General features: G+C 58.9%; 9 protein-coding genes and 1 long non-coding RNA gene across 35 annotated transcripts in view; 6 read left to right on the plus strand and 4 right to left on the minus strand.

The window, feature by feature from the left end:
* Positions 1 to 5,886, plus strand: part of LOC148162468 (beta-lactoglobulin-1-like) — a 9,172-nt gene extending 3,286 nt beyond the window's left edge. Inside the window, exons 6-8 of the mRNA XM_088018835.1 lie at positions 5,047 to 5,147; positions 5,606 to 5,759; positions 5,846 to 5,886. Coding sequence (XP_087874961.1) covers positions 5,047 to 5,147; positions 5,606 to 5,759; positions 5,846 to 5,886 — 296 coding nt within the window. The remainder of the gene's footprint in view (positions 1 to 5,046; positions 5,148 to 5,605; positions 5,760 to 5,845) is intronic.
* A 2,178-nt stretch (positions 5,887 to 8,064) lies between these two features.
* LOC114201902 (lipocalin 1-like) lies at positions 8,065 to 11,050 on the plus strand. The gene is made up of 5 exons (XM_028094867.1): positions 8,065 to 8,175; positions 8,759 to 8,892; positions 9,697 to 9,770; positions 9,968 to 10,081; positions 10,872 to 11,050. Exons 1-5 carry the CDS (start codon positions 8,065 to 8,067, stop codon positions 11,048 to 11,050), a joined length of 612 nt encoding a protein of 203 aa, XP_027950668.1.
* A 2,409-nt stretch (positions 11,051 to 13,459) lies between these two features.
* Positions 13,460 to 23,504, minus strand: GLT6D1 (glycosyltransferase 6 domain containing 1). 2 transcript variants are annotated; one of them, XM_028094831.2, is made up of 5 exons: positions 23,193 to 23,504; positions 21,097 to 21,176; positions 18,563 to 18,607; positions 14,714 to 14,851; positions 13,460 to 14,325 (listed from the first exon to the last, which is right to left on the minus strand). In XM_028094831.2, exons 2-5 carry the CDS (start codon positions 21,168 to 21,170, stop codon positions 13,659 to 13,661), a joined length of 924 nt encoding a protein of 307 aa, XP_027950632.1. In that variant the 5' UTR covers positions 21,171 to 21,176; positions 23,193 to 23,504; the 3' UTR covers positions 13,460 to 13,658. The 2 variants fall into 2 exon arrangements, with proteins under 2 accessions (XP_027950632.1, XP_027950631.1); XM_028094830.2 differs by lacking the exons at positions 21,097 to 21,176; positions 23,193 to 23,504 and adding an exon at positions 19,806 to 20,693.
* Positions 23,505 to 24,805: 1,301 nt separating this feature from the next.
* LCN9 (lipocalin 9) lies at positions 24,806 to 28,704 on the plus strand. 4 transcript variants are annotated; one of them, XM_088018989.1, is made up of 7 exons: positions 24,806 to 24,986; positions 26,204 to 26,340; positions 26,486 to 26,559; positions 26,901 to 27,011; positions 27,293 to 27,394; positions 27,538 to 27,585; positions 28,059 to 28,704. In XM_088018989.1, the coding sequence occupies exons 1-6, from the start codon at positions 24,891 to 24,893 to the stop codon at positions 27,561 to 27,563; spliced, it is 546 nt and encodes a 181-aa protein (XP_087875115.1). In that variant the 5' UTR covers positions 24,806 to 24,890; the 3' UTR covers positions 27,564 to 27,585; positions 28,059 to 28,704. The 4 variants fall into 4 exon arrangements, with proteins under 4 accessions (XP_087875115.1, XP_027950634.1, XP_027950635.1 ...); XM_028094833.2 differs by having other exon boundaries at positions 28,177 to 28,704; XM_028094834.2 differs by lacking the exon at positions 27,293 to 27,394 and having other exon boundaries at positions 28,177 to 28,704.
* Positions 28,705 to 40,114: 11,410 nt separating this feature from the next.
* LOC114201901 (minor allergen Can f 2-like) lies at positions 40,115 to 42,865 on the plus strand. The gene is given in 7 exon segments (XM_028094865.1): positions 40,115 to 40,210; positions 40,933 to 41,057; positions 41,560 to 41,590; positions 41,592 to 41,634; positions 41,953 to 42,063; positions 42,584 to 42,685; positions 42,741 to 42,865. Coding segments are annotated over 7 exon segments (633 nt in total).
* Positions 42,866 to 62,701: 19,836 nt separating this feature from the next.
* SOHLH1 (spermatogenesis and oogenesis specific basic helix-loop-helix 1) lies at positions 62,702 to 67,306 on the minus strand. Of its 2 annotated transcripts, XR_015766868.1 has the most exons (9): positions 67,196 to 67,306; positions 66,773 to 66,913; positions 66,166 to 66,313; positions 65,652 to 65,773; positions 65,469 to 65,566; positions 64,965 to 65,196; positions 64,196 to 64,382; positions 63,636 to 63,706; positions 62,991 to 63,078 (listed from the first exon to the last, which is right to left on the minus strand). XR_015766868.1 is itself a non-coding variant. In XM_028094828.2 (8 exons), exons 1-8 carry the CDS (start codon positions 67,234 to 67,236, stop codon positions 62,861 to 62,863), a joined length of 1,026 nt encoding a protein of 341 aa, XP_027950629.1. In that variant the 5' UTR covers positions 67,237 to 67,306; the 3' UTR covers positions 62,702 to 62,860. The 2 variants fall into 2 exon arrangements, 1 of the variants encoding a protein (XP_027950629.1); XM_028094828.2 differs by lacking the exon at positions 64,965 to 65,196 and having other exon boundaries at positions 62,702 to 63,078.
* Positions 67,307 to 68,553: 1,247 nt separating this feature from the next.
* On the plus strand, positions 68,554 to 134,126 carry KCNT1 (potassium sodium-activated channel subfamily T member 1). Of its 18 annotated transcripts, XM_088018985.1 has the most exons (33): positions 68,554 to 68,846; positions 79,654 to 79,812; positions 99,104 to 99,145; positions 106,188 to 106,267; positions 106,922 to 107,021; positions 109,475 to 109,531; positions 110,223 to 110,271; positions 110,341 to 110,400; positions 111,126 to 111,200; positions 111,269 to 111,352; positions 112,037 to 112,131; positions 113,121 to 113,295; positions 114,963 to 115,133; positions 115,214 to 115,350; positions 116,596 to 116,659; positions 116,758 to 116,866; positions 117,271 to 117,379; positions 117,744 to 117,893; positions 117,992 to 118,230; positions 118,442 to 118,667; positions 119,700 to 119,805; positions 121,512 to 121,684; positions 122,227 to 122,298; positions 122,540 to 122,674; positions 122,916 to 123,027; positions 126,400 to 126,501; positions 126,741 to 126,824; positions 126,908 to 127,036; positions 127,371 to 127,391; positions 128,064 to 128,388; positions 129,715 to 129,777; positions 132,891 to 132,975; positions 133,073 to 134,126. In XM_088018985.1, exons 1-33 carry the CDS (start codon positions 68,725 to 68,727, stop codon positions 133,191 to 133,193), a joined length of 3,831 nt encoding a protein of 1,276 aa, XP_087875111.1. In that variant the 5' UTR covers positions 68,554 to 68,724; the 3' UTR covers positions 133,194 to 134,126. The 18 variants fall into 18 exon arrangements, with proteins under 18 accessions (XP_087875111.1, XP_087875110.1, XP_087875096.1 ...); XM_088018970.1 differs by lacking the exon at positions 99,104 to 99,145 and having other exon boundaries at positions 68,611 to 68,846; positions 117,992 to 118,176; XM_088018969.1 differs by lacking the exon at positions 99,104 to 99,145 and having other exon boundaries at positions 68,612 to 68,846; positions 118,448 to 118,667.
* On the plus strand, positions 79,991 to 93,186 carry LOC148162469 (uncharacterized). Of its 2 annotated transcripts, none has more exons than XR_015766869.1 (3): positions 79,991 to 91,681; positions 91,912 to 92,759; positions 93,109 to 93,186. It is a non-coding gene; the product is annotated as an uncharacterized LOC148162469 (long non-coding RNA). The 2 variants fall into 2 exon arrangements; XR_015766870.1 differs by having other exon boundaries at positions 79,991 to 90,619; positions 91,492 to 92,759.
* Positions 134,127 to 144,974: 10,848 nt separating the features above from the next.
* CAMSAP1 (calmodulin regulated spectrin associated protein 1) lies at positions 144,975 to 211,117 on the minus strand. Of its 3 annotated transcripts, none has more exons than XM_028094839.2 (18): positions 211,004 to 211,117; positions 210,696 to 210,855; positions 189,073 to 189,335; positions 187,904 to 188,065; positions 177,753 to 177,833; positions 173,972 to 174,113; positions 166,180 to 166,319; positions 165,994 to 166,090; positions 156,778 to 156,952; positions 156,309 to 156,400; positions 155,720 to 155,801; positions 152,527 to 154,894; positions 151,592 to 151,728; positions 151,138 to 151,346; positions 150,950 to 151,052; positions 149,519 to 149,634; positions 148,947 to 149,065; positions 144,975 to 146,114 (listed from the first exon to the last, which is right to left on the minus strand). In XM_028094839.2, exons 2-18 carry the CDS (start codon positions 210,853 to 210,855, stop codon positions 145,812 to 145,814), a joined length of 4,749 nt encoding a protein of 1,582 aa, XP_027950640.1. In that variant the 5' UTR covers positions 211,004 to 211,117; the 3' UTR covers positions 144,975 to 145,811. The 3 variants fall into 3 exon arrangements, with proteins under 3 accessions (XP_027950640.1, XP_027950639.1, XP_027950641.1); XM_028094838.2 differs by having other exon boundaries at positions 149,519 to 149,637; XM_028094840.2 differs by lacking the exons at positions 173,972 to 174,113; positions 187,904 to 188,065; positions 189,073 to 189,335; positions 210,696 to 210,855; positions 211,004 to 211,117 and having other exon boundaries at positions 149,519 to 149,637; positions 177,753 to 177,810.
* A 16,368-nt stretch (positions 211,118 to 227,485) lies between these two features.
* UBAC1 (UBA domain containing 1) lies at positions 227,486 to 247,332 on the minus strand. Its single transcript, XM_028094849.2, has 10 exons — positions 247,100 to 247,332; positions 243,270 to 243,390; positions 242,102 to 242,175; positions 238,145 to 238,252; positions 237,018 to 237,120; positions 236,591 to 236,699; positions 235,700 to 235,928; positions 232,444 to 232,530; positions 231,760 to 231,898; positions 227,486 to 228,090 (listed from the first exon to the last, which is right to left on the minus strand). Exons 1-10 carry the CDS (start codon positions 247,235 to 247,237, stop codon positions 227,975 to 227,977), a joined length of 1,224 nt encoding a protein of 407 aa, XP_027950650.1. The 5' UTR covers positions 247,238 to 247,332; the 3' UTR covers positions 227,486 to 227,974.
* Between the last annotated feature and the right edge of the window lie 27,469 nt (positions 247,333 to 274,801).

The following is a 274,801-nucleotide window of genomic DNA, read 5'->3' on the forward strand; positions in this document are numbered from 1 at the left end:
CGCCCCTCTGGGCCCAGGGCTGTCCTGGCGACTTGTGACCCCCCTCACGGCTCTCCCTCCCCCCACAGAGCAGTGCCACGTCTAGGTGAGCTCCTGCCTGACCCGCCTCCTGGGGTAACGTACCAGCCTTGCCCCCACGTCCTGGGCACGTGCACGGTGGGAGGCGTCCCAGGGGACCCCCAGCTCCCCTCCGTCGGGCCCTGGCCCCTCTGCAGGAATGGCTGGGACCTGGTGTCCCTCCTGGTGACCACGGGGGCCAGGCTGGCCGCGGGCCCACTCTCTCCAGCGGCCTTTCTGGGATGTCCTCCTTGTGTCCCGGTCAAGCTCCCACGCAGATGTCCCCATGGCCTCTTCTGGGCAAGGGTGTGGGCAAGCGTGGGGGGCTGGTGTGGGCTGACCACCACTCAGCCTGAGGTGGAGAGGCCGTCCCTCACCCCCCACCTGGGAGGGGCTGGCGAGGGCCCAACAGGCTCCCCAGGAATCACAGGGAAGCCCGCGTCCGTTTCAGGTCCCAGAGACGACATCGTCCCCTCCCTCCCCCTTCAGAGGAATCAGGAGGGACCAGGCCCCAGGTCCTGTGGGACCCGCTCCTCCAGGGGACGGGGTTCTCGGGGCGCCAGCCTGGGGTGCCCTGCTCTGAGCCACTCCTCCCGCAGCAATAAAGAACTCAACCAGCCAGCAGTCCGCCTGGGTCTTTCTTGGTCGATGCGTGCAGGATGCGCGGCTCGGGGGGTGACGCGCGGGTGGGGTTCGGGCTTCGGCACCACAGCAGGTGACATTTGGGGATCAGCACTCATGATGGGGGTCTCTTTTAAACCTGACGAACGAGATAAGAGGGCCGCAGGGGCAGTGTGCCCGTAAATGCTGAGTGCCACGCCAACTTCACAAAGGACAAGTGAAAAATGGCTGGGCACTTAATCTAATAAATACCGATAGAAAACCGTAAATAAGTTACTCGCCAATCAAAGTCTGTGCTCTTCTGAATGTGCAGCCCCGTGCCCCTCACGGCTGTCTTTCAGAAACATGAGGGTGATTGCTCCCAGGAAGCCTGAGCATCGAGCTTCACGCGCCTATATATGCACCGACCTATTCTGGGCTGGGACCAAATAGAGGTTTCCCCCGGTCAGGGGGTCTGGGAAGAGCGATCAGAGGAGACCTGTTCTCCACAGACTTTTAGTGTTACTAATGTAGGGTATGGAGCCACAGAAGAAGGCCTTCTTAAATGACAAGAACAACTTACATATAACAATATATACACATATTTTTATTTATGTAAAACTATATATAAATGTTTTAGATACATAAGTTTGTGTATAATATTACTGTTTTAAATATATAGATGGAATAGATACATTTCTAGAAAAATATTAATTACAGTTTGGGCTAAAAGGAAAACTTTAAACATTTTTTAAAAACTTTTAACTGAGGTATAGCTGACACATAATGTCATATCAGTTTCAGGGCTACAGCCTAGTGATTCAACAACTGCGTACCCTACGAAATGCTCGCCCCGTAAGTATGGTCACCATCTGCCATGGTACAAAGTTATTACCACTATCGTTGACGGTCTTCCCTGTGCGGTGTGTCTCACCCTTGTGACCTACTTCCTTAATAACTGGAGGTCGGTACCCCTCATCCCCCTCACCTGGTTTGTCCCCCTCACTGGCAACCACCAGTTTGTCCTCTGTGTTTATGAGTCTGTGTTTTTCTTTGTGGCTTATTTTTTCATTTGTTTTGTTTCTTAGATTCCACATTTAAGTGAAATCAAATGACGTTTGTCTTAATAACCTCCAGGCCCATCTGTGTCGTCATGAAAGTCGAGATTTCACGCTTCATTGTGGATGAGTAGTATTCCATTGGGCGTATGTACACCACAGCTTTATCCAATCTAGGGAAGGGCAAGGCAGCTGCTGTGTCTTTGTTGTTAAAATGATGCTGCAGTGAACGTGAGGGGGAAGATATCTTTTCAAATCAGTGTTCTCATTTTCTTCAAGTAAATACCTAGAAGTGGAATTGCTGGGTTGTATGACATTTCTGTTCTTAAGTTTTTTTTAAAAAGATGTTATTTATATATTTGAGAGAGCGAGACAAGGAACACAAGCAGGGGGAGGGGCAGAGGGAGAAGCAGACTCCCCACTGAGCAGGGAGCCCGATGCGGGACTCGATTCCGGGACCCTGAGATCATGACCGGAGCCGAAGGCAGATGCTTCACCCGACTGAGCCACCCAGGCGATTTTTTTAAAATATATTTCAGAAGTATCTTGTCCCTTTCATGAGGCAAACTTTTCACATATCAAGAGTGTCATTCAATATACGCTGGTTTATGCTGCATTAACAACCTTAAAATCTCAGTGGCTTAAAACATCAGATTTATTTCTTGTTTATTGCAATTTCCTTTACAGATTAGTAGAAATACTGCACCTCATGGCCACTCGGGAATCCAGGTGATCAAACAGCCACCCCCAGGAGTTTGCTGGTCACCACACTAGAGGGAAAACATAGACATGCAGAGGACTTCAAGCCATCCACCTCTTCTCCACCCATTGGTCAGAAGTTGTCACTCAGCTAGAAGGAACCCGAAAATAAAATACAATCCTACCTAGGACCGGAAGGGAACATCCTTAAACTGATAATTTAAAAAAACAAAAACAAAACAAGCAAACAAACAAATGTAACCAGCTAACATCATTCTTAATAGTAAGAAACTGCTTGCTTTCCCCCTAAGATTGACAGCAAAGCATGGTTGTCCTCTGTCAGTATTCCTGTTCAACATCATGGTGAATGTCTTAGTGCAGTAAGAGAATAATAAGAAAGAAAAGGCATAAACATTGTACTTAGGGGCTCCTGGGTGGCACATTCAGTTGAGCATCCAACTCTTGGTTTCAGCTCAGGTGTGATCTCAGGGTTGTGGGGCCGAGCCCTGAGTGTCTGGCTCTGCGCTCAATGGGAAGTCTGCTTGAGAGTCTCTCTCCCTCTCCCTCTGCCCCTCCCACTCGTATACACACATTCTCTCTCTCTCTTTCTCTCTCAAATAAATGAATAAATCTTTAAAAAAAATAATTAACACTGTACTTAATGGGGAATGATGAATGGATGATGAATAATCAGGAACATGGCAAGGATGCCTGCCCCCAATCCTCTTATTCATCAGAGTGCGGAAAGTTCCAGCCAGGGCAATAAGGCAAGAAAAGGTAATAAAAGGAATACAAATCTGAAAGGAAGAAATAAAAGTATCTCATTTGCAGATGACACAATTATCTAGGTAGAAAATCTTAAGGAATCTACAAAAACAAACAAAGAAAAACCTCCTCGAATTAATGAGTTCATCAAGGTGGCAGGATATAAGATAAACATACAAAAATCAATTACATTTCTACATACTAGCAATGGATATACGGACACTGGAATTAAAAATACAATACCAGTTTTAATCACCCCCCAAAAAGTGGAATACTTTGATGTAAATCTAATGAAACATACACAGATCTGTATGCTGAAGACAATGCAACACTGATAAAAGAAATCAAGGAACATCTAAGTAAATAGACTGACTGTGTTCATCAACTGAGACTCAGCAGAGTAAAAGATGTCAATTCTCCTCAAGTTGGTATACAGCTTTAATGCAATTCCTACCAAAATCCCAGCAGGGTTTTTTCTAGAGAGAGATAAGATTTTCTAAGATTTATATGGAAAGACAAAGGTACTAGAATAGCTAACATAATTTTGAAAAAAAAATAATAAAATGGGAGGAATTGGTCTACCAAATTTTAAATCTTATTATTTAGCCAAAAGAATCAAGACTGTGGTATTTGTAGGGGCATAGACACACGGATCAGTGGAACAGAGTAAAGAACCCAGAAATAGACCCACACAAATACACCCAACTGACATCCAGTTACCTGGAGTGGGGTGTCCCTAAAACCATGCTAAATCCTTCCTAATTTGTGTACAAGCCCAGAAAAGTCTCCCAGCAAAGAGTGGCCTCTCCAGCTTGCTCTCCAGGGGTCCCTCATAGGAAGGAGCCTCATTTCTCCAAATCACAGCTCAGCCCTGCTCGGCTAGCCGGCACAGCACCCTAGAGATTCTGCTTCTGTCCACTTCCACCTAATTATCAAAACTGCTCCGCAGAAATCCCGCAGCTGAGCTGCCTGGCCTGGGGTTGGGTGGGGAGCCCTGATGGCAGAACCCTACTCCACTCTAGGACACTAGTCCCCACGACCCACACTCCCGGAGACAACCCTGTTGTGGTACTTTCTGTGGCCCGTGCCTATCTCTAAAAAATTAGAAGTTGGCTTCGTGCCTTAAGCTCTACAGCTTCTGAACAGCCTGAGCTAGGGGCTGCCTCTTCCCCGGCCTCAGTGGCCATAAGCGAACAAGCACTTCTCATGGGTTTTCTCACTTTGAATCCTAAAGATGTAACTCAAATGCAGAACCTCGTTGCTACCCAAGGAGACGTTACTGGTGGGTCCCACACAGCGCAGGGCGTTGACGTCCCTAGGACGGCCGCTTGGTGGCACCCAAGTCCTCTTACTGCATGAACACAACCCTGGGAAGTAAATGGCCCAGACAGTAGAGAAATGCTGGCGGGGAAATTCCACCTGCGAGGCTCAACGGTCCTGCTTTTGCCGGGCTGCCTCTTAACTCAGGAAACTGTAGGCCAGATTCAGAACCCTCTCCTAAAGAGCCATTTTGGACTTCCACAAGTGGACCTCATTAGAGTCCTTCGGTGACATCCCTGGTGTGGGCTTGATCTCGAGATCGCGAGGACACGTCCTCCAGAGCTTTCTGAGTTTGCCTCTGATGTGGCCGTGACTGTCCTCGGTCCGCCAAGGCCAAGCATGCACAGTGACCAGCGTGTGCGAGCTGTCAGGTGCACCCCGTGCCCACGTGCCTGCCGTCCCGCCCAGCACACCTCTCCTTTCCCCCGGACCCACCCCAAGACGCAGACACTAGACCCCTCCCAGGGCAGAGGAAGACCCAGAGGAGCCGTGGGCTGTCATCTGAGGTCCCACCCTGGATGCCCATGGGGACACCCCCTTGGTGAAGGTGCTAGTGACCTCTCAGGCCCGGAGCTGGTCCCCCTGTGTCTGTGGGTGATGCTGGACCTGGAAAGGCAGGGCCGGACAGCATCTCACCCCCAGACGCAGGTGAGCATTCTGATGGGAAGAGCAGCAAGCCTGTCCGTGGGGGCGGCTGACAGTTCCCGGGCTCCCAGGGCAGGGGAGGTGGGGGTACTTAGGAAAGGACTCTGTCAGGGCAGTCTGAGGCCCAGAGCTCACAGCGGACACTCTGGCCTTGACCTCCGAAGTCAATGACTTGTATGACCGGGGTGGAGGGGGTAGGGGGAGATGGAAGGGGGGAGGGTCGGAAAGATTTGGGAGTGGCAGGACGAAAACCCTTTCCCCCCCAGTCTCTGGCCTAGCCACAAACACACACACTCGCACCCCCCGCCCCTCCACGCCCCGGTCCCACTGTTCCAGCAGAGAGGTCTTCTCATTTCCAGCTTGTGTACGTTTTTCGACTTCTTCTGGAAAGGACCTGAGGCTTGGGAGCTGCTCTCTAGGACACAGCTGGTTCCTGGAGCATTCCGGACACCCACCCTCAGAGCAGTTTCCACAACCCCACCTCCGGGCTCCGCCAGCCCCAGGCCTCTCCAACCCCGGCCCTGCAGGCTGACCGGCTGCCCCGCTGCTCTGCTCCGAGGCTGGCCTCCCACGTGGCCTCATCTCATGCTCCCCGCCAGCCTGGCCTTGGTGAGGGTGAGTGACCCCGACAGCCTCACAGCCCAGGGATCTTGCCAAAATGTCACCCCAATCACACTCTTCCACCAGCTGCCATCACACAGATGAAATCCACATCCTGCACGCGACCCAGGAGCTCCTGTGACTTGGGCTGGGTGACCTCGCAGAGAGCCCTCACCTTCCCCACGCCCCCCACATTCCCACACCCCTCAGATCTATGCTCCCTCAGTCCGCCGTCCCCCGCTTGCCTCAGGGCTCTCGCACACACCGTTCCACCCTCCAGTGTACTGTTCCCTCCTCCTTTCACCCAGCCGCACCCCAGCACACAGCTTAGCGGTCACCCCTTCCGCAAGGTGGGCACCATGTGACGTTGTCACTCATGTGGCAGGCTACACAGTCTGGAAGGCTCTGCGGACCTCACTGTCACCATCTCCCCATATGCCCATGGGTGCCTGGCAGGTGGTGGAGGCCCATGCAGGGACAGGCTGTGGTCTGCCGCTGTGCCGGCATCTTCACGTCAGGGCTTTAGACCGCTCTTCCGTTCCTCCTCCCGATGGACACAGTCACTGCCCTGCAGACCCCCCTGCTGCTCCCCGGCTTTGGTGTCTGGGCTCAGGGGTAAAGTCTGTCTGCAGCCCCTTCATGGTTCCGTCGGCCCGGCTCTGGTCTCCAGGCCCCCAGGTCCAGCTGAGCCTGGGGCCGGGCTCACTGCCGGCCTCACACCGCCGCCCCCGGCCACCCCCCAACAGCACATACTCACATGCTTCGGGGGGCGTCGTGAAGGAGCAGGAGTCCACAGCTTTCCGTGTGACTTGGGGGGGTCCTCTCCACCGTGCAAACCCCCAAAGCAACTCGGCACCGCTTGGGGTGGGGACGAGGACCCAGATCCAAGGATGGAAGCAGGAGGCTCCTACCCATACATCCTATCTGACCCCAAAGCTCCGGACAACTGCAGCCTGAGCGTCACGTCCCCTTCCCCGCAGGCGGGGGCAGGGGCCAGCTGCTCAGCCCAGCCACGTCCTCAGAGAGCCCAGGGCTGACCGGTCCCCCAGCTTTCCTACCGCTCCTGGGGCGTCCCCTCACAGCCCCAGGGGATGTGGGGCGCCCATCTGGGCAGCCACTGCTTCCCAGAGTGTGGACGGGATAGGATCCCACAGCCGCCCCTGGGCGGACCCAGACGGACCGGTTCTTACTCCTGGTGTGACCCAGATGGGGTCTGGCTCCAGTGGGCACGACTCACGGAAAAGGGGAGAGTGAATCAAAGAATTCCACATTGTAGACTAGACTGCCGGGGATCACACGGGGAGGGAGGTCGAGGAGCAGGGTCCAGAGCCCGGTGACCCTGTGGCTTTGCAGACTCTCGGAGCACCGGCCCCATGAGGCTCCAGGATGCTGCTGCTCGGCCGCCTCACCAGGCCCCTGGCGTGGACAGCTGGGGGGACCAGGGGAGGACACAGGGAAGGGGCAGGACCCTAGGAGGAGGGGACAGACTCAGGAAAACGCCCCAGGACCCCTGACATGGGAGCCAAGTGTCCCCTAGCACATGGAGGGGAGGTTGCCCGCTGGGCTGATTCCTCAAATCCTCAGCGGTGCGACCCCAGGGACGCTGTCTTGTCCCCCCTGAGCCCCACTCTGGAGTTGCCTGACCTTCCCATGGCTGTCCTGACCTCCCTGTGCCCTCTCCATGCTGTAAGCCCACTCTGCATCTGCTCCGGGCTCTCGTCTGCACCCCGGCCACAGGGTCGCGCAGCTCAGAGAGCCCCGGGACGGTGGCGGGCAGCAGGGCTGCTGGAGTCTGGTCTGAGTGGCCATGGTTGGAGAGAGTGCGAGAGATGCTTGAGGGAAATATGAACCGGCGTATGGGGCCCTGCTTTCGTGCCAGGGTCTGAGTGCCATCCTGAGAGTTTGTGTGCCCTCCTGCCGTCCCTCCCCAGCACACCCCCCAAGACGGTGGAGGGGGAAGAGGGGGGAGAACGGTCCTGGCTCAGTCAGAGGATGGTTGCCCCTGGGAGGAGCCCCGGCCGGGAGGAGGGAGCTGAGCCCCCAGGGGTGAGGTGACGCCTCCAGGACAGCCAGCAATGTGGCCGGACTGCCCCGACAGCACCCGCCCCCCAGGTCAAATGACACCCTTCCCATCCCTCAGAGACAAGGCGGGTGTTGGGGAGGCCACGTCTTTCCTGTGGGAATAATTCTGAATGCTCAGGGAGCCTGGCAGGGACGGCAGGGTTGGCCAGGACAGCTCTTCAGACGAGTGGCCTCTGGAGCACGCCTACAAAGAAGGGACCCGACTGCCCGGCCTCCCCTCCCTCTGGGCCCTGCGGTCATGGTCCTGCAGAGAGGGCCACTCCTGCTGCTGACCCTCAGCCTGGGCCTGGCCAGTGCCCAGAAGACTCTAGACGAGGTGCCGGTACAGCCCGGGTTTAATGCCCACAAGGTAACAGAGCTGGGTAGGTCCCAGGCTCAGCCCTGGGACGAGGGTGGCAGCTTCCGGGAGCAGGACCTGGGGACAGGGGCCAGCTGAGGGGCGAGGGGGGTCCTGGGCCCAGGCACAGCCTCGCAGAGGAATGGGGGGGTTCTTCACACCCCTGCCCCGTCCTGGGGTCAGGGAGGGGTCCAGAGCTCCCCCGCCCTATCTGACCCACCTGCCCATCACCCATCACTGTGGGGAGCGTGGCTGGAGCACCCCCAGGACTCGGTGACGGTTCCAGGGCGGCCCTCACCCCTCCCCAGACTCGGCCAGGGCATCTGGAACCCAACAGGGGATAGCGCTTGGGCCAGATACGAGAGGAGCTGAAGGAAGCGGGGAAGGGAGAGGCGGCAGGAAGGGCACGGGGGGGAGACAGGGGGCAAGCTGACAGAGAAGGACATTTACAAGGAATGGACCACCTGCCCCCTCCAGTACACCCCACTGGCCCTTGACCTCCCCTGGCAGCGCTCAGCGCTGGCGGGGCTGGGGCCCGAGAGCCAACACTGGAGGCCGGGGACGATCCACCCCCTCTGCACCTCGCACCCTGCAGGTGGAGGGACGCTGGCTGACCACCCAGCTGGCTGCCAGCCGCGCCCACCTGGTCTCCCCAGCCGATCCCCTGAGGCTCGGCCTCCATTCCATCTGGACCCGGGACGAGGACGTGGAGTTCGTCTTCTTCTGGACGTAAGCACGGCCTCTGCAGCTCCTCGCAGGGTGCTCCCGCTCAGGGGCCTCCCAAGGGACAGTGACCAGTGGGGGGAACCGGAGGGACACATGGCACTAAGCTGCAGGCTCGAGACCCTCCCGAGAGGTCTGAGGCTTAGCTTCAGAAGCCCCGAAGCTTTACGACGAGGGGCCTGGGGAAAGACACACACACAGCCTGGTCCCTCCCGCCGTGGGGGCTGGAGAAGCCCAGGCAGGGCCGTGCCTCGCACTGGCCGGTTGATCAGGACCATCCACAGTGGCGACACGCTGTGCTGATCTCAGCAATACTTAGAACAGTCCAGCACCCGTGGCCTTGAGGACCCTAAGTTAGGGCCACAGCCTTGCCGGGGCTCGGCCACAGACACCACCCCAAGGGCTGTGCAGTCCCAGGGTGCGTTGGCACCCAGCCCAACCCCCACCCACCCTAGCGGAGAAACGGAAGACCTGGGGGCAGGGGGCCAAAAAGGCATGGCCTCTGTGTGGAGCCCAGGTGACTGGACAGCCAGAACTGGGGTCCCCGCCTGGGACCCGGAGCTCCAAGCCAAGGACAGACTGGGCACCACTGCTCCCGGGAGGTTCGGCTCCACTCCAGCAACAAGGAAGTCCCCGGTTCCTCACTCCTGCCCTCTAGCCCCGCCCCCAGCTAGACGACCCTCGGGAGCCCAGGGAGCCGAGAGCCTCAGGCAGACACCAGGGACCTCGTCCAGGGCACCTCCGATGTCCCCGGGGGCCGGGAGACAGGCAGAGGCCGTGACCACCGCATGCCCCCTCCTCTTTTCCCAGAGGAGAGGGGGTATGCAAAGGAGTGAACGTCACCGTCCACCCAACCGGGCTCCAAGGCCAGTTCCAAGGCTCCCGTGAGTAGCCCAGCCCTCTGGCCCGGGTGCTGTGCTGGACTGGGGGCCGGGGGACGCTCGATGCCCCAAACCGGGGCCGCGGGGGAAGTGCCGGCGCTGGAGGGAGACATCCTCCCGGTGTCCTGCGCTGTCCGGGGCGTGTGGGAGCGGGTGGAGGAGAGAGGCGTCCCCCGTTACTGGGCCGGGGTCTCCCACAGTGGAGAGAGGCGCCAGCATGCTCGTCCGCTTCGTCAGCACCGACTACAGCCACCTCATCCTTTACGTCCGCCTCGAGGACGCCGGCGAGACCACCAGCCTGTGGGCTCTGCTGGGTAGGAGGCGGCTCTCCCCGACGCTGGCGGGGGTGCTGCCCAAGACCTGTGCTTAGGGCCTGCTGGTCTGGGGGCGCTGGTACCAGCCGGACTGCTCAGAGCCGCACCCCCGTGGGCGCTTGCTCCCAGGGACCCCTCAGGTCGGGCATCGCTGCCCCTGCCCGCTCGCTCCCTCAGGAATTCGTTCAGCTGGTCCGCCTACTGCAGAGCCTCGTGGGTGTGTGTGTGTGTGCGTGTTTGCGCACATGCGTGTGTGTGCGTGCATGTGTGCGCGCGTGTGTGCGTGTGTGCGCACGTGTGTGTATGTCCCGGGAGCAGGGACACTCCGCTAGAACAGAAAGCTTCCCCTGCCGTCGCCGGGGAGCTAGTCAATGAACCTAAAACAACTGACCTCAGAGAGCGGTAGTGCCACAGTGGGGGGGGGTGTCCTGGGGGGTGTCACGGGGGAGGGTGTGGAGGGTGGGCTGGCCCAGGCGGGGGGTGGGGACACCTTGTCCTGAGGACTAGATGGAGGCGCTGGGGGGCGTCCTGGGCTGGCCAGGTCATGCAGGCCGCAGGCTGCTGTGTGAAGGGGGTCCTCCCCAGAGGGGCCGGGGTCTGACGCGCCCCTTTGAGGAGGGAGTGCCCGCTCAGCCAAGGGTAGACCTGCTCTCAGGGCAGACGAGGAGGGAGGGGGACCAGGGCTGAGGCGGCAGCTACCAGCCAGTCAGCGGCAGGGCTCGGGCCGGCAGGAGGAGGAGGCACTCGGAAAAAAGACGGGCCCCTGGACTCTCGGCCCCTCTGATTTCAGCCAGAAGAATGCTCGGGGACCCCACGTGGCTGGGGAAGTACCTTGGGTACGTTGCCAGATTCCAGCTGCAGAAAGCCCCAGTCTTCAACCTGGACGGTAGGCACGGCCCTCCAGATACTTCCCCCACGCCCAGGCTGCTGCGCTGGGGCCTCGCCTGCCAGGCTTGGAACCCCCAGTAGCAGTAACAGGCAGAAGACTGGAGCAATTAAAAACACGGGCAGCCCCTCCAGGGCCCCCCATATGGTCGGGCCCCTGCTGGGAGCCTCGCCTGCCAGGTGGCATGAATCCCCTAGAACACAGCGGCCCGGGCACAATATCCGTCTCCCTTCTGTGGATTCAGACGCTAGGGTCAGAGGGGCTTGGAAACAAGGCCACGGCCGCACAGCGGAGCCCTTCGCCCCCACACCCCTTCCCTGTGCACCATTCAGTCCATCAACACACCTAGGCCGGGCTGTTTGGGGTGGGAAGCACGGAGAAGACAGACAGCTCCAGCCCCCGCGTGGGTCACACAGGGTCACTGCAGGCCCGTCCCCGATTTGTCGGGGGAAGGGAGCCCAGAACGGGGAGCGGGGCCGTGCGGGGGGGTCACCAGCCCCTGGCGGCGAGGGGGCGAACCGAGGGGCGGGTGGGGGAGTCTGGGTCCAAGCGAGGGCAGGGGGGCTATGGCAGGACGTGGCCGCCCATGGGTGCTGCGCGGCAGAAGGCACGCTGCTCCCCAGTGAGGGAGCCGGCCGCACGCGGGGTTTGCTTGGTTTCAAAGGGAATATGGACAAAGCCTTGGAATCTCCCCATCTTGTTCCCTCCCCCCACAGCCCGGTGCCGCCCAGCCGAAGCCTAGGTCGGGGCCCCCGGAGACTTCCTGCCCGGTCCTCCTGACTCCTGCCCTCGCCTCCTTCTCCCCCCCGCCGCCTTGCTTGCCCAGGTGCCTCCCCAGTCCCTCTGCCACCCGAGGCAGCCCCTCCACCCTGAGCCCAGCCCCCTGCTCGTTCCCTTCCTGGCCTCTCCCAGCCGGGCCCAGGGGCGTGAGAACGCTCTGAGTGGCCGGGAAGGGACAGGCAGCCCCCAGAGCCCTGGGCCACAGCGAACACAGCACTGCAGTGTGGCAGGGGGCCACCCAGGGAGTCCTTGGGGGGCACAACCCCGCTAGGGGCTGGGATGGCGCTCCTCTGACCTGCTTCCACCTGGGTCCTGCTCTGGGACAACTCCAGAGAGGTGCACCTAGCCCCGTGAGCCAAGCCGCACGTCCTGCCCAGGTCAGAGAGCACTGAGCGCGCACAGTACCTGCCCATGCTCTCCCCCAGAAGGGCCAGGGAAACACAGGCCCGTGCACCTGCGCAGCAGGGGAGCTGAGACAAGCCAGCGCCCTCTCCTGAAAGTCAAGTGTGCTACCAGGGCAATGCCTGGACCAAAGACTCTCCCGTCTTCCCCGGGTGAGCCAGGGACCACCCACTGAAGGGCAGGCTCTCCAGAAACTGGATCAGGGGCCTCCATACAGGCCGTCTGGAATTGCCAGAGACAGGTATGACCAGATCCTGCCCCAGGAACGCCCCAGCAAAGACAAGGCCTCCTGGGAGTCCACACCCTCAGCAAAGGCAACATCCACCATTGCCAACCAACCTGATGAGGTCAGCACTGTGAGAAGCCAGTTGGCCCCCGGGGGCGGATGTCTACCTGCGGCTCATTCAGACGCCGGAGACAAGCAGGTGCTCCAGGCACGATGCTTTCCTATGAACCAGAAACTGCGTGTTATATGTAACTAATGAATCATGGAACACTACATCAAAAACTAATGATGCCCTATACAGTGGCTAACTGAACATAATTAAAAAAAAGAAAAAGAAAACCCAAATTTGAGAAATAGAATGGGCATGGTACAATGAGAAAGTAATGCTCAGACATTTAGTAAGACATCTGCAGAATGTATATGGAGAAAAATTTTTTTTAAATCCTTACTCTGGGACAGTGAAAAAATGACTTAAATAAATGGATATGGGGTATTCCTGCATAGCCTTCAATATCATAAATATTTAATAATCCTCAAGTTAACTTGTCCATCCAAGCAATTCAATCAATATTCCAGTGGCGGGGGTGGGGGCGGCGCCTGGGTGGTTCGGTCGGTTAAGCGTCTGCCTTTGGCTCGGGTTGTGATCTCAGGATCCTGGGATCGAGCCCCGCGTAGGGCTCCCTGCTCAGCGGGGGTCTGCTTCTCCCTCTCCCTCTGGCCCTCCCCTGCTGGCGCCCTCACACTCTCTATCAGACAAATAAAATCTTTAAAAAACAATATTCCAGTGGGATCTTCACCGCTGACCGCAAACCTGAATCTAGAATCCACATGAAAGAACAAACGTTTTGAAATGTTTCAGAGAGAAGTCACACAAACACCGTTCTGTTGTGACGAGTGGGAACCGACAGCGATTACAAGTGTGTAGAATTAGCTCAGGGACAGAAAGAACAATCAGTGAATAGAGTCAAGAAATGAACACTAGCAAGTATAATAACAATGCAGTATGCAGATGGCCTATCTTAAAAGGCATTATGCCTCCTAAATGACGAGCCGGCTCTCTACAATATATAGATCCCAACATCACTGTGATTAAACATTAATCGTTTTTATTCTTTATCCTGCATGGACCAAACTGGACGGTTCACAACTGCGAGGAGAAACGTTTCCTGCGGATGGATGGCATCAACGTTTACAGCCCGGAAACCAGGAGAGCTTTAGGACGCCCTCTGTGCTCAGGAATCCGTGTCTACGCAGTCGGCCCGTCCACAGGAGAAGCTGGTGAGTCAGAAGGCCCTCTCCAAGCACCGTGCTGCCTTGACCAACCAGACCTGGGCTGGGGGCCACAGGACCGTGTCCCAGCTGTACTCCGGAGACAGCAGCTTGGTGGGCTTGTGGATGAAAAAGTACTTGTTCAGATGTCTTTCGTAGGTGCTGTTCAGCCCATTTTCCTTGTCGCGCATAATCCCGTCCAGATATTCTTTGATGAAATTTAAAATCTCCAGGGGCGTGCCACCAATGACAGTGCCATCATAGTAGAAGTCCCCCTGTCCCAAAGGGATGCACGCCGCGGATCCGGGCCTCCTCTCGTAAGGGAGGTTCTCCGTGTTTTTAAAGTACCACCAGGCATGGAGCTGAGCCACGGACGTGCCCAGGGTCTCCACCCCAAAGTCATTCTGGAAGACTCTATTGGCCATCATGCTGAAGAGAAAGTCAACTTCGTCCTGAATGTGCCCTACTATGTGCACAGCTAAGTTCTTCATGCGCATGAGGTGAAAGTCATCCGCATCGTGTCCTCTGATGTCGAGTACTTGGACCGTCTGCAGAGGACCGGGCTCCAGGTTAGGCAGCCTGTAGAAGGCATCCACCATGATGTAAAAGATAACTCTGTAGCCGGTCATGAAGTGCTTACTGGCCGATTGTATGAACAGCTCCAGGTACTGATCTGCAATCCTGCAAAACACACACACGCACAGAGGGAGATGCTTCCTGAACACTTTCAAGAGAAGGAGACATGTCACCAAACGTGTTGTCTAACTGACGAGTCACTGATGCTATGGGACCCTCAGTGGGTAATGTAGGCAGGTCGGGTCTACAGGTCTGACTGCTCTGGTTAGTGAGAAAGCATATAGTGAACCAGGGGGTCTGAGAAAAGCCTTTAAAGTTTTGAAACAACCGTTGGAAAGAAAAGAAATGTGAGCCAAGTGGCATGAATGAGCCAGCTAAGCCAGGAGAAAACCACGTCACGGTTTTTGTACGGGACAGCCAGATACAACGGTTATGGGTACCTACGGGCAGCCTGCTGGAGAGAGAAGGTCTCTGTGAGCTCATTCGCATTTACCTGCCAGTAGCAAGGACAGCCAAGCCTATGGTGAGGTTCTGTCTTCCGTAGTATTCTTCCAGGACCTGTCTATTGAAAGTGCCTTCCCATATGACCGGAGCAAGCCAGTCTGTGGTCGTTACAACATCAGGGCGTTTTCTGTTGAACAAATAAAAAACAAGTAAAGCAGGTCCCGCCTTTACTACGACAGCTGCAGAGGCCCCCTGAGAGATACCTGCTAACGCTTACAGAGCACTTACCATGTGCCAGGCATTGGGTCGAGGTAGCTTAAGCAGCTCGTCAATCTTTGCAGCGCCCTATGCAGTAAGCACTATTTTGGTCCTTGCTCTTGGTGTGGAGAAACAGAGGCATAGATTGGTTGGGTGAGCTGCCTAATACCACAGAGCTAACACATGTGGGTCAGTGGCAAGACCCAGCAATTGCTGCTTTTGTCACCAGGCTACCTGCCTTTGACCCCAGGGGCCACCTTCTCTGAGCTCCAGCTCAGCTTAGATGTAGGCAGCCCAGAGTCAGAGCATCCCCTGATACTGCCTAAAGCCAGTGCTGCAGACACAGTGCCTCTCCCTCCCCACATCTCCCTGAGTCCTTCAATGTTCCTTCCTCCTCCTACTCTCTCCCCCCCCACCCCAGAAGATCTACAAGACACTTTGCTTTAAACCTCTCCTTCTTGCGTTAGGTCCATCAGTGCAATCCAGCAGAAATAAAAAGATGAGTCCAAAAAGGGACAGAGATATTAGATTTGCTTCCAGTAACAACAGAGCTTAAAACATGCAAAGCTGGTTAAACATTTGAAAATTGTTCAGTGCACCTACCATTCCAAGAAATTAAAGAACAGTCAGATGCCCACATGAATTGACACAGAAAAAAAATTATACGAAGTCCAACAACCATTCATAATGAAAAAAGAGAGAGAGAGAGAGAGAGAGAGAAGGCAAACTCCCAGAAAAATTCCTATTTTTTAGGGGGGAATTACCTTTAACTTGATAAAGAGCATCTACAAAAACCCCATGGCTCACATCATACTTAATGGTGAAAGACTGCATGCTTTCTCCCTAAAACTGGGAACAAGGCAAGGATGCCCACCCTCACCAACTCTTATTCAACAGAGTAGTGTGAATTCTAACCATTGCAATAAGGCAAGAAAAGGAAATGAAGCACTGGACTGGAAAGGAGAAAGTAACAATGTCCCTGTTTACAGATGGCTTGCCTATGTATAAAATCTGCCAAAAGATCTCCCAGAACTAATAAGTGAATTCAGCAAGGTCACAGGATGATACAAGATCAGCACACACAAAATTTAATCTCACCTCCATACACTAACAAGGAGCATGCAGAAACTGAAATTAAAAACACAATGCTATTTACAGTTGCTCCCAAGAAAATGAAATATTTTGATGCACCACCGTACCCACTAGAAGTCACTCCCTGCAGCCCCCGGCAACAACTAATCTGCTTTCTGTCTATGTAGGTTTGCTTATCCTGGGAATTTCATATAAATGGAATCATGCCATCTGTGGTCTTTTGTGCCTGGCCTCGTTCACTTCTCCTGTTTCCAGCGGGTTCTATATTGTAGCATGAAGCAGTACTTCATTCCTTTTATGGCTGAATAATATTCTACGGTATGGATTTTCTTTATTCACTCATGGGTCAATGGACATTTTAGTGGTTTACATTTTTCAGCTATTATCAGTAGTACTGCTATGAACATTTCCTCTGCAAGATTTTCTATAAACATATGTTTTTAATTCTCTCAGATATATACCTAGAGGTGAAATTTCTGGGTCATCTTGTAATTTCATGGCTAACTTTTTGAGGAAGTGCCAGACATTTCCAAGCAGCTACACCATTTTACATTCCCACCAGCAGTCTATAAGAGTTCAAAATTCTCGACATTCTTGCCAGTATGTCTTGTGGTCTAACTTTCTGGATCTAGTCATCCTACAGTCTTTAAATGAATATAATATGATGTCAACTATGCCTCAATTAAAGAAAGACTGTTTTTGTCCAGTGAGTCCCACACCTGGTCTTCTCCAGGGGTAGTCTATTGATTGATTGCTTTTTTCCTGGGTATAGGCCATACTGCCTTATTTCTTCACATGTTTGGTATCAGGGTTGAAAAATGGGTCATTTAAATAATGTGGCAACTCTATAAATCAGATTCTTTCTGAGCAGAGATTTCAGTGACCATAAATGACAAAGAATACAGACTTTATAAAAGTAGTTCAGGAGCTATTAAACTAAAGAACATAACAACAAACAGCAAAAACACACCCTGGGAAGGGGAGGGAGGGAGGGAGGGAGGGAGGGAGGACCTGGCTTGAGGCCATTGCAGAGCTGGAGGGAGGCACCCAGCCCAGGGTGGGATAAAATGCCAGAAAGCTCACTTTTCTTTTTCTTGAGCAAATGCTCCGCAGATTGGTGCAAGCCTTTGGTTAATTTCCAGAGTTCTGAAAGAGTCGATTACAACAATTTTTTGCCAGTTTCCTCGGTTTTATGAAGGATAAAATTGGGGGAGGTTATTACTCCATCACTTTTGGTAACATAACTCTAGATACTCTTGCGCCCTTTCTGTTGGCAACACCAAGCATCATAAAGCAAGAACTTTAGGGATTGACATAGGGCACCAGCTTTGGAAAACATCTGGCACCATCATCTGGCCTGGACAGTCCGTGCCCTGCCCCCCAAGGGCTCCATCTCCCCCTGGTGAGGCTCTTGCACACATGTGGGTCAGGTGACATGTGTAGGAATTGGTGCCAGCAAAGCACAGAAATGATCCAAGTGCCCACCAGCAGCACAGCTGGTGGATAAACTCATATATTTCCACACTGGACTATTATACAGCTACCCAAAATGAACTATGGTGATGTGCAAAATTTGGGTGAATCTTACGGTATCAAGAGAAAATGTAAGTCCCAGAAGAGTGCGTAAGTGTGATATCCTCTTTGTATAAAGTTACAGGGGACAGAGTAAAGGGATGGGAAAGGACAGGAGGCTAGATGCACATTATAATTTTTGTTGCATTAAAAATAAGCAAGCAAGCAAACACATAAATAATACAAGCAGGTTTTGCAGAAACCAATGAGGACAGTGTCATGAATCATGGATATGATTCATCTAAGAAGCTGAGGTCCATTTAAAATACATGCCTATGTGAGGAAAACATTCACAGAAGTTCAAATACAAATGAATGATAAATGTACTAAACTATGCTCAAACACAGGAATAATTACAGAATTGCAAGTTGACTTGGGATATTTTTAAACTAGTAGTTTTGCCTAGAATAAGTGATTTTCTGATGCCTCAGTTTATCCACTGTACCTAAGAAACTAAAATGGTGCAATTATTGAAGGGAAGTTTAGCGACCTACATCCAAACTAGAAATGCCTGCCTTCTTTGACCGAGTGACTCCATTTGGGGGATTTGTCCCACAGATCAACTCACGCGGCAGTGTGAAAAGATCTACGTATAAGGTTCACCTTACTTGCAAAAGTCCCAAACGGCAGACAATCTAAAACCAGCAGGGAGCTGGTTGAGTCAGTTATGGTGTGCAAACCTAACGTCGAATACCATGCGACCAATACAGATGGGGCGGGGGGGGGGGGCTCCCCTGTGCCGGTGCCGAAATCGAGAGCAGCCATCATGGTGTTTTCAAACCACCTCCAAAGAGAGTCTGTCACTGACAAAACCAAGAAGGTCAAGCCAAGGAGAGCATGTCAGTGTGGACAGCCTTACAAATGAAAACTCCAGGCACGGGAAGCCTCCCAGGGCAGCAATCACTGGGTGATCGGAAAAGCCGTTTGCGCCACACTCAGCACCATCGTTTGTGTGAGCGGACGCGTCTCTTCTTACCTAGGGTTAAACCAGTCTGAGAGCCGCAGTTCTTCTACTTCGTCCCTGGGTGCGAAGGGAAAACCAAGTTATTACAAGTCATGCATATGTTCAGCCATGGTCTACGGAGCCCCTGCGGCAGGGCAGGCACTGTCTGGTGCTGGCGCTCCAGCTGTGGATATACAGCCTGCCCGCTGCCCTTGGGGAGCCAAGACGGCGGCCTCAGCGGTCCCCAGCGGTCTCCAGAGGTCGGGGCCAACCGCAGGGACAGGCTCTGGCCGCACATATGGTGCATTAACCCAGTTCGGGGGGCCGGGGAGCCACTTGGAGAGGAGCTATCTCTCCGGGTCAGGAAGGGAAGAACAGCGAGAGAGCACCCCGATTTCATTGTTGGATCCCCCAGGGCTAGACCGTCAAACTCCGGATGGCCCACGCGAACTTCACTAACATCAGGAAGTGACAAACTAAAGTGCTGAAAAGTGGCCATTTATTTATTTATTCATAAGCGGGCTTCACACCCAACACGGAGCCCACCTCGGGGTTCAGATTCGCGCTCCCAAGATCAAGACCTGAGCTGAGATCAGGAGTCGGACACTTCACCGACTGAACCAGCCAGGTGCCCCCAAAGTGGCCTTTCTTTTAGAATGCTGGGGTCACGGATGCTTGGGGTCCCACGGAGCAATGGAGGCATGGAAAACATGGCTGGTTGAAGAGGGGGGTCCTGACCTAAGGAAACCATCACCCTAGAGGAAGGTGCTCCACCCACAGCAGGGTCAGCCTCGTCCTACGTGAGGGGCTAAGCTGCAGGGTGCCGAGGACTGCTCTCCCGTGGCGGTCCAAGGGTGCCCAGCTCTGGCCACTCGCCTACTCCTTCCCCACACCGCGTGCTCACACGCCCAGTTGTTTGCAGTGCAGGCCGACGCTGCGGCCCCCATGAAACCCACCCGCCGTCCGCTAATCCCAGAGAAGCAAACTGTCACACGGACCTGGGGCCCCTCCTGGATTCCCCGTGGGCTCCGGGAGACAGAAGACTTGTGCGATACTGTCCTCTCGTGTCCTGTCTCTTCCCTGAACACCACCACCCTCCCTGGACCTACCCCCCCCCACACACACACACACCGGTCTCACAGAGACGCGCACGTGGGCAGCCCATTTGCCAGCCGATGGGCAAGAAAGCTGACTTCCGGGCTGCCAGCAGGGTTTTCTGGCTCTGGTTTCTCTGTCACCGTCAGAACCCCACTAGCTCCCGCCCCTTTGCTCTCACTCTGTAGGTCTTCCCACACCAAAGCTTCTTGCCAGCAGAGATGCCCCTTCTGTAGGGAAGTTTGCCACACAAAATTCAGGACTCCCATTCGATGGAGTTGAAGATACAGATTGGTCTCCTTCACTCAGTGATGTGCCTCTAAGTTTCCTCCGTGTCTTCATGGCTCTGTAGCTCATTTCCGTTTCGTGCTGAATGATATCCCCTTGTCTGCCTGCACCACACTTGATTTATCCATTCACCCACTGGAGGGCACCTCGGTCACTTCCACTCCCTGGCAATTATGAAGAAAGCTGCTATAAACACCTTGGGTAGGTTGTTGGTGGATGTACGTTTTCAGACGCCTCAGATAAATAGGAGCACAATTGCTAGATCATCGGAAAGACTGTATTTAGTTCTGTAAGAAGCCGCCAAAGTGGCTTCAAAGTGGCTGCCCCGTGGTGCGTGGCACGAACGAGAGTCCCGTGCCCCATGTCCTCGCCCGCACGTGGTGCCGGCACGCTCTGATTTGGGTCATTCTCCCGGGCGTGTGGTGGCATCTCATTGTTCTTATTGGCAATTATTTAGTGACGAATGATTCCGAGCGTCTTTTCGTGAGCCTCTTTGCTCTCTGTGTATCTTCGGTGAGCTGTCTGCTCGGATTTTGCCCGATTTTTAATTAGGTTGTTTCCTTATGGTTGAGCTGGAAGAGTTGTTTGCATATTTGGATATGAGCCTTATATCAGACATGCGTTTTGCAAAGGCTTCATTTTTAAAGATGTTATTTCTCACAATATGGCTGCCTTTCAAATAGCATTTGGGGAGACCGCCCTGCTCATTAGAAGGTCATGCGGAGTGGGCGAGAAGGCGAGGACTGGAATTTTTCTACAGGAGAGAATTCTCACAGGCCAACCGCAGGCCACCCCGGCGCGCACCTGCTGCCCCAGCAGGCTGCTCGGGCCGTTCCAGTTTGTCCAGAAGAGCAACCCCGTGCTATCCCTCACCTCGCTTCCCTTTTCCTTCATGCCTTTAGTTATGTAAACTCGGACACCCCGTGTTGCAATGGTCTGCCTTCTCCATCTGGAGTGGAAAGCTCCCTGAGAGCAGGCGGTTTGGGTTCCTACTGCTCCCTCCTAGATCACTGTTACCCATTCACAGAGGAACGAATTAAAGTTGGTACGCTTTGCTTTGTGCCAGAGAGAAGGGAAGGTCTGGTCACTTTGGAGAGTGTTAGTAACGTCTGCACCAAACCCAGCTCTTCACACCCTCTCTGCCGATTGAGGCAGGTCAACATTGACCAGTATTTTATGTTTACCTGAAATGATACTCGAGCAACATGAAGTATAAAACACAGGAGATCAATAACAGCACCCTTCTCTTGCAATTCATGGTCTCCTGGAGGGAAAAGCAGAGAGAAGTAGATTTTAAATAGTAAACAGCTGCACTTGGCCACCTTCTAGCCGTGGATTTACGACGTCTAGGTGGCAGACCTTGGGACACCAACCGAAGGTCCTGCTTCTAGAAGGAGAAGGCGGCTTGGGGCGGGGAGCTCTGTGCTACTGGTGTTCTCAGGGCACCTGCCCCTCCACCTGGATCGCAGAGAAGAAAGGTATCCAATCTCCCCACTACCTGGCTCTCATGAGGAGGGGCTTCCTGGACTATAGGAGGCGTGACAGGCCCCAAAAGTAGCCTTCTTGTTTTTTTTCCTCCCTGAGATAGTAAGATGGCTCATTTGTCCCAAGACTATGGTGGTCTAAATAAAAGCTCTGAGCTCCCTCGAAGGTCGATGCTTGTAAACAGGGATTAAAGCCTAAATCACAGGCATTAGGTTCTAACGTGGAACTTTGGGCTCCGGCCAACCCCCCCGAGCCTACCCTGGGATTTCTGGTCACAGGTCTGTAGGGTTATGTGTTGAAGCAAAGTGGAGATCTCCGGTGCTTCATTCATTCCCGAGCACTCGGTTAGTGGGCAAGAGGCTTCCGATCTGCACTGCCCGGCTCAATAGCCACCAGCCACGTGTGGCTGCTGAGCACACGAAACATGGCTGCTCTCACTTGAGATGTACTGTGAGTGCCCAAAACACACTGACTGGGTTTTGAAGGCAGACTTAGGACGAAAGAAAAGAATGAACATATCTCCTTAATAATTTTAGACTGATAAAATATTGAAATCAGAATCGCCTGGATCTACTGAGCTAACCACAAATATGTTGTGAAAATTAATTCACTCGTTTCTTTTACTTTTTAGAATGTGGCTACGAGAAAATCGGACGTTGCAGCGCGTCTACTTGTACCGGACGGTCTGCCTTAGGCAGTGCCACACGGGATATAGCTTTCACACCCCGTAGCGGGCGGCGGGCCCCTCTCAAATAAATTCAAGGGCACTTGAAATGCCACGTGCGTCCCGGTGACCTCCTCTCCATAGTCACTCAAACTTGTCCACGTCCCTCCTGAAGGGTCCCTTCACCTGGCCAGGAGCGATGTAAGGGACAAGGTGCGTGCTCCCCAAGCATTCTGTCATTGGGTCTTTGTAAAGCCACAGGCCGGACGCTGTCCCCTGTTCTGCGGGTGGTGACGTCAGCAGGCCCTTTGATGATGCAGACGTCAGGAAGTCTTAGTCATAATGATGCATCTGCTATCGGGGGCTTCTCGTGGTTGCTGGACGACGGGACCTCGTCCCACTTGAAAAGTAAAGGATGGGGCGCCTGGGTGCCAGCTGACTCTTGGTTTTTGTTCAGGTTGTGATCTCAGGGTCATGAGCTCGAGCCCCGCGTTAGGAGGTGCACGGATGCACAGTGAAGTCACAGCACGCCGGATCCCACCATCGGAATTTGTGGTCGTAACACGCACCTTGCCCCACACCCCCTTTGAAAACAAACTCATGTTTATTACTGAGAGTGTAGCAGGATGTGTGGTGTCTTGGCTTCCTGAGGCTACGTAATGAACTGCCACAGATGACGGGCTTCAAACCACACAGCCATGTGCCCGCACGGCCGAGGGGGCCCGAGTGTGGGCAGCAGGTGCGGGCAGAGCTCGCTCTCCCATCTCTGGGCAGCGGCCTCCCTGGTGCTCCTCGGCTTCCAGACGCCTGCTCTCGCCTCTGTGCCCACGCAGAGGCTTCTCCCTGTGCCCGAGCCTCCCCACGGCGCCCCCGGCGTCACACCTGTCTCTGTGCGCTCCGCCCCCCCCCCCCCGGAAGGTGCCCCTCCCGCCGCAGGCCTGTGATTCTCAGAAGACCTGGCACGTGGGGCCACCCAGCCCCCAGGGAGAGCAGACGCAGGCCGAGCCCCTGCCCGATGGCCAGCCCCGGGGGACAGTGACCTGGGCGGACTCACTCCTCGAAGCCGCCACAGCCGCCCTTGCACCCCGACGGCCCCTGGCTCTCCACAGGCCTCCATGATGCCATCTTTACCTGAAAGTCAAGATCAGTTTTGAATTACTTCATATTTTCTCCCTGTTTTTCCATTCGAGCCGGTGTCAGATTCTGTGTTTAGAGAAATTTGACTGTGAAGGAAAGCGGGAGACCGGGCTGCCCTTGAGGGTAGGGTGTGTGCGTGGGTGAGCACACATCCGTGCCCGCAGCTGTCCAGCATCTGGGGAGCAGAACGTCGACGGGAGCGTCCAGATGGGGAGGCGGCCCAGGCAGGCCCAGGACAAGGGCAGTGGGGGAGGCTGAGGCCGCAGGGGCCTGGGGCTGGGCTGAGGGGAGGCTCCGCTCCTGGAGAGGAATCCAGCACATTCCACCAGCTGGCGGCCCCCCTTCAGGGGCATGACAGGGGCCAATAGCAAGTGTCGGAGGGAATCCAGGGCGTGGACAGATACACCTGCTCCACCCTCACCGCATCCTGAGACCACACGGGGAAGCAAGCCCTCAGACAGGAAGTCCCGCTGACCCCGTGCCCTGCAGAACGCACACCCCTCCTACAAGGACAGTCAGACTCACACCCTTTAAATTACTTTGCACCCGCTGAGTGACAGAGGGAAGCCGGGTTTAGGCAGAGGGAGAGGGTTGTTGCCTCGGGAGTGAGTTGGTGAATCAGATAGAGACGGGGGCCCAGCTCGGAACAGGAGCCCAGTAGTGAACAAGGAAGCCCAACGGGATGGGACATTGACCGAGGGGCTACATCAGGTGCAGCGTTCCAGAAGCCACACCTGAGCGGGACAGAGGTTTAGAGGCCGCAGGGGCCATGCAGGGGACAGTGAGGGAGGGGGTCCTTCCCTGCCCCGGGCCAGCCAGTGGTTGGCAGGGGCAGCGGTGGGCAGGCCGGCCCCACTGTCTGTCTGGTATCTGCAGCCCCCCGGAAGGGGGCTTCCTGAGAACTGGTACTGTCATTGCAAACCCTGGAACAGTATTCAACCAGTGCATGAGCTATGATCTGGTACTTTTGATAGGATTTGGTGTCCAATGTCCTGGTCAGTCCACCTGAGGCCCTCTGCTGGCCCTGTGCCTGCACGCAGCACGGGGAGATGGGGAACTTTCCACCACTGCCCCGGACCCTGGCCTGGGTGGAGGCCAGGCCCACATCTATATGAATCCACGTCTGTGCTCTTCAGACCCCAACCCCTGAACCGTCTCCTTCTGGCCCCACCACCTGGGCCCCCCCCTCATGTCCCCTCCCCTGGGATTCATCCCTTACAGGGCTCTGTGGACCTTCACTCCAAATTCACCGTCACATCCTCAAGGCCAGGACGGCCCACACAGTGCCCTGCACGCGTGGCTGCATGGCACCTACATGCTCTCGAATCCAGACGCCCAGGCCCAGGCAGGGATGGGCGCCCTCGGGGCTGTCTGCTGCCCAGCTCGAGCAGCACAGAGAGGCCAGGGAGGCCCCAGCATCACCCAGGGCCCCTGCACCCGGGGGTTCCGGCCCAGGGCCCCCGGCCTGACCTGACTTCCCCTTGCGGTCTGACCCAGACGGACACTCTGTCCGAGCAGACTGCAGGCGAAGCCCGTCCTTGGCTCCAGGACATCCGAGAGCCGTGGGAGGTGGCAGCAGCGGTGGTGGCCTTTGGCTGTGTTCCCAGCAGTGCTGGCGGCAGGGGGTGGAAACCACACGGCAGAAAGGGGTATAAGGGTGGTGGGCCCCGGGCGAGGCGCCCACCAGGAGGAATGGCACTACTCCTGCTGAGTCTAGGGCTGAGGCTGGTCTCTGCCCAGGAGCTCAACCCCCGAGCCATTGTGCAGAAGAGCTATGACATGGCCAAGGTGGGTCTACAGCCCAGAGTCCAGGCCCTCCCCTGGGGCCCAGCTGCGGGGCCCAGCCTCCCTCCATCTGGGGTCTTTGACCTGGGAGGAGGGCACGGCTCCTGGAAGGGCTTGCTCCTCCTCCCCCAACTGTGATGGCTACAGGGGTCCCTGGGCAGGCAGGGAGGACCCTGGGAGGGCAGAGGGGTCCCTGGGCAGGCAGGGAGGACCCTGGGAGGGCAGAGGGGTCCCTGGGCAGGCAGGGAGGACCCTGGGAGGGCAGGGGGGTCCCTGGGCGGGCAGGGAGGACCCTGGGAGGGCAGAGGGGTCCCTGGGCGGGCAGGGAGGACCCTGGGGGGGCAGAGGGGTCCCTGGGCGGGCAGGGAGGACCCTGGGGGGGCAGAGGGGTCCCTGGGCGGGCAGGGAGGACCCTGGGGGGGCAGAGGGGTCCCTGGGCGGGCAGGGAGGACCCTGGGAGGGCAGAGGGGTCCCTGGGCGGGCAGGGAGGACCCTGGGGGGGCAGAGGGGTCCCTGGGCGGGCAGGGAGGACCCTGGGGGGGCAGAGGGGTCCCTGGGCGGGCAGGGAGGACCCTGGGAGGGCAGAGGGGTCCCTGGGCGGGCAGGGAGGACCCTGGGGGGGCAGAGGGGTCCCTGGGCGGGCAGGGAGGACCCTGGGGGAGCAGAGGGGTCCCTGGGCGGGCAGGGAGGACCCTGGGGGGGCAGAGGGGTCCCTGGGCGGGCAGGGAGGACCCTGGGGGGCAGGGGGGTCCCTGGGCGGGCAGGGAGGACCCTGGGAGGGCAGAGGGGTCCCTGGGCGGGCAGGGAGGACCCTGGGAGGGCAGAGGGGTCCCTGGGCGGGCAGGGAGGACCCTGGGAGGGCAGAGGGGTCCCTGGGCGGGCAGGGAGGACCCTGGGAGGGCAGAGGGGTCCCTGGGCGGGCAGGGAGGACCCTGGGGGGGCAGAGGGGTCCCTGGGCGGGCAGGGAGGACCCTGGGAGGGCAGAGGGGTCCCTGGGCGGGCAGGGAGGACCCTGGGAGGGCAGAGGGGTCCCTGGGCGGGCAGGGAGGACCCTGGGAGGGCAGAGGGGTCCCTGGGCGGGCAGGGAGGACCCTGGGAGGGCAGGCAGGGAGGACCCTGGGAGGGAGCCATACACCCAGGGGCCCGGCCCCAGGAAGGAGGCACCAAGAAGTGCCAGGGCTGCCACCCAGTCTCCCTGCCCACTGGGGCCTTGTCTACAGGTTTCGGGGGTCTGGTATTCAGTGTCCATGGCGTCCGATGACATGAAGCGGATCGAGGAAAATGGGGACCTGAGGGTCTTCATACGGAATATTGAAAGCTTGAAAGACGGCGGACTGAGGTTCCATTTCCTGTTCATGTGCGTGCCGCCCGTCTCAGCCAGGACTTGGGGAGGATGGGTGTCCCTCCCTCCCCCACCCTGTAGAGCGGGAGGGCAGGGCTGCACCCTGGGGTCGGGCTTGGGGTGCGGGTCGGCTGCCCGACATCAGCCCCGCTGGTTTCAGGGTGCACGGGGAGTGCGTGCAGGTGGCCGTGGTCTGCGAGAGAACAGAGAAGGACGGCGAGTACGCGGTCAGCTGTAAGTGCACGGGTGTCTTCCCGGCTGGCGGCAGCGCGCGCCCCTTCCTCAGGGCCTTGGCCGTCTCCTGGTGAGCTCTGACTTAGGGGATCTTATGGGGCCCTGTGACAGCTTGACCGTGCCGTGAGAGGCCCAGCCTGGCCCGGGCCCCAGGGAGGCAGGTGCGCCCTCCCCTGAGCATGCACTGTTCTACCAACAATGTCCGGGGACCTCTGCCGGTGGCGTCCCCCTCGCGCCAAGGGCCACCAGCGCACCACCACACAGCACAGCCAGTGCACAACCCGTGGGGGCCGGGGGCTGGCAGGGGCCGGGGGGCCGCTCTGAGCCGAGTCTCCACACAGATGAAGGCGACAATAAGGTGCTCCTGTTGGAGACTGATTATAAACTGTACATCACCTTCCATCTCCGGAACATGAGAAACGGGACAGACACCAACGTGCTGGCACTCTATGGTACCACCCACCTCCTGACCCCTCCCATCTGCCGGGGGGGAGGCTGGCCAGGCCCCTCGGGGACCCCCTCCTCTGGGCCACACACGAGGCTCCCACCTGCCTGTCTATACACGGTCAAGTCACGTCGTGGGCTGTGGGGGACCCCCACCTGGCACAGCCCCTGTCTCTGCTCAGGGCACCCCCCTTCGGCCCTGGCACTGCCCAAGTCCCCCTGAGACCTCCTCTGCACACCGACCCGAGCAAGCAGTGAGGGACCCCAGCTCCTGCTGTTCTGTCCTCAGGACGGGTGCCGAACCTGAGTCCCAGCTTCCTGAACAGATTTGAAAAAGTCTGCAGAAAGTACGGACTGGGTCCACAGAACATCATCAGCCTGAGCAACCAAAGTAGGCCCCACCACCTTCTGCACCAGCAGCCTTGGGCCGGGAGGGCCTGGGGCAGGGGTGTTCCAGGGAGCCCCAGGGTCTCAGGGCTGGGGGATGGAGACCCCGGTGAGGCCCCATCTGAGAGCCAAGCTCTGTCTTCCCAGATACCTGTTTCAAATACAAGAAGTAGAGGAACCCGCCCAGGCCTTTTGGTGCGTGAGCTTCGTGGGGGGCTGGGGGGGCTGGTGGGGCAGCACAGGGTGCTGTGGGAGGAAGCTGGGTGCAGGCGTGGGGCCGCTTCTGCAAACCCATCCCTCCCCGTGCCTTCTGGGGTGGTAGCGTCCGAGCACACATATCAATGTCCTGGGGCCACCGTAACTACTGGCCACGGACTGCGAGCTTTATCACCACAGAATTCACTCCTCCCAGCTCTGGAGCCCAGAGCCCGAGGTCAAGGGGGTGGGGCCGCACTCCTACCAGAGACTCTCCCAGCGTCTACAGGCTCCACACACCCCTGGGCCTGTGGCCACACCTCCAGTCTCTGCCCCTGTGTTCACACGGCTTCTGCTCTGTGTCTGGGTCTCTCTTCTTCCTCCTCATATAAGGAAACTTGTCACTATATTTGGGGCCACTGGATAATCCAAGATGATCTCATTTCAAGATTCTCACCTTTTTTTTTTAAAAGATTTTATTTATTTATTTGAGAGCGAGAGAGAGGACAAGCCCAGGGAGCATCAGGTAGAGGCAGAGGGAGAAGCAGGCCCCCCACTGGGCAGAGAGCCTGACATGGAACTTGATCCCAGGACCCTGAGATCGTGACCTGAGCTGAAGGCAGACGTTTCACCGACTGAGCCACCCAGGCTGAACACAGTGGTCCCCGCGCCTCGGGACGCGGCTCGGCGTGCACAGGAAGGAGCTTGATGGTCTCAAGGCGGCGGTGCCGAGTGATAGCTGCCAACCCCAAAAAGTGACACTTTACGATTGCCTTGGCCCAACAGTCTCGAAAACCACAGAAACAGAGAACCACTCTGTGATTTCCAGGGCTTAGGGGTGGGGAGGGGGTGCGGCCTGAAGGGGGGTCCCCACGAATCTGGACTTTGGTGGAGGGTGTGGGAGCCTGCGCGCACCAGGAAAAGTGCGTGCCTGTAGATGCACACTCACACGCTCCCCGCAGCGCAGGCGAGCTAGGCGGCAGGGGTTGGGGGTGGCGCCAGGGTCCGCGTCCGGGGGGACGGTGGGCCGGACGGTGGCTTCGGGAGGACAGGTGAAGGGCACCAGGGGTCTCTTGACTCATTCTCAAAGCTGCGTGTGAGTCTACAGTTACCTCAAAATAAAAGGTTAAATAGAGAGTGTGTGTCTTTCTTTCCAAGGCAGCCCAAAAATGCTAGCAGCAGCCCCCTCGCCACCTCCCCCTCCCCAGGCTCAGCCCCAGGCCCCGCCAGCATCACTGCCCCCTCGATTCCCGCCTGGGCTTGCCTCCGCCTCCCCCACGGCCCCTGAGAACAGGGACCAACCCCCCAGGTGTGCTCGGTAAATGTTTCGCCGGCTGCTGGGCAGCTCTGGGGTGGGCAGCCGGGCAGGGCGAGGAGGGGGCTCTCCTGGCCCCCTCGGCACCCCCAGTCTGAGGAGCAGCTGACCCTGCCCTCTCTCCACAGGGGAGCACGGCCGGAGACCTCCCCACAGCGCCCCCCCGCCGTCCCAGAAATCTCCAGGACGGACACATGGGCTGGACGGCCCTGGCTGGGGTCAGCAGCAGAGGACTGAAAGCCAGCCGCGGATCTCAAGGCGTGCACCCCACAGTCCCTACTCCCGGGGTGCCAGGGGGAACAGGGTCTGCTCGTAACAGCTGAGTCAGGCTGCTGTAGGACCGGGGCTCAAGGTGCTCTGGGCCAGAGAGGGAGAGCTTCGTGCCCCTTCCAAAGGCGCCAGACGCCAGACAGAGCGTGTTGGTCAGGACGGGCAGGGAGCTGGGCCGCACCCCGCACCCCCGCGGCCCGCCCGGCCTCCAGCTCCTGGTCCGGAACCTCAGTCCAGCCTGCTGGGCCGTGGCAAGGGACATGTGGGAAGCTGCCCCCTCGGCGGGGCCCGCGGGTACGGCAGGTCGGCGTTTGGGGATCAGAACGGGGGCTTCGCAGGAGGGATGGTCAGGATTTAGCAGACAGCAGAGACCCCAGGCCCCCCGCTGTCTGAGCCAGGCTCTGGCGCTCAGCATGCTCCTGCAGCCCACCCAACCACAGAGACCCCCAGGTGGACGAGGCAGCAGAAGCAATGTCAGGGAAGCAGGGGGCAGGGCTCAGGGTCAGGGAAGCAGGGGGCAGGGCTCGGGGTCAGGGAAGCAGGGGGCAGGGCTCGGGGTCAGGGCAGGGGGCAGGGCTCGGGGTCAGGGAAGCAGGGGGCGGGGCTCAGTGGGGCGCCAGGGAACCGCCAAGAGACCATCATCACTGCTGGTGTTGGGGCAGCCGAGGTCCACCCTTGCGAGGGTGAGTGATTAGGACCTAAGCGGTGAGTCTGGCCTGATCAAAATTAAGCAAGCTTGTTGCAGGAGAGTAAATAGAAAAGTCACCCTGTCGCCCCTCAAACGCCAGTGTGATCCTAGCGGGAAAGTGCTTCTCAGTGTTTGCTGTGGTCCGAAATGCTCTTACTTCCAGCAGAAGGGGCATCAGTTAACCCCTGACAAGCCCTGCCCCCCTGCTACGGGGCCCCTGCCACATCTCTAGGGGACCGGCTGTCGTGCCCTCGGCCCGGGGGAGAGAGGCCAGGGACCCGGGGCAGGGCGCCAATGCCCCAGGACATGCCCCCCCCCCCGCCCACGGTGGCGTGAATCCCCGCTGGACCCGACCGCGGCCCAGTGTGAGCGTGGGAAGCCCCAGGTCAGGCCAGCTCTGGAGTCCGCTCTCTAAGAACAGAGGGATCCGCCTGCGTGGCCCTGGCGGTGGGGGGACAGGAAAGGCTGCTGCCCCCTCCCCGCCCCCAGGGGCACAGGGTGGACAGAGGCTCCCGGGCATGTAGCTATCTTCTTTCATCTCTCATTGCCCCCCACCCTTCACTGGCTTTCCGGAAGACCGTGTCCTTCCCTCTTGGCCTTAGACAAGAGAAGCAAGAAGACGGTCCCCGTGTGGGTTTTATCCAGATCACTGACATGCATAATGCAGACCCGCTGCTTCAGTTCCTACTTCCCCAGAGGCCAGGAAGGGATGGGGCCCCTGGCAGAGGGACCGGCTCCCCGCTTGGGTGAGTCTGAGCGCAGAGGAGACGCCAAGCCAGGCTGGCTGCCCATCCAACACTCTGTCCTTGCCTTCCCAGACACCAAGCCCCTTCCTGGGGGGACTCCATGGTGCCCCGAAGCAGGAACCTGGAAATGGAGGCCAGCACACCAATGCCTGCTGTTGACTCACCCCTCTGCTGCTATGTCTGCATGTGGGACACTCTCCAGCAGGTGCTGGCTGGGAGGAAGAGGGCCAAGGAGGAAGGGCCTGGCCTCAGATTTCACAGGCCAAGACACGTATGTCTGGGAAAAAGTAGGTTTCGGAAAAAGTGACACCAAGGCAAGAGGTGGGCAAGGTCCCTAACCCCACATGCTGGGCAAAGAAGCGGCCAGTCCTGTTAACTGAATCAGGCAGGTGGCACTGGGTGCTCGTCTGGGGGACGGGGGAGGGCTGGGCAGGGACAGCTCACCCAAACAAAGGTCCCCGTCCTGCATCAACCAGGGTCACCCCAGGCCTGACACCATCCCTGCACCATGCAGGCAGACCCTCCCCTGCCTGTAGGGCCAGGATGGCTCGAGTGCACGTCCAGACCCTGTGGGGACCTGCAGCTCAGGCCAGGCCTCCCCGAGCTGCCACCGCAGCGGGAATACTGGTCTGTGACCTTCGCCTTGTGCGCACTCATCCGCCCTGTGCCTGCCTCGTGTGCTTGGTAAAGCCCTCTGGAACCTGGAATTTTTCAATTATCCCCAAGACCTGAGCCCGGAATCACATCCTCCACCAGAGAGCTATGGGCACGATGCTTGGCAGTCCGGAAAGAACGGGGCACGGCTGAGCATGGCGGGCAGGGACAGGAACAGAGGCCGGAGCAAACGCTGGGCCATGGGGACCTGGGCTAGGGTGGCACGCACCTGGCCCGCTGCCTTGCCCCTCCCTCTCACTCGTTCCTTGGGAGAGGTCTCTGCCACCTCACCCAGGACACCGGGGCTCACAGTGTAGACAGGGGTTGTGGGGGTCCCCTGTCTACAGAGAGTGGCCTGGGAGGGTCCAGGATAGGAGCCCTGCCCTTCCCAAGGTCACCCGCACTCGAATCTCTCCCACCGTTATAGGGTCTTGTTCCCTTAGCGTCTGCAGTTCTGGGTCGTGCTGCTTTGAGGCAGGAAGAGGTAGACCAGACGAAGGGTGGCGGGCAGCAGGGCGAGGTTTATTGAGCGCTGAAAGCTCCTGGAAAGGGAGGAGACCCAAGAGGGTCGCCGTTCTCACACTCGGGGGTCTTCAGAAGCTCTTTCCAGGAACCATCCTAAGCAGTCTGAGAGTGGCCCCCCGGGGACTGGCCGCTAAGGTATGCCCATCAGGGCTTTGATCGCGGCCCTGGCTACTAGCAGGTTATTGTTCAACTGCCTCAACCTGTGACACTGAACATTGTTTGACGGTTCATTGTTTTGTCTCGGGATGTTTTGCAGAAGTCACTCCCACAGAGGCTGCTAAACAGGATGCTCTTGTGGTCTGGTCTAAGCTGTCCCAGCTTCCTGTTTTCTTGTTGGGGACCCTGACCCCGACTCCCTCAGCACCCAGTTGACTCCTACCACCACCACCCCCCTGCTCTGCCCCTCTACCCGGGGAGACCGTGGGCCAGAGCCAGGCTCTGGCTGAAGCAGCGAGGACAGATTTCCCAGGCAGTAGCCCAGGGGGCGCACCGTGGCTGAACTCCCCGTCCAGAGGCGCCTGGGCCTTCGGGGTGGGAGTGAGACCAGGGGCAACGGGGCCCCGGCAGAGTCAGGGGGTTGGAGGTTTCCCGAAGGCGGGAGGTCGCGGTGCGTGTGACCAGGCCGTCTTGGGTTGCTGGCAGACGGGGCCCGCCTCGGGTGCTGGCTGGCGCTTGGTGGGGCTAGGGTCATCCCAGGAATGCAGGCTTCTCTGTTCTTGGCCATGGCTTCAAAGGCCAAGGTTGAGGCCTCGCCGAGAGAAAGCTCAGAGGAGGCGACTAGAGTCTGGCCCCACCCCCTGTACTCCCAGCCCGGCCAGCAGCACCTGCCAGGACAAAATCCAAAAGTGGGAACAGGACAGGCGTCCTGGGGGACACAGCACAGAAGCGGGAGGGTTAGGCCACAGCGGACTGGGTCCCTCATCTGGGGGTGAACGTGGTAGCCTAGTCACCCCAAGGCTCTCCGAGGCCCCCGTGCACATCCCGGGCAGTTCCGTGATTCTGGTTCTCCGGCGGCGCTCAACCCTGAATCGTGGAGAGCTCTGTGCCACTTTTTCTTCCTATTACCCTCGGTATTAGATCAGGAGTCCTCTCCAGTGGGCAGAACACCATGTCACCGACCCCCAGCGGCCCCCAGGGGCTCATGCAGACACTGGTCTCCACCTCCCGTTGCGTTACATTTACAACTGGATCCCCCTGCTGCGTGCCCAAGCCTCAGGGAGGTGTCTGTGCTCCTGGTGCGCGGACCCATGGGCAGCGAGCGCTGCTGTGCAGCCCGCCACTCCTCCGCCGATGGCCCGCGCACGGCCAGTGCTCTGTGCCCCGCACCTGCTGTGGGAACGTCCGTGCTGGTGCACGCGGCTCTGGTTCACTCCGTGTCGCTCTGCGGCTTTCCTTGTTTCAGCTCCAATTCGCCACACTGGGAATGCCTGGGGGGGCTCCCTCGGTTGAGCGACCGACTCCTGATTTGGGCTCAGGTCGTGATCTCAGGGTCGTGAGATTGAGCCCCACACGCTCAGCATGGGGTCTGCTTGTCTCCCTCTGCCCCTCCCCCTCTAATAAATAAATTAATCTCTAAAATACTCTCTCTAATAAATAAATAAGTCTCTCTAATAAATAAATAAATCTCTAAAAAAAATACGCCACATTGGATGCATCTGTCTCCCTGGTGGCGATGGTTTGGGGTGCCCCCACTGCACCAGGGTAAACAGTCCACTGCCGGCCCCAAGGGTGCGGCAGCCCTACACCGCCCGCAATGTCCAGATGACTCTGAGCGGCTCTGCCCTGCACACCCCAGGCACCGCCTCCCCCAACCCCCCGGTCGCTCAGGCCCAGTCCCTCAGGTGAGAAACCACAGCTCGTTGTCTGCATTCGCCCTGACGCCCAGCAGGTGGAAGGTGCGTCTGTGGGTTCTCTTCCTCCTCTGGGGGCTCCCCATTCAGATTCCTTGCCCCTTTCTCAGTCTGTGGGTTTTCTCCCTGCTGATTCTTAAGTCTCTATTTTGCACACAGATCCGACTTTGCTCCCCTGGGCGGCAGGTCCCTCCTGGTCTGTGACCCGCCTCTTGTGCCTCCCCTTGTCCACGAAGCTTGTGTGCTCGGTGCTGCCTCCACCCTCCCTTCCCTCCTGGCACTTAGGGCAGGCAGCCTGGCATCCCGCAGGTGCGGGACACTGGACCAGACTCCGCCACCTCCCAGCTGTGTGGCCGTGGGCACGGCCCTTGGCCTCGCCATGCCTCAGTTTCCACAGCTGCAAACTGTGGATGAGGACCCCTGCACCATAAGGTCGTGACCAGGATCACACCAGCGACTCGAACGGCTGGTGGTTCTTGCGGCCGTCGGGATGCAGGGGGGCGGCCCAGGAGCTCTGCAGGCCATGTCTGCTGGGCCATCACGGCACTCTCAGCACTGCCAGGAGGCGGGCACACAAATGCCCCAACTGAACAATCGATTGCGGAGTCTCTGCTCTGAGCCAGGAGCGAATCCCCTGGTCCGCCCTCCCTCAAGGCCGGGGGACAGCCGGGGGCTGATGCTCCAAATCCGGGATAGGCAGAGTTGAGGCTGCCTACCAGGAGCTGGCCCCCTCCATGTTGTTCTTAAAGACTGACATTTCAAACCCAGCGTGCTGTCGGTGCCAGAAGCACCTAACAGGGCCGGGTTTGGACAGTGGGCCGAAGGGCAACCTTGGCCAGGCCTGCGGAGAGAGGCAGCCCCTGGGAGGCAGGGAAGGCCACGTTGTCAGGATCCCTGTCAGACCAGTTTGTAGGACCCTCGGCCCCTGAGACCCAGGCCCACCCGTGGCCTCTGCATCACTAGCTCCCTGAGCCCGACCTGCAACCACTGAATTCAGTTTTGTAAGGTGCGTGGAGCTCAGCATTCCAGAATGAATGTGGCATGCAGGGAGCTGGTGTCAGGGGACTCCAGGCTAGTGGGAAGAGTCCTGGGGTAGTGACCCTGCATGGCGGGGCCAGGGGTCAAGGTCATGACACAGGGAAAAGGGTGGGCAGATGCATCAGCCCCAGCCCCTCTACCTCACCCACAGACCTAAGTCCCCAGAGGCACGAATATGGCCTCCTTACCCTCCATTTCCCCAGCCCCAAGCCCATCACAGGCCCCGGAAGCTAATGCAAGAGGTTTGGTGAATGCGGGTGGGTGGTCTCACACATGGCATCACGGCCCCGCACCCCCAGCTTGGAGGGCCACCTCGAGGTTTCCAGGCTGAGGCCCGGCTGACGGGTGCAGCCAGAGCTGGGCCCAGAAGAGAAAGACAGACGAGGCACACGGGAGAGCATGTGGGAGGGTCCCTCAAGTCGGGACCACCGACGGCACGTGGGGATGCAGGAGAGGAAGGAGGGCCGAGCTCAGGCCCCTGGGACAGGACCGCCCGTCAGCACACCGCAGGACGCCCCAGCGGCCGGCCACGCCCACGCTGAAATACGGTTTGTGGTCAGTCGGAAGCGGCAGTTTAACTGGGGTCCTGCATGGCCTTGGGCAGGGAAGACCATGGCGAGGGGCCCGGCAAGGGATGGGCCGGCTGGACACTCCCGCAGCCACCCTGTCCACACCCCCTCCCCCCAGCAGACTCCAGCCCAGGACACACACACGAGCCTGGAGCTGCCCTCGGCGCCCTTGCCTCCAGCCTGGGTGCAGGAAACGGAGCTCGGGGTCCCATGAGCGGCCACACGACAGGCCACACGGGCCTGGGGACTCAGACAGCGCCGCCACTGCACCTCGCTCCCTTCCGTCCTCAGACAAGCTGGTCCCTGCTCCTCTCAGGGGGCTTCTGCCCCTGGCAGCCAGGCCCCATGACACCTGAGCATCCTTCAAAGTCGCCGTGGCTACAGGCTCCTTCTGAGCAGCGTCACTGAGGCCACAATGGGTGGCTGTCCCCGGCAGGTGCTGGGACGTTGCCAGGAATGCTGCGGGAAGAGGGGCTCTCAGAAGACCAGCTCCCGGCTGCACTGGTCAGACCCCTCGGCCTGACACGAGGCTGTCCCTCATGACTGTCCTCAGACGGACTGAACCTGGGGGCATCCACCTCCTGGCAGGAGGAGGAAGGGGGACAGCCTCGGGTGTTTGCGGGCCGGCAGTAGATTCCGGCCACCACAGCCCCACGTCCTGGGAGGCTGAGGGTCAGGGGCTCCCCGAGCTGTGGGGAGGGACAGGGGCCTGGCTCTCCCCTGCGCTGTCCTGGACATTAGTCCGTTCTATTCTTTCTCCAGAAGCCCCATGAGATGGACGTGGTGCTTGGAAAGTCAGAGCCCCATGCAGGGCTTGCCTGGGCCTCCCTGCTGGGAAGTGGCCACACTGGAGGTTCATCTCTCATGGGACGTGATGCTGGGACCCGGGGCCAGGCTGATGGACCCAGCAGTGCCGAGCACTTGCCAGCCCCAAACGCGTGCTGATGCCGACAAGGCCCCTTCTGCTCGAGGCATCTGGAACGGAACTCCCAGGTTCCCCCAAACCCCAACCATCCAGTTGCTCAGGACAGTAGGTCAGCATCATCCTCTGGCCTCCTGCTCCCATACCCCTCCGCCAATCCCCCAGCAGGTCTCTGACTCCTCAAAACAGAACCCCACCTCTCACCACCTGCTCCGAGGCTCCCCCGTGCCGGCCAGCCCCTCCTCATGCCTGGATTCTCACAGGGCACCCCTGGCTGGTCACTCCGTGTGTCCTCTCCGCCCACTGGCTACAGCGTCCCTGTTAAGACGGGAGTCTGTGTCCTGCTTCCCGTAACGTGGGGCGGCGGCAATGGGACCAGCCCCACCACACACAGAGGTAATAACTAGTCTGGGTAAGACACCAACAACCATCTAAAGGCACGGGACAGTGACCATGTTGAAAGGAGAGAGAGTACTGGATGAGGTGCCATATAGCTCTTTTCCTTCTTTTCTTTTCTTTTTTTTTTTTTAACAGCTTTCTGTGTGAGCACAGGCCCCACTCAGCTGAGGCTGGGTGGCCAACACGCAGACACAAACTCCCAATCTTCTGGCTTGAAGAACCTGGGAACAAAGTTGGAGGCAGCCCGAGCCACAAGCACGGACAGGGGTGTCCCGGAAAGGAGGGTGAGCTCTGAACCCGCACTTGAGCCCCGGGCGCCTCTCTGCATGCCCGGGACAGACCGTGCAGCCAGCAGGCCTGGGAGGAAGGAAGGAACGTTTCTGTCGCAGCAAACACACTGCTCAAAGTCTGAATCCAGCCAAGGACACTGACGGCTGAAAACTCTCGAGAGGAGCAAGATAGGATCCAGAATCTAAATCACACCATTCACGGCGTCCCGGGTACAATCCCAAAGCAGCAAATACACAAAGGGCAAGCCCATGCTCAGAAAGCAGGTGCCGGAGCAACCAGACCAGACATTTAAGCAACTGTGGCAAAGATTCGTGTTCAAGGACATAAAGGAAAAATACGCTCCTAAGGAATGAAAACAAAGGACAGCTCAGAGAGAAGTAACAGCTCTAAGAGGAAACAAACAGAAATCCCAGAACTCACTGTACACACATCAGATTAGAAACTCCCTGGACGGTAGCGTGGAGACATAAGAAGTCGGTGAACTTGAAGACAGAGCTGTAGAAACTGTCCAGTCTAAAAACCAGAGGAGAAAGATGGGGGGGGGGGGGCGGAATGAGCAGCACATCAGCAAACCTGTGTGACGATACTGAAGGCCTGATATTTCACTGGAGTTCCAAGGCAGAGAAGGGAAGGACGTGGGGGACACATTTAAAGAAATAATGGATGTAAAAACAAATCCCAAATTTGGCAAAAGATGGGAATTGGTCGATTCTAGAACCCCAGAACCCTCGGCAGAAGCAGCGCAGAGAAAGTGCCCCCAGGTACACCTGCTAACAAACACCTGTCTCGCGTGACTCGTTGGGAACCCAAAACAATCGGGGAGCAGTGACGTCTCATCAGAAACAATGCGGGACACAGAACACGGCCCAGCACCAACAAAGGCTGGGAGAAAAAACAAACATAAACCAGGACTCTACTCTGGTCCTTCGAGCATGAAGGCAAAGTGAGAGCTCACTGGGTCGTGTCCGCGCTCTGCTCCTGCCTCACTGCGGGGCCCCGGGGGAGCCCTCGGACCTCGCTCCTGCTGCCCTGTCCCGGCCCCAGGGCTCACTGCGCCCGCCCTGCCCTCCCCCTGCCCTCAACCCTCCCCCGCTTTGCTCCCCCCTCTGCTCACAGGTCACGTTCTCAGGTGGACTTGGCCTTTCAACACAGACCCAGAAAGGCTCCCCAACTTTGTGTCTTCCTTGTATAGTCCCCTCCATAGAATGCAGCATTTGTAACGCCCCCCCCCCATCGCGTCCTGATGTGTCCGACCCCAAGCGGCAGGTGCAGGCCTCCGGTCGGCGGGGTTTCCTGCGGGCAAACACAGGCGCTCCGCAAATCTGGCCAAAACAAAGGAATGAGCACCTATAGTTTCTGGAATCTGTGAAGATTAAGAAAGCCAATAATTCCTTCTGATGTCTGCCTGCAAGGTTTTCACCGCGGATGTGCACCAAGAGCGGAAGATCTTGCCACTGAGGAGGCGCGTGAGCTCAGGCTGGGCTCCCCTTCTGTGCACGGCGTGGCGCCCGTGGGGGGACCGAGAGAGCACCTTCTGGAGCCCTCAGCTCCGCGGGCGGCGCTGTGGACATGTGCAGAGCCGGGCCGGCTGTAACAAGCTCCCACGGACTGGGCGGCTGAGAAGCCCTTTCTCTCGCAGTTGTGGAGGCCAGAAGTCCCCCATCAAGACCAGTGGTGATGGTTCCTTTGGGCGGCTCTTTTGGAGGACCCACCCCAGGCGTCTCCCAGCCTCTGCAGATGCCGGCGATCCTGGGCTGGTCGACGCCTCCCTCCCCCCCACGCGCCTGTGTCCCGGGTCCCTCTTCCTGCACAGACACCTGGCGCATTGCATTTACAGTCCACCCTACCCCAGCATGACCTCATCTTCATTACATCTGCAAAGGCCACATTCCCAAATAAGGTCCCATTCTGAGATCCCGGGGGTTAGGACTTCCACGTATCTTTTGGGGGGACATTGTTTGACCCCCAGCAGCCCCCCAGACGGTCTGCACTCCTGACTCTATCACCTCCCAGCTGCCATCACTAGGGATGAACACGCAGCTCATGGCAATGTTGGGAGATCAGCGGTGACAGCCGTGGGGGGATGAGCCAAACCTGGGGGTCAGTGGTCACCATGGGATCCTGACCCTGGGAGAGGCAGGCCTGCTTCATCATGGGACCTTCTCAGCCCAGCTCTGGGGGCAGGGGCGGGGCTGTCCTGAGCGCTGGAGCAGAACCCAGGCCCTGTGACTCTCTGCAACCCAGTCAGGAAGGCTGGGCTGGGGGCTCCCTAGGGTAAAACGCTGCACAGTCCCCCCTAGTCCTCAGGTCTGGGCAGAAGGCATGGGACGGCAGCTACAGGACCATGGGCTCTGGGAGCAGGGGGCAGTACAGGTGCTGGGGGGGGGGGTGGGCAGGAACAAAGTGCTACACATGGGAGTTTAAACAAGAGATTTCCTCTCTCCCAGTTGGGAGGCCAGAAGCCTGGGACTGAGGTGTGGGCCTGGCTATTCCCACTGAAGGGTCTGTCCCGGGCCTCTCTCCGCTCCTGGGGGCAGCAAATCCCCAGTCTCCGCTCGGCTTCTCCTTGTGCGGATCTCGTGCCCCATTACCCCCGGTTCACGAGGACACCAGTCATCCTGGGTCAGGGCCCCACTCCACGCATGATGTCATCTGAACTCATAACATCTGTAACGATGCTAGTTTCAAATAAGGTCACATTCTGAGGTCCTGGGGTTCGGACCTCCACATACATATCTGGGGGGATCACAATTCAGGCCCTGACAGACTTCAGTCACTGTCCTCAGCCTGCAGGAGGCTGCGGGTTCCCAGGGACCTGCGGGACCCATCAAAACAGGGGCTCCCTTGCTGCCTGCACCCCACGGCTCAACCCCGGGGGCCCCTGCTCACAGCCCCTGTTTGCCAGCTGCGCCCTGGCAATGTGGCAGCACGGAGGGTATGCCAAGGTGACTCCAGCACCCTTCGGCCCAGGAAGTTGGCCCAGCCCAGCGCTGATTGTTGATTTTGGAAATTGTATGGGAACATGACATTTTTGAGGTCCAAAGCAACGGAAAAGAGAATACACAAAAGCTGGCTAACGTTAAGATCAAAATTAAGACATGAGCATTAAGAGTCTCCACTTGCCCTGCAGGGACGGGGCAGGAGCTCTTGCTACGTGACCTCGGCCCCAACCACGCGGCTATATAGACAGGCCGCGGGGCCTGGTCACCAGAGCCTGCAAGTCCCCAGCTGTCTCCAAACCCAGATAGACGGTGCCACGGACATGCAGCTCCTACTGCTGACCGTAGGCCTGGCACTGGTCTGTGGCCTCCAGGCTCAGGAGGACAGCGAGGAGGAGCCCCAGGAGAGGCTGCAGGAGGTGAGCACAGGGGTCCCAGGAGGCCGGGGGCTGGGGGGGGTCAAACCCTGAGCGAGCGTCGTGGATGGTGGGTGGCCTGCCCCTGGCTGAGGCGGAGGCCTTCTGGGGGTTGTCCAGGGAGCAGGACTGCGGTTAGAATCGTGGCCCCAGGCAGCCAGATGCCCCCCATCTGAGTCTGTGCAAGGAAGCAGGCTGAGAGGCCTATGCTCCAGGGTCAGCCCTGTCCCACACCGCTGGGTGCCACCGCCCTTGGCAGACCACAGAGAGACCCAGCCCGAGGGTCAGGAGCCTAGACGGGAGGGCCTCTAAGCCCAGGACCGGAGCCTAGACACCACTCTTGGTGACTTGTAAATGAGCCGCAGGGCAAGTCCATGGTGGGGGGGCCCGTGCGGGAGTCCAAAGGCAGCGTTGGGGGCTGGAGCGCTTGCCATGGTCTTGGAAGGCGCCCCGAGCTCAGTCCAGAAGGAAGTAAAGCATCCCCTGGGGCTGAGGGGGCAAGTGCAGGGCACAGGGTCCATGAGGCCAGAAGCCTGGACACGCTGGCTGCTCCCCTGGCCTGAGAAGGGGCCAGTGCCGCACACGGGGACTGTCCTTGAATCCGCCGGCCGCACCAGCATCACAGGGCCTTCCTGGGAGCCATGGGAGCAGGCGCCAGGCACGGAGGTGGGGCGCCTGAGGAGGGCAGGGTCCAGGCCTCACCCTGTCTTCTTGCAGCCCCACAGCTGTCTGGAATCTGGCACCCCGCCGCCCTGGCCTCCAACAACTCAGCTCTGATCAGGCCCGGCAGGCACTTCATCAACACCATTAGCATGAAGGATGGCAACCCGCATGTGGAGACCCTCATACCGTGGGTGCAGGGCGCCAGGGGCTTCGGGCGCGGCGCAGGAGCTGGGTGGACTGGGCCAGCCCCAGGGTGGGCACAGGGACGCTGCTCCACAGGGGAAGCATCAGAGGTCTGATTCCAGACCCCTTGCGCTGTGTGGCCCGGGCCACCATGCTGCCCCCTCTAGGCACGGGGTCCCAAGCACTGGGACCGGGGCTTGTGCAGGTCAGGACGGGTGTGTGTGCACGCTGGGGGGGGGGGGGGGGTGCTGCCGTCACTGGTGCGTTCCCCCAGCTGCTGCTGCTAACGCCAGCATCCAGGCATCCAAGGAGGCCAGAGCCTGGAGGTGCAGCCCAGGAGCAAGGAGGACCAAGGTCACCTTCAAGGGGATCGAATGGATGCATTTGCCAAACTCCTAGAAGCCCACACGGAAGGCAGTGACTGTCACTGTGGGCAAATTATACTTTCATTTAAAACGCGGAAAGGGGCAGGCAGACAGAGTAAACCCACCTGCTTCTGTCTGCAGGCAGGAAGGCCAGTGTGAGAAAGTCTCCCTCAACGGCGTTCAAGACTGACACCAACAACAAATTCAGCCTGGAGAGTAAGTGTGTGCGGGCAACAGGTCTGCTGAGGGCATGGCCCCACTCAGCGGTTGGCTCTTGGGCTTAGAGCCCCGTGGCAAGGAGCCGGCAGCTCCATGCCTAAGGGGTGTGCAGGCATCGGGACTCGGGCCCCCAGCCCGGCTCGCAGGGGACAGAGCCCACTCCCGCACCCAGGTCCCCACGATGCTGGGCAGGATACGGTGCACTGGCCCTGTGCGTAGAAAGTGGACAGGTGTCCCCCCCCCAGGTGGGCCTGCAGTCACCCCACCAGGCGGCCACCCATCTCCCAGCCTGCATCTCCCCAGTGTCCTCCACAGTTTGGGGACACAATGATTTCCACCTGGAGGAGGTACAGCCCAAGACCTACCTGATTCTCTACATGACCAACCGGTACAATGATGTGACCAGCCTGGTGGCCAACCTGATGCGTACATAGGGTCTCCTCCAGGAAACGAGGCCCCAGAGCCACCCTCACAGGCAGGACGCAGGTCTAGCCAGCACGTGGGGAGAGGGGCCTGTTGCCCCCCCAGCAGCAGAGGGCTAAACAGGTCTGGGGAGGTCAGGGACCAGACCCTGGCTGAAGGCTCCGGCCACAGCCACGCTCCTGCTCAGCCTCACCCACTGCGGCCCCAGGCCCCGCTCACATCTGCACACACTCGCTCACACGGCCCTCTCACCAGGACCATCCCGGGACCAGGGCTCAACCTCCATGCTGCTTTGGGCAAGGGGAAGAAGGGACAGTCACCACCTCCTAGGTCATCCCAAGGGAAAGAGGGGTCTCTCTCTTCTCCCTACACCAGCCCCGATTTCCCACCAAGACACGGACTCCCCTCTCGGTCCCAGAGAGCATGGCACCCTGACACCCCCACAGCATCCGATGCCCCCAGGACCCTGCCCCCCACCCCCCCCACGGCCCCAGGCAGGCCCCACCTCCCATGTCCCCCACAGTCCGGGACCCCAGCACACAGAAGGACTTCCTGCAGGCATTCGAGTCCGTCTGTGAAGACCTCGGCCTGCACAAGGATCAGATTGTGGCTCTGGACACTGACGGTGAGGCGCACTGCTCTCCCACGCCCTCAGGTCCCCTCGGGTCCCCTCGGGTCAGCGGCCACCCAGCGGGGTGGCTCACTCCAGATCACTGTGCCCCCTCAGATCACTGCCAGAGTTTCAGAGACTAGGGCCATTGGCCCCGCACAGGTGAGTGGTGCCGCCCTAGAGCTGGGCCCGTAGGCTTGTCCACGGCCTGAGCTACAGGGGGGTGCCTGGGAGATGGATGGAGCCCCCACCACAGCCCCTGAGCTGCCTTTCAGAGCCCAGGCCTGCCCCCTACCCCCTGTGCTGTCCCTTCCCCGATCCCCGCCCCTGTGTGCAGGGCCAAGAGGGGTCTCGCCTGCATGGGGACTCAGACCTGCGGGTTCGGGGCTCTCTGCTCAGCTCCCCCTCTCCCCTCCGCAAACCCTCCAGGGATTCCACCAAGAACACCCGCCCTCACTTGTGTGTGCGGCCCTATCCGGCCCTGTCCCTGCTCCCTGCCCGGCCAGGCTCCGCGACCACGCACCCCACCCAGCCCCCTGCTGTGGTCCCCCCTTGCACAGTAAAGGATGTTCCTTTTAAAAGATGACTGCTGGGCCAGTCAAACTTGTCAAGGGGTCGTTTCTTCTGGGGCTGCAGAAATGAGCAAAGGAAAAGACAAACCATCCTCCCAAATCAGAACGTGTGAGCAGAAGGAGCCAGTGCCCTCCCCAAAGCTGATGCCCACAGAACTCACCCACAAACTGTTGCCAAGTGACAAGGAACATGTTCATTACAGTCTCACCCTTTCAAGTGTGCGAACATGCATCCATTAGGACTCTTGGCTTGAAATAACAGAAAATCTTACGCACACTTCAGCAGTACATGGACTATGTTGGCTCTTACACATGAAAGGGGCTGAGGCAGGACTGCTTGCAGGTATGGCTGTATCAAGGGGCAGAAGAGCCGTATTTCTCTGTCTCTTGCCTCTTTTCTTTCTTTCCTTGTTGGCTCCATTCTCCAGATGCCCACATGGCTGCCAGCAGCCACAGACCACCACCCCCTTCCTCGAGATACAGTGTAATGAGCTCATACTTCTTTCCAAAGTCCCTGCGGAGGCCTCCGCACTGCAGCCCACAGGCCTGCCCAGGTCCTGGCCCCACCTGTGCTCATCTCCAAATGGAGAGAGGTGATGCTTTTATGCTTCTCAGTGGCCAGGCCTGAGTCACGTGTCTTCCCTAGAGTCAGGGAATCCCTTGGGATTTCCCTTGGGATGTGCTTGGCGGGCGGGGGATGGAGGCATGAGCCCCGACTGGGTCCACGCCACACGGGCTGCAACCTCTGTCTCATGCCTGCTCCTAGTGATGTGACTGCACCACCCTCCCCCAAACACCCTGGCCCCCCAGGGCCCAACCAGGGCCCCGGTCACAGTGCCGGCTCCAGGTCCGACGGGTGGGCGGCTCCTCTCATCAAGGGAGAGGAACAATCTGGAGGACCCCTCCATGAGTGAGAATGAGGGCAAGCTCCTTAAGTCTGCCCTCCTGGTGGGAGTGGGGCCAACGGACCACCCGGGGATACTGTCAGAAGATGCACAAGGAGGGGCTCCGGCCCGGCAGAAAGTGAGGGCTCCCCCCTCTGCTGGGACGCTGGGGCTACCCCCTCAGAGCACATGGCAAAGGCTGCCCGGCTGCCCTTCCTGCGTGGGCACTCCGCCCCGCAGCTGCGACAAAGTCCTCCCTGTGGACTCTGCTTCGGGGCCACACCACGGGCCAGCTCCCAAAGCAGTGCACAAAGACTACAGAGAAGCAATTCACCGAAGAAAAAATTCAAATAGCCAATAAAAATACACATACACTTTAGCTCCCTAGCAGAGAAACACTAATTAAAGCAATAAGGCAAGCTATTTGTCTACCATCAGCTCGGCAAAAATTAAGGAAAACTCAACAGCAATTTACAATATTTTGAATGAACGGCAGCTGCCGAGTTGGACACAGGCACATTCTTTGAGCCAGAAGCCCTGCCCGAAAGGGGAAACGGTCCTACAGAACGGCCTCCACTTAGAGATGCCAAAGCGATTCCAAGGCACGCTCCCCGTCGCTTGAGAAGGTTCAGGCAAATGAAGACCAGGGCAAAGGAAAGGGAGGGTGGTGCGCAGGGAGACAAGGCCGAGAACTCTCTGAGATGGGCCGAGACCCGAAGACAGCCCCGTGCCGCCCGTCCGGGAGACGAGCTGCCCAGAGGGAACTCAGGAGGGACCGCACCCCCCCGGGGCCGGAGGAGGGTCTCAGCGGGCAGGAAAAACGAGGGCAGCAGGGACGCAGACGCGAGAAAGTTATGACAAGACAAACGTGAAACCAAATCAAAGATGAAACACGGCCGCTCACTTTGTATTAATGATCTTTTTTATCATTTGTTGCGTATAAGGCACCACAAACTGTGACCAGAGCTTCAGAAACAGGGCGCGCTGGTGGGGCCTGGCAGTGGTGAGGCGCTAGGCTGGCCTCGGGCCTCTCCCCGAAAGCAAGCGAAGGCCAAGGCCCGAGGAGGTCAGGTGGACCTGCACGCCGGATCCAGGAACATCACCAAACAAGCATCGGGGACGTTGGGACCAATGCCCAGCCGGGGTGTCTGCTAACTCTCCTCCCTCGAGGGACTGACAGTAAACACAGCCATCTGCGCGGGCCCAAGGCTACCCACGCACACCCAAAGGATGCCAGGCCACGTACAGCCTGGACCACAGCGGGAGAGGAGGCCGGACGCAGCCCCCAAGTCATGCCAGTGATCAGGGGTGGGGGCACTGGGGTGTGAGGCTCACTTGTGTGGACACGGTCACGGAGAGTGAAGGGCTTTGCTCCCGGGAAGCCGGAGAACGGGAAGGGGTGGGGGTTACCCACAACAATCCCAGAACCCCTGGGGACGACAGCTTGGGGGAAATGTAACGAGTGGGGCCAGGGACAGCATCCTGGGTGGGAAAGAGTGAACTAGACGGGGAGCTCCCCTGGGCCCTTGAGAAGACTGTGGAGGGTGAAGGGGTGGTTGGTCTGTGGTCTGGGGTGCAGCAAGCGCCTGGTCGGCCCCCCCACCAATGACAGCCCACCCTGCTGCCATGCCCCTGGTCCCGAGTCCCTTTCCCACACTCACAGCACCCCCCACACCGGGAGCCAGGTTGGAAGAGCTCACTGACTCTGTTTCCCTACACATTACACGGCTGCCAGCCTGCCAGTCACACCCAGCTGCCCGGAGCGCTCACGGATTCCGGAGCAAGAACCCGACACGCTGGGCATGGGGCAGGACAAAGCACTTGGTGTCCCCCGCAGAGCTCTGCCCTGCAGGGACCGGGCACCAGCTACCACTCTTCAAGAAGTCAACACGCTCCCCACTGGTGCTGAGAAGCTCAGCATGGACGCTGAACCCGCCCCGGGGTTGGCTGGAGCCACTGGGGAACCCCAGGCCTAGGAAGGGCCCTCTGGACCTGCCCTCTGCCATCCAGGCCCCAGGGGGCCGTGCAGAGCTCAGGGCACCCCTGGGACCACGAGCAAGAACAAGGTGGAGGTGGGGACCGGGAGCCCCACAGAGGCTGGGCCCCAGCAGATGCTCCCACCCCACATGGAGGATGTTGGGTGCTGGAGGCCACGGGCTCTGCGTCTACCAGGCGACCCCTGGCCTCTGCCTCGGGCACCTCTGCCAAGCTCTGGAGGTCAGAAGTCCGAGGTCGGTCTCTGGCAAGGGGCCAGCAGAGCCACACTCCCTCCAGAGGCTCCCGGGAGGATCCGTGTCCTTACCTGCTTCTAGAGCGGCATTTCTGCCTTTGTGGCCCTTCCTCCTCCTTCACGCCAGGAGTAAAACGTTGTCAACCCCCCCCACAGGCAAATCCTTCCTTTTGTGTCAAATACCCCACTGTTTCTCCATTCTAAAGGCCCTTGCAGTTCCGTTTAGAGCCTAGTGAGTGACTAGGAAGACCCGCCCCCCCACCAGGATGCCTAACGTACTCCCATCCACAAAGACAACTGTTCCACGTAAGGTCACATCCACACGGGGCCTGCCATCTCTGCAGTAACGGCTGGGACAGTGAGACAGAGCAAGCACAGATGCAGATGTGAGTAAAAATGACTGAGGGTGTATCCACGGAACACCACACTCAGCAAGGCACACAGAGCACCTGTCCCTCAGGGACACGGGGCACCGACGCCCCTGGCCCACACACACCAGGGCTTGCATCACAACGTACAAGCCTCAGCACACTTCAGAGAACCAAAATCATGCAAGACGAATCCTTTTTCTCTTTTGTTGCTAAATTTTTTCCACGGAACGGTTGATCATACTGCAATTTAAGGGACAAAAAAATCAAGTTACGTACATCCAACAGAGCTCACAGGCAGGATCTCTAAAGAACTCCAACAAATCAACAGCAAAAAGCAAACCACCCAATTAAAAAAAAAAAAAAAAAAAAAACAGGCAGCAAAGGGGAACAGGCACTTCACAAAAGATGTGTACGTGCGTGGCCGACAAGTCCACGGAAAGGTGCTCAGCATCGTGAGTCATCAGAGATGCTAAGCAAAGCCAAGGTGTCCTGCTGCTTCCCACCCACAAAACAGCTAAAATTAAGGGCTGACTCATCCAAGACTGACAACAATGTGAAGCAAGAACTCTCCAATGTGGTCAGTGGGGATGCAACGTAGCCCAGTACTTGGGGGAGTTTGGGGAGTTTTTAATAACATTGGAAGCACACCTGCTCGTGACCCAGCAATTCTGCTCCTAAACATTTCAGGAAATACTTGGGTTTTTATTTAGTATTTAGTACAGAGTATTTGTTTAGCATTTAGTACTATTTTGTACTTAGCACCTAAATAAATGGGATTACAAGTTACCAAAAGACCTGGACAGGTAACAGCCCAAAGCCAGAAGGAACCCAAAATGTCCACTGAGAGCAGAGCAGACGGATGACCCACGGGCCGGCCCCACACAGGATGCTATGTGGGGGGAAATAAACCAACACAACCCTCCAGGGGACGTGGACCACAGCCGTGAGCAAGGACCCCACATGCCTGCAGGTGGTTATGACATCACACACACTCACGGACACACACACTCACGGACACACACACACACACACACACACACACACACACACACACACTTCCGCTACAGGTGGGAACATAAAATGGTGAGGCTGCCATGGGAAATGGTGGCAGTTTCCCAACAAATGAAGCCCAGAACCACACCGTGGCCCAGCAATTCCACTTCTGGGCAGAGCCCCCGCTAGAACTGAAAGCTGGGACTCCGACACCCGTGTGTGAGCAGCACAACTCAGCACAGCCAGAGGGTAGAGAGGGCCAGGGAGCGGATCAACACCATACAGCATGGAAGAAGGACATTCTGACACGTGCCATGACACACACGAGCCTTAAACACATTCTGCTCAGGGACATAAGCCAGCCCACGAAAGGTCAAATCCCGTAGGGCTCCATTTATGTGCAGGCCCTATAGCGTGGTCGTATTCATGGAGACAGAGCAGGCGGTGGGGGCTGGGGCGGGGGACGGGGGGGCTTCCTGGGGACAGAGTTCCAGTTTGGGAAGAGCAGAAAGTTCTGGAGACGGATGGCGGGGCCAGCTGCCCACCCTGGCGCGTGTACCCGGCACCACGGAGCTGTGTGCTTCAAACAGTTACGAGGGCATATCTTCTGTGATGTAGATGCGACCACAATAAAAATAAATTCATTCAAAAGTCACGTGGGTGAATCTTACATATTTCACCAAAAACAACTGGATACAAAAACGTGTGCTCTGTAGGACACCATTTTTCTCAACTCCAAAAACAAACAAAATGAAAAATAAGGTGCTAGGGATGCACGGTGGGTGGGAGGAGGTGCTTCCAGGGATTTAGGGTAGGGTCACACTGGCAGGGGTGCTCAGTGGTGGGGCCGGCGCGGGAAGACTAGCATCGCCTGAGACAGCTGCTTCAGTGACCAGGCTGGCTGAACCACGGGAGCCACTCTGCATCTTGGCGGTAAGTGTTCATAACGAAAAGCTAACGTCCAGCTTCTTCGCCAGACACATCCACCGGGCCAGTGCCACCGGCGCCCTGTGGGTGTGCAGGTGCTTCAAGGACAGAGCAGTGTCAGAAGTCACTCTGGGAGGATGGCCAGCAAGTGCAGGGTATGTACCCCCCATCCTGATGCCTCACTAGACGGGGGATACCCAGCTGCAGACTTGAGCCCGGGCTCACGACAGGCGGGCGGGTGACACTTGGCAGCCCTGCAGGGCGGGATGAGTAAAGGGCACCTGAGGGCTCTGGATTCTGTTCGCCCAAAAGCTGGGGGACTGGGAGAGCCCCAGGGGCCGAAAGTGCAGGGCCACTGCAGTGACCACCTGCAGGAGAGCCACGGCCAGCCCCTGGCTGAGCCCCTACCCCGGGCGTCAGCCCCCTGGCTCCCATGAAGCTGGGCTGTGCCCCTCCACAGCTAGCAGCTGCCCCGCGTTCCCGGTCCTGCCCCGGCGTGGTGACCTCCACACAGCCTAGAAGGCAGATGATGCAGAGTGGACACATGGACACAAAGTGCGCGGTCAGCGCCCACGGCTGACTGAGGTCACCTGGGCCCTGGGACAAGAACGAAGACGTCCTGCCACGAGGACAAAGAATGCAAGCGTGTGACCTGCTGGTCCCAGGCCAGAGGCCTCGGAACCGGTCGGCTCCAGGAAGAGGCCACCAGGACACCAGCTCTTGTTTTTGTAAATTAGCATCTCGGGCACGTCTGTTGATGTGCCATCTGCCACGGCCGCCCTGGGCCCCGGGGAACAGTAACTGCTGCCGGGGGCCGGGCCGGGAAGGACCCTTCTGGGAAGGGCACTCACCGTCGGGTCCCCGACAAGGATGCCCAGGCAGAGAGCAGGGCGACGGGGGCTGAAGGCTCCGCGTCTGGGCTGCACCTGTGCCCTGGTCTGCGACAGGTCGAGGTGCCCATGACTTCCTCAAGGGGCCGTTGACACAAGGGTGGCTGGGAGCCAGTGTTCCAGAAGCACGCTAGCCTGACCAGGAGGCCTGTCTGGGATTGACAATGAGGACGGAGGCAGTCAGCTGAGCCGCGGAGTAAGGCAGGGACAGTGGTGGGGTCCTGACTTGTCACCGTCGCTCATGGCATGACCTTGAGTGGCCTGCCCACTTCATGTCTACATCTATAAAAACAAGAAAGAGCTCGGCAAGCCAATGCGCAGGGCACACGCAGCCCGACCCGGCACAAGCCCAGTGGGTTAGCCTCCTGGGGCCACCACACACGACTGAAACGTGCTCTCTGCCCCCCACAAGCCCGCAGTCTGGAGGCCAGAGAGCCAAGCTCTGGGCGTCCGCGGCACCGAGCACTTCCAAGGCTCTGAGGGAGAACCTGCCCCTTGCCTCTCCCAGGCATGGTGGAGCCCGTGTCCCCGGCTTGCTGCTGCGAGCCTCCACCTCCCCTGGCTCATCCCTCCGTGTCACATGTGAGCCTCTGTCTCTCCACCCATCACTGGATTCAGGGCCCACCCTAATCCAGGATGATTTTATGTCAAGCCTTACCTTAATTCCATCTGCAAAGACACTTACCCCAAATAAGGTCACATTCTGAGGTTTGGATGGATATGAATTTTGAGGAGACCCTATTCAGCCCCACTCAGGAAAAGCTGTGCATGCCCTATAACTCTGCCAGGAGGGGCCAGTGCTCACCTGAATGGGGGGCACAGGTGAGGGTCCTCAGTACCCACCTGTCAGAACATGGCCATTCCTGAGCAGGGAGGACCCCAGTCCAGGGGTCCAGCAAAGGACTTTTCCTCGGCCACTTGCAGCACCTCGGCTCGGGCCTGGGCCCCCACTCTTTGCTCCTGGAGCTGCAGGTGTCTTGAAACCTAACCTGTGCCAAGTGGGGGCCTCCTCACCCCCACCAGGATCTCAGGGGAGTGGGAAGGAGATGGGCAACCACAGGTCACAGAGAGACACCTGGGCAGCCACTCCAAAGTTGGGGAATAAAGACCCAAGAAGCGAGGCATCCTAAAGACAGTAGCCAGTATCGTGCAAGAACATGCCCCCAAAATGCTTTCCAAATTGAAGCACAGAACCCAAGACCCTAGCCTTCCAGACTCTCAATTTGGGGAGTGTCTTGGAAGCCCAACCCCACCTCCATGGCCCTGCTCAGCCCACCCCTTCCAGGAGGCAGGGGGCCTCTCCCTGAAGGAGTAGAATGCGACCGAGTCCCTTTTCTTGCATTTAACCTCCAAGCAATGAGCCAACTGCCCTGTTTCTACCATAAGCTCCTCTGCGAGGCATGGAGGATGCCCCCAACCCATCTCCAGTTCTCCCAGTTCCGGGCATCCCCAGGGTCACTTTGCCCAAGTGACTCACAAAGACTGCTGTCCACAAACTTTCTTTCCCTCTGCCATGCAGCCAGCAAGGTCCCAGGTGGCCAGGTGTAAGGACTGAGGTCACCCCCGAGGAGGCCCCTGCTGGCCCCCGCCGGCCCCTGCCAGGCAAGCAGTGTGACCAAAAACAAGCTGCAGAGTTAAACCCTGGGACGCAGGCCGGCCGCCACCGCAGTACCCCTCCGTCCCGGGGAGGGCTGCCCGCCACTGCCTTCCTCCCCCTGGTTTGTGGGGTCAGCACCAGCACGTGCTGCCCCACAGCTGATTGCCCCTGAAATGCCCGGGTGCCCATGCTGAGCACAGCAGGAACAGTGGCAGGGGCAGCCTCGGCCATCACCTTGTGAGCTGCTCCCTGAGGGGCCTGGGCGGGCTCCCCGCCTCACTCCACCTGCACCCCCAGGAGGGCTCGTGCTGCCCCCGCACGTGACCTCCCTGAGCCTGCAAACTTGCCGGGCCTTCCCCTGCACCCCTTCATTCAGAACAAAGGTAGGAGAGTGCCCACAACAGGAGAGACTCCAATGACACCCCGTGTCCTCACAGGCATGGCTGGGGGACCCCTCTCATGCCAGCCGGCTGGGGAGGCACCTGGCACTCCGGGGGGCTCTGGTGGGTGGTGGCTGCTCTGTGGGGTGCGGGTCGCCGTGGCAACTGTGAAATCCGAGCACCAGACGCCTCCCGCCCTCCTGAGGACAGCCAGCACCACGGTTCCGTCCCTGGACTTCGGAGTGGAGAGCGTTAGGATGCAGGGCGCCTGTGGGCACATACCTAGCAGGGCATCAGCCACGTCCAGGGGCTCTGGCAGGCCGTGCAGCTGGCCTTCTAAGGGCTCTGGACCCACCGACCTCCCTGCTGCAGAGCATCCGAGTTCATGCTGGTTCCCATCCTCACTACTACTGGTGTGGCCACTTCATTTCCAGCCATTCTGGGGCGCTAGGGGCAGGGGGTGTCGAGAATCTCATATAATTTCCATTCCCTGGTTACCAATGAGGTTGCACACCCTTCCGTGCTTTGAGCCGTCGGATCGCCTCTTTGTCAACTAGCATCTTCTGCCCGTTTCTCCATCGGTGCTTTCTTGTTGCTTTGGGACGTGTTCTTTATATATTCCAGAGAAGAGTCCTTGGCTGGCAATGGAGATAATCCATCTTTGTCGCCCTGGGGCTGCATTTTCACCCCTTGTCTTCCAGTGAACAGGGGTTCTCCACTGCCTCACAGTCCAGCTGGGTGGGCTTTTCGCTGAAAGTGGTCCCGCCCCTTCTGTCCCATCTCCGCAGGCTTTTTCCCTGAGGCCGGAGGATGTGCTCTGCAGTCCTCCTCTGGTTCAGAGGCTTGGCCATTTACCTCTCACATCCAGATGGACAGTGCACCTCTGCGGGACACTCCGCCTCTTCCTGCAGACCCGCTCTCCACCCACAACCACGTCCCTACAGCTGCAGCAACAGGTGGCTTCCCGCAGGATCCACAGACGGGAGGCCCCGCAGGAGACGGGAGCCAGAGTCTGGGGCACTTGCAGCCGCCCCCCCCCCCCCACCGCTGCGTCCCTCCCCAAAGCCCTGCCTGCAGCTAGCCCCACAGCGGCTTCCCGCTCAGCCCTCCCCTGGCTGACCTCTCCCCCACCTCCCACACCTTAGCCTCAGTCCCTTCCCTGAACTCTGCAGATCCCCCTCTGGGCAGGCCACCTGTTCCTGCCGGGACTTGCCCCCCGTCCTGCCATATGGGTGCCCTGCAGCTGCTATAATAAAGGATCACAGATGGGGCAAAACCAGCCAAGAGCTGTGCTCTCTGCATTCTGAGGCCCAAAGGTCCCCATCCGCGGTCACAGGGCTGTGCCCCCCCTGGAGGCTCCAGGGGGAGACTGGTCCTTCCGGCCCCTTCCAGCTCTGGGGCTGCCAGCACGCCCTGGCTTGCGGCCGCATCCTGCAACCTCTGCTTTGTCTTTCCCGTGGTGGTCCTCACGCCGTCTTCCAAGCGTCTGTGTCCAAACCCCTCCTCCTTATAAGGACATCAGTCAACCTGGGTTGGCCACCCCGCAAAGACCCAATCTCAAAGAAGGTCACATTCTGAGGTCCCGGGGACAGAACTTTCCACCCAGCTCTGGGGCAGGACACCACTCAGCGCCCTGCCGGGATTTATTTTTGTGCGGGTATAATGAAGGCCCACGCTCGTTCCTGTCCTGAAGGGTATCCAGCGTCCAGTCCTAAGAACACTTTTACCCCATTTCTCTGCAGGGCCCCCTTATGGGAGGGTGTGTGTGTTTTCTTCCGCAGCTTTGCACCGATACCACACAGGTTTCATTACTAAAACTCTGCAGCAAGAACCCAAGTCTGCTGGAGCGACTTCCACCAACCTGAACGGTGGGAGCGTCCTGGCACGTGGGGACCACACACCACGCATCCCGTTGGGATTCTGACTAGGACCCTGTGGATCCCAGGGAGAGAGTGGACACTGCAGTACTGAGACTTCTAACCTGTTGACATGGTATGTGATTTATTCAGTTCACCTAAATATCTTCGTACTCGCTGATAGTTTTCTGGGCAGGAGGTCCGCACAATTTTTTTGTTGGATTTATTTCTGGTTACTTGATTTTTTTTTTTCCGAATTGCGAATAAAGTCTCTTCAAGCTCCTATCCTAATTATGATCGCTCACACTCAGAAACGGTGCTTTTCGTGTACAGATCCTGCTGCCACTCACCTTCCTGAACTCGCCAACATGACGAACTTAGCAGGTGATCTACGCATGACCTCAGTAACATTCCTTGCCAACCTCTCCCCCATACTCCCTTCTGTCCCTTACGGGAAGGGCCAGTGCCATGCCCAACACAGTGCTGACAGTGCCCACGGTCCCACCAGCGAAGTTTTCCACGCTTCACGCTAGACAGGACTGTTGGGGGAATCCCCCTTCCAACAGAGCAGTTCCTTCCTGTGTCGACAGCGGTAGGAGTTTTTATCACGAATATTGCTGAGTCTCATCAGATCCTTTCCTGCCGCTAACGTGGTGCTCATATGATCTTTCCCACCACCCTGCATGTGAAATATGTTGATTCTCAATAACCAACCTTGAATTTCTGGATCAAACCCTACAAGGCCTTAATACATCACCCTTTCCATATATTGCTGGGTTTATCTTATGTCATGAGTCTGACTTGTAAGGTTTCCTTCCTTGTGACGGTTCTTGTCCGGTTCTGATATCCACATGGCACTATTGTCATGAGCACAGACCACAGGGGGCGAGGGTGAGGGTGGGGACACAGCACAGTGACCGGGCCTTGGTGGGGGTGCAGGCACCTGGCAGAGGTGGGGCGGGGGGAGACCTCCCCGTGAACACCTCCAAGGAGTCCTGCAGCCAAGAAACAGGCGGGTGGGTATAGAGTCATCACTGCCACGTCCACAATGAGGACACTGGGGCTCAGGACCTGAGGTCCCCTGGCCCCTAGGGGACACGGTAACCTGCGCTTGTACTGGCCCACTCTGTTCCTGTGGGCTCTGGGGGCTCTCTGAGCAGACAAATTTGGCCCAGCTCAGGTCACCCTGCAGCAGGAAGGCTCTGGAAACAGGCCAGAGTGGAGACGGGGTACACCCCCGCACAGCCCACTGCCCGGGGCCCGTTCCCATTCTCCTCAGCCCCAGACCTTGCCTTGCTCTGCCCAGATGGGTGGTTCCAGGAGAGACGCAGAGCAGCGAGGCATTTCCCAGAGCAGCCACGGCCCCCAGAGCCCCAGTGCGGCAGCATGGGGCATGTGCGCTCCAGCCTCCTCGGATCGCCTGCCAAGTCCCTGGACACCACGACCCAGCACTCAGCCGTTCAGGCGGCTGTCACAGGGAGACGTCATAGCCACCCAGGGCTGCCACGTCCGGAGCTCCATGACTCGATGATTGGAGGTTGGCGCCCAGCAGGGACACGGACCCTGGAAGCAGCCAGGCACACGGGCTGTGGTTCTGGGAAACCGCATGACTGTCAGCACGGGTCGGGCAGGGGCTTTGTGGACAAACAGTCAAGTGGCCATTGTTGGCGGTAGTGTCAACAGAGTCATTATGAGCAGGAGGGAACCCGTGACAGCCAGCCACGTGGCAGGAGCCCTCTCCTGCAGGACACAAAAGGGCCAGCGCCACAGGCTCTGGACGCCCAGGTGCTGCCAGTCACCCCTCAACCACTCCTGCGGCACCATGAACACCCCACGGCTGGTGCTGGTGTTAGCTCTGCTCGGGGGGCCCCACGCCCTGCACACGGGCCCCCGGGACCCCAGCATCGATGAGAATATGGTAGCCGTCGCGGACGTCGGAGCGGGAGAAGGTGGCGGCTGGGGGCGGCGGGAGGGGGACAGGCCTGGCACCCGCCAGCCCCAGCTGCTCCCTCCACACCGGCATGCCCACCTCTGCTCGGCAGGTCAACGGCGACTGGTTCTCAATAGCCCAGGCTTCCAGCGAACCAAAACTCCTGTGGAAGGACTCACACATGATGTTCTTCGTCCGCAAGATCCATGTAAGCCTCAAGACCATAGAGTTCCATCTCTACAGAAGGTAAATCTGGGAAGAGGGTGCCAGACGGGGCCAAGGTCCAGGGGAGCCCCGTGCCCTGTCCCCAGTCAGCCCCACGGCCGTGTCCCAGACACTGGAGAGCACAGGGGACATGGCAACACAGGGCTGGCGCTCACTGCCCTGGAACGGGACACACATGTGCAACGTCTGGCGTGACCAAGCCCCACCCAGCTCCGTGGGCACTTCTTCTGGACGCAGAGTCCCGAGGAATCCTATCATCCTCTCCCAGGATACAGGGCATGTGTGTCCCGATTATAATGATGGCAAATAAAACAAAAAAGAAATTTCAGTACACGCTGAAATGTAAGTATAAAGGGTCAGCGTCGCCCAGCCTGTGAGCGGGGAGCCCCTGGGAGTCCCGGTGGTGTGTGGCCAGGAGCGCACCTGCCGGGACGCCGCCCGCACCCGGTTCTGCCCCTTCCTGGGGCCCGAATGCTCATGAGCACCAAGTTGTCTAAGGCCGTGGAGGGACGGGAGGGCTCCCAGGGCCCAGTTCTGGCCCCCTGGGGAACCCTGCACCACCTGCCTCCCACCCTGGCCCCCGGATTCGCAGATGCTGGCCACAACGTGATCTTCCTGGAGGAGGTGGACCCCTCTCGCTTCCTCATCTTCTGCATCCACAACCACTGGCACGGGAAGGAGACGGTGGCGGTGAACCTCCTCAGTAAGTGGCTTCCTCCCCCAGCCAGCAGGACATGGGGGAGCCCGGGGGCCACACAGTCACAGGGGACAGGAATGTAGTAAGGCGCTGGGCCAACGGGGGGACCTAACAGGCCAGCAGCTCAAGTAAGCCTCCTTTAGCATCACGGACAGTAAAGTCTGGAGAAAACCCATGCTGCGCCCCCTCCCACCTGAGCGGGGCCCCCGCGGTCTTGCTGGCCGGCCGGCCCCCAGGCTGTAGAAGCGTCTGCTTCCCCGAGGCCACCAGGGCCACGGAGACCCACAAACAAGAAAAGCAGGTAAGAGACGGGGGTCCGTGTGTTAGCTGTGACACCTCACTGCTGTCCTCAAGGACCACGGCATCCTAGGCGTGACATGGCTGCGTCCAGACAAGGCAGCTGGGGAAATGTCCATAGTTAGGAAGAGGCCAGCGACCTCACTCGGGCCCAGAGTTAAGGGCTGTTGGTTGGGCTCCACTGGTCAGTCTCCAGAGGTGGGCGAGGGTCAGCAGCAGTGTCGTTGGCAGGGGCTCAGCCCCCTCCACCTGCTGCCCCTTCCAGCTCCTGGGGCCCCCAGCGTCCCTGAGCTCTGCCTCCATCCCCACGGGGCTTCTCCTCTGTTCTCAAGCCTCCCTTCCCTTTCCCATAAAAGAACATCTGTCACTGGTTTTCCAGCCCATCCCGCACCCAGCATCACCTCGTCCTAAGACCCTTACCACACCTGCAAAGATCCTGCTTCCAAAGCAGGTCCCATTTCCAAGTTCTGGGGACCAGGATTTGCCCACACCTTTCAGGGGGACCCAATCTAGCCACGCAGGGAGCATGAAGATGATCTGATTTAGTGCACGGCCCGTGCCGGGCCCCCAGACCTGAAGGGCCAGTGAGGTCAGGACCAAACGTCCGCACCCAGGCCAGGAGTTCCAGCTCAGCACTCGGCATGCGGGGGGTGGGGGAGGACAGACTGCTGGCCCCGGGGCAGAGCGAGACGTTTGGGGAGGGCGAGGAGCGGCTGACCAGCCGGGCGGGCAGGCACCACCGCCCCTCCCACCGCTTGCTTCTGCTTTGCGGGCAGTGGGTTCTTGGGGCTGGGGCCGCAGGGCAGGGGACGGCGAACTTTCACCTGTGTCCCCACAGTACTTCCCAAACACGTCTGTGTTGCTCTGCTGGCCTTGAAACAAGCCAAGAACCAGACACCGGCCCCTTATCCTGATGTGCAGTAAACAAAGGCATCACTGGCAGAACAGCCAGGACCAGGGCCCAGAGGACAGGCCGGACCCCACCCAAGGGCCGGGCGTCACTCTGTGGGTCCCTGCCTCCTCTCCGGCCGGGCATGGGGCCCTCTGAGCACACCCCCCCACTCTGGTCACGGCAGTTCGTCCCCACAACCCTGCCTGCACCCTGAGAATCCAGGGCTGTCTCCAAGCTCGCAGAACCCCACTGCCCATTGTCCCAAAGGACCTGCCGGAGGGACAGCCCCTATTGCTGTGTCTGCAGGCCGGACCCCTCCCGCAAGCTGGGACATCATGCAGACATTTAAGAATTACTGCAAAAGCCACGGGATTAGCCCGGCCAACATCATCAACCTGACCCGAACCAGTAAGTGCCCACCCCCACCCCAGCCCCGGAGGCTGGAAGGGCACAGCCCAGACCCCCCACTCAGCAACCCACGCCCCTCTTCACAGACCGCTGCCTGCATGCCTGACAGTAGGCAGGCCGCTGGGCCCAGGTGAGTGACCTCTGACCCTGCAGGGACTGTGGCACAGGGGCCCCCTAAGGCCGGGGTGATGAGGGACAAGTGCCGCTCCACACACACTGAGCCCTGGCTATGCCAGCCATGGGGTGCAGTTGGGGGCTGATGGCACGGACTCAAGCTGCTGGTTCTGCTGGGCAGGGCCGAGGTGGGGATGCCCAGAGGGCCCCCCAAACGCTGACAGGGGCAGGGCCAGCCTGGGGCACCGGGGGTCCTGCCAAGAGGCTCAGGGCCAGTCTGGAGGAGAGATATGGCTGAGCAGACCGGGGACGAGGTCCTGCTCACAGACAGACCTCCCCAGCCCCCGGCGCGAGGGCAGAGCCCAGGGCAGTGCGGAACCCACCCTGCCACCTCTCGCTCACAGGAGCTGCCCCTTGAAGAACCAAAACTTCACAGTTGACCCAAGGAGCCCTTCAACTGTTCCCAACCCCCCAGGAAGCTTCCCGTTCCTGGAGACCTTTCCTGGTGTGTCCAATAAAGGATTGCCACCCCGAGACCGAGTGTGCTCTGTGGGGGGGCTCTGGCTGGTGACCACACGGGGCCAGGGCCACAGCGGTCAGAGATGGAAACCCTCCCCTCCTGGTGATGAGCCAAGCTCACCACAGGCTCACGTCCACACGGTGCGGGGAAGCTGCTAGGGGTTCCCAGGGTGCCGTTCAGAAGGGATGACCGCACACAACACAGGGAGTCAGCAAGGCCAGACCCCGGGGCAGTCTGGTCCCCTCGGTCCTGGGGCTTTCCACCTGGCAGGGACAGAAGCAAGTCTCGCGGGGGCAGAGCCAGCGAGCATTGCCAATCCAGGTTGGTCCCCGCATAGGAGCCCCTTCTGGCCACACACACGTGTGTGTCTGCTAAACGATGGTGGCCGACACCCTGAGGGCAGGGACAGCCAGTGGACAGGCAGCAGGAGATGCTGCCCGCTGCATCTTCCTCCTCCCTAAGTTGTTCAGGCCTGGCAGGTGCGTGCCCGCCGCCCCCTCTGATACACACCTAAGACCCCCAGGCTCCCCTCCACTAGCGCCCAGCTGCACACAGGCTCCCTACCCCATGGCAGACAGGCCCATCCTCCCCCAGGTCCACCACCCCTGAGCCCACCCCCTGGCTGAGACCAGGGGGCTCTTGCCAATAGCCAAGGGTCCCCCAAGGAAGTCTCTCGGGGCAGGCCATACTGTCCGGCACCAGGGCCTGCATCAGTCTTGCATGAAGGGGAGCTGGCTGCGCTGGCAGTCAGAAGAGGGAACCTCCCACCCCTGTAGTTGGGATGAGGCTCCCAGCCCCTGGGACCCACACCCAGGCCACCCCCAGCACCCAGGGGCCCTCCCTGCCCAGCCCCCTCTGCGCTCCCCACCTCAGCCTCCTCCATCAGAAGCCCACACCGCCACCTGCACCCACCAAGGGTCTTTCCAGCTCCTCTCTTCCAGCAAAACCCAACAGGGGGGCCACCTCCTCAGCCCCAGCCGTGCGGTGGCTGCCCACCTCAGTGGCCCCAGGCCTCGGGTCCCCAGCAGGTCAACAACTCCATCCTCTCCTGCTTCCACCCGTCCAGGGGCAACAAGTTCCTTCTCCTTGGCTCCCTGGACCCCTGGCTGTTCCCGCGTCCCACCTCCGCATCCCTTCTCCCAACCCTCATCCTGGGGCAGCGCTGACCCCCGCCCACCCTGTGACGCCCGTCTGGGTCACGGTCTGCGAGCACCTGTCTCCTCGCTCCTCCTCATGCCAGCCAAGCTGCTCTCACCCCGGAGCCCCCAGCCCCACCACCTGCTACCCTCCAGGACGGGCCCAGCCCATCTTGCCCCCACAACTCGAACGCCCTGCCAGCACACGGCGGGGGCGGGGGGTGGCCAGGAAGGGTAGAGGGACCTATCATCCTCTGAGCAAAGGGCACGGGACCTGGCTGTGAGCAGGCCTGGAGGCCCCCTTTCAGCCATGAGCACCCCACCATGATCAGGTGATAGGCTGGGGGACAGCAGGGCCCACAGGGGGATGAAAAAGTGTCCCGGTGGCCAGTGAACAAGGGTGGGGCTGGAGCTGTGCCGAGCAGGCTGCTGGCTCCCTAAGGTCTGTAGGGGGGAGTGGGGGGACAGTGAGGCCTGGCCAGTCAAGCGAGGGTCTCTGGAGAATTTCCTCTCGCTCACTCATTGGCCACCTGGGATGGGAGCCGGAGGATATGCCTGTCCTGCCAAGAGATCAGAGCCTGGGGGGGGGGAAGGAGGGGCTCTGGGACGGCACCCCCTCCCCAGCAGCGGAGCAACCAGTCCTCCAGCAGGACCCATGTGGCCAGAGAACCGGACGAGCTCACTGAGCAGAACTGAACACCTCGACGCAGACCCCAGTGCATGGTGACCACACTGGCCGCGAGGCCCACGGAGCAAGAGGAGCGGTGGGAAGGCAGGGGGGTGGAGAAGAAAGCGGGCAGGGGAGGGGCGGGCCGAGGATGCTGAGCGGTCAGCGCTCAGCCCAACGGCCGGCTGTCACCAAGCCGCGGACACAGCCCCTCCAAGACGTCCCAAACCAAGGGAAGCGTGGGCGTGTGGGGTGTGGGTGTGGCCTGAGGGCGTCCGGGGTCCTGCGGGACCGTGTCCCTTCTGTGTGTTCTACTTCCAGGCAAACCTCGTGGTGGGGGTGGTGGGGAGGGAAGCTGGTCACCTTGAGAGCTGGAGGGGAGGTTGTGCTGAAGCCCCCCAGCCAGCCCCCAAATCCCCAGAACAAGCCCAAAGTCTCCAGCCAACGGCTTTCCAAACCCACCCTCGAGCACACGCAGGTATGAGTGCCACCTCGAAGTGCTAAATTTGGGTCACAAAGGGCTGGAGAGCAGGATAGATGGGAAGCAGGCTGTTCCCTGGACCCTGCAGCTCCTTCCAGCTCCAGCCAAGCCCCCAGCAGGCCCAGCGGCAGCCCCTCTCCCCTCCCGCTCACCTGGGGGCTCCGCCATCGAGCCCTGCCTGCCCCTCCCCTGCATGTCACTGTCCTTAGAAGGGAGGCCAAGCCCCAGCCAGCTCAGGGATGGGGCTCTGTGCCCATACTCCTACGGCCTGCAGAGCCGGGGCCATGGGACCACGTGGCCATGGCAGAGGTGAATGCCGGTTCCAGGGCACCCTCCTCCCACTGGGGGGGGGGGGGGCGGGAGGAGCAGGCACTGTTGCTCACCCACTGCTCTTACCCCCAAGCCCACACCGGGCCTCCAGGTGCCCCCTCCATGGGCTCAAGATGAAGCAAGCCTGCCGCCTGAGACAGGGCCTCGTGCCCCCCCTTGCCGAGGGAGAGCCTGGGGCTGGGGCAGGGTTTCATCTCTGTTCTCCAGGACCTCAGCTGGGGCTCCTGATCTCCCTCACTGGGTGCTGACCGGAGGTCAGCGTGGGGGCAGGGAGCACAGGTGGACAGCCAGGGGCTCAGAACCAGATTGTTCTAGGTCAGCTTGACCAGAAACAGCTGCAGGTTCCACGGAGCCCTGGAGCGACCCCCAGCAGAGACAGACCTGCTCCCAAGTGGGGCTCAGGGATTCTACCCCAGGTCCCCCGCTCTGGGCTCAGGGAGCCAGAAACTCACAGGGGCAGGGCCCAGGCGCTTGCCTCAGGGTCACCCACAGCTGGGTTCAGGGTGCTGGGCTGACAGCAGGGCCCCTGCAGCGTCCCACCCTGCCAAGGGGAGGCACAGGCCTGTACTCGAGAACCACACACAATCACACGTGTGCACATATCAGTACCGATGCCCACAAACACACGCACATGAGGAGCACGGACGTCCTGAGGACTGGGGTCTAGGGGCAATAACCGCCCCCGTGAGCACCTGGGTTCCCCAAGGTTCCCTCCCCACAGCCGCTGCCTGGCTCCCCTCCAGCCCCACCGAGGGCTCACACTACCAGCACTTCGACCCCACACCAGCTGCTCCTCACCTTTGTTTGCAGTGCTTCACAGAATGAATGGAACTTTCTCGCTGCAGGAATGGAAATGCGTGCAGGTGCGGGGCAGGCAACCTGGGCGGCGGGGGGCTCAGGACTCACAGTCAGGAGAACCTACTCTCCTGGGAAGAAAAAACGCCCCAGCTCCTGGAGCATTTGCTGGCCTGGAGGATCACGGGGGTGTCCGGAGCCCAGCGTCTCCAGAAAGGGATGAGCAGGAACAGAGCAGTGAAGCCCCACCCAGCCTGGGTCACAGACGGACACCCGCCTTTGCTGTGGCTGCAAGGTGGTGAGATGCAGGGCAGGGTCAGCCACACTCAACCACGGGGGCTTGGGATGCTCCTCCCAGTAACCCAGGCCTTCCCCAGATCCCAGCGGTCAGGAGCAGCTGGGACTGGAGCTGTGCCCGCCAGGAGAAGAGTCCAGATGCTGACACCAAGTGGCTTCTGCCCCAGGCCAGCCCACAGCCCCCGAGAGGGGAGTACAGAGGTCCCCACCTCGAAGGCAGAGGCCAGCCCTTCCCTCGGGGCCCTGGCTGCAGCTGAGAGCACCATGGCCTCCCCCGACAAACCCTTGGGCCGTGAGAGCCGCACAGCCCAGACCAGCCTCAGGGTGTGAGAGGTGGGGTCCAACGCCTGCCTCTCCTGGAAGCAGGCCGGGAACACAGAACTCTCAGCCCCTGGAGCCTGCCCCAGGCTGCAGGGCTATTTAGGGAGTCCGCAAGGCCAAGAACGTCGCAGAAACAAAACGCGAGGCAGGTGCCCGCGCTCTGAGCGGAAGCAGTGGCATCTGCCCAGTGAATGGCACTGATTACACAGACGCTCCGGAAGTCCCGCTTTCTGCAGGAACGCCGCCCTGCCTTTAATCCTCGGCCTCCACCCACTGCGGCCCCCCAGCCTCGCCGCAGCAGGGCACAGGGGCCGCCCAAACCCAAAAGAAGCTGCCCGGCGCCCCACACGGACATGTGAGACACGGGCCCTCCCCGCCGCCTAGCAGGGGAAGAAGTCGGGGAAGATACTGTCCACCTCCTCCCGCAGGGCCAGGCTGGGGCAGCCCGCATCCAAGCCCCATGGCTCCAGAGGGCCATCCGGGAGCTCCTGGGAGCCAGGCTCGGGGTCTGTCAGGAAGCCTGGCTCTGCCCTGTCCAGCAGGCTGCTCCTGGCTGTGCTCCGAGAAGGGGCACTGGCACCTCTGCCCTCCAGAGACCCTGGAAGCAGATGGGACACATGAGCCTGGGTACCTGGGCCGGGCACAGTGGGGTCAAGGTGCAGAACAGGCCTGCCTCCGTCCCGCCTGTCTTGGAAGCCCTTGGCTCCTGAGTGCCACGACAGGTGGGCGAGCCCACTCCCGCTGGCCCTGCTTGAGACCCAGGAGGACCTATCAGAGAACAACACAAAGCCGTTTCCCACCACACTCGTCTCACAGACGTTATGCTCATCTCCCGTCCAGATACCCTTGCAGGAACATTTAGAGAAGCACAGACCCCGAATGGCAGAGAAGACACGACCAGCTCCACACACCACGCTCACAGACGCTCCATGTACACACACATTCCCTTGCGTTCCCCACCCCAATGACCCTGAAGACCACCAGCGGGGAGAAAATAGAGGCTCAGAAACAGACAGCAGGACCTTGGTGTAAGCCCGCTCACATCTCCCCGTTAATCCCAGCCAACTGCCCAGCCCCTTACCCAGATTGGCTGAGGGCCCAAGGCCTGGCCCTCATCACGGCCAGTAGTGGCCCAGGCCGCACACCCCCACTCACCCAGCCACCAGTCGGGACCAGCGTTCAGCAAGTAGGACGTCCCGTCTTCCACGTCACATCCCAACACGGGCCTGAATGGGACCAGAAGACTTCACCCTGAGTGATCCCAGGTGAAGCCACTCCTCGAACCTCAAGAGGAAGGTGCAGAACCTCAAAAGTGGCTTCAGGGTCAGGATGAACGGGGTGCCCCTCCCTCCCCGCCAGACCCTGAGCCTGCCCACTGAGGACGGACTGGCCCATCCCCCTGCCTCTGCTGGCTCCCCCCCACCCCCTGCCTCTGCCACGATCCCTTCCCACGCCCCAGCTGGTGCATGCTCACAAAACACAAACTCGTTTACTATCAGCCAAAACACAGACCGGCTAGGAACATAACAACGTTTTCGGAAACGCGTCAGAAAGCCACATGGCGGCGTCTGGCTCAAACGGGCCCGGGCTGGCAGCTGTGGCCCAGGCACAGGGAGCGAGGAAGACAGACTTCCCAGGGGTGGGGGCGGGCAGAGCGTGGGCAGAACTGGAAGGAGGTGTGTGGGACTGCTGTAAACGCCCAGCAGGGCACCCACCTGGTGTCCAGTGTCACGACAGGGTCGGCCCCCTCCACTGGGGGCCCAGCCTGGCCCAGGCAGCTCTGAGCCTCTTCGCTCACCAGGGGGGAGGGTGGCTGCCACAAACGGGGAGGCCAGGGTGGGGGCAGCCTCAGCGCCTTGGAGGGACTTGGGCCTGAGGGCTGGGACAGCAGGCTGCAGGGCCCTACGGCAGAAGTGAGGTGCAGGTCGGCCTTCCTCACATGGGCAGCAGCCCTCGGCCCCTGCCTGCTGTCCCCGGCACAGGGACAAAAAAACCTCAGAAACAGGAGGCAGACAGATGACCCGGAGATGGACACCCAGGGCCACGGAAGCTTCTCAGAGAAAACACCTGCTTGGCCTCAGATCAGCCCTTGGGGCTCAGATCTGGAACCCCACCCCATCCACCCACAGTCCCTACCCCAGCCTCCTCCCTCAGATCTAACTCCCTGCCATGTGACCTCTGCACCCTCACGCCCTGCCCGTGGCTCCCAAAGTTCCCTGGAGGCCCCAGCTCCACCGCCAGGCCTGGTGACAGCAAGTCCCCTCCCCTGCTCCGTGGGCACGTCCGGGCAATCAGAAGGCATCCTTGGCTCCCGGGGCAGTCACGTGCATGGGGCCTAAAGGCCCTCACAGCCATTCGTGCCCAAGGAGTGACAGACAGCTGGGGTGCAGGGTCCCGCATGAGGCAGAAGCAGTCATCAGCAATGCCCTGGGGGCTTGGCTGGCACAGAACAAAGGCCCTCCCGGTGCAGAGCCCGTGACTCACTCAATTACAGAAGGATCAGGAGGGCACCGAGAAGCCCGGGCTGCGTGGCGGCCGCTCAAGAGCCGGGCACAACAGTGGCCAGCAGCAGGCACGAGGACAGGACCCGGGGGCCCCCAGAGGCCCAAGGTGAAGGAGGACTGGGGGCCTGTCCTTGGGGAGCAGAAGCCTGGACCCTGCTCCCTGGCAGAGAACAGGAAACCAGGACAGGCCAAGAGCGGCCCCCCACCTGCAGCTGAGAAGCCCAGGGCACCTCAGCTGCACCCCTGCCCCTGGTGGCGCCCGTTAACCTGTGTTTACCACAGCTAAGGGCAGCACGGGGTCCCCGAGGTTCACCCTGACACGGGGGTGCATCACAAGGAGAGAACCACAACAGGTGGCCAACCCTTACAGAGGAACAGACCCCCACCCCCATGCCCTGGGGTCAGAAACCATCCTGCAGCACGCCCCTGTCCCCTCTCTGGCAAGAACACCAACCCCATCTGCGCTGGGACCCGCCCTGCTTACCAGGGAGGGCTGGCGGCCCCTCCGGCACCTCGGCCACCCCCAACGGGGCCTCGCCCTCGCCTGCGCCCGCGGTCACACAGCTGGAAGGAGCCCGTGGCCTAGTGACACAAAGACAGAGGGGGAGCCTGAACGGTCCGCGTCTGCTGCCCCCGCGGGCTCCCCAGCCACCCAGGGGACACTAACACAGTCAGCCCACAGGCTCCCGTGCCGCAGTCTGGGGGCCCTGCTGCGCTCGAACGCGACATGGCCTGCTGCGTAACATCCCTCTGCCACTCGCGCCACGTCTCCTTGGAAAGACCAAGAACCTAAAATGGAAACAAGCAACCTAAACGAGAACAGTCAAGCAACACACACAGGAAACCAGGCTGTGAGTTATCACGGGCTGCCCTGCGGGGGTCCAAGAGGCTCAGCCTGAGCGCAGACCCCAGCCCGAAAAGCAGAGCAGGGGACGGAGGGGGTGTGAGGGACTGAAGATGGCAGAACCGAGATGGTTCCCGGGGGCTCCCGCCACACCGGTACAGGCCGCCCACGGACAGCTGGAACCGGCAGAAACAGAGAATGCCAGCCAAAATCACACCACCCTGGCTGCCCCGCAGGGGGCAAGGGAGGTCAGAGCTGCCCCCCCTCTGGGGGGGTGGGAGATGCCCCACAGCGGCCCCTCCGCACAGCGCGACCCGGCGGCCTGAACACCACTCACAGCGCGCGGCTCCTGGCTGGGCACCAGGGTGCCAGCAAGCCGCAGGAACTGCACCGCCATCTCCAGGACCGAGGCCATGTCCTCCCGCCGGCCATCAAACCGGGGCAGCAGGGCCCGAAGGCGCTCGCAGCTCACGGAGATCCGCTTCCTGCTTCCAGACAAGCAACAGTGTCCGTCAGCCCACCTGGCCCTGGCCAGGGGAAGGGCCTCAGCTGCCGGAACGCCCATCGGAGCCGCCCCAGGCTCCCCACTGGTCAGCTCTCCCAACATTGTGAGCCCTTCAGGGTCGCCGGCCACAAGCCACCCAGACGCTTGCACCAGCCATGGCCAGCCGGGCCCTGGATTCCCGCCCCCCCCCCGCCAGACCCCAGAAGCACACCCTTGAGCAGCCCAGGACTGCGGTCAGACAGGGGGCTGCAGAGGTGGGCCCTGGGAAGCCCCTCCCTTGGGTTTTCTTGCTCAGCCTACCGCGTGCTAACTGCCCCCTGACTGATGGCCCCCACATCCCTGTTCCAGCTGCCCACACCCGCGTCACAGCCCCGAATCTGATGTCCTCGGCCGCCCCCGCTACAACACCGCTGCAAGCCCGGGACCATCCTCCACCCACCTGCGCTCCCTCTCGCTGAGCACGTTCCGCGGGAGGCCGGAGCCGGAGCGGGAGCCGGAGCCGGAGCCGGAGCGGGAGCCGGGAGGCTCCGGGGGCGCCCCGACTGGGCGGGCGCCCTGGCCGCTGGATGGGGAAGAGCCGCTGCCCAGGACAGGCGAGAGTGCGGAGCTCCGTGAACCCCGGAAAACGCCGCAGGACCCAGGGGCCCTCAGGGACGTCCTTGGGGGGCCGCCGGGGCAGGGGTGGGGGGTGATGCTGGCCAGGGTCCCCCTCGGCCCTTCCTCCCCCCACAGGGTCTGCGGCCGGTGCTCTGCCCCAGGGGGTCCTGCCGGGTGGGCACCTGCAGCTCAGTCCCCCACCCCCGGCACCCCTGAGCAGAGGCCTTCCACCTGACCCCCTCCAGCGCCCCCCCCGGGTCCTCACCTGCACCCCCCAAAAGCACCCTCAGGCCCCCGGGACGCCATGAGCGCAGCCGCGAGGAGGCAACCGCACGCCCGGGACCCCCCCTAGGCGCCTGCCCCACGCATGCGTCTGGCCGGCTCCGCCCACTCACGTGCGCCCCTGCCCCACGTGCCCCCTGCCCTGCCCGGGCACGTGCTCCGCCCCGCCCCCACGCACCCCGGGCCTCAGAGCTTCTCCCAGCGGAAGTTGCCGTGAAGGGGTGGCCTGGGCGGGCAGGCCCTGAGGCCGCAGTCTGGCCCGGACTGGGTGCTCCTCCCGGCCCGCGCGCACTCAGGGGGGGCCTCCCTGGGTGCTGCCCCGAGCTGGGCTCTGTCAGTTGAGAGGCAGGGGCCCTGCCCGCAGGGAGCCCAACCAGGGATGGGGGACGCAGGTGAAGCACTACCCCGGGAAGGAGGGCACGGGGTAGGGCGGGGATTTCCTGGACAGGGCCGGGCAGCCAGCCTCCCAAGCAGGAGCCCGCAGGAGCCCAGGCTCTTCCGGGCGCTGTCCCGTGGGCCAGGTGTCGGGACGCCAGGCGCGGCAGCTAGGGCTCGTCCCTCCGCGGAGCAGTCTGTGTTTCCTGGGGCGGGGCCGGCCACAGGTGTGGGGGGAGGAGGAGGAGATGGGAGTTTCCGGAACACTGCGCAGCCAGGAACCCGGCTTGGGGGTCCCAGAGGAGAGTGGGAAGGCTGGTCTGAGGACGGCTGACGGAGATCTGTGGGGCGCAGGGTCGCCTAGGGACGGCTGGAGGATGCCCACCTGCCCCTGGAGGCCCGCAAGCCTGCAGTCCACGTGCGCCTGTCCCCGGAAACACGTCCCTTTCCCAGGCGCCCCATCTCAGTGAAGTGCCACCCTCCCCCAGGAGCCAGGGGGCATGCTGACAGCTCCCGGCCGCGGGTCCCTCCCTGTGCCTCCCCAGCACGCCGCGCCGGCTGGCCTGCCTGCTCCCCACCCCTGCCTCTGGCCACGCATGGGCCCTCTGCCTGCCCTGCGCCCCTGGATTCTCGCCACCCTCTCAGCTCACTCCCCAGGGGGGCGCTGCTCAGAGCCCCAGAGCCCCGCAGGTCTCTGGGGCGCTCGGTGCCAGTGCTCCAGCTGCTCGTCTTGCTGGACCTCCAGGGACGGGGCGGGGAGGGGGGGGTTCCCTGGGAGGACTGAGCCCCTCCCACCAGAGGCGAGACGCCCTCTGGCGACCTTGGGGTTTTCCAGCGTTAAAGCGCTGTCTCCTGTTTCTCGCGGTTACGAGGGTTCCGAGCGCCGCGGTGGGGACGGGTCCCGGGTGGGGATGCGCCGACCCCGACCGTCCCCCGCCTGGTCCCCCGCCCGGTCCCCCGCCCGGTCCTCCGCCGCCGCCATTCCCGGCGCGGCCGGCAGGGGGCGCGCCCGGCCTGGCGCCCGAACCCTGACCCTGAAGCAGGCTTTCTTCTGCTCGGAGAAAGAAAGTGCTGTGTTTCGGAGCCAAGCGAAGAAGCCTTTCCTTCGGCTCCGGATCTGAGCCGCTGCCGCCGCGCATGCCGCTCCCCGACGGGGCGCGCAACCCGAGGGGCTCGTCCACGGGGTCGTGGCCGGGGGCGCGCGGCGCGGGCCACACCAACCGGACCTTCGTGTTCGACGACGGCCGATGCTCCCCCAGGTACGGCCGATGCGCCTCTCCGCTGGCGGAGGGACCCCAGTCCCCGCCTGCGCCCCCTCCTACCCCAGAAACCCCCGGTTCTCCGAGAGCCCCACATCCCAGGTCCACCTCCACACCCGCACCCGCGAGCGCCCTCCCCCGCCTACGGTGGGGACAGGAGAGCCCCACAGGACCCGGCCGCGCGGAACGACCGGCAGGTGCCCAGGGCTGGCGTCTGTCTGCCTGCGTTCCTAGCGTGCAAGTGGCCCTAGCCCGGCCATTTTTAGGTCTGAGGCTCCGGCATCTCCCAGGTGCAGGGCCTCCCAGCCCCCCTCCACCGAACCTGGAGGAGGGGTACATCAGGGGTGCACACCCGCAGGGGTGGCAGCGCGGCACCCAAGTGGGGCATGGCAGGGGTACTCCACAGGGAAGCAGTGTTCAAGGGCGGTCCTTGGACCCGGACTGGGGTGTGGAATGCATGTGCGCTGTTACACAGAAGGCAAGAGTCCTGGCTTTTAATCCTTTGATATTTTGGCTTGTCATTTCTCTTTCGGGTCCCTATTTGCGCAGCGGTCTGAGAAGAGGGCCAACTGATATATAGCTTCTCGGTGGCTTGGGACCCTGCGGCAGATGGTCGGCCACCTTTCCCCATACAGTGTCCCAGGATGCCATGTATCCTGTGCAGCCAGGACCGCACCGGGGAAGACAGAGCCCCAACAGACCGGCTGGGTTTTTGTCCCAACCCAGGGAAGGTCATGCTGGGTGGAAGGTCAGGCTGGATGGGGAAAGGGAGACTGGGTGAGGGCCCCCAAGAGAAGATTAGGCTAGGTGGCGAGCCCACAGGAAAAGTCAGCCTGGGTAAGGACCACCCCCACCCCCTACCCCCACCCAACAAAGGTGAGGCTAGACTGGAGTGAGAGCAACCACGAACAAGGCTGCTGGGTTAGGGAGGCAGGCTTCGGCTGGGAGAGGGAAGATCTTTCTCGGGTGGAATGAGGGCCTGGGTTGGGGAGCTTCTGCGGGGCAGGTTCCTGCACCCGGCTTCACAGCAGGGGCGGCTCCAGAGTCCAGGGGCCTGGTTTTGCGCCCCATCTGGACCATGGGTGCGGCTCTGTCTTGAGAGGTGCTGCATGATATCAGTAACAGTCTGGGGTTCTGGGCAGAGGTGGGGTGGTGAGTACCCCTGTCTTCTGCTGGGGCTGTGAGGTCAAGCACCAGGGGTCCTGGGGAGGGCTCTTAGCTCTCTGGGCTGCAGGAATCTTTACCTTGGTGTCTCTACCCCTGCCTGGACCCTAGGTCTATCCCTGGGAGGTGGGGTCCCAGGCCCCAGCCACCCCATCAGATCAATGGACACTGATCTTTTTATCCGGTTCCTTCCCCAGGTACAGATGTCACTACCCTGCAGGGGACAGTTGTGATGGAAGGGACAGAGGCCTGGGGAGGCCTGTCCTGCCCCAGAGCTGGCCAGTGGTAGCCTTCTGGTCCGAGCTCTCTGGCGTTTCCTGGAACTGCCGGTTCCCCTCAGCCCTGCCGCTCCCCACTGGGGGCTGGCGTGGCACCCTGTGGGCCGTGATGGCAGAGGGTGCAAAGATTCAGGGCTGGCGTCCTGCCGGGGCGTGCCTGGCCAGAAGTCTCGGCCAGCCCTCTAGGCCCATATTCGGAAGTGGTGCCTGCAGGGCAGCAGGAAGTGGCCCAGGCGCCGTGGGAAAGGTTCTCAGGGTGGAGGTACCGCGTAGCTGTGGCCGGCACAAGGGTGGCCTCTTGGTCTAGGGAATTGGAGGAGACTCGGGTCTGCCTTCTGCCAGGAGAGTCTGCAGAGCAGCTCAGAAAGACAGGTGAGCAAGAAGGAGACAGAGGTGGAGGTAGCCACTGGGAGCTGTGCTTCTGTCAGAGGGCAGGTCGGGCGTGACCTGTGTCCTCACGTCCCGCTGCGCCACGGTCTCTGAGTGTGCTGGTCTGTCCGCCAGCCACTTGTCCACACATCCGGGTCTGAGTGACCTGTGGGGTGGCCGAGGTCGGGCTCTGTGGCTGTGCCTTTCCCTCCCCACGGAGGGTTAGTGACTAAGTGTGAATTCTTTCACGAGGTTTCTCCCCGGGCTCCCGGAGGACGCAGGGGTTTGCAGGCTGGTCCGGAGCACTGCCTGCCTTTACCAGAGAGGCCCCCGGGATTTCTGCCCTGGGAACGTCTGCCTGGGTGTGTCTGGAGCCTTGTGGGTGAAGCGGGCTACTGGGCAGGTGTGTGCGTGCCTGAGTGTGTGTGTGTGCGTGTGCATGTGTGCACACACGCGCATTCCAGTAGGAGAGCGGAACAGGACAGGGCGGGGGCACCTGGAGTGTGGAGGAGGGCCCTGCCCGCTGCTGGAGTGGCGGGGGAACGATGGGGGCGCACGGGAGTCTCTGGGGGGAGCTCTGAAATGGGTGTCGGCTCAGGAGCAGCACCTGATTACCCAGGCATTTTTAAAGCTGTCTCGGGAACTCTTTCGGACCTTGTGTGTGTGGGTGTTCTCCTCCACACGTTCACCCGAAATCTTTTTCCGCCTGTGGAGCCAGGGGCCTTGCCTAGGAGGTGAGGCTCATACTAGATTCCGGTGAGTTCAAAACGTTTGCAGGGGATGGAGGCGGGGCTGAGCCAGCTCCCCGGACTGGGGTCCCTGAGAGGCCTTCTGGAGAAGTCGGCTGTGTCGTCTGGACCTTCCTCTGTGCTGTCACTCTGGGCTGTTCTGTGTGGGGCAGTGAGGTCTGGAGGCCTTTGGACAGGCCAGCCACCCTAGGTGCCAGTCTGGCCCGCAATATTGCTGGACGCGCTGACAGTGACTGGACCGGGGCTCCTTGCCGGGGGCCTCAGCTGGTGGTGGTCTCCTGAAAGGAAGGGCAGCCACCATGTCCTTGCTAGTGCAGGGGACCCAGCTCCGGGCTGCTGGGCGGCCGCAGGGAGGGGCCGTGGCCGGGACCCGAGCAACGTGTGAGGTGGTGGTGTCCGCTGCACCCCCCCGCCCGTGGCTGAGGCACGAGGGCTGGCGTCCTGGGGTGCTCTTCTTGTCAGCTTTGTCCCTGCCGAGCCGCTGGAGCCATCACGGAGGGACGGAGCATGAACTCCTGTTTCTCCCCAGGGGTCAGGGCCGGAAGCAGGTGGGGGAGCAGGTGGAGTTCGGTCTCTGCGGGGGCACCTGTAATCGCTGGGCTGGGTGGTGCGGGGCCAGCAGCTGAGGGCCTGGGGGACCTGGGGGCCTGAAGAGGTCCTCCCTGACCCTGTGGGTCGTGGGGGCGGCAGGGCTCGGGGAAGTCAAACAACCTGTCTACCGCCGGGCCAGATGACAGCCCACTCTCCTGACTGTGCCTGTGGGGACCCTGGCCACAGCTTGGGGCTTGTGTCTGCAGTGACAGCACAGCTCTAGGCCGGCAGGGCTGACAGCCTGGCACAGAATTCCTGTGGGGGCCCTTACAGTGTTGGTGGGGACGTGACCCTGGAGGCATTGGCAGGACTCAGGGAACAGAGGGCAGGGGAGCCAGCCAGAGAGTTGGGTTCTCTTGGATGCCGAGAGCACAAGGCTCTAAGAACCGAGGATCTGCCAGGAGTAAGGTGTGACGTGTGGGCAGTGACATCCCCACCTGAGGATGTTTCCAGATGAGGACACCTTTGCAGGTCATGCCAGCCTTCAGGGGCATGCAGTGTGGCCAGCTCTGTGGGCTGAGCAGGGGCCTGGCAGGGGTAGAAGGGGCAGCCCTTCTCTAGGGGGAGCCCCCATGCCCTGCCGTGACAGAGGGGATGCCGCATTGCCACCTCAGGCTGGCTGTCCTGACAGGTTCCTGAGGGCCCCCCACATCCCGTGTGTCCAGCTGGAGGGGCAGGTACTTGGGCATCTTCAGCCAGAGGACGGGATGCAGCTTACGGGCAGGACCAACTAAGGATCGTGGGCACCCAGGGAGTGAGTGCTAGGCCTTGCCATCTGGACACGGACCTACTGCCTGACCCTGAGTGACCAGGCATGCTAGGTCCTTCTAGGGGTGTGCAACGGGGGGCTTTCTTGAGAGGTAGGTCCAAGCCCAGGTGGGCGGGCAGAGTGGGAACTGCAAATCCCCGTGGCTTCTGCCTCCCCCTGCATCCTCACGGGTGGACCTCGGCTCAGGGAAGGCCAGTGGTGGGGACAGGGCTCTGGGCCCGAGACCCTGCATCCACACCACTACCAGGTCCTTCCTGCCTGCCCCCTGGGTGTGCTCGATGTATGGAGAAAGCTACTGTGAAGTGTCTGTTTGGATGACTCTCCAGTTTCAATTCAGTTCAACGATGCGTTCTGAGCTTTCACTTTGGAACTTGACGCATCCGGGAGACGGTGGGGAGGAGCCATCCACGGCATTGACTCAGAACCCCCACCCCTGAGGAGAGAGGGTGGACATTCCCCAGAGATGCCTGCCGGCCTGCTGCTGAACAGCTCAAACAGCTCCAGCTTTTTAATTATTGTGCAAAGGAAGCACTTAGCTTTTCTGTTGTGGTCAGCAGAGAGATGCGGCTTTCCACTTCCCTGGGCACCAAGCCTGGCTCTCCACTGCCCCCCCTCCACCCGACGATGCTGCAGTGTCTTCAGGGCTCTCCTGCGTGCTGAGCAGGGATGCACGGGGCTGTCCTCACACCTCGTAGCTGTGTGCACAGACATACTCACACATGCGTGCATACATGCATGCACGCATCCTTCATCCCCAATTCCTCTTGACAAACGTAGCTCTCCAGGCTCCTTGGGAATTCTGAATTGAGTGTGAGCCATGGAGGGACACATCGTAGGAGAGAGACCGTGTCCTTTAGCCAGAGGAGCTGCCACTCACCGCAGGCCCTGGGACAGTCCCTTTGGCACTGTAAGCAATCGGGACCCCTACAAGGGCCCTGGGGGAAGAAGGAATGTTTTTCCAGGATGCCACGTGCCCGGTGTGAGGAGCAGGGCACTTCTCCCCAGAGGCCTGCCCAGAGGTGGGCCCAGGATGAGGGCGAGGGGACTGGGGCTCCGGCCTGGGGGTGCTGGGGGCAGGGGTGGTCCTGGCCTCCTGGCCTCCGGTAACAAGTCTCCTGGGACGTGGGCTCCTCATGTGACATTGTGGGCGAGACGTGGCCACCAGCTGCCACGCCTACACTGAGGTCACCACACAGTGGGGACAAGCCGTGCATGGCCTGCAAGCTGGGGGCCCAGAGAAGACGTCCTCTCGGGAGGTTCTTCAGGAGTGGAGTTGTCCTGTCTTTAGCATGGGAGTCCCCAAAAGGGCAAAGGCTCTGGGCAGGACAGCCCTGCTGTTTCATCAAAGCTGGTGCATGGCTCCCAGCGGCTTCTCTCGCGTCCACGAGGTGCACACGGGCACGAAAGACCACTGCACGCCCTCCCCGCTCTGGACATTCTCAGACCACACGTGGCCACGTGACCGCACTCGACTCTGTCTCCCCGACGACCAGCGAGGTGGAGAGCTTTTCCACGTATACGTTGGCCGATTTTTGTGATCTTTGACCTGCCACGTGCCTATTCTTCGTCTTTCTGTGCCCGTGTGTCTTTCCTCCACAAACTGCGGGTGGTCCCGCAGGTGGCCCGGCTGTGATTGCTGCTGCCGGCGGCTATCCCTGGGGATCATGGTTTGGTCCTCTGCTCCATTCCTTGACGTGCTGTGGTCTTCACGTACTAGAGGCCTTCTCCACGCCAGACGACTGTGCCCTGCATCCTGTTCCAATCTTCTCCTCCATGTGGGGCCACATGTTTGCCGCAGCCTGGCCTGAGTACCTGGGTTCCAGCACCAACCCTGCCAGGCCAGGCGCACGTCCCCGTGTCCCGTCAGTGCAGGGCGGTGGGGGAGGGGGGGTCCGCCGTGACTGCCACCCCCTGCACATCCCCAGGCCCCTGCTGCATGACCTTTCCCATGCCAACCCCAGGGCTCCCATGGCTGCAGCTCGGTCTGGGTAGCCACAAGACCTGTCTTGGTTCTGGTTGCACGTTTATTTTTCGGTCTGAATTTTGGAAGCAATTTGTCATATTTTGAGAAATTGACCACATGTGTTGATGGGAACTAACTGCCACTTTGGGGAATGGACTGCTGAGCCATTGGGAACATGACCTCCTCGTCCCGCTAGAGACAGCTTCCAGCCAGCGTCCGAGTGCAGTGCGGTCTCCCCCGTGGTCCCATCAGCTCCAGGGGCTCGGGTCTGTGTGGCCGCAGTGAGCGGGATCCGCCCAAGACGCTTGCCACTGTGTTATTGTTCCCGCTCCTGGCTTGTGGGATGCGCTCAGGTGGGGCCCGGTTATTAGATGCTTTCATTTGTTCTAATAGTTTCTCAGTCGATTGTCTCGGGTTTTCTAGGCAAGTGGTGGTTCTCTCCATTACAGCTGTGCACATTTCTTTTCAGCTTTGTTCTTCTCGCTCTTTTCTTTGTCTTGTGGGCCGGCCAGGACTCCCTTCATGGTGGGCAGACTGGCATCCCCATGTTGGCCTCGATTTCTGGAAGATTCCTCTTGTTAATTAAGATGGGGCTGTTTCTTCTTACGTCTGAGATATCAGTGGATTTTGATTCTTAACAAATATTTTCTTCCATATCTGCCGGTGTAACCCAAATGGATTTCCTCCTTGAATTGCTTAGTAGAATGAAGTACATTGCACTTATTTTAGATAAACTCTATTTGATTTTGTCCTTGCAATGTTAATAGGCTACTGGATCCATTCGCTAACAGTTTATTCAAGCTGTTTGTACGTAGAGTCTTCAGAGAGACAGTCTAATGTCCGTGTTGGTTCTGTGTGGGTGTGATTTCAGTGACGGGTTTGGGCCAGCCTTGGGAAATAAGCAGAGGAGCTTCCACTTCTTCCTGGGCTCTGCAGCAGTTCGACTGAGGGGGCAGACTTGAGTGTAAAACCGTTAGGGCCTGGTGCCTTTGGTGGGCGGAGCAGGTCTTTGACTATTTACCTTCCCATAGTCCTGCCGACTGACTCTTTGAGCACCAAGGGGGTGGATGCGAGCAGGACAGAGAAGCAGAAATCCCTGGCTCTCGGGAGTTCCCCTCACCACCCAAAGGCAGCAAGCACATCTGCTGCTAAATAGGAAGGCTTCAGCATCAGGCCAACCTGGCTCCCCACCCTGGTGGCCTCTTCCTAAGCTTCAGGACCTCGGTGAAGCTCCTCAGGCTCCATGAGCCCATGGGTCCTTATCTCAGATGATAGACATAGTGAGTCCTGGCTCCGTGCAGTTTGTTTTCAGGACCCATGCCACCACCCCGCAGTGCTGCCGAGGCTTTCCCTCCCACGGGGTTGGAGGCTCAGGGCACATGATTACGCATGCACTGGACTGCTGAGGGGGACTTCTCTTGCTGTGCGCCAGGCTGCACACATCCACTCCCATCCCTGGCCTCTCCGGCTGGATCCCACAGGTCAGCATCACAAATCCCAGCTCCCCAAAGGGGCCTCCAGCTGACCTGGAGAGGGCAGGATGGGGGGGTTGGACATCCCAGGGACGCTTGGAGTCAGAGCCTTTATCCCCCGGAACTTGGCCAAATACTGGCCAGCCAGTCCAGAATTAAACACTGATGCAGACTAAGCCGTCTTGTGCCAGGGGTTATGCCAAATGTCTCACACTCACCTTCTTAGCCCTTTGCAACCAACCTAGGAGGATGGAAGGCACCCTCACTTACAGATGAGGAAGCTGAGGCTCAGAGAGGGCTGGTGACTCCCCTGGGGCTCCCAGTGTGAACTGATGGGACAGGCCTGAACCACGCTCGAGTCCTTAGGACCCTCGGCTGCCACCTGGGCCTCATGCGTTTGTGTCCACGGGCCCTGAGAGTCCCCAGGAGGAGCAGGGATGCCCCCCGCCCTGCCCGGGGGCAGGGGGGATGCTCTGCCCTGGTTCCAAGGGTTGGCAGGTCCCACAGAGGGGACTCCCCATCTTGTCCTGAGGGCACGTGAGGGCTGGGCCCATGGATGCCTTCCTTGGGCCACCAGAGCACACAGTTCGTGTAGACATCAGCAGTCCTTTGGTGCGGCTGTCACAGGAGATGTAAAGATAACCAGCATGGTCTCGGGCTTCCCAGACTTCCTCCCTAGCTCCCTCAGGTCAGGTGGGGAGAAGGGAACAGGAAGTACACTGTGTCTGGGCAGCCAAGCTGGGGTCCTGTTCCTGCCCCACCCGGACCACCTCAGCTGTAGCAGGGTCGGGGGAACAGCACGCCACTCCCATGTGCTGGAAGCTCTCAGGGACACATGCCTTGGGGCTTAGGGAGAGATCTCAACCAGACCCCAATGCCTCGGGGAGCGTGGCTCAGCCACAGGCACCTTTCCAGGAGACCCCGGGGGCCCCAGCCCTCAGCTAGCACAACAAATGGCCCTGGGCTTTCAGCTCTGCTGGGAGAACAAAGGCAGGATACCAGGAGGCCTGTGGGGTGTCCGTTCACTCATTCGCTTGTCCAGTGTCCCAGTGGCACCATCAGGGATGAAGGGCAACACGCCTTTATCGCCTGCCCCAGGGGTATGGGGCCAGGCCTTCCAGCTCCTGATGCACTTCCTGTCCCCCCCCACCTGTGTCCCCCCTGGAAGCCCCCTGTAGCTTCCACCCTCTGAGCTCTTCCACAGACCCTGCCAGCTCTGGGCCTTGAAGCTGGGACAGAGAGAAAACCCAAAGCAGCTCACACCAGGGAAGGAATCAGGGGCAGCCATGCCTGGGGAGCCGGCAGTCTCTCGGGACTTTCAGTGAGAGAGGGGCAAAATCGAGAAGTTACAGCCCCTAGCCTCTGGCCACGTGGTTCTCCTGCCTGCCCGCGCCTCCCCACAGCCCAGCCAGCTTATGACTAAGGAAAAACATGCAGCCACACTGATGCAATTAGGAAAATGTTATTTTTCAAACGCTGCCAGATCCTCAGGGTTGACCTTGTAACCTGGGAAAATAGCACGCGGGCGTGTCAGGCCTGCGCCTGCCACTTGCAGCTTTGGCCTGGGACAGTCCTTGAGCAGCTCTGACACCTGTGGGATGGGGGTGCCGAGACCCCCCTGTTGCATGTCCAGGGGACAGGGAGCGTGGGAGGGGCCCTCGCTGGGGGCTCAGGGAACGTGCCTGCCCCTCCGGGTTTGAGGAAAGAGGAGAGCTTCTAGGCGCCCACCCGCCTGCCCGGCACTTGCGTGGATATCGTGCTCCAGGTGAGTGCCGCTCCCAGCCTCTGGGCACAGCCTTTTCCAGCTCAGGGAGCAGAGTGTGGTCAGCAGACTCCTGTGCCTGCCTGGAGACTAAGTCCAGCCCCTGCGTCCTTCTGCACTTTCCTGCCAGTCAGGCTTTAGAACAGGGAAAGGGCCTGCTAAGATGGAAGACACCGTCTCCCAGCTCCTTCTGCTCTCCCAGGAGGCCCAGCCCAGAACCCACTCACTCTAAAGAATCACAGCTGATGTGCTGCCCTCCTGAGGGTCTTGACTCTTAGAGGAGCCTGGCGAGGGTGAGCCCAGGAGGTGGGGGCTGCGAGGGGAGGATTCCTGCTTTCTCCCAAGCATCCTGTCATGGGCTGCCTGGGAAGCAACACCAAGGGGTTAGCTGGGGCTGGACTCACCTAGAAGGCCAGCCGGTGCCAGAGGACCAGGAGTGCAGGGCGCTGGTTGAGGTCAGGAGCCTGGGTCTCTGTTTGCACATCTGTGCCACGGGGATGTGTGTCCCCAAGGTATCCCATTAAGAGATGCGCAGCTGCCCTGCTGGGTCAGGTGCCACTGTACTGTTATGGGGTTATGGGGCTCAATGGGGCGGCTAGTGACCCTCTCGCCTGGAGAGCAGAGAGGGCTAATGTGCACAGGGCTTTGGGAGCTGCTGCCCCAGAAGGCCAGGAGCCCGGGGTGGCTCTGCTGGTACCTACCCCCACTCATATCGTGGGTAAGTAGCCAAAACTCACTTCGATGTGGCGATGGGGACAAGAAAGGGCCAGAAGCCCTGGAAGACACATGCTTCCTCCTCAAAAAGCTGAAGACCACCAGGGACCCTCTCAGTTTGCCTAGTCTGGCCCCCAATCCCCTGTTCCAGCCTATCCAGGTCTCTTCAACTCAGGTGATAGGGGCAGGGGTCTCTGTGGTCTCAGAATCCTGCTGACACCGCCGAGGTCAGATCTGGGGCGCAAAGGGACCCTGCCTGCCCCCAACGACACTCCCTCCTAGGTGCTGCTCTGAGACAAGCCACTTGGCCCCAGGGAAGCCGAGGACAAAGACCTCTTCTTAAGTCTGGTCAGGCATCCCCCTCCCCAGGAGCCTGAGGGTCTGGAAGGAGGTCTTTGGGTCAAAGACAGGTGTTCTGGACCTGGAGGAAAGCTGAGCAGGCAGCCTTAGCAGAAGGATTGTGGAGGGGGCCGCTGGGAGGGCTTCATGGCCCTGAAATGGCCTTGACAAACCTTCCCCTGTGTGCTCTGGAGTGAGCCCCAGGCAGGTGTCGTGCATCCCAGCAGCCACAGGCCTGGCAGGCAGGGTGGGGCTGCTGGGGGCAGGCCAGCGAGGGTGGGAGGCCTGCACTGAGTGACCGGGCCCTGCAGGAGGCAGGGCTGGGGAGAGAGGGGGGACTGTGTGGGGTGCAGCCAGAGTAGGGGGGTGCTGCTCTGGGCTGATCAGGCAGGGGTCTTTGGAAGGGGAGGGGGATGCAGGGGGGAGGGGCAGTGGGTGCAGGGGGGGAGGGCTGTACCTGTGCGTGGCTGACCCAGCTGGGCGGGGGGGCGGGGGGGGTGTTGGGGGGCACTTGGGAATGCCGACCGGGGATGGCTCTCAGCTGACCCCGCGGGCGGGGGTCTGCGGGAGGCGGGGCTGTGGGGGGCGCGGGTGCAGCGCGGGCGCGGGCTGAGGGGGCGCTGGTGTGTGCCCGCAGGCAGCCCAGCGGCGAGGACGGCGGCCACGGGGACGGCGTGCGCCCGGACACCGCCAGCTTCAAGATGAGCGACCTGGACACGGAGGTGCTGCCCTTGCCACCGCGGTACCGCTTCAGGGACCTGCTGCTGGGAGACCAGTCCTTCCAGAACGACGACAGGTAGGGGCGGGGGTCACCGCGTTCTCAGAGCTGTCCGCGGTGCTGAAGGCCAGTGCACCGCCCGCTGCCCTTCAACTTTCCCGGGTTTCCTGGGATTCCGGGCGGGGGAAGTTTCGGCGGGGGGCTGGGCGAGGGGGGAAGCGTCTTCCTTCCGGGAAGGGGCCCGGGGGATGGGACGGGGAGCCCTGTGCTGGGGGGTCCTCCCAAAGACCGCTCCCTGGGCCTGGCCTCCCCAGGCGTGCGGCGGCCCCCAGCCCCACTGAAAGCTCTGCTGATTTGGGGGACAAGGCCAGGGCCGGAAGCAAGCCCATGGCGGAGCCCGGGAGTCTCGCTGAAGGCTGGTGTCCTCCAGACTCTGGCTGGGGCCATTTATTCTTAGCTGAGGGAGTGTTTTTCAAGCTTCTGTCGTGGTTCCTTACAGAGGGTGACAATGTTCCCTCACCTCAAATTGTCCTGGCTGGAGAAAAGCAAAAGTGTATTTCGGTAAGAGACCAGCAGAACCAGCTCTTGGGAATAATTCATATGCAAAGGAAGCTGGCAGGAAGCTGGAAGAAATGTTGCTTTTCTCTGCCTTTTCCCCAAATAGCTGTCTTGGGTAAACACCCGGCACTTAAGCTCTGTCAGCCTCAGGGGAGGTGCTTTTCCGCCCGCCAGGGAACCAGGGAAGGCGAGTGCAGGGGCTCAGCGGGGCCAGAGCCTGTGGGGCTTGGGAAGGAGCCGGTTCTCCTTGCCTTGTGTGCTGAGCAGCCCTCAATGGCCCTGGGCACCTGGAGGTTCTTCCCCACCCAGCCCGAGACTGGCTGGGCCGAGGTCCAGTGGCCCCCACCTACAGTGCAGTCGTTCCCATCGGCACATGGCGCACGCTGGTTGAAATGGTTGGGAAGCAGCCTGAGCCCTCGGGATGATCCTTTGCTGAAGCTGCAGCTGGTAAAAGTCACATTTGTGAACGAGGTCAGTGCGTAAGGACGGTGAGGAGCTGCCGAAGCTTGTGGAAAGGGCTTTCAAGACCGCTGTGCCCACCTCCCAAAGCAGAGCATCCTACCAGACCCCACCATGTCTGCTTGCGTTCGAATCGGGAGGAGAGCTGAGCTCACAGCGCTTGCCCGCCCACAGTTGAGGTTGCGAGTTCAGCAGAGGGGCGTTCTGAACCCTACTTCCTGTTGTCGGACTGCGAGTTTTAATAATAAGTAAGCCCCGCCGAGAGCACATGCCGGAAGAGTGTCACCTCACTCTGGGGAGGCAGAGGGCTCAGGAAGATCCTGTGTGTGGCCGGGGCCCTCCTGCCCTCCTGGAAGGCAGGGCAGGGCTGGGGCTTTCCTGAGTCGAACCCATGTGCTGAGCATCTTCTAAGGCAGCACCAGCCCCTCAGCGCCTACTCCCCTGGGACTCGGTGAAGTCTTGCGAACAGCAGCCCCAGAGATTTTTCCAATGTGGGCAGGAATGGCGTCTGTCGCCCCAAGTAGGCCCGGGGCCTCGGGATGTGCTGATAAATGCCAGTGTCAGCAGTTGATATAATTAGAGCTACACATTGCTCTGCTTTCAGGAGTGGATGGCAGAGGTCTTCTCCCTGCTCACCCCAGAGAGGAGGCACGGGGCCTGGGTGGAGGTGGCTGGCCCTTGGAGGGTCCAAGGGGCTCCCAGGTTGGGGGGGGGCTGCTGGTTTGCAACCTCCAGCCGGGTTCCAGGTGATGCTACGCCTGCTCGCCTGGGGGCCGGAGGGGAGCCTGTGAGGCTCGGTGCTGGCTGCCCAGGGTTCGAGGAGCAGCCAGCTGGGGGGAGCCTTTTTTCTATCCCCTGCCAGACACTGTACCAGGAGCCCAGTGAGAAGAGCTTCTCTGTTTTCAAATCTCTTTGGCTCAGGTGTGGCCTTGTCCCTCTCATGAACCCCTCATGCTCCCAGGCTGTGCTGCTAGGTCTTATTGGGGCCAGCAGAGCTGGAAACAGGGATGGTGTCGGGGGCAGGGGCAGCTGAGATCACCTGAGACCCCTATCCCTAAGACGCACACAGAGCGAGGCCCAGCCTGGGCTCTGAGCTGATACCCCAAGCTCAGGGAGGAGGAGCCGGGGAAGCCTGACTGTTGGCGCTCCCCTCCTGGATGCCTGTGACATGGGCCCCCAGAGCCTCTGCCCCCGTCCCCTTGTCATCCTCAGTGCCTGTGCCCCCCCCATCACTGATTCCCAAAGTGGAGGATGGAGGCAGGCTTCTGCCCAGCTTGGCAGGACCCCTTCTGCATGTATAGAGACCTCGTAAGGATGTTTCAGGGGGCAGGGGGCTGGCATGGGGTCCTGGGGCTGCAGGCTGTCCCCATGCACCATGAGGCTGGGGGCTCGGGAGGACCCCACACACCATCAGCAGCGTTATCCTGGAGCCCTTCCCCCCCAACCCTCCCCCTGCAGCCCCCAGGCACCAGGGCAGGCTCCGTGGGGTGAGCGGGGGTGCTGCTGCCCTGACTCTTGGCAGGCTGTGAGTGGGCGGGCAGGGCTGTGGGCTTCCTGCTCTCTGGAGAAATAAAGCCACCAGCAATGAGTCACTGCAGCCTCACGCGCTGTGGCCTTGGAGGGTGGGAGGGGCTCGGCCCACGTGGGCCAAGGAGGCTGCTTCAGCCCCTCCTGGGGGGGCCGGGCTGGAGAGAAGGGCAGAGCCAGAGCTCACAGACCTTCCAGGGGCAGCTGAGGTCTCGGGGCGACCTTCACCACTGCCCGTTGGGGCCAGGCCTTGGGGTCCCAGGGAGCAGGGCTCTCCGCAGAAGTGCACCTGGGCCGTGCAAGGCCTGGGGCTCAGGACTCCCTGCCCCACCTCAGGGCAGCTCCCTGGCCCTGTGCACAGGAGCCCAGGAGCCCAGGAGCCCAGGAGCGGCTCAAGGAGGCCCTGCCCCCCTCCCCCCACCTCCACAGCTGACTGTCCTGTGCACCTGGGCACCTGAGCACGTGGCACCATGGTCCTGGGGGGACAGACTTAGGGGTCTGAGGGTCTGCTTCACAGCTGGAGGCTGCAGGGCCCCTCCAGCCATGAACCCCCCTCCTGGAAGGGCTGCTGACAGCTCCAGTCACCCCGCAAACCGGCACTGTGATGAGACATCGACACAGGTGGGGGCTTTTGTCATCCTAAGTCTTTCTCCACCTTCTCCTGTAACACAGATGGGAGGCTTTCAGCCCCGCGCACCCCCAGGCTCAGGAAGATGCAGGTGGGCTCTGTGCCCTGAGGTACAGGGGGACACGGGGACACCACCGCCTTGTCCCCTGCAAGGAGCAGAATTGTGGGAAAGGCTGGGGTGGGGAGAGCCTCAGGTGAGGACAAAGGGCCTGGAACGTGGCCACCTCCTGGCCTGCACGCCCTGGACCACCTGCTTCCCACAGCTGCCTGCCACGCCAGGAGCCAGCCCAGCGGGGCAACAGGGGGACGGACAGTTGGAGACGGTGTCAGGGCCGGCGCCCTCCCCTCTCCCCAGGCATCTGAGTGGAGGATGGGTGGACCCTTAGAAGCATCCAGGGGTCAAGGCTCTCGGGGACTCTGGGGTTTGGGGGGGGGCAGCACCGGCCTGCTGCAAGAAGAACGCAGAGGCCAGGCCTCCGGGGTCAGAAAGACACCCAGAAGGACCCCATTTGGCTGTTTGCCTTCACTCCTCTGACAAGAGGACGGAGCCTGACTTGTTTCTGTGGCATTGAGCAATGCCAAATATTATTTCACACAACAAGCTTGGAAGCGGGAAGATAGGCAGTCCTGCGCTGCGGGGGCATGGTGGGGCAGGGACTCGAGCACAGACCCCTGCCAGCCCAGCAGGGGGGTGACTGACAGCCGTGGCCCCTGGGGCAAGGACTCCTCAGCTCTCGGTCCACTGGGGACCCTCAAACCCGGACTGGGTGCAGGGAGGAGCGAGCAGGGCTGGGGTCTCTGCAGGAAGCATGCCCCTCCCTATGGCCCCCCTCCCTCCACTGAGCAGAAGGGGATCAGGCCCCCCAGCAGTAGGGGGTCTTGGGAACAGTGCTGCCCTCAGGGCCACTCAGCTGTAACTGTTAATAGGTGGGTGTTACCAAGCCTCACCAGAGATGCCACCAAGCTCAGACGTAGCTCAGTGTGGCAGGGTTAGACCCCGACAGCCTGCCCTTCCCCTCTCTTCCTCCACCCAGGGCTCCAGCAGATGTGGGACGAGGGCCTCTTGTAGATGTGCAGGGTTCAGAGGGGGATGCTATCCTTGCTCACTGGCACAAGACCCAGGACCTTCCCGAGAGCCCCAGAGGGCAAGTGCCGGCAGGGATCTCTCCTTTGGATGGGTGTTCAGGGAAGATCGGAGGCTGTGAGGGAAGCCATGGGGACAACAGGCTGGCCCGAGTCTTGCACGTGGGGGTTCCCTGCGGACTGATGAGCATAGAGGGCCCTGTCACGGTAGAGGGTGACCATGGACCGTGGACGTGCCCCCACCTGCGCCTGCCAGGCTCAAAGAGCGGTTGGCTTGGCACCAGAGGAGCTCACTGCTTCACCTGGGTCCTCCCTGCGTGGGGCGGCTAGACGCAGGCCTCCTGGGGCCGGCCTTCTGCTCTGTGCCTTGACTCATGGGTGGGGCTGGGCCGGTGGCCCCAATAGTCAGGGTGGGACAAGGTGGGACCCCAGCTCTGCCCCAGCACCTTCTCCCTGCCCTGCCCTGGCTAGTGGCCTGTGTCCATTGCAAACCCACAGGCCTCGGAGGACACAGCTAGCCGGGGAAATAGCCAGGGCCCAGGCTGGTGGGGGCCCAGGCCAGGTTGAGGGTCTCTGGCCACCTTCACCTCCTGCACAATAGGATTGGTCCGGGCAGGGGCGGGGCATGGGGTTAAAGCCAAAGCCTTCATCTGCCCCTGGAGACCCTGTTCATCCAGAGCAGCCACACCTGCATATTCCGTCACCCCCTGGGGCAGCTGTTTCTGCCCCCTGGGCACCAGCCTGCTGACACACTGGCCTCTTTGACGGACTCCCAGTCTGCCTCCCTCCTTCCCTGGCTCAGACCCAAAATCCCTGTGCTTGCTGCAGCTCTATCCTGTCTGAACCCTGAGGCCCTTCTGCCCCCACGCACGGTCTGGGCGGTTTCTGGCTTTATGCCATCAGAGCGTGGCCAGGGTGCTGGCGTGTGGGCCCCAGGAGCTGATGCTGGACGCCACGAGGCTGCTTCTCCAGGGATCTGTCTGGGACTAGCTTCTGCGCTGCCTATGTGATCGAATCAAGGAAAAGCCTGGGGTTGGTGCCAGGTTCTGGCAAATTCCAGGAGCTGCAAGGAGCTTTAAGGGAGTAAAATTTGTGATTTTTCCAGTCACCTTTGGGGTCCAGGGCTCATCGCCTGTGTCTCCCCCACTGCACTGTGAGCAGGCCTGGGCTATCTGATTCTGTTCCCCGTGTCACCTGAGGTCCCCCACAGGGAACAAGGGCCTGAGAGGTGGCCAGGGTGGGTAGAGAGAAGGGCAGGTGACCCCTGTGGAAGCTGAGCTCCTGGGGGCTAGGTGGTGCCTTCCTCCAAGTAGGGGTTCTGGGGACTGGGGCCCCCCAGCCCAGGAAGGTTTGCAGCAGGCAGGTGGAGAGTAAAGGGACAACAGAGGGACAAGAGAAGCAGGTAGAGGTGGAGGGGCGCAGGCACGCATGTGCCAAGGTGGGTCAGCGGGGCCCTGGGCCCTGCGTGTGTATTTGTAGACTGGGCACACCGCTCCATCTTCTGGGAGCTGGTGGGGGGGGCCTCAGTCCATGTGCCGGCACTCCTGGCCCCCCTGCCCTTGCCCGGAGGTGTCTGGGAGTCCCCAAGTTGGGGAACTGGGTGTCCCCCGGGAGCCGTGCTCCCCATCCTGGCCCTGGGCTCTGCAGGGCAGCGTGCACCTTGGCCTCTAAGCCTGCATCTAGAGACGCGTGTGCCTGACTCAGAATTCAGTTTCTCCTGAATTAGTGCAGAGTACGGCACGGACCCCCAGCAAGGGGGCAGCCAGGATCCTCCAGGGTCACGAAAACCATGATCAGTTTTGGTTTCCAAATCGTAATTCCCTTTGGTGCCTGATGCGCTTCCCATGACGTACCGCTTAGTGCTGTAACTGTATCATGGGTGGACCATCCCGCCTCACACCCATCCGGAACGAAGCGGGGGGGCGGTAGCGTTCAGGCCGTGCCACAGTCAGCTCAGGCTGCGTAACAAAACACCGTAGACCAGGCAGCTTAAATTAACAGACCCTGATCTCTCAGCGTTCTGGCGGCTGGAGGTCTGAAGTCAGGATGCCAGCAGAGTGGGGTCCTGCTGACGGCCCCCGTTCCAGTTTACAGCCACCTTCTCATGGTGTCTTCATGTGATGGATAGACGGAGGGAGCTCTGTGACCTTAGCTAACCCCAGTCACCCCCAGGGTCCCCCCAACAGCATCACACTGGGGGCTAGAGCTTCAACATAGGAAGCTGGGGGGACACACATGTATTCAGCCCATGGCAGGCTTAGGGCAGTGAGTTAAATGCTACGAAAGCAGTGGCAGGGATCAAGCTGCTTTGACTTCACATTCCTTTTTTTTTTTTTAAGATTTATTTATTTATTTATTTGAGAGAGAGAATGAGATAGAGCATGAGACGGGGGAGGGTCAGAGGGAGAAGCAGACTCCCCACTGAGCAGGGAGCCCGATGTGGGACTCGATCCCGGGACTCCAGGATCATGACCTGAGCCGAAGGCAGTCGCTTAACCAACTGAGCCACCCAGGCGCCCCTGACTTCACATTCCTTAAGCTTTGAGGGCGTCCCAGGAGAAACTGGAGAGAGAGCCTGCTTGGAGCTTCCCACCTCCCCTCCTGGCTGGACGTGCACCCCTGGCTGAATGGAGGCAGCCCCACAGCAAAGGGACCTGTCCAGGGTCCCACAGCTAATTAGGGGAGCTTCAGGAGGAGCGGAGCTGCAGAAAGCACCCCAGACCCCTACAGTGCTTGGAAAGAGCCCCCCCAGAAGGCATGCTTACATGGAGCCTGTGCACCCAATCTTTTTTGGAAATAGAGTCTTTGCAGCTGTGATTACCATAAAGCTGTCAAGGTGACATGATTCTAAGTTAGGGTGGGTGCTGAGCCCGGTGACGAGTATCCCTAGAGAAGAGAAGACAAGGGCAGAGACTGCGGGGACATGGCCTCAAGCCAGGAGCAGGGCCCCAGGAGCTAGGAGAGGCAAGAAGGACCCTCCCCTGGAACTTCCAGAGGGAGTGTGGCTCTGCCCACACCTTGATTTTGGACTTGTGGCCTCAAAACTGGCAGAAAATGAATTCCTGTTATCTTAGCCCCCTGTCCCCAGTTTGTGGCACCTCATGGCAGCCCCAGGCTGCTGACACCCCTGTCACGGGGTGAAGTGTGGCAGGGGCAGGTGGCCCCAAGAAGCCAGGGACCTAGGGACCCGGCCCCTGCCCCCTTCTCTGGGCACTAAGGGAGTTTCCAGCGTGGGGTTGTGGAGGGCAGCCTGGGCCTGCAGGGTGGTCCCTGCCCTTGTCAGGTAGGACCCTTGGCCCGCTGAGGTTGGATGGAGTCTGTGAATAATGTGGCTTGTCCTTTGCTGGGGTGTTTTCCGGGCCAGGTCCTACATTGACCATTGAAACTATACTTATAAGCGGAAGTGCCGGAAAAGAGGCCCCCGCCCACTGGGCCTCCCCCAGCCTGCAGGAACAATGGCTCCTGGCTCCAAGGGCTCCCGAGGAGGGGCTGTGGGGGCCCTGCATCCTTCGTGACCTTGACCCCCATGAGAGCCCAGGAAGGAGGCTGCTCTGCAGGCAGGGAACACCGCTCCCATGGGGCAGCAGGGCGCAGGCAGAAGGTGTTTGCACTGGGCAGGGGGCTGGGGCCTGGTGCAGGTGTGTAGGGGGAGTCTGAGAGGACAGAAGGAGACGCCCCCAGCTCCTCCCCACAGCTGTCTGCTGGGCAGGGGCAGCCCCCCCAACCTGGCAAGGCCCTGGCCAACCCCCACTGTGTCTCTGCCTTTTCTAGGGGTGGGAGTCCCTTCTGGGAGCTGAGCTGGCTGCACCCTCACCCCCTGGGGGCCCACATGCTGGCTCCTTCCCTCCTCCCTACCCCCAGTCCAGCCTCAGTGGGCTCCTCGGCCTCCCTCAGGGGGCCGGAGAAGCTGAGGTGAGGCCACCTGTGGAAAGCTCCCTCATCCAGCCCCTGGAGAGTCCCAGGCCCCGGAGAGGCATGCCCTGCCCCTGCCCCACCCAGCTAACTAGCAGCCGATTGTCTCTGTGTCTCTGCCTCTCTGGCCAGTCTGTCCTTGGTTCCTGGGGCCCCTTCCAGAGCAATTAACCAGGGCCCAGGAGCAGGGAGAAGACCCCAGCCCTGTGTCCCCTTCCGGAGGGGAGCGTGGCCAAGGATTCTAGCCGAGCCTGGCAGTGGCTCTGATGCCCGTGAGGGGAGATGTGGCCCCACGGCCGGGCAGCGGCCCCCACAGTGTCGGCACCCCCACGTGCCAGCCCTGTCACGTTCCTCCGGACCCTCTGGGTGGGAGCGGGGCACACAGGCAGGCAGGGCCCAGGACCCCTCTCAGATCGGCTGAATGATAGTCCTCCAAAGATGTCCACTTCCTAATCCCTGGGCCCTGTGAACGTGGCCTTGGGTGGCAGAGACTTTGCAGATGGGACCAAAGTAAGGATTTTAAGATGGGGAGCGTACCCTGGTGGCCCTAAGTGCTGTGACAGGTGTCCTCCTAAGAAGGAGGCAAAGAATGTTGAAGTGGTAAATTTCATCATGTGTGTTTTTCCACAAAATGAAAAAAGAGAGAGACGGAGAGAGATTTTACACAGAGGAGCTCGTGTGAGGACAGAGGCAGGGGTCAGAGGGATGTGGCCACAAACCAAGGGACACTGGAGCCTCCAGGGGGCACAGCCCCGCGGTACCTGGGTTTCAGCCCAGCGGTACTGACCATGGGCTTCGGGGCTCAGAACTGGAGGGAACGGTCCCCGTTACGGCCGCCATGGGACACTGGAATGCACAGAATTAGTGGGGGACAGTGTCCATCGGGAGAAATCACCCTGTTTCTGTCTGGGGTGTGCCCGCTGTCAAGCAGCCCAGGCACCCAGGCCAGCCCCACCCTGGGAAGCGACTGTCACCTGGAAGCACATTCCCAGTGGCATTTACGGGGCCTCCCCGAGACTCACGCTGCATGCTGGGGGGCCCCTGGTGGTGCCCAGGGATTTCCAGAGGGCATGGAGGGGAGTGAGGGGCCGGTGTGGTCTGGGGAGGGGAGCCGCAGCAGCCTGGCCATGGGAGAGTTCGCCCCTTGCAGCTGCTTTGCTCAGACCAGGAGCACTGTGTCCCGGATCCATGGACTCTTCGTGATCCAGAATGGTTCCCACCTGGTGTGGCCCCCCAAGTTCTCCACGGCTGCCCAGGACCGTGAATATGACAACACGTCACACCTGGGTTTACAACACATGACCCGGGGTTGGCGGCTGAACTTGGTCTCTCCGAAAATCACGTGTTGGGGTTCCAACCCCCCAGTGCCTCAGAAGGTGACCTTGTGTGGAAGTGGGGTCATGACAGGTCATGAGGTCATCAAGGGGGCCCCTGCTCCCACATGACTGGCGCCCTTTTATAAAGTGGAATTTGGAGGCAGGCAGAGAGGACGTCCGCCGGCAAGGCAAGGAGATCCAGCCCCGCCAGGCCCCGCAGCCTGGGATGTCCCGCCTCCGGGATGGGAGACCCATGTTCCCCTCGTTCGAGCTGCCCCATCAGCGCTGCTTCCTTGCTCGGCAGAGGGATTCTGCCTTATAATTAAGGAGACTACGTCCACGACCTCTGAGTCAATCAGAAGGAGAGTCTCTGGGTGGGCCCCGTCTTGCGCACGAGCCCTTTGAAAGCAGGACGTTTTCTCTGGCAGGACGCCGAGGAGGAGGAGGTTTGGGGCCTGGGGCCTCTGGCACACCCTGCCTGGTGTTACAGATGGGGGGGCCGCAAGCCGAGCAGCGAGGCAGCCCTTAGGAACAGAGTAGATGGCAGCCAGCAGGAACAGGGCCTGGCCCACCACCGCGGGGGTCTGGATGAGCTGCAGGCGAGAGCCCAGCCCCACTGACGCAGCCGCAGCCTCGTGAGCCCCCCGGGGACAGACGGAGCCAGGCTGCGCTCGGACTTGCACTCGCAGCACCGTGTGGGGTGAGGCGTTGCCTGCAGCAGCGAAGTCAGTGGCGGCTTGTTATGCAGCAAAGGCAGCTGATACGTGAGGCCTCTCCTACGGGAGTCCCGTTGTCCACGTGCGTCTGGCTGCCCCTTCCAGGGCGCCTCAGCCCGTCCCTCTGCCTCTAATTTCCTCACACGCTGGCTCTTGGGTCCGAAGGCCCCGTGGACCGAACACGAAGAACTTGGGTGAGAGAACTTTTTAGGTGACACTGTGGTCACCATGTGGCCTTGTGGGCTGGTTGTCCCTCCACTGCCATAGCTGGGTTAGGGCCGGCCGCGCAGCCCTGCTCCGGTGCCCCGTGTGGACCCCGCGTGCGTCTAAGGACTGTGGCCCCAGGAGCATCCTCGCGGGGCCCTGCCACCTGCCTTGTCTGCATCTCGGTTAGCCACGCTCTTCTGCAAGGGCTGCTTCTCCCCGTGGAGGGGAGCCGGGCGCACACCCTGTCACGTAACTGCTGCTGAAAATGCAGGAAAACGCGCGCCGTCCTCTCTCTCTAATCACCAGTTTCGGGAGCAAGGCACGTGTCCTGGCAGCCTCAGCCGTGACCCCTCGGGGCTGCTTCTCTGAGCCTCCTTGTGGGTACGAGGTATTCAGCTGTGGAGTCACAGAGATTCAGCAGTGTCCCCCAGCACGCCCACACCCCAGTCCCCGGTACCTGGGGTGCATCACCTCTGCTGGTAAGAGGAACTTCGCGGACGTGATGAGGTGCAGGCTCTTGACGGGGGCTCCTGGATCGTCGCGGTGGCCCCATGGTGTCATAGGGTCCTCGGAGAAGGGAGGGGGAGGGACTGAAGCCGAGGTCAGAGCAGCGTGAGGACGGGACCCCGAGAAACTGGCGGAGGTGGGGGACTCCCCCGGAGCCTCCAGAAGGAACCAGCCCTGCCCATACTTGGATTTTGGGACTCTGGGCCCCAGGATTATGAGATGGTAAATTCGCGTTTTTCTGAGGCACTAAATTTGGGGTGATCTGTCACAGCAGCGGCAGGAAACTCCTCCACCGTGATTTAATCATTGCCCGTCCTGGTGCTCTGCTGTCCCTGCCGGGTCCAGCGAGAGCTCTTCCAGCTGGGATCTGTATCGTGCTCCCCGACTTCTCTCTATTGTGGATGATACGGATAACGCAGAATTTACCATCTTAACTGTTTTTAAGGGCACAGTTCAGGACATCTGCACATTCACGTTGTGCAGCCATCCCCAGAATGCATTCATCTTCCCAAACTAAACTGTCCCTGTGAAACACTGTCCCCTCCCTCAGCCGCAGCCCCAGCCCGCCCCCCGGGTCTGTGGGTCCGACTCCTCTGGCCTCCTGGGCGTTTCCAGTCATACAGAGTTGGTCCCTGTGTGCCGGGCCGGCCTCACTGGGCACCGTGTCCTCCAGCTTCATCCACGTAGTAGCAGGTGTCAGGATTCCTTCCTTTGAAAGGCTGGGGGGTAGTCCGTGGTGTGGACGGGCCGCCGCGGCTGCAGCATCTCGCATTCCCAGCAACAGAGCCCAGGGCCCCCATTTCTCCACGTCTGTGCCAGCACCTTTATTTCTGTGTGTCGCTAGCAGCCATCCCGGCGAGTGCGAGGTGGTATCTCGTTGTCGTTTTGACTCGCGCTTCCTGGTGACTGGCAGTGTTGAGCATCTTTCCGTGGGCTCGCTGGCCCCAGGCTGCAGCCCAGGCACCGCCCCAACCAGGCGACAGTGACCGCCGTCTGGACAGCTCCAGTTCACCTCTCCTGACGTGGGGCTGTGGGTGAGGATCCCCAGGTCCCCGCGGGTGCACACAGGGTCCTATGGATCCTCAGGTTTGGCTTCAGAGGGTGGAGGGAGGTGCCTGTCTAGGGGTCCCCTGGCCTGCGCTCTGCCTGCTGCTTTGGTTATTCGGCACTACCTTTCACGAAGCCTCTGCGTCTCCCTGGGTTCGGGAGGCTCCTGGGCCAGCCCTCCCACCTGCCCTCACACCGGTGGACATCCCACCTGCAGGCCTCACCTGCTCCCAGCTCCCTCTCCAGCCCAGCCGCCCCGTCCCCCACGAGACGGCGTCCGGCAGGCCCTTGAAGAGTGCCCAGAACGGATCTGAGCCCACCGTGTCTGCTCCTCCTGTCCGCCCCATTTCCTCAGCCCTGATGGATTCCCCCGCCATCCAGTCCTCCAGAAGCCTGGCTACTTCCACCTGGCCTCTCCCCCTCTGCCCGGCCCAGGCCCTCTTGGCACAGAAGATGCAAAGTGACCACCCCCTCCGCAGGGCTGCTCTTGGTAGGGGTGGTAGGGGTGAAGCAGCGTTGGCCGCGCTTGAGAAAAGGGAGCCTGCTGTTTTCATCCACCCCTCCCGCCGCAGCCATGGGGCTCAAGCTTGTCCGGCCCCAGTGGGAGCAGGCAGTTTGGGACACTCCTCGCGGTGTGCCACGGCCAGGGAAGGCGGCGTCTCGGGCCACTGCCCCGTGGCTGTGGGGGGGCGGTCTCTCCTCCACACACAGGGACCAGGGACCGTATACTAAACTGGATGATCATTTTCGAAATAAACCAAACCTTATGTAAGTGCTGCAGTGGCCAGCTGGAAGGGCCTCTGCCACCCACCGCATACGGAACGGCGCCGACAGTTGCCTGGTGGTCATGTCATACCGAACGCTGGAAAAACCTTCCCTCGTCACCTCTTATCCTGGACCTCAGAAGCCATCGCCACATGAGGACTGAAGGCTCTCCCAAAATCCAGAAACAGGAGAACACACGGCAGCCGCAGTGGACGGGCCAGATGTGTGGGCTTCCCTGCCGTGGACGGGACGCATTGGCCGGCGTTGCTCAGGGACCGCGAGCTCGTGTCCTGTCTGCAGGTGAAAACGCATCCCAAGGAGCCCTTCGGCTTCCCTGCCCCTCCTGGGGTGGCCAGGCGAGCGTCCCTGCCATCGGGCCCTGCTCCGTTACTGACGTGTCGCTCCGCAGGAAGGGGGACAAGGGGCCGCCATCTCCTCGCCCCCTCCCCCCAGGGCCAGGCAGGGGGCTTTGCCCACATAAACACCTCGTTCCTTGAGGGCAGATTCCTGACAAGGAACGCAGTCCAGGGAGATGCTGGGGGTTTGCTGAGACCACCGAATGGCTCTGCACCGGACCTTCCTGCCTCTCCATGTCTGGGGAGGGGCCGGGCAGGAGCTGGGGGTTCTGAGGCCCACCTTCCTCCCACAGACCATCCGTAAGCCAGACAAGCTGGAGCCGCTTGACCACTGTGGAGGACAGCCGGGCGTCTCAGCACCTCCTGCACCCGGCAGGCTCCAGCCGGAGCCTCAGCACCCCCAGCACCCACACCTGCCTGCTGTTACCCAGCTGAGCCACCTCACCTGCCGGCTCCTGGCTCCATTTCTCCCTGCCTCCATCTCCTGGGGAAGCCACCTCCTACCTCAGTGCCTCATCGCCCCACTTTGCAAAACTGACATCAGCCTTGTCTCCTCGGGCCGTTCCAGTTCACTGAGGTGACCAGAGCCGTCCCCAGCGGGGCATCGGGTGCACATGGGGCTCCACGAAGCAGCTGCTTTGTCCAAAGCAGGGCTCTTGTGCCTGGCACGGAGCCGAGCCGAGCATATGGGCACCACTTGGTGAGTGCCCCCATGGACTCCCCCATAGCCCTGGGAGGGTAGGGGATGGGAGGGATGGACAGACAGACTGCACATTTCCCACCTGGCTGGGGTGGACCCACCCAACCTGAGCAGGCACCAGGGGTAGGGCCTGGAAGGTGGGCACCGCTCTGGGCAGGCCATCCGGAGCCACACCTGGCTCCCCAGGACCTGCAGGCCGCCTGGGACTTGGGCACAGGGCGGCGGAGCACCAACGCTCGTGGGCTCCAGCGGCTCCTGCCTGCGGAGGTGAGTGGCCGAGAGCCACCAGCTGTCACCGCGCCACTACTGCTCCCCTCCCCCAGCGCCGCCGTGACTGTCGTGATTCTTACTACTACTTCCGTTACAAGGCGGCCCTGGCCGCTGGGCGCCGAGACCCCTCCCGCCGGGGCTTCTCCGCGCGGGGAAAGGAAGGGGCCCGCGCATCCTGCCGTCCCCTGCCTCTCGGGGGTGCCCCCCGCCCGGCCGGGCCGATCCACTGCGGCGGCGGCGCGGGGAGCGCGGGGCGGGGCGCGGAGATGGGAGCACCGCCCCTGCCGCCTCCCGCCCGTGTGCTCCCGCAGGATGGCGCGGGCCAAGCTGCCGCGCTCGCCGTCCGAGGGCAAGGCGTGCCCGGGGGGCGCCTCGGCCGGCGCCTCGGCACCGGAGGAGCCGCACGGGCTCAGCCCGCTGCTGCCGGCCCGCGGTGGGGGCTCCGTGGGCAGCGACGTGGGCCAGAGGTAGGGGCGCGCGCCGGGGGACCCCGCGTGCCGCCGGGAGGGGCTTTGCTTCTGCCGCTCGCGTCCAGCACGGGCTCCGCTGGGCTGCACCTGCCGAGTCGCCTGCAGCCCCGGGAAGGGGGGGATGGCTGGGTTCCCCCCTCGGAACCCTCACCCAGGCGCCCGGAGCCTATGCTCCCCGCCCCCCCCCAACTCTCTCCTGCTCTCAGTAGCTGGTACCGTGGGCCTGCAGGTAAGACTGGAGGAGAGAGGGAAGACAGGACCCAGACGCTGTGCCAGGTGGCTCGGTGACCCCTGCCCGGCCCTGGCCCCACTGAGCCCACACTCCTGTCGGTTCCAGCGGTCGCTTGTGGGGAGGCAGGGCCAGCGTCCGCATCCCCACTTCAGAGGCAGGCAGCATGAGGCCCAGGGAGGTTGGGGGCCTGGCCGAAGGCTGCACAGCAGATTGGAGCTGGGACACAGTCAGGTCTCAGGATCTCTGGGACGAGGGCCCGGAGCTAGTGGCACCCAGGACGCAGGAGGCCCATTTCCTGCAGAGGGGGCCCGCTTGGGGAGGGGGCATCCCAGGCCCTTCTCTGGCTCCTCCCAGGGCAGGGTTGAACACAGCACCCCCATTTCCCGGGTGAGGACACTGAGGCTCGGTCTGCAGCACTAGTACTTAGCCAACACCTTCTCTGTGCAGGGAGCCCTTCTGGATGCTGCGGGGGGAACAGAGATGAATCAGACCTCCCCTGGTGTAGGCACACGTCGTGGGCACAGAATCCTGTGTCTGGCAGAGAGGTGCAGGCTGGGCCGGGGTGAGGAGAGCGGGGGCTCCCAGGGCCGCAGGGCTCCAGGGAGGGGCACCAGCAGCCAGGGCCAAAGCCCGGGGGCGGGGGTGCCAGGCCTCATTAAGGTTGGGGTGGAGGTTGGCAGGGACTTGGCCTGGCAGATGGCAGGATCAGGAGTGCCTAGGAAGCCTCTCCCCTGCCCCTCCTGCCTGGCTACAGGCTATCCAGGCCCCTCCCTGCCTTCACACCCATTTCTGGCTCCTCAGAGCATCCCGGGGGCGGGGGTTGCTGCCCAGCAGTTATCCCCATTCCCCGGACCAAACTGCTAAGGCTGGAGATTAAGTGCCTCTAAGAGGCCCCAGAGCAGTTAATGAGCAGCCTGGATGGGAAGGAAGCAAGTGCTGGCCAAGGCCCTGAGGACAGACTCCTCTCCTCTCCATCCGCCTCTTGGACGCTGTGGGGGGCAGTGACTCCAGAGGCTCTGGTTACAGCCAGCCCAGCCCCTGCAAGATTGGCTCCCCTTGCTGTCCCTGTTCCTGCAGGGACGCAGAGATGGCAGGTCCTGCCCAGGCTGCATCTGAGCCTGCAGTGCAGAATGGGAGCTCAGATGGCAAGGCCACCTCCTCCAGGAAGCCCTGTCCCATTCCCGCACTCTCCTGCCCCTGGTACTGGGCTGGTGCTTACATGGGTGACTCGTTCTGTGCCCAGCAGCCCCTGAAGTACGGGGTCCCTATTAGCCTCTTTCTGCAGAGCAAAAAGAATTGTCTGTAGCTGCACGATATCAGGGCCTGGAGCCCTGCAGCCTCGTGTCCCCAGACTTTAGACGCACGCCATGGAGTTCCTTCTGGACAGGAGCAGAGAGCGCCCACAACAGGTTCCTGAGCAGAGACGCACTTGCAGGGCTCCTTAGGAACTCAGGCGTGACGGAGCATCCCACACAACTAGGGTGCTAGGGATCTTTCTCAGAGGGAGCCAGGGGCCACAGCTCCTGAAGCTGGTCGCATCTGCATGCCTGGCCGCCTCCTGGGGCCAGCCAGTGTCAGAGCTCCCTGGGCCATGAGGCAGCACTGGCCTTCCCCAGGGTGGCGCGGAGCCTTCTGGAGGCCTCACCATGGCTGGGAGAGCCTGCTCCCAATGCCATGCCCAAGTCCCCCCCCCAACACAGTGCACCCTAGTCACAGTGACAGTGTGGGCCAGCATGGGTACCCCCCCCACACACACACACACCGCCAGCCTAGGCTCCCTGGGCTCTGAGCTCATAGGTCTCCTTTCTCTGTCCCTCCCCTTCCCCATGTCTTGTGAGGCCAGGAGTGGGAGGGGAACAATGGTTAGAAACTGTGACCTGGGGGTGCGAGTGATGAAGCCCATCATTCAAGAGCTTTTGAGCAAGGGGTCCAGTGAATTCTCCACATGGGTCAACGCTGCTCTGGGACCCCCCTTGTGTCCCCAGCAAACCTGGGGCCGGGTACCTTTGCCCTTTGGAGGTGCTGTGGCAGGTCAGGCACGCTGACCTGGAAGGACACACAGGGTGGGAGAGGAAAGACCTGATTACTGGGAACCCCCTGTCAGGGTTTGGGTTCCTCTGCAAAGGAGGGGCTCACGGGTATACCCTTGGAGGGGACACCTGAGTGGGTAGCCTGGAAGGCATGATGGCAGCCCCAGTGAGAAGGGAAGGGCTGCAGAAAGATCTAGGAGGGAGAATCCGGGGTCTGGGAGTTGTGGGGAGTGCGGGCAGGGTGTGGGGGGCACCCCGTGGACAGCTGAGTTGGGAGAACTCCAGGGGCCAGCAGGATCCTCCTGTGGGTGTGGATGCCCCAAGGGGAGGGAAGGAGCGAAGGCCAGAGGCCAGGATGGAACTCAGGTCCTGTGTGAGGCGGCAGGCAGAGGCCCGCGTGTCCCAGGGGCAGAAAGAGGAAGAGGGGTCCCCAGGGAAGAGGGGGAGCAGGAGGGCCTGGGCGGAGGAGTCGTGCACTTGGCCGTTCAGCTGTCTGTGCTCCGCCATATTGGTAGTTTCAGGGGAGGGGACATCCTCAGAGGGGTCTCACCCAGAGCTGGGCTGAGGGGAAGGGTTTGGGGAGTAGGGGGGGATCCCTACCAGGGGGCTCCGCGCAAAGGTGCAGCGGTGGGGCGGGGCCTGGGGGAGGCGGGGCCGGGGCGGGGCCAGGAGAGGCGGGCCTGATGGGCGGGACCTGGCAGGGGCGGGGCCGGAACAGGTGGTGGCAGCGCCTGGCCTGGATTAGGATCCCCGTGAGCCCCAGGTGGGGGCTGCATTGAGTGGCCACCGGGCGCAGTCTGTCCTCCTGGCAGCCTCTCTGGCCACCGAGGATGGGCCTGGAGGGGCAGGGCCATCCCTGCTTGCAGGGCCCTGGGAGCTTCTGTGTATTGTGGGTCTGAGGACGGAAGGAAACACCTTTCCCTCTGCGCTCCCGCGCCGGGTCCTCCCCGGGTGCTGCAAGCCCAGCACGTAGCCTCCACATCTCGGGGTCCTTGGGGCTCCAATGTGGTCCTACTTCCCTGCTGTTCTTGCCAGGACCCCACATGCTGGCTGTGACCCCGAGCCTGCCTGTCACAGTCCAGCAGCAGCAGCAGAGCCCCTCCCCCACTCTCCCTCCTCCCCTTCATGCGGCCCGTGCTCCTCCAGGAACCCTGCCATTCTCCACATCCCCCCAGCACCCCCACCCACTCTCGGTGAGTTTCTAGCTCCACCGCAACAGCCGTGGCCCTGCCAGGCTCCTGCCACCCCCCGGCACAGCTGTCACCCCGACTCAGGGCTCGGGGCAGTGTCGGGGCCAGCGAAAGGGAACCTGAGCCGGACAAACATGGAGGATCTGCCAGAAGCTCCCAGTGACGACAGGCTGAGGCCTGGTGAAGCCCTGGCTTCCCCTGCTCCATGTGGAGCCCAGCCCCTCCGCACACCCTGTCCAGACATCGTCCCCAGGAGTGTCCTGCGACCCCGCCTTGCCCACCCAAGCACCAGGAGCTGCAGGCCGGGGCACCAGGAGAGGAGCCTGCCCACCCAGAGGGCCCTGCACAGGGAGCAGTGGGCGTGTGCCTGCAGCCCGGCCCATGGTGAGGGGCTGCCCCAGCCCTACAGACCGGCTCCTTGGGAGCCCTGCCCATGGCCTTGGGAGACAGTGGTCCTCTCTGAACCTACGCTTCCTCTTCTGGAGCATGGCTGCCTTGAGGACTAAGAGAGGTCCTGAAGTCTTCCAGATGGGCACCTCATCAGCAAAGAGTAGACTTTCTGTGGGCACACACCCCCACCAGCCCCCCAGGGGCCAGTCCCCAGAGCCCCATAGCTCCCACCAGCCTCCCCTCCAGTCCGGGCCCAGCCATCTTGGTGTCAGCTGCATGTGGCCAGGCTGGCAGAACCCTAGGGCAGGCGGCCCAAAGGGCAAGAGCTGTGTGGTTGCTGGCCAGTGGAGGTGTGCATCTGGGCACCCCCTAAGAAGCCTCAGCAACCCTGCCCTGTCACTGGGAAGTCAAGATGCAGGGCCGGTGGGCTCTGTGGCTAGGCCCGCGGAGAGCAGGGAGCAGAGGGGAGGTGGGCAGACTTGAGACAAGGGAGCCTGGCTTTCATGTCTCGTGTGGGAACTGGCCCTTGCCGAGTCAGCTTGCCAGGTGGAAAGTGGGGCCTTTCCCTGGAGCCGGGCTCATGGTGCCTGGGGCAGGCTTGGCGGGAGCAAGGACAGTGAGCGCTAGCCAAATGGGCTGATCCTGACCTAATCCCTGGGCTGGAGGTGGGTGGCCTTGGCCTTGGCCTTGGCTTTGGCCTTGGCCTTGGCCTTGGGTGGGATCCGGCCTGGGCAGGGGGCGCATGTGGCGGCTGCTGCCTGTGTTGTGCTGCTTTCTCGGGCACCGAGGGCGCCAGGCACGGTCACTGCCCCGCTGCAAGCTGCCTCCCGTGGGCTCCTCTGCCTGCCTGGGGACTCTGTGGGCCGGGGGGAGGGGGGGGCGCATGCACATGGGTGCGCCCCCACTTCCCTCGGACCCTGCCCAGAGCCTCCTTGAGTGTCCAAGAGCCCACACCCTCCGTCCATCTGTCTTCTGCATTGACATGACCACTTGTGTCTGTCCCCAGGCTTCATGTGGAAGATTTCAGTCTGGACTCCTCTCTGTCTCAGTAAGTGCTTGCAGGGAGGGGGCCGAAGCAGGGACGGACAAGCATTCCTGCACCCGCAGCGGACTCTGGGAGGAGGGGGCTCAGGCCCTGCCGGCTCTGGGGGGGGGACACTCCAGGCAGGAGCAGGCTTGAGGCAGCACCGGCCACCACCTCCCTGCACCAGCAGGAGCCGCGGACCTGGGCGATGAAGCTGAGGCTGAGGACAGGATAGCGGGCAGCCCCCCGGGGAGGGGCCCTGGCGTAGGAAACAGGGCTGTCCAGAGGCAGAGACCCACAGCCTCCCACAGGGGTGGCCACAGCCCTCAGAAGTGGCCAGACAGTGGGAATGGGGACCCCGAGCCTTTGCCCATACAGGGACAGGCATGCAGATGGCTGCGGGGACCCTCCCGCCTCAGCCAGCCTGGGCGACCTGCGTCGTCCAGGCCCCCAGCGCAAGGCTATTCCTGGCTTCAGTTCAGACCTAGGTCAAGTGGAGGGTGGCCTTGAGGCCAGGGAGACCAGAGTCCTCCTCAGAGCAGCCACATCCTGCCCAGGCCCTCGGCGCTCAGGGTGGCCGCCAAGTGGGACCTGATTTCATTCATTCACGTTGTTGGCAGCGACACTGCTCCCTCCGTGTTTCGGGCTGCTGACCAGTCTCCCTGCAGCCTGAGACTGGGGCTGGGACTCTCCCATCAGGAGTGTGGGAGCCTGAAGCCTGGGCCGGCCCAGGCCGCCGTGGTGCGGTGGGTAACGGGCGGGGTAGAAGGCAGGGCTCTCCCCGGCACCCCGGGCTGCCCGGAAGAATACGGACAGTGTGCAGCCACCCGAGGGGCTGAGGCTGCAGGGCCTGCCCCCCAGGGTTGTCACTGGCAGAGCATACACCCCAGGCCACCCCAAGGAGGCTCTCCCAGGCCCCGGCCCAGCCGAGGGTGCCAGAACAAGGGCCCCTCTCCGACATGCGCGCAGGAGGTCCCCGGCGGGACCACTCTATACAGAAGGCCCAGGCTGGGCCCGTCTGCTGGTTTGAGAAGCCACTGTCCCCCCTCTTTCTCCGGTCCTCCGGCTGCTCCTCCAGGTTCCCGACCCAGGGGAGGTCCCTGCAGCAGGCCCGCGGCAGTGGGCAGGCACTAGAGGAAAGCCTTCCAGCGCCCCCCCAACCCTCCAGCCTCCCTTTGAGGTGGATCCTGAGCCACCCCGATGAGGGTAGGGGTGCGGGAGGGATGTGGCCACCAGCCTCCCACCAGTGAGTCTGCAGGTTTGGGCTGGAGGGGCAAGGACAGGGAGCCTTCATGCCCACCCCACACCCCCAGTGCCCACCGCCCCACAGGCTCCCCGGCCAGTGTTCCGTGCCTCCACGCCCGGCTCCTTTGCCCGCAGGCCTCAGGAAGTGCCAGCGTCCGGGGGTGGCGCTAGCCACACGTCTGTCCTGGTCTGGGTCCCCGGGCTGCGCCCAGGCTCTGCCCTTTCTCAGAATAGCTGGCCTCAGGGTTGGCAGGTGGGCCTGGGCCCTGCCCTTTCTCTCGCCTGTCAGTGTGTGGGTTCTGGTGCGGAGGGAGCTCCCAGGCGCCTGCCAGAGAGCCGGCAGCACACAGCGGCAGACCAAGGGAAGTGAGCAGTCGGATCTCGGCCCCATGTGAGTGCACAGCTGTTGTGGCTGCGCGGGTGGGCCTGGCCCGTGGCCGTGTGCTTAGTGTCTGGCCACCCTCCCCTCAGGCCAACCACGGGGCCCTGCCTTTGGAGCTTCCCGGCACAGGCCATCCGTGCCAGAGCTGCCTGCAAGGATTCTGCGGGGCCTACCTATTGGCCCACCGGTCAGCCTGCTGGTCAGCAGGGAGCTGGACGGCCCCCAGCCTCCCCGTGCCCGGCTCCCCTGGCAGGTCCTGGCACCAGGTGGGTGAGGTTTGAGCTGCTTTGCCAGAGCAAGGGGAGCTTCTTGGGGTCCACTCCAGTGTGGGCAAGACTGTGGGGCCCAGGCAGGCAGTGGGCCTTGCTCAAACACAAGCCAGGTGGGGATGGGGCAGAGCCAGCTAGGGACTGAGCTTCCACCCCAAACATTCAAGAGGCCCTGGCCCCATGGGGAGCCCAGAGCCCCCAGTGCCTGTGACCCACAGGGTTATCCTGGCCAGTCTCGGGCCTTGCTGGATCTTTCCCGTGCATGGAGGGATGAGTCTGGCTGGAGCCCTCTGAGGGGCCCCATGGCAGGACTCAGGGAGATGGCCTTTCTGTCTGCTCGGCCTGGACCCCTGTCCTCACCAGCCTGAGAGCCACTCACCTCTGTGGACAGAGGAACCAGGGCTGAGGATTGTCCCAGGGATGGGACCCAGGTTTGGCCTGTCCAGTCCTCGGGGCTGGTGGCCTGACCCCAGGCGGTATGCTGGCTGTCTGAGACGCAGGCTTCCTGCAGCCTCTGGGCCCCAGACCAGGCCTATCCGGTGCACGCCCGTGGGGCACCCCTGCCTTAGACCGGGCCCCTGGCAGCAGTGGCCTTGGCGCGCCCAGCCTTCCCCTCCAGGCCTCTCACCGAGAACAGACACGTAGGAAGGTAGACCCCTTCACTTCACCCCAGCCTGTGGCACCCAGGCAGTGTTCGCTGGCCCTGGATGCCGACACCGAGCTCCGAGGCCACTGCACCGTGTGTGGGTTCCCAGGGCCCCTCTCCCGGCCCTCCCGCAGGCGGCTTCCTGTGAGCTTGGTCACCCGGCCCATCAGAGGGCCTTGAGCCATAGCTGGACCAGCCATCGGGGGAGGGGGCGGCCCCAGCCAGGGTCACACCCCTGCCCACAGAGGGCATGGGCCACACACCGTCTGCAGCCACACGTGGATTTATGGCCCAGGGCCCATCTACCCGGGGTGATGTGAGCGACAGAGCGGGCCGCTGTGGGAATCAGATCAGCCCTGATCACTGGCACCTTCCGAGCCGGTGGGTGCCAGGCCGCAGGCCCCGCACTGCGGCGGTCTGTCACTTAATCCATCCGGGTACGAGCGGTTGGCCAGACTTCACAGGGACGAGCCTGAGGTGCAGGGAGGACAGGTAACGTCTCCAGAGCCAATGTCCCCGGCCTGGCACCCTCAAGATGCTGTGGCAGACGGTCCTGTCACTGTTCATTCCCCCGGTAAGGAGGCTGGGGCTCAGAGAGGTGCAGGGCCCACAGGGCAGCCAGGCAGTGGAGGGCCAGGGCCTCGGGCAGGCCAGACTGTCTGTGACCCCAGGCCCCCTTGCTTCTTCCCGCCAGCTTGCCGAGCCCAGAGCGCATCCTTCAGCCAGGCCCAGCCTGGGCCGTGAACCTGGGGCTGTGGGGTCTGGGCTGCTCTGGAAGGCATTTCCTCGTGGGCCGGCCTAATTATGCTCATCACCACCTGTGTCTCGGGATAAGAGGACAGCTTGTAATTTGCTCTGTGTCGGTGCTAGAAGTGGGCAGCCACCGCTCATGAAAACTTAAAAGTGGGGAAGGCTTCCTGACGCTCCCTGGCCCTGCAGGCTTGAGCCACACGGCCACGTGTGCCAGCCCTTCCCGCCCCCACCTGCAGGCCGCTGACCACCGACCACCTTGGGGGGGGGCTGTCCCGATGGGTGTCTGCAGCTGCCCCCACAAGCAGACAAGGGCCGGCCGAGGAGCGACTAGGGTTCCACTTTTGGGGAGCAGGGGAGGGGACAGGGACCTGGAAGCGAAGGTGTCAGGGCCTGAGCAGCCCCAGGTCAGCAGTCCTGACCCCACGGGCCTGGGAGGCAGGGGAGGGACCAGGAAAGGCACCTGTGCAGCAAGTGGCTGGTGGGAAGTAGGTCAGGTTAGGTTTGGGGGTGCCCGGGAAGGAGCTGGGAGTCCCTGGGTTTTCCCAACAGAGACCGCGGGAAGGAGCTAAGGACTCTGGCCTCCTGCCCTTTGTCTCACCTACTGGCCTCCAGCAGGAACAGGCAGGGGAGGCAGAAGTGGTGGGACCCCCGGAAGGGAGTGGAGCCCACAGGATAGGGGCTCGCTCTCAGTGGCATAGAGGGTGCTCTGGGTGGGGGAGGGTCTGAGGTCTGACGTGGGGGAGGGGAGCCGCCTCTGGCCTGGGGAGGGGCTGGTCCTGCTTGGTCTAGGGAGCAACACCCCAAGGGGCGATGTTGGAGGGCAGCTGGGGGCTCAGAGGAGAGCTGGGGTTTCGAAGTCACCTTGCAGAAGCAAGCCAGGTGGGCATCGAGAGGGACCCGTGACCAGTCCTGGGGCATCGCACGTTCAGAGCTGGGATCGGGGATAGCCAAGGAGTCTGGGGGAGAAGGAGGTGACCAGAGCAGGTTGGGGTAGGAGGGCAGCGTGGGCAGTGCCCTGGGAGGCTGAGGAGGAAGGAGCCCGATGGCCACCAGCCACCGGGGCCGGGCAGGGCCTTGCTGGCCAGGGAGCAAGCCTGAATAGATGGCACAGGTGGGGTTGGGAGACCCCTGTGTCGAGGCTTTGCCGGGAGAGGGCCGGAGCGTGGTGGGGAGGGTGTGTTCCTGAGCTGGGTGCTCTGGGGCCCTGGGGAGTCCCAACTCAGTGAGCTGCATCTGCCCCCATGACCTGACCAGACTGGACCCAGGCCCAGCCAGGTTTGTCTGACCAACTCCCCAGAGACCATCAGGGGCCTCCCGACCCAGCTCCATGTGGCACCTACGGAGGAAGATGGGATTCAGGGGTTCCAAAGGAAGTTCCCTTCCAAAGAGAGAGAGGAAACGAGCTTATGCTGCGATACAGTGGGGTACGGGGCATGTGCTGGGGTACAGGGCGTGTGCTGGGGTACAGGGAGTGTGCTGGGGTACAGAGAGTGTGCTGGGGTATCGAGGGTATGCTGGGGTCCAGAGCATGTGCTGGGACGGGTTGTGCTGTCGTGGGGTACCATGGGGTATGCTGGGGTACCATGGGGTATGCTGGGGTACAGGGCATTTGCTGGGGTACAGGGCGTTTGCTGGGGCACCAGGGCATGTGGTGGGGTACAGGGCGTGTGCTGGGGTACAGGGGTGTGCTGGGGTATAGGGCATTTGCTGGGGCACCAGGGCGTATGCTGGGGTACAGGCATATGCTGGGGCACCAGGGCGTGTGGTGGTGCACAGGGCGTGTGGTGGGGCACCAAGGCGTGTGGTGGGGTACAGGGCGTGTGCTGGGGTACAGGCGTGTGCTGCGGTACAAGGGGTGTGCTGGGGCACCAGGGTGTGTGCTGGGGTACAGGCATGTGCTGGGGCACCAGGGCGTGTGCTGGGGCACCAGGGTGTGTGCTGGGGTACAGGCGTGTGCTGGGGTACAGGCGTGTGCTGGGGCACCAGGGTGTGTGCTGGGGCACCAGGGTGTGTGCTGGGGTACAGGCGTGTGCTGGGGTACAGGCGTGTGCTGGGGCACCAGGGTGTGTGCTGGGGTACAGGCGTGTGCTGGGGCACCAGGGTGTGTGCTGGGGTACAGGCATGTGCTGGGGCACCAGGGCGTGTGCTGGGGCACCAGGGTGTGTGCTGGGGTACAGGCGTGTGCTGGGGTACAGGCGTGTGCTGGGGCACCAGGGTGTGTGCTGGGGTACAGGCGTGTGCTGGGGCACCAGGGTGTGTGCTGGGGTACAGGCATGTGCTGGGGCACCAGGGCGTGTGCTGGGGCACCAGGGTGTGTGCTGGGGTACAGGCGTGTGCTGGGGTACAGGCGTGTGCTGGGGCACCAGGGTGTGTGCTGGGGTACAGGCGTGTGCTGGGGCACCAGGGTGTGTGCTGGGGTACAGGGCGTGTGCTGGGGCACCAGGGCGTGTACTGGGGCACCAAGGGGTGTGCTGGGGTGCAGGGGTGTGCTGGGGCACCAGGGGGTGCGTTGGCTACTGGCTCTGGGTTTGGACCTCCCTGGTCTGTAGGAGGCCCTTCCTGTTGTTCGGCTCCAGGAGTCCAGGGTGTGGCTGGATGACCACCCTGCACCAGGACCCAAGAGTGGAGAGGGGCCCACACCACCCCTGCCTCCTCTGGGCCCCTTCTTGAGCCCTGTGATCAGCAGAGGCCACTGTGGCCAAGGCCCCCAGCCTGGAGCAGGTCAGGGAGGTGCCGGCGCCCTGCCCAAGGCCCCTCCCGAGGGCCCACCCCCAGGGCCCGTCCAGACGGCATCTGTGTCCCGCGCTCTGCCCAGAACAGGCTTTGGGGAGCGAGGACGGTTGCAGACCCTTCTCGAGATGGGGCAGCCCCGTAGCTGCTGTCAGGGTAAAAGCAGGGCTAACTTCTGCCTCAGTGGGAGCCAGGGCCTCTGTGCACAGCCCACCCACGGCAGGTCGGAGCCCCCACCCTGGCGGACAATGGCCGTTCTGGGGGAATCAGCCCAGCACGCCGGGCCCAGCAGCCACAGGAGGGCCCCTGTCTGAGGCCAGGGCAGTGGCAGGCAGTGGCCCATTGCCCCAGGCTCTGTGTTACCCCCCAGGGACCAGACGGCCCTTCCCACAGCGACTCCCTCACTGACATGCTGGGTCTGCTGTGGTCTGTCCCAGGACGCTGGGAGCCTGGGCAGGACTCGGAGCATGTGGACATTCACCGGGTGTACGGGCGAGCCCGAGGGACGGAGAGCAGCCGGGGCTGGAGGGGCCCAGTGCTGGCCTGACGGCGAGTGCAGGGAAGGTCACATCTTGCTGGCCCCTCAGCCTGACCATCTTGCAGGCTGCAGCTAGTCTCGGGGCACAGCCACCAGGGGCCATCAGACAGAGCAACTGACTATCAGCTTCCAGAACATTCTATATAGATGAGCTGGCATGTTTTGAGCCCGTGCTGAGGGCCACACAGGGTGCATTTAATCCGGGTGGCTGGCTGCCTATGACAGTCCAGGCTGGGGGCCCATGGGTGTTCACCTCCGGGGGCCCTGATGCTGAGTTGGTGACCACTGACCGGCCCCCAGCTGTGCGCAGTGGCTTTGCAAGGGTGGGTGGGCAGGTCTGCCAGAACCACGCAGGTGCACTGGTCACCATGGGGAGGGGTGTGATCTCATCCTGCTGCCGCCCTCTGTCTGTCTGCTGGGCTCCTGCAGTGTGGGAGTAGCGGGTCTGGCCCTGCGTGAGCCCCCACTGTCCAGAGCCCCCATGCCCCTCTTCCCGTCCCCAGGGTCCAGGTGGAGTTCTACGTCAATGAGAACACCTTCAAGGAGCGGCTCAAGCTGTTCTTCATCAAAAATCAGAGATCCAGTGAGTGGGGGCCTGTGGGGGGCAGGGCCTGCGGGGGTGGCAGGGTGGGGGGAGGGGGGTTTGTCGGTGAGCGGGGGGGCCTGTGGGGGTCAGGGGCCGGGACAGAGGAGGAGCTGTGTCAGTGAGTGGTAGGCGCAGGGGGAAGGCTCCCGGTCTCAGCTTCAGGCCACCTTCCCCCCAGTGGGAGGCGGGACCCGGAAACTGTGGGGACCCTACCCCCCTGCTGGACACCGGGCTGGGCTGGGCTGGGCCCTCCTACCCACACCCTGCAAGGTTCCCTGGTCCCCTCCGTGCAACCCCACCCCTCCCCTGACAGGTTCCCTCCGCCTGCTTTCCCAGCAGGAGCTGGGATGCAGGATGGGGCGTGGAGGTGGTACCCCTGAGTCCTAGGCCACCAGTGTACCCCCCAGGCCCCCCTAGCCCCAAGGAGTGAGTGGTGTGGGGAGCCGTCTGCACCCACACCTGTAAGGCAGGACAGGGATGGAGGCTCTCAGAGGCTGGCCAGCAGCAGCCCCTGACAATGCAGAGCAGTCCCTCAGTCCCTGCGGACAGCCCTGTCCAGGGGGCCCCAGGCGCCCAGGGGGAGCTGTTGGCAGGGACTGCCGTGGGACTCCGGTGGCCAGGAGCCCTGACGTGCCCACCCTTCCGCTGCAGGCCTGAGGATCCGGCTGTTCAACTTCTCCCTGAAGCTGCTTACCTGCTTGCTCTACATCGTCCGAGTCCTGCTTGACGACCCAGCCCTGGGGATTGGATGGTGGGTGAGCTGGGGGCTGTGGCAGCTCGCCGGCCCCGAGGCTGATGGTGTCAGCATGGGGCGTGTGCCCAGCACCTGGCCCGGCCCGGCCCCTCGGGGAGTCCTTCCTTCCCAGTGTCCTCCCCCACAGAGCTGGGCCCGGGATGCCGCACTCGGGGTCCTGCTGACCAACGGGCTCAGCCCGGGGAGAAGGGTCCCCTGGCCGTGGACTGTGGGTGTGCATCCAGTGGTGCACAGGAGGGGCTCAGTGACCGGCTCTGTGCTGCCTTCAGCCGGGGAGGGGGCCGGATTACAAGCCAGGCAGGGCCTCTTGGTTCCTTTCTCGGGGCTGCACGCGGTCGCACCTGCCCCTCCTGGGCCTGCCTCCCCAGCATGGAGCACAGGCGGCACCCCCTTCAGTTGTGAGTTGTCCTGCAGGCTCATGAGTGCAGGGGAGTCGGCCTCGGCCCCTCTCACCATGTGGTCTTCCTGCTACCGTTTCTGCTTGTCATCCTTGTGGGAAGCACAGTTGTCTTCCTGGCAGGCTGGTGGAATCTCTCTGTGCCTGTGTCTGGCAGTCTTTGGGACACCTTGGCGTGGCCCCTTCTCTCTCACGCCAGACCAGGGGGAACATGGCCTTGGAAGATTACACTCCTTCCCCTCCACTGCCTCTGGGCTTCCGATGCCCGGGCCTGTGGTTCTGGATGACCGTCTTCCCTGTTTCTCCTCTCGTGCGACTTCCTTAGCTTTCCCACCAGCCTGGGCTCCATCTTTCTGCGTCGTGCTTTAATTTCTGAGAGCTCTTTCTTGCTTCAGGCAGGCACTGCCTTCCCACTTCTCCAGAGGTGATATCTGGAACCTGGTTTCTTTCTTATGTTTTTGTCTTTGGCTCAGTCTGTGCTTTTCCTGAGCTCACACCAAGTGAGTTTCCCTAGCCGCTCACACTAAGGGTGGGCACTCACATGCTGAGGGCCCCACTGTCAGGTCGGGCAGCCTGGTCATCACTGTCATCTGGGTGAACAGGCTCACTCCTCAGAGCAGATTCTTCCCGCCTCTTCCCTGAGGGTAAACCGTGGCCACTGGGCTCCCAGGCCGAGCCAGGGAGGAAGCTGGGGCCTAAGGACAGTGCAAGTTGCACTTAATCCCCTGCATGCAGCCAGGTCTGGTGTCCCCAGGCCAGAGACACTCTTTCACCCTCCCTTAGAACCCCTCCTGTCTTCATCCCGGGTGGGGTTGCACAGATCCAGCCATGCTGGTTTGAGAAGGAAAACTGGGGACTCTGACTGACTCTCAAACTACTTTCCTGAGTTCATCCCACCTTCTCCCATTCCCAGAGGCTCCTGAGCATCTGGTTCCACAACCCTACAGGGACCAGGTCTATCATATTCATTGCCCAATGCCTAGCACATGGATGGGCAAGGGGGAGGGGAAATGAATGGAGAAGGGGCCTGGTGGAAGTATGGGTAGAACGGGTGGATAGGTGGGTGGATGGATGACTTATGAACAAGTGCATGGTGGATGAATTGTTGGATGGATGATGGATGAATGGCTGGATAGATGGACGGATGAACTATGGATAGCAGATGGATGTATGGATGGATGGTAGATGAATGGCTGGACGGTTGGTGGATGGATGGATGAATGATTGAATGGATGGTAGGTGGATGGATGGATGGATGGATGGAAGGTGGGGGGATGGTGGATGAATGGTTGGATGGATGGTGGGTGGATGGATGGATGGGTGGTGGATGGATGGATGGACGGATGAATGGTAGGTGGGTGGATGGATGGATGGTAGATGGGTGGTGAGTGCGTGGGAGGACAGCCAGCCACATCTGTGAGCATTGAGTTTGCAACAATAGCCCCAGTGAGGCTCAGGGGAAGTGGGTCAGTTGGAAGAAAAGGAGGAGGGAGCTGCCTATCACCATGGGGCTCTGTGAGAGTGAGATCCCCTTGGTCAGTGACCCTGGCGTTGGTTACATCCTGGGGCAGAATAAACAGGTCTGCCGTGCCCCCACCGCCTTCCCAGGGGCTGGGCATCCAGCTGGTGTAGAGAGGCTTGTTCTTGAGAGTGACTCAGAGACATGCGTCTTGGAGTCAGCACCTCAAGGTGGGAGCTCAGCTTTCTCCCCCATCTCTCATGCACCGTCCAGCCTTGTTTGTGGCAGCTCCAGTCTCCGGGAGGCACTGCACTGAGCGCCCCATGGTCCACCTCTGACAACCCTCCCCAGCAACCTCCTGTCAGACCAGGCAGAATGCCCAGCTTCCCTGCCCCAGCATGGTGCGCTTTCCCACCCTGCCTGCCCGGGGGTCTGTGGGGTGGGGGCAGGCTGCATTTCAGCCTGTCTGAGATTCAGGGAGCTGGCCCTGGGTGGGGTGGGGTGGGTGGCCACCCACCGTGCTCCCTGAGCCCACGGCAACCTGGGGAAGCATCTCTTCAGGGACTCGGCTGGGCCAGCTCTGTCTCTCCACAGCTGGGGCTGCCCAAAGCAGAATTACACCTTCAATGGCTCATCCTCCGAGATCAATTGGTGAGTTCCCTGGCCAGCTTTGGGAACCTTGCCCTGGCCCAGCCCCTCGGGACAGAAGCGCAGCCTTGGCCCCGGCGCTGGGTGGCGCTGGGGTGCCCCTCAGAGCACCTGAGGGCTCGGGGGCCATGTTGGAATGATAGGCATCACCACAAGGGACTTGACTCAGCAGGCCCCTTCCGGCCCCCCACCCCCGCTCTAGCTCAGCCCACAGACTGTGGGTGGGGAGGGGGGCAGCGGGGAGGGCCTCAGTGAGTCGTAACTACTCCTCCTGTGGGTGACACGTTCACCCAAGGACAGCCGTGGCCCCAGAGCGACCGCGATGCCTGGTCTGGAGTTGAGGATCCGTCCCCTGGGGCTCGGCCACCTCCGTAGGACCAGCAGCATTCCAGCAGATGCTGCCCCTCCCCCGCTGGGCTGCACCTCCCAGAGCCCCAGAGCCCGGCTGGACTGGGGAGGAAGGGAGCCCCGGGCTCAGTCTGCACTTGCCCCAGCGAGCCTGTCCAGGGTGAAGGGCCCCCTGAGCCTGCAGCGCTGCCCCACGCCCCCCAGCTTCCAGCCTGCCTCCTTTCCTGGGGAGCGTCCCCTTCCCCTCCTGTTCTTTCTCTCCATCTGCCCAAGGGGCAGCTTGGGGTCAGCAGAGGCCCGGGGGCTGGGGGATAACAGCCCGAGGCTCACCTCCCTCCCTCCCCAGGGCGCCCATCCTCTGGGTGGAAAGAAAGATGACTCTGTGGGCGATTCAGGTGAGTGGGGGGCATGGCTCCGGGTGGGCCCTGCTACCCCCAGCCCCACTCAGGCTCCACCCCTCTTAGGTCATCGTGGCCATAATAAGCTTCCTGGAGACAATGCTCCTCATTTACCTCAGCTACAAAGTGAGTACCCCCACCTGGGCTGACACTCCCCTCTGACCCCCTACCCCACTCCTGGCTGGCTCGCCCCCCCACCCCACTCCCTGACCCCCACCCCACTCCCTGACCTCCTGGCTGGCTCGCCCCCCCACCCCACTCCCTGACCTCCTGGCTGGCTCGCCCCCCCACCCCACTCCCTGACCTCTCCCCGACTCCCTGACCTCCTGGCTGGCTCGCCCCCCCACCCCACTCCCTGACCCCCACCCCACTCCCTGACCTCCTGGCTGGCTCGCCCCCCCACCCCGCTCCCTGACCTCCTGGCTGGCTCGCCCCCCCACCCCACTCCCTGACCTCTCCCCTACTCCCTGACCTCCTAGCTGGCTCGCCCCCCCACCCCACTCCCTGACCCCCACCCCACTCCCTGACCTCCTGGCTGGCTCGCCCCCCACCCCGCTCCCTGACTTCCTGGCTGGCTCGCCCCCCCAACCCGCTCCCTGACCTCTCCCCGACTCCCTGACCTCCTGGCTGGCTCGCCCCTCCACCCCGCTCCCTGACCTCCTGGCTGGCTCGCCCCCCACCCCACTCCCTGACCCCCACCCCCCTCCCTGACCTCCTGGCTGGCTCGCCCCCCCACCCCACTCCCTGACCCCCACCCCACTCCCTGACCTCCACCCCGCTCCCTGACCCCCACCCCGCTCCCTGACCTCCTGGCTGGCTTGTCTTTCTCTTCCTGCCCCCACGGTCCCCAGGGGAACATCTGGGAGCAGATCTTCCGAGTCTCTTTCGTCCTGGAGATGATCAACACGCTGCCCTTCATTGTCACGGTGGGTGAGCAGCCGTGTGAAGAGTGGGGTACCGCCAGTGCCAGCCCCCTGACTCGTCTCCTTCACAGATATTCTGGGCGCCCCTGAGGAACCTGTTCATCCCCGTGTTTCTGAACTGTTGGCTGGCCAAGCATGCCCTGGAAAACATGATCGTAAGCCGCGGGCTGGGCAGCTGCCGTCCTCCTGGCCTGGGTGGTGAGCCCCCCAGGACGCCCCCAGCCTGGCGGGGAGCTGGCCACCGTCCCTCAGTGCCCCAGGAGGCCAGGGTGATAAGCAGAGGCGTGCTATGTCTGTCACCGCGAAAGGCCGGTCTCCGCCCTTCTGTCTCTGTCCTGACCAGGACTCGCCTCTGCCTCGTGCTACAGAGCAGGTTCAGCCCGGAGCTTTGCCTGAGCCCAGGAAATAAGTGGCTGCGGGGAGGAGGGGCAAAAGCAAATGGGCCACAAAGACCAGGCCCACGTGCCCCGGGCTCACGGACAGACCCTCTGCTGAGTGTCTGGCCAAGACCCCTTTACCGAGCTGTCAGCAGGCAGCCTGACACGGGTTCCCCCCCGGGGCGGCCGTCCCCTCTGAGTCCGGGCCCCCTGGGCTCACCCCCATCCTAACTAAAGCCAGGGCCTTCCAGTCCTGTGCCCCCCGCCCACCCCCACCGTGGGGGTCGCGAGAGGAGGCTGCAGAGAGCTGAGGGCTGAGAGCAGGTGTCCCGTGGCAAGGCCTGGGATACCGCTACACCTCCCCTCTCTTGCTCACTCACGGGCCCTGGGACGTGCGGCCAGAAGGGCCCCGGCTCTGTGGCGGGTCCCAGGCTCTGCCCCTGACCGCCCCGCATCCCGCAGAATGACTTCCACCGCGCCATCCTGCGCACGCAGTCGGCCATGTTCAACCAGGTCCTCATCTTGTTCTGCACCCTGCTGTGTCTGGTGTTCACGGGGTGAGTGCGCCCTGCAGGGGTCCCACCAGCCCTCCGGACGGCCCTCACCTTGGTGTCCAAGAAGTCAGAAGGGCCCCAGCGTGGCAGGTGGCAGTCTGACCCAAGGCCCGGGGGACGGCTCAGAGCCCACACTCCCAGGGGGCCGGAGGCCTAAGTCCGGCTCCTCTAGGAGGAGGCAGGGGTCGGGCCCTGCCCGGTGCTGGTGAAGCCAGTCACCACCTCCTGTGCCCCGGGCAAGGACGAGGGGCAGGCATCAAGGTCTGGGAAGGAGAGAAGGAGGGCCACGTGCTTCCTGCCTCCCCTTCCCCACGCCCTACCAACACACAGAGCTCGGCGGAGCAGGACCCGCATCCACAGGGTGGAAAGCTCCCTGGTGATTCAGCCCGCTCTCTCCCGGCACCTGTCCCCCTGGGGGAGGGTCTCTGAGCCTGTCTCTATGCTGAGCACCCCATGGTGGGTGCTGTGGGCCCCTTAGGCCCTGCCAGCAGCACCTTCCGTCTGGGGACCGGGACTTGGTCACAGGCGTGGGCAGCAGGGCTGTGCAGCTCTGAGCCCGGGAGGGGCTGGGCAAGCCCCATGCCCTATCTGACCTCCTGGGTGAGGAGGAGGCTCAGAGGTGGGGTGGCATATGGGGGCTCCCAGCCGGGGGCACACCGACCCCCAGTGGCCCCCAGGCCCACACTCAACCAGCGCAACTCCCCATCCAACCTTGGGGTGCATTTTCCAGGGGCCTCGAAAGAGCTGTGGGCCGGAAAGGGAATGTCCAGGGGGAAATCCGAAGGGCTGGGTTGAGCGGGGTTTTGGCAGACAGGGGCGGTGGGGGGGGCAAGTGCCAGAAGCCCACATGGACTGAGCTGGACTCAGGACCACGTGTGGGGTGGGGGTCCCCCTGCCAGTGATGGGGGCACCTGGGCAGGCAGAGCTGCACCCCGGGAGCTCTGTGGTGGCTGCGGCCCCGCCCACAGCCCTCTGACCGCCCGGATCTGCAGGACCTGTGGCATCCAGCACCTGGAGCGAGCAGGCGAGAACCTCTCCCTTCTCACGGCCTTCTACTTCTGCATCGTCACCTTCTCCACCGTGGGCTATGGCGACGTGACGCCCAAGATCTGGCCGTCCCAGCTGCTGGTGGTCATCATGATCTGCGTGGCCCTTGTGGTGCTCCCGCTGCAGGTGCGCCTCCGGCTCCCGTGCCCCCCACCACCCGGCGCCCAGCACGGGAATGAGCAACGTCAGAGACCCGAGTGGGTTGGGAGGGGTGGGCCCTTCACAGCGGGCCCCGTGGGGTGGCCACGGCCAGCGGGCCGAGGAGCCGGGGGCGGCGTTCTCGACGGGGGGGCCGCCGTCTGTTGGTGGACGGGGCTGGGGTTGAATGCTCAGGAGCCAGGATGCGGCTGAGCTCACTGCTGGAGTAGCTGCCCGCCCCCTCTGGGAGGGTGGAACGGGGTGGTCCCCCTTTCTTCCCCGTGTCCTTCCGCTTAAGTCCGCTGCCTGGTTAGCGCCCTCAGACAAGAGCAAAGACAGCGGCGTGCCCGCTAATCCCCCTCCCAGAAGGCGGCAGTGGTTACTGCTGCCCGCACTCGCCACACGTCCGGGGGCAGCCGTCGGCACCACACACGCGGGCATCACACGGCAGAAACGTCCGGTCCCCGTCTGGAGGCCCGAGTCTGAGTCCGGGGTGTCGGCAGGGCCGGCTCCTTCTGGAGACCCCGAGGGAGGCTTTCCTTCATGCCCTCCCTGCTTCCAGAGCCGCGGGGATCCCCGGGCTCCCCCAGCTTGTGGCTGCATCCCTCCCGTCCCTGCCCCCGTCCTCACGTGCCTCCTCCCTGCGTGTTCCTCCATGTTCTCTGCCCTCATTTTAGGAGGCCCACCCCAATCCCATCTGACCTCACCTTAACTAATCATACCTGCAAAGACCCTGTTTCCACATAAGGTCCCACGGGGAGGTTCCGAGTGGACGTGACTCTTAGGGGACACGACTTGAACCTGGCACGGTCATGCCCCTTACCCCTCTTGGCCCTGGGAGGCAGATGCCACTGTGCCATGTGGCAGAGGAGGAGGCCTGGGCCCGGAGCCTGTGGCACACGGCCCCCGCCCTGCCCAGGGGACCCCCTCCGGCGGTGGAGCCGGTCCTGTGCTGCAGGGCCACGGGGTCTTGTCCCTGGAACCTAGCAGATGCGCCATAGATTCAGTGAAACGATCCCGGTTCAGCGAGCTAGTGGCGGGCCGCCCAGCACGGGTGAGCCCGCTGGAGGGTAGCTGCTGCCACTGATGGAAGCTGCGGTAACCCGCGGCCCCGGAGCTGGAGGGGGAATCGGCTGGAGGCAGGAGGCCGTCTGCACCCCCGCGGCTCCGCGGGACCCTGCTCCCTTCCCTGGGCCACTTGCATCTGTCCTTTTCCTAATTTAGAAGGACTCAGGACGCAAGGCTGGCGTCCAGGAGGCGTGGGCGGGGTGGGCGGGACCCCACGGGCACCCAAAGTGCCCTTCCGCGCCCGGAGTCTGGATTTCAGACTCTGTGCCTGAGACTCTCCTGACACCCCCAGGCTTCTCCAAAAGGGATCTCGGGGGCCGATGGCCCCAGGGTCTCATCGTCACCTGCATGTCGGGAGTGCAGACTTGGGCATCGCGTCAGGGTCACTTGGGCTCTGGGGACCGGGCGCTGGGATGTCTGCCCCCGCCCGCTCCCCCCCGACCCGCCGCCGGTCCGTCTATGCTATCCGGGAAGGACAGCTCTGCGTGTGCTGCCCCACGAGGGAGAGCACCCTTCCCCGCACGGCCGGCACCCTCTCGGGCCCCTGAGCCCCGGGCCACCTGGGACGTGGCCGCTCTCACCTGCAGTTCGAGGAGCTCGTCTACCTGTGGATGGAGCGGCAGAAGTCGGGGGGCAATTACAGCCGTCACCGGGCGCAGACCGAGAAGCACGTGATTCTGTGCGTCAGCTCCCTCAAGATCGACCTGCTCATGGACTTCCTGAACGAGTTCTATGCACACCCCCGGCTGCAGGTGAGGCGCCCTGGGCGCTACGGGCCTCGGTTTCCCCACTGGTGTGGCTGAGTCCACACTGACCCCAGGCCCGCCCGCAGGACTACTACGTCGTCATCCTGTGCCCCACCGAGATGGACACCCAGGTCCGCAGGGTCCTGCAGATACCCCTGTGGTCCCAGCGGGTCATCTACCTCCAGGGCTCTGCGCTCAAGGACCAGGACCTCATGCGCGCCAAGTGAGTGCCGTCCCGGGGCTGAGGGTGGGGCCCTGAGCCTGTCTGAGCGGGGGCCTGAGGTGGGAGGGTCAGCAGGGAGGCCCGCAGCTCCAGCTCTGTGCCCGCCGCCCAGCCAGGCCCCACGCCGCCCAGCCCACCTGTCCTCCTGTGCCCAGGGCTCAGCTGCCAGAGCGCCCACCCTCCCCTGCTCTGGTGTCCAGGGGTGCAGTGGGGTTCCAGGAGTGGCTCCAGGATGGGAAGATGGGGGTTGTGGGCAAGGTTTCTTTTAAAGACAAGCTAACAGAGTGACTTGACGTAAGAAGACTAAGTTGTTAGGGCGCCTGGGTGGCTCAGGTGGTTAAGCGACTGCCTTCGGCTCAGGTCATGACCCTGGAGTCCCGGGATCGAGTCCCGCATCGGGCTCCCTGCTCGGCAGAGAGTCTGCTTCTCCCTCTGATCCTCTTCCCTCTCGTGCTTTCTCTCTCATTCTCTTTCTCTCAAATAAACACATAAAATCTTTAAAAAAAAAAAAAAAAAGACTAAGTTGTTAGATGGAACTTTCCAGAATGTGCCAGTGCATGTTCTGGGACACTCTCCTCATCACGTCTTCATACCAAGGACTTCTAGTCATCCTTTGTGATGGGTTGTGGGTTGTACGGGCCAAGGGGAAGCAGGAGACCGGACAGCCGGGGCACCCACCTGCCCACTTCCTGAGCCCTGGGTCGGTCCCACCGTCCCACGCGTAACGTTTCAGAAAGGAATCCAGCTTGGAGGTGGCAGTGGCCAGGGGGCCCAGCCTCTTCTGTGATCCAGAACCCAGCTCCAGGCCAAGGGGCTGGGAGAGGCAGAGGCCTGGCAGGGACAAGCAAAGAGCCAGGCTGGGTAGGGTGCAGGGTGACGTGGTGGGGAGGGACCAGGCCTCCCAGCCCTGGGGCGTGAGCAGTTCCTCGGTGCCCCTGCTGCAGCCAAGGGCTCTCAAGGGTGGGAGAGGAGAGCAAAATGTGTCATCCATGTCCCCAGACCTTGGGAGGGACAGGCCGGCAAATGGGCAGGGTCCAGCCTCTTTGCCACCAGCCCAGCCCTGGCTTAATGGGGTCATAGAGGATGGGCCCCCCGCAAGCTGGTCAGTGCCCTGATGCCAGGCCATCAGCCCAAGTGAGGTGGGGTCTCGACGGGGCCCACCCCTTCCGGCCTCTGCGCTGAGCCCCTGACGTCTGAGACAGAGCATGGACGGTCCCGGCTGTGCTCAGACCTGGTGCTTTGCAGGATGGACAACGGGGAGGCCTGCTTTATCCTCAGCAGCCGCAATGAAGTGGATCGCACAGCGGCGGTGAGTGCCCCTGGGGCCAGAGCAGGAGGACGCCTGAGGGCGGAGACCCTCCCCTCAGCGGCTGCCGCCCCATAGCCCTGACCCCCCTCCCCACCCAGGACCACCAGACCATCCTGCGCGCCTGGGCCGTGAAGGACTTCGCGCCCAACTGCCCTCTCTACGTCCAGATTCTCAAACCCGAGAACAAGTTCCACGTCAAGTTTGCAGGTACGTGGGGCCGTGGCTGTGCACCCAGGTGGCGGTGCATTTTGCCAGGTGGGGTGTAGAGAAGGGCTGGAGCAAAGACCTAGCGGGGGGCACAGCCGAGCGTGCTCAGCAAGGCGTGGGGCGCAGTGGAGCCCACGCAGGTCTCGCCGTGTGAGATGACCATCTTGCGCCCGGGGCCCCAGGGTCAGCGGTGCATCCGAGAGGCGTGTCTGTGGGCGCGCCCCCACTGGGATCCTGGGGGGCAGGTGAGCAGGACCCCAGCCCTGGAGCTCTCATCAAGCTGGGAGTCAAGCACAGAGGTGCTGGGGCAGACAAGGGGGCGCCCCGGGGAGGGTGCTGGGCGGTGGGCCGCCTGCTGTGGGGTCAGGGAGGCCTGGGCGGCCACCTGCCCCCTCCTGCCGTAGACCACGTGGTGTGTGAGGAGGAGTGCAAGTACGCCATGCTGGCCCTCAACTGCATCTGTCCCGCCACGTCCACGCTCATCACCCTGCTGGTGCACACGTCCCGTGGCCAGTGAGTGCTGGGGGAGAGGGCGTGGGAGGGGGCGGGCCCGGGGAGGGACGGCGCAGGCGGTGGCCAGGGTGGGGTGCCGGGAGAGCCCACAGGCCACCGAGGCCAGTCTCAGCTCCAAAACACGTTGGCGCCCGCCTAAAAGTCAGACCGTTGTGTTTACAGCTTTTAAAAGCTGCTCGGGTGACCCCTCAGGCCACCCCCCGAGGCTCAGCCACGCAGGGCGGGGTCCGGGTCGTCCCGCCTGGCCCTGCTGGCCTCCACCCACAGCCGGACGCGGGACGGCGGGATGGCGGGGGGCGTCGGCAGCCCCCAGGGGGGCAGGAGGGGCGGCCGGCCCCGGTGACATCGCGGCCGCCCCGCGCAGGGAGGGCCAGGAGTCCCCAGAACAGTGGCAGCGCATGTACGGACGCTGCTCAGGCAACGAGGTGTACCACGTGCGCATGGGGGACAGCAAGTTCTTCCGCGAGTACGAGGGCAAGAGCTTCACCTACGCCGCCTTCCACGCGCACAAGAAGTACGCGCCCGGGCGGGCGGGCGGGCGGTGGGGACGCGGGTCTGCCGGGGCCGCCGTGGCAGCCGCCGCTGGGCCCCCTGAAGCTGCGCCCCACGCAGGTATGGCGTGTGCCTCATCGGGCTGAAGCGGGAGGACAACAAGAGCATCCTGCTGAACCCCGGGCCGCGGCACACCCTGGCGGCCTCGGACACCTGCTTCTACATCAACATCACCAAGGAGGAGAACTCCGCCTTCATCTTCAAGCAGGAGGAGAAGCAGAAGAAGAAGGGCTTCTCGGGTCAGGGTCTGTACGACGGGTCCTCCCGCCTGCCCATGCACAGCATCGTGGCCTCCATGGGTGAGGCGCCCCGCGGACGGGCACTCCCCCCGGGCCTCCGTGTTCCCATCTGTCCCCACCTTCCTGCAGGGGGCGCTGGTGTCCCGGTGCCTGCTCCGGGGCGGGGGGAGGCTGCGCCACACCAGGGGTCCCACCTCTGACCCGGGAACCAGCCGCCCCCAGGAAAATCCCGGGGAGGGGCAGCCAGCCGAGGTCGGCCGCTCTGTTCCAGGGACAGTGGCCATGGACCTCCAGAACACAGAGTGCCGGCCGGCACAGAGCGGCGGGGGCGGCAAGCTCACGCTGCCCACAGAGAACGGCTCGGGCAGCCGGCGGCCCAGCATCGCGCCTGTCCTGGAGCTGGCCGACAGCTCGGCCCTGCTACCCTGCGACCTGCTGAGTGACCCGTCGGAGGACGAGCTGACGCCATCGGACGACGAGGGGCTGTCTGTGGTGGAGTGAGTGCCGTGTTCTGGGGTGGAGGGGCGGGGGGAGACAGAGACAGGCCTGGGGGCTGTGGCCAGCGCATGGGGAGGGAAATGTCCCCGTGGGCTCCGAGCCGGGGTTTCGCGGGAGACTGTTTTGGGCAAATGGAATCTTCTGGGGACTCTGCACAGATGTGAAAGCCAGGCTGTGCTGCCTGCCCCCTCGTCCCTCCTCCGCCTCGTGCCCTGGGCCACCACACCTCAGTGCCAGGCCTGCTCGGTGGGGGTGGCTGTCCTCCAAGCATCATCTGTGGAGGTCACGACTAGGGGAGCCCTTGGCGAGGCTCCGTCCAGGCCCGGAGGCCCCTGGCCATCCTGAGCCGTCCTTCTGCCTTGGCCTCTGTCCGGCCCCTTGGCCTTGGCCGGAACAGACAGGCGGCACCCCAACAGCAGCGCCACAGCCAGGTGCCAGGGCTCCCCCAGCGAGGCCGTGGCGCTGCCCTCTCTGCTCCTCGCCTCTGTCTGGTTCCCAGATGGGGCAGACGGGCCTTAAAGAGGGACCAGCTCTGAGATCCGGGGGTCGCCCAGGGCAGCTGGACACTCCGGGGCAGGTGGCGTAGCTGGCCGCTGGGGCCGCCCCCGGGGGGGGCGCGCTGGGTGCTGCTGGGGACACCCGCCCAGCCCAGGGCAGCCAGCAGAGAGGGGCTGGGGGCCAGCGTCTGTCCCACGGGCTGGGGTGCTGGGGGCTTCAGGGAGGGCACGACCCTTGGGTTATGCCCGGGATCCCAGGCCCCGTGTAAGCACGTGTGTGTTGTGTGTGCGTGCGCATGATGCGTGGATTCTCACCTCAGACCCTGTGGTCGGGGCACAGCCCTGCTTCCCACACGCAGTCCCTGAGCGGGCACCGGTCCGCGGGGTCTGGCGCCTCCGTGTGGCCGCCCGGGGCACAGCCCTGCTGCCCTTTGGGGACGGGACCGTGGGCCAGGGCGGAGCCCCGGGGGTGGGGGGATCGGAGCCGGAGCCCCCTGGCCACGCTGACAGGAGGGCTCCCGTCTCCCACGGCAGGTACGTGAAGGGCTACCCCCCCAACTCGCCCTACATCGGCAGCTCCCCCACCCTGTGCCACCTCCTGCCCGTGAAGGCCCCATTCTGCTGCTTGCGGCTGGACAAGGTGGGTGGCCCCCTCCCCCGCGCTCTGCCTGACTTTGCGCTTCCAGGTAACTGCGAACTTCCGGAAAAGCTGCAGCATGAGGAGGAAGTCCTGGGCCTTTGCCCGGACGTACTGTTTGCTCTCGTCCCCCATAGACGTGCGTCGGTTTCCGAGGCGTGGTGTTCCCCAACCACCTGAGAGCAAGTGGAGCCCTTCCCCCCACCCCTGCCTGCTTCCCGAGAGCAAGGCCATCCCTCCCCATCCCTCCCGTCCGGCGGCCCGGACGGGAGCCCCTTGTCCCACGGCCCTCGCTGCCCTTCACGCTGCGGGCTCCCCGCCGGAACCAGTCCACGCCATGCGCTGCATGCAGCTGTCCCATCCCTTTTCGCTCGGCTCTCGGCCCTGGCATTTGGAGGTGTAGACAGTGGTTTGGTGGCACCTGCCCCGGGGTCCGCGAACGTTCTCGTGAGAAGACTCCGTGTGTGCACCTGGGGTCCCATCTCCAAAGGTGACACGTGTCCTTGGAGGCACGAGACGTCCCTGTGCCGCATCCCTGGGGGAGCCGATGTGGATCACGTGGCCCACGTGGCCCACCCAGGTTCCTCCGTTTTTGCTTTTGCGGTTAGTGAGTCATTTGTGGGGAGAGCTGCCCTTTGCCTGGGTGTCTCTCATCCCAGATTCCTTTTGTATCTGTTTGTTAGTGCTCTGCCGTGAGGAAGCGCGTCCCCTTCTGCATTTACCCCTTCACACAGCGTGGCCTCAGACTCCCCTCTGGTTCAGGGCTTATCGCTGCGCTTACTCCTGGGGTATTGCAATCCGTGGCCAGTCGTTACTGACTTCGAGGCTCGGACTTTCCCGTTTCACGGGGGGAGGCCTGCAGGCCAGCTGGGGCAGGGCGGGGTCCCCATCGCCCCTGGAATGCTTCTACGGTGTCCCCGCCCCGTCGTGCACCTGCCCTGCTCCAGTCCTGGAGCCACGTCTGCAGGGAGCCCCACTTCTCTCGGTGCAAAATGGGGTTGAGACACCAAGTTCTGGGCATGGGGCGCACTCACGGCTCCTGGGGTGTCACTGCATCCAGGCCTCAGCAGACAGAGCCGGAGCCCACACGCACGCCCACTCACATGCACACACACACGCACTACACGCACGACCCAGATCTCCTTTCTGCATCTGCTAAGATGCGGGTTCGCACAGCGCCTCCTCCCCTCCCTGACACGGCCGTCCCCCGCCGCGGGCCCCCGCTTGCCTTTCTGCAGCCTGACGCCAAGCCGCCACGGGCAGGGTCTGCTGGGGCACGGGGCTCCGCACGGGGCTGCCGCGGGCCGTGAAGGGACCGGGGCCAGCCGCTGACGACCGGGTGCCTGTGGGCGGCCTTCGCTGAGGGGCCCCCGGGGAGCCTGGCGTCACCGCGGTGGCGACCGCGGTGTGAGAGCCAGTAAAGGGAGGCCCCGCAGAGCCGGGGAGCTCCTACCATGCACCGTCAAGTGCAGACCCAGCGGGAAGAGACTGGCCAGCCGCAGGGCAGCCGGGGGTGGGGTGGGCCACCACACCTGCCCCCAGTGGACTTCTAGTTCAGAAGAGCCCCTCCCAACGCACCCCTTCCCAGAACCGGCCCACGGCTTGGCGTGGCTCTCAGTGCGCTCTTCTTCCCCGATGCGCCCAGTTACCGCCGGTCAGGTGACGGCGGTTTCGTCTCCGGGGCTGACGGCTGCCCGGCCTCTCGGCAGGGCTGCAAGCACAACAGTTACGAGGACGCCAAGGCCTACGGCTTCAAGAACAAGCTGGTCATCGTGTCGGCGGAGACGGCGGGCAACGGGCTCTACAACTTCATCGTGCCCCTGCGGGCCTACTACAGGCCCCGCAAGGAGCTCAGCCCCATCGTGCTGCTGCTGGACAACAAGTGAGGCCCGCCGCGCAGCCCCGCCCCGCCCCTGCCTGCAGATGCCCCGGCCCCTCTTCCGCCCCGTCCCCCGTCCCCTACCCCCTGCCCCCGGGCCTCGGGAGCACCCGCTCTCCCCCTCTCATGGCTTCTCCCCCACTCACGGCTCTCACCTCTCACGGCTCTCCCCCCCCTCGAGGCTCTCCCTCCCCCCCTCACAGCTCTCCCCCCCTCGAGGCTCTCCCTCCCTCCCTCAGGGCTCTCCCTCCCTCACTCACGGCTTCTCCTGTTCCCCACACTGCAAATCCCCGGGGGGCCTCGACCCCCCCCAGCCCCGGGTCTCACCTGGGCAAGTCCCCCCCAGCTCCGGGACTGTGGTTCGCCCTCAGGCAAAATAAAGAACAGCCCCATGGGTCTCTGAAGGCCCCCCAGGTCTGATGTGCTGCGGTCCTGGGGGATCTCTGCTCCACCCAGCCCTGCTCACCCAGGGCAGGGCCCAAGCTGGGCACGGGGGGCGAGCGGCAGAGCAGGACGGGCACCCCCGGGACCTGCTCTCCCCACAGGCCCGACCACCACTTCCTGGAGGCCATCTGCTGCTTCCCCATGGTCTACTACATGGAGGGCTCCGTGGACAAGTAAGGTGCCGGGCCGCCTCGCCATCTCCCTACAGAGCCCACGATGGAGAGGGGGCATCGGCCCGTTTCTTAGCGGAAGGCCCCTCCCCGCCCCTCCCTTCCTCCAGGCTCCTCCCCGGGTGTGGGCAGGCCAGGAGGTAGAGGGGAGGGAGAGCAAGGTGCGCCTGGAGGGAGCTCCTGGCACCCCCGACCTGGCGTTCGGCAACCCCTGGCCACACGGCTTGTTCACCCCCCACCCCAGCCTGGACAGCCTGCTGCAGTGCGGCATCATCTACGCGGACAACCTGGTGGTGGTGGACAAGGAGAGCACCATGAGCGCAGAGGAGGACTACATGGCAGACGCCAAGACCATCGTCAATGTGCAGACCATGTTCCGGTGCGAGGCCAGGGGCTCACCCCCAGGGCAGACGCGCCAGGGCCAGGCTGCATCCCGCTCCGAGACCCCCAGCCATTGCTGCAGCTATGACCATGGGACCCCCCCCCCGAGCACCCTGATCCATGACCTGGGGGCCCCACCCTGAGCCCCCCAATATCTGTGACCAGGAGACCCCACTCTGAGCCCCTCCTCCCCCGCCCGTGACCAGGGGACCCCGCCCTGAGCCCCTGCTCCCCTGCAGGCTCTTCCCCAGCTTGAGCATCACCACGGAGCTCACCCACCCTTCCAACATGCGGTTCATGCAGTTCCGTGCTAAGGACAGCTACTCTCTGGCTCTTTCCAAGCTGGAAAAGGTGAGCAGCTGCACCTGACCTCCCCCGTGCCACCTCCTGAGCTGTCAGGGTTCAGAGCCTGGAGGGAATGGGTTCGGGGGTGCTCTGGGGCTCAGGGGCCAGGAGGCCGAGGCATCTGCTCTCCTCTGGCCAGAGGGAGTCAGAGTTGGGGACTCAACTCCCACGTGAGGCTCCTGTGTTGCCCAAGCCTTTAGGGGTGCTGGTCCCCCTGGTGGCCGGGTCCAGGCCTGGGTTGAGGCTGCCTGCCGTATTTGTAAATACCAGCGCAGGGGACACTGACTCCCCATTTCCCGTGCCCCAGGTGCTGTGCCCAAACCTGAAACATGATGGGTCCCAACCACCTGGCAGGTGCACACAAAGGACTGGGGGTCAGAGAGGGGAGGCAGTTGTCGGGGGTCACTCGGTGGAGGGGAGGCAGGGTGGGAATCCACTGTTGGCTCCCCGGGGCTCCAGGAAGGGCATCGGCTGATGTTGGTGCGGAGCTCTGGGGCACAGGGACCGGCCACCGGGGACACAGGCTCTGGTGAGGTTGTCCCTGCCCAGGCCACTGGCTGCACCACTCCACAGCAAGGGGCAGGGTGTGTGCTAGGGTGAGGGCGAGACCAGGGAGCCCGTGAGCTGCCGAAGAGGAGGCCCGGGCCTCCTCGGGAGGTTGGGTGCAGCAAGCACTTCCTGTGAGCGCCGAGCTCCTGGACCCGGGCTGCCCGCCTCCTCAGAGAACAGACCGCAGCCTCGGCAGCTGACCACACAGCTGCCACCCACCCAAGCCAGGCAGGGCCATCGGCCCCAGCCAGAAGGGACAAGCTGCAGCTTCATTCTGAACGCCGGCGGACGGTGGAAGTGCGTCCTGCCCAGGGGCGGGTCAAGAGGGCCGTGTCCCGACCCTGGCGCTCCGCTTGCCAGAGGGACACGTACAGGCCGGGCAGGTGGTCTCCAGGCCCTCGGAGAAGACAGAGGGGCGCCTGCTCAGCGCGACGGCCAGAGGGACCTCAGGCACCCATCCCGTCCAGGCCCTGGAGTGTCTGCCCGGCCCCCGGGGCCGGCCCTCCCAGCCACTCTGAGCCCCTCCCAGCAGCCTACGGGCTGAGCGTCCATCCCTGGAATGATGGGAGCGCGCCGGACGCTGGGTCCAAATGCTGGAGCTGCTGCTCTGGATCTGAGCAGGATTCTCGGGGTCTGGGAATTCAGGTCTGACCCGAGCAGGGGTGGGGGTGACTGGCACGGGGTTGGGCTCCAGGCTGCTGGTCCCGGCCCTCACTGCTGGCTTCCCTCGAGCCCACACCGTCCCTCAGGGGCCTCCCGCACCGTCTGTTCTAGGAGGTGGGCTTCGAGGCGGTCAGCCTGCGCTCCCGCTCTCCCCTCCTTCTGCGGCTGACGTCCCCCTTGACCCCTGTGGTGGCAGGCGCACCCCCTGCCCAGCTCAGGACCGGTGGACCCCATCGTGTGGCTCTGTGGTCTGGGCCCGGACAGAAGGGAGGAAGCCGGCATGTGTGAGAAGCAGCCCCGGCTCCTCCAGGCTGACGTGGGCTGAGGCCCCGGGCCGCAGAGACAAGGGCTGAGAGAGCTGCGGAACGCCGCCCGCCTCAGAGATGGTTGGAGCCCACGTCGCCTTGTCTTGGAGGCCACGGAGGCCTTGTCTTCTGACGTCCCGGCGAGGCTTGGCCTGGCGCCTCCGTGGGTCTCTGCCCCCCCAGGTGTGCCCCGATGGCGACGGACCCCACAGGAGCCGCTGGGCTCGTTTCTTTACAGAATTAATGGTTTATTTTTATGAAAGCGTGCATGTCTTCTACTTCAAGAGGCACTGGCTGAAGAAGGCGGTTTTTGAAAGGGCGACCCAAGTTGTCTTGGCACCTGCTGGTCACAGAGCCATGTAGAGGACCCGGCCGGAGGATGGCCGGGGAAGGTGGGGCCTCGCCGTGCGGACCCCCCATCCCCTTCCGGACGCTTCTGCCCCGAGGGGCTGCCCGTCCAGTGCGGCCTCCAGCCCCTGCTCCGCCTGCAGGAGGGGCTCATCCACGCCTGTCCCAGCCTCGCCGGCACACACGCACGAGCTGGGCCTCTGCTCAGAGCGCTCGCGTCCCTCCAGCACCAGCCACAGAACCTGCAGGGCTTCCTGCAGCCTGAGAACGTGGGCCCCGTGTTCCAAACGCCGGGGATGTCCTGTTAAAGACGCCGCAGCGCCCCGCCTCCCCGGGCCCTCCGCAGCCTCCCAGGACCCGCTTCCTCCTCGGTTCACAGGTGCCAGTCGGGGGAAGGAAGGCGCCCTTTGTACGGACTGGCGGTTCCCGCTGCGCACCCGTGTGACGCACCCCGAGTCCTGCACACAGACGCGCTCCCAGACTTGGGCCTGCAGAGCTGCACAGCATGTGCCGTGTCCAGACACGGCTCGCCTCACCGGCCGGGGCGCCACCACCAGGGCCCACCACCCGGCTTCGCACCCCATGCCCATGCCCTGCCGCCCTCGGACAGGAAAGGCCTCCAGGCGGCCCCTGGGTCTTCTGCATACCTTGCCTGCCTTCTGCCTTTGAAGCAAGTCTGGTCCCATGAGAAGGGGGCCTCTCAGCCATCGGTCACAGCAAACCTTGGATGCTGGGGATCACGGCCCCGAAGACGTCCAAGTCCGACTCGCCAGGGCTTGGACAGAGTGTGGTGCGCAGTCGAGGGACCTTGTGGCCCGGAGAGGGTCCCGTGGGGGCCGCGGGGGCCCAGTGTCCTCACCGGGGACCTGCCAGGCGGGAGGCGGATGGTCAGAGGTCAGCGGCTGCACTGTGCTGGCCGTGGGGCAGGAGGGAAGGGCCACAAGTGGAGGGACGTGGTCAGCTTCTAGAAACCAAACAGGAAAGGGCTGTGCCCTAGAGCTGCCAGGAGCGTGGCCCCCCTTGGCGCCTTCATCCCACGCCGTTGGCCTCCCAGCATCCGGAGCTGGGCGAGGATGGATCTGTGTTCCTGCAGCCACAGGAAACCCCCGCGGCGGGTCCCTGGAGCTCGGTGCTCACGGAGCATCGTGGGCGCCACGGGGGAACAGGGAGGCAGGAACGGTGCGCGCGTTTCCATGATTTCTGTGTGTCCGCACGCGCCACCGTCCTCTCCGACTTTCCTTAAAACACAAGCTCAAGGATAAAATTACTGAGATTATTTCGAATTTTGGGATGGCGAGAGCAGCGCATTAAAGCAAGCGCGGGGCCCCGTGGGACCGTGCAGGTCCCACGCCCAGCATGGGATGGGCAGCCCCAGATCACCACTCTGAGTGCGTCTGGGGGGCGCTAGCTGCGTGCTGGGGCCCGAGGTCGGCCGTCTGCTGGGGCACGCACACCCTGCACCGCCGTGCGCCGCTGTGGTGTGAGCACCCGCCTGAGTCCGCCTTTCCTGCAGAGGGAACGGGAAAACGGCTCCAACCTGGCCTTCATGTTCCGCCTGCCGTTTGCCGCGGGCCGCGTCTTCAGCATCAGCATGTTGGACACACTGCTCTACCAGGTCAGCGGGGGCAGGAGGGCAGGGGGTCGAGGGCAGCGGGAGCCCCAGCCTCCTCTCCACCTCCAGCCGACAGAGCCGTTCTGAGCGTCCCTCCCTGGGCTCCGCTCCCGGCAGCCTCTGGGTCTCCGGCCCCCAGGCCGGGCAAGGCTTCCCAGTGGGAGGCTGCAGGCGTGTGAGGGGACCCGGCCTCTGTCCCCGGGGCGCGCCCCCGCCTCACTGCGGCCTCCCTCTCCGGCCAGTCCTTCGTGAAGGACTACATGATCTCCATCACCAGGCTGCTGCTGGGCCTCGACACCACGCCAGGCTCCGGCTACCTCTGCGCCGTGAGTGACGGGGCCGGCCGGGTGGGCACGCCGTCGTGGGACGCGCACGGCCGGCCCCAGCTCAGGGCCACCGCTCGCTCTAGATGAAAGTCACGGAGGAGGACCTGTGGATCCGCACGTACGGCCGGCTCTTCCAGAAGCTGTGTTCCTCCAGCGCCGAGATCCCCATCGGCATCTACAGGACCGAGTGCCACGTCTTCTCGACCTCTGAGGTTCGGGCCGGGGGGCTCCTGAGGATGGGCTCGCGCACAAGAGCCCGCAGGCTTCCTGCGTAATTCATGCTGCTGCCGTGTTTCAGTCTGGGGTCCGGGCCTTTGCTGTCAGGCCCTTCTCGGGGCTGTGCCCGCACACGTGGCTGGGTGGCTGGGACCCCCAAGTGGGGCCGGGGATCTCGAGGACGAGGGGCCCTGTGCTGTCAGCTGGAGCCACAGGGGGCAGCCGGCCATGCGGGTCCCAAGCCCGCGAGGGGCTCAGGCAGTGTCTGGGGCCGGGGGCGGGGCCAGAGGCACCCACAGGCACCCAGGCTGCCCCTGGTTTCCTTTGCAGCCCCACGACCTCAGAGCCCAGGTGAGTGGCCTCATGAGCCTCACATCAAGCTGTGCTGACGGGTGCAGAGTCCTACCTGAGCTCCCCCACCCTACGCCAGGGGGGCACGGGGCCCCGGGCAATGGCAGGGTCAGGGAGTGCGTCCCCAGGATGGGTCAGCCGTGGCACAGCTCCAAGAGGGCCCCTGGGGAAGCAGGCTCCTCCAGCCGCCTGTGCTCTGTGCACGGCCCGCTGGGGCCCCCCCTCATGGCGGGGGCCCCTCCCTGCTGGTCTGGCCCGACCTCCATGCCCCCGGCCTCTCGGGGGTGCTGCCCAGGCGGGAGTCCCCACGAGCCCCTGGGTCCCCATGCACCCACTGAGCCACTGACACGCCCCGTCTACCACGCTCTCCGTCCCTGCTCGCTCCTGCTCTCCGCGAGGGGGAAATTGGGGCTCACAGAGGGGTGGCCCTCCATGGCAAGACCAGGACAGGCAGGGGGAACAGGGCCCCGAGAGGCGGGGGGACTGCCCTCGTCCACCTAGCAAACATGGCCAGACCTGGAGGCGGTTTGGGGCTCAGGAGGAAGGCTTGGGGCTGTGGCAGCCCCACCCCACCCCCGGCTGGAGGAGGAAGGAGCTCATGCCCCTGGGCCCTGGGGTCCCCCAGCAGGAGGCTGGGGCTCCCCCTCCCCATCACCCTCCTGCCCTGGCCAGTCCCAGATCTCGGTGAGCATGGAGGACACGCAGGAAGCGAGGGGGCCCTGGGGTGTGCGGGCGGGCACCGGCGGCGGCGGCGGCGGCACCCATGGCCGGCACTCGGTTGGCGGGGACCCAGCCGAGCACCCGCTGCTGCGGCGCAAGAGCCTGCAGTGGGCCCGGAAACTGAGCCGCAAGGGCCCCAAGGCTGCGGGGAAGGCGGCAGCCGCCGAGTGGGCCAGCCAGCAGCGGCTCAGCCTGTACCGGCGCTCCGAGCGGCAGGAGCTCTCCGAGCTGGTCAAGAACCGCATGAAGCACCTGGGGCTGCCCACCACTGGCTACGGTAAGGGCCCGGGCAGTGCTGCCCACCACCGGGGCTGGGACAGACACGCGTTGGCCGTGGCGCCCAGGGCCCCCGCCACCTGGGGCCTCCGCTCTGCCCGCCGCCCCCACGAGGCCCAGTGGAGCCCCCCTGGTGCCAGGACACAGGATCCCCCGGAACTGGCCCTGAGGCCCGCAGGGAGGGCTCACCCTCACCGTGCTGGGGCCTCAGTTTCCCCATCTGTAAAACAAGGGACTAGATCGAGCTGACTGAGCCCAGCATGCGGAACTCGTGGGAGCCATGGCCGTGGGGCGGGGCGGGCCAGGCAGGGCTCCCCCAAAGCCAAGGGCACAGTCCTCACGTGGGGACGGATTAGCGCCTCTGGGATCAGGCGTGCGCGGGTGCGTTGTGTTCTCGTGGAGAACGGGAATGTGGCGGGGAGACCCCGCAGCCCTTGGCCACCCCGCCGAGGCCTTCCCAGCAGCCAGAGTGTATCGGGCACGTCAGGGGGCGGCTGGGCCCGTGGCCACATCGGGCCCCACAGCTGCTCCTGAGACGGTCACCCGCTTCTGCTGCTTTGTGGCTGCACCCCCAGACCCTGGCAGCCCCTTTTCTCTGGAGCTTATTTTGGGGAGAAGTTCACGACCTTGGCCAAGAGCGGTGCCAGAGAAGAGGCGCTCTTTCCCACGCCCGCTCTGGAGGTGCTGCTTCTGTTGCGGGGCTGGAGGGGAGCGCAGGCTCCCCGCCGCTCCTGTCTGCACCCACACCCGCGCTGGGTTGAGCCTCTGGCGGGTATTGGGTCACGTCTCAGGGACTCTGCCTGTGAGTCGGGCTTGGCTGTCCCACCGCAGGCACGGCCTCTCCCCAGCCCGCTTCCTGCGTGCTGCCTGGCTCAGGGGCCTTAGCGCCCCCCTCCAAGTGGGACCAGAGGCTAGAGTCTGGGGGCCAGCCCCGCCCCCACCATATGCCGAAGCTGCACGGTTCACCTCCGTCCCCCTCCGCCTCCCTGCCCCTCCGAGCAGTGTGCATCCAGCCCCACGGCCAGGAGCAGCAGATAGGGATTCAGGCCCGCCAACCCTAGAGCTGCCACCTGTCCCACGTTCCCCTTGACCTCTGCAAACCACCGCCCCTGCCCTCCCCAGAGCTTGGCAGAGAGAAGGAACCCACGTTGCCGGGGACAGACTTGCTTCCCCGGTGGCTGGCGCCGGCTCCTGCCGGTCCCCGAGTGCACGGCCCCCCGTGTGCGGCTGGCTGCCCCCGCCCCCCGCCGCTGTGCCGGCCACACTCTGCTTGCTGATCTCTCTCTCTCTCTGTTTCTGTCTGTCCCTCTTCCTGTGTGTTCCGTAGAGGATGTAGCAAATTTAACAGCCAGTGATGTCATGAATCGGGTAAACCTGGGATATTTGCAAGGTAATTCTGCTCCGGCGGATTTCGGCTGCCACACGAGGGGGCATGCCAGCCGTGGCCAATGGGCCGCCTAGGGCCCGCCCCAGCCAGGCAGGCGGACAGCAGAGTAGACAGGAGAGGGCCCCCGTGCTCCCAGATCGCCCCCGTGCAGGGCCCGGGACACCCTCCTCCTGTGTGTGTGGAGGACAGGACTGAGCCCGGGAAGGTGCCCTGATGGTCACTGCGCCACGCTCGGGGCTCACCGCAGTCCTTCTGCTCCCGTGTGTTCTGAGGGTAAGCCCGCTGTCCGTGTCCGCCCTGACCGTGCTGGTGGCATCGGCCTGCAGCTGGCCCGGGATGCCGGGGACCCTGAGCCCACCCAGCTCCGGGGAAGCATCCAGATGGATGGTCCCGAGCCTGGGTCCCACGCACGCGCGCACACACACACGGGGGAGCGCAGCGAGGCCTGGGCCGGCGGCTGGGGAATCGGGGTCTGCTCTGTCCTGGGCCTTTGTGAGCCGCCCAAGTCAGGTGGACCAGCAGGAGCTCTAAGAGGGGTATCTCCCTCTCCGGCTGAGACAAAACCTGTCCGTACTCCCCTTTCTCATCTGGGGCTCAGGTTTCTTCCAAGAGGACGCCCTGCAGCCCCCAGATCTGCCCTGAGACCCCAACCGAATTCAGAGTAGCGTCCAGGTCATGGGCCCTGCTGCCAGGACCCCTTCCTTCCCTGGGAGCTCCTCGCGGCCCTAGAGAACGCTCCAAGCTGGCATGCCCAGGCACCTTGGGGCAGCCCCTTCATCCAGGGCTGACCCCAGAGGGGACAGTTCTCCTGGGCCGGAAGCCGTCTGGGGCAGACCCAGGCCCAGGAGTGAAAACCTCGGTAGCTCACAGCCTGGGGGTGCTGAGCGGGGCTGGCCCATCAGGGCCTGTGACGGCAAGGCATCGGCCCCTCCTGGGTTCTTAGGCTTTTCCTTAACCTGAAAGTCGGGATGGCATTCATGGAAGACCCACGGGGCCGGCACGGATCCAAGTCCGGCAGCTTCCAGGAACAGGGTGGCCGCATCGCCCCTCCCTGCACCCAGCCGCACCCTTGCTTCCTGCTGAGGTTGAGGGCCCCCCACGTGTGGACGTTGGGAAGCACCTGGGGCCGGATGCAAAACCAGAGGAGAGGGAAGCCCGTTAGCCAGGACCCCGGGGAGGGCATCATCTGGCAGGCAGCCCACTGAGAGCGCAACTGTCCGCCTTCACCCCTGCTTGCCACCACCGTTGAGGGAGGTGGCTAAGGCTTGCCTAGGTGCCGGGCCGGGGGGCAGTGCGTGCAGACCCTGGGGCATGGGGTGGGGAGGGGGGGAGGCATCTGGTCTGCAGGGTCGCAGGAAGGCCTGGGATGATAGGGATGTGGGGATGGGGGGCAGGGTAAGGCGACATCTCCTTCGGTCATTTGCCAGGAGAGCCATCATCAGCCCCCTGCCCCTACCTGAGCACGGTGGTCACAGTGAAGCTGACCTGTCCTGGAGAAATCGGGTTCAGTGGCTCGTGACCAAGCACCTCTCAGCCCCTGGCACTACAGCTGGGCCCCCACACCCCACCCACCCACCTCGCAGCCCACCACCCCCAGACGCACAAAGCCAGGCCTGGCTCAGTCTGGTCCCAAGCTCTGCTGGTTTCAGGAGCACCCTGGTCGTCCAGCTCGGGGGAGACACGGGCCCAGGCTGGGTGGGGTGGGCCCCACGAGCAGGTGCCAGCAAGTGAGGATGGGCACCCAGCTCTGGCTGCCCACGGAGGGATGGCCCGTGTGCCCTGGGGGGAACCCGCTGCTGGCTCCGGCCCCAACACCAGCCCCCACTTTGTGTGTCCCAACGCGGCGTGTGTCTCAGCCTGGCACTCGGCTGATAGCTGCGGTTGGGGTTCCGCAAGACCCACCTCCCTCTCTACCTGTGGCACCCCTGTACACGCCATGAGGCCCACCCCGCAGACGCACGCAGGGCTCGGGCCTGGGAGGTGTGCCTCCCCGCACGGCCACCGATTGAGCCCCCTGCTCGGTGGCTGGCAGCTTCCACCAAAGGGCCCCAACACGGGCTGTGGGAAGAGAGCAAAGAGAGCCGTGGTCACCAGGAAGCTGTTCTTGGAGTAGACCCAGAGGCTGGTGCCAAGGGACGGCCCGAGAGTCTGCGCGTGTCCGCTGGACACCCCCCCAGGGCCCAGCCTGTGCCCCCGCCTGCCTCCCAGGAGGCTGCTGTGCCTGACCCATTGCTGCAGGGGGCAGGTTCAGCTCCAAACTGCTCGGCCGTCAGCCTCGCTGGCCAGCTGGCTGCTTCTCCCGCTTCGCAGAGAATCTCTTCCTCGGGGGCCTGGCCGGTACGGTCCTGCCGAGAGCAGACGGTGCAGGAAAGGAAATGACAAGAGTTGGGGCCATGGGCCACCAGGGCTAGACCCCTCTGGAGGGCCATCCCCTTGATGGCCGCCCCGGGTCAGGAGGTGCCTTTAGACATTGCCACATGGGTAAACTGAGGTCACGAGCCATTCGTTGCTCTGCCAGCGAACACAGGGCCGCCGAGAGCCGTGTGTGCGGCCGGGGGGCATCTGTGATGGGATCAGTGCTTCTCCAGAGAATCCATTCTCCCCACCGCGGGCTGCGTCCCCACCGCCACCTGTGCGCCAGAGACCAGGCGGTCCCTGTGCGCTCCGAAGGGGCCCCTCCTCTGGGACGGGGGTTGGGGGGCCCTGTGGGCTGACACCGTGGACCAATTTTTGGGAAACAGGATGTATGTGCAAAGCAGAGAGGTGAACGAGGGGTGAGGGTGGTCGGCCCAGAAGGGGACGGGCAAGCGGGAGGGCCGCGTCAGGTGTGTGTGGAAGCGTGCGCACCTGTGTGCAGGCACACGCGGGTTTCTGCAAGTGGCAGGTGTGCTCGAGGCCACCACGTTGGAGATGCTGGCTGCCCAGCGTGCGGGTGGCCGACCCCTGCCCGTGCCGGGCCCGCGGCAGGTAACCCCGTCAGGTAGGGCCAGCCCCGCGGGGTGCAGGCAGGGCGCCTGGAAAGGCTGGGAGGATCCTGGGGCTCGCGGGGCGCAGCAGAGCGCAGGGGGTGGCGGCGGCTGAGTTGTGACCGCCACGGGGCCCGGTCTCCTTCGCAGACGAGATGAACGACCACCAGAACACGCTCTCCTACGTCCTCATCAACCCCCCGCCCGACACGAGGCTGGAGCCCAACGACATCGTGTAAGTCCCGCGTCCCCAGGCGAGCGCACACCACGCCCCCACGCTGCGCACCCAGAGGGCAGAGGGCAGCGCCCAGGGCTCTCCGCCCCCCCCACAGGTACCTCATCCGCTCTGACCCCCTGGCCCACGTGGCGAGCGGCGTGCAGAGCCGGAAGGGCAGCTGCAGCCCCCGGCTGGCTTCTTGCAACCCGGAGACTCGCGACGAGACGCAGCTCTGAGCCCCACGAGGAGCCCAGCCGCCGGGGCCGCGGGCCCCATCCCCACGTCGGCATGCATCGCACTGCATGGAGCGCCGGGACCCCGCCAGGCCAGCTGGGCCCTGGCTGCAACGCTGGCCCCCCGCCCCGAACGGGAGCCCTCACCGGCGGTGACGAGGGGGGAGCGTGTGCTCCCGGGCCCCAGGAGAAGCTGGCGGGGAGACCTTTTTAACCCGTTTTTACAAACCTGTACAGTCCGCGTCCCCACACAACGTACCGCAACTCGTGACCGGGCCCGGGTGAGCGGAGGGAGGGCCGCGGGGGCACAGGGCTGCGCTGCAGGGCAAGGCTGGGTGCATGGGGACGGGAGGGAGCCGAGCCCCGCCCCCAACAGCCGGGCACACTCAGACACACAGCTCACGCGCAAGCCGTGTTTCCACGGCCACGGACGGATGGCCCGCTCACGGGGCTGGGCTTGGCCACACGATTGTGAGGGTCTGGCCCAGAGTGGGGCCCCGAGGAGCTCCCCGCCGGCGAGTGCACCACACCGTGCAGGCAGAGGAGGGGGGCCGTGAACACAGCAGCTTGGCCTGGGGCCCCCTCACCCTGAGGCTGGGCCTGCTCGGCAGGCGTGGAGGGGGGCGGGCTGCCTTGAGACGCCCCGAGAGGCCAGCCGACACCCGAGGGTTCCTGCGAGCGAGGACTGCGCAGCCAAGAACCCTTCCGTGTTTACATCTGCGGGCATCGGGCGGGCTGGGCCATTTCCACGGGGCGCTCGATGCCCGCTGGCCCCGACCTGAAGCACAACCCACCCTGGGCTGCTGGCCCAGGTCCTCTCTGCAGGGGAAAGACGGCGTGGTCGCGCATGACAGGCTGTCGGGCTTTCTTTGTGACTGAGACAGGTGTTGCACGGTCAATGCTGGAATCTTCTATTAAATGGATGCTTTCTGCAAACATGAGGGTGCACTTGTGTGCTGGGCTCCTGAGTCCAGCAGGTGTTGGGGGGCAGGAGAGCAGAGCTGCCCCGGGGGGGTGTACACCAGCACAGAGGTGTCCACGTTCATTTCAGAGTGTACCCCAAGAAGCTGGGTGAAGGGGAAGGGTCAACACAGCATCTAGATGGCGGCAGGTGGCAGAAGGGCCTGCCCTGAGGGTGGGTGTGGCCCGGCCACACAACCAGCTCACCCCACCACGCCCCCACGCCCAGCCTGCCCGGGCCTCCTGCCCTCGGTGGACTTGCAGGCCCTTGGTGTGGCCGCTGGGGCCGGCGAGGAAGGGGTGCTGAGCAGGTGGAGGCCCCAGGGTCCTGCCAGTGAGCATTCCCTCCACACCATCACCCAGCAGCAGGGGGCCTGAGGGAGTGGAGGGGGAGAGAACCCTCCCCACCCCTGGGACCAGGTGGGGCGCAGGCCGTGAGCCCTGAGTTCGGGGTCACCAGGACGGGGCAGCAGGGATGCGTGAGGACAATGGGGCTGGTGGCACAAACGCCAGGAGGGGTCACCCCTGGGACAGGCGAGGAGCTTCTCCGTGTTTCAAACACGAGGAGAAACTTCTGGGTCCTAATCTGACAGGACACTGCTCAGACAGGGACCCCACAAGTTGCCGGGCGGGCGAGGGGAAGGCGCCATCCTGGGGGCGCGGGGGGGGCACGCCCTGCAAAGTGGCGAGCTGTCAGACACCGCAAACTCCAGAGCAACCCCCACACCGTCTCCCGAAGTCCAAGTGATGTGCTGGGACACAAAAGGATGTGCCACCGTGTAAAATGTCACAAAAACCACAGACGGCAGAAAACGGGGTCACAAAGCCAAAGACAAGGCCGCGAGCAGAACGGCAAGGAGCAGGGGGTGAGCCCACCTACACGCGTGGCTAAAGGAGCCCCCAAATTAGCAAGAGCCACGAGCTGTGTCCACGGGAGGAGCTCGCGAACCTGCCCGGGCTCCACGGAACAGCTGAGGCGGGCGGCCTCGTCTTCACCCCGGTGCACACCCCAGTGGTCTCCCCGGGGGCTCAAGCTAGACTCAGCATTCTGGAAGCTGCAGGGGCAGGGGTCTTACAACAGACGAGCTGGGCGGGGCTGCGGGTCCACGAAGAAGGCTGCTGCCTGCCAGGTGGGACCCGACAGCAGGGCAGGCTGCACGCACACGGAGTCTGTGGGCCGGGGTGGCGCATGGGCCACTCCAAATCCAGGACCTCGGCCCGCCTACCTGGGGCTGGGGTGGGGGGGAGCACCTCTGCCATTCCGGGCCCCCAGGGGCAGCCCAGTGAGGTCAGCAGGAGCTTGGGGACTCCCCAGAGTGGGGTCTCTGGCCCAAGACTCTGCCCACCAACGGAGCTAGGTCGTGGGCCCTGCCACGTGTCTGCCATGTGAGCCCACAGCATCTCTGGTTCCTTCCGCCTTGCCCTGGTGCAGAGCACTGAGCTGGTGACGAATGACCCCGTCAGGTCTGGCCGGACCACCCGGGCCTGGCCCAGAGCCTGCGGTCTCTGGGGCAGTAGCCACCCCCGCTCACGGCACTCTGAGGGGCCCCCGCCCAGAGAGGGCAATGTGCACAGCCTCCCCTGCCGCACAGGCAGGCCCCTGGGGTCTCCGGGCCCCAGAAGTGGACAAGGGGCTCCTCAGACAGAGTTCCCCGAGGTCTTCGGCGCGCCTGGCTCCCAGGCAGGCTCCTCACGGCCGCCGGCACCATGCCTCCAGGGTCCCTCTGGGTTGCCGGGAGGACTGTTCACCAGGCCGCCTGTGTCCCGAGACGCTGCGGGCTCCAGACGCGCTCTGGGCATCTGCCACAGCCCCCTCTTCCGTCCCGTCCCGGGGTCCTGGCCCCTCAGGACAGGAGGGGTCCCGGGGCGCTCATCACCCACCCTGAGCTCTGAGGTGGCCCCAGTGGCTGGAGCCCAGCTGCCCTGCTGTACAGGTGGGCTCAGGGGTCTTCCAAGGGGAACCCCTTCCCCCAGCACCTCCTGAGAGCTTGTGCCGAGCCCTTGGGGCCCCAGCAAAGGGAGCTGAGATGGACAAGAGGCACCAGGGGCCCCAAAGCCCCTCTCCAAGCCTGGAAGACAGGATGACAGCAGGCACCAAATTCAGGGCTGTCTTGTCCTTGGTCCCCAAATCCAAACCCAGAGTCAGCTGATCAAACCGCACGCTAGGTCTCTGGGGACTTTTGCTTGGGGCGGCCTTCCATTTGCAGACCCCCTTGGGTGGCAGAATCTCCCCAGCTGAGCCCTGGCCACTGCCCTGCTTCCAAGTGTGTCCTAAGTGACTGCAGCGTCCCGCGTGCTTCGTGCTGGGCTTCCTCCCAGGGGCGCCCTAGTCTCTTCCTGCTCCGCGAGCCCTTCGCACAACGCACTTCCTGACGCAGTTGGTTACGAGTGAGTCCGGAAACGCTGGTTCACAGGCTGGATTGTTACCGGCCACCTCTCTGGACTTCAATACTGGCCATCTGTTCATTTTTGCTTTTCTAAGAGGACTTTCACATTTCTGCAAATAATAACCACTTGGGTTTTTCTTTTCCTACCTTTTGTTGACCTTAAATAAACAAAAAAGCCAGCTATTTTAGCAGCAAAATGAGTTTATTTGGGAATAGCAGAGACTTACAACCCAGGACGAGCGTGTAGGGTGAGCCACAGGCCTGTCTGGTGGCGGCGGCCGGGAGGGGCTGCTTCACCGAGTGCCCGCAGTCTGCTGGGGGTGCGGAACCCGACAGGCTCTTCCCGTCACAACGCAAGGGGAGACCCCGCTTCCAACGAGGTTTCCTTTGTTTACTTTTACACGTCATACCTCATTTTTCTTATTACGATGGCTCAGACGTCCAGGGACGCCTTGCCTAGTTACGGTGACCGAAGGCAACCTGGCCTCCATCCTGACCCGCACGGGGACCCCTCCTGCGTCCCACTGTCAAATGTGGAGTTTGCTGGAAGTCTCTGGCAGGTGTAGTCAATTACAGCAGTTCTAACTGCAAAACTGACGAGTACATCTTGAGCATTAGCAACAGTTTTCACACAGTTTTTCTCTTTTACGCTGTTAGTGTGTAGACATTTCCATTCCTGTGATGCCCTAGTCTTCCAACACACCCCGGGACTCACTGTAACTACTTGAGCTCGGCTTCTGTACGCCCGCCCATCGCTAAGAAGTGGACGCAGTTTGTACCCCCGTGCTTCCTCCGGTCGGCGTCCGGGGCGCAGCTGGGCTGGTCTCACCGACCAGTTCTTCTGTGTCTTGTTCTCTCATCAGTGTCTGCTTTTCACACGTTGAATTTCTTCCTTCCACTCTCTACTATGATTTTAGCCTCCTTGGTGAAAGCTCATTTCGGTTTTTTTTCAATCTTTCTTAATTTTTAACAAACACGTTTAAGACTGCAAATTTCTGAGGATGGTTTTGGGAGCATGTAGACAGTGACATGCAAAAGGATTCAAGACATTCTTGACGGGAGCAGCTGACTTCCCAAATATCACGGCCCGTGAGCAGACCACAGGGAGTAAGACCTGCGCGACATGCCGCAGAGACTCACGGGCAGCCGGCTTGGCTCTGACCGTGGCGAGGAGCTGCTAAGGCGCAGCAGCTTCCAACACCACGAACAGACGCTCTCACCAGTTCGGGGAGCTCAGAAATGCAACCCCGGCCTCACTGGGTAAGAAGAAGGGGTCAGCGGGCTTCACTCCTTTCGGGAGGCCCCCGGGGAGGACCTGTGTCTTGCCTTTTCCAGATCCTGGAGGCCACCCACGTTCCCTGGGCTCCTGGTCCCTTCGTCCACGGACAAAGCCGGCCGCGTGGCACCTCCCTGCGCCCCGCTTCTGTTGCCACAGCTCCTCCACTGACCCTCGGCTGCCTCCCTCTTGCACTTCTGAGGGTCCCTGTGCCCCCCGGGGCTCCACGGACAAGCAGGGTCACCTCCCATCTCAAGGTCAGCTGAGAAGCAAGCCCAATTCCTTCCGTGGCCTTACCCCGTTCGCCATCAACCAAGCAGAGTCACACACAGGTTCTGGAAACGAGGCTGTGGGCACCTGTGGGGTGGTCTCTCTGCCTCCCATGTGTGCCAACCGGCCTGCGACCACCACAGGAGCCCCATGGCAGCACAGGGGGGGACGCTGGGGAAGGGGCTGTGCTCCAAAGGGCTCTGGGTCATCAGACCACTGCAGACAAATGCTACAGGGCTCCCACCTCACGCATGGCCGTGGAAGCCAGCTCCGGTGCTCAAGGACCCGAACACAGCAGCCCAGAACACAGGCTGTACGTGTAAAGCTCATTTCAAAAACACCTCCAGAAACTCACGGCAGCTCTAATAAGAACAATGATAACTGGGCCAAATAAACCTGAAAAACGTGTTTATCACGACACCGACAAAACCGTGGAAAATCCCAGAATGGGCCGTCTATATTATCTTTTCTGTATTATCTTTCAAAAACTTATCTGCTGTGAATTAACAAGAAAAAAGACAACCCAACAGAAAAAGAGACAAAACACTTGAACAGACATCTTACAAAAGAGGAAAGGAAACTCAAAATGACCAACAGAGACGCGGACACGTGCTCTCCTCCACTGTGATCAGGGAAACACTCGGTAAAAGCCCCCGAGATGAGCTTGTGTTCCAAACGCCAACGTTGCCATCAGAAAGGCACGATTTGCCGTATGTGTAGCTTGCGTCATCTAAGATTCCTGTTTGTTTTCAAAATTTCTATGAATCAGTAAGAAAAAAGTACCAACCAGTGAAAGCAATCCACTTAAACGCGGGCACGGAAAAAGAGCCGGAGGCTCCCAGGAGAGGAGGCACGTGTGACCCAGACGCCCCCGGAATGAGGGCTCCCCTGCGAGCGCTCGCCGGTGAAACCATCGGGGTGGCCCATGCGCCCCGAAGCCCGGATTCCCAGGGTCCCCGTGAGCCCCTGAGCTGTGCTCAGGCTTCGGCACTGGCAGGAGCACGGGGGCCGAGAACGTGACGACGTCCTCCCCTCGACCCGCCCTGAGACGCCAGGGCTCCCAGGCTTGTCTCCTCTCCTCCCCGCATGGTCTGCTCGCAGGGCGCCCCCCACCCGCTTCGTGGGTCTGGGACGTACTCACCGCCTCTCCCCCTGCATCTGAGCATCTCTCAAATCACAGCTGTCTTAGGATCAGCGGGCTGGCGTGGTCTTACCGGCAGCATTCTCTCCTGGAGACTCCAAGTCACGGTGCATCTGGAAACCGTCTCCGCAGCTCCGTGAGGACAGAGCCGTGTGGACCGCGGGGCGAACCGGCCATGCGGCCCCGAGGGGGAGTGCACGCCCGCAGGTGCCCGGGACAGCGTGAGCGGTGCCCGTCTGCGAGGGGAGGGGCGGCTCTCCGCGCTCGCCACCGCGCTGGTGAGCTATCCACACATCTCGTACTTTCCACAGAACTGTTAGTTTTTGAATAAACAGAAATCGAATGTAATTGTCCGGAAAGCCGGGATTGTTTTGGTAAATGAATCCACTTGAGTCCAGGCTCCAAGAGTTGCTCGGGGGGGGTGCAGGCCTGGGGGCCCTGCAAGAGCTGCCCACAGTGTGAGCAACCTGCCTCCCTGGCTCCCCGCCCTCGCGCCCTCATCCTGTGCCCTCATCCTGAGCGACAGAGGTGCTTCCGAACAAGGGCTGCCTTAACAGGGTTTATCTGAAAGCAGAAAAGGCAGGACTGCAGTAAATGATTACTTGTAAGGGCTCAGACTGAAGAAGCAAATTCATCTTAAACCACCACCACCTCCAGCTCTCGATCTCCAAACGCAGGACACAGAGCACCCAGACCCCGGGCGTCTCTGAAGTGGCTGGCGGGGAGCGCGCCGCGTGACAAAGTGGGAGTGAGACTGCCGGCTTCCCAGAGAGCTGTGTGATGTCGCCCGAGCGCGGCCCTTACACCGGAACACCGCCCCTCTCTCCGGCTCCCAGCTCGGGGCTGCCTGAGGACGCTGATCGCCAGGACTAAGGCGACCGGGCACCGGCTGCTGCACGTGCCTGACACAGCGCCCTGCCCTCCGTGGGCCTCCTCGCGAGCCTGCAGGGGTCAGTCAGCGGGAGGCGACCAGAGTGGGCCCGGCCCCTCAAGGGTGCCACCGCCTTCTCACCACTTAAGGTCACTTGAGGCCTTTCCACCCCAGGCCTGCACAAAGCCCTTCTGGACGCTGCTCCTGGGCGCTTGGAGCACTGGGCAGCACCGGGCTGGCTCCTGGAGGCCCACGGACTCTGTGGCTATCTACTGCCACCCTGAAAACGCCCGTGACTTTCCTGTAAGGGAGACTCCAGGCAAGAAGAGCCCCCACCAAGCACACGCCCCAAGAGCACACACCCTTCCCTCCCCTCCTCGTGGGATCCCCTCGGTCCACGTCTGACCAAGGCAGTGGCTCTGCTCAGCCACTGTCCCGGCTGCACGGGCCATCCACACTACCGCGCTCCAGTCCCCGCGGAGTTCAGTGTGGCCGTCGCGGCCCCGTGCCTCCCCCAGCCCCCAGCGCTCCCAGGGGTTGCACGGGATTCCTCACAGAACCTTCCTCGCAACGCTTCGGTCCGGGTGCAGGAGCAAGGCCTCCGTGTCCCCAGACCTCAACCCAAGGGGAAGTTTAACCCACTTTTACTGCATGCCCATCTGGGGCCAACCGCCCAGCCTGAGCACAAACAGCGAGGGGAAGGTGTCCTCTGCAGTCCCTGCAGGAGCCTGTGCCGGCCCCAGGCCCCCTCGCCCGCCTCTTCACTGCCCTGGTCCGACCCTCGGCTCTCCGGACACTGCACTTCACACCCAGCAGAGGAAGAGCCAGTGTGACCTTAAGGGAAGGCCGTGCATAATGCCCCAACCCAGCCCCGGTCAGTCTGCTTCAGTCCGTGCTGGCCCACCCTCCCCGGGTCCGCGTGCGCCCAAGCAACGCGCGCTCCTGGACCAGGAACCGACTGCCCGTTAAACTCAGGGGTGTCTGCCGGCTGCACCAGAGTCTGATTTGAATAAATACACGCACAAAATATGAAACAGCGGTGCCTTTCCACCCCGCCAACGGTCTCTGACCGCGCTTTGCCTGCGCGTCACCCCAACGGGGCAGAAGCGGGTACGAAGCTGGTCAGCTGGACGCCTACGCAAGTGGACAAGATACTGACAGGTAAGCAGAACAGAGGGGCAAACCATCCTAGGGAGAACTTGGCTGACAAATGTTAGGAACCGTTCGTTTAAAAATTTTAAAAAGCCCTTTGTGAAAACGTATGGTGCCATACACTTGTGATTCATTTACTTTTCTATAGGTATGTTCTGCCCCAGTTTAAAAAAGAAACAAGGATTTTTTTGTAATGAAACCAACAGAAACTGACCATCTGGAATTAAAAGGCAAAAAGTAAACTCTGCCTCTTGCCAAACTGAAGACCAGGCAGTTCATCAGCTCGACTGAAAGTAATGGCTTGCAAACGAGGCCCCTTGGACGACCCCCGGCACGGCCCGGGGCCCCACCTGCCACTTACCGCACAGGGGAAGCAGCACAAGGGTCCACGTGACTTCCTCTTGGTGATGACGTGAGACAGCGAGGGACCCGCCTGTGCCTTTCGTTCTAGAACGAGAGCCGAATGACACGAGACCGTCTCGTGCGTGGTACCGTGGGCTTGTCTCCACCTGGGCCTGCGGAGGCAGCAATGTCCTCCCGAGACCACCACCGCCTGTGCCATCCGCGGGGAACCCGTGCGCAGACCCACCAGTAGCATCTTCCAGCAACCCCAACACGGGACATCTGGGCCGAGGTCAGGACCTTGACTGCCGCCCAGGCTGAGGCACCCGGAGCGCCAGGCAGGCCGGCTGCGTCCTGTCAAGACAGCCAATCAGCGGACGCCACATCCGTTAGCCTCTGGCCTTTGTAGGAACACGCGCCTGGCCTTGGCTTTCAAGGGAAACGGTCTTAACACTGTCGCTGCTTCTCCACAGTGGAAGCAACCCAGTGTTTTCATTGCCAAGAAATGATTTTCCCTGAAACAAACTTTTCACAAATTGCATGCCTGTGCGTGGAGACTTTTTTTACTGTGGTTTTTACTACATTTCTTTGCTCTATTACTCATTCCCATTGTAAGTGGCTTTGGCGAGATACTTCCCTTGTTATTTAGGAGATAATTCAGAACTTGCTCTTTCTAAAGCACGAGGACCACGTGAGGCAGAGAGCGGGGATCGTCCCTCTCTGCTCCCTGTCAGACAAACGAGCACAAGGATTTTCCCAGGACGGAGAGAAGCAGACAGCAGGACAGGCACACTGAGATGCTTTCCAGGCCAAGTGCCTCCCCAAGATCTCAGGCCACACCCACGGCTCAGGCCTTCACGTGCGACTGAAGACAGAACCCCCAGCACGAGCCCGCTGGCGACACCGGACCCAGGGGCGCCATCAAGGAGACTGCAGCCAGGCGCCGGAGCTGCTAACCGAAGATGCCACCCTGGGTACGTCCTGCTCTCGGCCGGTGCGGACAGATGCGAGCAATGCACCGGGTCCCTTCCGCGCATGACACACTCTGACAGAAAGATGTGCGAAGTCAAGGCCCATTCCACACAAGTCAGCACCCATCATCAAAGGTGACCCAAGTTAATCTTAACCCAAGTTCCTTCCAAAAGGAAAGTTTATTCAGGTCAATACTGTCCCCTGCAGAGCCACAACCAGTCACAAGGCGAAGTATGGCCCAGGAGTGACTTTAGAATGATTCTCCTCCTCACCTCCACCTCATCGGAGAGTAGGCTTGGGGCCTAAACACCTGACCAGAGACAGCTCTGGGAGCGGCGCACAGAGGACGCGGGGTGGAAGGCCCCATGGGCAGAGAGGCCACCTGCACGTGCACACATCCGTCTCTACAACACTCATGCACACGTGTATATGGACGCGAGAGGAATGTCAAGGGAGGACTCACTTGCTCGAGTGTCATCCATCTTAAAACACCAACGCTTCGGGCTCCTGGCACTCTACGTCAAGACCAAGGACTTACACGTAAATGTCAATCATCTGATTGACACTTTCTCTACAAAGTTAAAATTTGTGGCTAGGCAAGCACAGCTTGACTCCATTCAGAATTCCGAGAGGCAATAAGAAGATGCACTACCTTTCCATCATAAGAAGTTTACAGGACACAAATACCATAGAGGCTTTGGAAAATGAAACGTTTATAAAGCTATAACGCAACCCTATAGAACTGAAAAATGTTTGCCACATCAAGCCAGAAAGGACTAACATCTCGACAAAATGCATCCCATGGGTCTGAAATTTTTCATAGTAAAAAAGTTTGCTACACCAATCAACGCACAAAGAACCCCAAATGCTTCCATCGGCCATGTCAGCATGCACTGGCCTGAAGACAGGATATCAGAAATGTCAGCTGCTGGGACGCCTGGGTGGCTCAGTTAAGCATCTGCCTTCGGCTCGGGTCGTGACCCCGGGGTCCTGGGATCGAGCCCCACGTCGGGCTCCCTGCTCCGCGGGAGCCTGCTTCTCCCTCTCCCTCTGCCGCTCCCCCTGCTTGTGCGCTCACATCCTCTCTCTCTCAAATAAAACTCTTTAAAAAAAATAAAATGTCAGCTGCTAAGTTAGTGCCTGTTGACATAACAGTGAAAAAAGACTGCGTGCAGACCATGTTCGAGATATTCCGTAGGCTGACTAATCACATCAAGAAAATCCAGGATTTACCCAGACGTCGGGCGGGAATGTAATTTCCCAGCTCTATGCCAGGAGCACCTGAGTCTTCCTTAAAAATAATCATACTCCACTTACTTCAAAAGGACCCTGTTCCTTGTGAGTCAGCAGAGAAGCAGTCACACGGTTTGACCTCACAAAGGAAGCAGCTGGTCAGAAAGCCTCCCTACTCCCCAAGATGTGACTTTCTCCGAGAGGAGTGTTTGTTAATGAAAAACGAAGGGAAAGTCCTCTAAAGCAAGGAGCCGAGACACTGACCGTAGGAAGGAGCCACAACATCCTCACACACGTGTGATCAATAAAAAGCAAATTAGTTACTTTATTACATTTTAGTGACTTCTTAAAATAAATATAATAATAGAATACCAAACACACAGTGAGAAATGAAGCACACAAGTGACAAGCACGGGAACAAGAAAGTTTGCTCAGGACCCCTTAGTGCTCCGCTTCCAGAATCACGCGGCCCCCACTACTTCGTCACAGGGCAGCACAGCCGCCCTCACCGAACTTACGAACTCGGGCGTCTTTGGAGGACAGCACAGGGAACGGGAGGAGGCGGGAGGCGGGCCCCCAGTTCCTTCCCATGCCCTGTAGCCTGTTCCTTCCTTCCTCGGGTACAGAACTCACCTACCTTTTATCCTACCTGAAGTTAGAGAGCAGTGACACGTGTCTGACTTTCTCTATTCCTCTTCAGGGTTTTCTGCAGCTCGAGAGAGATTCAAGCAATACTCCCAAGGAAACGTGCAAAACTAACCTAAGTGACTCCAGAATCTTCCGGCGGCTGGCTCAGACCAGGGCTCAGAGCCGCCTGTCAATCAGCGTCGGCAGGACTGCGGCCGCGTGAAGGCCAGGCGGGGCTGGGCGCACCTGTCTCCCAGAAGCATCTGGTCGGGAGAAGCGCGAACGACCGTCTGGACCAACACGGAGGGGATCCAGAGCCGTTCCGCTAACTTGGAGTTCCAACATAACTGCAAATAACCACTTGCACCGTTTTTAAATACGCAGAACAGAATGGTCCATCTAAACGGAGCCCCGCACACCCCTCGCAGGGCACGCGGCTCCTCAGAAGCCAGGATCAAGATGGACGGGTCAGGAAACCATAAACCCACTAAAGGAACCATCAGCTGAAGGGCATCACCTCTCCAGAGAAACATGCTCAGAGTGAAGAATCGTCTACTTTACCAAAATCTGTCTTTATTAAAGTGAACAAATCATTAGAGTACTATCCAAAACTTCACGAGCGATGGCTGGAATTTGCTCCGTTTGCCTATTTCCGGTCAGGCAGACGCCAGCTGACCGTACCGCTCACCACGGTCGCGTGCCGGCAAGAAGCGTCTCCACGCCTGTAAAAGGCAGCTTAGCAGAAGACAGACTTTGCAGATTTTCAGTGCTTTTAGTGAACTGGTATTTTCAGTAAACGTTTTCTGAGCAGCAAAGAACGAGAATTTTTTTCAGAAATCTTAGAACTGGATATAAACATTGGCAGTAGACACAATCAATAAATATCATACAATTTCTCAAATGAACAAGATCCCCCCAAATTCAAATTCCTTTCCTAAAGACATTCCAACACCCTGACCCGAGACCGAGCCCCAGCTCATCTCCCGGGACCCCAGCTGGTCAGCACGAGGGGCGTCAGGTCACGTGCAAGAGGGGGTGGGGCAGGAGGGGACAAAGCAGGGGGGGGTCACTTTCCATTCACACTGAAGGAGAACTTCAAGTAAAGGGATCCACGGCCTGGAGACCTCGCGACACGCGTACCCCTCGTCTGACCCTCCGAGGTCAGCGGCAGCCGCGGCCTCCGTGAGCCACTGAACACGGTGCCTCATCCCCCTCCTCACTCCATCCAGCATCCTGTGTGTGCTGGGAGCCAAGGGAGGGTTTCCCGTGGTTCACTGGGAGCCTCTCTGGGAAAGGTCTGTGACTATGCACACTTCGTACCCAAACGGAAGAGAATAATAAATACCAATCCTGTCTGCACGTCCTTCAGACTCGCCCTCCGGCACCGGTGTCATTTACGAGTCTGGGTCTTCTTTGGCACCGCAGGCCGCTTGGGCTGCCACAAGTGGTTATGAATAGTGAGCGCATCCACACTGACGGACATGGTTTTGGCTGGGATCAGGTTAAACTGTTTTCGGTCTGAGCTGTATTTATACAGCTTGTCAATCATTTTCTTGGTGATGCTCTTTGGCCCCGTGCCCGTTAGTTTGTAGATTTCCTCGGTGTCGGGATAGTAGCAGTACAGTGCTCGGAACTGGCAGCCGGCGTCGCGGAACAGTATGATGTAGTGATTGGCGTCACACTTCTCCAGCTCCTGTATCGAGGGAAGAAAGGAAAAGAGACGCGGGCTTGAGAGTCGCTCCAACACTCAGGGCCACTTCGGTGCTCCATGGGCGCCGCTCAAGCCCAGCGGCCGCCTGGCCACCCGCTCTCAGGAAGGCGCACCCACAACCCAGGGCTCCAGTCTTCCCACTCGGACCTAGGAAGTCGAGGTGTGTGAGAAGCAATGCTTTGGAAACGGAGAGAAAAATCACACGCGACATCACGAGCCACCAGAGAAACGCAGACCAAAACCCACACTGGGGCAGCACTCCCGCCCTCCGGGAGAGCCCCGGCCGAACCGGAAGACGGCAGCAAGTGCTGGGGGTTTGCGCAGAGACTGGGGCCTCCCACGCAGCTACAGGGGGCAGGAATCAGTTGCGCAGGGGCCCGGAACTTGCGTTAAGCACAGTGTCACCCTGGGGCTCAGCGGTTCTTGTCTGAGGTGGAAACTCAGAGAAGCCAGAGCTTCCACACAAAACCTCAGAAGCGAATGCTGACCAGCAGCAGCATTCCCCGTCATCAAAAAAGCCAGGTGTCCCTTAACTGGAGAGCGGGTAAACCAACTGGGGCCTACCCACACAATGGAGTCGGATTCGGCCAAGAAAGGGGGTGGGGCACTCACACGCCCTGAGCGGGGGTGAGACCAAGCCGGGTGCTCTGGGGGAGAAGACAGCCCCAAAAGGCCGCGCGGCGCGGGAGCTCCTTCATGGGACGCGTGCAGGCGAGGCCCGAGCGGAGCGGGTCGGCGGGAGCCGCGGGCTGCAGGGAGGGCGGGTGGGGACAGGCTCGCTCTCTATGGAGTCGGCCGACAGCCACACTCCTCAGCAGGCAGACGGGAAACGGCCGAGACGAAGGCTTTACGCGTGTGAACGACACCTCAGGGACGCAGTCCCCCCCAGGAGCCCGAAGCAAAGCAGCACTGTGGGTACTCATTACAGCGTCCGCCGCGCTGTGCTCTGAATTCCAGACCGTTTTCCTGTTGAAGTCCCAGCCGGACCGCCCACCCCAGCACCCCTCCCGCCAGCGGTCGCCGAGCCGAGCGCCCTCCCGCAGCAGCGGCCAGGCTCTGCCTTCACCTCTCGGCCCAGCGTGCAAGGGCCTTCTCCAGAGGCTGGTGACGGGCACTCCTGTGAGCGCCTGCTACAGAAGCGGACAGGGACCCAGCCGTCCTCTCCAGAGCCAGGAATTTAAAAGATTTGTAAAAAACGTAAAACAAAGCCACTCTTCTAATTAATTGTTTTAGAAAACAGACTTATTTTTCATAAATACCTATTAGTCTTGTGAGAATATAACAAGCTTGTGATGAACTCGAATATATTAACACACAAATATATATTTTAAAAGATTAACGGATTCTGGAAAACCAGAATCCAAAAGTGTACACAATACTGACTTCAACTAAATAAAAATTGTGTTTAAACACAGGGCAAGATGCAAATAAGCAGCACCTCCAGACCCTGGGCCCTTCCTGCGCCCCCCACGCCCCCCACGCCAGTGGCCCGGCCCAGGCACCGCCCCCCTCTCGCATCCTCGCTCCTCTCACGTCTGTCCTCGGCCCACCAGTCAACATGACGTTCACAGGGCACGTTGTTTCTGGGCCCTCCTCTGCCCACAGCTGCATTCACCACTTCAGTGAAAGCAAAGCTGGGGTCCCTCCGCCAACAGAGACCCTGTGGGAGCTGCCCCGTGCCCTCTGGCCTCCCCGGGCTCTCATTCCACCCTCCTCCGCCTCCCCGGTTACTGGTCGCTTCCTTGCTTACAGCACAGGCCAGCGTGGCCACCACCTGGTGCTGGAAACAGTTTTATGGGAACAGAGCCACGCCCATTTGTCCGCACACAGTCCACCAGCGCCAAGCCCCGCAGGGCAGTCACCATGCCCTGCCTGCCCCGGAAGCAGCCCGCGAACTCCCCTATCAGGGGCCACCTCAGCTCCCCACAATGTCAACCTCACAGCCCGGACCTTTGGGTTTGTGCCCTGACTGGTCCCCAGCATCCAGACCAGCGTGACACACCGAAGGAGCGGCGTCCCCCACCCTGGCATGGTGCACGGGGCATCGCTCCCCCCAACACTGAGCGCCAGTCAGGCTAAGGGCATGAAAGTCCTAACCTTGACCCTCTCCTGCCAACTGCCCCGCAGATCGTCTCGCTGACCGCCATCAGCTCACCTTGAAATGACCCAGGCCCGACCGCATTCTCGCAGCAGGTGTGACCAGTGTTGCCCGCAGGCAGGCAGCGCTCAGCACAGCAGAGCCAAACAACAAGCACTTTACCGCCGAACTTCCATCTCTCCAGTGATCCGGGAGCTGAAACTGGAGCCCCCTCCTGCTGCCGTGCTCCCCTTCATCCCTCAGTACACCCCTGCCAATTCCTTCGGTCTCCAGCCAACACCGCCTCGGCCACGGGCATCAGAGTGCAGAAACCACCCCGCCCCGGCTAACCCGCCGAGGCTACTAGTTCTCACCGCTTGCTTCGCACCGTAGGGCCCTGCCCTGGACTCCACCTCTGTCCCCAGGACAGCAGTCTGAGTCTGGCTCGTCTGAAGCCTGCTCTTCCTCAAGCCACCCCTCGCCCTGCGCCATGCGGACGGCCCCAGTGTGATCATGCTCTCTCGCGCGCACCAACAGCGGGGCCCGGGGCTACTGTGCAGCGAAGCCACACCAGGCCACCCGCACGTGGGAATAATGAGGTTGTGTTTTAGGAAAAACCCTTCATTCACAAATACCCTTCACTCTACATAAAAATTTAATGGTTCCTAACATTGCGTGCCAACTATATGCCACTTAAAAATAAAGAAAAAAATTTAGTGCTGACACTTGATACTTGCCTCTAGTATTGAATTCTTGTGAGGTTCATTCACTTTTCCAGCCAAACAGCAGTGAGAAATAGCATTGTGAATAATCGGTTTGTTTGACTTGCTACTGGGCTCCTTGAAGAGCTTGGGACCTGTGAAAATAGGCAAGAGTCACAAAAGTATACTCTAAGGCACGCACACTCGCAGCTCACACGCGCAAGAAAACCCCAGTTTCCCAGAGCCAAGCAGCAGGCCAGCTGGGTCAGCGAGGTCAAGGCTTTTGGAAAGGGCAAGTAACAGCTGCTTCAAATCTATTTGAAAGAATTCATTGCGAGTTATGAACTTTAAATGAACTAGAAAAGGATCAAAGTCGTTACCAGTTTGTCCCCTTTCTAGTTTCACTTACTTTGATAATATAAAAGACAAAACCAAGAAATAGTTTCAAAAGTCTAAGGTTCCCCAGCGCCAAGACACACTACTCGGCGTGAGGCCACAGGGACAGAAAAGCACGTTGCCAGCCACTGAGGTGGCTGGAGAGCCAAGCACAGCCCGCCCTGCCCCGGCAGGGACACGCCCGTGACCTCCACGGGGAGCGAGGCCGTTACCTGTGTACTCGGCCACGGAGGCGAGAGAGGATGCCGCGGACGCGGTTTCCCAGTCTCTGTCCGTGCTCCTGCTGGCGTTGCGGCTCAGTGTGGGCAAGGCTTCCAGTGACTCAACTCTGCTGAAGGAGAGGGGCAACGGGGGCAGGGGAGGGATGGTCACGGGCACCCCCCTCTCGCCCACCGCCCACACTGGCTGGCTGAGCCCACCCGACACCAGCCAGCCCACACCATCCAGGCAAGAAGGAACGTCCGCGGTGGAGGGGACGGGCGGCAATGCAGGGGGGCAAGCCTGTCTGACCCGCCCTCCGCCCCGCAGAACACAACCATCAACTGGGCAAAACACAGAAGTCCGACGCCTCGGGTACAACAGTGTGACAAAAGCAGACACCCTGCAGGGACACTGGCCACCATCAGAGGTCTGTCTGAGGTGCCACCCCGATGGAGCAGGGAAGCAGCACTGGGTCCCTGCTGGACACAGTTTGGGACATCTGTGTTGCCGACACACCACAGGCAAGACCCCAGGAGGGAAGGAAAGAGGGGGAGAGCACAGGGGGCTGAGTCCAAAACCCCGGGTCTGAGGGCATCCCTTGGGGCAGTCTCCACAGAGCCCAGCCAGTGGTGGCAAAGCAGCATGGGGGGGCTGCCCCCGAGGGGGCCGGCCAGCCCAGCTGACCGAGCGGCAGAGCAAAACCCCAGCCAGGACCCAGAGTCCCTGACGTGGGCCCGGTGCAGGGGCCCGGTGACAGAAGCCACCAGACATGTGAAGAGGAGGGCCCCGTGGCCATGGCCACAGGATGACACACACAGGAAAGGATGGAGGACACGTGGGGCCAACACCACACAGGGAGAAGGGACAAGGCCACTGGCGGTGGTACCAATGAGGTCCCCAGTGCGTCCTCCCAGATCACTGTTGAGTCACAAGGGAAGTTCTCCCGCGTCAGCAGAAGCCACCGCCTCACACGGGCCAAGGAAGCGCCACACGCCTGCCGGCCGCAGCGACAAACACCGGCCGCCGGAGACACACAGGCTGAACCGTTTCCTGCAAAGCCCCAGCGACGGGTGGCCACCACAGGAACTGCGCCCGGGTGACAGAGGACAGAGGGCAGAGGACTGGTCTCGACTAAGGAGGCCCACAGCTGAGGGCCATGCGCGGTCCTGAGCGGGGTCCTAGGCCGTCCAGGACACTATGGGACAGCTGGTGACAACAGAGCGTAGACTAGAGGCCCCACTGAGGCGCCATCTGGGAACAGTGGGTATTTACGGACACGTCCTCGCTCGCGGGAAACACACAGCACCGCAGCAGAGGCTACAGAGCCAGAGTGCTCCAGCTCCACGGCTCCAATGCAGCCCGGGGGGGGGGGTGGGGATCACCCCAAAATCACAGCACACAACCCGCCCCGCCCCCACGTCCACCCCACGTGCCCCCCTTACCGCTGGGAAGGCGTGCCCCCCGAGTGCACGCTCTCGGGCTCGGTGGTCGCCGCGGAGGCCAGGGACAGGCTGGAGCCCGACTGGGCCCGGCTCAGGGGGTCGGCTGCCGAGACAGGAGAGCTGCCGCGAGGCCCGCCTCGGCCACCCCGCCGCCGCACGCAGCCGCCCCGCACGCCCCGCCTGCTTACGGGTCGAGGAGCACTTGGTCCCCGAATCACAGGCCGGCTCCTCTCGATGGACGGACTTGGGCCGCGGCTTCTTGGGCTTGGCTCTCGGCTTCCCCAGCCCCTGCTCCTCTAAGATCTGCTGCTGCTTCCTGCGTAGGTACTCCTGCTTGATGAGCTCCCGCCGCGCCTTCTCCTCCTCCTTCCGGATCCGGTCCTCCTCGGCCTTGCGCCTGCGGGACACACGCGCTCCTCAGCCGCGCTCGGCGGGGGCTCAGGGCCGGCCCCGGGCTCGGCGTGGGCACACCGGGCAACCCGGCCCAGCGGCGCGGCCCAGGGACGGGCGCCCACGGCCGCGGACCGTCGTGCGAATTGAGGGGAAGGAGCCCAGAAGCACGTCAACCAGGGCTCGGCCTAGACCCCCGGGGCAGCGGGATGGGGCCAGGGAACAGGAAGGGGGGGCGGGGGGCCAGGTTACCGGGCCTCGTCTCTCTTGAGCTCCACCTCGGCCTCCAGCTGCTGCTTCCTCAGGCGCGCCTCCTCAGCCTTGCGCTGCTGCTTCAGGAGGAAGGCCGCCCGCTTCTTGGCAAGCTCGTCCTCCGCCTTCTGCTCATCCTACAAGCAGGCGGCACGCGTCATCCTGCAGGACCCAGCCCCCGACGCCCGCACTCCCCGGCAGCACGCGGGCCCACGGGTGAGGCCGTCTTCACAGACGCTAAAATGCTAGGGAACAACCTGGCCACCCCAAAAAGAGCCCCATCGACAGAGCTTTCGGCACGTCTCCTACTGAGTCCCGTTTACCTCGGTTTCCACACGTGAGCTGACCCCTGCACTAACACTCAGGCACTTACACCTTAAAAGCATTAAGCACCAAATAAAGCCTGCTTGCTCGTTAGAGGACATACACCCTACACCCTGTGGGAAAGTCGTGGGAAAACAGCAGGGACGCTCCCACAACCCGTCTCCCCTTCTACTAAGAAAACACGACAAGAAAGGCACCGAGACCAACAGGAAGCTTCCGCAGAGATGCCCCACCCGGCCGGCCGCTCTCACAGGCTTGGCAAGCCTCGGCCTGGAGGCCGGACCCGGTGTCCCACCTGCTTCTGCAAGAGCCCGCGAGCTAAGAACATTTACGTTTATTAAATGGTCAGAAAACTATCAAAAGAAAAAGAACGCTTCTGACCCGCGAAAATTACATGGGTTTCCCGATTCGGGCTCAGCACTGAAGCCTCACGGGCACACGGCCACGCTCGCTGCAACAGGCAGTGCCCGTGGGTGCTTCCGGTGGCGTCGGGTCGTGCTGACAGAGCGCGCGGGGCCCGGCTCTGGAGTGAGCTTCTAACGCAGCCGCACAACCAAGGGCAAGAGACGACACCCGACACCCATCTGACACGGAGGCCAACAGCAGTTTACCTTGAAGAAGAAGCCGACCCCCGGCTTCTGATCGCCTTCGCTGGTGAGCTCCACCGAACTCTGGGGGCCCTCCGTCTCTCCGTCCTCGTCGGGGGCCTTCAGGTCCGAGAGGTCCACCTCAATGAGACTGGCCTTGCTCCTCGGGGGCTCGTCCGCGGGGACGCTCTCTTTCCCCGAGACAGCTGGGGAGCCGAGCGCCGCCTCCTTCACGCTGCCATCCAGAACTTCTCTGAGGCTCACTTGTTCCGACAGGATGTTTGCGTCTTTGGAGGAGGACAAGACAAATGTCCGCTGATTGCTTTCATCGTGGAGCCTGTAGCTGTCGAAGAAGCACTTGTCATGAGGGTCATTTCCAGGCTCTGCAACGCTGTCCCAGCCCGGGTCCGAGGGGGTCCGAGGGGGGAAGGACCGTAAGTGAGGGAGGGTCTCTACACTAGGCGTCGGGGTCTTGCTGCGGGAGGAGGCCTGCTGCCTGTCTTTCGGCACTTTCAGCTCAGCTGGTCTCCCCGAGCGGGAGCCCCGACCCTGCCCGAGACGCGCGGCTTTGCGGTGGGCGGTCACCCCGGGCGGGGAGAGCGGCTCCACGAAGTGGACGGCCGCCCTGACCTTCTGGTCCTGGGCGCCCTGCGTCGTGCCCGGGGCCGGGGCTGCGGGAGGCTTCATGAGCAGCTGCTCCTGCTGCTGCGAGATCCGCAGGATGGCCTGCTGCAGTGTGCTGATGGTCTCGTTCAGCTTCTCGATGGACAGGTCGCACTCGTTCACGTCCACCGCCTCGCCAGCACCCTCCAGCAGGGCGGCGGGGAGCGCTCTGCTCTTCTCCAGCTCGTGCAGCGCGGCGGGGGCTTTCGCTTTATGCTGTTGCAGGAGAACCAGGCTCTCCGCGTCCCCATCTGGAGACGGCAGCACGCCTTCCCGCCCCTCCTCCTTCATGAGAAACTCCTCCGTTTTGGAAACGCCGCCATCAAAGTCCTCTCCGTTGTGCTGAGTGTAGTCTCCCGCCAAGTGGTCCGGCTTCCGCGGCTGGGGGGTGCCGTCGGCCTTCCCCTTCTTGACAACGTGCAGGAAGGCGGCCTTGCCCAGCTTCAGCCGCTGCCGGGCCGACAGAGCCTCCATCTTCTTCTTCTGCGCTTCGATGGCCCTGCGCTTCTCCTCCAGCTGCATGTGCAGCTGCGCCAGCTCGGAGGCCAGCAGGCTGGCGTGCTCCCCGCTCTGCCTGCTCGGGCTCTGCTCCCTCCTCTGCTTCCACGTCGTCAGAGGGGCCGGGCAGCTCTCCGAGGCGTCGGGCGTGGTCTTCTGCGAGCTGCTGCTGCTGGACTTCGTCTCGCAGCTGTTGAGCCTCTGGAGCTTCCGCTCTGCGAAGCTGGTCATCTTCACGCTGCCGCTGGCCACGGAGACGCTGCTGAGCTGCGACACGGTGCTCAGACACGGGCTCGAGCGGCCGCTGGCGTCATCTTTGTCATCGTGCTCCTTCACCTTCATGTCCTCCTGCAGCTTCGCTGACTCCTCCTCACCGGCGTACCCGGCCGTCACCGCAGGGCGGGCCTCGCCCACGAAGGCCTGCTCGGCTTCCTCCAGGTCCGCGACGTCAGAGTCCGAGTCCTGCCTCAGGACGGCCCACGGCTCTGGGTCCTGGGCGCTGGGGCTCCTGGCACGGCCGCCGCAGAGCCTGCCCTCGGGGTCCTCGTGCAGGAAGAAGCCGTCGGCAGACTGTGCCTGAGGCAACAGGCCGAAGCCACCGCTGGCCAGAAGCCCACCGCGGGCGTCCCCCGCCGCCTGCAGCCCCAGCCCAGCGGGTGCCGGGTCCGCGGCCACGGGAAGTTCCGGACAGGACACCGGGGTGAAAGTCCTACTCGAGTCACGACCGCCGTGGCTGCTGGGCGCCCTCTTGCGCACCAGGGGCTGGTGGCCCTCACTGGGCCTCTTGGACGTGAAGCTCCGTGGCCGCCCCTCCCCACACTCTTCCTCCTTGGCAATCGCCTGCTTCTCCTTGGCCGGCCTGAGCACGGCCGGCATCAGCGGCTCCAAGAAGAAACTGTCAGGCTTACTTTCTAGGGTGTCTGCCAGCCTCTGGGGAGACCTGGCGCTTGTCAGCAGGCCCCGGTCACCGGCACGGGGAGCCACATCCGTCCTGATGATGGCCAGGAGCTCCTCATCCTCGTCCTCAATAGCAACGTTGTGCAGAAGGCCTCTCCCGTCGCCTTTCAGCGCCGCGGGCTCTGGCTGGTTCTGCGGAGTCAGGTTAATGATATTGGAGGCCAAACTATCCTTGCTGATGGAGCGGGCCAGGCTGACACTGTCACCGGAGCCGGGGTCCGTATCACAGCTGACAGCATGGTGGGGAGCAAAGGGTGCCGGCTGAGACATGGGCCTGCAACGTGGGGAAGGGAGCCATGGGACACAGACACACTGAGCGACAAGACACTAGTGACGGAAAGAGTGCAAACCCAAAGTCTGGGGGACTTAACAAACCCCTTCCCAGGGCAGGGGACAGCCAGAGACCAGTTTAAGTTCAACAATTCTCAAACGTTGCGGTCCCGGGACCTCTTTACACCCTTTAAAATCACTGGGGACCTCAAAGAGTTTGTATTTATTATGTATTTATCAATATGAAAATTCATCACACTAGAAATTAAAACTGAGACATTTTAAAATCAATGATTAAAAAAATTTAAAAAATAAAAAATAATCAATTATTAAAAATTACAAAAAGAGGGGCGCCTGGGTGGCTCAGTCGTTAAGCGTCTGCCCTCAGCTCGGGTCATGGTCCCAGGGTCCTGGGATCGAGCCCCGCATCGGGCTCCCTGCTCAGCGGGAAGCCTGCTTCTCCCTCTCCCTCTGCCCCTCCCCCTGCTCGTGCTCTCTCTCCCTCACCCTTTCTGTCAAACAAATAAATTACAAAAAGAAACGTGTTCTGTGAGAAATGACCATGTTTTCTAAAATAAAAAAGTTTATAATACAAAACACTTTTGTAATTGTCTCTGCTGCCCACCCGGACTCCCGTGTCTGCGTCCGATTCAATCTGTCACTAGGGTGAGAAAAGCAGAGAACAGCCCAACACTGTCAGGAAATGGCTCTGACCTGCAGACCCCCAAGGTGGGTCCCGGTGAGCCCGGGGATGGACCCCAGCTGGAGAACTGCTATGTGAGCCTAATAAGTGCTTCACACAGAAACTTCTCTGCGACACAGAGCTCACCTGTTCTTTTTATCTGGCCACGCTGCTGCACCTCGTGGCTGGGCATCAACTCGGGTTAAAGAATTGGACCGGTGTCTCTGATCTGCATGTGAGGAAGCAGGATGCTCAGTGTTAGCTCATTTCATAGCCTCTGAAATTCTTTCAACATAATAACCATTTCTTAAGGAAATGCATCATAATGCAGGATACCAGAACTGCCCAAGAAACGCAGATCATCACAATGCCAATTTCAGTAATTTCAATAAGTAATACCTAATTCAGTCATTAGTCCAAAACATGATATAAAATAATCAGAACTCTTAGGTAAACATCAACGCACTGACATTCTTGCATATTACAACACAGCAATTTTCTGTATACTTCATATAATTTATTAGATTTTAAGGATAGTTTCACTATAAAGACTAAAAATTCTAAGGAACATCAATATAATAATAAATGAAATTAATTTAAATTTATTCTACCATAATCTCCTAACTAAAATGGCTACATCACAGTAGGAACATTCAACCTGAGAACGATCATTTTAATAAGCTACAGGAGGAAGAACGGAGAGCGGAGGAGGGCAGAGGGGAAACGGCACTCTTACCAGGAGGGCCCTCCCCCTGCACAGCCTTCTGCTGTCTCTGTCTCAGGGGCAGTAAAGGATGTGACGGGCTAAAGGCAGAGGCCCCTTTCCCCCTAAATGGGAAAGAACAGGAGAGAGAATCACTGGCTTATCAGTCTGCAAGATCAATAGCAAATGTATAATAAAGAGCATCATGAATTCACAATAATCTAGGAGAGAATTGTAGCTTCTTTGGGAAGAAATATTATAAAAACAAGCCAAAAGAGTACCAAGACTTCAAACCTGGGATAAATATCCCAAAACTGCAACTCGGGGTCACAGTGACTTGTGGTCACCCTCCGCCTGCCTGGGGGGTCCCGGGGACAGAGGGCAAGGCAGGGGGAAGCCCTCCCGCTGCCAACCCCCCAGCACTTTCTCCATCACCCCTTCAGAAAGACAATGCAACTCAAAGTGCAAAGTAAGTGGAAAAGGGGGCAGGGCAGGGACTCACAGGTGCTCAGGCTCGTCGTGCAGACGGTGTCTGTGGCTGCCCTCGGCCAGCGGCTGAGCGGAAGGCTGCACGTCAGCCGGGCTCGCCGCCGCAGGGCTGCCCAGGAAGCTGCGCTTGGTGGCATTGGAGATAGGAACGGGGGGCCGGCTGCTCTTGTGGTGTGACACTGTTTTAGCTGCAGAAATGGCAATTTATAGAAATGTCCACATTACTTAGTTACTTAAAACATCAGCAAGAAGCACCTAAAAAAAAAAAAAAAAAAAACGCAGCCTTTATAAGAACTAAAAACTAATGCAACTTTTACTTAAAACCAAACTTCTCCGAATCTAACCAAGTCGAAATCAAAAAGACTATTAATGAGGTGCAATCAAAAATGGGGGCACAAACTGCTAAGATAAATGAGGCAGAAGAGAGCATCAGCGATACAGAAGACCAAATGATGGAAAATAAAGAGGCTGAGAAAAAGAGAGATAAACTACAGGATCACGAGGGCAGAATTCGAGAGATAAGCGATACGATAAGATGAAACAACATTAGAAAAATTGGGATCCCAGAAGAAGAAGAAAGGGAGAGAGGGGCAGAAGGTACATTGGAGCAAATTATAGCAGAGAATTTCCCTAATGTGAGGAAGGAAACAGGCATCAAAATCCAGGAGGCAGAGAGAATACCCCTCTCAAAATCAATAAAAATAGGTCAACACCCCGACATCTAATAGTAAAACTTACAAGTCTCAGAGACAAAGAGAAAATCCTGAAAGCAGCTCGGGAGAAGAGATATGTAACCTACAATGGTAGAAACATTAGATTGGCAACAGACCTAACCACAGAGACCTGGCAGGCCAGAAGGGACTGGCATGATATCTTCAGAGCACTAAACGAGAAAAATACGCAGCCAAGAATACTATATCCAGCTAAGCTCTCACTGAAAATTGAAGGAGAGATAAAAAGCTTCCAGGACAAACAAAAACTAAAGGAATTTGCAAACACAAAACCAGCCCTCCAAGAAATACTGAAAGGGGTCCTCTAAGCAAAGAAAGAGCCTAAAAGCAGCATAGATCAGAAAGGAACACAGACAATATACAGTAACAGTCACCTTACAGGCAATGCAATGGCACTAAATTCATACCTTTCAATAGTTACCCTGAATGTAAATGGGCTCAATGCCCCAATCAAAAGACACAGGCTATCAGATTGGATTTAAAAAAAACAAGACCCATCGATATGCTGTCTGCAAGAGACTCATTTTAGACCCAAAGACACCCCCAGATTGAAAGTGAGGGGGTGGAAGAGCATTTACCATGCTAATGGACACCAAAAGAAAGCTGGGGTGGCAATCCTTATATCAGACAAATTAGATTTTAAAACAAAGACTGTAATAAGAGATGAGGAAGGACGCTATATCCTACTTAAAGGGTCTATGCAACAAGAAGATCTAACAATTATAAATAACTATGCCCTAACATGGGAGCAGCCAATTTTATAAGGCAATTAATAACAAAAGCAAAGAAACACATTGACAACAATACAATAATAGTGGGGGACTTTAACACCCCCCTCACTGAAATGGACAGATCATCTAAGCAAAAGATCAACAAGGAAATAAAGACTTTAAATGACACACTGGACCAGATGGACTTCACAGACATATTCAGAACATTCCATCCCAAAGCAACAGATTACACATTCTTCTCTAGTGCCATGGAACATTCTCCAGAATTGATCACATCCTAGGTCACAAATCAGGTCTCAACCGGTACCAAAAGATTGGGATCATTCCCTGCATATTTTCAGACCACAATGCTTTGAAACTAGAACTCAATCACAAGAGGAAAGTCGGAAAGAACTCAAATACATGGAGGCTAAAGAGCATCCTACTAAAGAATGAATGGGTCAACCAGGAAATTAAAGAAGAATTAAAAAAAATTCATGGAAACCGATGAAAATGAAAACACAACTGTCCAAAATCTTTGGGATGCAGCAAAGGCAGTCCTGAGAGGAAAGTATATAGCAATACAAGCCTTTCTCAAGAAACAAGAGAGGTCTCAAATACACAACCTAACCCTACACCTAAAGGAGCTGGAGAAAGAACAGCAAATAAAGCCTAAAACCAGCAGGAGAAGAGAAATAATAAAGATGAGAGCAAAAATCAATGAAATAGAAAACAAAAGTACAGTAGAACAGATCAACGAAACTAGGAGCTGGTTCTTTGAAAGAATTAACAAGATTAATAAACCCCTGGCCAGACTTATCAAAAAGAAAAGAGAAATGACCCAAATCAACAAAATCATGAATGAAAGAGGAGAGATCACAACCAACACCAAAGAAATACAAACAATTCTAAGAACATATTATGAGCAACTCTATGCCAGCAAATTAGATAACCTGGAAGAAATGGGTGCATTCCTAGAGATGTATCAACTACCAAAACTGAACCAGGACGAAATAGAAAACCTGAACAGACCTATAACCACTAAGGAAATTGAAGCAGTCATCAAAAATCTCCCAACAAACAAAAGCCCAGGGCCTGATGGCTTCCCAGGGGAATTCTATCAGACATTTAAAGAAGAATTAATACCTATTCTCCTGAAACTGTTCCAAAAAATAGAAATGGAAGGAAAACTTCCAAACTCATTTTATGAAGCCACCATTACCTTGATCCCAAAACCAAAGACCCCATCAAAAAGGAGAATTACAGACCAATATCCTTGATGAACATGGATGCAAAAATTCTCACCAAAATACTAGCCAATAGGATCCAACAGTACATTAAAAGGATTATTCACCACGACCAAGTGGGATTTATCCCTGGGCTGCAAGGCTGGTTCAACATCCACAAATCAATCAACGTGATACAATACATTAACAAAAGAAAGAACAAGAATCATATGATCCTCTCAATAGATGCAGAAAAAGCATTTGACAAAGTACAGCATCCTTTCTTGATCAAAACTCTTCAGAGTATAGGGATAGAGGGTACCTACCTCAATATCATAAAAGCCATCTATGAAAAACCTACAGCGAATATCATTCTCAACGGGGAAAAGCTGAGAGCTTTTCCCCTAAGGTCAGGAACGCGGCAGGGATGTCCACTCTCACCACTGCTATTCAACATAGTATTAGAGGTCCTAGCCACAGCAATCAGACAACAAAAAGAAATCAAAGGCATCCGAATCGGCAAAGAGGAAGTCAAACTCTCACTCTTTGCAGATGATATGATACTGTATGTGGAAAACCCAAAAGACTCCACCCCAAAACTGCTAGAACTCATACAGGATTTCAGTAAAGTAGCAGGATAGAAAATCAATGGACAGAAATCAGTGGCATTCCTATACACCAACAACAAGACAGAAGAGAGACAAATCAAGGAGTCGATCCCATTTACAATTGCACCCAAAACCATAAGACACCTAGGAATAAATTTATCCAAAGAGGCAAAGGATCTGTACTCAGAAAACCATAAAATACTCATGAAAGAAACTGAAGAAGACACAAAGGTAAATGGAAAAACATTCCATGCTCATGGATTGGAAGAACAGACATTGTGAAGATGTCAATGCTACCTAGAGCAATCTACACATTCAATGCAATCCCCATCAAAATACCATCCACTTTTTTCAAAGAAATGGAACAAATAATCCTAAAATTTGTATGGAACCAGAAGAGACCCCGAATAGCCAGAGGAATCTTGAAAAAGAAAAGCAAAGCTGGTGGCATCACAATTCCGGACTTCCAGCTCTATTACAAAGCTGTCATCATCAAGACAGTATGGTACTGGCACAAAAACAGACACATCGATCAACGGAACAGAATTGAGAGCCCAGAAATGGACCCTCAACTCTATGGTCAACTAATCTTTGACAAAGCAGGAAAGAATGTCCAATGGCAAAAAGACAGTCTCTCCAACAAATGGTGTTGGGAAAATTGGACAGCCACATGCAGAAGAATGAAACTGGACCATTTCCTTACACCACACACAAAAATAGACTCCAAATGGTTGAAAGACCTAAACGTGAGACAGGAGTCCATCAAAATCCTAAAGGAGAACACAGGCAGCAACCTCTTCGACCTCAGCCGCAGCAACTTCTTCCTAGAAACATCGCCAAAGGCAAGGGAAGCAAGGGCAAAAATGAACTATTGGGATTTCATCAAGATAAAAAGCTTTTGCACAGCAAAAGAAACAGTCCACAAAACCAAAAGACAACCGACAGAATGGGAGAAAATATTTGCAAATGACATATCAGATAAAGGGCTAGTATCCAAAATCTATAAAGAACTTATCAAACTCAACACCCAAAGAACAAATAATCCAATCAAGAAATGGGCAGAAGACATGAACAGACATTTTTCCAAAGAAGACATCCAAATTGCCAACAGACACATGAAAAAGTGCTCAACCTCGCTCGGCATCAGGGAAATCCAAATCAAAACCTCAATGAGATACCACCTCACACCCGTCAGAATGGCTAGAATTAACAAGTCAGGAAACGACAGATGTTGGCAGGGATCCAGAGAAAGGGGAACCCTCCTACACTGTTGGTGGGAATGCAAGCTGGTGCAACCACTCTGGAAAACAGTATGGAGGTTCCTCAAACAGTTGAAAATAGAGCTACCATAACTATCTAGCAATTGCACTACTGGGTATTTACCCCAAAGATACAAATGTAGGGGTCCGAAGGGGTACGTGCACCCCGATGTTTATAGCAGCAATGTCCACAATAGCCAAACTGTGGAAAGAGCCAAGATGTCCATCGACAGATGAATGGATAAAGAAGACGTGGTATATATACACAATGGAATATTATGCAGCCATCAAAAGGAATGAGATCTTGCCATTTGCAATGATGTGGATGGAACTGGAGGGTGTTATGCTTAGTGAAATAAGTCAATCAGAGAAAGACATGTATCACATGACCTTACTGATAGGAGGAATTCTTAATCTCAGGAAACAAACTGAGGGTTGCTGGAGTGGTGGGGGTTGGGAGGGACGGGGTGGCTGGGTGATAGACATTGGGGAGGGTATGTGCTATGGTGAGTGCTGTGAATTGTGCAAGACTGTTGAATCACAAATCTGTACTTCTGAAACAAATAATGCAACATATGTTAAGAAAAAAGAAAAAGAAGAAGATAGCAGGAGGGGAAGAATGAAGGGGAGTAAGTCGGAGGGGGAGACGAACCATGAGAGATGATGGACTCTGAAAAACAAACTTGAGGGTTCTAGAGGGGAGGGGGGTGGGGGGATGGGTAGCCTGGTGATGGGTATTAAAGAGGGCACGTTCTGCGTGGAGCACTGGGTGTTATGCACAAACAGTGAATCATGGAACACTACATCAAAAACTAATGATGTAATGTATGGTGATTAACATAACAATAAAAAATTAAAAAAAAAAGAAATACATGGAAGGCAATGGAGGTACAATGTTAGGAACATATTTCTCTCTCACTGAATGAGTGCTAATAAACTCTTCTTTTCCTCTTCAAAAAAAAAAAAAACAAAAAACCAAACTTCTCCAAAAACCCGTTTCAAATTCAACAAATGTATTTTGTGGTAATGACTACAGCAAATATTATACCAAAATGAAAAGCTACACCACAGATCAGGTCAAGAACTGGAACTGGCTGGCATGTCTCTGACCACCAATGAGCCGCCACCACCATGGGTGCCTGGCCACTGGCCACCGCGGCTGCCCTGGACTCGAGACGGCACCGGTCACACCGTCCTGGGAGAAGAAACCAAGCACAGGTGCTCAGAGTGCGGAGGGCAGTCCCCCCCGCCCCCATTCTAGGAGGTCACTCCCGCATGCCCCATGTGTTGGCCTGAGCCAGGGTCTGCGCCTGGAACCATCCGCCCAGACAAGAGTCGTCTGCAGGAGTGAGGACCCACAGGGACAGACACCATTTACTCAGGGGCCTGGGTGCTGGGACAAAGGGACGCATGAGGTGTCGCAGACGGCTGGAGGCAGGTGTGAGTCGATCCTGACACCCCAAGGCCTGAAGCACCGCTGTGGCCAGCTGCGTCCACCCTGGGTGCTGGGAATGCGGGCGGGAGCTGGAGAAGCTGCGCAGCCTCCCCCCACCCCCAGCCACAAGAGTAAAGCAGAACTCCTAATAACCCACCAGGGGATGGAGGCGGTCAGCACCCCGAGGAGCCTGAAGGCTACAGCACTATAGACTCAAGCTCCCCAGGCCGCCCTGGAAGCAACCAGATGGATCCTGGCCAAAGTCAGCCAGGAGGGCCCATGTGGAGCTGCCGTGGCAGAGACACGGACAGCAACCTCTGAGCTCCAGGGCCTGAGTGGGAGTGGCCCCTGGGACTGCCAGCAGGGAAACAGAAGGTCAGAGCAGGAACCGGGGGTCCAGTGGTCAAGGGTACCCAGGTCGTCCCATCCACAGTAAAACACAAATGACACCATCTCACAGCCCTGGACGTCACATGGCGACCCAGAACACTGCTCCCGCCAAGGAGCACAGAGCAGGCAGGGGCCCCTCCACAGGCCCGGGCCCCACAACTCCGCAGACCCTCTGCCTTGCAGGTGTCAGTGGCAGGAAAAGAGCCACACGGTGACAAGTCCCAGGGGGAGAAACACAGAGGATGACCCCGGATGCCAGAGCAGGGCCGCGCTGCCCACCACAAAGAACCGCACCCCTTCAAACACCAAGCCCTGGGACGCCTGGGGGGCTCCATCAGTGGAGCGTCTGACTCTTGATGTCAGCTCAGGTCATGATCTCGGGGTCCCGGGATCAAGCACCGTGTCGGGCTCTGTGCTCAGCGGGTAGTCTGCTTGAGTTTCTCTCTCCCTCTGCCCCTCCCCCAACATGGCGTGCACGCACTTGCTCTCTCTCTCTCGCCGAAATAAATACATCTTTAAAGAAACAAACAGGGGCGCCTGGGTGGCTCAGTCGGTTAAGCGTCTGCCTTCGGCTCGGATCCCAGGACCCTCATGAAACCAGGGTCCTGGGATCGAGCCCCGCATCGGGCTCCCTGCTCAGCGGGAAGCCTGCTTCTCCCTCTCCCACTCCCCCTGCTTGTGTTCCTACTCTCACTGTCTCTCTCTGTCAAATAAATAAATAAAAATTAAAAAAAAGTTAAAAAAGCAAATTTACACATTAAAAAAAAAAAAAAAAAACCAAGCAACCAAGGCCTGGCATGCACTGGGCATGGCAGAGACCAAGTGTCTCGGCCACGGGACACCCAGAATGAGGTGTTCCGAGCAGAGCGCCGCCACACACTCCCAGTGATGAGGGCAAATGGCCGTCAACCACGCACGGGCGCTGTCGGCGCCTCGGGCCATGGGTGACTTGGCCGCGGCCCCGGCACCCCTGCAGCTCCTGCCTGTAGCCACAGGACGGCCAGCTGACAGAAGAAAAGCGCAAGCCCAGTGAACAGGTGAGTCAGTTCGAAATGCGGGTAGAGGCTGCCGGCTGCTGCCAGCCAGCCCGTCCCCAGGCCCCACCAGGCTGGCACAATGGGCTCACACGTGAAGGAGCCAGAGGCAGGGGCGGGCCTACACCCAGAAAAGAAAGGCAGTACACAGCCCCACGGCGGGCACCGGTCCACAGTGAGGCCAAGCGACCCCTTGGCGGCATGTCAACTACCCCGGGCCCACTGTGGGAGGACCAGTGACTGCTAAGCAGACACGCGTGTACTGCCGAGAAGCGGCCTTTCCCGTCTGCACGGCACAGCCACACCTGCAGCCAAGAGCTTCCAGCACGCCCGGGCCATGCAGCACCCTCGCCGCCAGCGTCACACCAGGGGCACGCCCTCCAGAAGACAGGGGCCCGGGTGGGCCCCACCAGCCAGGCCACATCCCACAGCGAGCCTCACACGTGCTCCCTTTCCCTGCACTGCGGCCTCCAAGCCTCCCTCCCGCTTTGTCTGAAAAACCACCACCCATCCTTCGGAGGCCAGCTCTTCCGGGTCAGAGCACACGTCACAACACGGGAGCGGTCACCCACGCCCCATCTTCCCATCCACACCTCCAGTACCAGCCCTGCTCCGCAGGTGATGCTCAACACACGCTGCTGCTTGAATTCCCATGCGGGGGGGGGGGGGGGGAGACTCCCAGGAGAGCACAAGGTCCAAGGCACAGAGAGGGTCATGTGCAGCACGCAACCTCACAGGACACCATGGGAACGGGGGCAAGCGAGGCAGCAGCTAGGACGGGACCCGGCTGGCAGAGGCAGGACGGGCCACCGGCCTCTCAGGCAAGAAGAGGTGACGCGCAGGTTCTTGAGCTGGGGCGTCAGTGGTAAGGGGAGGGAACCGCGCCTGCATTCTTGCCCCAAAGCCCTGGCACTGCTCGACTGTCTCACTGCCCATCTGCCAGGGGTGTCTGTTCAGCACTGCTATCTTTAGTACTAAGTAGGCTAAGCATCTCTCCGTAAGTTTATTGGGCATTTGCAGTACTACTTTCTTGAACTACCTATTCAGGTCTTTTGGTCATTTTTCTATTCTTTTTTCTCATGGAAATGCATGAGCTTTTTATGTACTCCGGGTACCAGGGACACGCTCCGGGTACCAGTTATACCAGGTAGCAGGGACATGCTCCAGGCACCAGGGACAAGCTCCAGATATCAGGGATACGCTCTAGGTACCAGGGACACGCTGCGGGTACCTGGTATCTGTTGTACATGTTATTTATAAGCATCTTCTCCCCCTTGTGACTAGTTTTCCTTTTTTTTTTTTTAACTCTTTATCTTCTTTCAGTGAAAAGAAAAATCTTAATTTTAATATGGCTGCATTTCTGTTTCCTTTGTGGCCTTTTAGATTCTTTATAAGGAATCACACAGACATGAGGATATTCTCCCATACTACCTTCTTACATCTTTGTAGATTCTCAAAAGCTGGCAGATTTATCCTACCCCATGGTCAACAGATTTTTTTCCTTCCTCATGGACAAGAGTGGAGCTACTTCCCAACCGAGGAGGCTAATGAGAACCACCCAGAAGCTCTTCTCCCAGTAAAGCTGGGATTCTGATTTTGCAGGACAAGCACAGGCCCCGAGCGGAGAAGCTCACTGAGTAAGTGCTGTGGGCTACACGCAGAAGCAGCAGACAGGCAGCGAAGACAGCCACACAGGTCTCTGTGTTCCCAGGAGGAAGCACTCAAACACTGCCCTGTACAGAAAGATAGAGGCCCATGAACGGCACCTTCTGAGCTCTGTACCTGGCATCTCTTGGACAAAGCCCACTATCAATTCCCCGAAGGCTTGTCACTCACCATCTTTCAGTTCCTGAACGTCCCTGGGCTGAACGAAATCCGGTTTGACGTTCTCAAACCACCAGAAGAGCTCGGCAATAAAAACCATAACATTCGGCTACAAGAAAACAAACAGAACCACGGATGCATTAAGTAGCTTACTCCTTCATGGGTTTGAACAGTGTGTCTTCAATAACTCATGGTTACCTTCAACACTAAGGGAGCATAGAGCATGTCCTCTAAGGTGAGATAGAAACATTTGTTCAGGTACTCGTTTGAGAACTCTCTCAGAAGCCGGATGTTGTACAGGCTGTCGGCCATCGACGTGACCTCCTTCAAGCATATGTCTGACGAATAAAAACAAAAGAACATTTTTATCATGAAGACGCTCTGCTTCAAAAGTGTTATGTCGGCCCATGTCGGATTCTGCCCTGAACGCATCTTGAATGGAGAGAACGGTGGGTACAGAAGAGTAACGTTACAGACTTAAACACAGTAAACATAACGGTGATGCCTGATATACAGCAAGGAAACGCTCAAGAGAAAGACCTGAGAATCACCAGGAGCTGAATTGAACTGTTAACATCTAAAAAGCGTAACAAACTATCTGAGATTTAAGACTGGGGCTCTGAAATGGGACAGCAGCACCACCCTGCAGTTTCTAAAAGGGCCTTGCTGCACAAAGCGGGTTAATGTTCTACCATGTTTCCTTCACCAACTGCAAAGTCCTCTGCATGAAGTGATCTCCACTCGGGGCGGGGGGGGACGGATGAACAGGGTACAGAACAGGAAATGTCAGGCTATCTAAGGAATAATACTGAGTACTACTAATCACACACAAAAAAAAAATCAGGAAACAACACACAGCAGAAGTCTCCCTTCGTCAAAGAGGTTGGGACTGCTGGCCACTGGCCACCTGGGGCGGGACAATCCCCAGGTACACCGCTTTGCAGGATGCCAGACCCTTCCAGCAGTCAGGTCCCAGGAGTCCGACTGCTGGGGGGTTGGGAGCCGGCTGCTCTTGGACAAGTACCACTAGACACAGCTCAGGACGAACACAGAAGGAGCTGCACTGAGCACTTAGAGTCGTTCTGCCTGCAAATATACATACTTAAGAAAAGAATGCCAGAAGTAGAACCTACTTTAAAATAACTCTTTTTAAAAAAGAAGCCACTGCCAAGAGTTTGGAAGCGCGACAAGTGAGATTTGTGGTGTGCCACATTCACTGAGGAACCCAGTCCAACGCCACACCCCGCACTGTCAACTCTCCAGAGAAACCTGTTCAAAGCTGAGTAACCGTGCACACTGACAGCGCTCGGAAATGCATCCTTATTTTAAAATTCAGATTATGAAGCATTACAAATGTAAGGATCAGATTCCCAAGTACCCTCTACGCAGATGGAAAAAGTGGTAACATCACAGCTTATCTGATTCAGATCTTTTCTTTCGGGGATAAAATACCACAGACAGTCTTGAAGCCCACCCCCACCCCCAAGGCAACGGCTCTCCTCCAGCTGCATGAGCCCCTCCAGCATGGGCTTTGCTACTGCCACCAATGCTGTGTGTCCAACCACACTACACCACTGACCTGGTTTTCTTAAATTTACATTCGTGATAACACATTCCACGTTCCATTTTGCAGCCCGTTTGTCCCCCAAGCTCAGGTTTACGTTTCCAAGTCCATCTATGTGGATGCGAGTAGAGTTCAGTCCTTCATGTGAACAGCTAGACAGCATCCTACAGTTCTCACTATTATGCCGTGAAAACCAAACTGGTGTGCACTCCCTGCACCTGCAACACTCCAAGAAGGGGTGGGCGGGACCACGAGCTACGCTCCACACACCGGCTGCCTGCTCGCGGCCCCCTGCCACCGCCATCTGGGAATCAGCAGGCCTCAGAGTTCCTGCCACCTGGATGGGTGTGAAACTGCCCTTCTGAAATGGCGCCTCCCTGACCACTGGTGTGGCGTCATTCTTGACTTTCTCTTCTACCAAAAGCCTGTTCTCACTCTCTAGGTTGTTCACCTTCTTTTATTCATTTGTACAAATTCTTTAATCATTATGGTTACGGAAAGATTGTGTGACGATCCCTTATCAGTTTATGTTTGTTCCAAACGTGTTTTCACGGTATCATTTTATCATTTCATTTTGTTCCTTCGTCAGCACACTGAACTACAATATGGTTAAATGTAGCGTGCTTGTGCTTTTTTGTAATTTCAGTAATCCATCCCAACACTGATGTCCTAAAAATATTTTCCTCTCAAAATTCTTAAGTTTTCCTTTTCAGGTGTAGGTCTTTCATCCAAGGCAGGGACACCCACCTCAGGTGGACTGAGACCTCACGGCCTCCCCCACAGATGGCTACTCGTCCACAGCACCATGCGCCTCACCGGCACAAGCCCCCAGGACACCGCCAGTCCCGCTCCTCCAGGCCACATGACTCTCCCGGGCCCAAACCACCTGGTTTGGCCAATGCAAAGTTCAACAAAACTTGGTCTTTGTAGAGCCTAGTACCCACGCTCTTATTCTTCCAAAATCAACTTGTCTGAAACCTGCAATAACCCACAACAGAATAATGAACACATGGATTATAATCTGCTGGATAAAACAAGAACCCCGGAGGCCCCCCTGATATAAATCAACACTTAAGTCAGTGGCAAGAAGACACTCCACTCCCCTGCAGCAGCAGGCTAACAGACAAACAGGAAAGTCCAGAGAGAAAACCACCAATGGACAGGACCACCAGCAGGTCAAAGTCTGATGAGAAACAGGCTTTCAGTCTCAGAGCCCCTTCCCCAAATTTACTCATTAATGAGAAAGCAAACACCCAGTGGTGTCAGACTGGAGAAGCCTGGTGACACCTCCTGAACCAAGTGACCCAAGGGGCCACCAACACCGGCCCACCACTTCTGGGGCATTCTTGCTAAAAATGCACACCCTGAATCTCATCAGGAGGACACAATGGACAAACCCGAACAAGGGACATTCCACAAACTAAATGACCTACCGTACTCTTCGAAAGGTCAAGGCCAAGGCTCCCGATCACAGGACGCCACAAAGAGGCCTGACGACCACCTGCAGTGAGTGGTGCAGAGCCCAAACCCCTGCTGGGAGCAAGGCGGACAGCACACTACGGGGACAAGTGACAAAATTTCGGACCATGAGTCAGTGCTCCAGCGCCGTTAACTTTCCTGGTCCTCTCTGTGATGCGGGAAGGCCTTTGTCCCCCCAAGTCCTTCTCAAATGGTTCAGAGAGAGAAATCCAACACACACTTGACAAAATGTACCAATGAGAACGTCTGGATAGAACTACGGCAGGAATTCCTTGTACATTCTCCTGTAAATTTAAACATAGCCAAATAAAATGTTACAGAACAGTCATTGTGTCCCTTTGGCCTTCACGCTTCCAAGTGAATTTTTACGTTACTTTGTCCATTTCTATAAAAATTCACTTACTGGACTAGCAATAAATGAACAATCCAAGGAAATCACAATTTCTATACTGATTCTCAGGATCTAAGAATATAGTCTAAAAACTTCTTCCAAGGACTATAAACAGGTCCTCCTCTGCTCAGGACTCAGGGCAAGTGGCTCCCGGAGGGGGGCAGGGTGGGACCCCGAGGGCGGACCGCACCGGTGGGGCAGGTCCACGGCAGTCCGTCTGCACCGAGAACCGGCAGGCTCCCAGGGCGCCCATCACAAGGGCCCATCACAGAGCCATTCAGTGGCTCTGACCAGTGTGTTTTCTGCACGCCTTCCTCGGATGTTGCGGGATTGGCGGCTGCCCGGAGTCAGGGGTAAGGCAGCAGGAGGTAGGCTTTGCAGCGGGACTGCGGGCGGCGGCCAGGCCTCTCCCGGATGAGCACCAGAGGGCAGCGGCTGTGAGACTTCTGCTCAAGGCCAGTTTCTGCAGAGAATCTTTTTTTTTTTTTTAGCACTGTATATTAATTCGTTTATTCAATGATACAAAAATTGTCATTATGCCATGAAATGAGATATAAAACACATGCTCAATTAAATATTACTAATACAAGAAATGCTGGTAAAAATTAAATCTCTTCAAGCACATTAATTTATTCCACTTGATATAAGAGCAAGAAAGATTCGAGGGAAATGAGCACAACTTTTTAAAAATATTTATTTATTTTTGCGAGAGACAGAGAGAGCACAAGCAGGGGGAGGGGCAGAGGAGAGGGAGAAGCAGGCTCCCCGCTGAACAGGGCGCCCGACGCGGGGCTCAGATCCTGACCTGAGCCCAAGGCAGACGCTTCACCGACTGAGCCACCCAGGCGCCCCTAGCACAACTCCTCAGAGTAGAGTTGACGTACATTAGTTTCAGGTGTAGAGCAGAGTGACTCGGCAATTACGCACATTATGAAGTGCTCACCACGGTACGTGCGGTCACCACCTGTCACCACCTGTCACCACAGGCTGCTCCAGTACGGCTGGCCGTGTTCCCCGCGCTACACTTCTCCTCCCGTGACTTATGTTACAACTGGAGGTTTGTACTCTTCACCCCCTTCGCCTAGCTTGCCCCCCTCCCCCGGCAACCACCAGTTTGTCCTATTTATTTCTGTTTTGTTTTGTTTTTTACATTCCACGTATAAGTGAAATTATACACCATTTACTGTCTTATTTCACTTAGCTTGATACCCTCTAGGTCCCTCCAGGTGGTTGCAAATGACAGGATTTCATTCTTTTTTTATGGCTGCATAATATCCCATTGTGTATATGTACCATACCCCCTTCATACATCAATGAGCCCCTCCCCATTGTGCATGTATGCAGACTGACATCGTGGAGCCAAGGAAGGAAGGAGGCTCCCTGGGGCAGGCAACTGGAAAGGAGAAGCAGTCTCCCCTTCCAGTATGAAAAATTCAACACAAGGCCCGGCTTTCAGTGAGCCCCCTCGAACCCGCCCGTGTGTAAGACGTCTGACAGGAGAGCTGTCCGGCTCAGCTTCCCCCAAGAGCAGTCGCCCATCTGCTGAGGTGTGTTGGGGGAGGTCACCACCCCCTGATGGGGTGAAGGGCCCCACGTCCTTGCTGCAAGCACCCCTGCCAAGACCCCGGTGCGTCCCACGTCCTGAGCACGTCTGTTCTACTGCCCTTCCTGGGATTCCACAGGCGTGAGCCGACCTCCTTCCCCAGCTCGAGCTCCTCTGTTCCTCTCCCCTCCGCTCCTTAATTAGGTGCTTGCTGCCCAGGGTCCAGATGTGTCCTGGTTTCCTCCAAGATGGAATCTGCAATTCAGCTCCTTTGTGTCGGGGATTTCTGACTACAGAGGGAGACAGAAGACTACTCCTCGTTCTCCTTCCTTCAACTTTCTTTGGGCTTACTTCTTTTCTAATGCACCAGACCAACGTAGTTCATTAATTTTTAAAACTCCTCATTTTCCAGAATGTGTCCTGAGGCCACCGGTCTGCCCTTCCCTCGGCTGCCCGCCACAAGCTGTGTGTGTGCGTTCACTCGCCGCGCAGCGAGTGTCTACCGAACACCAACTTGCCCTCGGCGTGAGTGAGATGGGTGGGGTGTGTCACTGAACAAAAACAGAAACCCTGCCCTTGCGGCGCCTGGGTGGCGAAGCGGCTGCCTTCAGTAAGGAAGCTCAGGTCATGATCCCGGGGTCCTGGGATCCGGTCCCACGTCGGGTTCCCTGCTCGGTGAGGAGCCTGCTTCTCCCTCTGCCTCTGCCTGCCGTTCCCCTGCTTGTGCGTGCATGCGCGCTCTCAAATAAAGAAAGAATCTTTAAAAAAAAAAAAAAGAAAGAAAGAAACCCTGCCCTTGCAGAGCTCCTACTAGAGAACCCCACTAGGACTGCGATGTTGGTCCACAAATACTTCAAAGTATCTTCTTTGGTTTCTAAGCATTAAAGATTTTAGAGATTTGGAGAAAGATGTCTCATTTTACTGCACTGTGAGAAGAGTTTCAATTCTCTGCAATCTGTTAAGGTTTAGGTTTCTTTGGGGGCCTTAATCAAGCCCATTTTTTATAGATGCTTCCGGAAGGGCTTGCTTATTTTAAAAGAGCATATTCCACGGCAGTCGGTGCAAGCTGGACCACGCCTGTCTGCTTCGTGTCCGAATCTTCTGTGGCCTCCCTCCCCTCGTGTCAGCGCTTCATCAGTTTCTGTGACTGAACGTAGGAGTGTGATTCTGTTCATTCCTCCTGTACTTCGGTCATTTTTAAAACCCACGTCGACGTGCCACTGTCGGGTGCAACGGGGCTCGACACAGCCACGTCCTCCCGCGGTTCCACCTCCGTCCCAGGGACCCCCTCCTGCGAGAAACTCGTTTTGCCTTAAGACCCCCGATGGGCAGGTCAGAGGAGCAGGCCGGATGCAACTGAAGCAGCAACTGTCTGCGCTGGTGAGCCAGAAACAGCCAGAACACAAAGCACAACAGGGATGGAAACACAAAACGAGGTGCTGAGGGCACAGGAAAGTTCCGGCACACACCGAACAATCCGGTTCCGGCGCACACCGAACAATCCGGTTCCGGCGCACACCGAACAATCCGGTTCCGGCGCACACCGAACAATCCGGTTCCCCCATCTCTCCTAGGGCTCCCACCTCTTCTTTTACGTCGTCATTTTGAACATTCTGTGTTCTCGTTCCAACATTCCTTCTCACCCACACCTGGGTGCCAAACCTGCCTGTCATACCTGCTGCCTCCCCACATAGTCCTGCTTTCCCACGGAGCTCGTCTTCAGCAGTGGGGTAGTCGTTCTCTGGGAGTACGTGGTGAACCCTGGCTCCTGGAGATGCCCCCCACAAGCAGACCTCCACTCTCCCTCCTGCCATGGCCTGAGGCTTCCACCAGTGCCAGACTCGTTCAAGAAGAAACTTCCCCCTGCCACACGGGCAACATACACATCAACCCCTTTGCACCCAGGAGGCATCCTGGCAGCTCCATTTCCTCGAGAAAGATCTCCACCCCAGGCCTAGGGCCAAGGGCATCCAACAAGTCTCCTGCATCTTTCCAAGGCTGGTACGTGGGCCTTTCCTAGTCCTTTCCATGCTCTGGTCACAGTGCTCCCAAACACACACGGCCCCAAGGCCAGACGAGCATCAGAGGCCTGATGGGCCCCAGGGTGAACAGGTGTCAACTTGGGATTTTCACTCCAAGATGGAGACCCTCTCTGGAACCTGAGACTCTCCCTTCTTCCAAGTTCAGCTATTGCTTTAGCTATAAAAACTATAGAATCCAGCACTCCCTTGCTTGAGGCAGGACCAACTTCAGCTTCATGCCCTGACGGATAAGGGCCTTCATGCCCTGACACATATTCCACGGATAAGGGAGTCGTCTGGGCATGCTCCTGGCCTGTACCTCCCTCCCTCAGAAAGGAGGAAGGATGCTTAGGAAACCTAAATCAGAATTCCTGTTCCCAAGGCCCCCGCAGACCTCCGCTGTCTGCGGTCCACAGAGCCACCCTCATCTCCTTCCCCAGCATCTGGCCATAAGCGCCTGAGAGCCTCACTGGCCTGTTACCAGCACCACGCGTGCGGGAGTCGTTCATGAACGCATTCCACACTTGCCCATCCCCAAACTAGGTTCTAGATGGTTTCGGTTTTGTTTCATTTCTTAAGTAGGGCGCAGAGCCCGACACAGGGCTTGAGCTCACAACTCTGAGATCAAGACCTGAGCTGAGATGGACAGTCGGATGCTGAACCGACTGAGCCACCCAGGCACCGTGGTTCTAGATGTTTTAAACCAATTGTAGCAAGACGGACAAAATCCTAACCATTCTGATGTGTAAGAAAAATCACATATATTTAAGACTTTACCCAAATACTTTCAAAATCCAATTTCTTCATGAGATAAAAATGCAGGTTAAGTATAAGCACATCATCCTCGTCTTTTTTTTTTAATCTATAAGCTAATATCCTAGCTGGGATCAAGGGCTCAGGGTGCTACTCCCCAGCCGTTTACACGCCCGGACCCGTGTGCGTGGGGCGCTCCTGCAGGGCTCAGGCCTGCCCCAGGGGCGTGCGGCACTCACCATCCAGCTTCATCTGCTCTGGGCAGTAGTAGTGGACCACGGCCAAGAGCGCGGCCCCGTCACTGCCGTCCCGCATCAGGTCCTCCAACAGCGGGAAGTAGGGTGGCTGCCTTGCGGACAGGTGCTCTCGGCGGTAGCGCACCTGTGGTTGATAAAAGGAAAACGGTCTACACATGATGTGCCTCCATGACCACCTATGTTACAGGCAAAGGCCGTTACATTGACAACTAACATAATGCCCACTGGATGACGTTTACAACAAATGGCAATCATATGGGAAAAGCTCAGATGTCTGGATGACATACTCGGCCTTGCACATACATGCCAAGATCCACGGAACTGAGCGCCACGGCTACCCTGGGTGAATGGCGCCGGGCTGTCCCACTCCACGGGGCACACAAGAGAGGAGGCAGAAGGCATGGCCACACTACCAAAAGCCGCACACTCTGAACGGATGAGAAACAAGTTAAATGGTGAACAAGCTAAGGCTCGGAAGACCTGCCTTACTGCTCCTTTTCTCAGTATTATCAGCATTAACCTCAGCCATTAAGAAAGGTATAAAACAACATTAACGTACGGTTTGAGAAATTCCCCAAACCAGGTTAGACAAAATTTCATAGAATACGTCAACCGGGCCCTTTAATAAATGCAACAGAGCATCAGGAAACTGAATGCATGCAATCTGAGACAAGTGGCTTCCCACAGTTTCCATACTTCTGCCTTTGGAGGAGACGGTGTGCACGGTGTTCCGAGCCACCCCCAGCCTCCCAGCGCGGCCCCCACCACTGATCATCAGGTGACGAGTGTACAGACACACAAGCCGCCAAGGGGAGGGGATCCACGCAGGCGCCTGTCCCCAGTGTCCTGCTGCGCGCTCGCTCGGTTTCTTCTGCATTAACATTCACAATACAGCCGCATCTTCTCCGGGGGAAGAAAATACACGAGACAAACAGGAGAAAGAAAATGAGCAGAGTCCGTACTAGCGACTGTGGATCTCTGAGACTTGGACTGCAGAGGGGTTCAACCCAAAGAAAAACCACCTCTCAGCAATCGAGAATTTGAAGCTGTCTGAACAAATATAGAGTAGGATAATCAATACTGATACTTGGCATCACACACATCTAACACATTCTTTCAAAGCAGGAATGGGGTTTATTTCGCGTCCCTGAGGTCTGTGCTGACGGAGACTTTAACTTGTTTCTCAGGGCCCGCAGCAGCAGCTACAGGCGGGCGGCGCGCACACGGCCCGCGGCATGCAGAGCGTGAGGGCATGCGCCGGGCCAGGCTTCCACACACACGAGACAGCACACACGGTGACTGACCACAGCATGCAGTGAAGCGAATGGCGTCTCCACTGAAGATGGATGGCATGGGTTTAAAATCAGGGAAAACAACTGAACTTCAGGGTCCAGAGAGCTCGTACAATTACCTTCAAGTCAGGTTTCTAAAACCTCCAGGCTGCAGAGCACCGGGGTGACATGTCTAAGCCTGGCGGGCCTGACCACACCTCCCTGCACTCGTCCTCACTGGCCCATCTGCTGGGCACTGGAGGCTACCAACGTCCATAAGGGAAGCTGATGGGTCACTGCTCTTGGTCGCATCTTTCAGTTTCTACAGGACTCTCAGCTGAGACTTGACTTCCTCCAGGACAGCCCAATTTTTGACAATATCCTCACTAAATAACAAAACTTCCTATTTAGCTCTTCGGCCTTCAGGATTCAAGAAGTGAAGAGATACGTACTCATAACGAGGCTGTCCTCTTCTTTGTTACAAATACATCTCAAAGAGAAGCAAAATTATCCCCAAAGTTGGCCACAAAGCAAAATATAGCACATGGATCCCACTGACCAGCTTACAGCCTTGGTATTTCCCTTATGATAAAATTCTAGGGACTATCTGGTCCCAATAATTAAATTAAAGGAACAGGCAATTAGAGTCTACAGAAAGCTCTGTGCTCCACAACTCCGTTCTAAAATGCACCACTGGGAGAGCCAAGTATTTTTCCACAGGAATGGGGTAACAAACAGGTTCTGCTTCTAGAACACATCACCAAGGGGAGCACAGCTAAAATCATAGATCCAAATCACTTTTTAACTTTCTTTTTATGGGAAAATTCACACTTAATGTTAAGTTGGATTCCAGAAATCCCGTAACCCTGCTGACCCAATTCAGACCCTTGCCTGGCTGCCCCTTTCCCCACCCCGGGCGGGGTGCTCTGCACACCCCAGGAAACGTCTCTGGAGAGGCTAGTCCCCCCCCTCTGCCACACGAGCGGCCTTCCACGAGGCACGCTGCCTGCATCCGTCACACTTACTAAGGGATGTCACGTTAAATATATCACCATTAGGGAAGGTAACATCAGAAGGACAAAATGTCAAGAGTAACTTGGAAATTAAGACTATTCCTTCTGGTATCTGTTAGACTAGAGACAGATGCTCTCGTTTACGTTTACGTTCATCACATAAAGAAGTAAGTAAGTGTCCATAAAAAGAAACACCAAACTCTATCTGTAAAATTACCTAAGAAATTGGGCAAAACCAAACTGTGTGGTCTACAAAAAGCCCATTGAGCTCGGAATCAGGTTATGGTTTGTACTGTAGAAAAGCAGTAACAATACCAAGGAGGACATTTAAACAAAAGAAACACGTTCGGGTGTGAGCAGCTATTTAATGGAAGCAAGTGATTGCAACAGGATGGCTGTCTGGATGCACAGAGTTCACTTACGGGCACTAACTTCCAGTACCACTTGGAGGGGGACTGCTCGGGAAGCAGGGGAGGAAGCAGGAGAGAGTGTCAGCAGACAGGCCATGGCCGGACCGCACCAGACACACCGTCACACAACATTCACAGGGGAGCCGGTCGTCCTCTGAGAAGTAAAAGCTGTCCGGTGCCCATGACCTGGACACCCTCTATCACCACACGACTGATGTGGAAGGTCACAGGCACCTCCACAACACTAGCCTCTGCAGGAGCAAAGAACACCCTGGAAACGGCACGGGCTGGGCACCGCGAAGGACAGACGCCAACTGCAGCTCGGAGAGGCGCTCAGTGCGTCATCTGTGCCCATCTGAAGAACAAGGAGGCTCACAAAAGTGTGGCCCAGAGTGTGGTGCCCATGGCATCCCCAGAGTCCAGGAGCAAAGGAAGGAGGCAAGGGGACGCCGAGACCATAGACGTGGCTGGGCCACGCTGTACGTGCATTCAAGGGATGTGGATTCAGTCACACATCTGCTTAGCAAAAAACTACTACCACAGGGGAAGAAAATGACAGAAATGAGCAGAATGAATAAGGCACCATCTGTGTCATTTCTTGAGACACGTAACATTATCTGTCTGAATTCCATGCAGGGTTTAGAGATACACCACCAGCTATGCTGGACCTCATGAGCCAAAGAAGGGATTCTCAAGGCACCTTTGACAGTAGGCAATTTTCTGCTCAACCGGTGAAATCTAGAAGCTAATTCCCCGGTAACGCTGTATGCCCCCTATTCTTGAGCTTCCAACACCTCCCAACATCTCCCTCACCCTCCCACGTGAAATACAAGACCACCCCCGGCCAGGGAGAAGCGAGGAGCGCACTGCCATGCCCGCCCCCGAGGCCCTCGTGGAGCCAGTCTGCCAGGGGACCTCAGAGCCTTGCTCCTGGGGCGGGGGGAGGGGGAGAGACAGGGAGGGGGTGTGCAAATAAAGAATAGGCAAGTAGTGAACACTGACACAATTCTTTAAAACTGGGAGCAACATTAACTAGATGCATTCCAAAATAGTTAAATTTACCCTTTACCTTTTGATGAGCTGGACTTTCCAATAACTGCTGTTTTAATTTAACTTCTTTCTCTGTTATCTCTCGCATTTTAAGATTTACCTGAAGTAGAAGAAAAATGCATTAAAAGGGCAATCGCTTCCACATCTTCAAATCCACAACTTTGCTCCTCCACCCGGGGACCCCACCTCGCTTGTTTGCATTCCCTTAGATGCAGGGATCATTTAGGCCAATTACACGTATGCAGGAATACATGGATTCCATATGATCGCTGCTCGACATGGAGACCAAAGCTGGCCTGCCCCTCCAGGAAATGCTCCGTGCCTCTCCAATCCAGTGACGCTCGCCACCTCACGACAGCGTCAATGGGCCGCATCGCTGAACGCCTGGGGCGCACAAATAGTACAAGCTGTCACCATCAGCAAACGCCACTGCTGAGACCGTGTGGCTGGGACGGCCTGCTGCAGAGCCTAGCAGGTGGCTCACATGTGCCCTACCCGTTGACACATGACACCAAATCAACTTTAATTATAAGATTTAACTGTATAGCCCTTAAACAACTAATACAACTTACTAGAAATTATTCTCTCCCAAATGATTAACCCAAAGATAAAATCCAAATGGCAATCATAAAGTAGTATCATAGAGGGGTGCCTGGGTGGCTCGGTCGGTTGAGCTTCCAACTCTTGGTTTCGGCTCCTGCCATGATCTCGGGGTCCTGGGATCGAACCATGAGTCACGCTCCGGGCTCAGCAAGAAGTCTGCTTGAGGATTTTCTCTCTCCCCTCCCTCAGTCATCCACCCCACCCCCAGCCTGCACGCACACTCTCTCTCTCAAAATAAATAAATTAATCTTTAAAAAATAAATAAAATCGTGGAGAAAAATACTCATCAATGCTTCAAGGGATGTGGTCAAAGCTATAATCAGATGAAAAAAACACAGAACTGAATGTTTTACTAAACAAGAATACAAATAGGGCGCCTGGGTGCCTCAGTCAGTAAAGCATCTGCCTTCGCTTAGGTCGTGAGCCTGGAGTCCCGGGATCAAGCCCCGCATCAGGCTCCCTGCTCAGCGGGGAATCTGCTTCTCCCTCTGCTCCTCACCCGGCTCATGTTCTCTCTCTCTCTCTCAAATAAATAAATCTTAAAAAAAAAATAATACAGATAAATGAACTCATGCAAATCAAATCAAGGAGGTAGAAACTTTGTTTTGAAAAGAAAAAGGCAGAAAAAAAATCAATACAGATAAATTTTAAAATAAGTGAATCGGAATAGATGAATGGATGAATAAGTAACAGAGCAAGTGTCATAAAATGTTAAATGTAAAATCTAAGTGTTAGGTACATGGGTGTTCTCTATATTTCTTCATGTTTACAATTTTTCATAATAAAAAATACTTTGGAAAATGTGTTTGTCATTCACTAGATAGCTTTCTAGTATTGGAAGGATTTTCCGATTAGATTGATGGTGGCATTAATGAATGTAATTTTTTTTTAAGATTCCATCTATTTATGAGAGAGAGAGAGCAGGAGCAGGGGCAGGATCAGAGGGAGAGGGAGAAGCAGGTTCCCCGCTGAGCAGGGAGCCTGACGTGGGGCTTGATCCCAGGACCGCGGGATCACAGCCCGAGCTGAATTGAAGGCAGATGCTTAATTGACCGAGCCACCCAGGCGCCCCCAATGAATGTACTTTTTGATACTGTTCATGAAATGTGACCACACTGGGAAGATCTATACAGCTCCTCGGGACACCGTGTGCCAAATGGCCAATGTGTGAAGTTACAGTCGTGGTGAGGAGCAGGGCCACAGGAGGGACACAAGAACCGTAAGTGGACTTTAATATAACCAGAGACAAAAGTCCCTGATCTAGTATCTGGAACATAAAAGAATTCTTTTAACAATAAAAAGACAAAGAATCTGATTTCAAAATGGGCAAAGGACCTGAAGAGACGTCTCTCCAGAGAAGACCTACGAATGTCCGACATGCACGTGGGAATATGAAAAGGGGCCCCCGCCACTGGGGAGGTCGGACTTAAGGCACGAGACACCACTTCACACCCTCAAGGATGGCTCGGATCGAAAAACCAGCAGCCAAGTGCCAGCGAGGATGTGGGGCACTGGAAGCCGCAGACACTGCCGAAGAAATGTAAGCTGGTGCCGCCACTCTTCCAGAAGGTAAACATAGAGCTTCCGCGTGACCCAGCAATTCGGTCCCTAAATACCCAAGAAACACGGACACACACCCACACAACATCTCGTACACACGCGACTGTGTGACAGGGCAGCACCGTGACAGCCAAACAGTGGACACAACCCGAATTCCCTCAGCTGAGCAGCGCACGGCGGCAGCGTGGCTCATCAACACCGCGGAGGCCTGTGCAGCCGGACGAGGGACGGAGCCTGGGTGCGAGCTACGACACGGGTGACAGGAGACCACGGGGCGCCGAGGGAAAGCGGCCAGACCCAGAAGGCTGTGGAGTGTACGCTCCCGCGGGTACGAAATGCCCACGGTCGGCAAAGCCACGGAGACAGGAAGCAGGTCTGCGGCGGTCAGGGGCTGGGGGTGGGGATGGGCAGTGAGTGCTGATGGGACTTTCTTTCTGGACGTGATCAAACTGTTTGGAACTGGTGAGGACAGCTGTACAACCCTGTGAATATATTAAAAACCATGAGACTGGAGACTTGAAAACAGTGAATTTTATCTCAAGTTTTTTTAAAAATTGGTAATAGTTTCAAATCCCATATTGTGTTTAACCTTTGAGAAACGACTACTCGTCAAGTTCTGGTGCAGCATCAACAGAGATGTGCATGTGGACTTGCAGGGAAGATGGTGGAGTAGGGGGGGTCCTCAGCTCCCCTTGTCTCACGATACACCCAGGTCTCATCCACATCTGTGTGAATACCCCAGAAAATGGCCCAGAGACCGGCAGCACAGAGTCTCACGGCTCACGGTAGAGCAGAGGCCACATCACCAGTGGAAGAGAAGATGGCATGCTGCGACACTGTCACCTCACAAACACCCAACCACACGCTCCCCTCTTCCATGCAAAGTCAGATTTTCTTCACACACTTCAACACAAACACACTCTAGCAAATTACATGCAAAAGCAGGGAAGAGAGTCCAGCTTGTCCTCCAGGAAGCCAGACAGTAAAGAAATGTACAAAACTGTAAAATACCACTTTTTCTTCCAGAAAATATTCTTCATAAAAATATATATTAGCTACTAACATGAAATTAGCTTACTGTTATTTTTAAGCAAATCAAAATTTTTTTAAAGATTTTATTTATGTATTTATTTATTTGAGAGGGAGAGAGCAACAAGATGAGAAGGGGGAGGGCCAGAGGGAGCAGCAGGCTCCCCGCCGAGCCGGGAGCCCGAGGCGGGACGCGATCCCAGGACCCTGGGACCATGACCTGAGCTGAAGGCAGTCGCTTAACCAACTGAGCCACCCAGGCACCCCAAATCAATAATATTTTTAAATTTTGTTTTTAATATCTAAATGGTAAATAGTGATAGATTAATTTTTTTAATTTTTTAAAATACACAGTAATTTTAAGAGTATAATGGGGACCTGAGACCAAAAGTTTGAGAGCTCTTTATCTATACAGAGGAATGATGAGCAACAAGAACAGAAACTCTGTGGATAAATATTCCCTATTTTCAATTACTTTAAAAGATATCTGGGGCGCCTGGGTGACCCAGTCAACTGAGTGTCCGACTCTTGATTTCGGCTCAGGTCATGATCTCAGGGTCATGTCAGGGAGCCTGCTCGGGATTCTCTCCCTCCCTCTCTCCCTCTGACATTCTCCACCCCTGCTCACACCCACGCTCTAATCTATAAATCTTTAAAAAAATAATGATGAAAAAATAGAAGCTATCTAACTGTTGAAAGCAAAAGTACTACGTCTGAGGTTACAGTAAAGTGAACAGCAGCAGCATCGTGGAGGCCAGGAAGGGAAAAGACATTTCTGACATCATTTGTGAAAATGGTATCACTTTATCTGAAGGCAAACTGTCAAGAACTAAAGATATTGTATACATATTGTAAGCCCTAAACCAGCCCCCCAAAAACTACTGGCTAAAATGGAGTACTGAGAAATACTCAGTCCAAAATAAGCCATAAAAGAAAAAGAAAAGGAAAAAATGAGATAAATAGAAAGCAGATATCAAACCCAGATATCCCAATAATCACATTATATAATAACTGGTCTGAACAATAAGGCAGATTCTCATTTTAAACAGAAAGACAAGAGGGGGCACCTGGTTGGCTCCAGTGGTGGAACCTGCGACTCTTGATCTTGGGGGTTGTGTGTTCGAGCCCCATATTGGGCGTAGAGGTTACTGAAAACCAAAATCTTAAAAAAAAAAAAAAAAAAAAAAAGAATGACAACAAGAGAGTAAAAAAGTAAAAACCAGAGGACAGGAGAGGAGGCAGCACAGGGACACGGTGGTTAGAAAGCCGGGGCAGCTGTGCCACAGGAAATGAAGGACGCCCTGGGGACGAGAAAGGACAGACGCTCCCTGATGACAAAGGGGTTAATCCACCCAGAAGGTACAGAAACCCCAGAAACTGTAAATGTAACAGCAGACTGCAAACACCAACACAGCAACGTAAAACCGACAACGGACGCTGGCGACCTCAAGTCCCGTCACAGCGGCCGTGGGACGGGGCGCGCACAGCCGGTTCGCGCCCACACGCAGCGCACGCCGCCCCGCTCCGGCACAGCACGCACCGTGCTCAGGTGCGCACAGACCTCTACAAAGCCATGCAGCGGACTGGAGAACAAATCTCAACAGATTCAGGACCGAAATCACGGACTCTACTATCTGAGCACAACAGAATTAGAAACCAAAGCACTCAAAGAGACCTAGAATCACCTCCCCCAACTGTGTAGAAACTAAACTACAAACTTTTAGGTAACCCACGGAGAAAGTAGGACTCTGTAATGAGAAGAACGAGCACTCCGGCACACGAACGGGGGATGCTCCTGCTCAGAGGGGCTAGCAGCTTGAAATGAAGAACTTGCTTTCTACTTTAAACTAGAAAGGAGAGCAAATTACATTCAAAATAAATAGAAAAAATAATTAAAAGAGAAGTTAAATAGAAAATAGAAGAAATCAGTAAAAATCTAAAGTAGGTTTTTGGAAGATTAAGAAGATTGACAAACCAGACCAAACCAAGGAAAGAAAAAAAGTGACAGAGCAAGAAACGAGAGGAGACATCACTACAGACATACACACATTTAAAGGATAATAATTTAATTCTATCATTTAAGTAAAATTGAGAAATTCCTTGAAAGTCACAAGTCACCAAAACTGACACAGAATTAAATACAAAACCTAAAATTGGGCAAAATATTTGAACATGCACCTAACCAAAGAATATATACAAGTGTCTTTAGGCGTTGGGGAAATGCAAATGAGAACCGTGGTAAGAAAGATGCACACAGCCACTCAAATGGCCCCACTGACAGACCGACCATGCCAAGTGCTGGCAACGGTCCAGAGCGACCGCCACTCCCTTATTAGCGGGAGCTTCACACGGAAGATACTTTAGCAGTTTCTTCTAACATTCAATAACACGTCCTTATCACTGACCTGGCAATTCTACTCCTACGTATGCTACTGAAAGAAGTAATGAAAACACATCTGCATGTAGACTTGTACACAAGAGTCCCCAGCAGCTTTATTCACAGGAGACAGACACTGGAAACCACCACAGCGTCCATCAACAGGGGAATAGGGAAACCATGCTCTGTTCATACAACGGAATTCTCCTGAGTATAAAAAGAAAACCACTGACAGATGCACTAATATGGATCAATTTCAGAATCATTTTATTCTGTGAAAGAACCCAGCCACAAAATGAGCACATACACATAATCCATTTTTATCAAAACCTAAAAGAGGTAAAACTAACTTCAAGTGAAGAAAGCAGATCAGTAGTAATCTAGGCTGGAGGATTAACTGCAAAGGGACACAAAGGAACTTTTTTAGAGTGATGGAGATGTTACCTTGATTGTGAATGTTAAACAGACAGCCACTTGTCAAAACTCAAAGAACTGGACCCATTTATTGCATGCAAATCATATAGCAGTGAAGCTGGGTTTTATTTGTCAAAGACTAAGCAACTGGCTAGGCATCAAGAAAAATGTCAAAACCACAAGATGGTTGTAAAACTCCAGAACTCTGGGGACACAGGACAGCTCAGTCACACACACACAGAGTAGGAAATCTGGAGAACAGCTCGGTGGTGAGTCCCAATCCTAGGGAGGGCAATTCCCCAGCCCCCTCCAGAGTGCCTGATGATCCAGGGGGAGGGAAGGGGCTTGTTCAGAAGCTGGGAAATGCTGGCAAAGCTGCAGCCTTTCTGAGCATGCTGCCATGTCCGGACATGCTCCCGGCACAGAGGCACCAGCTGAGAGGGCGGCCAGGGGGCCAGCCCGGCACGGACGCCAAGGGCTCTCCAAAGGGCGGGAGGCAAGTGCCAGCTGACGGGGAGGCAAGAGCCTATGCAGCAACCACCGAGCCACCTAGGCTGGGCAGGAGAGTCCCTAGAAGTGATGCCACACAGAAAAAACACTCACAGAGGTCACCTGACAGGCCTGTGACTCCAGAGCAGCTGAAAGGGGTGAAAGCACCCAGACAGACAGTCAGACAGTCAAACACGGAAAGAAAGTGAACCCACAGAAATACCTTCCCAAGTAAAAACAGGCCAGCATGGCAGTGAGAAAAGCTTAAGTCTGTACTCAAGTGCATCACCCAGCAGGAATCTTGGGAACACTATCTACAACCACAGTTTCAAAGAAGATTCAGATCTTATAAGGCACTGAAGATTGATGCTGGAGAGAAAACTCTCCTATGTGAACTCTGAAGAGCCTGAACCTTATCAAACATGCAGCAGTTTTCAGTGGAGAGAAAACCCACCTGCAAAATGAAGGTGGGAAGGCTTTCAGGCCCGCTGTAAGCTGTCAGGCATCAGGGGACCCACAGCCACTGGAGCTGTGGAGGAAAGGCTTTGGGGAGGAAAGGCTTTGGGGAGCTCAGACCTCATCAGAGTTCAGGAAAAAATCCTCTGAGTGCAGAGAGCATGGGGGCGCAGCTCGCCCTGCATCAGAGCTCACATCTGAGAGAAGCCTCACAAGCAGCAAGTGCCAGCAACCTGCTGAGTGAGCACACCCCTTATCTGACACCTGCAAATGTGCGCTGGAGAGAAACCATGTGAAAACAGTAAGTGTCGGGGGAGCCCTTGGCCAGAGCTCACTGCTCAGTCAACATCAAAGAACACACATGAGGGAAAACCTATCAGTGTAAGAAACATGTTCATATGGAAATGCGACGGAAAGAGCATAACATGGAAAACACTGAATAAAATATAACTATCGGGCAAGGACAAAAAAAGGTCACAAAAAACTGAAGCAAGTATTAACTCCAGGAAAACCAAAGTGTGGCACAAGAAAAGGGTCTCAAGCTGTGAAAATGTCTTTCCTAGTCATAGTAATGTCATGTCTGACTACAGATCCAACCACAGCAGGCCATGTGACCACAGCAGGCCCGCAAGGACCTGAGGGGAAGGTCACATGAGCGAACAGTAAATCAGAAGGCAATGCCTACCAAAGGCAGATGCAGCACCAGAAACAGTGCACTTCTTTAAAACACAGCGGTTAATACCAGAAAACACATGTGAGCAGATAAAGTGATGATGCTGAACCATATGAAGATCACCTTCCACATATCAGCCAAGGTCGTCCACAGGCAAAGAGAAGTAGCAATAACCTGGAAAACTGTGTATAAAAATATGGTACACGGACAACACCCTTGGTATAGGAGAAACTTGATCAGGCAGGGGAGACCCTGCCCCCCCCCAAAAAATATGATCAAAGGTAATAAGCAATTTACCAAAAAAAAAAAAAAAAAAGGAAATAGCCAAACATATACTCTATTTTTTAAACTTCGATTTGACCAGTGAACAGAAAAATAAAAGTAAAATAAGACACTATGTCTCACCTTTAAAAATGGCAAGTTTTTTTTAGTAATATCTAATCTATGGGAAGCCATGGAATAAGACACCCCATGGACTAACAGTATGAAAAAGAGTACAGTCGTATGGCCAGAAATTTGGCGAAAACCAGTCTAAAGCCTTTAAATGAACCTCAGCTACACGGCAACCACCGCCCACCCGTTGTGTGTGGGAGGCAAATGCTCGTGACCGCCTACAGAGCCACAGCACCTAGAGACAACAGCAGGTGGGCAGCAGAGCTGGCCCCAGAGACCCCCTCCCCATCCTGCCAAAGGGCAAGCCTCAGCCTAGGGCCCAGCACCTGGAAGACCCTAATTGTGCTTTTAAGCCTATATATTACATCCAAATGGATAAAAATGATGAGAATTTTTATCAAAACACTCCATTTCCAGGTGGTAAGGTTATAGGGAATTTATATTTTGTTTTGTTTGCTCATCATGTTTTCTAAATTTTCTATGATGACCATGTCACTTCATTTGTAAGAGGAAAAATTCAATAAAAGTTATCAGAGGAAAAAAAAGTGAAAACTTGAACTTGAGCAGGGATGAAACATATTACAGTGAATATGGTCAACATACCCTAAGGAGGCTGTGTGGTGGCAGACAGCAGCTCCGTCTGTGGCAACCACAGCACGATGCACAGACCTGTCGAACCACTACGCGTACACCTGAAGCCAACGTGCACTGTATGTCACCGATAAAAAAAAAATAATAAAATAAAATAAAAAAAACACTCGAACAACTGACCATAGGAAGCTCATGTTGGGATTTACAGAAATATCACCCAAGGAGCGCCTGGGTGGCTCAGCTGGTTAAGCATCGGACTCTTGATTTCACCTCAGGTCACGATCTCAGGGTGGTGAAACTGAGCACCATGACGGACTCCACACTCTGCGTGGAGCCTGCTTGAGAGTCTCTCTCTCCCTCTCCCTCTGTCCCTCCCTACCTCTCTCCCTATCTTAAAAAAAAAAAAGGAAAGAAAGAATCACTCAAGGTTCAGTTTCCTACGGAAACTCGCACCAGTCCCGAACATCATTTTTTAACCAAGTTCTTGTGGGTGCTTCCCACATGCACAGGATCACACAAAGCCAGGAGACCAGTAAGACATGGTGCCCCCCACCAAGAGGCGACCTTCTGGACAATGGCCAGCTCCCAAGTCCAAACCAGGACCCAGAGGTTCTAGTGAAGCCTGGAAAAGCCTTCTACCTTACGGAGCAGAGATTTAAAGCCGTCTGCCCCTCTATTTGATTCCCCTGACCCACACCTGGGTAGGAAACCAAGTAAACAACAGGGCAAGCATCTTAGCTAGAAGTCACAACACGCACTTGACATAAGGCCTTGCTTCTCACGACAACGAAGGAGGCCCTTTGAAGGGAGCCAACACACACACCATGACCTGGCTTTGCCATGTCCTTCGACTAATTCCATGGCCAGTGATTTTTACCTTGCCTCTTACTAAAGTCTTACTTTATAAAGAATACACGTGCCAACTGTAGAGCGAAATCATTTTAAAATTTGTGGCACACTAGAACAACTTCACAGGGCACTGCTCCATCTTCTGCTTCCTCTGCTTTATTAGCCAAGTGTCCCTCGGTGCACACCTTTTTGCAAATAAGGATGCTTAATAACCAAAAAGTTTTGGTGAGGTAATCCTATAAATTAATCACGTGCCACTAAAAAGAACTCTTTCTGTACATTGTATAAAAGATTACACTGTAAGCTTCTAAACTTAAAAGGAGGAAACAGCACTTAGGAACAACACCACTTTTCTCCTAATCATCAAGACACTTGTAAGATCGAGCACTCCTCTGATGCGCAGAGGCGCTAAGATAAAACTCCAGAGCGTAAGAATCCAAGCCATGAGCACGTGCTGCTCATCGTGCCCCACTCACACCCTTCCTTTGCTTGAGCGTCCAGGAGCACACCCGTGTGCACTGCAGCAGACGCGCTGCCGGCCACAGCACATTCATTTACTGGTTCGGTGGCCCCCACTAGGAGCTGGTTCTCAGCGTGACAAACGAGGAGGGTGCCTCCCCTCCTCTGGAGGGGGGGAGCACCTGCCACCCAAGGAGCACCCCGGGCCATTCACACTGCTCAGGGAGACGACCCGCAGCCCCTTGTCCCCATTCTGGCCACGGCTCCCAGCACTCACCTTGTTCACCCAAAACACCATGGCATCCTCGAGGTCGTACGGAAGCTCTTTCGAGGCACTGAATGTTGAGAAGCGCTTGACACTGGCCACCACCTTCTCGATGCTGATCATCTCCACGGTATAGGCCATCATGAGGGCATCCACCATCGCCATGTGGGCACTCTGGAAGCAGAGGCAACAGTCAGGGTGGCCCAAACCCACCTCTCCTACCAGGTTCAACACAGAGACCCTGCTCACAAACTCTGACCCAACTGCACTGTTTCAAGGTCATTATCTGCAAGTTACCCGTCCCCAGGGTCCGGCCAACTTGGCACCCTGTGGTGTGAAGGGCTCCGTGCCTCCTTTCTCATCTCCATGGCAACCTGGAGAGCCCCAAGGGTAGCATCTCTACTTCATGGCTAAGAGAAAAGGTACAAGGGGAAGAGCTGTGCCCAACGCTGCAAGACCACAAACGGGTCCCTGGGTACCAGTCAAGAGCGCTGAACACCAAAATTATACCACACCTTTGCATCCTTTCTTCCCAGAACCCGAGGAGCATCCTCTTGACTCCTAACCCATCATCCCCAAAGCCCACGAGTGAAAAGCCACAGAATGCAAAATGCCATTGAACAGTCAAAACAGCAATATGGGAGGCACCAAAACTCGCTGACCCAGAGTGGTCTGGAAAAGTCATAGCAGTGGTGTGGCTTCCAGAGAAAAATGAGGAGGTGGAGAAAAAAGCACACTTCCTTCTTTATCGGGACAAAAAACACAATATGCATGAAACAATCCACCAGGATAGGCTCAACAACTGTTTAGCACAACATCCGCAAAAAACTTCCCTCTTTCATTAACATGCCTCAACTTAAGCTCAGCATCCACAGAGGAATCCACTCCCAACGAGGAAGCGGCTCTTTTCCCCTTTCTCTGAAAACACAGGCACTAGAAGAGAGGCACAGCTCAGGGCCTCACGGCTCAGATGCAAACCTCGGCCATCCTGTGGGGCACTCGTGCTCAGGCCATCTGCACCTTCAAGCTTTGGGGCTGACCTGGCCACACGCATGCAGCCGAGCTGCAGAACGACAGCCGGCAGCACAACAGGCTGGGGCGCCGTGCAGGGGCCCGTGGCACCAGAAGCAGTCCCCGTTGGCGAGGGACAGCCCCTGCGTCCACAAACACAGGAAACTCACCATCTTTATGGGTGCGTGGCTGAGGTCGGGATCCGTCACAGGGGTGTCGTCGCTCTCCATCACGTAAATCCCTTTCCGGGACAGGGCCTGGATGACAGACTGGTGTCCCTGTAAGGCGGCCACCTGGTCCCCCTTCAGGATGAGGCTGCAAACACGGCAGTACAGTTCGCTGGACAGCAGGAGCTTGATGACGGGTGGTTTGATGTGCTCCTGCTCATACTGATCAATGTAAAAGGGGTCCCTGAGGTCCTCGGGGATGTCATCTGAGCCAAGGAAGAGATTACCACATGAGCGTGACGCGTCCATTCAAACTGCTAACAGAGGACAGAGCTGCCACGGATCACGATGGGTGACTAATAACATAAGAAGACCCCACACTGCATAATCCCACCCCTTCTCCACCGGCAGAGGCAAACAAGTTGCTTACACCACCTGGGGCGGGGTGTGGGCAATGCACACCCCTCGGCAACTTCACCACCACAACCTCAAGGAGCAACTCTTCCTGACGCAGGGGGGCAAGAGGTGGGTGTGGGAGCCCAAAGGGGGTAGTGGAGCCAAAAGGCAACCGAGACACAATCAGGCTAGGGCGGGCAGGGCACCCGGTCACCCTGCGGGACAGCGTGCGGCACAGCCAGCATCAGTGCTACACTGATGTCCTTGACTCAGGGAGGGAGTCAAGTGCATCTTTTTTCTGACATCCAGCTGGAGATGCGAGCGAGGCAAAACACCAGGGTCTCTCTGGACGAGAACGCCGGGCCCACAGGCACCCTGGCAAACCCGAAGCAGCGGCCCCAGGCCTTCACCTGACTTCTGTCCCTGTGTTACAAACGAGGAAACAGAGGCACAGAGAGAGGGCACAGAGAGAGGCGGCAAAAACCAACTGTGAACGTGCCTGATTCAGTGTCTACACCGCCTCCCACAAAACTACACCAGCCGTCTGTGTATAGCTGGGGACACTCACTTTCTAAATGGCCGGAATGGCCCCCCCCCCAGTGGTGTCCCTCACACTTGCCCTGCAAGATGTCAACTGCTGTTCTCCAAGAGTGGGGGACACTCTATACTCAAGCGGACTGGGAAACACTAAGTTAAACAGAGTTAGGCTGATCTCTCCCAGTGAGGCCCGTAGACCTTTACCTCTCCAGCCCTGAGACCTCCCCCATGGTTGAGTTCTGGAACTGTCCTGACCTGTGGAAGAGTTCAGACAAGCCTAGTCTCTCCAAGAAGGCTGGTGAAGGAAACCCATGACACCCAGTGCTGAGACCCGGGGCCGCCAACACACCCTCTCCCTGCTCGGTCCACAGGCTCTCTGTGGCACCATCTGAGGAAGAGGAGACCTTGCCAGTGACCCCCAAAAGCATTCTCCACCTCTTTCCCTGGCCCCTCACCCTCTTCATCTACAGGCTCTATTCTCAGAGCCTGAATCACCTCATTGCGGGTCTGGGGCTCCTCCGTGTTCCCCCACGGTCCCCTGAGCACTTCACACCCGTTCTTATTTCCAACAACGGTAGCTAACATTTACGCTGACCTTTTGTTTTCAAGCACCGCGGTTCAAAGCTCAGGTAGAGCACCAGGCAGCCCAGCAGGCCCCGAGGGCCAGGGCCGGAGGGACACACCCTTGTCTCAGGGACAAACCAGCAATAGTCTGGTGAATGAATGGACCCTGTCAGAGACTTAAATCCTCCAGAGTTCTGAAACGCAACAGACCATACCAATAATAAAAGAAGTGAGTCCCAGTGCAAAACACAGTGGGAAGATTTCTGCTTTCTTGGTAGGTGATGGTGACATGTGAGTGGGGGACTAAGGGAGGGACAGGAGCCGGACCAGGGAACAGCCAGCAGCCTGGGAGGACACACGTGGAGGACGCAAGGCCTGGTCCCAAGCGGGATGGAAGTCAGGGGAGGGCACTGAGCCAGGGGGTCCAGGATCTGAGGACATTTGCGGGGGGAGGGGGAGACACAAGGCTGACCAGGGCAGGAGCAGTAGGACCAGCCAGCACTGGGACCTTGGGACCAGCCCCCCAGTCCTCCACCTTTCTCCGTGCCTGCCCCACCTCCATCCCCTCTGCCAGCTGCCCCTCATTGCTCCAAATACTGGAAGGGGCACTTCCCACCTCACTGGGCAGGTGACCTCAATGATCCTGACCCCAGCCATGCCCCCAAACTCCTCCATCCCTCTGCCTCCTTGAGATCAGCAGGTGGAGGCCGCTGCTGGCCACGGCGCCTAATCTGCCTGTAAGTGAACTCCACCTCCCCCACCTGCCCCTCCTGGGCTTCGTCTCAAGGTCAGCCGCTCGGACCAAAAGCTTCAGGGTGATCCAGTTCTCTTCCTGCCAAACCCTGGCAACTCTGGCTGACTTTCCCTTTGAAATAGATCCAGGAAATGACAGCCACTGCCACGCCACTGTCCCCCTAGCCCCAGCCGCTCTCACCTCTCACTTAGGTACCTGATGGGCTCCCCTCCAGGAGAGCAGAGGCCTGCAGGCCTCAGCACAGAAAGGTGCCCGGGGTCACAGCTCTGAGAAGACGGGATGGGACACAGGCACAGTGGGGGGCTGGCCCTAGGAAGGACGGGAGTCCTGGGAACCCCGGAACCCGGCAAGGCTGGAGAGAGCACCCACCATGGCTCTGCAGCTACATTCGCTTACAATCTACTGGGTATAAAGGTTTTCCCACGGGTGGCCCACTTAGTGGAAGCTTCAAAAATAATCACTATAAATTAATTCATAAACCACTTTTTAATTATGTATGAACATGAGTCATATAACTGATTCACCTAACCTGCAGATTCAGGATCCTGTGAGTTACTGGAAAATGATGCATCCGCTCCAGGTAAATGCTCTGGACTTCAACAAAGGCCTCCTGCTGCCCAGTGTCCCCGCCCGTCCCACCAGGGCACCAGCTTCCTGCCCACCCCCCGCCCTCACTGGCCCGCAGAGCCAGCTAACTGTCTGCTTCAGGGCACTCAACTCCGGCCGAGACTTACTTGTGCACAGTTCTGAAATTTCCAATCGGTTGTACTAAAGTCAACAACTATTTAAAAAAAGACAACTTTGTAAACGCCTTGAACCTATCACTAGTGACTTATTCTTCCTTTCCTCTACAAACCAAGAAACCAGTTTGTCAGACTCATTCGTTTGTTTAGTCATTATTTCCTGAGCCCCTCCTCTGAGCCAAAAATGCGCAGCAACGAGGGGAGTGGAACGCGGAGAGCCACTGCCCCAGGCAGAGGCTCTTCAGACAACCGAGAGTCACCAGGTGACATGCACACAAGGCGCTGGGCACCACGCAGAAGGGGACGGGGCGCTGCGGGGCAGATGGGCCGCGGGCCGCCAGCGGCCAATGGAGCAGGAGGGAGGCGGCGGGGACAAGGACACACGGGGGACACACGGGGGGAAGGACCCCGACAAGAGGATTGCGGGAGGCGGCGGCTCGGACTGGCAGACTGCACAGGCCACTTCCTCACTCGCCCAGCAGGCGACCCACCAGGCACCGACCGGCTGTGTGCGCCAGGAGGGCCCTGGGGCACCCCTGGGGCCGTCAGGGCCTGCGGCCGGCTCAGGTGCTCCGAGGGCCTGCAGTAACGGGTGCGACCGGCCCCGGGGGGGGGGGGCGGCAGGGACACCCAGGAGGCAGCGGCATCAGGGCTGCGCTGCAACCGAGACACACAGCACGGTCCCCACTCCGCCAACGAGCTGCGGGCGGGGCCTTCTGCTAACACCGGAACCAGGAGCGCGGAGGACGGTCGGGGAGGGGGCCACACCGTTCTAGGCGTGATGTCTCTGAGGTGCCCGTGGGGCCCTCGCAGAGATCTCAACAGAGACAGAAAAACACGGAGACCAGAGCACGAGCGAAAGGGGCTGGCTGGAGACGCAGCCTGGAAGCTACGCCACAGGGAGAGCGCGCGGCGGGGCAGCCGCGGCCACGGCCACCGCGCACGGGCCGGCCTGGGAAGGGGCGCCGAGGACCGCCGGGAGAAGTGATCAGGGAAGGCGGCGCGACAGAAGGTGGGGTCGGGGAGAGAACACCGCAAAGCAGGGTGATCCGTGGGACGAGACACCAGGAGACCGGAAGGCGTCCGCGGAGGTACCAGCAGGAGGCAGCGCTGGCCTTGGCGAGGGGCAGGGAGCGGCCCCCGGGAAGGACGAAGGGGCCGAGGAGAGGGCTCTGAGGGAGGCAGCGGGGCCAACAGGCGGCAGCAGGAGCAGGTCTCACTGACCGCGGGAGAAAAGCCAGCAGACTGAGGGCTGAGAGCCACCGGAGGGAGCGCCCGCCACTAGCAGTGCTGGCAGCCATGTCTCTGGCTGAGAGGGATGGACGGAACGAAGGACAGACAGAAGGCGGGAAGGGTGAAGCAGCAGGTGAGTGGGAGGGCAGCAGCCACAAGCTGAAGGAGCTCCCACCAGACACCCGGAAGGCAGGAGGCAGGGTGTCCGCTGCGCAGAAGGCTCCCAAGCGGGAGGGCAATGCCTGGTCATCAAGCAGAACCGTGCGCCACAAGGGCGCGGTCTAGGGGACAGCAGTCCCGGTGACACGGGCCTGCAGTGACAGCGCGGACACTGTGACTGGCTGGCTGGTGACGCAGGGCTAGGACCCTGTGGGTGCCTGTGACGCAAAGGCAGTGTGAGGGATGGGAGGGTTCTGGCCAGCCTGCACCACAAAGGGAGGGCACTACGTGCAGAAGGAAGTGGAGATGGACAGCAGGTGCACAGGGGACAGAGGGTCAGAGCCTCCTACTGCTGGGCCTCCCAGAACCTCAGGCACTAAGAGGGCCTGTGCCCCTATCCCCCAGGTTGGGGCAGGTTTGGTCAAGGCAGGGACATAAGTCACGGTGCCGAGGGCAGAGCTGGAGTCTATGCGTCTCGCACAAGTGTTAGCTGCCGCTGCCATCCACACAGCCATCAAGAGGTTTAAGAGGTTAAAGAGACGTGTCAAGGAAGCACCCATGCCGTGGCTGTCCACCACTCCACCCTGCAGACCGATGCCACGTCCCTGCACCCAGAGTTGGGCAAGAGCCCCCCACTGAAGCCCGAGACCCCAACAGGCTCCAGCTGGGTCTAAGGACAGCAAAGAGCACCTAGCCGCCAGCAACCCCATGGCGCCCAGCCCCCAGCCCAGCCCATCTCCCACTGCATGTGGGTGCTCAGACGTCAGCATTTGTGCCACTGACTGAGAATCACCACTACAGAGGCTCCAAAGGTGGCTGTGACAGTCTCTATCAAGAAGACCCACAACGCTTCTCATTGTGGACACGTGGAAACAAGCTTCCCAAATCATTGTAAGGGCGGTAAAATTGGCCAGAGGCCCTCGAATTCCGCCCACACCCCCAGCCTACGCTGGGAACACCAGACAGAAAAGAAAGAAAAACAGCTGTGCTGGGCAGAGCCCACAGAGTTTCCTGCCCTACACCAGGCAAGCACCAATAACAAAGCCATACCCAACAGTTGCGGGGAGCAGGTCGCCCTGTGGGTTCTTGTCTCCCACTGCTTTCCTGAGGCAGACTCAGTTGCAGGAAGCACAGACTTGTCTTCTAGCCAGACCAGGAGGGCAGACCCTGGGAACAACCCCCACCCCAGAAAGCAGGAGGGGCTGCTGGATAAGGAATCCTAAAATCTTGTGTGTATTGTCCCGGGTGACCCGAGTTGCCCGTGTGACACCAACAGGGATCAGCACAGCAATGACTTAATGACACTGGGGCCCAGGTGTCACCGTAATGTCCTGTGGACAGGCCAGAGGGGCCCAGAGGCTTTCAGGACTAAACCAGCACTGAGCTGAGGCCCACAAAAGGCAGGTCATCAGGACTCAGTCTCAACCTAACTGGGCTTACTACCTGTTTAAAGAAAAATTCTCTAGATTTTAACAGGATCCAGAGTCTCACACGTAAGAGTCAGAATGTCCAAGACACAATCCATATTTACTCTGCAAAGAAACAACTGTCAGAAGAAAGGCAATCAAGGGACCCCAACTCTGTGACGGCCCGAACATCAGAGACGTCTGACAAGGACACAACTGGTTTTTATAAGCATGCTCTAAGAAGGAAGAGCAAACGTTTTTTAAATGAATAAAAAAACACAAAACTCTGAGAAACTCCAGGAAAAAAGAAGTCCCAGGATGGAGGGAAACCAAAGAGCAGAGCAGAGGACAGCCGGTGCCGGTGAAGCGAAGAACGGGCTGCAGATCTCACAGCACCCCTCCCCGGTGAGGTGGAGCAGCAGCAGCACGGGCCCAGCACCCAGCACTGCCGGGCACCGCCGGGAGGCTATGGAACCCAAACTAAGGTGAGAAACAAACCTACCAACCCTCAGCACGCCCCTCCTCCTCCCCCTCACCTCCGCTTCGAGGCCCAGAGCACAACTCAGGGACAGTTCTCTTACCACGGACCATGCCTAGGGGAGGGGAGGGCTGAGCACAAACCCTAGTGCCAGCATCCTGGCAAGACCCTCCTCACTCACACCTCAGAGACTCCCCAGGAAGTGCTAGTCCCCCTCCCCAGAGAAGTGACAGCATGCGCAGCTAACAACCCAGGGATTCCACCGCAGGCGCCCACCAGCAGGACCAGCGTGAAGGAGGTGCAAACTGAGTACCCTGTATCTGGCAAGGGAAGATTCGTGACCAAATGCAGAGTTAGGATCTTTACACACCCACATGGAGAGGAGTTGTCCAGTACCGGCAGACAGCATAATCCAGACAGTACACACAGAATGAACACCGTCAAGGGTCGGGCTAGCTGACGAGGGCAAGGTTGCCAGGGCGTGTTCCAGAGAGCCCACACTCCAGCACGCTCACCAGATGGGATGCTCCTTCCTGTGTCCCGGGAGGACCTGTGCATCCAGAGCAGGCATAAAGAGGTCAAATGGGGGCGCCTGGGTGGCTCAGTCCGTGAAGCATCTACCTTCGGCTCAGGTCATGATCTCAGGGTCGCAGGGATCGAGCTCCACATCGGGCTCCATGCTCAGTGGGGAGCCTGCTTCTCTCACTCTGCCCCTCCCCTCGACTTGTGTGTGAGCTCACTGGTGCTCTCTCTCTCTCTCAAATAAAATCTTAAAAAAAAAAAGAGGGTAAGCACATTTCTGGCAACCTTTCAAGTTATAAGGGCAAAACTTGGATTTGCAGGGCCAGACAAAGAGAGCAGGGAACCCTGGTAACCTCGCAGACACTCTCGACTGGGAACCCCAAAGGCTGCACCCTAAGAACAGGCTTGAACTGGAAGCACAGCAGCCCTTGAAGGCACCCAGAGCCACGCACTGGAGGGAGGGGATCAGAGACTGGGGCCAGTGTCTGCAAATGCAAGTTCCTCCCGGAGGAAGGCACCACCTCAGACTTCTGATGATCCCCACCATCTTCTAGACACCTCACCCGTTCAGCACAGAGAAAATAAGCAGATGGACAAAATGACAGGACATCCTGCACAAAGCCAGCAGAGACAATGAGCAATAGAAGCAGGCTCCCAGGCCTGTGGTACGGCCAGGCCGAAGGAGGGTCGGGAGAGCCTCTCCCCACTGACCACCACGAACTCTGCATGAAACCAGAAGCAGCCACATGAAGATTCTAAACGCCGACAACAGCAGGCAACTGTGGGAGCAGAAGCAAAGCCTGAAGCAACACTTACGGGGTCCCCAGCTCTGTGTCCACCCCCTCTCCCGCCTTGGACCTGAGGGCAGCCCGATGCAGCACCATGCAGCAGACACACAGCCAAAGTTCTCACGGAAACCGGGTCCTTCCAGCCAGGGGACCAGGGAAAGGGCCCCGCACCTGGAGAGTGGGAGGGGTCCCGGGCTTTGTTCCCTCCCTCTCTTCCAGCCTGCCCTGGCGACAGGAGGGCGACAGTGCACACAGTGCACGCAGTGGGACCCGCTGAGAGGGAAGGGGCCTCTGGGGCCTGAAGCCGGGAGCCTACCCGCTGTTTCTGTCCTCTCTTCGCTCACCACACTGCCCCAGGCGCACGGAGGTGCACAGTGACAGCACGGGCAGCCCTGTCTTTCTAGCCAGAGGAGAGGGGCTTCTTGGAGCCAGAAAGTGTAGGGGGAATCCAAGAAAGGAGAGAGCCAGGAAGGGGACCCCCAAATTCCATGGATGAACCCACACAACCCTGAGCTACGTGCATGTGGGGCAGACCCAAAGAACCAAACTGACCTTGAAACCACCACACACAAACAGCAAAATAGACCCGTGGCCTGAACCTAAAGGTGATTATTACCACCCAGCTACAAAACAAAGCACCAAAACATATCAACAGTATCCAGAAGACTTTAGCAGCATCCAGAAAACCACCCCACAATGTAATACTCAAAATGTCCAAGACACGATCCAAAATCAGTCAACATGTAAAAAATAGGAAAGGGGCGCCTGGGTGGCTCAGTCAGTAGAGCATGTGACTCAGTTTCGGCTCAGGTCACGATCTCAGGGTCGTGGGATCAAACCCAGAGTTGGGCTCCATGCTCAGCAGGAAGTCGGCTTGGGATTCTCTCTCCTTCTCCCTTTGCCCCTCCCCACCTCGCACACTCTCACTTGCGCTCTCACTCGCTCTCTAAGTTACCTAAGTAAATCGTTTTTAAAAAATAAAAATAAATGGCTCAGCCGGTTAAGTGTCTGCCTTTGGCTCAGGTCATGATCCTGGGGTCCTGGGATCAAGTCCCGTGTCAGGCTCCGTGCTCAATAGGGATTCTGCCACTGCCCCAGCTCGTGCTCTCTCTTTCTCTTTCTCGCAAATAAAAAAAATAATAATAATAATAAAATCTTAAAGAAAAAAAAAAAACACTTTCTTTCAGGGGCGCCTGGGTGGCTCAGTCATTAAGCGTCTGCCTTCGGCTCAGGTCATGATCCCAGGGTCCTGGGATCAAGTTCCACATCGGGCTCCCTGCTCAGCAGGAAGCCTGCTTCTCCCTCTCCCACTCCCCCTGCTTATTATGTTCCTGCTCTCTCTGTGTCAAATAAATAAAAATCTTTAAAATAAATAAATAAATAACAGGGAAATGTGACCAATCCTCTGGAGGCAAAGTCAATCAACAGATGCCAACCCTGTGATGATCCAGATCTCAGAACTATCAGACTTTAAAGCATGGATTATAACCAGGCTCCATGAGGTCAAGGTCAGGACTCTTAAAATAAATGAGACGATAAAAGTTCTCAGCAGAGAAATAAAACTAAAGAAAAAAAGAACCAAAATTTGAGAATTGAACAATACGGTGTATGGACAAAACATTCACTGAACAGGAAGGAGAATGAAGAAGACGGGGAAGTGGGTCAGTGAAGCTGAGAAATGTGCGTGAAGTCATCAAGCTGAAGACACAGACTGAACAAAAGGAAGAGCCTCAGAGAGCAGTGGGACATCAGAAGTCTAACGCCTGTGCTCCTGCAGAAAAGACACTGGTGCCCAAAAGCATCCGAATAAGTCATGGCCAAAATCTCCCCCTATTTACTGAAAGACACAGATTTGCAGGCTTAGGAAGCCCAGCAAAACCAAACAGAACTGACTGGAAGAAAACAGTGGCCGGCCGCTTCCTAATCAAACTGCAAAGAAACAAAGATGAAGTAACAGGCTCTCGGGACCCACGGCTGGAGTGATCAGCTATAGACCTCCCCTGACCATTCTTATAACAATGAAAGGAAAAAAGACAAGAGGAAGGGGCGCCTGGGTGGCTCAGTCCGTGAAGCGTCTGCCTTCAGCTCAGGTCATGATCTTGGGGTCCTGGGATCGAGCCCCTCCCACTGGGCTCCCTGCTCCGTGGGGAGCCTGCCGCTCCCCCTGCTTCTGCTCTCTCTCCTTCTCTCACACACACAGTCTCTCTCCCAAATAAATACATAAAATCTTTAAAAATAAAAAAATATATATTTTTAAAAAATGAAGCAATTTGGCAGAAACACATTTTGGAAATTACAAAAAAAGAAAAGAAAAAAGAGCTTGGCAGATTAGAAAAATGACAAAGCAGAAGCTCTAGAACAGAAAAATACATTAACTAAATTTTATTTCATAAACTGGACTAGTGAACAGTAGACCAGCCACCAAGAACATGCAGTAGAGAAAGTAAATGACAGACTCTGCAGGTGTCACAGGAGTGTGACTAGAGGCCCACAAAGGAGAGAAAACATGGGACAGAAACTGTATTTCAACAAATAGACAAGAATTTTCCCATACTTGTAAAGTCATGAAACCCAGCATGATAAAAAAGGAGATGTACACACGAAGGAACATCCTGGTAATACGCACGAAACTGAAAAACAGAGCAAAAACTTAGAGCAGCCATGAAGGACCTGTGGTCAAGGACAAGGTGGCATGGACTTGTCCTTCCCTCCTCCTCTCCTCTAAGTGCAACCGTAAAGTCAAAAGACAACCAAAGGAGGGGCCCTGGGTGGCTCAGTTGTTAAGCATCTGCCCTTGGCTCAGGTCATGGTCCCAGGGTCCTGGGATCGAGCCCCACATCGGGCTCCCTGCTCAGCGGGAAGCCTGCTTCTCTCTCTCCCACTCCCCCTGCTTGTGCTCCCTTTCTTGCGGTGTCTCTCTGTCAGATAAATAAAATCTTTAAAAAAAAAAAAAAAAAAAAAAAGACAACCAAAGGAGAATCTGAAAGCTGCCCGAGGAAGGCAAACTGTTTTGGGACCCCCAGACTGGAGGACGGCACAGCCACAGGGAACCTCACACCCCCCAACCCAACAGAAGGTGACCAAGACCTGGTTTCCCTGACCCTCAGCTAGCAACAGAAGGCAAGCCAAGTGGGCTCGTTCCCGCCCCTCACTGACCAGGAGGCCTACCTACTACAGCAGGCCAGCCTGGCAGAACCAGTGGGGGACAGAAAGAAAGCCCCACTAATGAGGAGTCTGGAACACCTACCTCCACAAAGCCCCCAGGGGCCTGGAAGTACTCTCCTTCCCCACCCGGCCTGAGACACACACCATCCCCCCGACAGTTTGCAGAGCAGGACCCCACCACGACAAGCACCCGGCCTGGGAAATGCTCTCTGTCCTCCAGAGGCTCCAGGCAGGCAGTCCAGCGCCAGGAAGCTCTTCTGCTTCCTAAAAGCAGCACCAGGAGGGCCAGTGGGGGTCCCCACGGCCGCAGAAGCACCAGGCACATATCCCAGCACCAGTCGGGCTCCAAATGTTAGGCAGTCTTTGGCACCACCCTGCACAAAGGTAGGCCTGGGCCCGTGTGCTGCACGAACTGTAAACGAGACCCAGAGGCTCCCACACAACAGGCAGAGTGACCAGAAAACGACCGAAAATCACTCATCACACCCAGAACCAGGAAAATCATGACTTAATGAGGAAAGACCACTGGCTGACACCAACACCAACACCAGTGGAATGTTGGAATTCTCTTACAAGGACTTTAAAGCAACTCTCATAAGAGTGAGTCCACAAGCAATTACAAATCCTCTTGAAACAAGAAAAATAAGAGAATTTCAGCAAAGAAGAAATTATAAAAGAACCGAATACAAAACTGCAAACTGCAGCAACAAAGTGCACTGGCTGGCTGGACTCAACAGTGCACGTGACAGAAGACAGAGCGGTGAGCTTGTGGACAGAGAAACACACTTCCCCAACCTGGACAGACAGCAAGCACCCGAAGAAAAATGAGCCTCAGGGACCCGCAGGAGAGGAACACAAGAGCCAACATTTGTGTCCCTGGAGTCCCCAAAAAGAGGGGACAGTGAGTGGTGCCGAAAGAGTACTGGAGGAAATAAGGGCTGAAAACCTCCCAAATATGACAAAAAATACAAATCCACAGGTTTCAAGAAACCACGTGAACCCCAAATAACACAAACCCAAAGAAATCCACACCGAGACACATCATTACTAACTTCTGAAAATTAAAGACAAAGAAAATATTTGGAAGCAGCTGAAGAGAAACACTGCACTCCAAACAGGGGCCCCAAGCTCGATGGGCAGCAGGTCTCTCCCAGAGCCACAAAGACTGGACGTAAGCCCTGCACCTTTCTCATGTGCTGTCGGAAAAGAGCTGTCGACCAGACTTCACATCTGGTGAAGGAATGAAGGAGAAATAAAGACATTCTAATTGGAAAACTAATTTTATTTATTTATTTATTCACTTATTTATTCTGCCCAGGAGAAGAGGCAGAGAGAAAGGGAGAGAATCTCAAGCAGACTCCACCCTGAGCACGGAGCCTGACATGGAGGCGCGATCCCACGACCCTGAGGCTCACGACCTGAGCCAAAACCAAGAGTCGGATGCCCAAATGACTGAGCCAGCCAGGCACCCCTAGGCAGAGGAAAACTTAAAAAAATAGTAATTTCCGGGGCACCTGGGTGTCTCGGGCGGTGAAGTGTCTGCCTTCGGCTCAGGTCATGATCCCAGGGTCGTGGGATCGAGCCCCGCGTCGCGCTCCCTGCCCAGCGGGGAGTCTGCTTCTCCCCCTGCCCCTCACCCTGCTCTCGTGCTCTCTCTCTCATTCTCTCTCTCAAGTCAATAAATAAAATCTTCAAAGAAAAATTTTTTAAATATTAAAAAATATAATTTCCAGCAAACCTTAAATGAATGTCTAAAGGAAGTTCTCCAAATAGAAAAAAATGATAAAAGAGGGAATCCTGGCGCATCAGGGAGGAAGAATAACAGAAAGATACAGATAATTTGGGTAAATACAATAGACTATCCTCTTCATGAGTTTTCTAAATTACATCTGGTGACAAACAAAACCCCAACACCTTCAGATACTCACAACAATGGCATTTAAAGGTGGAGAGAACAAAGGGAGCAAAGTGGAAAAAGGTTTTCGACACTTCACTCAAAATGGCAAAACAATACCAGTCAGCTGATGTAAGTCATATATACTGTGATACCCAGAGCAACTACGAAGAAAACTACACACGCACCCAAAAACAATATAAACAAATCAAGATGGAATCTTCAAAAGTAGTCAAGTAATGCACAGGAAGGCAGAAAATGAAAACAGGAACAAGAAACATAAAACACAATAAAATGTCAGACTTAAGCCTTAACTATCAACAATTACATTAAATGTAAATACCCTAAGTACACCAAAAAAGAGACAAAGATTGACAGAGTGGATTAAAAAAAAAAAAAAAGCAATACAACTATATGCTGTTTACAAGAAACTCACCTCAAACTCAATGAGTGAAGAAGGCTGAAAATAAAGGGATAAAAGAGACTATACCAGGAAAACACTGTTATCAAACAAACAAATGCAGGAATAGCTGTATCAGTATCTGATAAAAAATAAAGTAAATTATTAAAGACAAAGAGGTACATTACATAACGGTAAGAGAGTCAACCCATCAGGAAGACCTTTCCAATCCTAAATGTGAATGCACCAAACTGCAGAGCCTCAGAACATGAGAAAAAAAAAAAAAAAAATGGAGAGAGCTGAAAAGAGCAACAGACAAGTATGCAAGTATAAATTAAGGGCTTCAATACCCCTATCAGCAACTGACAGAACTGCTACACAAAAATTAACAAGGAGAGAGATCTGCACAACACAACCAAAAGAAGCTAGCGGATACGTGTGGAACACTCCACCCAACAGCAGAAAACACAGTTCCTCCATCCAGTGCCCATGGAACATTCACCAAAAAGACCTTATCCTGGGCAATAAAACAAACTCTACCAAGTTTAAAAGAATAGAAATCCTACAGAGTATTACCTCACCACAACAGAATCACACTAGAAATCATAGCTAAAAAACAAAACAGGAAAATCTCAACAAGTGGAAATTACACTTACAAATAAAATAATTCACGGGTCAAAGAGAAGCATCAAAGGAAATTCAGTTCACAGAACTGAATGAAAATGAAAATACAACATACCAAACGCATGTGGGATGCAGCAAAGGCAGTACCAAGTGGAAAATTTATAGCACCAAGCGCTTAGGCTAGAAAAGAAAAAAAGGCTTAATAATCTAAGTACCTACTCCACGAAACTGGAAGAAGAGCAAACAAACCCCAAGACAAGCAGAAGGGAGGTAGGTGAGGCTATAAAAGGCAACAGAATGTTAAGAGGTCTTTGTGAGAATGGAATGTTCTAGATCCACATTATACAATGTCAATATCCTGGCTGTGATTCCAAATTATGGTTTTGCAAGAAGTTACCACGGGGGAGACTGGGGAAAGGGTGCCCAAGATGTCTCTGTGTAATTTCTTACAAATGCCATGTTAACACACAATTACCTCAAAATAAAAGTTTAGTTTTTGGGTAAATACAATTTATATAGTTTAGTTTAAAACAGCAGCCAAAGACCCAAAAACACTTAACAACAAAAAAAAGATTCAAATGGCCAATAAGCACATAAAAAAATGCTCATCATCGTTGAGTCATCAGGGAAATGCAGACCCGAACCACAGGAGACAGCACAACCTACACACTTGAATGGCTCAAATTAAGAAGACTGACAATGCCATGCGCTGGCAAGGATACAGATCAACTAGGACTCTCACGCTTGCTGGTGGAAACAGAAAGGAGATACGCCGACCTTGGAAACCAGCCAGGCAGTTAAACACCCATGTGACCCAGCAACTCCATGGCCAAGTGTCCCCCAAGACGACAGAAACAGATGCCCACACACAGCCGTGTCCTTGAGTGCTCACAGCGGCGCTATTCATGGTAGACAGAAGTCCCAGCGGCCACACACGAGTGAGTGAGCAAGCACACTGTGGGCAGCCAGACAACGGGGGCCACTGCTCACCCCCTAAAGCAAAAAGGTCTGCACACATGGGTGAGTCTCCAAAATATCAGGCTATGTGTAGGAAGCCACACAGGGAGTAGCTGAGGTGTGATCAGAGGTACAGAAGGCCCTAGAAAAACCAAGCTCATCCACAGCCACCGGAGCACATCAGTGAGGCTCTGGGCTGGGACCCACTGGAGGGGCTCACACAGACCCCTGGAGACGGTCAGTGGAAAGGGCTTACCTTGACCATGCTTAGACTCCTCAAACTACACTCTTGGAACGTGTGCCCTCTGTGGTACTTAAGTATGTAAAGTGTCCCTCAACAAAGCTGATCTTCCCGAAAGTCTGAACGAAAATTCTTCACTGTATACCTGCAGAACGGGCATTACTCCTCTGAAAGGCACAGGTTTCAAACGTCTCTTCTCTCCTCAGAAACCTTCAAGAGCTCCCGAGTTCACACATGACAAAACCCCACTTCGCCAACCAACCATTCAAGGCACTCCCAAGACCTGGCCCAGGCATTTCTCCCAAGGTACACTGGCCTTCCCACCGGCACCAGCTCCCTGCACCCAGTGCCCACCACTCCCAGCTGCAGGGCTGGCCAGCCCCTGGGCAGGAAGACGCCCCGCCCTCTCCCCTCCTCTTCACCCCATCTGTGCCCTCACCTCCTCCTCCTGGCTCTTACCCACCTAAGCCACAAATTCAGCCTCACTTATCTGAATGGAACATTCTAGATTCCCTCAGGGGAGTTTCACCCTCCCGTTCCTGTTCTGCCACAGCAGCTGTTCCTTTCCCAGGCACCCAGGGGTCTGAGTGCGCGGCCATGTGGGGCACCACCTGAGCCCCGAGAGGCCTGTCAAGGACCCCAGAGTCCACAGCGCATGCTCACTGAACTGACGGAAGTCTAATTCTGTGTGAGAGAGGCTGAAGTGAGGAGAGGACTCACCGAGGGGCATGGACGGGAACTGGTTCGCATGCACAATAAAAAGGGCTGGGCCAGACGGAAGAGTCAGAGAGAGAACCTCATAGGCGCGGTTCTGCCATGAAAGCAGAAAAGCTCCGTGAAATAAGGACTCAATATTCCCGTCAAGAGAGCCCTGTGCAGGCCCGCCTCCCGCCCCCGACATCAGTCAAGCCCGTCTGAGGGTAGAGGGGGGCGGGGCTCTGCTTTCCTAACACCTGTCACTCCTCCGCTCTGCCATTCCCGCTGCAGACAAACTAGGCTAGGCCTTGGCACATCGAACAAAATGACACCAGCTCTGCTATGGACTCAATGTGCACCCTCCCAAACTCAGATATTGAAACCCAGTCCCAAGGTGAAGGGGTGAGGAGGTGAGGAGGTGAGGCGGCTAGCAGGGTGGAGCCCTCATGAGTGGGATTAGTGCCCTTATAAGGAGGCTCCAGAGAGCTCCCTGCCCCTCCTGCCCCACCGAGGGGACAGCCAACCCCACCGAGGGGACAGCCAACCCCTCCGAGGGGACAGCCAACCCCTCCGAGGGGACAGCCAACCCCACGCCAGGAAGCAGCCTCATGGGACACCGACTCTGCCAGCACCAGGATCCTGTTGGACTTGCAGCCTCCAGAGCTGGGGGAGACAGATGTCACCCAGCCTATGGAACGTTGTCAGAGCAGCCGAAATGGCCTGAGACATGATCCCAGATCTTCCACCTGACTACAGCCTCTGCCCACTTCAACCTGCTAGAAAAATCTTGCCAGGCTCTATGTCTCACCACACCACTCCCCCTACACAAAAACCTTCCCAGGCACACATCTCGAAAGAAATCCCTAGCCAGCTTGGAACACCACAGACCATCTGGTCCAGACTTGTTTCCTAAACTAATCACTACTATTCCAGTCCACAAATCCTGTCATGAGGTTACTTGACTCCGTGTCAAGCACTTCTTCCCCTGCACACAACCCAGCCAGACACCCTCCCCTCTAACTCCTGGAGGGGCTGCCCACACCTTACCCATCCTTCAGAGCCTCTGGCCCCACGAAGCCTTCCCACTGCTCCCTGCAGCCCATTCCCCCACCCGGCAGCTCCCCAGGCAGCCTCCGGACAGCTGTGGTACTGACGCCGTGCTGCGTTCACTCATTTCCCTTCTCACACTCAGCAGCTCATGTGGACTCCAAGCCAACGAGAAGACCTCATCCCATAACTTACGTCCTGTGCTATGTAACCACACTACAACGACGCACGGGACAGCTATGTGGTTATCGCCAGCTCCATCCTGGCCGCATTCAGATCAGATGAAAGCAATCTGAGTTGTTCAACTGTTCAACTAGGAAGTAAAAAAGAACACTGTACACATATGGCAACACGGCCACAAAACAAATCCATAGCAGGAGAGGCCTATGAGCTAGGAGAATAAATGTAATACAAAGAAAAAATATCACGGGATTTTCGGAATATGTGCACGAGTTTAACATGCTGCAGCATAAGAGAAGCCGAAAATCTGAGGGTTCCTCCAATTTAAAGGATCGGGACAGTTTGAACTTAAAGATGGACGTCTGTTCTCTGGTTAACGTTTAGGTGAGGGCATCAAGACAGGAAAGAGAACGTGTGCAAACTGGTATAGCTTTAGAAATACAAACTCATCCACACTATGGCCATGAGAACAGACTACAGATCGTTATCCCTACGTACTTCAACTGCTTCAAGAGGGTTTCCAACTCTGGCATCCATTTGACAAACAGCTGAGCACTGCAAACAGGGCATCCACTGGGACAACCATGACCCCTGACCTCACAGACCCCAGGCAGTCCTCAGCACACCCAAGCAGAGGGAAGGTGGTGCCACAGGCCAAGCAGTGGCTCCTTCAGTATCTAGGAAACCTAGCAGGTGCATCCAGCCTTCCCTGTCACCTCCAGCTCCGAAGCCCCCAAATCTCTTGCCAAGAACAAATGACTATTAAAAAACACAATTCAGGAACACCCTAGGAGCTCAGTCGGTGAAGCGACTGCCTTCAGCTCGGGTCATGATCTCAGGGTCCTGGGATTGAGCCCCATGTCAGGCTCCCTGCTCAGTGGGGAGGCTACTTCTCCCTTTCCCTCTGCAGTTCCCCTTGCTTGTGCTCGCCCTGTCTCTCTCTCTCTCTGTCAAATAAATAAATAAAGTCTTTAAAAAAAAAATCTTTAAAAATAAAAAAAATACAATCTGAACTCATAAACCAGGAATCTGAGTGAATCACCAGGTAAAAAAAACAACCATCTGCTTGCAAATGAGGATCTCTGCACTAAGACTCACACAGGCCCTGTTCTCCCGCCAGCCCCGGGAAAAAGGGGCTGCTGGCTCCGTTCCCAGTTCTGGGGCCTGGAGAGGGGTTCCAAGCACACAGTTCACTTTCACCAAAGGTCACTGTGACAAAGCAAGGTGGTGACCCCTAGAGTTGACAACAAAGAGATGCTGCTCCTCATATCCGTTAAGCAGACAAGAGTCCAGGCTACCCCTGTGGCCTATATAACGAGACATGGCAGCAGCTCCACCAGCCCCACCGCAGAGACCCGTCCCATTCATGAGGATTTCCCACCCCACAACATGCTTTCGCAATCAGTTGTCTGATCACTCCAAGGCAAAAGTGAGGACAAGAGTGTCCATCCCCCCGCCAAAGATGGGCTCTACTGGCCCGGTGGGCTCTCTCCACCCCAGTGAGCTGCCGTGGTGGCCCCTCCGGGCCTGCCCCGTTCAGGCAGCTCAGCCCCAAGCCATGGAGTGCTGAGGTGTGGTCAGTGTCCGCCTGGTTTCCAGGGCTCCTCAGGCGGGAAAGTCACCACCACTCGGCCACATAGCAACAAGTCTGCAAACAGCTGAGTGCCTTCCAGTACTTTCCCTGGTTGTTGTTTCAACATTGTCCTTGGAAGATTATAAAAATTACACCCTCCCATTATCCCCTGAAACCAAGGCCTAGAAACCTTTAAGTTTCTAAGGTCATGGACTAAAATCAAAACCAGGAATGCAGTAACCCCTTTACAGCACTCTGCTCTGTAAACAAATGGCACTTCAGGTCACTCCTTTTTTACAAATTTGTTACAACTTTCACCCAAAAAGACATCACAAAATATTCCAGCTAAACGGGTTCTACTTTTGTTTTTTTGTTTTTTTGGTTTTTTAAGTAAGCTGTAGGCCCAAAGTCGGTCTTGAACTCACGACTGGGAGATCAAGAGTCGCATGCCCTACTGACCAAGCCAGCTGGGCACCCCGGGTTCTACTCTTTCTTGCAGACACTTTTAATTGAACAACCTTCAGTATATCGAATATATTATCTCTAAGAAAATAACTGAACCACTGTCCATGAAACAGTCACCCCAAAGAAGGAGGGGCAAAGCACAAGGTGGCTCCCAGCTCTTGGCTGCAGCAAGCTGGAGGAGCCTTTCTGTATCACCACACGCCACCACCAGGCCTGGCCAAGGGACACTCTCCTGAGCCTCCCCACCTACTACAAATGGCAGAGAGTGACCCAGGGGGACACCGAGAGTCCCAAAAGGCAAACACAAAACATGAAGACAGCCTCGGAGCACCTCACCCTAGTGTGTCTGCATGCTTTCCATTCCTACACAGAGGCAAAAAACCGTTCAGTTTCATTTAGCTACTTAATGACAACTGTACAAGTAAAATATTTAAGCTACTTTCCCATCATACCCTCCCCAACACTGATTCACCACTGAAGTTGCAGATTAAAAGAACCATGTCTAATTCACTTGAAACTAAACTGAGAGATACAGGGTGAGGTCCCAAAGAAGAAACAAAGAACAGGCCCCTGGATTAAGGAGAGAAACTTGGGGGGGGGGGGCGCAGGGGGATCTAAACTATCCTATCAAAATCCACCCCCCCACCTTTCTGCTCTTCTGAAAGACCAGACCGCGTGCCGGCTAGTGCCAGTCTCCCACCCAGGCTGTGACCTCCACACCAATGACCAACATGAAATCACTCCAACTGAGCCAAGGTGAGTCTTCCGGATCACGTGAATTAGGATCTCCCAAATTTGCAAATTTAAAGAAACTCTCAACCAAAAAAAAAAAGTCTGTTCCCCTTCTGAATCAACATACAGAATGGAAAAACCTTCTCGTTTAGCAAAACTGAATGGAAACCAGACCTCCTAAACTCAGTGTTCGCGCCAAGCGTGCCACTGCGACAGGAGAGTGACCGAGTGACCGACGGGCAATGTGCAATCCAGCCCTAGATCCTCGGACAGCATTTACTCTCCTTCAGCTCCCGGGCACATCCTGCTCTATAAAAACCCACCTTTAATAATTTCAAAACTGTAAGGCCGATTATAATATGAGTCTTTGAATTAATCACCTGAAGAGTCGACAAGTATCAAAGAGAGATCTGGTACTGGAAATAAAACTAGACCAACCCCGAGAGACGCACATTCATTTCCAGAGAGCTGACAAATCCCACGCTGATCGGCAAAGCCAAATGCAACACGATAAACATGCATTTGCTTTGCTAAAGAAATTGGAAAGCAAGCGACGAGAGGGCTTTGAAAAGTATTTGTGCCTTTACAGCCTTCGTTACCAGAACTGCAGTCATTTCCATACATAAAATCTTAAAAATACATCCAGGAGTGAAAGCCTGCACATATGCCCCAGGAGCCATGCCCAAGAATACACTGTGCTTCCAAGCAAAGAACTGGAGCCCCGCCAGCGCCCCTGCATGGTGAACGGCCCCCCAGTGAAATACTACACAGCCGTGGAAAAGCAAGAAGTCTGGCCGGAGCCATAGGAAGAACCTAAGAATGTCACGTGTAGGAAACTGTCTCACAAGAAGACATCGTCAGGACACGTGCAAGAACACGTAAGACTCAGTGATGCGGGTCAACAATGCACACGTAAGTGGTGAGCTGCGAAGAAAAGCCAGCCAGCAGCCCACCGAGTCATGAGGCCGTGGGAGCGCAAAGCCGCAAAGGTCCACCACGCTCACGGGCTTTTCCTTAACCTGACTGCTGGATTCCGAACGGCCGCTCCGAGTACTCCTTTTGACATCTTACTCTAAAGTTTCTGCACAGTTTTTATCAATTCCGTGCTTTCCCTAAAATCATATAAATTCACGTGTGCGGCGGTGTTCCCTCACCATACTCCACAGAAACCGCAAACGCTTAGTGCAGCTATAAACGAAAACGGCAAAACCGAACACTGCAAAATCAAGGAAAACGCGCTCCTTGCGCGCGATTCAACCAACTTAAAGCGACGCAGGGAGGCTGTGATCGCAGGGCGTGTTTATCCTCCTGACTAAGTAAGCCTCCCCCGCGGCACAGGCCACTCCAACTGGTGCGATCCTGTCCCAGGGCCACCCGGCTCGGGAAGTGTTCAACCCGGGTCCACCAAGCTCGTCCCCAAAGGGCCCTCTCTCCACTTGGGAGTCGCTCTACAAACAGGGATGTCTGCACCAGAGTAAAGGCCATTTTAAAACAGGGTTCAAATGAAACGGTAGATCACACAGTATTAGCTCTTGGGTGTGTACCCAAAACAAAAGCATCAGATCCTAATAAAGCCAGGACGAGAATCACTTCGTCTGTACAATTCTGAGAGCTGGAAACAGGAGCGTCTTAATCCACTAAGCATATCAGGGCCTAACAAACTGGATTCAGTAACAAGGTTACCTAGTTCTTCAAAACGGGAATTAACCGAAGGTAAGGATGCTCGTTAAGCACAATCCGCTTAAAACACAATTTCTCGTTGGGGCTTTCCGCGTGTGAGGGTTTCCGCGCACCCCGAGCGCTGCGCATCCAGCGTCTGGCCCCGCACTCAAGCCCCACCAGGACGGCCAGCCCCGCACCCACCCCCGGGCGGCGACCGACGCGCTTACTCCTCGCGGCACCTGCCGGAGGACCCCCGCCCGCGCCCGCGCCCCCGCGCGCGCCCGCCCGCGACCAGCCGGCCCCGGAGGCCCCCGGCGCGGTGCGGCCCAGGACCCCGCGCACAAAGGCGCCCCCGGACCCCGGCCCCCCGCCCCGGACCCCGGCCCCGCCCCGCCCCCGCCCCGACCCACCTATGCCGTAGGCCTTGGCGCAGATCCACTGCAGGTTGGCCGCGATCTTGGCGCGGGCCGAGTCGTAGCGGTCCAGGGGCACGACGTCCACGGCGCCGTCGGGCGCGGCCTCCATCCTCCGCCAGCCCTCCCCGGCCGGGCAGCCGCCCGCGTCCACCATCTGCACACAAAAAGGCCGCTGCAGCGCGGGCGGCGCCCGGCCTCCGCCGCAACAAAGGCGCCGCGCCCCTCGCCGCGCCGGGACCCGCGAGCGGGCCGGGCCCGCGAGCACCGCCGCCCCCGGGAGGCCGCCCCCGCCCCGGCCTCACCTCACAGCCGCCGCCGCCGCCGCCGCCGGTGCTGCTGCTGCATGCTGCGGGGCCGCGCCGGGAGGCCGAGGCACCGGAGGCCGGGAGGCCCGGAGGCCCGGAGGCCGGGGAGGCGGCGAGGCCAGGGGCGCGGGCTGGGCCGTGGGCCGGGGCGGGGGGCGCGTGCGCGGGCCGGGGGCGGGGGGGGGGGCGGTGGCGGCGGCGGCGGCGGCGGCGGCCGCTGAGGAGGCGGCCAACCGGCGGGAGCGCGCGCGACGCCGAGACCCTGCGCACGCGCGCTGCGTGCCGCCCGCCGCCCCGCCCCCGGCCCGCTCTCGCCCCACCCCCTCTCCGCACGCGCAGTGGGCCAGCCCGGGGACCCGCCCCCCGGCCCGCGCTCGCCCCTCCCCACACCGCACGCGCAGTGGGCCAGCCCGAGGCCCCGCCTCTCTCCGCGGGCTCCGGGCGCGGGGTCGCGCGGAGTGGGCGGGGGCGGGCGCGGGGGCGGGCGCGGGCGCGGACGCGGGCGGGCGGGCAGGCAGGCTCCGGCGGGTCTCGCAGTAGCCCATTGTCTGGACCACGCCTCCTCCGCCCCGGCCCCAGCCGGCCCCAGCCGCAGCCCGACGGGCGGACGGCCACCTCGGGAGGGCGACCCCCCCCCCTCCAGGGTAGCCCCGGAGGCTCCCCCTCCCAGAGAGCGGCGCTGCAGCCAGGGCCGCCCCGCCCACCGCCGCGGGGCCGGACCCCGGGGACACCGAGCCCGCCGGGCCCGCGCCCCTGCCGCCCTCGGGAGACGGCGAGTGTGCGCGGTGATCCCCCGCGGACCCACCCCCCGGCCCAGAGACCCCGGGCCCGCGGAGACCAGGGACCGGTGGGGAAGGCCGCCACCCTGCGCCACAGCGAGGAGCCCGCAAGCACTGCACAAGCACCCCGCGGGGAGCCCCGGCCTAGGTTCCCCGAGTGGCCGGCAGCGGCAGGGGCAGCCACGGCCGAGCGCGCGGGGGCATGGGAGCCTGCAAGGAGTGAGGGCAGGCTGGGGCGTCCGGGGAAGCGCTGACTGGGCAGGGGCACAGCAGGCACAGAAGCCCGGACGGGGCAGTGCTGGGCCGTGAGCGACAGGGAGGCCACTGAGTCCAGAGCCCAGGAGGAGAGACACCGCTGGGAAAGGGGTTTGGGGGGGCGGGGGGCCTGGCAGGTCAGCACAGTAGGCTCTGACCTCGGAGATGGGAAGCCATAGGGGGACTTGGAGCACAGCGGGGGGCGGGGGGGGCGGTGAGTAACCCTGCGGACGTCAGGGCACAGGTGGTGGGCAGGGCAGGGAAGGCAGCAGGGGGAGACCATGCCCTGGCACAGGATGCGGAGTGGGGGAGAAGGAGCAGGGGTCACCAAGGGTTTCAGTACTGCTCTTGTATCCTGCTACCTTGAGGGACGCGTTATTAGTTCCAACCATATTTCAGTTGATCCCTGCGGATTTTGTATATATAAAATGGTGACAACTGAACACAAATACTCATACCTCTTACTTTTTAGTCTGGATGTCAGTTTACGTCCTCCCCTTACCTGATGCCCCGGTGGCCACAGCCTCCAGTACTCTGCTGAGTAGAGACAGCGGAGTAGATGTCCTTGTCTCGTTTCTGCTCTTAGGAGAGAAGCGTCCGGTCCCCCACTGCCGAGTACTACGTTAAATGGGGGTTTTCCGTGCTTAGGTTGAGGAAGCTCCCCTCGGTTACTATTTTGATGAGTGTTTTGTCACGAAAGGGTGTCAGGTTTTGTCCAATGCCTTTTTGTGATAATTGAGATGGTGGTGTAAGGTCTTTTTACTCATTCGATTAATGTGGTCTTGATTGATTTTCAGATATTGAACCAGCCTTGCATTTCTGAGATGAATCCCACCTGGTCATAGCATGTAATTGTGTTTCAAGTGTGGCAAATCGTTGTGGGGGGTTTTTGGTGGGTTTTTTTTGTTTGTTTTTTGTTTTTTTTAGCTTTACTGAGATGTAGTTGACCTGTAACACTGTGTAAGGTGTACACCGTGATGATTTGGTACATCTTTAGTATCTATGTAGGTATACATTGCGAAACGATTACCACATCCATCACCTCACCTGGTTACCGTTTGTGTGTGTGTGTGTGTGGTGAGAACATTTAACGTTCCCTCTCCTAGAGATGCCTGGGTGGCTCAGTGAAACCTCTGCCTTTGGCTCAGGTCATGATCCCAGGGATCAAGCCCCGCATCGGGCTCCCTGCTCAGTGGGAAACCTGCTTCTCCCTCAGCCTGCCGCTCCCCCTGCTCGTGCTCTCTCATATGCTCTCACACACTCTCTCTCTGTCAAATAAATAAATAAAATCTTTTAAAAAAAAAACAAAAAACATTCACTCTCCCAGCAACCTTCAAAGATACAATACAGTCCTGATTCAGCCAGCATGTTGTACATTACATCCCCAGAACTTACTCACCTTAAAACTGTAAGTTTGTACCTTTGACAAAACTCTTGCCCTTTCCCCCGCCTCCCCAGCCCCTGCCAACCACGGATCTACTCTGTTTCTATGAGTTTGGTTTTGGGACCCCACATGTATGTGAGATTATACAGTACCTGTCTTTTTCTGTGAGGTTTATTTCCCATAGTAGAGTGCCCTAGAGGTTCATTCATGTTGTCACAGATGACAAGACTTCTTTTTTTATGGCTGTATTCATTTCACTCAAATAAGTGAGATACATATTATGTACAAATAGACCCTCACGTTTCCTTGACGCTTAATCCACTGACGGACGCTTAGGTTGTTTTTGTGTCTTGGCATGTAAATAATGCTGTAAATGCTGTAATGAACGTGGGGGTGCGGATGTCTCTTTGAGATAGTGATTTTATGTCCTCCAGATACACACTCAGAAGTGGGATTTGCTAGGTCATATGATAGTTGTTTTTAATTGCTTTTGTTTTGTTTTTTGAAGAACCTCTGTACCATTTTCCACAGTGGCTGCCCCAGTTTGCTTTCCCACCATCAGTACATGAGGCCCCCCTTCTCCACATCCTCACCAACACTTGTTATCTCTTGGGTTTTTGACTGTAGCCCTTCTCACAGGTGTAAGGTGATACCTCACTGTGGTTTGGGTTTGCAGGGCCCTGATGATGAGAGATGTCGAGCACCTTTTCACGTACTTGTTGGTAATTTGAATGTCTTCTTTGGATAAAATGTTCAGGTCCTTTGCCAATTTTTAAACTGGATTATTTGTTTGGGAGTGCTTCCCCTCTTCAATCTTTTTGGAACAGTTTGAGAAAGATGGGTGTTAATTCTTAAAATGTTTGGTGGAATTCACCAGTAAAACCATCTGGTCCTGAGCTTTTCTTTGTTGGGAGATTTTTGATGACTTATTCAATCTCCTTAGTCAATATTGGTACATTCAGATTTTCTATTCATGATTCAGGTTTGGTAGGCTGTGCATTTCCAGGAATATATCCATTTCCTCTAAGTTACCCAGTTTGGCACATAATTGTCCATAGTAGTCTCTTATGATCCTTTGTATTTCTGTGGCGTCTCTTATAATGTCTCTCCTCTTTCATTATACTTTTGTTGATTTGAGTCCTTTTTTTCTTGGTTAGTCTAGCAAAAGGTTTGTCAATTTTGTTTATCTTTTCAAAATACAAGCTCCTAGCTTCCTTGATTTTTTTTTTCCTATTGTTTTTCTAGTCCCTACTTCATTTATTTCTGCTCTAATCATCTATGTTATTTCCTTCCTTCTGCTAATGTTGGGATTAATTTGTTCTTGTATTTCCCCAAGGTGTAAATTTAGGGTGTTTGAGATCTCTCTTTTTTTCTTAATGTAGGCATTTATCTCTATAAACTCTTAGAACTGCTCTTGCCCCATCCCATAAATTTTGGTATGTTGTGTTTTGGTTGTCTCAAGAAACTTCCTGATTTCTTTTTTCTTTTTAAAGATTTTATTTTATTTATTTAATTGACAGAGAGAGAAAGAGAGACAGCTAGAGAGGGAACACAAGCAGGGGGAGTGGGAGAGGGAGAAGCAGGCTCCCAGCTGAGCAGGGAGCCCGATGTGGGACTCGATCCCAGGACCCTGGGATCATGACCTGAGCTGGAGGCAGATGCTTAACGACTGAGCCACCCAGGCTCCCCTGATTTCTTCTTTGACCCATTAGTTGTTCAGATGTGTGTGTTTTAATTTCAACATATTTGTAAATTTTCTGGTTGTCCTCCTGCTTTTCATTTTAAGACTTATTTATTTCATTGGTAGGGGGGAGAGGGAGAGAGAATCTCAAGCAGACTCTGCACTGAGCATGGAGCCTGACACGAGATCTCTTGTGAGATTACAACCCTAGCCGAAACCAAGAGTCGGATGTTCAACCAACCGCGCCACCCCAGGCGCCCCTGTCCTCCTGTTGTTGATTTCTAGTTTCATACCATGGTGGTCGGAAAAGATGTGTGATAGGATTTCCGTCTCCTTCAGTTTGTTAAGACTTGCTTTGCAGCCTAGCATATGATGTGTCCTGGAGAGTGCTCCGCGTGCACTCGAGAAGAATTGTGTTCTGCTGCCGCTGGGTGGAGTGTTCTGTGTATGTCTGTTAGGTCCGTGGGGTCCACGGTGTTGTTCAAATGCGCTATTTCCTTACCGACTCTCTCTCTGGGCACTCCAAACAGTGCTGAAGGTGGGATCTTAAAGTCCCCTCCTATGACTGTATGTCTGTTTTCCCCTTCACTTCTGTTAACATTGTTTTCAAATATTTAGGTGCTCCCACGTTGGGTGCTATGTATTTCCAATTGTTATGTGTTCTTGATGAATTGACCCCTTTATCACTATATAGTGAGCTTCTTTGTGTCTCGTGACCAATTTTGACTGACAGTCTCTCTCACCAGATACAAGCGTAGCCGCTCCTGCTGTCATATTGGGTGTCTATGTGCAGGGCATGTCTGTTCACATCCTTTCAGCCTACGTGTGTCCTTAGAACTGAAGTGAATCACTGATAGGCAGTATATTGTTGGATCCTGTTCTTAACCCATTCAGCCAGGATATGTCTTCTGATTGGGAAATTTAACCCATTTATGTTTAAAAGAATGATTAAACGGAAGGACTCAGAATTGCCATTTGGTTCATTGTTTTGTATTTTTTTTTATGAAAAGTCACACACTCTACTGACTGAGGCAGGTCCATGCGCCCCGTAACAGTCTATTTTAAGGTGACAACTTACCTTCAGTCACGTGCAAATGCTCTACACCGTTACTTCTCCCCCTCATGCCACCAGCATCACACTTGACATCTTTCCACGTTATGCGCCCATTTACAAATTACCGTAGCTGTTGTTAGTTTTAATAGTACTGCCTCATTTTTTAAGTCTTAAACTGGAGACAGCAGTGACTTACACGCCCCTTACAGTGTTAGGGGTGTTCTGATTTGACTATATATTTACCCTTACCAGAGAGGTTTATACTTTTATTTGTTTTTATATTGTCACTTAGCGTCCTTTCTTCTCGACTTGAGGCACTCCCTTTATCATTTCCTGTAAGGCAGGTTCAGTGGTGATGAACTCTCTTGGCTTTGGTTTGTCTGAGATGTCTTTATCCCTCCTCCGTCTCTGAAGGACTTCGGTGTTGGGGGGGTGGGAAGCGCACACCTCTTCCAGGCTGTAAAGACTGGTTTGGGCCGGGAAACACCTTCCTCCATCCTTGCTCAGGATGGTGGGATCACCCCTGGTGTTGCGGCCTTTCGGGGAGGAGCTGACTTAGAGGCTGGGGCTGCTGCGGGATCCGTGAATGGCAGGCTTGTCACCAAGGCGTGGGTCCTGTCTGGTCCCCGGGGGACACACCTGCCTTCAGCCAGGACCTTGTTTGGTAGGGCTGCTACTGGGTCTGCTGTTGGGCCCTCCGATAGCAACTGTTGCCCAAAACCAAGTTCGCCTCTCGGTGGGCTTCAAGCCAAAACACACAACCAAGCCAAACAGCAGGGAAAGGAAGGGTTTACTTGCAACAAGTAAAGGATCTTTCCCTGAGCAGTATCTCCCCAGACAACAAAATTGGGGAACTTGTAAGCAAAGGTGCATGCATATTCATGAGGAGCCTCACACAGTGGGGAATAGGGCATGGAACTGGGGCAAAAGTCCTCTTAAGGCAACTGAGTCCAGGTCAGAGTCCCCAGCCCGGCAGGGGATCTGAGGGCTCAGAGGGGTTCAGATCCCGCCAAGACAGCTCAAGTGTGCATCAGGTCAGTCTTCCGTTTTGAATATGATTAGGCTGTTTCCTGGCCTGATGGTGGCTGTTTCTCCTTTTCATAAAATGCTTGGGGGCTAAAACGACATGTCAAGAAAGCTATGTCTGCCTTTCTCCGGGGGACCCTAACTTTCTGCTTATGTTACCAGGTGCACAGACAGGTGTCATTCCAACCAGATCCCTGGGATGGGGCAATGCCGTCCTCTGGCCAGGCCACCGGTGGGGCCCCAGACCATGGCTGACTGAGTCCCGGCTGCTTCGGGGTGCATGGGCATGACAGATAGGTGTGTCTCCCGCCAGGCTCCTCGGCGGCCCAGACTGTTCCCGACCAGGGTCGGAGGGGCTGGAGCTGAGGGTCGGGCCTGCTCAGAATCTCTGGGGGTGCAGATGGGAGTGTGTCCTGCTGTGTGTCCCTGTGCTGGCAGACTGCTCGCGGACTGTGGCTGGGAGGGGCTGGGGCCGGTCACTGAGGCTTGGCTGGGCGCACCTCCTGCCAGGGCCCTTGGCAGAGGTGCTGCCGGCTGGACCAGTGCCAGACAGGGCTGTTCCAGGGTCTGCAGCCGGGACCTCTCTGGGCAGGTCAGGGGCATGGGTACGAGCCTGCCTTCCCCAGGCTCCTCGGTCTTGGGCTGCACCAGATCCCACAGCCCCCACAAAGGCACTTCTGTCTGCTAATGGACGCCCCACCACGGCCACCCAGCGGGGACACGAAGGGGCATCTGACCCGGCCCTCTTGCGGGCGGCACTTCCACGGACGATCCCGCATGCGCGCTCCCGGGTAGGTTAACCACTGCAACGCCCGGGGTTTTGTGTCCGTGTTGATGAGATACTGGCCTGGCGTTGTGGTGTCTTTGTCTGGTTTGGGATCATGGTAACACTGGCCTCATAAAAGGAGATGGAAGTATTCCCTCCTCTTGTATTTTGTGGAAAGTGTGTGCAGAAGTGGTGTCCATCCCTCTGTGGGCGTTGGGTGGGGCTGAGCATCCAGGCTGGAGCCCAGGCCTCTCTGTCGCGGCTATGTAAGAGTTCTCCCTCCTGGGCCACCTGGCGGGCTCAGCCCATGGAGCGTGCAACCCTTGATCTCAGGGTTATGAGTTCAAGCCCCACGCTGGGCGTAGAGATGACTTAAAAATAAAACGTTGGGGGGGTGGCGCCTGGGTGGCTCAGTCGGTGAAGCATCTGACTCTTGATTTCTGCTCAGGTCATAGTCTCGGGGTCGTGAGATTGAGTCCCGTGTGGGGCTATGTGCTGGGCGTGGAGCCTTCCTGGGATTCTCTCTCCCTCTGACCCTCCCCCCCAAAAAAGAAAATAAAATCTTAAAAAAAAAAAATTCTCCCTCTTCACATGTTCGGGGTCTACTCAGATTGTCTGTTTTCTCTTCAGTTGGTTTCAGTGGTTTGTGTCATTCCATCTCCGCTCAAGGGCCTTTGTCCTAAGATTTCTAAAGGCCAACTTATCCTGCCCCAAGATGGCAAAGGCCAGGGCACAGCTCGTGGTGGAAGGAGCAGGGCCTGGGGTAGTTGTGGATACATTAAATTCGGGATGCCTGTTGGACCCCACATGGAAATGTCAGCTCCCAGGGTGGCCCAGGTAGGAGATGCCGCCACAGGGAGGGCGCCACCAGCCGTGAGAGAAGGGGCCCTACGGGGAGAAGGAGCCCCCAGCAGGCCATCGCCTCGGGCAGCAGGCAGCCTGGGTCCTGTGTGTGGGCCTGGAGGTCGGGGTGCAGGCCCCAGGAGGGGGAGCCGCCATCTAGGGCCCCGGACAAGATGACTTATGGAGCGGCAGAGGCAAAGTGAACAGAACTCTGCTGTCAATGGTCGCAGAGATACGGAGTGGTGGCCCCGGGCTGGCGTGCGGGAGAAGCCATGGCCTGTGGGTGCGGACATGCCAGGACCGGTGCAGGACAGGGGAGTCCGATGACGTCCTTCCACCCTGGGCAGGGGAAAGGGCATGGCCAGGGCGCTGGAGGGGGGCCGGTCACCTGCTCAAGGGCAGGATGGAGGTGCTGTGGGTTTGAGGGGCCAGGAAGAGGCCCGGCACAGGTGTGTGGGTGGGTGGGAGCAGGGAGGGGCTGCAGATGGCACGCCAGCCAGGCAGCCCCAAGGGGCTTCTCCTCACGGACAGCAGGCTGATGGTGCAGGTGCGTGTTACCGGTGAGCGCACAGGGATTCGCTGGGTGTGACAGAGTGTGTGGGTACAAGTGCGGCAGAGCAGAGGAGCGTACAGCGCGGGGGGGACCTGGGCCCGGACCGTGGCCCGGGGAGCTGGGGTGTCGGAGGAGACCATGCAGAAAGAGAGGAAAGGCTCCACCCGGGGCAGTTAGGGCTGTTGCGCCAGCGTCATTACAGCGACACCCAAGAAGGATGGGTGCCTCTCCACTGAATGGTTTGGCTTTATTTTTGGATAACTCCATTATACAAAGGATCCACTGGCACAGGCTTCTGGGCGTTCCTGAAAGTTTCAGCTTGGGAGGCATCGTCTTTAACCCAGAATTCCAGACAAACTCTGCCGGATTGCCCAAAACCTGACCTAATTGTAAATATGTGACTGGTTGTATCTGCAGAAGGAGTGATTTGTCAGGGAGGCTTCCAGACTCGAAGACGATGTTAGGAGTTGCTCCCTACTGTCTGGCCAGCTCCGGGGCCCTTGAGGGGGGACCCGAGAGAGATCCAAGGTGGGGTTCCAGCTCCCAAGTCGGGGGGTGGCACCCCATCCTCCCCTTGACCCACCCGCTCGGAGTGTGAGCAGGCGGATCACTGCCTTGGTCCCTCAAAAGTCCAGCAAGGACACAGGGAAGCAAATTCTCCCCAGCAACAGGCAGCCTCGGGCTGGCTCCCCTAACCCCACCAGGTGCTGTCCACCTGCTCCTGGGTTCTGCTCCCCCCTCCAGGCAGCCGGGGCACCCTCCCAACCCCTGCAGAAACAAGATGACCGTCCTCAGGGCCTCCGCCGGCTTTGTCTTATTTTTATGCCAATTTTTCCCCTAAGGTTTCTGCAAGCCCCAGGTTCTCCTTGCTTTTGCTCGTTTACGCGGGTTCTCCGAGTGACCGCTGCTGGTGGGGTTTCAGCTCCGGGGGACATGGGCACAGGCCACTGGCGGCCCGGCCCCGGAAGCACGCACGCGGTTGCCAGGACCGGCAGGTGGAGGCGGCGGTCAGTTAAGTGGAGTTCCTGCGGGCAGGATCTGAAGAAAAGGCCGATTTAACCTTTTCATTACCTTGGCCGTTCTCTTCTTGATGGAAATTTTAAAATGACAAGTTCCTATTTTCAGTTTTGATTCCATTAAAATCCGGTGTATTTCGGTCTTCCTAGAACATCAACCGGCAGGAGGGCTCATGGAAACGTGAGGTGTGTTGGACCCCGATGGCCGGCTCCGGCCCTCACGCTCGTCACAGCCTGGCACGCTGTCCCTCCGTGGTTGGGTCGTCCGCGTTCGTCCGCACGTTCCCATCCCGTATCCCAGAAGGAAGATATTGTTATAAAAGAAAAAAAGTATTTTCGCCAATGCAAAATGGGCCAACCTCTTCTCTTTTCTCTAAAAAAAAAAAAAATTTTTTTTTTTTTGAGAATAGGTCAAAATAAAGCAGAAGCCCGGGAGGGCTGCCTGAGCGGACACAGTGAGGCGGGACGCGGGGAGAGAAACAGCCTCGGAGCCACATCACAGCGGCGCGGCCCGCCTGCTGACCCCGGGCTTGTCACAAAGAGGGCACCAGAGGCCCAGCATGTAGTCCAGGGCGGAGCGATCCGCCCCGTGTCCAGACACGGAAGCCTGGGCCGGTGCTTTGAGGGATCGCTGAGCGAGGCCTCGCGGCCGCCCGCAAACAGCTACCACCCAACGAGTCCTCAGCACCCACGGCCGAGGACCCTCACCCAGGCCTCCAGGGAGGAGGTGGTGGCCTGTGGGGTGCATCTACCTGCTGCCCCCTCCCCCCTGTGCTCCTAGACGCACCCCGAGGGTACAGGCTGCTGCTGCTTTATCCTACAACCGACAGGCGTGCTGTGTCCCCTGGAGTCCAGACCAGAGAAATAGTGACGTGGGCCGAACAAGGCCCCAAAGCACCCACGTCCTATGCCCCAGAGCCTGTGGGGGGCGGCGGCACTGGGTCGAGGACTCGAGATGGAGATTATCCTGGATTTCCCGGACGGGCCTGGTCTGTAGCGTACAGACCCTCCTCTGTAGGCTGGGTGTGTGTCCCCCCCCAGAGTCATGTGTTGAAACCTAACCCCACCGGAGGTGAAGGTGTTAGGACGCCCTTGGGAGGGGAGCAGGTCGCGGGGTCGGGCCACAGGAGAGAGGGGCCCCGGGGGCTCCCGCACCCCTCCCGCCGCCTGAGGATGCAGCGAGAAGTCTCGTCTGTGAACCGGGGAGCGGCCTCGCCGGACACGGACTCTGTGGTCGCCGGGATCCTGGGCGAGCAGCCCCCTGAGCTGTGGTCGTGGGCCCGTGGGCGGTGCTCCGTTAGAGCCACGGGAGCGGGCCAGGGCCCGTCGTCATAAAAGGGAGGCAGGAGGCTCAGAGTCAGAGGGAGAAGACGTGAGGATGGAAGCAGAGGTCGGAGAAAATCCCACGGGAGGTGCCACTGGCCTCCAACGTGGGTGCGAGGCCGCGAGGAGCTGAAAAGGCAAGGAAGCCGTCTTCCCCCGGGGCCCCGGGGAGGACCAGCCCGCCGCACCTGCACTGTGGCCCCTCACATGAGGCAGGACCACAAACCGGGGTGGGTTGAAGCCACCACGTCAGGGGCACGTGGTCCCAGGGACCCCGGACACCCACCCACAAGGTAACAATTTCCCACTCTTCCCAAATACACGCAGAGCAGAATGGCCTGGCCGCCCAGCCCCACAGGAGACGCAGGGACCTCCTGCCCGGGGTTGCCGTCCGCCCCAACGGCCCCCTGCCCAGCCACCCCAGCCTGGCAGGGCCCCTGCTCAGGGCTGGACTTCCTGGTCCCTTAGGTCGCCCAGGACAGACACATGTGACAGATGATGTTATGTGTGTGACATGCTCCCACGGTGTTGGGGGGGCATTGGCCGGCGTCACTGTAATTCCCAGGTGCGATGTGATAAAAACAAATATTGGGCCTTTGTCCCTGGCTCCTGGCACACAGCTCCCAGAACTCTTGGGTTTAGGGGTGACCAGAGCATGCTTTGTGGGCTAATGAGGTGAGTGGAGTGTGCTAGAGCTTCAGGCTGGGGCTGGGCCGGACCGGGCGTGGTTAGGGGGCGAGCCGTTCCGCCCCAGCCCCAGCGCGGGCGGGAGAGGAGACTTGAGTCCAGCGCCATGGCCAGTGACACCATCCGTCAGGCCCATGCAGTGGGGCCTCCAGGAAAGACACTGACTGAGAGCGTCTGGGGCTTCTGAGTTGCTGCTCATCCATGCACTGGGAGGGTGGTGCACCCCAGCTGCTCGGGGCCCCTCCCAGACCTCAGCCTGCCCGCCTCCCTCTCGGGCTGTCCACTGCACCCGTTAAACAGGGGATGGTAAGTGAAGTGTTTTTCAGAGTTTTGTTCTAGCAAACTGAAGTGGGGGGTCGGGGGGACCCTGGTGTCTGAAGGGGGCAGTCCTCTGGGGTAACTCTGGGTGTCTGAGCATCACTGAACTGAATTGTAGGAAACCCCAATGGTGTCTGAGAGCTGGAGACCAGGTTGTTTGGGGAAACAACCTACATATTTGGTGTCCAAAGTGTGTGAGTAAAAGCAGATGGGCGGGAGTGCCTGGCTGGTTCAGTGGGCGGAACGCACGACTCTGGGTCTCAGGGTTGTGAGCTTGAGCCCCACGTTGGCGGTAGAGCTGACTTAAAAACAATAATAATCTTTTTTTTTAATATTTTATTTATTCATTTGAGAGAGAGAGAGAGAGAGAGAGGAGACAGAGGGAGAGGGAGAAGCAGACTCCCCGCAGAGCAGGGAGCCCGATGCAGGGCTCGATCCCAGGACCCTGGGACCATGACCCAAGCCGAAGGCAGACACTTAACCGACTGAGCCACCCAGGTGCCCCAAAAGTCATAAAAATCTTTTTAAAAAACCAGATGGCCAGCGCACAAGCAAGCTCTAGCACATGCTGGGATGGGAAACCCGTCGTGTCCACCCTCACTGGCTTGGGACAGAAGCATGACCTTTCCAAAATCAAGGCCCCGACGTCAGTGGTGGACCATTCCCAAGTCAGATCCACCACCCACTGACCACAGCACAACATTCAGCCTGACACCCCGCACCTGGCCTCCCTGTCATCACTGCTCCCCTGAAGGTAAGATGCTAATTCAATATGAACTTAATTAATTGAACTCATTAAAAATCTAACCCCCCCCTTGGAAGAGAAACCCGAGGGGAGATGTGTGGGCAGGCCAGGCTGTGAGGGCCACAGACACTCAATGGTGTGAAGTTTCTGCTGCCCCGCCACCCCCAGGGACAACAGCGTCCCAGGAGAGGGAGGGCTTGAGGGCGCGTGGGGGCTGCCAGAGCTGGGCAGACGCGGGCCAGGCACGCAGGTGTCCGCGCATGCCGGCTCTACGGCTGGGAGCTCGTCACAGCTTGTCCCTCTAAGCGGCAGACAGGGTCCTCACTGTCCCTCCATCGTGCTGAGCCCTTCCTGGGAGGATGCAGTATCTAGGAGGGACCTCAGGACCCAGGAGCTCTGGGGAGGGGGTTGCAGGTCAGTGGCCTCGACCATGCACTTGATTGGTTACGGCTTCTCCCCAACCCCGTCCATCCGTCCTGGCTGGCCATGCACGGCTGGCGCCTAGCAAACCCTCCGGGGAGCAGGGGCCCCAGCTGTGACCAACGGGGCCCTTGCAGATGCCATCCCACGCCCAGAGGGTACATGTTAAGGCCACAACCTTCATCTTGCACCATCTCAAAAGCGCAAATTACACACCTCTTGGGGATTTATAAATGAGTCACTTTCCCCTTTTCACTGTGGGGGCTTGGGCTCCAACACTTGGCTTTGACCCAGGTCTTGCCAGGATCAAAATTTGTAATGGGATTTGCCACTGCGGTCACAAAAGGCCAGGGGCACCAGAGGCTCCAAGAGGTCACATTTTGTCACAAGAAGGCACCCTGTGTTGGGAACACAGCCGCTCCAAAGGCACCGAGCCCACGGGCAACGGCACCGCCCGCACGCTCCGGGCCGGCTGTGCGCGGGGCGGACGGGGCAGGACTTTCCCAGGGCCCCGGGACAGCCCCGCAGACCGGTCCTCATTCAGCAGCACATCTCTGCTCTCCAGTTCTAGAGCTGAAGCCCGAGGCAGGCCCCGGCTGAGCCCGGAGGGAGACTCTGTTCCAGCCTCTCGCAGCTGGAGGCCGAAGCGCGGCTGGAAGCTCGGCCCCCCGCTCCGTGTGTCCACCTCCTCAGCGTCCGGACGGACTGGGGCCCCCGGTGATCTCGTTTTACCCCATCCCCTCTGCGAAAGCCCCATCTCCAGATGCAGGTGCATCCGAGGTGCTGGGGTTGAGGGCGGCAACGCACCTGCTCTGAAGGACACAGTTCAACCCCTACCAGTTGCCTGTGTGCAAGGAGTCTCAGAGCAGGTGACGTGGGACACACGGGTTCCACCGGTCAGCCCTGACGTCTCTGTCCCTCACCCTTGACTTCAGGCCTCCGAGAGCGCCTGCCAGATGGGAGTGCCTGGTCTTGAGAGTGCCACATCCCAGGTCTTGTCCCCTGGCTTGGTGCCCATCACGCATCCAGGACCCGCTGCGTGCCAGAGGTGTGGGGTCACAGACTGCACCCTGGAGAGAGCAGCCGTGCCTCCCTCCGCCCACGGGAAACGCCGGTCTGCTCCCTGTCCCTCGTCACGGGGCCGTCTGCAGCGCTCGCGCTCTGCTCTCTCCCTGGGCCCACACGGGCCCCTGGGGAGGGCTGAGCCCGGGACACCAGCCCAGGCGTGCACACGTTTCCCAGCGCGCCTCTCCAACCGCCACGGGCTCGCGGCCCTGGGCCGCCCTGGCCTCACGCCTCACCACCGCTGGATTGGCAACAGGGCAAGAGGGCGGACAGCTGTGAGCCACGGAGCCCCACGCCGGCCCTGGTTCCCGCCACGTGGTGGGAGGGCACGCCCTGCAGTGCTCAGGGCCGGCCCTTCCTGGAACACCCGACCTGGGGCGTGCCCTTGCGTGGGCGACCCCCAGGCATTCACGAGAGAGCTGGGCAGAACGGCTCGCCAGGCCCCCTTCTGGGGGACCCCGGAAATTCTGGAGGCAATCCAGAGGGGGATGCACTCCCCACCCGCACCCAGGAGAACCTTGCTGTGCTGATTGGAGCACACACTCCCCACTTCTTTGGGGCCCACATTTCACTTAAAACAGCCGCTCAGTTCCCAGAGGAACTGACTGTGTGGCAAGGCCCACTGCAGGAGACAATCCAATGACCCATGGACCCCAAGCCCTTCATCATCTGCTGCCACTTGGGAAGAACAGGAAAGGACAATGGGAGGCACGCGGGAGTGGGCCCGGGCCTGAGCACCTCCACGTTCCCGGTCCGAGCAAAGAAGCCTGGGGGGCAGCCTTGCGGGGGGCTGCTGGCGCGTGTGCCGGGGGCGGGCCGGCAGCCTCCCTCCCCAGCTTGTCCTTGCTTTCTCCCGTCCTAGCAGCAGACACACTCAGAAGGCCAGCAGCCGACGTCCCGGCCAGAAACGCCACTGGGTTCGCACACGGGCTTCGAACACGACTCCTCTCAGGCTGGTTCTCGCGCCAGGCTCTGAGGGCACGTGGCACAGGGAGCGCGCCTACTGATGAACATGGAGCCCCAGCACCTTCCACGGCCCCCACGAAGGAGCCAGAGGAGCGCGGGAGAGGCGGCGGCGGGAGGCCGGAGAGGAACCCACCACACTCGCGCGGTCTCTTCTCGCACGGGGCCCCTCGGCTCCCCTGTGCCCGGGCCCTCCGAAAACGTGTGGCGCCTCGTCCCCTCTGTGCCCGCACGGCTTCCCTTGGCCCCCCCCCTCGCCATCGCTGGCGCCTGGAGACGGCTCCGCCTGGAACACACCACTGCTCGCACTTAGTTCTCATGGTGTCGCCGGGAACGTGGCGACCGAGCCAGTCAGGGAAGACGGCACTTTGCCAGATCTGGAACATTATCAAGAGCCCCAGGATTTAAGTCACAATCCCCGTGTGCTTTGTCTGCTGTCCCCAGTGCGCAGCCACCGAGGGCGGTGACAACACGCAGGTGCAGGAACCAGCCGCGTGCCTTATATGACGGCCGCGCCTGAGAGTCTACACGTACATTTTGTTCAAATTGCTATCTTTATTTTTCATATTCTTTCCAAACCGGGCAAGTGATTAGGTTTATTTTCTCCAAATTTCACTGCAGACAGTAAAGCAGGTATTCTAGGGTATCTGTCATAGTGGGCGCAGGAGTCCAGCCGGTGGCGAGCAGCATGGCTGCCCAGGGACAGGAGCGGGGATGTGCCCGTTTGGCCACGGCTCACCTCGGACAGAAACCTCCACCACCAGCGCACTCTGAACCACAGGCCTCGGCTCAGACACCTTTCCCAAAGCCCACCAAGCTGTGCCTGAGACAAGTGTGAGGCTCCCATGAAGACGGACCACGGTGAGAAAGAATGAGAAATCCCAGATCTGTGGAAAGAAGCATTTCCGTAAAACACCCAAACGCCACTGAGGGGGAGGGCGCTGGGTGGAGGCTCCCCGGCAGCGAGGGGCCCCCAGCCTGTACCTGCCCATGCAGCCGACAGTGGAGCACACTGAGGTGGGGCGCAGGTAGGTGGGGGCTGCTTCAGCAGAGGGGTTCTGAGAAGTGTCTAAGCGCTGCAGTAAGCAACGAATAAGGAGCGGAATTGGGAAAAAAGGGAAAGCTGTAACGTATTTCCTCGTTTTGCAACATGACTAACGTTTTTTAAAGATTTATTTATTATTTCAGAGTGAGAGTATGAGAGCGCGTGAGTGGGGGGAGGGCAGGGGGAGAGGGAGAGCATCTCCAGCCGACTTCCCACAGAGCCCAATGTGGGGGCTCCTTCCCGGGAGCCTGAGATCACGACCCAAAATCACGACCCCAGCCGAAATCAGGAGCCGGACGCTCAACTGACTGAGCCGCCCAGGCGCACCCCCGCCAAATAATGTTTAAAAAGGAAACGGTGGTAGAGACCAACGGCTGGCGCCCCGTTCTGCCACGGGAGGCCTGGGGGTGCTCCCTGGCCTCGCGCCTACAGAGCCCCGAGCTCCAGTCGGAACGTGAGCTCACCCGCAGACGGCGTACGCAACAGTCAACGTGCCCGCGGGGGTGCCCAGCGCGCTCTGTTCTTCTCCGCCATTAAAATGACACTAACACAGACAGTAGGAAAAAGGGAATTTATTTATTAAAGAAAAATCATCTGCGAATTGCTCTACTTTAGTACTGACGTTAACACTTTGGGTTGAAACATGCCTTCCTCCAGGGAGCAAGCAGCGCCTACAGGTCAGGTCAAGGAGCGTTTCCAGAGCCCAGAGGGACCCTGTGGGGGTGGCGACCCCTCCCAGAGCAGCCACCGCATCTGTAAACACTGTCAGAGGCTGGACACGGCCGTGCACACTGCCATCACACAGGTCGTCAAGCAGAAGATCAAAGCGTGAAAAGAGCCCTGCGCCCTGACGACCCAGGGCGGGCGCGGAGGGCAGGCTCCAGGGAGGCCCCTCCAGCCCCACCCCTCTCCCCCCGCAGCCCGCGGCACCCAGGGGTCTCCACGCTTTTCTGCAACTGGCTGGGGCTAGGAAGAGGGCCTGGGCTGGAGCCGCCCCCAGCTCCGGGACGGTTGCTGGGGCAGAACAGCTGAGCGGCCGCATCGCCTACGTGCGGTTCAGGGTCTGGAAGATCCTGGAGATCTGCAGCATGACTGGCCCGGTCTCTGGGTCGTTCATCCACTGAGTGCTGTTCAGGGGGTTTTCCAGCATGTCTTCAAATGCTGTGGGGAAGACAGAGTGAGGCCGGCTGACGCAGCTCCTCCACACTCGCAGCCAGAAACCTGGCAGTCACTGTCCTAAAAGGGCGAGCCGTGCATCGCCAGGGGCCACGCACGAAACCCTCAACGACCCCCCCAGCAGCGTCTGCTATCACACTCATGAGCCGCAGTCTGAAGACCGCGTCCCTGTCCCGGGCGGGCGGCGGCGGCCTGGGCACTTGCGGGCGCGTGGATTCTGGAAAGCGATTTGGCAACAGCTATCAGCAATCTTTTAAAAATAGTCACAGCCTATGAGTCAGTAATTGTGCTTCCAATTCCAGTCTGGCAAAATCACCAGACGCGGAAAAAACAGAAAGACACTGCTGCACGTGTAACAATATCTGACTGGGAAAATCAACCTTCAGTCTTAAGGAAATGACTTTAAAGAACATAACCGAGGGGCTCCCAGTCGGCTCAGTCAGTGGAACAGGTGACTCGTGACCTCAGGGTCGTGAGTCCAAGCCCCACGTTTGGTGTGGAGACGACTTAAAAGTAAAATCTTAATAAATAAGTCAATAAGCAAACAAATAATAAAAATGTAACTGAACAATTCCACAACATAAAATGAATTGTCTCAACAGTTCTATAAAGCCGTTTCCCCCAGAAATGGGCGTGAGCAGCCCTCGCCCGGCAGCCAGCCCCGAGCCAGCGCGGAGCCGCCCCACGTGCACGGGCCTCAGGGAGCTGCTTCCTCCACCACTTGGCAGCTCTTTGGGGGTCACGTGGGACCACAGCTCACCAGAAAAGTGGGATTTCATCGCGTTTAGGATGGACAGCCCTCCCAGCCCTTAAAACAATCACCGGGGACCCTCCTGATCGAAACCTCTGAAAACTGGGTAAAAATATCAGAGAACCTGGAAGAACACCAGGGTGTCTGGGACAACGAGAGGGCACGTGGGTGGCGTGGGGGTCCAGTGAGGGAAGGAGCCCACGTTCACCTTCCTCCCGGGAGGAAAGGGCTGAACAAAACCATGAACCAGGCTATCGGTGAGAGACCACACAGAAGGGTGTGTATGTGAGGAAGGTCTTCGGCAGGACCTACACTTGAAAATTTCAGAAAGACAAGTATTCCGAACCAAAAGGCAAACAGAAAGTCTGCACGTGTGACAGAGAATAGCTGCCGACACGTGAAGCGCTCCTAGCCAGGCTCAAAGGCTGAGGCAACAACTGAAGCGGGCAGCAGACGCTCAAGGCCACACAGGGACGCGAAGGCGGCACACGCAGTGTGGGGGTGCGGGCGGGGGGCGGCCCGCTGCCCCAACCCGGTCATGCTGTCCTCAAGAACGCGAGCTGCACCCGAAGCAGGAAGTACAGACGGGAGCGGTCACCGTGGCCAGCCCAAGGCCACAAGGGGAAGAGCGGTTTGAGTGACTAGAAATGGGAACAGCATGTGCAACCCGAGGCCTCTGTACAGAATCAAAGATCTGTACCTGCTAAACTCCTCCGTTTATAACAGCAAGGCCAAGGGGCGCCTGGTGGCTCAGTCGGTTAAGTGTCAGACTCCTGATTTCAGCTCAGGTCGTGAGCTCAGGGTCATGAGATTGAGCCCTGCATCGGGCTCTACGATCAGCGGGGAGTCTACTCGGGATTCTCTCTCCCTCTGCCCCTTCTCCCACGTGTACACACAGTCCGAGTGTGTGTCTCTCTCTAAAATGAATAAATCTTTAAAAAAAAAAATTAAAGGGCGAGGCCAGAAGATGCAGCATAGGGATGCACCGGCAGGACGCGGAGTAAACCGGGACGGCGCACAGGCCTGCAGATGCTTCAGAAGGAAACCCGCCGCCTGGGGGTGGGGGCAAAGGAGACTTCCACCGGCTTCTGCCTCCTCTCCTGCTCATCCCAGATGAGCTATGGTGGGCGCTTTATCTCATCTGAAGTGATACCAGTTACCTTAAACACTCACCAGAAAGGTGTACCCCTTGTGGCGTGGGGGCCTGGCGGCCGTTGGAGGCCCTCCCGGGGACAGGCGGAGCGCCGGGGCATGAAAGCCGCAGCCCCTCCCGTGCTGGGCAGCACCGGGGCCCCCAGCGCCGTCTGCAGGCCACAGCCCCACCAGGCGCCAGCCGGGTGGCACCTGCTCTGCCTGCCTTGTTTCGGAAATGTGAGGAAAGGCTTCTCATGAGCAAACGTGACACCATAGGACCGTCCCAGCAGATGGGGAAAGACATTCAGTAAAATCCCATGTCCATCGTGATGGAAGTCCCTCTTCGAGAAAAGACAAAACCAGCCAACAGCAGAGGGCTGTGGACTGACCCAAGGCAGTGCGTTCCTTCCTCCGGTCAGGCCTGCAGGCAGCAGGGGAACCCGGGTTCTGAGTGAGGGGCCTGCGCGTCCCGCACAGAGAAGGAAAATACGTACACACGCGCCCCCGAAGCCAGAACTTGGGGACCAAGAGAAAAGCTCCCTACTCTGCACCGCACACGCTCCCAGGTAGGTTACAGACTCAGATGAGAAAAGCAAAACTGACAAGACTCCTAGAAACAAAGGAGAACGTCTTCCTCGCCTCAAGCTTGGAGGGTTTTCTCAGATGAAACACACACACTTTCAATACATTAAAATACATCACAGTGAGTCAGCAAAAACGCCAGGAATGGGAAAACGATTTTTAAGATACAAATAGCCAAAAAAAGATCAATGCCCAGCACATGTGAGGAAATAGTAACTGAATAAGAAAAACGATCCAAGAAAAAGAGCCAAAAGATGGGCCTTTCAGAGCTGGGGTCCCGGCGTGGCCGAAGCTTCCGGAAGGGGCTGGGCCTCACAGCTGCGGGCGAGGGCCAAGCCCGCAGACACCTGTGCCCGCTGGGGCAGCAGCTGTTCTCAGCAGGCATCGTGGGGGCCGTGGGGGCAGAGCATGCAGGCAGCCCCACGCATCCCTGCTGCCCCACCTGCACACGCCCGGCCCACAGGCAAGGCCGGAGATGGCAGACCGCCCAAAGCAGTGCCGCACCCAAGGGAACAACGCGAGTCCCACCAGATGGCAGAGCAGGGACACGCCTTGTGGCACAGTCACACTGGATGCAGAAGCCCGCCCAGGACCCACCCTGCCCACAGGGGCAGGCACGCGGGGACAAGGGCTCCGGGTGACAGACACAGGCGGCACCACCCCCGAGGAGCCTGAGCGACAATGAAGGCTCGCTCCCAGAGCTGGAGGGGGGACAGCAGTGCAGCAGGGGACGCGGGACTTGATCCCAGGACCCCGAGATCATGACCTGAGCCGAAGGCAGACGCTTAAATGAATGAGCCCCCCAGACGCCCCTTTAACGCCATCTTCTGAAGCTGAATGTAGATGTGTGGCTATTAGTCTTACTATTACTCTTTAGATTAGAAAAATCACACACGCTTCTGTTCATGTGTTGTGTTTCACAGACAAAATGGGGGCCAAAAGTCCCCCACAACAAGAAGAGCAAAGGCAAACACCCGCCCACGCTCCCCCGATCTAGACGGGCCACTCTAACTGGTTCCAGAGCTCGTCCGGAGCCGTCACACAGGAGGCCGCCACCCCGTGAGCACAGCCTGCCTGCCAGCCCCGGGGTGACTCAGGCAGGAGTCACGGACAGTGGCGGACACATCGCCATCACTCGGTGACGTCTGTGGGGTGTGGTAGGTCTGCCCCTGGGGAAGCCCACGTACCTAGTAACGTTTTCGGGTTGGTCAGGCCCAGCTGCACCACCGGGTTATCCAGAATGGCTTGGAAGAGAGGGCTGTCAGGGTCGATGCCCTTGTCCAGCTCCTCGGGGGATGGCTTCCGGTCTCCCAGCAGCCACTCGCACTGCAAACACAAGAGCCACACTCGTGAGTCCCTCCTGAGCTCCCACCAGCACCAGCTGCCCCCGGGGCTGCTCCCAGGGTGGGGCCCAGGCCCGGGGGCTCGGACATCAGGAAGGAAGAGCCACACTGATCCCCACACCGCGGTTCAGGCAAACAGCTGTTGACTTCTCGGTCCTCGGTCACCGAACAGGGGTGAGGCAGGACCCATCCACAGTACTGGGAGGAGAATGAAGAAATGCACGGAACCCCAGGCTGCGTCCCCGGGAAGTCCCGTGGGCACGGCTGCTGGTGAGCCTGGAGCCAGCTGATTTGCAGTTGCTGGTTCAACAAACTTAGTAAACAAATCATACGCTCGCCCACAGAACATGTACTTTCTTAGAAAGACGAACCTGTAAAACATTTTATACCATCGAACCATGTCCCCTCTCGTTTCCCTTGGAAAGCCAACAACAGAGCGCCTGAGGAAGGAGCCGGACAGACTATCCCGGGGCGCATCCCGCTGGCGAGGCGAGGGAAGCCTCTGGCGCACGGACGCACGGTACTCACAGCAGCATTCTGCTGGTTGTTGTTCACTCTGAGGGCATCTATCACCTCCTTCTCGTCGAAGCCCATCTCCATCAGGGAAATGACGGCCTGCAGGAGAACGCACAGCCCACTCAGTGCCGCAGGGCTAGGACGCACAGCACACCTCGGGAGCCAGGCGTGTCCTGCGTCCTTGGACCACGTGTCAGCATGGCATCCTAGTGGGGGGCTGATGAGATCAGCAGAGGGCGTTTTGGGGCACAATTCTGCTTCCCTACAGCTTCACAGAATCAGTCCGTGTCTTCTGAGCAAGAGACGAACCACAGCCAGGGCGAGTCGGTGCAGCTGCGGATCCGAGCATGCCACAGGCAGGCCACACCAACGTCAGACCCTTGTAGGTTGGTCCCCACATTTGGACAAAATGGTCTCCACAACCACACGTGAGCTCGTTGCAGACGGACAGCCTTGTTACCCAGAATAATAGCTATTAGGGAGAGGCCTTGTAAGCAAACCCGATTTAAGACTAAAGCGGTCACGTTAATATTAATTTGTGAGGAAAAAGGTGGGGGGGGCTCTTCAGACTTTAAAACATGAGACTAAAATTAATTTTAAACATCTCACGTGTAATAAGATTTAAGCTATAAGTATGAACATTTGATGATTCTTGGAGGGAACAATGACCCAATGTTCAATGTTTTGGGGGGTGGGGGAGATGTACATTTTCAGGACAAAAGTCATGTAAGACACTACGTCCTTCACTTTACTCTTGACTTTTTTGACCTTGTTTATTATTAATTGGAGAGAGCACGCACACACGAGTGGGGGGAGGAGCAGAGGGAGAAGCAGGCCCCCCGCCGAGCAGGGAGCCCGATGCGGGGCTCGATCCCAGGACCCCGGGATCACGACCTGAGCCAGAGGCAGACGCTTAACGACTGAGCCACCCAGGCGTCCCTATTGTTGACTTTTACACAATTCCCGCCTTAACTGCTCTACTTCTGCCGGGCACCTGGGTGTCACCGCGGGGCAGCAACCCGCAGAGCCCGGCACACTCTTCGGCCACAGAGCGCCACACCTCTGCGGCCGGGCTCAGTCTGAACTGGACTGTCAGGTGTCCCAAAGAGCACCCAACAGGAAGGAAGTCGGGGACAGGTGGCAGTCAGGACAGACTTTCACCAGAGCCAAATGGTGGACGGAGAGCTCAGGAGGCAGCCTTTCCTACCACAACCCACGTCGTGTGCTTTCCTGAACCAGCTCGTACCCCCAGGATGGGGGGCTCCACCCACAAGTGCCGGGAGAAGGACCCACCGTGCCACAGTCTGACACCCAAGTCACGTAAAGTCGCCTGGAGCCTCCCAGTAAATCTAAGGGTAGGGTAACCTCCCCATGACTGCCGGTGAAAACGAGTCTCCCCTGTCACCCCTTCCCACCTCGGCCCGGGGAAGCGATGCCCTAGGACTTCCGCACGGCGACCACGGGGATGTGCCCCCACCTTCCCGCCAGGGGTCCACGCACTCACTCCTGCCCTGCCCACCGCACTTCGCTGTCCCCCACCACTGGCACTGGCATGAGGGGTGTGGGGGGAGGAGGAGGACAGCAAAAAGTCTGTTTCTGGTCTGAAGTGCAAGCCCTGCTCTTGGATCCAGGCTTCCCGGGCACCGCGCGAACACTCCCGTCCTCACGGATTCTTCTCTCGCATGGTGTAGGACCAAAGGGTGGGAGACTGTGACGCGCTGGTCCGGCATCGACAGCCTTTTATAACAATATTCAGAGAACCTCTCCCACAAAGAGGCCACGGGAAGGCCCGGCACAGGTGCCCATCTCGGGAGAAGAGCGCACCGAGACAGCTGAGGTGGCGCCCACGGGACAGGGCTGAGCAGCGGCGGGCCTGACGAGGACAACGCGGGAGCACCCTCAGGGGAAGCCTGGAGCCGTGCGGCAGAGCACCCGTCCTACAGGGCTCGGCCCAGCACACAGACCGGGCTCTAGAAACACCAGCTCCAGCTCAGCAGAAACGCTTCCAGATGCACAGCTGAGCTCACCAGAAAGCAAAGACCAGCAGCAAACTAGCCTGACAATGGCTGTGCCCTGGGAACCGGCCGGAGCCATCAGCAGGGCCTGGGGGCAGGGGTGTGGTGGCCAAACCCAGACAGGATGTGGGCCTTGGGTCCCTAGAGGTGAGGACTTGGAGCTTGAGACTAGGACCCTGCAAAGGGTCTGCCCCCCAAAAAGGAAAGGGGAGGTGGAAAAGCAGGGGCCCCGGGCGGGGAAGCATCAACCCCAGAGCCACAGCCTATACCACACAGGGGCCCAGGAGCCCTGCCTGCGCGCCTAACATGAAACCAGGCCCCCAGCGGGTGGTGTCACTCAGCCCAGGGTACCGGCCTCACAGTCACCCACAGGGGGGCATCCCACAGCCCAGCCACACGGGGTTCCCACGGAAACCCAAGCCCGCAGGGGAGGCCACTCTGACAACACCACACCCCGGGCAGAATCAGGAGAGCGTGTGGGCTCAGGGCCCTAACACCTGGAGCTCACGCATCTGTAATCTGAAAGAAAAACGCAGGGTTAAAGCACAGAAAACATCCCAGAGGAAACCAAAAGCCTAGTAAAGAACTGACCAGTGGGCAACAGGGAACCACAGAAGCATCAAGAACAAAAGGACGACAAAGCAGCAGCAACAAACGGTATGTCGGCCACCGGGACACAGCCAGAGCCAGCCGGGCCCCGAGGCTCGGATCCTGCGGATGCCGGGGTTGCCAGAGGCTCAGAGCCCGCCCTGCCTCCCTGTCCGCAGGCAATCCTGCAGCGCGCCACCCTCCCATCTCCGGGCGGTGGCCCTGCCATGGCTCGCCAGCAGTGGCGACGTGAACAGGACCCTGTCGTTTTCAGACGACAAATGTGTCAGCCCACTGTTCGGAGGACAAGCAGCCACCTGGATCTGTGTGAGGGCAACTTAAAACTGAATTCAGGGGCGCCTGGGTGGCTCAGCTGGTGAAGCGACCGCCTTCGGCTCAGGTCATGGTCCTGGGGTCCCGGGATCGAGTCCCGCGTCGGGCTCCCTGCTCGGCGGGGAGTCTGCTTCTCCCTCGGACCCTCCCCCCTCTCGTGCTCTCTCTCTCTCTCTCTCTCTCAAATAAATAAAATCTTTAAAAAATTTAAAAAATTAAAAAAAAAACCAAAAACTGAATTTAGGCCTGTCCATAAGCCCCTCACCCAGCTTTACTCCCACGTGGAGAAACGGCAACCCCGCCTGGCTGCCCCCGGGCCCAGGAACACATACCCGAGCGTCGGCCCGAAACTCCCTTTTCCTCCGGATCTTCTTGAAGATCTCTGTTAGCTCATCTCTGGGCTCTTCATCTCCCGTGCTAGTCCCAGCAGCCTCAGGGGCAACCTCAGGGGCGGCCTCGGCCTGCGCCCCTCCTGGAGAGGCCTGGCCCGGAAGAGGCGTGTCAATGGTCGGGTCTTCCGCATGCTCGATTAACCACTCCATGGCCTGAGGTACCGACATGCTGAAAGGCAATGGGAGACTCTTTCCAGCACCCCCAGGCCAGTCCCAGGGCCTCCAGCCTCCTTGACATCCCCAGGGAAAGCCTCTCTGGTGACCCTCGTTGGGAGAATCTCAGTACCGAAGGGTGTGACGCTCTGGGCCCTGCCCCAGACAACCCCAAGACCCCTGCCTGAGCACAGAAACCCAAGTACTAAGGCTGGGGAGCAAACTGATGAGGTACACGTGAGAATCTAGGTCCAAGGCAAAAAGCACAGCCCACAGACTGTCCTCTGAGGTACAAGTCGTTTGCTTCGGGTCCACGCGTAGACGCAGAAGCGAGTGGCTGAGGCCAGGCAAGCATGAGAGGCTGCCGGAGGGGACACTGCACGCACTTCCAGCCGCCACGTCCCTGACACACGCAGGCTCTGACGTGGTGCTTGCACACAACGGCCCCGAGAGGACCCGGAAGGAAAGCCTGCCCACGGCACGTTCCCAGCGAGGGCCACTGTCTTAAGACACTTCGAGATGCCCCACTAAGTTACTTCTGGGATGCGTATTTAAGGTCTCTCTTTAAAAACTCACGTCTACTATAAACGGTTCAATCTAAGAGTTTGGGACGGAGGACATCACCCCAGGGGAGCCCCCCAGTGTCGGCAGCAAGGGGAGGAGATGGCCCGGACGTACTGGTTCAGCCGAAGGGCCTTAGCGGCCCTGCTCTCCGGGAAGCCCATCTCCGTGAGCTGCCGCAGGGCCGCCTCATCCACGCTCCCGCCCTCCTCCTCGTCCAGCATCGCTGTGGGCGACAGACGGGGCCACCTGTGAGGGCCAGGCTGCTGCGAGGGCTGCCCCCCACCCAGAGCCTCAGGGCCCCACCTGCACGCCAAACCCCCTAAATCTCAGCAAATCAACAAGGAACCTTCAGCCAACAGGCTGAATAGGAGCCCCGCATCAACAGAAAGTACAAGCGTAAAGCATTCTCAGTCTCCCCAGTACTGACGCGGGGACCACGGGGAGTGTGAACGGGGGCCACGGGGAGCTGACGCAGCCTCAGAGGCGGGGCACACAGCAGGGTCTGAACGCAGGGTCCGGTCAACCTGGGGCATGCTCATACCATTCGCCTTCTTAAACAGTTCAACTGCATCCGGGTTCAGCGCTAACAACTTTTGTGCCACCTCGATGAGAGACACCAGGATTTTCCGGAGTTCTGTCTGGAACTGCAGGGAAAGAAAAAAAGGCTCTTACTTCTCCAAGTGCCCAAGAGATCTACCTGGATGTGTAACCACACTCCTGGGCCCTACAACTCTGTATCTTTGAGTCCAACTATGCCGCTATTGGTTCCGGAATGTGGAGACCAAAGGAGGAAGAGGTGGGTGGGGCCACAGAGTGGCAGGAGGGCTCAGCCTGGCGCGGAGGAGAGGCCTTGCTGGCATAGATAGGCTGTGTGCATGCCTACTTGACTGGCGACACCGAGAAACATCTGGAGACACTGCTCAGCCCTTTGGCCAACGCAGAAAGCGCCAGCCCGCTACGTAAGCAGAAGAGGTCAGCCTGATTGGATGGGCCTCCCAGACCCGGGCCCCCGATTCTCACCTGGCCAGAGGCTGGCCGGCACAGCAGTGTCAGCTGCAGCCAACTGGCCCCTACTGAGGAAGAAGGCCACTGGGAATGCAATCAGAAACCCCGACAGACCGTCCCCAGTCCCACGGGCGAGAAAGGAGTCAGCCGCCCCTCTTCCCCACAACGGGCCTCAGCACGTGAGAGCCACTGTGGGGCAGTCCCACATGTAGCCTGGGGACGTGCGTCAGAGCCCGGTGCCCTGGTCAGTAGGGAACTCTCTGCTGCTACATGAGCAGGTGGCGCTCTTGGATCAGGTGGCCACGCTGTCCCAGTCCTGCACAGCGCGGGCACACCCCTGGTTCTGGGCCAGTCCACGGGACACTGGACACGCTCTACGTTTTTAGCTTAGAACTTTCCAAGCCAAAGTAACTAAGAGTCCAGACTTCTAGCTACAAGTTTTTGCCAAACTTAGAGCAAAACTCTAATATACTCCTAGTAGGATCGATCTTCTCGGTCCTGCCTTCCGATGTCTTTTTAAACTTTTTGTTTCAAAATAATTTTAGGTTATACGCAGAGTTCCTGTCTGCCCTTCACCCCGGCTTCCCAAAGTACCACCAAAAGGCCGTGCGGCCCTCGCGCGGACGTGATGAGCCCAAGGTGCGGCCCACAGCGAGCACTCACGTCTCTGACGTTGGTCTGAACCTCGGCCCGGTCCATGTTGTGGGACGGCAAGTTGGCAGTTGCTCGGAAGATAGCATCTCTATCTGGGGCTTTCTGGTCTTGTTTTTTCTACACAGAAAAGTAGAAAGTCAGAAATGAATATGAGCACAGTAAAAGGCAAGACCACGTAAGTTGAGCACACAGAGCTTGACTAGGGAGAGAATCACTCTCCGTCGGCAGCAGAGGGTCCCTGCAGGTTTGGAGCTCACTTGAGACACAATTCCTGCCTGTCATGGCCAGAGGGTGGCAGGGCAGGAGAGAAGACAGACATGGTCCCTCGTGGCCACAGAGAGACCATCACACGTGAGCTGTGGCTGTGCTGGGACCAGGAACACGCACTCACCCCGCCTGCTCCCGAAGCCCTGCTCCAACAGCACAACCGTATCAGACGGTAAAGACTCCTGAGACAGAGAGAACGGGAGAGATGGAGACTGTTCTTCCAAAACAGAAAACAGAAAGGGGGTCAGCACAGAGCAGAAGCCCGACCAGAAACAAGGCCCGGCCGACTCCAGGCCAACGCCAGAGCCCAAAGGAAGTGCACCAGGTTGGGAGTGAGCAGCTGGAGCTGAGAACAGCACTCCTCTACCACCCTGCTCAACCAGCAACCACCTGGGGGGGGGTGGGCAGACTTGAGAAGCCCCCAAGCCAGGGAGCCTGGGCTCAGCAGCAGGAAAAGGAGGTACCATGCTGATACTCGACAGTAAGACCCAGCCCCCCATCACTAGTGGCTTTAAGGACACCGAGCAGGAGACTCACCGCTGTGGGGCAGGGGGGGCACAGGGCTGGGTCTGCCCCACAAGGAAGCCCAGCGAGAGCTGCAGGCACACCCCTAGAGCAGCCAGGGAGCCCCCCGTGCCTCTTACTGAGGAGGCAGCTAAGGAGGGGCAGGGGCATTTGGAAAGCCACCGACACAAAAGACAGAAACCAAAATGAGAAAGGGAAAAGTAAAGAAGCATGAAAGAGAGAACAAAAGGAAGAGGGTTTCATGCCAGAGAACCGTCGGAGGGACAGGGCACCGCCATCGTCGGAGACCGAGTCCCCACCGGGAAATGTAAACTATCACGGCCACATCAACAGGCCACAGCAGTCAGAGGATAATGGCCAGGAAATCATCCTGAAGGCAGGTCCAGCATCCAACAGGAACTCCAGAAAGAGGGAAGAGAAAACAACAGGAGGGCATTCTCCAAAAACAATCCAGAAAAATTTCAAAACAAAAACAAATGAATCTCCAGACTCTGCACGCCAAGCACAGCAGAGGCGGAAGACCTGCATCCGTGCAAACCATGAAATCTGAGAGCTCTCAACAGCCTCCCCAGATGTCGAGAGACCCCGGAGGGAATGGGGGAAGAGGGAGTGGAGCATGCACAGAAGACGACTCCTCAGTCCCACGGCCCCGTGGACACCCTGGAAGCGGGGACCGACACTTTCATTGTGCACGCACATGGCTGGCGCTCACCAACAGCCACTCGATGCTGGAGTGCCTCCAGATTCCCTTCCCTTTCTAGATGCCAGAAGAAGCCAGGTTCCACCAGACCGAATTCTGCAGGCAGAATCTGAAGATGGCCCTAAGACCCCACTCCTGACCATCATGCCTGCACGATCCCAGAGCCTGTGAGCAGGATGGCTGCACCCTGGGTAAGGTCATGCTGTGGCACAGCCAACTTTAAGTAAAGGAAATGACCTGCCTTGGGAGGCCTTACCTAATCAGGCAAGCCCTGAAAAAGGACGGGGCTCTTTCTGTTGCTGGCTCCAGAGATGCAGGGGACCACGTGGCAAGGAAGAGTGGCAGGCCCCACGTGCCAAAAGAAAGCGCCCCAGCTGACAGATCAAGGAAACGGGACCTCGGCCCTTCAGCCATAGGAACTGCCAACCACCTGAAGGGGCCCCAAGCAGACCCTTCCCCAGAGCTTCCCTGGAGGAATGCAGACCAGCCACACCTTGATTTGAACCCAAGAGCCTGAGCGCAGGGCCCAGCTGAGCCTGCCCAGACTGCTGACCTACAGACCGGGAGCTATGTGCAGTTTTAGGCTGGTGCGTCCATGGTACCATGAGGGGTGGCAACAGGAAGTGTCCAGATACAGAAGGTTCAGAAGCTCTAACACAGGAGTTAGGCGGGAAGGCCCAGGCTGCACAAGAGGCCTGGAGCCACTGAGGAAGAGGGGTGTTGCAGGGAGGAGCTGGAGGGACGACGTCTCCAAGACAGCGGGGACTGGCAGATGGCCTCATACGGGGGACCCTGCTTCCAGAGGGATTTATCGATCCCAGCAAAGAATTTCAAAAAATTAGTGATAAGCCTATAGAGAACAAGTTGACAAGGTAATTACTGATTCCAGGAGAAACAAAGTTACATGAAAAAGGATAAATAATCTCAGGACCCTTTGCTCCTAACGGAAAACAGCACGTGCACACTAACACTGATGAAAACCCTAAGATCTTCAACCAGTGTCAGGAAAGAAAACACTCCAAACATCAAGGAGCCAAAGAATCAAAAACTGATATTCTAACAAATAACCAATTCTGGGGCGCCTGGGTGGCTCAGACGGTTAAGCGTCTGCCTTCGGCTCAGGTCATGATCCCAGGGTCCTGGGATTAAGCCCCGCATCAGGCTCCCTGCTCTGGGGGAAGCCAGCTTCTCCCTCTCTCTCTGCCTGCCGCTCCCCCTGCTCGTGCTCTCTCTGTCAAAAATAAATAAAAAATCTTTAAAAAAAAGAAAGAAAGAAAAAGAAAGAAAGAAAGAAAGAAAGAAAGAAAGAAAGAAAGAAAGAAAGAAAGAAAGAAAGAAAGAAAGAAAGAAAGAACGAACCAATTCTGCGTGTGGTTTTGAAATCAGAAAAAGAATTACTGAAGGAATGGTTGAAAGAGCTCCAAGAGGGCACCTTTAGGGCACGTGACAGAGGTGGGAGGAGGTTGCTTTTATTAAGAGACTAATACTGTTATTTGACTTCATAAATGTGTACTATTTTCACCTAAAATTAATACTAATTCACAAAAACAGGCACTAACGTCTTATAATGTTTCACTTTGCAAATATGTGCACAGAAAAGGTGACCTGCCAAGTGAGGTCCACGGTGTGCTGCGAGGCGCCCAAAGTCACCCAGAGGCGCCAGGGCGGTGGGAACCCTGTTGTCTACACTGGTCACCACGGCCAACACTGTAACCTGAGAACCGCGGTTCGCGCGGGCAGCTCTCAGGGTGGGGCAGAGCAGGCCCCGATCTGTCTCCTGGAGATGGGGTAAGCAGCTGGCCCGTGTGCGAGCTGGCACTGGCCAGGTGTGGCCACAGATAAGAAGGCACACGAAGCCAAAGGCCACCTCCTGTGCCGCCCAACCCACAGGAGGGCCTCAGATAGCTCTGCTCCCTGACAGCTCGTTCCGTTAGCAGGCACGGGGCCCAGCCCAAGGAGTCTGGCCTGCTTTCTCCGGGGTGAGCACTCTTCCTGGCATTTCAAAGCATGAATAAGAAACTCTACCTGAGAGAAACAAAGGAAAACTGTGAAATTAGTGTGGCTGCCCTTTTAAGATGGCACCGCTTTGCACCTGGGCGCAGGTGTGAGGGGACCCTGGCCTTTCACTGCGCATGCACCTGCACTCCCGGGAGAGGGGCCCTAGTGCGCTGCTCCCCACCCCTTCCCTGCACTCCTTCTCCTTGTCCTGTGGGTGCAGGCCTCGCCCGACAAGAGGAGTTACCCTCACCTCGAGAAGGTGCCAGACGCGCAGCCCAGGGAACACAGCATGGAGGCTTCCCTGCACGCCTGCCCCCTGACCAGGAGGGGCTCGGCCACAATGGGAGGCTCCCGTGATTGTTGACTGTGGGCCCTGCTGGGTCTGGGAATACCTCGTACCCAGAAGGTTTCTTTCTCACGGGCTGGAGGGTGGGAGACTCTAACCACGACTTCCGGTTCCAAACTCTGAAACTTACCTTTTCTTCTGCCGAGACGTCAGCCATCTTAGGAAGTGGACTGGGAGCACGCTTCTTTATCAACAATAAGACATCTAGGAAAAAAAGACATCTGTCAAGCTGGTTACGGTTTTCCTCCATAAGATGGCAATATGGGCACAAGAGAGGGGCGCCTGGGTGGCTCAGACGGTTAAGCGTCTGCCTTCGGCTCAGGTCATGATCTCAGGGTCCTGGGATCGAGCCCTGCATTGGGCTCCTCGCTCCGCAAGAAGTCCGCTTCTCTCTCTGCCCCTCCCCACCCCATTCTCTCTCTTTCTCTCAAATAAATAAAAACATTAAAGAAAAAAAAATGGGCGCACGAGGACCCAAGGCCAGATGAGCAGGGGCTCCCCCCGGGTGCCGCCTAAGCCAAGCCCGTGCTTCCCTGCCTTCCCGCCCGCATACAGCTTCCAGGGCGTGGCAAGAACCCTGCCATGGGTCACACAGGTGGCTGGTGGCCCAGGAGGCACACACAACACAGCCCTGAGAACCCTGCAAAGATCTGGTGGGAATACTTGCAAAACGTCCTCACTTCAATGGGCTCAGTTTTCTGAGGTTGGAGAGCTGGCCTCAACCCTCAGAGCTAAACTGAGGCCACGTGCGCAAGGTTGGCCGGCTCCCACCTGGTTGTGGGCTTGACCTCCACGCTCAGTGAAGGTCTATAAACAGTACTTTCAAAAGAGGTTATTTAAGAGAATCCCAGAATTAAAATCATCCTTTGAATGACAAATAGAAAACCAAAGGTTTCTCCCCAAGAGCCTCCAGACACAAACTCTAAGCAACTAAACAGATGTGCACAGAATAAGAGTATCTTCCTAGGACATTTGAAACAATAACCATAATTGTACATTCCGGCCCCAGAATAAAGCCTGCAGCAGCTCTGGAGGCCTTGGTCTTGCTATGACACAGAATTAAAAATAAAGTTCACATCTGGTTTCTCAGATGGATGCTGCTTGTCCAATTTTTCACAAACAGCCCATAATGCACACTTTGTTTTAACAAAGGAAGAATAAAACCATTTTAGCTGACCCAGTTTCCCTGCTCGGCCCCAGCCTGGAGCACAGACTCGGACGCCAAGGGCGCCTTTGCCTCTCGCTCCCCGGCTCCCAGCTGCACCATGGCTCCCGCCACTGCCCTATGAGGCCTCTACCTTGGTCTTGGATGTTCTCTTCCAAGATTGTTTTGGCATCACTCAACACCCTCTCCGAAGCAGCGTGGATCAATTTGTGATGGGTCACACTTTTGGGGTCTTCTAAGCTCCCATGGGCACACTGGGGGAGACAAAGTCATATATTTCAAGATAGAAAATAAATCATAACTCTAATGATGTTAGGACCTGACACCCCAAGCCACACCAGGCATTTACTGGTTACTAGCTAGAAAATTAAGACACAGATAAAGTCAAAGAACTCCCATGAATGTTGGAAGCTGAACAAAATGCCACAACATCTGATCCCCTAGGGCAGCGATCTGTCCACCAACCCACTAAGTACTCCTGAAATAGGTTCACAGCCTGACCTAAAATACCCTGCTGGTAATTAGTGGCAACCTGAATCGCTTCCTTCGTCTGGAAAGATCTGGAGAGTCATTTTAAAATGAAAATAGCAGGTCCACTGTTCCCTGAAAGATCGAAGTATGATTTGTGCACTTTTCTCTCTCCTAGATACATGAAGGGGCATGAGAGACAGCCGAGAGAGAAGCTAGTCCACAGAGAGCCAGAAACAGGGCCCTGACCACCTCAATGCCTGCACAAGTCCGAGAGGAGAGCAACCGGCCTTTGCTCGGGCCTTGGCTCACCAAGCGACCACCACCCAGACCCAGAAGCTGCAGGAGCCGCTAGCAGGGCCCCTCCTGGGTGTTCAAAGGGGGTGGCCTGGCACACAGTTACAGCTCACTGGCCAGGGCCCCAGAAACCCCAGAACGTGACACCAGGGTGGGGGGCACTGATGTCCAGGCCACAGGGGGTTGCAACGACACCTGTGGCATGAAGGCTTCGGGGGGCTGTCACACATTCACATAAACTGGCAGGGCTGAAGGGGACGAAGGTGGAACCCAGCCCATAAGAAGATACACCCCTACCACGTACAGCAGCAGACACCGCCCCCTCACTCGCCTTGAATCCGAAACTGGCTCTGCTCCCAGAAATATGGGGTGTGCTTCTGCTAATTCTGAAATCCGCCAGCTAGTGGATTTGACAAGTTCAGAATACAGTCTATGAAACACAATTTTCCAAAACAATCCTCATCTGGCTCTTGAAACAACCATCCTGTGCAGCATGCCAACAGCGTGCCAGGAGCACAACACAGGCATGAGTCGTCCGTACTGTGTGCGATTACTTCATTCTGGGTCTTTGTTCTCAGCAGAAGCACTTTGAGCAAGCTGAGTATGCAGCAAAATAGCCCCAGAAAAGCCCATCGCCTGGGAAGGGAGGCTGTGACACCTCCTGAACCTGCCTCCTCCCCAGAAGAGCCAAGAGGGGCTCCTCCTACACCTGATGTCCTATGTCGTCCGAAGATGCACCGTCATGTGATCTAAGAAACGTGAACAGCTTGCAGCACCTGGGTGGCTCACTTGTTAAGCATCTGCCTTCAGCTCAGGTCACGATCCCGGGGTCCTGGGATAGAGTCCTGCCTCAGGCTCCCTGCTCAGCAGGGAGTGTGCTTCTCCTTCTCCGTCTGCCCCTCCCCGCTGCTCGTGTGCTTGCTGTCTCTCTCTCTCAAATAAATAAAATTCTTATAAAAAAAAAAAGAAACATTAACAGCCATATGAACAAGTACCATGTTATGTCGTGGCAATTTCTTTTTTTTTTCTTTTTTTTTTTTTAAAGATTTTATTTATTTATTTGAGAGAGAGAGAACAAGAGATAGAAAGCACGAGAGGGAAGAGGGTCAGAGGGAGAAGCAGACTCCCCGCTGAGCAGGGAGCCCGATGTGGGACTCGATCCCGGGACTCCAGGATCATGACCTGAGCCGAAGGCAGTCGCTTAACCAACTGAGCCACCCAGGCGCCCTGTCGTGGCAATTTCATGAAAGATCCCAATCGATATAAAAACCCAAAAAGAGAAAAGCAAGTGTGGCAATCCATCTCTCTACGAGTTCTGATGATAATACCCCTCAATGAGAAAGCAACCCACTCCCAACAGGACCATGGGGGTGAAGTGGAGGGGGTGGGGAGACACCCACACCGTCCCCTTCAAGGAGGAAGGAAAAATGATGCCAGCTTGCACCAGGGGCAAAGTGGGAAGGAGGGACAGAAGCTCAAGCGCACACGAAGCCTCACTGCCTGCAGCAACAGGACATTCAGGGAACGATTTCCAGGGTGACATCCGAGTATGCCACTTGAGAACTCTCTTTTCTAACTAAAGCGTTCTGGCTGGCTCGAGAGGCAGCACGCCCTGCCTACAGAACAGGACGGGCACGGAGGTGGGAATACTTTCTGACGACTCAGCTCTTGGGTCCCCTGATTCATGCCGTTCCTCCACACCTGGAGAGACTGCAGAGTGGAATAAAATCTCAATTTAAAGTAGGAGAGTGCCAGAAAAATCCCACACGACACACCTCAATCCCGACTGGAATAATCAATATCAGGTCCAGGATAATTAGCATCTTATTCAAATTGGCTGCCTAATGAACCCCAAGAGCTCCTGAAATTCATTAGCAAGCATCTGTGGATCAAACGGTTCTCATCTCCCGTTCCCCTTCATAAAATATTATGATAGCTATGTAAATTAGTGAGTTGAGCGAAATGCCACTCCCATTTACCCCTGACTTCTCCCTGCCTGACTCAGCAGGTGGCACGCCATGTCCATGCAGCTCTGGCCTGACAATCCATTTCCACGTACTCCATTAATCCACACGTCTGTTTGGGGCTCCCTGGGAGCCTGGCCCTGGACACGTGAACACAGGCCCAGCCCCCGAGGAGCTCCTGTCCCAGGTGGGTTTCAGGGGAGGGGGACACGGCGCCTGAGGAAGGTTTTTGTTAAAATGACACCGCTGGACAAACACCGGTGCCTGGCTCTAACAGCCTGCTGGCTAACTGCCGTCCTGGGGTTTCCTACGTGGGGAAAGGACCCGACAGAGGGACTGCGTGCCTGCCGGAGGGTGGGAGCCCGGCGGCCCCCGCTCCTTGATGCGAGTTACTGACATGCGGCGTGTTCCAGAAGAGGGCTCACTCTGCCAACCAGAGCGCTCTTTAGCCTGCGCCGGACGGTACAGAACAAGCCACGGAAGCATACTCACAAGTGACTCAGAAGTGTCTCCGGGGGTAGTTACTACAATGAGCCGGTAACCGGAGCTCGTGGGCACGTAAACACGTCCTCCACCACGCGGAATCCGCCCCCAAAGGCTAGGCTACCTTCTGACAAGAAAACGCTCCAGGGTGCCCAGGGGAGTTTCCTTGGGCCGCGAGGGTCAGACGGGCGTCTCAGCCCGGCCCCGGTGAGAAGGGTCGAGACAAAGCCATCCAAACGAGCTCCAAAAGTTAGCAACCCGAGCAACTGGCCACACAAGGGGTACTTCGCAAGAATAATCCGTAGAAAGTGGCTCTCCCAGCGGGGAGACCCTTCCCCGGGCTCCACCCACGAGTCAGTGTAAGGGCCGCGCGGGAGCAGGGGCTCAGGGCCGCGTCGGGCCCGCAGCCGCTCGGCGGCAGGCCCTGCGCGCAGGCCGGCCTGCAGGGAAGGGGAGGCACCTCTCCTCGGCGGGTCCCTCCTTCCCCGGGCATTGCCCCCCGGCTCCCGAGGGCCTCACCCCAAGGGCAAGCAAGCACAGCTGCTGGGAAACCCTGAGGCCCTGCCGCGCGCGGCGACTTCGCGTCTCCTGCCTCAGTTTCCCCGCCTGCCCCTAGCTCCTCGGGCCGCTGCAGCTGTTCAACGACAGGCGCTCGGCCCGGGGCCGGCCCGGGGAGGGGGGAAGGTCGGGAAGCGCGGCGGCCACGGAGGGAGGCGGGAGGCGGCAGGCCTGGGGCCGCGGCCGGCCTTACGTGCTGCAGGCAGCGCTCCTTGAGCTTCTCCACCGACGTGTCCTCGGTCGCCTCCTCCAGCCACTCGGCGCCGTCGGAAGCGCAGATGTGCAGCCGCAGCACCTTGCCCGCGAAGATCTTCTCCTCCTGCACGAACATCGCGCCGCCGCCGCCGCCGCCCGGCCTGCGCCCGCCGCCCAGGCCGTGAAGGTCACCGGGGCGGGGCCGGGCCGCCCGCGCGCTCTCTCGCTGGGCGCCGCCGCCCCGCCCCGGCTCCCCTCGGCCGGCCGCCCGTCACTTGCCGCGGGCCGAGCGGTCGCCCCGCTCCCGCCGCCGGGCCGCCGGGGGCGCGCTGTCTCCGCCGCGACGGAAGTGCCTCACAGCGCGCGCCCGGAGCGTGCCGGGAGATGTGGTTCTCTAGCGGCCTCGGCCCTCCCGCCGCCGCGCCGGAAGTGCGTCACAGGGAGCGCCCGGGGCCTGCCGGGAGCTGTGGTCCTCTTGCTGCTCCACCCATCCCGCCTCTGCCTGCGCTTTGCCGCTCCGGCCACGGGCACGCGGGACCGTTGAGTTTGGTGGTCCGTTCTTAGGTGGGCTCTGAGTGTAAAATACACAACAGATCTCCAAGACTTCGCGGGGAAAAGCAATGGAAAATACCCAATGTTGCCTTTATACTGATTACATCTTTTTAAAAAAGGATTTTATTTAGCAGAGAGAGAGAGAGAGAGCACTAGCAGGCGGAGCGGCAGGCGGAGGGAGAGGGAGAAGCAGGCGCCCCGCCGAGCAGGGAGCCCGATGCGGGGCTCGATCCCAGGACCCTGGGACCATGAGCTGAGCCGAAGGCAGGCGCTTAACCGTCTGAGCCACCCAGGCGCCCCATATTGATTACCTCTTGAAACAACAGTCTGGGAGTACTGAATTAATTTCCCCTGCTTCTTTTTACTGCTTAAAGAGATGTCTACAAGAAAATTTTAAGTGTACACGAGGCAGCCTTTGCGTTTCTTTTGGACGGCATTGCTCTGGAGCGATTTCTCGAAGTTGGTCCCCAGCCTGGCGACGGGCAGCACCTGGGAACTTGTTAGGAATGCGGGCCCCGCCGCCTCACCTGAACCTCCTGCTCAGAGGCTCCAGGGTGCGGCCCTCGGCTCAGGTGGCAGAACCGCTAGCAGAAGCTTGGGGCACCCGCCCCGGGGACTCTGCACGCACTCCCTGTGAGGATGACGGATATGGAAGCGGCCCTTTGGGCCAGACCTAGACGAGGTGGCTGATCTGCAGCCACTCACTCCTCTCATTCATCCAAAACTCCTTTACTGAGCAGAGACGAACAGCGCAGGGCTCCTGCTCTAGGAGGCTGGCAGTCTAAATGGGAAGGTCGTCCCAAGGTCTGTCCCCAAGCTGCTTTGTACACACATCCTCACTCTCCCCCAGAATCATTCTGACTGTGCCCAAATCTCATTTGTCCAGTCTAGTGTTGAGTAATTGCTTCCATGGGTCAGACCCTCTGCTACTCACTGAGCACACGGGAATGATTAAGGCCGGAGACAGGAGCTCTGCCCTGGGAAGAGGCGTCCCAGTGCAGGAGCTGGCGGCTATGCAGATGAGGTCTTACGGGACGGAAGGACACCTGGGCAAGAAGAGCCAGAGAGGAGGAGTGCACCAGGGGCGCTTAGGGGACCCAGTGACATCGGAGGGCTGAGAATGAGGAATGGAGAATAATGGAGCAATGGCATGTGGAAAGGAGGGAGTGGTCTCTCAGCGCAGCGGCTGGGCGACCTGGGAGACCGTGGCGGTGAGGGGAGGGAAGGAGGCTGGAGACGCCCAGGGGGGCGAGGACACAGGAAGTTGCACTACAGCGAGTGGACCTCACTGGAGGCTGTGGGAGCTGTGGTGTGGATGGTGGTGACTCTGGTGGGGGTAGGGAGGAGGGCAGGAGGCTGCCTGGACGCAGGAGAAAGCCAGGAAGCCACTGCGTCCTTCCAGAGGGTGATGCGAAGGGCCTGAACCAAGACAGTGAAGACAGTGTCCTGTGGGCAGGAGAGGCGAGCCCGGCTTGGAAATGTGTCTGATGGAGGGCAGGTGTCGGTGGGAGAGCAAAACCAAGGAGGCCGTGAGCGCCTCCAGCGTGGGTGACAAGGTGCACAGTGGTGCCGCCACCTGAGGGGCGGGGGGGGGGGGAGGATGTTGAGCTCTGCTCTCTGTGTGCAGGGGTGGATGTGCAGGGGTGTCCAAGGGGCCGGGGCCGGAAGGCAGCTGAATGCAGCGAGCTATTTCCTCTTCCAGATGAGGATTAGGACACGCGTGGACATGCCGAGGGAGGACTGCCACGGAGCTTTGGGGCGCGGTCAGCAGCTGTCTTTGCTGCTTTGCAGGGTCACAGCTCACGCTCCTCCCGTGGCTGAGCCTCGGCGTATAAATACCCAGCCTCTCCCCCTGCCCTAGAGCTCCCCAGCGGCCCGGCTTCTTCCCGTGTCTAACCCCTGCCTCCCCCCCACCCAAAAGATGCTGGTCTCTAAAGCACGTCATGCACCTGACTCATCCTGGTGCACCTGCCTCGCCCCCCGCCTGTGTTTATTTAGTACCTACTGTGTGCTGGAAGCGCAGCAAGAATAAGGTGGCTGCCCACTCTGGGAGGTGTTCTCAGGAAGAAGGGCTGGTTGGTCTGAACGCGGCAGGCCCAGGGCCCGACGGGGAGTCAGCACGAGCCTTGGCTCCCATCCCAGCACCAAGAGTCCCCAGGAAGAGCCCTGGGTGCTACCAAGGGTTTGACCTCCTTCCCCATGGTGTCCCCAACCCCTCTGACTCCCGCCCGGACTCAGCTCCTGGGCCCCGCGCAGGCAGTGACTGGGCCACAAAGCCTGGAGAGCGTCTCCTGGCTAGGGGGACCCCAGGTCTGGCCGCGAGGGGCGTCCACCCTGGCCCTCCTGGCTCCCCAGGGCGGCCCAGCCTGAGGGGACCCAAAGCCTCCAACAGCGGCTGCCCCGCCGTGCCTCCAGGCGGCCACTAGAGGGCGGGGGCGAGCCGCGGTCCTGCAGGCTGCCTGGTGACCCGCAGGCAGGGCCCAGCTGGAGTCCTCTCAGGGCCCCTGCTGGGAGCCCGGCTGGCTGGTGCCCGACTCTGAGGGCACAGCAGCTCGGCCAGCACCCCCCTGCGAGGGTAATGGGAACAGGCCATAAAGGATGACTATGAGCTCTCCTCCAGAGAGCAAGAGGTAGGAGGAGGTGGTTGAGGGGGAAACTGAGGCATCCAACAAGAAGCAACAACCCCGTCACCCCTGTGGGTGCCCTGGGGAGCCCAGTTTGAAAAGCACAGCTCTGGGCCAACACCCTGCAGTGGGAGGCCCAGGCCCAGAGAGAGGAGAGGCTGGCATCTGGTCATTTATCCTGTTCACGCAAAAGCCCGCACCTGGCACCTGCTGCCGGTGTCTGGGGCGCTCCTGGTTCCCAGGATGCAGCCCCATGCTCAGCTGCCCTCCGTCCGGCACCACCGCCCAAGGTCGCCGAGTGGGGGAGTGTCCCACAAAGCAGGGGCTGCCAACACCAGGAATCTACTCTCATCCAGCTCTGGAGGCCACGGGCGTGGGCAGGGCTGGGCCCCTCTGTGGGGGAGGGTCTGTCCCCGGCCTGCCGCGGGCGCCCCTCGGCGTGGACACGTGCCGCACCCGTTGCTGCCCTGCCTGCCCAAATCTCCCTCCCCTCCTTGAGCCTCCTCCGTGCCCCTCCTCTCCTTGTCTTAGAGGACACCTGTCACGGGATACAGGGCCCACCCTCAGTCCAGGATGACCTCATCTCCAGATCTTTAACCGATCACATCTGCAAAGACCCTGTGGCCAAGTAAAGCCATGCTGAGGTCGTGGGCGGGTGCGGGCTTGGGGGGCACCCTACTCAAGCACCAGCCGAGAGGTCACGGACACCCTCCCTGCGGGGCATGTGTGAGATGGCCGCACCCCGCCCCGAGGACCCGAGGCCTTGGGAGTCTTGCAGATAGGAGTGGTCCCAAGGTTAATTAATTATTACATTAAAAATTCGCCTGCTAGGGGCCCCGCAAACAGGAAAAGTATTAATCACTCGTTTCCTCAGAGTGACAAGTGCATTTCCCTAAATTCCTGTGCTGCTGACTTAACCGAATGCTAATCTCCCGGCTGCCATTCCCATGAAGTCACAGCTCATGAATATTCCAGTGTCACAATTTGCTTTTTAAAAGGACAGACTTATTATTTCATTTTTAAGCTTGCTGTCACGAATAGTAATTTTCCAGGCCCTGAAATAATGAAATAGCCGTGATTTTCTGGTCCCCCAGATGGTCCCGGGAGGCAGTCCCCGCCCTGTAGGGGGCCGGGTGAGGGTGCCGGGCCTCCCCACCACGCACTCCAGACACACAGTCAGCCCACGTGTCAGCCCACGGAAGCACCGCTGAATAAGCCACGAGCGGGCTGCACCCCCTGCCCTTGCCCTGTGCACTTCACAGTTTATAAGCAGGTGTACCCCTCGGCTCCTGAGATCCTGCAGTCACTCTATATGCCTTGGGCCACAACGGTGTCACCAGCCGTGAGCCAGCCCAGGAGGCAGGAAGCTTTGCCGAGGAGCTAGACAGAGGCCAGTTCAAATGCCGACACCGAGAGATCCTAGGCAAGTCGCTCTGGGCCTCCATTGCTCACCTATGAAAAGGGGTCTCAAGCCAGGATTTGACCCAGGCTTACCCAATGCCAGAGCCAGTGTTCTTAAGCCCCTCGCTGCGGCCTCAGGTCTGGAGAGACAGAGAACCAGGACCCACGGCCCTGTCATTTCGGAGCTTCGATTTCCATGGAGCAGGAACGATGGCACCCCAGAGCAGACAGAGGCGGGGTACCACCCAGCAGCGTCCCCAGGAGCATTTTCCCAGTATGATCTCTACCACCTGATGCAATATAGGCTATTCCAAGCGCCCAGTAAACCGTAGCAATTCACTAAATACGTGTTTAAGTGGAAAATCAGATGCCATGGCTCCCTTCCATAATTGTTCATATGGGAAGGAACTCCTTTTCAGAGGTGGGCTGATGGTAGGTGGGAAGCTCCTTGGACCCCATCCCTCTCCCTGAGCCTCGGTGCCCTCTTCAGTGCTGGCCTCCCTGCCCCCAGCCTGTTTCCAGACAGACCCTAAGGGCCCTCACCACAGCTGTCCCGCAGACTGGGGGGGGGGGCACCTCCTCAGCCTGGCCTCAGGTCAGCCTCCAAGGGGGCCGAGCCCCTCACCCCCCAGCCCCGCACCCCACCCGCCTGGGCTTCCTCACGTTATGCACCCACAAAGCCCCCGCCCCAGCTTGCACTGTCCCCCCACGGCCCCCGAGACTCCACTCAAGCATCCCTCTGCTGCAAAGCCCACCCTGGCTGCCTCTACCGGGCATGAGTCCCCCTGGATCCGAGCTCAGGCCTTCCCGTTTCCCTGTCTTCGCTTCTGCCTCTCCCTCCTCACTGGCAGGCCTCTCTCTCCTGGACCCCGGCCCCAATACAGTGCTTGTGGGAGAACAGGCAGTTGGCCACGTTCTTATTTGTTTTGAACGAGTGAAGAATGAATGAGTCCCTCTGGGCCTCAGTTGCTCATCTGTGAAATGGGGGAGGGCTGCGACACAGGTTTACTCTGGAAATAACATGCACTGACAAGGTGTGGCCCCTGAGAACTACTCCCAGGGCATCACATCACGTCTCACTTTTCCAGAACAGAGCTACAGAGGGTGTGTCCAGCCTGGGGTCTTGACCTCCAGGGGCCCACGGTGCCCTCCGCAGACAACCGAGGTGCCGCCACGCGGGCCCCAGGGCTGGGATTGAGGAAAGGGTGGACCTCTCGGGGGCTGGACGCACCCAGGCAGTGCCTAGTGCTCTGATGGGCGGGCAGCGCTGTGCACGCGGAAGGCACAACCGCCCCCCGCTGAAAGCCACTGACGGGGACCAGAGCAGCTTTCCCGTAACCAGGCATCTTTAACTGTCCCTGGGATCTTGTCACAGAGAATCTGAGTGGCCAGGGCCTCCAGAGGCTTTGTTTCCGGAAGGCTGTGTGCTCTCTGCTGAATTGGCATTTGCGGGACGTGCCGTGATGTTTCACAGGGATGCCATCAGCGCTGTGGGGGGGCGGGCCTCGGGGGCAGAGCCACTCGCCCAGGAGTGCTGTTTCCAGGCCTGTCCCGGGGCATATGTGCCAATAACACACCCCTTGCCCCCAGGACAAGAACAGCACACAGGCCTCTCCCAGGGGCTGGGGCCATGCCACCCCAGGGGACAATGTTGGTGTCAGGAGCTCTCAGGCCAGCCGCACACAAGAGAAGCGGGCATGTCTTCCCCACCCCCTGTCCCGGCCTCACCTGCACCTCTCCTGTCTTCAGACAGGCGCCCTGGTTCCAGGAAGCCTCCGTGGCGGTGGGTAGAGTCAAGAGGCCTCTAGATGGACAGGAGGCTTCCTGAGGTCATGCAGAGTCAGTACAGAGCAGGATGGGACCCAGGCCCCTGAGAGCCTTTCCCAGCAGGGGTGGTCCTCAGGTGCACAGCCTTGGGCAGGACCGGCCCCCCACCCCTTGCTGGAGAAGCCCTACAGAGCCCGAGGTGCAAGGTCCTTGGGAAATGTCACGTGCCCGCTTTGCCAGAGCGAGGAGCAGGTGGACAGAGGTCAGGAAGGCCCCAGCATCTCCTGCGCCCAGACCGCGCCCCCTACTCCCAGGTGCGGCCGTGTCTCTCTCCGAGGTGCTGAAACACTGCCCCAGCCCGGGCCACCCCACGGGCTGGTGTCATCCCATCCGTCCTCTGCCGGCAGACTCCTGTCCAGCCCCTCCACCCACACTATTCACCACCCTCGTGTGCTCATTTTTTATTTTTAAAATTGTGGTAAAATATATATGACATAACATTTGCCATTTTAACCGTTTTTACGTGCACAGCTCAGGGGCATCAATCACATTCACATCCGTCCCTAGAACATGATGTTCATCTTCCCAGACTGAGCCTGTTGCCCCCACTAACCACGGACCCATCCCCCCTACTCCAGCCCCCAGCCCCCAACCTCCCCCTCCCTGCGCCCGTGGGTCTGACTCCTCTGGGGCCTCCTGGGAGTCGATCCTTCAGGACTGGTCCCTCCGTGCCGGGCTGATCTCACTCGGCACCGTGTCCTCCACATTCATCCACATCATAGCAGGTGTCAGGATTCCTTACTTTTTGAGGCTGAATAATATTCCATGGTGTGGATGAACTGCATTTTGTTTATCCATCCATCCATCCATCCATCCAACCCTCGACGCTTGGGTTGTGTCTACTTTCTGGCTGTTTTGAATAATGCTGCTGTGAACATGGGTGCACAAATATCTTCTCAAAACCTGCTTTTCATTCTTCTGGGGACATACCCAGATGTGGGATTGCTGGGTCAGATGGTAGGTCTATGTCCCATTTTTGGAGGACCCCCCATCCTTTCTTCCACGGTGGCCACACCACTCGGCATTAGCACCCACAGCACGAAAGGGCTCCCAGTTTCCACATCCTCACGGAGACTGTCATCTTCTGGGTTCGATGTCAGCCACCCCAATGGGTCCATCCTTCTATTCTTTTCCTCCTGCTCTTTTTTTGCATTGCTTCATCTTGTGGGGAGTTTTCCAGGGGCAGGCATGATGGTTGAGAGCTCAGTTCTGGAGCCAAACAGATCTGGATCCAAATGCTCGCCTTGACGCTCACCAGCTGTGCGACCCCGGTCTGCCGTCAGAAGAAAGGAAGGAAGGCCTGGAAGGGGTCAGCAAAGTGCAAACAAGGGATCATGACAGCTCTCTTTATTGTCAGCATGACCTGGGCTGGGCTGTGTGTTTAGGGAGGACTTTCATGCAGAGGAGGGCTCCCACAGGTGACCCAGCCGCCCGGAAGCCGCGGAGGGGGCCCCCGCCCTGGCAGCCCCCCTCTGAGGACAGCACCTCTGGGGGCGCGGGGCAGGGTGGCTGTGGCCCCGGAAGCACCTCCTTCCCCTGCTCCGAGGCGGGCATCCGCAGCGATGATCTAACACTTCTCAGTTCTGAGATAATGACCTCTGAACATGCACAAAAGAGCTGATGTCTAGGCGCCCCCGAGGCAGGAAGCACCCGGCACCAATTCTGGGAACACGAACCATTTAAGTGACTGCCTTGCTGAATATTTCATGATTTACATTAATGGCTTTCTGGTGTTTTTCATAACAAAACTGTCCACATTATGATGGGTTAAGATGTGGTTATTCCGGCCACTCTCCCTCTGCACCCCCTCTCAGAGCGCCGGCCACCATCCCTCTGTCTACCCTACTCCTCCCCACAGGCCCCCGAGCCCGCGTGTCCCAACCCAGGCTCCCCTCTTCCAGGACCCACGGGTCCTGCCCGCAGCTGGGGCTCAGACGCTGAGATGCGCCCATAAGCTGGCCTGGGGTCTGGGGCTGGAGGGACCCCCACAGGCCCCCGTCACATGCTCCCTGAGAGCGCCTGGCAGCACCCCCAGGAATACACTTTCGTAAGTAATTAAAGGGCACACTTTATCAGATTTCCTGAGTTTTTACCTAAGTCCCTTACCTGTCCAGGGTCCCGTCACGGACCCACCCTGCAGGCAGCTGTCTGTCGGGGGGGCTGCTCTGGGCCTGGACGGTTGCTCAGACTTTCCTCGTTTTCAATGACCTTGACGGCTCTGGACAGCGCAGGACAGGGATTTCGTGGCCTGGCCTCAGCTGGGATATGTTTGACGCGTTCCTTGTGACTGGACTGGGGCGGCGGTTTGGGGAGACCCCGGAGGCACAGTGGGCAGCTGCCCACGCCCCGTGCGCACCGGAGACCTGTCTCCCCTCCCACTCCGTATACCCGCGTGGGCCCTGGAGATCGATGTCACACTTTGGCTTAGAGTCCACCACGACTCCCTGTTTTGCTCACTCTGTTCCAGTTTGGGCCCCTTGGGGCTCTTTCAGGATGGCCTCTGTGTCCCTTTGATATACTCCCTCAATGTTGGTCTGTTTATGTCCCCCCAGACATTTTTTTAAATATATATTTTTTAATTGTGGTAAAGAACATAAAACATAAAATTTATCATCTTAGCATTTCGGAGGGCACCCTCTGTCCCCAGGATGCTCCACCTTCCCAGACTGAGCCTCTGTCTCCACCTCACACGGACTGCTCCCTTCCCCCAGGCGGAGGAGAATGCGCTAACTTGTGGCAGCCATAGTTCAGTGCAGGTGTTACCAAGGGGGCTGGGCCTCGACCTGGGGGGTGGGGTTGACAACAGAGAGAGGGTCCTGCACCCTCGCCCTGGGGCAGGGGGAGTGGAGGGCACAGCCAGCCCCAGGGCTCAGGCCCCCATGCTCCGCAGGCTCAGCCCACAGGACCCACGATGCCCTGGGGTGGCTGGAATATTTCAAAACTTCTATTACAACATCCCAGAAACCAGAACCATCGAGAGCCCCTTAGAGGTGCCAGGCAAATACACTGTCAGCAGGATGTGAACAAAACAAAATTAATTTCTTCCAAGCAACGCACGGCCTCTTCCAGTGAGGTCTAACCACAGGGGCTTGCTGAATCCTCTCCCACATATTTGTTGCCCCCCCACCCCTGAGAGAGCCCTGGGTCACCCCAGCCCTCAGCGGCTGAGACCTCAGACACCTGGGCCTGGCTCCATAGACATCATGTCCAGATTAGGAGAAACGGAGGCCCCACAGGTTCCAGCCCAAGGACATGCTGTGAGGGTGGGCCAGAAGAGCCTCGCTCCACAGCCATGGCGGGGGGGGGGGGGCGGTCAGGGCTTGGAGCAGCCTCCACAGAGGAGATGTGTGAGGGGGGTGAGAGCTGGCCCCCACAGCACCAGGGAGGGTGGACATGAGGGTCACACAGCCGCCCGCCTGTGCGTTCCCATCAGGGCCTCTGGGAAACTGAGGCTCATGGGTGAGGTGATCTGCAGGGTTCACCCCAGAACCTCCCTGCAGATCCCGGGACTCTGTGGGCTGCCCCGTGGCTTTCCCACCCTCGGGGTCCTGGGGCTCAGTCCAGCTCAGTACCTGGCCCCAGAATGGGGAGGGGGAGGCTGGCTGCCTGGGGGGGGGCCACTCCTTTGGGGGTTGAGGGAGCCCCCAGGGGCCTCACAAATCCTCCTACTCTCATTGGGTTTGTGTGCAGCCACCAGAAGCATTAATTCCAGGGACGCCCAGTTGTAAATGAGTCAGGAGCCAGCAGGCTCAGCACAGGGGCCTCTCAGCTGGCTGGGGACCTGGCACGCAGCCCAGGTGGCAACGGTCTGTCCCAACCGGGGGCCACGTGGAACCCTCTAGGGATACAGTGTCGGCCCATCTTCATTTTGTCCCTGTGCGGAGAGCCAGGAGGCCTGGCCCACCCACGCCCCGCTCAGCCCCAGGACACCCGAGTAGCATTCTGCTTTCATGGTAAAGATGGAGAGTGCCCCCTGGTCACATGGCCGCCGGGTAGAGGAGGCAGGACATGCACCTGGGCCCCTGGGCCCTTCTGCACACCCGCAGCCCCAGTCTACAGGGCAACGGAGCCAGGCTGGGGGGGACATGCCAGGCTGCGGTGAAGGGGTGAGTGGAGGCTCAGGAGGACACAGGGGCCCCGAGTGCAGGCGGCCTCGGTCCCCACCTGCTGCAGCGGGCACCCACCTGGCCGTGCTCGGCCCCTGTCACACTCATGTGATCACCACTCCCTCCCGGGGCAACAAGTCCCACCAACAGGTGGAAACACGGAGGCACAGAGATGGAGCAGTGGCAGCTTGCACCTCCACCCAACCTCCCATTCCCCCAACAGGACTGATACTTTTAGGGAGGTGGCAAGACTGGAGGCGTCCCCACTTCAGTCATCTAATTCTGCCATGGATGGGGGCCTCCCTGGGATGATCATGGGGCTCGGGGCGGGGCGTGGCCATTGGGAGGCCCCAGCCCCCTCCCCTCCCCCACCTCCCACCCCTCCCCACCCCCAGCCACCCTCCCCCTCTCCTCCCCACCCCTCCCCAGCCACCCTCCCCTCCCCCACCCCTCCCCCAGCCACCCTCCCCCCCACCCCCCACCCCCTGCCCCACCTGACCCGGCCCCCACTGGACATGGAGTCCCTGCGCTGCACGCACTGCATTCAGATCAGGCCCCTGCCGAGGAGGTGGTGGGAACAGGGCGTTCCCTTGGTGCCTGGCCAGCCGGCCTGTGCACCCTCCCTCCTCCATGCAGGCACTTTCCGCAGAGGCAGCGAAGTTCCTGGATGCCAACCAAACCCAGACACACACTGTCAGCAGCCCAGGCCCTGAGGATACCTTGGCCGCCCGTAAGCAAAGGAGGTGGGTCCCACCTGCTCTGGACCGGGGCGCCAGGAGCCCCCCAGAGCTTACACCTGCCCGTGGCTGACCCCCTGGGCTGGACTGGGCGGTGGATCCAGTCACCCCTCCTTCCTCTGGGTCCGGGCAGCCCCAGGCTCAGGCCTGACCCAGGTTCGAGGCTCACTCTGCCCCTTCTCCACTTCAAAGATTGTCTTGGAGACACCTGTAGCTTTGAAGATCTCGTGCTGAGTCCTGGTGTGTGGTCCAGTGCTGGACCGGTCCTGGCTCCGAGCGCTGCTTCCTAAGTGTCCTCCCAGCACGGGGTCCACGGGGAGCTGTGGGCATGACACCTTCCCTGGGTAGTCATGCCAGCTCTGCAGTCTGGCATTCGGGGACACTTCCGTCAGCTCCTCCCCACCATCCACCCCCTGCTCCACCCCCTGCCCGTGCACTGCCCCCTCCAGGCTTGTCCCCTCCCTGGCCTGGCTCATGCTGGACACAGGGCCTTCTCCAGAGCTCCTCCTCCATGAAGCCTTCCCAGACGGCTCTTCCAGGCTCATCTGGTCAAGGTGGACCTGGGGGTACTCCCGAGGATTGAAGGACAGGGCTCCTTCACCACGGCCCACCCACTCTCACTAGGACCCCCAGCAGCCCCCTGCCGGGCCAGAAGGTGGGTATAGAGGTTGGGGCTTGTCTGAGGCCTTCAGACCTGCCTGGGAGAGTCAGGACCTGACCTGAGCCTCCACCATCCCTGAACGTGGAGTCAGTGGAGGATTCGAGGGTTAGAGATTAGAGAGCCCCCAGCCCGAGCCTGCCAAGGGTCCAGAGGTGAGGGGCCACAGGTACTTGGCATTCGCAGGTCAGATTGGTAAGCAAGGGGGGTGGGGAGTTCGCTTGGACTGCGAAGGGGGGCCAGCAGTGGCTGTGTCTCGGCGGCACGGAGTGTGAACTACAGTGTCCTTAGTGGTCGCAGCAAAACCACATGCACTCTGCCCTCCACTGACCACCAGCGGGCTCCCTGGCCACACCCCCGGGGCCATCGGAACCCCCGTCCAGTCTGAGAGACCCGTGGAGTCTCCAGGGCCCCAGGCCCAGCCACCTGCTCCTCACAGATGCACCCCCGAGCTGGGATAGGCTGAGACCCGCACCTCATCTAAGAACAGACGCCCTCCAGGACCACCCAGAGGGGTCCCCACTATTGTGCTGTCATCAGAGCCTGAGCCGCCTGAGGCAGCGTTGACCCACCCCCCGTGGGAGCAATCGAATCAGAGAGGGGTGGAGGGAAGACGTGGGGGGGCAGCTGGGGGCCGAGGGACCCTCCTTTCTCTCGTGCTACGGAAGGACACCACCTACTACGGCCTCCCAGGAAGGTGACGGTCCCAGCTCTGGGGTGGGTCCACGGCAGGGGCTGGAAGAATTTTCCCAGCGAGAAGCCGTCCCAGCTGTGACCCCAGCCCTGTCCCCCATGTGTCCCCTGCACCATGGCGAGAGGGCAGGCAGACTCACCCCAGGCCACCCAGGAAGGAGCCGGCCAGAGCCCGCACCCTGTCTTCCCCCACCCCGGAGACCAGGAGCCCCCGCTGCAGCGGACTCTGGCTGCCCCCACCCCTCAGACCCGGCCCCCATGGCTCCGTGGCCTCAAACACCTGAGTGCTGCCCAGCCCACGCCACTCCCGGAGCCCCCAGTGCAGCTGAGAGGGGTCGCGGGTCCCAGCTGGTGCCCGTGAGTGATTCCAGGGCCGTAATTCCTAATTAAATAGAACAGAAAACTGGGGACTGCGGAGTGATTGCCCAAACCGTTGGATCTTGAGGAACAAATATGTGCCAAGCGTGGCGCGTACGCACGGCCATAAAGCAGGGACGGAGGGGAGCCTGGCGGTGAGTATGGAAACCTTCTTCTCTGGGACTGCGCGCTCATAAAGGGGCCGCTTCCTGGAGAGCTAGCGGAGGGGAATGGCTGCTCGGAGCCTGATTTATCTGCACAAACGCTTTGTAGTGCTTGAGATTAATACAAATATTTAATAAAGAATCAAGATGGTTTATCTGTAATGCAAAGAGAATCACATTGCCTATATTTTTATTACTGAAAAATTGGAAGCAGGAAGAAATAATGATGTAAGCCACTGTATAAATGACAAAAATACCCATTCTGGTTATGTGCCCCGCTCCACAATCTCGCTCTACCCTATAAACATAATCTATTCGCTTGCCTCTTTCGGCGGATTCCAGAGTCTGCTGTGCGTTGTGGAGTTTAATATCACCCTGTTCTCAACAGCACAGGGAAGTGATTAAATAAGAAATAAATTTGGCTGTCACTGCATTTAAAATCAAATCAAGGATCATTTGTTACCCCAAATGAACCAGTTCTCCTTCCCTGCCCATAAGGAGGCCGCTGTTTGCGAACCATTTAGAAATGTATATATAGTAAACCGGCACATAATGGCTTGTACTATAATATGATCTTTATGGGGCTGTGCAGAGCTGCCGGCAGAACCATAAACAGCACATGGCTTTTTTAATTTAAAGTTATAGATATGAGACTTCGCAGACCCGTCTCAGACCCATCTGAGTCTTGTTGGTGGAAGACCCCGCAGCACGATGTGGGGGCTGCAGCCCCGGGACCCCTTCTGCTCCCACCCCCTGCCCCTGGAGGGAGGAGGGGCCGAAGGCAGACTGAGGGTGCCGTCCCAACCCCACGCCCCCCGCCCAGGGGCAGCAGGGCCTGGAGGAGGAGACGGGGAGCTGACCCGAAGCGGCGTGACTTTCTCACCCGGAGAGAGCATCTGCGGCTGGGGTGCCCGGGGGTGGCTGAGAAGCAGGGCAGGCAGAGGGACCAGGAGCGGGGATCCCAGGCTGGCCCCAGATGGCCGGTCCACAGTGGCTTCCTGAGATGGGGCGCAGGGGGCCTCCTGAGAAGGTAGGGCCCCAGAGATGACATTTACAAGAGTTCTCAACACAAACATTTCACAGGGTTTCGTACTTAAATAGGGGTCGAGTTGCAGGAAATGCACTAGCCCCTCACCCTGGCCCTCTGGGACCAGACAATCCAGGGAAGAAGTGTGTGGAGTTGAGTCCAGCGCTCGCCTGGGGGTGGGGGTGGGGGCAGGCGTCCCTTTCTCCCCTGCCCACCCCAGCCCCCACCCCGGCCCAGGGGAAAGTCAGGCACAGAGCCTACAGGGGGTATGCTGGGGGGATGGCAAGGGGTGGCCAGGCCTGGAGAGAGTCCCGTGCGGCCTCTCTCCCGGCCCCCAGGGCTGTGCCTGGAGCAGTGTCCCCTGCCCCAGCCAATGCCAGCGGCTGGTAAGGGCAGGAGACGCCTGGTAGTGGCTCCTAGTGGGGAGACTGAGGGCCAGGGAGAGGCAGGAGTGCTGGCTTCGGGGTCAGACTGGACCGGAGCAAAGCTGGCCCAGCCAGCTGTGAGCCTGAGCCCCGCTCAGCGCCCTGAATTCCGAGTCACCCCGCCCCCCGAAGTGGGGCCGCTGGGAGGAAGCACGTTAGCTGAGCTGGGTCCAGGGCCTGGAGCTGGGACAGAGGTGCCTCGACCTGGCCTGGACAGAGGCCCCAGCCCCACTCTCTGACCTCTCATCACACCTTCGGGCAGCCCTCACCTCTGACTCTAACGCAGGCTGAGCCCCCCTTCTCCTGAACACTCGGCCGACCCCTGTGTCTACGGAGCGGCTGGACATGCAGGCGCAGGGCTCTGGCAGCCCACGCCCTCGCCCGTCCTTCCCAGGGGGGACACAGCCCCGCAGGGTGGATGTGGCTGAGCGGCACCGCGGGGCAGTCCGGCGATCGTCCCCAGAGTGGCCACGGCTGCTTGCCAAGTGCCTCAGGTTAACACCGCCACCTCGTTAGTGGTTCGCTGGGCTAAAATGTGCAATATAAACGTACCCATTAATTGCTTCACCTTCTGCAGCGTCTTTAGCTGCTCCTGAAAGGAAGTATGGCTAATAACCATGATTTTAAAGTCAATTCTTGTTAGAAGATTATGTTTGACCAAATGCCTTTTGTTAGCTCATTATTTCACATTTTCTCATCCCTCAAAAAAATTCTTTTATGTATATTTTGGCCCTAATTTTTAAACGCTCAAAGGAATATGGATTATGCCTAGGGCTAGACGTGCAGGCACGGGACGGGGCCGTGTGGACACAGCTCCCGCCCAGCAAGGTGCAGGGCGGCTCCCGGCGGGCTCAGGGCCCTACAGGCCCTCAGGTAGCTCCTTCCTTCCTCACGGGGAGCGCTCAGGGTGTGCAGGGGGCTTCTGCTCTTCCCACCACTGGGGACTCACTGTCAGCCTGAGGGGGCCCTCCTCCTCCATCTGGGTGCCCCTTGGAGCCCTCGGGGATGATGAGGCAGGTCCCTTAGGGGACCTCTGGCCTGGGGCGGAGGGTAGAGGGCGGGGCTTTGGTGCCCAAGCAGGCCAGCCCGGCTCCTCCAGGACCTGAGCGCCTCTGGGCCTTGCTTCCTCCCCCAGGAACACTAGCGAGGGGCTTTGCGGTTGCCTTGTGCTGGACACCCGAGCCCTGGGCCTCAGAGGCTGCTCCCCAGTGGCCTGGCTCATGAACCAGGGGTCTCAGGAGGCAGGGACCCAGACACAGGTGGGGAGGGACCACAGGGCAGGCCACTGACCGTGGTCTAGCACATTGCCCCTCCACCCACCATTCGGCAGAAACTCTCTCTGTCCCTCAGCCACAGGAGACAGGGCGTGGGGGATCATCAGCCCCTTCCGGAGGGTGGAGAAACTGAGGCTCAGGTGGGGGCTCCTAACCGAAGACCCCCAGCCCTTGGAGAGCCACCCTTAACACGCTATGTTCACGTGTGTGTGTGTGTGTGTGTGTGTGTGTGTACAGGTGCTGGGGGCACCGCCCTCCGGGAGCCCCTGAGCCCAAGGCCAGCCCAGCGTCCAGGTGCCTACAGCTCTCCCTGGGCCCCTCTGCCCGGCAGCCCCCAAATGCAGCGAGAAAGCCCAGCGCACCTCCGCGCCCCCGGGGGCATCTGCACAGAAAGCCAAGGCTGGGGGTCCACCAGCCTGAGAGGGCCACAGGCTGCTGGCGGAGGGGTACAAGCTCCTCCCAGGCCCCGCCTTAGGCAGGTTGATCTTTACTGCCTGGAGAACAACAAATCACTCTCTGACAATAATCAGGATGAACAGACACTTAATTATGAGGCCATGAGACAGCATGATTATTAATTTTGAATTGTGCAATCCGGTCCTGAAGGCTGAGCGTGGAGAGGTAGCGTGGACGCTTGTGGGGACCTGGGAGCCGTCAGAGGCTGGGGGGTTCCAGGCACCAGAATGGGGGGGTGTTCCCCGGCAGCCCCAAACCTCTCCCTCCAGCCAGGGTAGTCTGGGCTGCAAGACAGTGGTGGGGCCGGGCTCCAGTCCCCCCAGAGGCTGCCCTGCCAGCATGCCCCAGGCTCTGACCAGGTGAGACCGAGCCAACCCCTCACGCCCACAGGGTCCTATCCTGCAGTCGGTGCCGTGCAGACCCCCTTCCCAAAGGGCCCAGCTCCGCTGAGAAGGTCCTGGGCCTAGGCCCCCTCCAGCCAGGGCGGGTGTCGGCAGAAGTGTCTCGGGAAGGAGGGGGACTCGGGCATTGGCATGAGGTTGACCTCAAGAGGTGGCCTGTCCCCCAAACCTCGGGGACACTTGCTCCCTCCTAGAGCTTCTCATCTCTTCCCACACCTCCTGTCTCCCCAGAGTTCTATAATTCCTCCCACGGCATCTCCGAGCCTCGGGGTTCCCCATCTTCCCGGGTCTGCAGAGGCTGCCCTGGGGACGAGACCGGGGGACAGGTGGGGGGCTGGGGCCCGATGGTGAGTCTGCAAGACCCGGAGCGCGGCAGGGGACAGCCCTCCCGGGCCACCGGTGTGAGAAGCCCGGTGCCAGGCCAGGCAGCCTGTGCGAGCCAACTGCCAGCCAAGCTGTCGGCTGGTGGCGCTTGGCAGGCGGCACGGCGGAGCGGGGAGGGATGTTTGCAGACTGCCGCCGACAGCTTCCCAGCCGAAGCCGCGCTGGTTAAACAGAAGAAGTGAGCAGTGCCCACGGGCAGATCCCGACCGGGAGAAGGCAGGCAAGGAGGAGATGCAGAAGGCGCATCTGCCGGGGGCTGGGGTGCTGGGGGGGCCTCCCTTCCCACCTGTCCACCCTGGCAGCCTGGCCTGGGCTCTGGTGCCCGGCTGGTGCCCAGACCCTCCAGGCTCGCCCCCTTCCCACCTCTGCAGACGGTCGGTGCTGCCGCCCTCCGGGCCCCAGGGTGGTGGGCACCTGGAGGAGATCTCGGGGAGGGGCCTTGGACCCCCTGCTGGGGGTCTCTTCTCTATCTGTCATCCCAGGTGGGCTGCCGTATGGGCTGAGCTGACCAACCTCATCTGGGAAGGAGTGTAGGGCAACCTCTCTGGCCTCCCAGCCTCCGTCCTGGCACCACTCTCTACGGAAGCCGCATCACGCTGCTGCCCACCCGTCTCCCACGGAGGGGGAGGGCGTCTCCCTGAGTGCTCAAGCCGATGTGTGTGTGTGTGTGTGTGTGTGTGTGTGTGTGTGTGTGTGTGTGTGTCCAGCCGCCCCCAGACAGCCCGGGACCCAGGGAGCCCGTCTGGGCACAGGCCTCAGCGTGCAACGGGGGTCTCAGTGCATGTGGGAGGGATGGGGGGCATCGCGGGGAGAACCCCATGAGGCTCCACAGGCCGCCGGGAGGGTGAGGGGACTCCAATGTGGGGTGGGAGATGGAGCGGGGCAGAGGAAGGAGCAGAGAGAGATGGGAAGGGCCAGGGGCCCTGGGCTTCCTCCTGGCCTTTCTTCCTGGCCTCAGCTTCCTAATCTGCAAGCTGGGTCAGCAGGGGCCCCTCCTGGGCAGGTTTTCCCTGTGGCCCAATGTCCTCATTCTTAGAAGGGCCAGTGCTGGGCGCCCCCAGCCTTCCCCACACCCTACCCCAGGTCCCCATAGGCCTGGAGGAAACCGACCCCGCAACTCAGGGGCACGGGGACTGTGACCCCAGCAGGAGGTGCAGAGCTCTGGGGATGTGGCCCCTTCAGGGATTGCTGGGGAGCCCCAGAGGGGATGGTGCCCCGCAAGCAGGACAGGTGCTGTGCGTTACCGGGAGGTTCCCTGGGTCTGGGCCCCTGGCTCCCTCCGGGCACAGACGGCTGCTCTGGTTACCATTCGTCGTAATTATTTTGTAATTTGTGAAAAAACACAATGAAATCATAGACTCAGAAACAGCGTTGAGAGTAAATAGTGTTGCCTCATACCTTGACCTTGGTCCAAAGAGCCCAGTGCCGGGCCGGTTCTGGAGGCAGGCAGCCCCTTCCCTTCCCCGTCCCCTGCCCGAAGGTCAGACCACCAGGCAGGCGGCCTCATCCTAGTTGGTCTTCCCAGCGACCCAGAGGTGCCTCATGCTGACCCCTGCCCTCTTCCCAGTTTGGGGGTGCCCTTGCGTGTTGGAGACCTCTCTTCCCTGGGCATCCAGCTGGAAGCAGAGACCTCCCCACCTCCCCCTGCATTTTCACAAGCAGGCAGGGTGGGGGGCAGCATGAGGGCCAGGTCCCCCAATCCTGCTGGGCTCTCCTGGGCCCCTCCTGCCGTCTCCCCTTGGGCCCCCGGGGTCCCCACCATCCCCTAAGAAAAGCAGGCGGGGTGGCTTTTGCTGCCCTCACCAGAAACCAGATTTCTCACGTGGGCACCGTCCCCCCTTTACAAGCAAGGAAACAGACCCTCAGAAGGCCAGTTCTTGCCCCATGGTCAGCAGGGCGCCCCCAGAGCAGGGCTAGCCCAACCTAGGGCTAGACAGGGGCAGACAAGGTCTTGATCTCAAGCCGTGCGAAGGCCATTAACAAGTACCCCCCTGCTACTAGCTGGGCTGAGGCCACTGCCCCTCCCAGGAGGCCGCCCCAGGCTGCCCCAGCGAGGGATACCTGAGCCTGGGCTGTAGACTCAGTGGGGCAGCCAGGGCAAAAGGGAAGGGTGGCCTTGGCGGAGGGATAGGCGTGGGCAAAGGTCCTGTGGCAGAGACGGAGAGAAGGCCAATGGATCAGAGCACAGGAGCCAGGGCCAGAGCAGGGCAGGGAGCCTGGGGTCAGGGACAGGAGGAGCCAGTAGGGGGGAAAGAGGGGGTTGCCAGGTAAAATACAGAATGCTCAGTTAATTCTGAATTTCAAATAAATAGTGATTTTTTTTTAAGTATAAGCACATCCCACAATTGCATGGGACATACCAAAAAATTATTTGTGTGTGAAATTCAGATTTAATTAGGTTATGTATTTTATTTGATAAATCTGGCCACCTCAGCCAGGGGTGACAGACCCTTGGGAGCACTCACCTGCTGCAGGGTGGATCGAGTGCCCAAATTTTGCCCTTGCCCTGAGAGGTCCTGCTTGGTAGACACCAGGGGGCAGCTACCTCCCTCCGGACCCTCCCACTGCTTCACTGCGACGTCCGTTCTTCGAGGTGACAAAGGGGCAAGCGTTGAGCCAATAGGCCCCCTTCATGGAGGGAAGGCTGCAGCCCTTAGGTTGACACCGGCCCCCCGGCCCCCTGCCCAGCCTCACTGGGCAGCTGCAGGGACCGCAGGCTGTGCTCAGACACCACCACCACCCTCCCCCCTCGCCACCGCCACCGCCAGGCCGCCGGCAGAGGCCACTGGAGCAGGTGAGAAACGTCCATTTTTAGGGCCAAAGGGATTGATTATCAATAGCACAGCCACAAGTTACTGGAACTGTAGCCCGGAGTGGGAAGCTGGTTTCCCGCAGCCTGGAGACCAGAGGAACCTCCACTTCTCGGGAGGGACTGAGTGACCAGATTTATTGTGGCCACAGAAGATCACCAGGCACTCAGCAGATTCCAGCCCCTGGCTTGAGGGGAAGTGGGGGCCCACTGGGGACTGGGGGGTGGGGGGGCCTGCTCCCAGAATCACCCCTTCCCCCAGCTCTTCCACCCCCACTGGGCGGGCGGGGGGGGACAGCCTGAGGAGCCAGTGCTGGGAGGGACGGGCCAAGGTTAGGAAGTGTCCCCCACCCCACTGACCCGCCTAGTCCCCTAGTGGGCTCCCCTCCCAGGCAGGCCTCCGCCCAGCCTCCAGGCCGCCACCTACACTGTCCCCCCGCCCCCTGCAAATCCCTCTCTCCTGCAGGAGTCCGCCATGTCCTCCAGGCCAGCCTGGAGGGACCGGGCTCTGGAAACCAGAGGTGGGGGCAGGGCAGTGGCCACGGAGGCTGACTCACGCGCAATCTGGGCGATGAATGCGGTCAGTGCGTGGATCTCAATAATCAAAGAATAATCAATGGGTCTTTAATTTCCATACAATAACTGTCTTATTAAATCTAAATTTAATGTGCTTCTAGAATCCTTAATTTAAAGTGTTACTGTGCCCACCATCTGCTCCTCGAAATACAAATGCAGGGAACACACGACTCAGAGCGGCACAGAAGGTTCCGGGACTCACACGCACGGCTGTGGCTCCTGGGGCCACCCCCCGCCCCCCCGCAGCCCCCGCGCCCCCCCTGCCCCAACAGGCCTGCCCAGGGCTCTCTTTCGGGGAGCACAACCCCAGAATCAGCCTGGGAGTCTGACGGGGACCAGGGGTGTTGTGGGCCCGGCACTCAAGGCCGCAGGACATCCCCTCTCTCCAGGGCTGGGCCCCCCGGCCGGCTCTGGGCACCCCATCTTTGTTCCGGCTGTGCCTCTGCCCTGACGTCCTTCAGCGCCCGCTCGGGGGCACCCCCAGCAGGAAGCCTTTCCTGGCCCTCGACCGCTGCCCAGAGCGCCGTGGAGCCTCTGCTCTCTCCCTCCCTGGACACGTGCCAGGCAGGGTGTCCAGCAAACACATCGTGGGCAGCACCTGTGGGCCCACTGCCTCAGCAGGTGACCCTCGTGACAGCCCACCCTGGACACTGGACTCAAGGAAGCGTGCTGGCTTCTCCACGCGTCTGTGTAGCTAGGGGCGGCTCACGGCCCTCTCTGTAAGGGGGCGGGACGGGTGATGGGCCTGGGCTGGGGGCGGACGGAGCACCTTCCTCCCACAGTCTGCAGGGGTTGGGGCTCACAAAGGGATGGCTGACCTTGGGGGGGTGGGGAGGCATGTGGGGACATCGTGGGGGCATTGGGATCGGCAGTCTACTGGCTCTTTGATGCCTTCCCCTTGGCCTTGCCCTCTACCTCTCTGGCCTTGTCACCTCCCCTCTCTTCCCCCCGTTTCTGGAAGTTTCCCTGGAAGCCCCTCCTCACCCAGGTCACTCCCGGTCTGGAAGGGGTCAGGTAGCGCCTTCTGGGACCGGAGTGCCCAAGCCGCCTCTGTGCTCCACCGTGCCTCCCCCCTGCGCCCCTGGGCCACTGGCTCCACCCCTGCCCCTGCGCGGGCCGGGCTTCTGTCTCTAGCTGCCTGCTTGAGCACAGTCAGCACTTCTGGCGGGGCTGGACTGTCTGTCCCAGACCTCCCGTTACAGACGCAGGCTCAACAGCGCAGAGCCACACCTCACCTCTGCCGGGACACCCACCCTCCCGCACCTGTCTGCTCTCAGCGCTCGGAGCCCCAGCGGCCGACGGGCCCCCACCCGCAAGCCCATGCTGGTGACGTGGGGCCCCTCGCACTGAGCCCCTATTTGGGACAGTGTCCGGTGGAGGGCAACGCCCGGCCTGACTCAGCTCCACCACCCACTGGCCATGAGGAGTTACTTTTAAAATTGTGGCAAATACACAAAAGATAAAATTCACCATTTTAACCATTACAAACTGTGCGATCCGGTGGCCTCACGTACGTTCCTAATGATGGTGTGCAGCCAACACCACTGTCCAGTTGCAGAACGTTTCCCCCAAAGGGGGACCGTGTGCCCATTCAGCAGCCGCTCCCCTGCCCCCGCCCCGCCTTCCGTCTGGGGAGTTGCCTGTCCGGGGCATTTGGCATAAGTGGAGTCACTATGCGTGTCCTCTCACGTGTGGCTCCTCGCACTCAGCATTGCGTCTTCAAGGTTCGTCCACGTGGCCACGTGAATCAGCACTTCCCTCCTTTCTCTGGCCGGAGTGGTCCATCGCCGGGGGGACCCCATTTTGGTCAACCCCTCGTCTGTTGATGGCCACGTGGGTGGTTTCCACCTTCTGGCCACCGTGAATGGTGCTGCCACGAACGAGGGAGGACAGGTGTTTGTCTCGACTTCGGCCGGCGGCTCGTTGGGGCGGATACGGCGGAGAGCCGTTGCTGGGTCCCCTGGCAACACTGCCTGGCAGGCCCGCGGGCAGAGAGGAGGGAGCCAGCGTCCGCGGCCTCGGGTGACCCCGTCTGTCACATGGAGACCGTCACCGCTTCCTCCGGCACGTGAGCAAGAGCAGGCCAGGGGACGACACTCAGCACGAGGCTCCGAGGGTGGCAGCCCCCGTTCCCCAGCACCTGCCATGCACCAGCCACTTCGTCTGGTGCATGCAGTTGGTGCTCTATAAATACCAAACGGAGAGATGATTTCCGATTCCCATGCCAACCCTGTAAGGTAGAAATGGTTATTTCAGAAAATCTCACACAGGTGAAGTGACTTGGAAAGTCCCCCAGCCGGTGGGTGGAGATGGGACCCTGGGGCAAGCCTGTCTGGCTCCTGAGAGCTGGGCCTCAGTGCACATGCCTGCAGGCTGCTCACTGCACAAGGGTGCCTGGCCGAGGGGATGAAGGGGGCTGTCCAGTTCCCATTCTGTGCCCCCACATCATGTGCCCAGGAGCTGCCTTTGCCCAGGGTACCTTGTGGGGACCAGCACAGAGGTGCTGAACATCTGGGGGAGGCCTGGCCGCGTGCTGCCAGGGGCCCACACGTGCCCGGCCTTCCTGGGGAGCCCTGGGGCTGCCCTGTGCTGTGTGTAGGCAACAGCGTGCCTCTGGTGCAGGAAGGGGGAGGAGGTCTGAAGCCAGCCTGCCTCCCTGACCCGGGCCTGCAGGTGCCTCCCGGGCCTGCAAGTGCCTGGACCCTGGATCCCTCTGCTGGACGGATCACCAGGAGAAGGCACTTTAGAGAGGCACCCACCTCCACGTAGAGGTGAAGGCTGAGGGTCAGACCCTTCACACCCCTGCCTTCAGCAGAGGAGGACCGGAGGGGTGGCCGCTGTGACCATGCTCCTATAATGTGCTGCAGGCCTGAAGGACATTGTCCCTCCTCCTGAGACAGCTTCGAGGTGGGAGTTACTGCTCCCTTTACAGAGGAAGAGACTAAGGTTCAGAGTGGCCGGGCCGAGGCTCATGGAGCATAAGCCCTGGCCACACACGGCTTGTCCCCACTCAATGCCCCCCGCTTGTCTCTCAGGTAATTGGTTCTGGCTGCTGGACCCAGCTTTTCCTGGATTCTGGGTACAGAATCCCCACTGGCATCCTTCAGGGGTCCGAGTGTATGTGGGCCAGGGAATTGGGTTCTTGCCCTGCCTGAGCAGAACCCGCCCGGCCAGCATTCACTGAATGTATACTCTGCACCACGCACCACTGTGGACCGTGTAAGCATGGCCCCTTCGTGGCAGCCAGATCCCATTTGATGGAGGGGAAAACTGAGGCCCAGAGGAGCTGAGTGCACGTCAAGGCCAAGGAGGGAGAAAGCAGCAGGGAGCCTTCTACTCCACCGGCCCCGGGCACTGCCAGGGGGCCCACGCCACCCCCGGCTGTGGCTCCCTCTGCGTGGGTCCCTCCACACAGGCGTGTCCTCAGAAAGTTCCATGTCTGCGGAGCTGGCTTCTGCCTGGATCACAGCCTCAGCCCTCACGGTAATCGACTGCTCGCTAATCAGATTGATTTCCGTCCCAACGAGTCCTGCCGGCCGCCTGCATTCCAGGAGCGGTATTTTGAGCACAGACATATAATCAAGCGGCAAAAAGCAGAGGGCACAGGGGGCCTCGCTGCCAATCGAATAAAAGCTAAATGGCCCGAGCTTTTAGGCCTAATCACGGATGCATTCCCACTTGGGGTGGGTCTCCAGCAAAGCCCATCTGATCAAGGCTGGGCTTTTCCGAGCATTTTGGCATCGGGTCTTAATTTCCCTCCCAGCCATGCCTGCCTTGCCAGTCCCGCTCTGCTTGGCTGGGGTGGCCTGATGGTTCCCTTCCAATCGAAGTCCAGTGTCCCTTGCGGGAGGGGCTCCACCACTTGGTCCTGGAGACGCTCTCGGGCCGGCACTGGGTAGTGCACATCCTCCTGGCACGTCCCCTGAGACAGGAGTCCCCGTGAGGGCTGAAGCCAGGGCACAAGTCAGCCCTCCAGCCCAGGCTGGCTCTGGGTCTGCATGGAGCCCTGGCCTGGGGAGGCTCTGGACGGGGTGCATGGGGTCCCAGGGCCTGTGTGGAGACGGAGGCCAAGCACCCCTGCGGCCCGTCCCTGAGCCCAGAGGGACCCTCTCCAGCCCCCCAGGGCCTCCAGGTGGTGAGTCCAGCTCTGCCCGCCTCCTCCCCTCTCCCTTCCCCTCCCCTCCCCTCCCCTCCCCCTGGGCCTCTCCCACCCCACTGTCTCGCCCCCTGTCCTCAAAGGGCGGGGCCTTTCCGCCCCCACTTTGTGGGCAGGGAGAGAAGCAGCCAGTCCAAGCCTGGAGCCTGTTGGAGGCGGAGGGTTGGAGTCTGCCCTGGCCCGGAGGCCATCCTTCTCTGCCCCAAGCTCCGCACCCCAATCTCCCTCCACATGACCCCGGTCCCCCGGCTGTGTCGCTCGGGTGCCCTGCAGGAAATGAAAGCTGGGAGCACCTGGCCCTCTCCACAGCTCCCGCCCCGCGCATCAGCCCTCGGGGCTCCTGGCAGCCTGGTGCTGGTGGGCAGGGGATCCGCGGGGAGGGCGGGGCGGGGCGGGGCTGTGTGTGGGCCTCAGCCTCTGCAGGCCGTAGGGCCACCCCGCGTAATGGGGAGTGTGGCCGTGGGAGGTGGCCTCCCCACGAGGGACCGGGGAGCCTCGTGGGCGGGGGCCCACTGCAGAGACCCTGCAGTCTGGAGGCCGAAGCCGAGGTCCAGAGATGGGCAGACGCGTGCCAGTCTCACAGCTCACGGCCCTAAACTAGACCTCAAACCCGGGTCTCCTCCGGGCCAGAGTCCCTTCAGTGCCACATCACCGGGGGTCGAGGACGGAGGGGGGCGGTCCGGGGAGGGGCCCGGCCGATGGATGAAGGAACGGGACAGTTGAGCAGCCAAGGTCCCAGTTGGCAGGGAGGCTGGGAGTGTTAATTCTGGGGTGGCTCCGGGTCCACGGGGCTGCTAATTTCCTCAGGGCAGGACGTGCTCTCCCAGCCCCAAGCTGCATCCAGGCCTCCGTGGGCCTAGGGGAAGGAGGGGGCTCAGGAAACAGCTCGGAATGGAGACCCAGACCGCCGGGGCCTGTGGAGGTCACGTTCCCCACCCCTCCCTTATGGACTGTCCCTGGGGGGCTGCCCAGGGGCCTATATTTGAACTCCCTGCTGCTAGGGGTGACTTCCTCCCCTCCTGCCCAAGTGCAGCCCCCCAGCTGGGGGCCACGACTGCTTCCTTGGGGGTGAACTTCTGCCCCCTGCCCTACTCCAGGAGAAGGGCTGACCAAGGGCCTGAGCAGGGTGAAGGCCACAGAGCTGGATGCCCCGAGGGGTGGCTTACAAGCAGGTGGGGCCCATCTGGGGTGCCAGCGTGGGGCCCCCCGGAACCTCCCATACCAGGGAGAGCTGCCTTCTGAACGAGCTGCCCAGTGCTGCTGGGGGAGCCCTTTTCCAGAACCTGCCCCACCACAGGGAGGCCAGAGGGACACACATGGCGGGCTTCTTGCCGGGGTCGCTTCTGTCCCTAACTGATGGAGCTGGGTTATAGCCACACACATGCACCAGCCCAGCCCTCCTGTAAGGGGGGAACTGAGGCAGGTGCTAGCCGGCCCCAGGCCATGCACGCAGCCCAGGGCACATGGGCTCTGTCCCAGCCTGGCTGGCCCAGGTCAAGGCCTTGCTCTTCCCAGCCCCTGATGGCCAGCCCTGGAGAAACAGGCTGCCTTTCCTGGAAATCAGGGCCTCCACACGCCCCCGCCCCTCGAGGCGATGCCATCCATGTCCCAGCTCCGCTGTCTGTCTGGAGCAGTTAGTCAATTATGGGTCCCAGGGGGCTGGGAGCAGCTTCTGCACAGCAGGACCTGCCTCCCCAGTGTGGGTTGTGTGTGTGGGGGGGGTAGGGGGCGGGGGGTCCGGATGAGACCCCTGGCGCCGTCACTGCCGTCACTGCTGGGCCAGAATGGTGTCTACTTTGGCTCCTCTACCCTCCCCGCCCCCTCTCTCCATAGGCCCCCTAGTTATTACAAAGTCCCTACAAGGGGGCCCAGGGAGTTCTGGGTGGGGACCGGGGATCACAGCAGCCTTCACACCCCTGGCCCACCCGGAACGGCCTCCCTCGGACTGAGGGAGGCCCCCTCGAGGTGGGTCACAGGAGAAGAACAGACCTGGGCCAGAGGTCCCTTCCAGCCCACCCTCATGGCTGTATCCCCACTGAGGCCACCTGACACATCCCTACCCCCACCTTACAGGCTCCTGGGCCCCTCCCAGCCCCAGCCCCAGCCCTCACCACTGGCCACAGACACCCTCGGGGAGCCCGAGAAACAGTACCCAGGGCGGAAGGCATTGTGCCCCCCCACCAGGCACACAGGCAGCCGGACCTCTGTAAACACCTACTGTCACCTCCTGCTCGTCCCCCGTGTGTGTGGTAACCAGAATGTCTGAGCTGGGTGCATCTAAGACCCCATCCCTCCTCCTCGGCCCTACCCTCCCTTCCTGACCCAGGGCCCTAACCTACTGCCCATCTGACCACTGTTCTCCTTTCCTTCCCGATGGAGATCCCCCAGTGGTCCCTGGACAAGTGTCTGTGTCCACTTCCCAGTAGATCCTTCCACACGGCCCTCCTGGGGCCACCTGATGGAACGGACACAACGCAGAGCCGAGACTGATCCGCCCCAAGCCTCCTCGGCAACAGCGGATGGGCGGGGACCCTGTTCTAGCCGGGTCATTGCCAGCACGGCACTGGCCGCTCAGTGCAGGGCCTCAGTCTCCCCTCCAGGGAGGGACAGTGCCCACCCAGTGGGGGTTGTGAAGAACATGCCACTCAAAGCTCCTCAATGACAAGTGGGAGTCCCCAGCCCCCGGGCCCACCCTCCTCCCTGCTCAACCCCTGCACTGGCCAGGCCCTCAGCCTGACCGCCGCACAGCTTGGACCAACAGGCCCTTCCTCTACAGGCTCAGGGTCAACCCCACCCCAGGGGCTCCAACCCTTTATGCTGAGGACAAAGGGCTCCAGGGCAGAGCCTCTGGTCCTGCTGACTCTGCACCCTCTTCCCAGGACAGGACAAAGGGTTGAGAGGGGGGGCTGAGCTTCTGATGCCTCAGCCAGTCTCCGTCCAGACTGCGAGGGCAGGGAGGCCAGCTGAAGGACAGGGGCTCAGACTGCGGGGTGGGGAACAGAGCCCGGGCTCACAGGTGCCCGGCCCCTCCTCCTGAAAGACCAGGAGACCCCATGTCACAGGGTCCCGGCAG

The sequence above is a fragment of the Eumetopias jubatus genome, unplaced genomic scaffold (genome assembly GCF_037043125.1).
Source record: "Eumetopias jubatus isolate StellerSeaLion01/CBP00866 unplaced genomic scaffold, mEumJub1_p1.0 scaffold_15, whole genome shotgun sequence".
NCBI classification, from domain to species: Eukaryota; Metazoa; Chordata; class Mammalia; order Carnivora; family Otariidae; genus Eumetopias; species Eumetopias jubatus.

Coding starts and splice junctions, on each gene's coding strand:
- LOC114201902 (XM_028094867.1), top strand. CDS start 8,065: ATGGTCCTGCAGAGAGGGCCACTCCTGCTGCTGACCCTCAGCCTGGGC. Junction 8,176..8,758: donor CCGGGTTTAATGCCCACAAG/GTAACAGAGCTG, acceptor CGCACCCTGCAG/GTGGAGGGACGCTGGCTGAC. Junction 9,771..9,967: donor AGGCCAGTTCCAAGGCTCCC/GTGAGTAGCCCA, acceptor GGTCTCCCACAG/TGGAGAGAGGCGCCAGCATG.
- GLT6D1 (XM_028094830.2), bottom strand. CDS start 19,981: ATGAGCTACAGAGCCATGAAGACACGGAGGAAACTTAGAGGCACATCA. Junction 14,852..18,562: donor TCAGACTGGTTTAACCCTAG/GTAAGAAGAGAC, acceptor TTTGTTCAACAG/AAAACGCCCTGATGTTGTAA. Junction 14,326..14,713: donor GCTGTCCTTGCTACTGGCAG/GTAAATGCGAAT, acceptor TGTGTTTTGCAG/GATTGCAGATCAGTACCTGG.
- LCN9 (XM_028094832.2), top strand. CDS start 24,891: ATGGCACTACTCCTGCTGAGTCTAGGGCTGAGGCTGGTCTCTGCCCAG. Junction 24,987..26,203: donor AGAGCTATGACATGGCCAAG/GTGGGTCTACAG, acceptor CCTTGTCTACAG/GTTTCGGGGGTCTGGTATTC. Junction 26,560..26,900: donor CGGCGAGTACGCGGTCAGCT/GTAAGTGCACGG, acceptor GTCTCCACACAG/ATGAAGGCGACAATAAGGTG.
- SOHLH1 (XM_028094828.2), bottom strand. CDS start 67,236: ATGGCGTCCCGGGGGCCTGAGGGTGCTTTTGGGGGGTGCAG. Junction 66,314..66,772: donor CTCAGCGAGAGGGAGCGCAG/GTGGGTGGAGGA, acceptor GTCTGGAAGCAG/GAAGCGGATCTCCGTGAGCT. Junction 65,774..66,165: donor CCAGCCAGGAGCCGCGCGCT/GTGAGTGGTGTT, acceptor TTTCCATTTTAG/GTTCTTGGTCTTTCCAAGGA.
- KCNT1 (XM_088018985.1), top strand. CDS start 68,725: ATGCCGCTCCCCGACGGGGCGCGCAACCCGAGGGGCTCGTCCACGGGG. Junction 121,685..122,226: donor GTGCTGCTGCTGGACAACAA/GTGAGGCCCGCC, acceptor CTCTCCCCACAG/GCCCGACCACCACTTCCTGG. Junction 128,389..129,714: donor GCTGCCCACCACTGGCTACG/GTAAGGGCCCGG, acceptor TGTGTTCCGTAG/AGGATGTAGCAAATTTAACA.
- CAMSAP1 (XM_028094838.2), bottom strand. CDS start 210,855: ATGGTGGACGCGGGCGGCTGCCCGGCCGGGGAGGGCTGGCGGAGGATG. Junction 188,066..189,072: donor GCCACGCACCCATAAAGATG/GTGAGTTTCCTG, acceptor CTCTGCTTCCAG/AGTGCCCACATGGCGATGGT. Junction 166,320..173,971: donor AGAGCAGATGAAGCTGGATG/GTGAGTGCCGCA, acceptor TTTATTCGTCAG/ACATATGCTTGAAGGAGGTC.
- UBAC1 (XM_028094849.2), bottom strand. CDS start 247,237: ATGTTCGTGCAGGAGGAGAAGATCTTCGCGGGCAAGGTGCTGCGGCTG. Junction 242,176..243,269: donor AGAGAACATCCAAGACCAAG/GTAGAGGCCTCA, acceptor TTTTTTTCCTAG/ATGTCTTATTGTTGATAAAG. Junction 235,929..236,590: donor AAGGCCCTTCGGCTGAACCA/GTACGTCCGGGC, acceptor ATTGCCTTTCAG/CATGTCGGTACCTCAGGCCA.